This window comes from Malaclemys terrapin, chromosome 1 (assembly GCF_027887155.1).
Source record: "Malaclemys terrapin pileata isolate rMalTer1 chromosome 1, rMalTer1.hap1, whole genome shotgun sequence".
NCBI classification, from domain to species: domain Eukaryota; kingdom Metazoa; phylum Chordata; order Testudines; family Emydidae; genus Malaclemys; species Malaclemys terrapin.
Genome location: NC_071505.1, coordinates 112819205 through 113107562, shown reverse-complemented (window position 1 = coordinate 113107562; position 288358 = coordinate 112819205). Strand labels below are relative to the sequence as shown.

Genomic DNA, 288358 nt, shown 5'->3' with positions numbered 1-288358 from the left:
AGCATACTACTGTGGTGATTTCAAGAGGTGGCTTAGCCAAGCCACACTTTGTCAGGCCAGTCATAATCAGGCCAGACCAGGAAGCAATCAAAGAAGGCAAAATAAGAGAGAGAAAACCAAGTGACCAGAGCCAGGAACAGAAGGAAAGAGAGTCAGGCAAGCCAAGCAAAGAAAGACACAGGCAAGTGGAGCCAAGCAAGGAAACATCCACTGAAGCCAAGCAAGTCAAGAAAAAAGCTAGGCAGGCCAATTCCTGAGTAAAGACACAGGTAAACCAAGCAGAGAAAAGAAAAGAAAAGAAAAGAAAAGAAAAGAAAAGAAAGCCAAGAAAGTCAAGCCAAGTGTTGCTGGAACACTAGAAGTCTGCAACATGTCTGAGACTGAGTCTGAGTCTGAGCACTCTGGTGAGACCTCAACCGCAAAAGACCCTAAGGCCAAAATCACCCGTTCTTCCCGGGCTGGGCTGCAGTTCTTTGTCAGTCGCATAGACAGATTGCTCCGCAAAGGACAATTTGCAGACCGTATTGGGCTGGAGCCCCAGTATATATGGCCGCGGTGCTTCAATAAGTGACTCATGAGATTGTGGATATTGCTGGGGAAGTCGCTGCACGCAGAAAGAAGCGTCGGATTTCCCCACGGCCATTCACAGCGACTCAGAGCTCAAGAAACTGCTGGGAGGTGTCACCATCTCTCAGGGCGGAATCCTGCACTTAAAGCAGCCTGTGGTTTTACCTTCCAAGAAGAGGAATGGCAGGAGAGCCATCCAGAGAAGGATTGCCCCTGCTCCTGTCCCTGTTAAGTGAGAACAGAGCAAAGGGGAGACTGCCACCCCAGATTTGGGAGAATTGACATTAACTTGCATCAGTATGGTCTAATAAAAGCAGTTAAAATGCCTGGTCTTCTTTTGTGAATTAATTTCCTCTTTTACTATCCTACAATTTTAAGGGATCATTCAGTTGGTCAGGTAGCTGCATTGATAATATGGTATAAAAGCCTAGAAAGATAGAACTCAATCATTTCACTAAGAAATTTACATCAGAAATTGTCTAAATGGTGTCAAGTATCAGAAGGGTAGCCGTGTTAGTCTGGATCTGTAAAAAGCGACAAAGGGTCCTGTGGCACCTTATAGACCAACAGACGTATTGGAGCATAAATGTCTAAATCGTGTAGATTCTGGGAGGTGATTTCTGTGTTTTTTTCAGGCATTTCCCCCATTGATTGAAGATTAGGACCATTTTTCCCATAGTGAAGTTGATGTGTATTGCATGTTTTGTGAAAACAGAAAAAAGAACAAACTCATGACAGAAAAATTTAATCCATTACACATGAAGGATAAAGCCTATGGGCCTGGTGTTTCTTTTTGTTTTGTTCTTTTTGGTTGGTTTTGTTATTTGGTGAACACTTGGGTTTCTGGAATGGCAAAGAACCCTTACCATGGGCTTGGGTGCCATGAGGGTTCTCTAAGAGACGGGAAGCATCACCAAGTTAAGGGCTCCAGAGAAACTGGCCAATATTTTCAAACTTTAGGATGCCTGAATTTCAGCCCCTAAACCCACTTTTAAGCAACTAACTAAAAGTGACCTGATTTCCATAGGTGCTGAGCATTCAAAACTCCTAGTGAAATCAACAGGAGCTGTGGGTGCTCAGCTCCTCTTCAAATCGGGCCACTTATAAGTTATTTAGGTGCCTAATTTAAGGCATCTAATTTTCAAAATGTAACCAAAGCCTATTTCATGCCGTTACAGGATGAGTTTTGCTAATAGCAGTTATCACTGACTAAAAATCCAACACAAACGGTGAATCAATGGGAATGATGTCACAAAAGAATGACATATCCCCTCTGGCTTGGGTAAGAAATGAAGTAGCTGCCCATTGGTTCTCAGACAACCAATCAGAAAGTATGTTTTCTCTGTCTGCACTGAGGTTATAAAAGGCTGCAGGCTCAGACAGGGTCAGCATACTACTGTGGTGATTTCAAGAGGTGGCTTAGCCAAGCCACACTTTGTCAGGCCAGTCATAATCAGGCCAGACCAGGAAGCAATCAAAGAAGGCAAAATAAGAGAGAGAAAACCAAGTGACCAGAGCCAGGAACAGAAGGAAAGAGAGTCAGGCGAGCCAAGCAAAGAAAGACACAGGCAAGTGGAGCCAAGCAAGGAAACATCCACTGAAGCCAAGCAAGTCAAGAAAAAAGCTAGGCAGGCCAATTCCTGAGTAAAGACTCAGGTAAACCAAGCAGAGAAAAGAAAAGAAAAGAAAAGAAAAGAAAAGAAAAGAAAAGAAAGTCAAGCCAAGTGTTCCTGGAACACGAGAAGTCTGCAACATGTCTGAGACTGAGTCTGAGTCTGAGCACTCTGGTGGTGAGACCTCAACCGCAAAAGACCCTAAGGCCAAAATCACCCGTTCTTCCCGGGCTGGGCTGCAGTTCTTTGTCAGTCGCATAGACAGATTGCTCCGCAAAGGACAATTTGCAGACCGTATTGGGCTGGAGCCCCAGTATATATGGCCGCGGTGCTTCAATAAGTGACTCATGAGATTGTGGATATTGCTGGGGAAGTCGCTGCACGCAGAAAGAAGCGTCGGATTTCCCCACGGCCATTCACAGCGACTCAGAGCTCAAGAAACTGCTGGGAGGTGTCACCATCTCTCAGGGCGGAATCCTGCACTTAAAGCAGCCTGTGGTTTTACCTTCCAAGAAGAGGAATGGCAGGAGAGCCATCCAGAGAAGGATTGCCCCTGCTCCTGTCCCTGTTAAGTGAGAACAGAGCAAAGGGGAGACTGCCACCCCAGATTTGGGAGAAATGACATTAACTTGCATCAGTATGGTCTAATAAAAGCAGTTAAAATGCCTGGTCTTCTTTTGTGAATTAATTTCCTCTTTTACTATCCTACAATTTTAAGGGATCATTCAGTTGGTCAGGTAGCTGCATTGATAATATGGTATAAAAGCCTAGAAAGATAGAACTCAATCATTTCACTAAGAAATTTACATCAGAAATTGTCTAAATGGTGTCAAGTATCAGAAGGGTAGCCGTGTTAGTCTGGGTCTGTAAAAAGCGACAAAGGGTCCTGTGGCACCTTATAGACCAACAGACGTATTGGAGCATAAATGTCTAAATCGTGTAGATTCTGGGAGGTGATTTCTGTGTTTTTTTCAGGCATTTCCCCCATTGATTGAAGATTAGGACCATTTTTCCCATAGTGAAGTTGATGTGTATTGCATGTTTTGTGAAAACAGAAAAAAGAACAAACTCATGACAGAAAAATTTAATCCATTACACATGAAGGATAAAGCCTATGGGCCTGGTGTTTCTTTTTGTTTTGTTCTTTTTGGTTGGTTTTGTTATTTGGTGAACACTTGGGTTTCTGGAATGGCAAAGAACCCTTACCATGGGCTTGGGTGCCATGAGGGTTCTCTAAGAGACGGGAAGCATCACCAAGTTAAGGGCTCCAGAGAAACTGGCCAATATTTTCAAACTTTAGGATGCCTGAATTTCAGCCCCTAAACCCACTTTTAAGCAACTAACTAAAAGTGACCTGATTTCCATAGGTGCTGAGCATTCAAAACTCCTAGTGAAATCAACAGGAGCTGTGGGTGCTCAGCTCCTCTTCAAATCGGGCCACTTATAAGTTATTTAGGTGCCTAATTTAAGGCATCTAATTTTCAAAATGTAACCAAAGCCTATTTCATGCCGTTACAGGATGAGTTTTGCTAATAGCAGATATCACTGACTAAAAATCCAACACAAACGGTGAATCAATGGGAATGATGTCACAAAAGAATGACATATCCCCTCTGGCTTGGGTAAGAAATGAAGTAGCTGCCCATTGGTTCTCAGACAACCAATCAGAAAGTATGTTTTCTCTGTCTGCACTGAGGTTATAAAAGGCTGCAGGCTCAGACAGGGTCAGCATACTACTGTGGTGATTTCAAGAGGTGGCTTAGCTAAGCCACACTTTGTCAGGCCAGTCATAATCAGGCCAGACCAGGAAGCAATCAAAGAAGGCAAAATAAGAGAGAGAAAACCAAGTGACCAGAGCCAGGAACAGAAGGAAAGAGAGTCAGGCAAGCCAAGCAAAGAAAGACACAGGCAAGTGGAGCCAAGCAAGGAAACATCCACTGAAGCCAAGCAAGTCAAGAAAAAAGCTAGGCAGGCCAATTCCTGAGTAAAGACTCAGGTAAACCAAGCAGAGAAAAGAAAAGAAAAGAAAAGAAAAGAAAAGAAAAGAAAAGAAAAGAAAAGAAAAGAAAGTCAAGCCAAGTGTTGCTGGAACACTAGAAGTCTGCAACATGTCTGAGACTGAGTCTGAGTCTGAGCACTCTGGTGAGACCTCAACCGCAAAAGACCCTAAGGCCAAAATCACCCGTTCTTCCCGGGCTGGGCTGCAGTTCTTTGTCAGTCGCATAGACAGATTGCTCCGCAAAGGACAATTTGCAGACCGTATTGGGCTGGAGCCCCAGTATATATGGCCGCGGTGCTTCAATAAGTGACTCATGAGATTGTGGATATTGCTGGGGAAGTCGCTGCACGCAGAAAGAAGCGTCGGATTTCCCCACGGCCATTCACAGCGACTCAGAGCTCAAGAAACTGCTGGGAGGTGTCACCATCTCTCAGGGCGGAATCCTGCACTTAAAGCAGCCTGTGGTTTTACCTTCCAAGAAGAGGAATGGCAGGAGAGCCATCCAGAGAAGGATTGCCCCTGCTCCTGTCCCTGTTAAGTGAGAACAGAGCAAAGGGGAGACTGCCACCCCAGATTTGGGAGAAATGACATTAACTTGCATCAGTATGGTCTAATAAAAGCAGTTAAAATGCCTGGTCTTCTTTTGTGAATTAATTTCCTCTTTTACTATCCTACAATTTTAAGGGATCATTCAGTTGGTCAGGTAGCTGCATTGATAATATGGTATAAAAGCCTAGAAAGATAGAACTCAATCATTTCACTAAGAAATTTACATCAGAAATTGTCTAAATGGTGTCAAGTATCAGAAGGGTAGCCGTGTTAGTCTGGATCTGTAAAAAGCGACAAAGGGTCCTGTGGCACCTTATAGACCAACAGACGTATTGGAGCATAAATGTCTAAATCGTGTAGATTCTGGGAGGTGATTTCTGTGTTTTTTTCAGGCATTTCCCCCATTGATTGAAGATTAGGACCATTTTTCCCATAGTGAAGTTGATGTGTATTGCATGTTTTGTGAAAACAGAAAAAAGAACAAACTCATGACAGAAAAATTTAATCCATTACACATGAAGGATAAAGCCTATGGGCCTGGTGTTTCTTTTTGTTTTGTTCTTTTTGGTTGGTTTTGTTATTTGGTGAACACTTGGGTTTCTGGAATGGCAAAGAACCCTTACCATGGGCTTGGGTGCCATGAGGGTTCTCTAAGAGACGGGAAGCATCACCAAGTTAAGGGCTCCAGAGAAACTGGCCAATATTTTCAAACTTTAGGATGCCTGAATTTCAGCCCCTAAACCCACTTTTAAGCAACTAACTAAAAGTGACCTGATTTCCATAGGTGCTGAGCATTCAAAACTCCTAGTGAAATCAACAGGAGCTGTGGGTGCTCAGCTCCTCTTCAAATCGGGCCACTTATAAGTTATTTAGGTGCCTAATTTAAGGCATCTAATTTTCAAAATGTAACCAAAGCCTATTTCATGCCGTTACAGGATGAGTTTTGCTAATAGCAGATATCACTGACTAAAAATCCAACACAAACGGTGAATCAATGGGAATGATGTCACAAAAGAATGACATATCCCCTCTGGCTTGGGTAAGAAATGAAGTAGCTGCCCATTGGTTCTCAGACAACCAATCAGAAAGTATGTTTTCTCTGTCTGCACTGAGGTTATAAAAGGCTGCAGGCTCAGACAGGGTCAGCATACTACTGTGGTGATTTCAAGAGGTGGCTTAGCTAAGCCACACTTTGTCAGGCCAGTCATAATCAGGCCAGACCAGGAAGCAATCAAAGAAGGCAAAATAAGAGAGAGAAAACCAAGTGACCAGAGCCAGGAACAGAAGGAAAGAGAGTCAGGCAAGCCAAGCAAAGAAAGACACAGGCAAGTGGAGCCAAGCAAGGAAACATCCACTGAAGCCAAGCAAGTCAAGAAAAAAGCTAGGCAGGCCAATTCCTGAGTAAAGACTCAGGTAAACCAAGCAGAGAAAAGAAAAGAAAAGAAAAGAAAAGAAAAGAAAAGAAAAGAAAAGAAAAGAAAAGAAAGCCAAGAAAGTCAAGCCAAGTGTTGCTGGAACACTAGAAGTCTGCAACATGTCTGAGACTGAGTCTGAGTCTGAGCACTCTGGTGAGACCTCAACCGCAAAGGACCCTAAGGCCAAAATCACCCGTTCTTCCCGGGCTGGGCTGCAGTTCTTTGTCAGTCGCATAGACAGATTGCTCCGCAAAGGACAATTTGCAGACCGTATTGGGCTGGAGCCCCAGTATATATGGCCGCGGTGCTTCAATAAGTGACTCATGAGATTGTGGATATTGCTGGGGAAGTCGCTGCACGCAGAAAGAAGCGTCGGATTTCCCCACGGCCATTCACAGCGACTCAGAGCTCAAGAAACTGCTGGGAGGTGTCACCATCTCTCAGGGCGGAATCCTGCACTTAAAGCAGCCTGTGGTTTTACCTTCCAAGAAGAGGAATGGCAGGAGAGCCATCCAGAGAAGGATTGCCCCTGCTCCTGTCCCTGTTAAGTGAGAACAGAGCAAAGGGGAGACTGCCACCCCAGATTTGGGAGAAATGACATTAACTTGCATCAGTATGGTCTAATAAAAGCAGTTAAAATGCCTGGTCTTCTTTTGTGAATTAATTTCCTCTTTTACTATCCTACAATTTTAAGGGATCATTCAGTTGGTCAGGTAGCTGCATTGATAATATGGTATAAAAGCCTAGAAAGATAGAACTCAATCATTTCACTAAGAAATTTACATCAGAAATTGTCTAAATGGTGTCAAGTATCAGAAGGGTAGCCGTGTTAGTCTGGATCTGTAAAAAGCGACAAAGGGTCCTGTGGCACCTTATAGACCAACAGACGTATTGGAGCATAAATGTCTAAATCGTGTAGATTCTGGGAGGTGATTTCTGTGTTTTTTTCAGGCATTTCCCCCATTGATTGAAGATTAGGACCATTTTTCCCATAGTGAAGTTGATGTGTATTGCATGTTTTGTGAAAACAGAAAAAAGAACAAACTCATGACAGAAAAATTTAATCCATTACACATGAAGGATAAAGCCTATGGGCCTGGTGTTTCTTTTTGTTTTGTTCTTTTTGGTTGGTTTTGTTATTTGGTGAACACTTGGGTTTCTGGAATGGCAAAGAACCCTTACCATGGGCTTGGGTGCCATGAGGGTTCTCTAAGAGACGGGAAGCATCACCAAGTTAAGGGCTCCAGAGAAACTGGCCAATATTTTCAAACTTTAGGATGCCTGAATTTCAGCCCCTAAACCCACTTTTAAGCAACTAACTAAAAGTGACCTGATTTCCATAGGTGCTGAGCATTCAAAACTCCTAGTGAAATCAACAGGAGCTGTGGGTGCTCAGCTCCTCTTCAAATCGGGCCACTTATAAGTTATTTAGGTGCCTAATTTAAGGCATCTAATTTTCAAAATGTAACCAAAGCCTATTTCATGCCGTTACAGGATGAGTTTTGCTAATAGCAGATATCACTGACTAAAAATCCAACACAAACGGTGAATCAATGGGAATGATGTCACAAAAGACATCAGACAACCAATCAGAAAGTATGTTTTCTCTGTCTGCACTGAGGTTATAAAAGGCTGCAGGCTCAGACAGGGTCAGCATACTACTGTGGTGATTTCAAGAGGTGGCTTAGCTAAGCCACACTTTGTCAGGCCAGTCATAATCAGGCCAGACCAGGAAGCAATCAAAGAAGGCAAAATAAGAGAGAGAAAACCAAGTGACCAGAGCCAGGAACAGAAGGAAAGAGAGTCAGGCAAGCCAAGCAAAGAAAGACACAGGCAAGTGGAGCCAAGCAAGGAAACATCCACTGAAGCCAAGCAAGTCAAGAAAAAAGCTAGGCAGGCCAATTCCTGAGTAAAGACTCAGGTAAACCAAGCAGAGAAAAGAAAAGAAAAGAAAAGAAAAGAAAAGAAAAGAAAAGAAATGAAAAGAAAAGAAAAGAAAAGAAAGCCAAGAAAGTCAAGCCAAGTGTTGCTGGAACACTAGAAGTCTGCAACATGTCTGAGACTGAGTCTGAGTCTGAGCACTCTGGTGAGACCTCAACCGCAAAAGACCCTAAGGCCAAAATCACCCGTTCTTCCCGGGCTGGGCTGCAGTTCTTTGTCAGTCGCATAGACAGATTGCTCCGCAAAGGACAATTTGCAGACCGTATTGGGCTGGAGCCCCAGTATATATGGCCGCGGTGCTTCAATAAGTGACTCATGAGATTGTGGATATTGCTGGGGAAGTCGCTGCACGCAGAAAGAAGCGTCGGATTTCCCCACGGCCATTCACAGCGACTCAGAGCTCAAGAAACTGCTGGGAGGTGTCACCATCTCTCAGGGCGGAATCCTGCACTTAAAGCAGCCTGTGGTTTTACCTTCCAAGAAGAGGAATGGCAGGAGAGCCATCCAGAGAAGGATTGCCCCTGCTCCTGTCCCTGTTAAGTGAGAACAGAGCAAAGGGGAGACTGCCACCCCAGATTTGGGAGAAATGACATTAACTTGCATCAGTATGGTCTAATAAAAGCAGTTAAAATGCCTGGTCTTCTTTTGTGAATTAATTTCCGCTTTTACTATCCTACAATTTTAAGGGATCATTCAGTTGGTCAGGTAGCTGCATTGATAATATGGTATAAAAGCCTAGAAAGATAGAACTCAATCATTTCACTAAGAAATTTACATCAGAAATTGTCTAAATGGTGTCAAGTATCAGAAGGGTAGCCGTGTTAGTCTGGATCTGTAAAAAGCGACAAAGGGTCCTGTGGCACCTTATAGACCAACAGACGTATTGGAGCATAAATGTCTAAATCGTGTAGATTCTGGGAGGTGATTTCTGTGTTTTTTTCAGGCATTTCCCCCATTGATTGAAGATTAGGACCATTTTTCCCATAGTGAAGTTGATGTGTATTGCATGTTTTGTGAAAACAGAAAAAAGAACAAACTCATGACAGAAAAATTTAATCCATTACACATGAAGGATAAAGCCTATGGGCCTGGTGTTTCTTTTTGTTTTGTTCTTTTTGGTTGGTTTTGTTATTTGGTGAACACTTGGGTTTCTGGAATGGCAAAGAACCCTTACCATGGGCTTGGGTGCCATGAGGGTTCTCTAAGAGACGGGAAGCATCACCAAGTTAAGGGCTCCAGAGAAACTGGCCAATATTTTCAAACTTTAGGATGCCTGAATTTCAGCCCCTAAACCCACTTTTAAGCAACTAACTAAAAGTGACCTGATTTCCATAGGTGCTGAGCATTCAAAACTCCTAGTGAAATCAACAGGAGCTGTGGGTGCTCAGCTCCTCTTCAAATCGGGCCACTTATAAGTTATTTAGGTGCCTAATTTAAGGCATCTAATTTTCAAAATGTAACCAAAGCCTATTTCATGCCGTTACAGGATGAGTTTTGCTAATAGCAGATATCACTGACTAAAAATCCAACACAAACGGTGAATCAATGGGAATGATGTCACAAAAGAATGACATATCCCCTCTGGCTTGGGTAAGAAATGAAGTAGCTGCCCATTGGTTCTCAGACAACCAATCAGAAAGTATGTTTTCTCTGTCTGCACTGAGGTTATAAAAGGCTGCAGGCTCAGACAGGGTCAGCATACTACTGTGGTGATTTCAAGAGGTGGCTTAGCTAAGCCACACTTTGTCAGGCCAGTCATAATCAGGCCAGACCAGGAAGCAATCAAAGAAGGCAAAATAAGAGAGAGAAAACCAAGTGACCAGAGCCAGGAACAGAAGGAAAGAGAGTCAGGCAAGCCAAGCAAAGAAAGACACAGGCAAGTGGAGCCAAGCAAGGAAACATCCACTGAAGCCAAGCAAGTCAAGAAAAAAGCTAGGCAGGCCAATTCCTGAGTAAAGACTCAGGTAAACCAAGCAGAGAAAAGAAAAGAAAAGAAAAGAAAAGAAAAGAAAAGAAAAGAAAAGAAAAGAAAAGAAAGTCAAGCCAAGTGTTGCTGGAACACTAGAAGTCTGCAACATGTCTGAGACTGAGTCTGAGTCTGAGCACTCTGGTGAGACCTCAACCGCAAAAGACCCTAAGGCCAAAATCACCCGTTCTTCCCGGGCTGGGCTGCAGTTCTTTGTCAGTCGCATAGACAGATTGCTCCGCAAAGGACAATTTGCAGACCGTATTGGGCTGGAGCCCCAGTATATATGGCCGCGGTGCTTCAATAAGTGACTCATGAGATTGTGGATATTGCTGGGGAAGTCGCTGCACGCAGAAAGAAGCGTCGGATTTCCCCACGGCCATTCACAGCGACTCAGAGCTCAAGAAACTGCTGGGAGGTGTCACCATCTCTCAGGGCGGAATCCTGCACTTAAAGCAGCCTGTGGTTTTACCTTCCAAGAAGAGGAATGGCAGGAGAGCCATCCAGAGAAGGATTGCCCCTGCTCCTGTCCCTGTTAAGTGAGAACAGAGCAAAGGGGAGACTGCCACCCCAGATTTGGGAGAAATGACATTAACTTGCATCAGTATGGTCTAATAAAAGCAGTTAAAATGCCTGGTCTTCTTTTGTGAATTAATTTCCTCTTTTACTATCCTACAATTTTAAGGGATCATTCAGTTGGTCAGGTAGCTGCATTGATAATATGGTATAAAAGCCTAGAAAGATAGAATTCAATCATTTCACTAAGAAATTTACATCAGAAATTGTCTAAATGGTGTCAAGTATCAGAAGGGTAGCCGTGTTAGTCTGGATCTGTAAAAAGCGACAAAGGGTCCTGTGGCACCTTATAGACCAACAGACGTATTGGAGCATAAATGTCTAAATCGTGTAGATTCTGGGAGGTGATTTCTGTGTTTTTTTCAGGCATTTCCCCCATTGATTGAAGATTAGGACCATTTTTCCCATAGTGAAGTTGATGTGTATTGCATGTTTTGTGAAAACAGAAAAAAGAACAAACTCATGACAGAAAAATTTAATCCATTACACATGAAGGATAAAGCCTATGGGCCTGGTGTTTCTTTTTGTTTTGTTCTTTTTGGTTGGTTTTGTTATTTGGTGAACACTTGGGTTTCTGGAATGGCAAAGAACCCTTACCATGGGCTTGGGTGCCATGAGGGTTCTCTAAGAGACGGGAAGCATCACCAAGTTAAGGGCTCCAGAGAAACTGGCCAATATTTTCAAACTTTAGGATGCCTGAATTTCAGCCCCTAAACCCACTTTTAAGCAACTAACTAAAAGTGACCTGATTTCCATAGGTGCTGAGCATTCAAAACTCCTAGTGAAATCAACAGGAGCTGTGGGTGCTCAGCTCCTCTTCAAATCGGGCCACTTATAAGTTATTTAGGTGCCTAATTTAAGGCATCTAATTTTCAAAATGTAACCAAAGCCTATTTCATGCCGTTACAGGATGAGTTTTGCTAATAGCAGATATCACTGACTAAAAATCCAACACAAACGGTGAATCAATGGGAATGATGTCACAAAAGACATCAGACAACCAATCAGAAAGTATGTTTTCTCTGTCTGCACTGAGGTTATAAAAGGCTGCAGGCTCAGACAGGGTCAGCATACTACTGTGGTGATTTCAAGAGGTGGCTTAGCTAAGCCACACTTTGTCAGGCCAGTCATAATCAGGCCAGACCAGGAAGCAATCAAAGAAGGCAAAATAAGAGAGAGAAAACCAAGTGACCAGAGCCAGGAACAGAAGGAAAGAGAGTCAGGCAAGCCAAGCAAAGAAAGACACAGGCAAGTGGAGCCAAGCAAGGAAACATCCACTGAAGCCAAGCAAGTCAAGAAAAAAGCTAGGCAGGCCAATTCCTGAGTAAAGACTCAGGTAAACCAAGCAGAGAAAAGAAAAGAAAAGAAAAGAAAAGAAAAGAAAAGAAAAGAAAAGAAAAGAAAGCCAAGAAAGTCAAGCCAAGTGTTGCTGGAACACTAGAAGTCTGCAACATGTCTGAGACTGAGTCTGAGTCTGAGCACTCTGGTGAGACCTCAACCGCAAAAGACCCTAAGGCCAAAATCACCCGTTCTTCCCGGGCTGGGCTGCAGTTCTTTGTCAGTCGCATAGACAGATTGCTCCGCAAAGGACAATTTGCAGACCGTATTGGGCTGGAGCCCCAGTATATATGGCCGCGGTGCTTCAATAAGTGACTCATGAGATTGTGGATATTGCTGGGGAAGTCGCTGCACGCAGAAAGAAGCGTCGGATTTCCCCTCGGCCATTCACAGCGACTCAGAGCTCAAGAAACTGCTGGGAGGTGTCACCATCTCTCAGGGCGGAATCCTGCACTTAAAGCAGCCTGTGGTTTTACCTTCCAAGAAGAGGAATGGCAGGAGAGCCATCCAGAGAAGGATTGCCCCTGCTCCTGTCCCTGTTAAGTGAGAACAGAGCAAAGGGGAGACTGCCACCCCAGATTTGGGAGAAATGACATTAACTTGCATCAGTATGGTCTAATAAAAGCAGTTAAAATGCCTGGTCTTCTTTTGTGAATTAATTTCCGCTTTTACTATCCTACAATTTTAAGGGATCATTCAGTTGGTCAGGTAGCTGCATTGATAATATGGTATAAAAGCCTAGAAAGATAGAACTCAATCATTTCACTAAGAAATTTACATCAGAAATTGTCTAAATGGTGTCAAGTATCAGAAGGGTAGCCGTGTTAGTCTGGATCTGTAAAAAGCGACAAAGGGTCCTGTGGCACCTTATAGACCAACAGACGTATTGGAGCATAAATGTCTAAATCGTGTAGATTCTGGGAGGTGATTTCTGTGTTTTTTTCAGGCATTTCCCCCATTGATTGAAGATTAGGACCATTTTTCCCATAGTGAAGTTGATGTGTATTGCATGTTTTGTGAAAACAGAAAAAAGAACAAACTCATGACAGAAAAATTTAATCCATTACACATGAAGGATAAAGCCTATGGGCCTGGTGTTTCTTTTTGTTTTGTTCTTTTTGGTTGGTTTTGTTATTTGGTGAACACTTGGGTTTCTGGAATGGCAAAGAACCCTTACCATGGGCTTGGGTGCCATGAGGGTTCTCTAAGAGACGGGAAGCATCACCAAGTTAAGGGCTCCAGAGAAACTGGCCAATATTTTCAAACTTTAGGATGCCTGAATTTCAGCCCCTAAACCCACTTTTAAGCAACTAACTAAAAGTGACCTGATTTCCATAGGTGCTGAGCATTCAAAACTCCTAGTGAAATCAACAGGAGCTGTGGGTGCTCAGCTCCTCTTCAAATCGGGCCACTTATAAGTTATTTAGGTGCCTAATTTAAGGCATCTAATTTTCAAAATGTAACCAAAGCCTATTTCATGCCGTTACAGGATGAGTTTTGCTAATAGCAGATATCACTGACTAAAAATCCAACACAAACGGTGAATCAATGGGAATGATGTCACAAAAGACATCAGACAACCAATCAGAAAGTATGTTTTCTCTGTCTGCACTGAGGTTATAAAAGGCTGCAGGCTCAGACAGGGTCAGCATACTACTGTGGTGATTTCAAGAGGTGGCTTAGCTAAGCCACACTTTGTCAGGCCAGTCATAATCAGGCCAGACCAGGAAGCAATCAAAGAAGGCAAAATAAGAGAGAGAAAACCAAGTGACCAGAGCCAGGAACAGAAGGAAAGAGAGTCAGGCAAGCCAAGCAAAGAAAGACACAGGCAAGTGGAGCCAAGCAAGGAAACATCCACTGAAGCCAAGCAAGTCAAGAAAAAAGCTAGGCAGGCCAATTCCTGAGTAAAGACTCAGGTAAACCAAGCAGAGAAAAGAAAAGAAAAGAAAAGAAAAGAAAAGAAAAGAAAAGAAAAGAAAAGAAAGTCAAGCCAAGTGTTGCTGGAACACTAGAAGTCTGCAACATGTCTGAGACTGAGTCTGAGTCTGAGCACTCTGGTGAGACCTCAACCGCAAAAGACCCTAAGGCCAAAATCACCCGTTCTTCCCGGGCTGGGCTGCAGTTCTTTGTCAGTCGCATAGACAGATTGCTCCGCAAAGGACAATTTGCAGACCGTATTGGGCTGGAGCCCCAGTATATATGGCCGCGGTGCTTCAATAAGTGACTCATGAGATTGTGGATATTGCTGGGGAAGTCGCTGCACGCAGAAAGAAGCGTCGGATTTCCCCACGGCCATTCACAGCGACTCAGAGCTCAAGAAACTGCTGGGAGGTGTCACCATCTCTCAGGGCGGAATCCTGCACTTAAAGCAGCCTGTGGTTTTACCTTCCAAGAAGAGGAATGGCAGGAGAGCCATCCAGAGAAGGATTGCCCCTGCTCCTGTCCCTGTTAAGTGAGAACAGAGCAAAGGGGAGACTGCCACCCCAGATTTGGGAGAAATGACATTAACTTGCATCAGTATGGTCTAATAAAAGCAGTTAAAATGCCTGGTCTTCTTTTGTGAATTAATTTCCTCTTTTACTATCCTACAATTTTAAGGGATCATTCAGTTGGTCAGGTAGCTGCATTGATAATATGGTATAAAAGCCTAGAAAGATAGAATTCAATCATTTCACTAAGAAATTTACATCAGAAATTGTCTAAATGGTGTCAAGTATCAGAAGGGTAGCCGTGTTAGTCTGGATCTGTAAAAAGCGACAAAGGGTCCTGTGGCACCTTATAGACCAACAGACGTATTGGAGCATAAATGTCTAAATCGTGTAGATTCTGGGAGGTGATTTCTGTGTTTTTTTCAGGCATTTCCCCCATTGATTGAAGATTAGGACCATTTTTCCCATAGTGAAGTTGATGTGTATTGCATGTTTTGTGAAAACAGAAAAAAGAACAAACTCATGACAGAAAAATTTAATCCATTACACATGAAGGATAAAGCCTATGGGCCTGGTGTTTCTTTTTGTTTTGTTCTTTTTGGTTGGTTTTGTTATTTGGTGAACACTTGGGTTTCTGGAATGGCAAAGAACCCTTACCATGGGCTTGGGTGCCATGAGGGTTCTCTAAGAGACGGGAAGCATCACCAAGTTAAGGGCTCCAGAGAAACTGGCCAATATTTTCAAACTTTAGGATGCCTGAATTTCAGCCCCTAAACCCACTTTTAAGCAACTAACTAAAAGTGACCTGATTTCCATAGGTGCTGAGCATTCAAAACTCCTAGTGAAATCAACAGGAGCTGTGGGTGCTCAGCTCCTCTTCAAATCGGGCCACTTATAAGTTATTTAGGTGCCTAATTTAAGGCATCTAATTTTCAAAATGTAACCAAAGCCTATTTCATGCCGTTACAGGATGAGTTTTGCTAATAGCAGATATCACTGACTAAAAATCCAACACAAACGGTGAATCAATGGGAATGATGTCACAAAAGACATCAGACAACCAATCAGAAAGTATGTTTTCTCTGTCTGCACTGAGGTTATAAAAGGCTGCAGGCTCAGACAGGGTCAGCATACTACTGTGGTGATTTCAAGAGGTGGCTTAGCTAAGCCACACTTTGTCAGGCCAGTCATAATCAGGCCAGACCAGGAAGCAATCAAAGAAGGCAAAATAAGAGAGAGAAAACCAAGTGACCAGAGCCAGGAACAGAAGGAAAGAGAGTCAGGCAAGCCAAGCAAAGAAAGACACAGGCAAGTGGAGCCAAGCAAGGAAACATCCACTGAAGCCAAGCAAGTCAAGAAAAAAGCTAGGCAGGCCAATTCCTGAGTAAAGACTCAGGTAAACCAAGCAGAGAAAAGAAAAGAAAAGAAAAGAAAAGAAAAGAAAAGAAAAGAAAAGAAAAGAAAAGAAAAGAAAAGAAAGTCAAGCCAAGTGTTGCTGGAACACTAGAAGTCTGCAACATGTCTGAGACTGAGTCTGAGTCTGAGCACTCTGGTGAGACCTCAACCGCAAAAGACCCTAAGGCCAAAATCACCCGTTCTTCCCGGGCTGGGCTGCAGTTCTTTGTCAGTCGCATAGACAGATTGCTCCGCAAAGGACAATTTGCAGACCGTATTGGGCTGGAGCCCCAGTATATATGGCCGCGGTGCTTCAATAAGTGACTCATGAGATTGTGGATATTGCTGGGGAAGTCGCTGCACGCAGAAAGAAGCGTCGGATTTCCCCTCGGCCATTCACAGCGACTCAGAGCTCAAGAAACTGCTGGGAGGTGTCACCATCTCTCAGGGCGGAATCCTGCACTTAAAGCAGCCTGTGGTTTTACCTTCCAAGAAGAGGAATGGCAGGAGAGCCATCCAGAGAAGGATTGCCCCTGCTCCTGTCCCTGTTAAGTGAGAACAGAGCAAAGGGGAGACTGCCACCCCAGATTTGGGAGAAATGACATTAACTTGCATCAGTATGGTCTAATAAAAGCAGTTAAAATGCCTGGTCTTCTTTTGTGAATTAATTTCCGCTTTTACTATCCTACAATTTTAAGGGATCATTCAGTTGGTCAGGTAGCTGCATTGATAATATGGTATAAAAGCCTAGAAAGATAGAACTCAATCATTTCACTAAGAAATTTACATCAGAAATTGTCTAAATGGTGTCAAGTATCAGAAGGGTAGCCGTGTTAGTCTGGATCTGTAAAAAGCGACAAAGGGTCCTGTGGCACCTTATAGACCAACAGACGTATTGGAGCATAAATGTCTAAATCGTGTAGATTCTGGGAGGTGATTTCTGTGTTTTTTTCAGGCATTTCCCCCATTGATTGAAGATTAGGACCATTTTTCCCATAGTGAAGTTGATGTGTATTGCATGTTTTGTGAAAACAGAAAAAAGAACAAACTCATGACAGAAAAATTTAATCCATTACACATGAAGGATAAAGCCTATGGGCCTGGTGTTTCTTTTTGTTTTGTTCTTTTTGGTTGGTTTTGTTATTTGGTGAACACTTGGGTTTCTGGAATGGCAAAGAACCCTTACCATGGGCTTGGGTGCCATGAGGGTTCTCTAAGAGACGGGAAGCATCACCAAGTTAAGGGCTCCAGAGAAACTGGCCAATATTTTCAAACTTTAGGATGCCTGAATTTCAGCCCCTAAACCCACTTTTAAGCAACTAACTAAAAGTGACCTGATTTCCATAGGTGCTGAGCATTCAAAACTCCTAGTGAAATCAACAGGAGCTGTGGGTGCTCAGCTCCTCTTCAAATCGGGCCACTTATAAGTTATTTAGGTGCCTAATTTAAGGCATCTAATTTTCAAAATGTAACCAAAGCCTATTTCATGCCGTTACAGGATGAGTTTTGCTAATAGCAGATATCACTGACTAAAAATCCAACACAAACGGTGAATCAATGGGAATGATGTCACAAAAGACATCAGACAACCAATCAGAAAGTATGTTTTCTCTGTCTGCACTGAGGTTATAAAAGGCTGCAGGCTCAGACAGGGTCAGCATACTACTGTGGTGATTTCAAGAGGTGGCTTAGCTAAGCCACACTTTGTCAGGCCAGTCATAATCAGGCCAGACCAGGAAGCAATCAAAGAAGGCAAAATAAGAGAGAGAAAACCAAGTGACCAGAGCCAGGAACAGAAGGAAAGAGAGTCAGGCAAGCCAAGCAAAGAAAGACACAGGCAAGTGGAGCCAAGCAAGGAAACATCCACTGAAGCCAAGCAAGTCAAGAAAAAAGCTAGGCAGGCCAATTCCTGAGTAAAGACTCAGGTAAACCAAGCAGAGAAAAGAAAAGAAAAGAAAAGAAAAGAAAAGAAAAGAAAAGAAAAGAAAAGAAAAGAAAAGAAAGTCAAGCCAAGTGTTGCTGGAACACTAGAAGTCTGCAACATGTCTGAGACTGAGTCTGAGTCTGAGCACTCTGGTGAGACCTCAACCGCAAAAGACCCTAAGGCCAAAATCACCCGTTCTTCCCGGGCTGGGCTGCAGTTCTTTGTCAGTCGCATAGACAGATTGCTCCGCAAAGGACAATTTGCAGACCGTATTGGGCTGGAGCCCCAGTATATATGGCCGCGGTGCTTCAATAAGTGACTCATGAGATTGTGGATATTGCTGGGGAAGTCGCTGCACGCAGAAAGAAGCGTCGGATTTCCCCACGGCCATTCACAGCGACTCAGAGCTCAAGAAACTGCTGGGAGGTGTCACCATCTCTCAGGGCGGAATCCTGCACTTAAAGCAGCCTGTGGTTTTACCTTCCAAGAAGAGGAATGGCAGGAGAGCCATCCAGAGAAGGATTGCCCCTGCTCCTGTCCCTGTTAAGTGAGAACAGAGCAAAGGGGAGACTGCCACCCCAGATTTGGGAGAAATGACATTAACTTGCATCAGTATGGTCTAATAAAAGCAGTTAAAATGCCTGGTCTTCTTTTGTGAATTAATTTCCTCTTTTACTATCCTACAATTTTAAGGGATCATTCAGTTGGTCAGGTAGCTGCATTGATAATATGGTATAAAAGCCTAGAAAGATAGAATTCAATCATTTCACTAAGAAATTTACATCAGAAATTGTCTAAATGGTGTCAAGTATCAGAAGGGTAGCCGTGTTAGTCTGGATCTGTAAAAAGCGACAAAGGGTCCTGTGGCACCTTATAGACCAACAGACGTATTGGAGCATAAATGTCTAAATCGTGTAGATTCTGGGAGGTGATTTCTGTGTTTTTTTCAGGCATTTCCCCCATTGATTGAAGATTAGGACCATTTTTCCCATAGTGAAGTTGATGTGTATTGCATGTTTTGTGAAAACAGAAAAAAGAACAAACTCATGACAGAAAAATTTAATCCATTACACATGAAGGATAAAGCCTATGGGCCTGGTGTTTCTTTTTGTTTTGTTCTTTTTGGTTGGTTTTGTTATTTGGTGAACACTTGGGTTTCTGGAATGGCAAAGAACCCTTACCATGGGCTTGGGTGCCATGAGGGTTCTCTAAGAGACGGGAAGCATCACCAAGTTAAGGGCTCCAGAGAAACTGGCCAATATTTTCAAACTTTAGGATGCCTGAATTTCAGCCCCTAAACCCACTTTTAAGCAACTAACTAAAAGTGACCTGATTTCCATAGGTGCTGAGCATTCAAAACTCCTAGTGAAATCAACAGGAGCTGTGGGTGCTCAGCTCCTCTTCAAATCGGGCCACTTATAAGTTATTTAGGTGCCTAATTTAAGGCATCTAATTTTCAAAATGTAACCAAAGCCTATTTCATGCCGTTACAGGATGAGTTTTGCTAATAGCAGATATCACTGACTAAAAATCCAACACAAACGGTGAATCAATGGGAATGATGTCACAAAAGACATCAGACAACCAATCAGAAAGTATGTTTTCTCTGTCTGCACTGAGGTTATAAAAGGCTGCAGGCTCAGACAGGGTCAGCATACTACTGTGGTGATTTCAAGAGGTGGCTTAGCTAAGCCACACTTTGTCAGGCCAGTCATAATCAGGCCAGACCAGGAAGCAATCAAAGAAGGCAAAATAAGAGAGAGAAAACCAAGTGACCAGAGCCAGGAACAGAAGGAAAGAGAGTCAGGCAAGCCAAGCAAAGAAAGACACAGGCAAGTGGAGCCAAGCAAGGAAACATCCACTGAAGCCAAGCAAGTCAAGAAAAAAGCTAGGCAGGCCAATTCCTGAGTAAAGACTCAGGTAAACCAAGCAGAGAAAAGAAAAGAAAAGAAAAGAAAAGAAAAGAAAAGAAAAGAAAAGAAAAGAAAGCCAAGAAAGTCAAGCCAAGTGTTGCTGGAACACTAGAAGTCTGCAACATGTCTGAGACTGAGTCTGAGTCTGAGCACTCTGGTGAGACCTCAACCGCAAAAGACCCTAAGGCCAAAATCACCCGTTCTTCCCGGGCTGGGCTGCAGTTCTTTGTCAGTCGCATAGACAGATTGCTCCGCAAAGGACAATTTGCAGACCGTATTGGGCTGGAGCCCCAGTATATATGGCCGCGGTGCTTCAATAAGTGACTCATGAGATTGTGGATATTGCTGGGGAAGTCGCTGCACGCAGAAAGAAGCGTCGGATTTCCCCTCGGCCATTCACAGCGACTCAGAGCTCAAGAAACTGCTGGGAGGTGTCACCATCTCTCAGGGCGGAATCCTGCACTTAAAGCAGCCTGTGGTTTTACCTTCCAAGAAGAGGAATGGCAGGAGAGCCATCCAGAGAAGGATTGCCCCTGCTCCTGTCCCTGTTAAGTGAGAACAGAGCAAAGGGGAGACTGCCACCCCAGATTTGGGAGAAATGACATTAACTTGCATCAGTATGGTCTAATAAAAGCAGTTAAAATGCCTGGTCTTCTTTTGTGAATTAATTTCCGCTTTTACTATCCTACAATTTTAAGGGATCATTCAGTTGGTCAGGTAGCTGCATTGATAATATGGTATAAAAGCCTAGAAAGATAGAACTCAATCATTTCACTAAGAAATTTACATCAGAAATTGTCTAAATGGTGTCAAGTATCAGAAGGGTAGCCGTGTTAGTCTGGATCTGTAAAAAGCGACAAAGGGTCCTGTGGCACCTTATAGACCAACAGACGTATTGGAGCATAAATGTCTAAATCGTGTAGATTCTGGGAGGTGATTTCTGTGTTTTTTTCAGGCATTTCCCCCATTGATTGAAGATTAGGACCATTTTTCCCATAGTGAAGTTGATGTGTATTGCATGTTTTGTGAAAACAGAAAAAAGAACAAACTCATGACAGAAAAATTTAATCCATTACACATGAAGGATAAAGCCTATGGGCCTGGTGTTTCTTTTTGTTTTGTTCTTTTTGGTTGGTTTTGTTATTTGGTGAACACTTGGGTTTCTGGAATGGCAAAGAACCCTTACCATGGGCTTGGGTGCCATGAGGGTTCTCTAAGAGACGGGAAGCATCACCAAGTTAAGGGCTCCAGAGAAACTGGCCAATATTTTCAAACTTTAGGATGCCTGAATTTCAGCCCCTAAACCCACTTTTAAGCAACTAACTAAAAGTGACCTGATTTCCATAGGTGCTGAGCATTCAAAACTCCTAGTGAAATCAACAGGAGCTGTGGGTGCTCAGCTCCTCTTCAAATCGGGCCACTTATAAGTTATTTAGGTGCCTAATTTAAGGCATCTAATTTTCAAAATGTAACCAAAGCCTATTTCATGCCGTTACAGGATGAGTTTTGCTAATAGCAGATATCACTGACTAAAAATCCAACACAAACGGTGAATCAATGGGAATGATGTCACAAAAGAATGACATATCCCCTCTGGCTTGGGTAAGAAATGAAGTAGCTGCCCATTGGTTCTCAGACAACCAATCAGAAAGTATGTTTTCTCTGTCTGCACTGAGGTTATAAAAGGCTGCAGGCTCAGACAGGGTCAGCATACTACTGTGGTGATTTCAAGAGGTGGCTTAGCTAAGCCACACTTTGTCAGGCCAGTCATAATCAGGCCAGACCAGGAAGCAATCAAAGAAGGCAAAATAAGAGAGAGAAAACCAAGTGACCAGAGCCAGGAACAGAAGGAAAGAGAGTCAGGCAAGCCAAGCAAAGAAAGACACAGGCAAGTGGAGCCAAGCAAGGAAACATCCACTGAAGCCAAGCAAGTCAAGAAAAAAGCTAGGCAGGCCAATTCCTGAGTAAAGACTCAGGTAAACCAAGCAGAGAAAAGAAAAGAAAAGAAAAGAAAAGAAAAGAAAAGAAAAGAAAAGAAAAGAAAGCCAAGAAAGTCAAGCCAAGTGTTGCTGGAACACTAGAAGTCTGCAACATGTCTGAGACTGAGTCTGAGTCTGAGCACTCTGGTGAGACCTCAACCGCAAAAGACCCTAAGGCCAAAATCACCCGTTCTTCCCGGGCTGGGCTGCAGTTCTTTGTCAGTCGCATAGACAGATTGCTCCGCAAAGGACAATTTGCAGACCGTATTGGGCTGGAGCCCCAGTATATATGGCCGCGGTGCTTCAATAAGTGACTCATGAGATTGTGGATATTGCTGGGGAAGTCGCTGCACGCAGAAAGAAGCGTCGGATTTCCCCACGGCCATTCACAGCGACTCAGAGCTCAAGAAACTGCTGGGAGGTGTCACCATCTCTCAGGGCGGAATCCTGCACTTAAAGCAGCCTGTGGTTTTACCTTCCAAGAAGAGGAATGGCAGGAGAGCCATCCAGAGAAGGATTGCCCCTGCTCCTGTCCCTGTTAAGTGAGAACAGAGCAAAGGGGAGACTGCCACCCCAGATTTGGGAGAAATGACATTAACTTGCATCAGTATGGTCTAATAAAAGCAGTTAAAATGCCTGGTCTTCTTTTGTGAATTAATTTCCGCTTTTACTATCCTACAATTTTAAGGGATCATTCAGTTGGTCAGGTAGCTGCATTGATAATATGGTATAAAAGCCTAGAAAGATAGAACTCAATCATTTCACTAAGAAATTTACATCAGAAATTGTCTAAATGGTGTCAAGTATCAGAAGGGTAGCCGTGTTAGTCTGGATCTGTAAAAAGCGACAAAGGGTCCTGTGGCACCTTATAGACCAACAGACGTATTGGAGCATAAATGTCTAAATCGTGTAGATTCTGGGAGGTGATTTCTGTGTTTTTTTCAGGCATTTCCCCCATTGATTGAAGATTAGGACCATTTTTCCCATAGTGAAGTTGATGTGTATTGCATGTTTTGTGAAAACAGAAAAAAGAACAAACTCATGACAGAAAAATTTAATCCATTACACATGAAGGATAAAGCCTATGGGCCTGGTGTTTCTTTTTGTTTTGTTCTTTTTGGTTGGTTTTGTTATTTGGTGAACACTTGGGTTTCTGGAATGGCAAAGAACCCTTACCATGGGCTTGGGTGCTATGAGGGTTCTCTAAGAGACGGGAAGCATCACCAAGTTAAGGGCTCCAGAGAAACTGGCCAATATTTTCAAACTTTAGGATGCCTGAATTTCAGCCCCTAAACCCACTTTTAAGCAACTAACTAAAAGTGACCTGATTTCCATAGGTGCTGAGCATTCAAAACTCCTAGTGAAATCAACAGGAGCTGTGGGTGCTCAGCTCCTCTTCAAATCGGGCCACTTATAAGTTATTTAGGTGCCTAATTTAAGGCATCTAATTTTCAAAATGTAACCAAAGCCTATTTCATGCCGTTACAGGATGAGTTTTGCTAATAGCAGATATCACTGACTAAAAATCCAACACAAACGGTGAATCAATGGGAATGATGTCACAAAAGAATGACATATCCCCTCTGGCTTGGGTAAGAAATGAAGTAGCTGCCCATTGGTTCTCAGACAACCAATCAGAAAGTATGTTTTCTCTGTCTGCACTGAGGTTATAAAAGGCTGCAGGCTCAGACAGGGTCAGCATACTACTGTGGTGATTTCAAGAGGTGGCTTAGCTAAGCCACACTTTGTCAGGCCAGTCATAATCAGGCCAGACCAGGAAGCAATCAAAGAAGGCAAAATAAGAGAGAGAAAACCAAGTGACCAGAGCCAGGAACAGAAGGAAAGAGAGTCAGGCAAGCCAAGCAAAGAAAGACACAGGCAAGTGGAGCCAAGCAAGGAAACATCCACTGAAGCCAAGCAAGTCAAGAAAAAAGCTAGGCAGGCCAATTCCTGAGTAAAGACTCAGGTAAACCAAGCAGAGAAAAGAAAAGAAAAGAAAAGAAAAGAAAAGAAAAGAAAAGAAAGCCAAGAAAGTCAAGCCAAGTGTTGCTGGAACACTAGAAGTCTGCAACATGTCTGAGACTGAGTCTGAGTCTGAGCACTCTGGTGAGACCTCAACCGCAAAAGACCCTAAGGCCAAAATCACCCGTTCTTCCCGGGCTGGGCTGCAGTTCTTTGTCAGTCGCATAGACAGATTGCTCCGCAAAGGACAATTTGCAGACCGTATTGGGCTGGAGCCCCAGTATATATGGCCGCGGTGCTTCAATAAGTGACTCATGAGATTGTGGATATTGCTGGGGAAGTCGCTGCACGCAGAAAGAAGCGTCGGATTTCCCCACGGCCATTCACAGCGACTCAGAGCTCAAGAAACTGCTGGGAGGTGTCACCATCTCTCAGGGCGGAATCCTGCACTTAAAGCAGCCTGTGGTTTTACCTTCCAAGAAGAGGAATGGCAGGAGAGCCATCCAGAGAAGGATTGCCCCTGCTCCTGTCCCTGTTAAGTGAGAACAGAGCAAAGGGGAGACTGCCACCCCAGATTTGGGAGAAATGACATTAACTTGCATCAGTATGGTCTAATAAAAGCAGTTAAAATGCCTGGTCTTCTTTTGTGAATTAATTTCCGCTTTTACTATCCTACAATTTTAAGGGATCATTCAGTTGGTCAGGTAGCTGCATTGATAATATGGTATAAAAGCCTAGAAAGATAGAACTCAATCATTTCACTAAGAAATTTACATCAGAAATTGTCTAAATGGTGTCAAGTATCAGAAGGGTAGCCGTGTTAGTCTGGATCTGTAAAAAGCGACAAAGGGTCCTGTGGCACCTTATAGACCAACAGACGTATTGGAGCATAAATGTCTAAATCGTGTAGATTCTGGGAGGTGATTTCTGTGTTTTTTTCAGGCATTTCCCCCATTGATTGAAGATTAGGACCATTTTTCCCATAGTGAAGTTGATGTGTATTGCATGTTTTGTGAAAACAGAAAAAAGAACAAACTCATGACAGAAAAATTTAATCCATTACACATGAAGGATAAAGCCTATGGGCCTGGTGTTTCTTTTTGTTTTGTTCTTTTTGGTTGGTTTTGTTATTTGGTGAACACTTGGGTTTCTGGAATGGCAAAGAACCCTTACCATGGGCTTGGGTGCCATGAGGGTTCTCTAAGAGACGGGAAGCATCACCAAGTTAAGGGCTCCAGAGAAACTGGCCAATATTTTCAAACTTTAGGATGCCTGAATTTCAGCCCCTAAACCCACTTTTAAGCAACTAACTAAAAGTGACCTGATTTCCATAGGTGCTGAGCATTCAAAACTCCTAGTGAAATCAACAGGAGCTGTGGGTGCTCAGCTCCTCTTCAAATCGGGCCACTTATAAGTTATTTAGGTGCCTAATTTAAGGCATCTAATTTTCAAAATGTAACCAAAGCCTATTTCATGCCGTTACAGGATGAGTTTTGCTAATAGCAGATATCACTGACTAAAAATCCAACACAAACGGTGAATCAATGGGAATGATGTCACAAAAGAATGACATATCCCCTCTGGCTTGGGTAAGAAATGAAGTAGCTGCCCATTGGTTCTCAGACAACCAATCAGAAAGTATGTTTTCTCTGTCTGCACTGAGGTTATAAAAGGCTGCAGGCTCAGACAGGGTCAGCATACTACTGTGGTGATTTCAAGAGGTGGCTTAGCTAAGCCACACTTTGTCAGGCCAGTCATAATCAGGCCAGACCAGGAAGCAATCAAAGAAGGCAAAATAAGAGAGAGAAAACCAAGTGACCAGAGCCAGGAACAGAAGGAAAGAGAGTCAGGCAAGCCAAGCAAAGAAAGACACAGGCAAGTGGAGCCAAGCAAGGAAACATCCACTGAAGCCAAGCAAGTCAAGAAAAAAGCTAGGCAGGCCAATTCCTGAGTAAAGACTCAGGTAAACCAAGCAGAGAAAAGAAAAGAAAAGAAAAGAAAAGAAAAGAAAGCCAAGAAAGTCAAGCCAAGTGTTGCTGGAACACTAGAAGTCTGCAACATGTCTGAGACTGAGTCTGAGTCTGAGCACTCTGGTGAGACCTCAACCGCAAAAGACCCTAAGGCCAAAATCACCCGTTCTTCCCGGGCTGGGCTGCAGTTCTTTGTCAGTCGCATAGACAGATTGCTCCGCAAAGGACAATTTGCAGACCGTATTGGGCTGGAGCCCCAGTATATATGGCCGCGGTGCTTCAATAAGTGACTCATGAGATTGTGGATATTGCTGGGGAAGTCGCTGCACGCAGAAAGAAGCGTCGGATTTCCCCACGGCCATTCACAGCGACTCAGAGCTCAAGAAACTGCTGGGAGGTGTCACCATCTCTCAGGGCGGAATCCTGCACTTAAAGCAGCCTGTGGTTTTACCTTCCAAGAAGAGGAATGGCAGGAGAGCCATCCAGAGAAGGATTGCCCCTGCTCCTGTCCCTGTTAAGTGAGAACAGAGCAAAGGGGAGACTGCCACCCCAGATTTGGGAGAAATGACATTAACTTGCATCAGTATGGTCTAATAAAAGCAGTTAAAATGCCTGGTCTTCTTTTGTGAATTAATTTCCGCTTTTACTATCCTACAATTTTAAGGGATCATTCAGTTGGTCAGGTAGCTGCATTGATAATATGGTATAAAAGCCTAGAAAGATAGAACTCAATCATTTCACTAAGAAATTTACATCAGAAATTGTCTAAATGGTGTCAAGTATCAGAAGGGTAGCCGTGTTAGTCTGGATCTGTAAAAAGCGACAAAGGGTCCTGTGGCACCTTATAGACCAACAGACGTATTGGAGCATAAATGTCTAAATCGTGTAGATTCTGGGAGGTGATTTCTGTGTTTTTTTCAGGCATTTCCCCCATTGATTGAAGATTAGGACCATTTTTCCCATAGTGAAGTTGATGTGTATTGCATGTTTTGTGAAAACAGAAAAAAGAACAAACTCATGACAGAAAAATTTAATCCATTACACATGAAGGATAAAGCCTATGGGCCTGGTGTTTCTTTTTGTTTTGTTCTTTTTGGTTGGTTTTGTTATTTGGTGAACACTTGGGTTTCTGGAATGGCAAAGAACCCTTACCATGGGCTTGGGTGCCATGAGGGTTCTCTAAGAGACGGGAAGCATCACCAAGTTAAGGGCTCCAGAGAAACTGGCCAATATTTTCAAACTTTAGGATGCCTGAATTTCAGCCCCTAAACCCACTTTTAAGCAACTAACTAAAAGTGACCTGATTTCCATAGGTGCTGAGCATTCAAAACTCCTAGTGAAATCAACAGGAGCTGTGGGTGCTCAGCTCCTCTTCAAATCGGGCCACTTATAAGTTATTTAGGTGCCTAATTTAAGGCATCTAATTTTCAAAATGTAACCAAAGCCTATTTCATGCCGTTACAGGATGAGTTTTGCTAATAGCAGATATCACTGACTAAAAATCCAACACAAACGGTGAATCAATGGGAATGATGTCACAAAAGAATGACATATCCCCTCTGGCTTGGGTAAGAAATGAAGTAGCTGCCCATTGGTTCTCAGACAACCAATCAGAAAGTATGTTTTCTCTGTCTGCACTGAGGTTATAAAAGGCTGCAGGCTCAGACAGGGTCAGCATACTACTGTGGTGATTTCAAGAGGTGGCTTAGCTAAGCCACACTTTGTCAGGCCAGTCATAATCAGGCCAGACCAGGAAGCAATCAAAGAAGGCAAAATAAGAGAGAGAAAACCAAGTGACCAGAGCCAGGAACAGAAGGAAAGAGAGTCAGGCAAGCCAAGCAAAGAAAGACACAGGCAAGTGGAGCCAAGCAAGGAAACATCCACTGAAGCCAAGCAAGTCAAGAAAAAAGCTAGGCAGGCCAATTCCTGAGTAAAGACTCAGGTAAACCAAGCAGAGAAAAGAAAAGAAAGCCAAGAAAGTCAAGCCAAGTGTTGCTGGAACACTAGAAGTCTGCAACATGTCTGAGACTGAGTCTGAGTCTGAGCACTCTGGTGAGACCTCAACCGCAAAAGACCCTAAGGCCAAAATCACCCGTTCTTCCCGGGCTGGGCTGCAGTTCTTTGTCAGTCGCATAGACAGATTGCTCCGCAAAGGACAATTTGCAGACCGTATTGGAGCTGGAGCCCCAGTATATATGGCCGCGGTGCTTCAATAAGTGACTCATGAGATTGTGGATATTGCTGGGGAAGTCGCTGCACGCAGAAAGAAGCGTCGGATTTCCCCACGGCCATTCACAGCGACTCAGAGCTCAAGAAACTGCTGGGAGGTGTCACCATCTCTCAGGGCGGAATCCTGCACTTAAAGCAGCCTGTGGTTTTACCTTCCAAGAAGAGGAATGGCAGGAGAGCCATCCAGAGAAGGATTGCCCCTGCTCCTGTCCCTGTTAAGTGAGAACAGAGCAAAGGGGAGACTGCCACCCCAGATTTGGGAGAAATGACATTAACTTGCATCAGTATGGTCTAATAAAAGCAGTTAAAATGCCTGGTCTTCTTTTGTGAATTAATTTCCTCTTTTACTATCCTACAATTTTAAGGGATCATTCAGTTGGTCAGGTAGCTGCATTGATAATATGGTATAAAAGCCTAGAAAGATAGAACTCAATCATTTCACTAAGAAATTTACATCAGAAATTGTCTAAATGGTGTCAAGTATCAGAAGGGTAGCCGTGTTAGTCTGGGTCTGTAAAAAGCGACAAAGGGTCCTGTGGCACCTTATAGACCAACAGACGTATTGGAGCATAAATGTCTAAATCGTGTAGATTCTGGGAGGTGATTTCTGTGTTTTTTTCAGGCATTTCCCCCATTGATTGAAGATTAGGACCATTTTTCCCATAGTGAAGTTGATGTGTATTGCATGTTTTGTGAAAACAGAAAAAAGAACAAACTCATGACAGAAAAATTTAATCCATTACACATGAAGGATAAAGCCTATGGGCCTGGTGTTTCTTTTTGTTTTGTTCTTTTTGGTTGGTTTTGTTATTTGGTGAACACTTGGGTTTCTGGAATGGCAAAGAACCCTTACCATGGGCTTGGGTGCCATGAGGGTTCTCTAAGAGACGGGAAGCATCACCAAGTTAAGGGCTCCAGAGAAACTGGCCAATATTTTCAAACTTTAGGATGCCTGAATTTCAGCCCCTAAACCCACTTTTAAGCAACTAACTAAAAGTGACCTGATTTCCATAGGTGCTGAGCATTCAAAACTCCTAGTGAAATCAACAGGAGCTGTGGGTGCTCAGCTCCTCTTCAAATCGGGCCACTTATAAGTTATTTAGGTGCCTAATTTAAGGCATCTAATTTTCAAAATGTAACCAAAGCCTATTTCATGCCGTTACAGGATGAGTTTTGCTAATAGCAGATATCACTGACTAAAAATCCAACACAAACGGTGAATCAATGGGAATGATGTCACAAAAGAATGACATATCCCCTCTGGCTTGGGTAAGAAATGAAGTAGCTGCCCATTGGTTCTCAGACAACCAATCAGAAAGTATGTTTTCTCTGTCTGCACTGAGGTTATAAAAGGCTGCAGGCTCAGACAGGGTCAGCATACTACTGTGGTGATTTCAAGAGGTGGCTTAGCTAAGCCACACTTTGTCAGGCCAGTCATAATCAGGCCAGACCAGGAAGCAATCAAAGAAGGCAAAATAAGAGAGAGAAAACCAAGTGACCAGAGCCAGGAACAGAAGGAAAGAGAGCCAGGCAAGCCAAGCAAAGAAAGACACAGGCAAGTGGAGCCAAGCAAGGAAACATCCACTGAAGCCAAGCAAGTCAAGAAAAAAGCTAGGCAGGCCAATTCCTGAGTAAAGACTCAGGTAAACCAAGCAGAGAAAAGAAAAGAAAGCCAAGAAAGTCAAGCCAAGTGTTGCTGGAACACTAGAAGTCTGCAACATGTCTGAGACTGAGTCTGAGTCTGAGCACTCTGGTGAGACCTCAACCGCAAAAGACCCTAAGGCCAAAATCACCCGTTCTTCCCGGGCTGGGCTGCAGTTCTTTGTCAGTCGCATAGACAGATTGCTCCGCAAAGGACAATTTGCAGACCGTATTGGAGCTGGAGCCCCAGTATATATGGCCGCGGTGCTTCAATAAGTGACTCATGAGATTGTGGATATTGCTGGGGAAGTCGCTGCACGCAGAAAGAAGCGTCGGATTTCCCCACGGCCATTCACAGCGACTCAGAGCTCAAGAAACTGCTGGGAGGTGTCACCATCTCTCAGGGCGGAATCCTGCACTTAAAGCAGCCTGTGGTTTTACCTTCCAAGAAGAGGAATGGCAGGAGAGCCATCCAGAGAAGGATTGCCCCTGCTCCTGTCCCTGTTAAGTGAGAACAGAGCAAAGGGGAGACTGCCACCCCAGATTTGGGAGAAATGACATTAACTTGCATCAGTATGGTCTAATAAAAGCAGTTAAAATGCCTGGTCTTCTTTTGTGAATTAATTTCCTCTTTTACTATCCTACAATTTTAAGGGATCATTCAGTTGGTCAGGTAGCTGCATTGATAATATGGTATAAAAGCCTAGAAAGATAGAACTCAATCATTTCACTAAGAAATTTACATCAGAAATTGTCTAAATGGTGTCAAGTATCAGAAGGGTAGCCGTGTTAGTCTGGATCTGTAAAAAGCGACAAAGGGTCCTGTGGCACCTTATAGACCAACAGACGTATTGGAGCATAAATGTCTAAATCGTGTAGATTCTGGGAGGTGATTTCTGTGTTTTTTTCAGGCATTTCCCCCATTGATTGAAGATTAGGACCATTTTTCCCATAGTGAAGTTGATGTGTATTGCATGTTTTGTGAAAACAGAAAAAAGAACAAACTCATGACAGAAAAATTTAATCCATTACACATGAAGGATAAAGCCTATGGGCCTGGTGTTTCTTTTTGTTTTGTTCTTTTTGGTTGGTTTTGTTATTTGGTGAACACTTGGGTTTCTGGAATGGCAAAGAACCCTTACCATGGGCTTGGGTGCCATGAGGGTTCTCTAAGAGACGGGAAGCATCACCAAGTTAAGGGCTCCAGAGAAACTGGCCAATATTTTCAAACTTTAGGATGCCTGAATTTCAGCCCCTAAACCCACTTTTAAGCAACTAACTAAAAGTGACCTGATTTCCATAGGTGCTGAGCATTCAAAACTCCTAGTGAAATCAACAGGAGCTGTGGGTGCTCAGCTCCTCTTCAAATCGGGCCACTTATAAGTTATTTAGGTGCCTAATTTAAGGCATCTAATTTTCAAAATGTAACCAAAGCCTATTTCATGCCGTTACAGGATGAGTTTTGCTAATAGCAGATATCGCTGACTAAAAATCCAGGCTCAGACAGGGTCAGCATACTACTGTGGTGATTTCAAGAGGTGGCTTAGCCAAGCCACACTTTGTCAGGCCAGTCATAATCAGGCCAGACCAGGAAGCAATCAAAGAAGGCAAAATAAGAGAGAGAAAACCAAGTGACCAGAGCCAGGAACAGAAGGAAAGAGAGTCAGGCAAGCCAAGCAAAGAAAGACACAGGCAAGTGGAGCCAAGCAAGGAAACATCCACTGAAGCCAAGCAAGTCAAGAAAAAAGCTAGGCAGGCCAATTCCGGAGTAAAGACTCAGGTAAACCAAGCAGAGAAAACAAAAGAAAGCCAAGAAAGTCAAGCCAAGTGTTGCTGGAACACTAGAAGTCTGCAACATGTCTGAGACTGAGTCTGAGTCTGAGCACTCTGGTGAGACCTCAACCGCAAAAGACCCTAAGTCTATGTCCATGTCCTCATCACTCTTGTCACCGCGCTGCCGTCGCCTCCTCACCTGGTTTCGCTTTTGCAGGTTCTGGTTCTGCATATCCTGCTGGATAATGCACGTGGTGTTTACAGTGCTCATAATTGCTGCGGTGATCTGAGCGGGCTCCATGTTCCCAGCGCTATGGCGTCTGCGCTGAAAAAAGGCACGAGACGATTGTCTGCCATTGCTCTGACGGAGGGAGGGGCGACTGATGACATGGCTTACAGGGTTGGCTTACAGGGAATTAAAATCAACAAAGGGAGTGGCTTTGCATCAAGGAAAAACAGAAACAACTGTCACACACAATAGCCCCCTCAAGGATTGAACTCAAAACCCTGGGTTTAGCAGGCCGATTTCACGGAGGGGGGGAGCAAATGAATACAAATGAATACAAAACAAATCTGGTCTATTTCTTGTTTTGATCCACTCCATCTATCTTATACATCTTAGGCTGGCAGCAGACGGTGCAGTACGACTGCTAGCCATTGTCATCTCCTGGGTGCTTGGCAGAAGATGCTGCATTACAACTGCTAGCCATCGTCATCTCCTGGCTGCTCACCAGAAGACGGTGCAGTACGACTGCCAGCAGGACTGAGTCTCCAGGACAGGAAACTTGAAAAGAGAATGACCTGGCTGAGTCACTCCCATGTCTGCCCAAGCGCCCCTGACCGACCTCATCGAGGTTGGCTAAAAGAGCACCCAGGAGTATGACGATGACGGCTACCAATCGTAATGCACTGTCTGCTGCCAAAAGGCAATGAGCTGCTGCTGTTTAGCAATGCAGTATCATGTCTGCCAGCACCCAGGAGACATACGGTGATGGTGAGCTAAGCAGGCTCCATTCTTGCCGTGGTATGGCGTCTGCACAGGTAACCCAGGAAAAAAGGCACAAAATCATTGTCTGCACAGGTAACCCAGGAAAAAAGGCACGTTGCTTTCACGGAGGTGGGGGGGGCCTGATGACATGTACCCAGAACCACCCGCGACACTCTTTTTGCCCCATCAGGCATTGGGCTCTCAACCCACAATTCCAATGGGCGGCGGAGACTGGGGGAACTGTGGGATAGCTACCCATAGTGCAACGCTCCGTAAGTCGATGCTAGCCTTGGTACTGTGGACGCAGTCCGCCGACTTAATGCACTTAGAGCATTTTGTGTGGGGGGACACACAATCGACTGTATAAAAATGATTTCTAAAAAAACGATTTCTATAAATTCGACCTAATTTGGTAGTGTAGACATAGCCTAAGGGTCTACCTGGAGTTCAGTCTCTAGGCTATCAGTCTGGCACCTTTCACCAACACCAACTTCACTGTAACCCATACATCATTTTCTTCAACGTGTAATTATTACAGATGGACGTGAACCAAAACATTTCCCCCACTTTCCATCTTTCCAACTTAGGGAAAGTGCCGATGCGATTCTGGGTCCAAACTTTGCCAATTAGCACAATTTTGTAATTAAATGTAAAATGCTTTTGTAAAATATTATTACGCTAACCTAAATAGCCAAAAGCAGGGACATTTCATGCCACTTCTTAATCCTCATCCATGTATTATATTTGATTTCATATTTTAATAGACTTTTAAAAATACCAGTGCATATTTCTTTTTTTAAAAAAAGTTAAAAGGCTATTGGAGACATGAATTTGATGTAGACTCAAGAAAATTTTCTTTCATTACAACAGGCATCAACGGTATGCTCATATCAGACACAGGTTGCAGTCTTACTTCTGGTTTCTCTTTGTAAATTAATATATTGCATTACTACACATATCCCTGCCTCGTTATTTAGTGAGGTTTGTGATGGCCTCTAGTGGTAATTATGTGCATAGAAAATTTCCCTATTGGTTGCTCACTCATGACTATAGCTGGAAGACAAACTAATGGACCATGAATAAGGAATTGTATGCATGCTGCAGGATAGGGCTGGGACTTTGAATTCCCATACAGCATAGCTGGGAAAGAGCCAGTTGGCAGAAATTTCATATAACTGACATAAGGGGAAGAAAAATAAAAACCACTCTAATAGATGGAGGAAGAACTTCATGGGCTCCTCAGCACATTGTGAAAGATGCTGGTTAAGTCTTTAATCCACTATTCATTATTGTGTTGCTCTTTTGTGATTAATAGTCATGACAAATAGTCATTATCGTGTTTTTAAGCATCTCTTAAAGACTCCAGATGTTGTGATTCTTAAAGGACACAATGACCAGTTTCAGCCACGGACAGTTGTAAAATATCTGAAAATGGGCTTTCCTAATGAAGATGCAAACAGATCCTTAGCTGCAGTGCAACAGTGCTAGTGACACAACTATAGTGTAATACGATTGAATTACCAGAGCAGTGCTTTCAGGCTCTGTAAAACAATAAGCGGGTCTTCCTGCCTGAAGCCTGGTCTTCAGCTAAAACTTGGGTTGACCTAGCTACATCGCTCAGGGCTGTGAAAAATTTCTGACCCTTAAAGTTATAAAGTTTTTCCTAATAGCTAACCTAAATCTCTCTTGCTGCAGATTAAGCCCAATTCTTCTTGCCCTATCTTCAGTGGACATGGAGAACAATTGATCACCATTTTCTTTATGGTTCCCTTAAGGTTCCACTAACTTCTTTTCTCAAGACTAAACATGTCCAGGTTTTTTAACCTTTCCTCATAGGTCAGGTTTTCTAATTCTTTTATCATTTTTGTTGCTCTTCTTTGCACTTTTTCCAATTTGTCCACATCTTTCCTGAAGCATGGTACCCAGAACTAGACACTGTATTCCAATTGAGGCCTCACCAGTGCCAAGTAGAGCAGGAGAATTACCTTCTATATCTTACATACAACACTACTGTTCACACACCCCAGAATGATATTAGCATTTTTTGCAACTGCATCACATTGATGACTCATATTCAGTTTATGATCCACTATAACCCCCAGATCCTTTTCAGCAGTACTACCACCTACCCTGTTATTCCCCAATTTGTAGTTGTGCGTTTGATTTTTGCTTCCTAAGTGAAGTACTTTGCACTTATCTTTATTGAATTTCATCTTGAGGATTTCAGACCAATTCTCCAATTTTTCAAGGTCATTTTGAATTCTAAACCTGTCCTCCAAGTGCTGATGTATTTAAAGTACTTCGTCTTATTACATTTTATGTCCCTTGATAGGTGTAACTCATTTTGTGCCTTAGCTTTTCTGATTTTGTCCCTACATGCTGATGCTATTCTTTTGCACTCCTCCTTAGCAATTCATCCATGTTTTCACTTGAATTCCCTTTTGATTTTAATGTAATTAAAGAGCTCCTGGTGGAGCCATATTGACCTATCTTCCCTTTGCATTGGGAGAGTTTGCTGTTGTGCCTTCAATACTGTCTCCTTAAGAAACTGCCAGCTCTTCTCAACTCCTTTTTCCCTTAGATTTTGTTCCCACGGTACCTCACCTACTAGTTCTCCAAGTTTATTGAAGTCTGCGTTTCTGAAGTCCATTGTCCTTTGCTGCTCTTAGTCCTTCCTTTCCTCAGAATCATGTCATCTGTCATTTCATGATCATTTCCATCCGAATTTTCTTTCGCCTTCATATTCACTACCAATTTCTCCCTGTGAGTCAGAATCAAGTGCAAAATGGCTGTCCTCCTGGTTACTTCCTCCACTTTCTGAAACAAAAAGTTGCTCCCAGCACATTCCAAGAATTTATTGGGCATTTTTTGTTTTGCCTTATTATTTTTCCAACAGATATCTGGATAGTTACTACCCATTACTATCTGGTCTTGTGTTTTAGATAGTTCTGTTATTTGTTCCAGAAATTCCTCATCCACTTCCTCTTCTTCATTTGCTGCTCTATTATAGAACCCTATCATGATAACACCCCTATTTTTATCCCTTTTATCTGCGCCTGGAGACTTGCAATTGGTCTATCTTTCACCTCCCTGTGGTCCTCAGAACAAGTGTCTATATTCTTGATATATGTATGGGTATGTATACTTGCAAATACAAAGGTAGGAATGTCTTGTTCTATTCTATTTAACTCAAAGTATTTCAGAAATTAAATTCCTTTTTCATTAACTGTTCTTCTTTATCACTTTTGTGATGCATATCTCACTTTTCTTTCCTTCTATATGTCATCGTGGGCCATGACGTTTATTTTGGGTCATGCAAATGATTAAATCTACCAGAAAACTGAAAAACAATTTTTTCTGTTGAGTTTGTGTGTAATTCTGTCCGGGGGTAAGGAAGGTTTTGCTATCTACTCCAAAGTCACCAACATAAGCTTCAATCTGAATAGTGAAGAATAGTAAGAGTTGTGGTTATTTCCGCAGTTCCCAGAGGCTACAACCATGATTGGGGTTTCACTGTGCTGAATGCTGTACAAGCCTACAGCGAATGACAATTCAGACAAAAAGTTGAACATTACCCTTATCATTGGCTGCTTGTACTAGGGGCACAAATGAGTCATATCTATGTACTGTGGTATCCAACAATCTATTTTCTCTTCTGTATGAATTTTGTTTATTGAAAATTTGTCATAAACAGATAATATTACAGGAAGATAATATTACAGGTTCTGACTGGCGTCCGTGCTTGGGGTGTGTGGGTACAATCCTTTCCTTTTTGCAGGTTTCTTTTACATCATAAATTATACAGCAAGGGCAAAATTCAGCATTAGCCTAAACAGACGCAAGTCCATTGTCTGCAATGGAGTTGTGCTCAATTACACCAGCAGTGAACTTGATCCCAGGTCTAAACTGAAAACAGTTTGATAGGAAGCAAGGAAATCTATGGAATCTAGATGAACTGTAGTTGCTCCAATACCACATCTTCAACTTTTACCCTCCCCCACTCCTCATGGGGGCTAGATCATTGATTGTAAGAATTTTGGGGCAGGGGTATCTCTTTGTACAGTGCCTAGTGCTGTACAATGTTGTGAATGTTTGTATTGTGCCTAGCACAATGGGGCCTCAACCTGGTCAGCCTCTAGGTGCCACCGCAATATAATGTTAAATAAAAACAGATGGTAATTCTGATAAGTTTGTTTAATCAGGGAATGGTTTCTTCAGAGAGGTATGAAACTATAACTTATATAAGAAAGCTGGCATCCTGCCATCTCAAAGGAAGACAATAGTGATCTTCATCAATAACAGAATCAAATCTGTCCTAAGTGGTTGGGAACCTTTCAATGACAATACATTCATCCTGAAACTGGTACAAATGCTGGGTCCACTCTTTGGGTCAACGGAGGATCACAAATTATTTTGGTTGGAACCCCTGTGTGTAAATTTCCCAACTGAATTTCCTATCCACAGGGAGACTAGAATATGTTCTTTAAGCCTCCTTTTCCCTCAGCATTTAAAAGGGCTGCTTAAAATTGAGTGCTGTGTATTTTAGCTTTCAAAAGGTAAAGTAGGTTGACATCAACCCATCTAGCACTCGATGATTTTTTGCCTTAAAAAGGCAATAGATTTCATAGAGCTTTAACTAAAATAAATGACGGGGAATGTGATTTCTTTGGAAGGAATCAACATGTATACTTCACTGTGCTATGGTACAGAGGAAACTGTTAATACAGATAGGATTTTAAATCTGAAGGTCCAATAAAATGAAGGGGTGGCAGCAGCCATATCTCTGAGCGCCAGACCTGAATTGCTATTGTCTATTCACAGCCAGAATTTTGAGGTTCAGAAATGTATCCAAATGATAATTCCTTATAAAGAGAATTTATGGTCTAGATGAAATGTGACTAGCCATATAAACCTTATGTTAAAAAAAAAATCAAGCTGACATTTTAACAAGGGTGATGGAAATACTTTTGTATCTATCCAATTATTTCATCATTTCCATCAGGCATAGAGGAATGAAAATATTTAAACTTTACCTCCAACTTGTCTTGTGTGGTTAAGTGATACTCACGTAGTTTATAGCAGAAGAGTTATATTTCAATTGCATATTCAGAAGGAAAAAATCTAGTGTGAACAGAAACGTATTTAAATTTTAAAAGGGACTGAGGTTTTTAAAGGTGTGGGGGGAGAGAGGGGAAATGAGGAAGGGAAGGAAATGTAAACAATCCTCCTGGAGATTTGAGGATCAAACTGCAATAGCACCATGCTAGTACATAAGAATTCTGAACAAATATTAACAACGAGGAGTCCAGTGGCACCTTAAAGACTAACAGATTTATTTGGGCATAAGCTTTCGTGGGTAAAAAGCCACTTCTTCAGATGCATGGCCCACAAAAGCTTATGCTCAAATATATCTGTTAGACTTTAAGGTGCCACCGGACTCCTCATTGTTTTTGTGGATACAGACTAACATGGCTACCCCTCTGATACTTGAAAAAATATTAACTCGAATTTAGTGAAAGGAATATTTGACATCCTGTAGTAGTGCTTTTACCATCTGTAGCAGGGTGGCTACCCCGCTCCTAAAATAGCAAGGGTTAAAAGCAGCCCTGCAGAGGGCTCCAGCCCCAAAGGCTGGGATGATTGGGGAAGCAGCCGCAACTGGGCCACGCCCCAATCAGGCCCAGCTGGCCTGTATAAAAAGGGTATGAGCCAGGAGCCCAAACAGTCTCTCTCGGCCTTCAGAGAGAGAAGGGCCTGGCTGCAGGGAGACAGGGTACCTGAGTAGAGCAGGGCTGGGGAGCTCCAGCCTGGATAGCCCCAGGCTGTGGCCTAGTAGGAATCCAAGGAGTACGGGGGGTTGCAGAGGGCAACCCATGGGTAGGCCAAGGCAGCAGGTCCAAACCCAACCTTGCCTGTGATGAGTGGCCTATACTGCAGTCTGCACTAGGGAGCGGGGGCTAGTTGGTGACTGGCAGTGGCCTTATTCTGAGGCGAGGTAGGGATAGTGGGCGGGGGTTCTCCAGGGAGGGGAGACCCTAGTACTGAGGGGTGTACTGCCAGGGGGCAGCACCTCAGATACAAGGGCACCGGTCCGGGAGGGACACGGGGACCAGAGGACAGGCGGACCACTGGCCTATAGAGGGTGCTCCAGGATGCTGGAAGAGCTAATTCCTGGAGTCACCAGTAGGAGGCGCTGCAGGGGTGAGTCCGCTCCCCTACACCATCCTTTTGCATGGAACTACTCTATCTAGCTTTTGGTATGTACAGAATATACAACAGCATACATCTAAGAGAAAAAGGTCTTGTCTCACATCATAAAGAAGAGGAGTTATCCTATGCTGATAGTCAAACAGGTATTCAATAGAGTTCCCAAATAACTTCATTGCTGTGTACAACTCTTGAAGGTCCAATAAAAGGAATGTTTTGATGAGCTCTCAAACACTTTTCACATTTCTTCATGTTTCAATTTATGCATGAGACTCAGAATAAAACACCTGATCCCTTCTGATATTTAAATATCCCATGTACTTTTTGCAACAGTAGAGAGGTTTGTCATGCTGTTCTAACTAAATTCCAACTTAGATATTCTGCCTAATGAAATCCCCCCCCTGCAGTTTCAATGTGGGAGGGTGGGGGAAAAAGTATGTGCACCCTCAATAGTCAGTATAAACTGTTGAACACATGAACAAAACCTGGAAAGCTATTTTTATCTGAAATTTCTTGACCCACTCTACTAGACAGAGAAGGGATGGAAGCGGAACAGAAGCATGACAGGTGAAGTGACTTGCCCAAGGTCACACAGCAGGTCAGTGTTGGAACCAGGAATGGAATCAAGGGATGAGATACTGCGCAGCACAGAACTCTCAGTCCAGGGGAAGATGGCTGGGGAGGGGGGTTAAACCACCATTGCGCCCACCCAAACCTAGGTTACTTTGTGGTCTGCAGGCCCCAGGTATAACTTACACATCCCTGTTGGGGAGGGGGGTGTCACCCAGGGCTGTCCTATGGATACCATGGGCCTCAGCACTTCCTGTAAACTCAGTAATGATGCATATTTTGGCTCCACCCCAAAGTGCCCCTCCCACCCTTAACCCCACCTTGAACTGCTCTCCACAGCAGGACTTGTGAGGGACTCCTCAGAGGGAGGCCTTATGGCTGTCATCCACCAGAATAATTTTTCCCTGAACCAGAATAATCTACAGGATTAGTGATATAGGGCTTTTGAGGCCTCTTTGCAATCCATTAGCCCTCTAATTGGCATAAAGCTGCAGGAATGGAGCTGAGGGTCTCACCCTAGATCTCTTGAATTTCAGTCTAGAGACTTCTCTTTTAGATCATGCAACCTTCTAGAATCTGAATCTTGCACTTGGCACTTTCTCTTATTCCATTATATAAGAGAAAGTGCCAAGTGCAAGATTCAGATTCTAGAAGGTTGCATGATCTAAAAGAGAAGTCTCTAGATTGAAATTCAAGAGATCTAGGGTGAGACCCTCAGCTCCATTCCTGCAGATTTCTTTAAAAATCCACTAAGAATTTAAACTATATATATATAAAAAAAAATCTTACTCTCTTGCCTGTTGTCCTGTCAGCTCAATCAATATTTGTTCTAAATCCAATCCTAGTACATAAATTTTCAAAGTGTGAGAGACTGAATGCTCTCTGTTCTTTCTGTACATCAAAAAAAACATGAGGAAGTATACACCTAATAAGATCCATTAGAGCTTTGGGATTTTTTTAAACAAGTGTCAGTTCTATAGTGTTCTGTGTTGCTAAGAGGCAGCAGGATATCTGTAATCCACCAGTTCCCCTGGTACTTCCCAAGGATATCTGGAAGCTTTGATTCTTCAGTAATCATTACCTGTCATGATACCTTATGTAAGTTAGCAAGAGATGTTTGGGCCAGATCCCCAGCCTGCTGCAAATGATTTACAGCAGGTGAAAATCTGGCTTAGATGTGTAATATTTTGCCTCTCCTTGCCCATCGTTTACAGGAATGTTTTTCTTTGTTACATTCCAGGGCAAAATACCTTTTGCCAATTAAGATGGTAGTTACTCTGGGGGAAATTTTTCATCTGGGCCCTACTGTTTCCAGTGAGGGACCAAGCAATAGCTCTACTGGGCTATTTTTTCTTGAGGCTACTCAAGCAAGCTAAAACATTCTAATGGAGTCTTATTGGAATTTCTGTTAGTGTAGTGCCAGTAGTTTTGTAATATGGAAACTTGACTAAGACTACTAACTTACTTCACATAGGCCAGAGTGACTTCAGACAGTAATGACTTTTGTTCACTAATTATCTGCAAATGCATTTGAATCAATGAGCTATTGTAGTGGTGAAAAACTCTCTCTCTCATACCAGTCATCTGAGCCATTTGGTATATGTCTACACAGCAACTAGACACCCACGGTTGGTGCGCACCAACCAATTCGGGATCATGGGGCTCAGGCAGTGTGGTTCTTTCATTGCTATGTAGACTTCCAGAATCAGGCTGGACCCCAAGCTCTGGGAACATCCCACCCTGCAGGGTCTCAGAACCCAGGCTCCACCCAAGCCCATAAGTCTACACAGCAGTGAAACAGCCACGCAGCCCAAGCTGGCTGGCATGAGCTAGCTGCGGGTGCCTAGTTGCTGTGTAGACATACTCTTAGTCTATTTACATCATCTATCATTAAAGGTAATGGAATTCAGAATGGAAAAAAGCTACAATTTCCACAGTCATCCACTGGCTAGTACTTACACCACCAATATCAATTTTCTTGCATGCAGTTCATACTGAGTTATTTACCTTTATGCTGATACATCTCCAATTCAGCAATTACACCAAACACTAAAGAGCATGCAACTTTGGTTCATCTTCAGTTTAGTTTTTTTTTCTAGGGCTGAATGAACCAGTTCAGATAACAGGCCTGATCCCTCAAACCTTTACTCAACTTTGACATCAAGGGGACAACTTACTTAGAATAACAGGCATATCGTTTAAGGCCAGAAGGGACCACCCAAATCACTATGTCTGGTGTCCTGTATATCACAGACCACCAGTGCCACCCAGACACTTGCATACTAAACCCAACAACTGGATAAGGGTTTGCAAGTTCAGGCCCAAACGAACAAATGCCCTTCACTCAAATTTCAACCCCAAATATGAACTGAATTCCAGTCTCTTTTGAGGTTCATATATATTTTTAAACAAATTAACAAAAACCCAGCACATTTAGTACTGACTATGTGCTTCCTTAATGGAAGCAGAAATCTCATAATACTTGTTCAAGAAAGGAAGTTTTCATGAGATTTCCAATCCCCCCCCCCCCCGGCCTTTTTTTTTTTTTTAACCGCTCCAAGATGGTCACGCAGACAAGTACTCATATTTCTGTGTGCTTATCCAAACTCAGCCTGAGGTCTGAATCTTTTGCTGTTCACTAATCATTACCTTAAACAACATTTGCAGATCAACTTTAAGAGAGTGCATTGTAGGGTTTTGTACCCAGCATCCCTCATGTCCTTACTATTTGAGGCAGTCAGCAATTTAGATTCCAATCTAAATTTCCCTTTCTAAAGTCCTTCCCCTAGTGTTAGCACTTGCTGGTGCCTGATCCACTATGACATCCCAATACACACCATACAGAGCAGTCACACCTTCCACTGAATCCTATTACAGAATAGAGCCAAGCTCAGAGGCTAGGGAGGGTATCAGAAAAATGGCTGTAGTTTTACAACAGAAATTTTATATATCCTCAGACAGAAAAAATCTGTTTCTTTTACAGCTGTTGTCATGAATTACCTACCGCTTTTAGTGCCTTACTGAAACAAGTGAAGGAAGAAAAAGGCACGGGGTGAAATCCTGTCCCCATTGGAGCAAATAGCAAAACACTCATTAATTTCAGTGGAGCCAGGATTTCACTCATTTGAACATTTGTTTTGTGTTGATATTACCTGTCCAAACACAAATGTGTTTTTTTAAAATCCCAGCCTATGTAACTTGCCTAGGAGCACACAACAAGCAAGTGGCAAAGCTGGGAACAGATCCTGGCATCCTGACTGTCACTTCCATGCCTATCTGCTCAAAGTGCTCTGAGTAGAACACCAGATGATTCTATATTTTAAATATCTAATTTGTACTGTCATCACACAATGATGTGCCGAGACAGACTTGATTTATAATGTACTAAGGAAATACCGTGCCTATTAGCATTGCAAACGCTCCGTTACTCCTGTGGTGGCAGATTGCTGTAATGTAACATTCCAAGAACAGCAACAGAATACAGTAAAACATTCTCTCTCCATTTTAAACTATGGCATCTGCTTCTAACCCTTCTCCTTACCCCTCCCCCCAACCTCTGAAGTAGCTTTCCCCACCTGAATATTTGTAATAGAACCTGTAGGTGGTTCCAAGTTTGTGGAGTTCAGTGCTTCAGACTTAATTGCATATGATTTGGGAAGTATTTTTCTATTTTAGTCAAGATGCAGTGGGATGCAATCTGTTACTGACTAAATCAGAACCAGCTACTGCACCGGTGACAATCAGATGGAGACCACTATCAGGAGAAGGATGAATTAAGATTTAGGACCAAATTCAGAAGTGACGTAAATATTGGCATAAGTGACATATAGAGGCATAATTTAAAAGGATGAGATGGGATTGTGTAAAAAGAAAAGCAACTGACAGGAGGATGCAAGAAGATAATTTAGGAAAGGGGGGAACCTGCTGTATCTTACTCTTTTCTTAGAATCTCCAGCTAGATGCTTTTACTACTGCACTGTTCTCTCTTGTTCTCTTGGGCTGGGTCTGCACCTGTTATTGACAATCCGAGTTGACAACTTGTGACGCTGAACCATACTGAAAATGGTTTAATGGCAAACGTCAACAGGACTAAGCTGGGTCTGGACAACAAGGTGTTAAAAACACTGTTTAGGTCTCTACTACACTAGGGCTTCTGCCAGCAAATTTAAGTTTAATTAACAAGGCCTTCATGTAGGAGTCACAAGTAGCGTGGGGGATAGGATACAACCTCCATTCTCAAAAGGAAAAAAGAACCTCCTTCATACACCATGTACACTATATATGTTATGTCCAAATATATAGCTCCTTTCTACCTGATAGATAAGTGAAAGGAAAGGGCACTAGCAAATATTTACTTTGGATTCCTCCACTCCCCCATCTGTCAGCAGTTAAGTTGTTTTTGCCTTTGGGTCTGAGGTTTTTTTTTTTTTGGTGTTCCTGGACTGTTCTGTGTTGGATCATCCAGGAAACGGACATATCACAGATCCTGATTTAGGTAAAACCAGGTATATGTTTATTCAGATATAACACAGAGGAGGAGGAGGAGGAGAAGACTCCCTGCCTACGTCATGACTGCCAGAAGGCACTGCGTGCAAAATTGCAGAGCGAGAGAGAGGCACATGGAAAAGCCACAGAGCAGTCTGTTTCTAAAAGAGACAGACACCTTAAATATACTGCCACTACACCCTTCCCTCCAAGTATTATGGCAAAGTGAGGAATTATACTAACCAAACCAAACATCTGGAACCCCGTTTTTGTGGGCCTGCCCCTCTCCAGCCTAAAGTCCCTGCTTTGTTTAATACGGAAATACGTTTTTCTATTATGTTCTTTGAAATGGAAGACAAGGATGCCCTCTTCAGACTAACAGACAGTATTTCCTCCAATGAAACGTCTTGATTCTACACTGATTAAATCAAACAAAACATGTATCTATTTTAAGGTATAGCGCAGAAAACTACATACAGAAAAGTTAAAAGGTGAAACATTAAGTCCAGAATTTTCAGAAGGGCTCTGTCCACACCCACACTTGGGGCCAGATTTCCAGAACAGCTGAGCTGCCATTTTGTTGATGCACTTGGCCTGGTTTTAGTGGAGCAAGTCTGATGAGAAATGCCAGTTGGTTATTCCAAGGCAAACCTGGGTAAATCTTACTTTCAGGGTTTCACAGCCTGAGATTATGATAGTAATATCTTGCTTTCACCGGCTCATGCCTCTTATGGATAATTGCCACGGATTTTGAGGATCTGATTCCATTTTCATTAAGTGAATGATCACTTTGGTATTGACTACAATGGGAGTCAGATCCAGATCCATTTATGCCCAGGTAGACTAGACAGAACCATGACTTTCAAAGGCCTAATCTGAAAGACCCTCACCCAACATACTGGGAGTAATTAAATTTACCTATATTAGAAAGAGGAAGAGCAGCAATAACTTTGCTAGGAACAGGGAGGTTAGCTGATCATTGCAGCCATTTAAAGCTCCAATTAAGGGGCCTGTGACAGGGGCCTGGTCCACACTAACCCCCCACTTCGGACTAAGGTACGCAAATTCAGCTACGTTAATAACGTAGCTGAATTTGAAGTACCTTAGTCTGAACTTACCGCGGGTCCAGACGTGGCAGGGAGGCTCCCCCGTCGATGCCGCGTACTCCTCTCGCCGAGCTGGAGTACCGGCGTCGACGGCGAGCACTTCCAGGATCGATCCGGGATCGATTTATCGCGTCTAGACCAGACGCGATAAATCGATCCCAGAACATCGAGTGCCTGCCGCCGGACCCGGAGGTAAGTGTAGACGTACCCAAAGTGGCATTCTGCTCTGTCTACACAGATTGAGGCCTTCAGTCATTAAACACTGCAGTGCAGTTTGTTTACATTTGCTCTTCTCACCACCTTACTGATCCACACACCATGTTATTTAGTTTTAGTTTCTCCTCAGCTCTCTGACGAGGAGAGAGAAAAGAGCTCTCTACCCAGAGATCATTCTGGCTCTCCTTGCCTGCCTCTCTACCCCGACACTTCTTTCCTGTACCTTCTTATGCCTCCTATGTTAATGGGCCAATTTGTTTGTTAGTCCTCCCCCAGCCCATTCTAATCCACTAATTAGGCCCATCAGGTCCATTGTGGGGGGAATTAATGGGTGTTTAAATGACCAGTGTGCTGGCTCAGGTGTTGGTTCCCAGCACTCTGTCACAGGGTCTGATCCTGCATCTTTTGCATAACCAAAACTCCCATGGATTTCAGTTATATATTTCAGACTTCAATGGAAATTACAGGTGCTGAGCACCTCTTAAGGGGAACTCTATTTGTGGATTAATGTGGTGTGGTGGATAGAGTACTCAGGAGATCAGGACTGTATGCTCAGCTCTACCACTAGCCTGCTGGTTGACCTTGGTCGAGTCACTTTACCTACCTGTGCCTCAGTTTCCTCATCTGTAAAATAGTGATAATGATACTGACCTTCTTTGAAAAACGCTTTGAGAGCTGTGTGTTATCATCTTCCAATCAGGAACGGGCATAAACTGCAAAATCTGGAGGTGGATTTCAAATACTCCAATGTTCTGAGCTATTTGGATCTGAGGTTTTTGTTTGGGCTCTTCCTAGCTTCTGATGTAAGCATTGTTTATTTACCAACTAAAATCAATCAGAGCTGTGAGTGCTCAGCACCTAGCAGGGCCAGATTAATTACACACACTCCTGGTGGGCTAGAGGGAATTTTGGAGGACCACGTCTTTGCAATAATTGTGACACATGGCCAGAAAGGGTCAAGCAGCTCTCAGGCTAATTGACCCAGATTTGACCTTTAGAGACATGTTAGAAAAGTATGTAAATGGTAATTAGGGCCGTTCCATGTTAGATTGGCTAGAACAGGGGTCGGCAACCTTTCAGAAGTGGTGTGCCGAGTCTTCATTTATTCACTGTAATTTAAGGTTTCACATGCCAGTAATACATTTTAACGTTTTTAGAAGGTCTCTTTCTATAAGTCTGTAATATATAACTAAACTATTGTTGTATGTAAAGTAAATAAGGTTTTTAAAATGTTTAAGAAGCTTCATTTAAAATTAAATTAAAATGCAGAGCCCCCAGACCAGTGGCCAGGACCCGGGCAGTGTGAGTGCCATTGAAAATCAGCTCGTGTGCTGCCCTTGGCATGCGTGCCATTGGTTGCCTACCCCTGGGCTAGAACTTTGAAATGCAAACCAGTATTGTTGGAAAATTAGAGGTGATACTAATTGTATGTGTTTACTTATATCTTGTTAGATGTTAGCCATGTAAACAAACAGCTCCTGTCTATTACTATAGCTATTGATTCAGAGATCAAAAAGGAATATTAACATTGTCTATGTCTCTTTTAAAGTTTGTGGTGAACTGACTAGTGATGTTTAGGAAATAGAAGGTTACTTCAAAGCCTATTGTTCACCCAGGACTGCATGTCAAGAGGCTGCTAGAAAACTGTATACAGTAACTCCTCACTTAACGTCCTAGTTATGCTATTAAAAAATGCAACTTTAAGTGAAACGATGTTAAGCTAATCCAATTTCCCCATAAAGAATTAATGTAAATAGGGTGGGGTTAGGTTCCAGGGAATTTTTTTTCCAGACAGAAGACATTATATACATATACAGTACAAGTTTTAAATAATTGAAAAAACAATTTAATACTGTACTTACCAATGATGATTGTGAAGCTTGGTTGAGGTGGGGCATAGCGGGGTTGGGGCACAGGGGCTTGCTGTGCTCTGCCCGCCGGACGTTCCAGTTGGGGCGCAGGGGCTTGCCCCATTCCGCCCACCTGGGGGTCCTGCCGGGGAATAGGGTCGGGGCACGGGGGCTTTCCCCGTTCCACCCACCCAGCGTTCCTGCTGGGGAGTGGGGTCAGGGGTGTGGGGGCTTGTCCGCTCCCTGGCAGGAGTGCAGGATGGGCGGAATGGGGCAAGCCTCCCATGCCCTCACCCCACTGCCCGGCTGGAACGCCTGGCAGGTGGAGCGGGATAGCCCCCGCGCCCCGACCTAGTCCCCGGCAGGAGCACTGGGCGGGTGGAGCAGGGGGGAACAAAACAACGTTATAAGGGAACATTGCAGGACTTTAAAGGAGTATGTTCTCTATTAGGTAAGTGACCTAATAACGAAACAACGTTAACCGGGAGGATGTGAAGTGAGGAGTTACTGTAAAAGACTCTTGGGACCTGATCCTTTTATCTCAGATCTGTTTGATGCTTTATGCAGGGGAAGCTTGAGTCATAAGACAGATCTCCAGTCCCATCTGGATCACCCTGATTATGAACATTGGACTATAACCTATGGACTAATTCTGGATGAACTCTTTGCAACTACAAAGCTCACCATCTCTACTATGAATCTGATCTCAGAACTGCACTCATGTCTGTAGGTATAATGAGCTTTTAACCAATACTCTCTCTGTGTTGTTTTTAAATAAATTTTTGTTTAGTTAATAAGAATTGGCTGTAAGTGTGTATTTGGGTAAGATCTGAAATATTCATTAACTTAGGAGGTAATGTGCCTGATCCTTTGGGATTGGTACAACTTTCTTATATGATGAATAAGATTTTCAGTAATCCCCATCATATTTGTCTTGGGTGTCTGGGTGGAAGTGCAAGGCTAGGTTGCTATAAGGGAAGTGTGTTTGGGCTTCTGGGTAACCAGTAAGGTATCGTAGAAGCTGATTTGTGCTGGCTTGGTAAATCTAAGTATTGGAATAGCCACCAGCTTTGGGATTGTCTGCCCCATTCTTTGCAGTTTGCTCTAATTGAGTAACCTCAGTGTGGCTCTCTGGGACCCCAGTCACAATAATTCAGTATACTGCCTTGAAAATGTGCAGCTATATTGGAAACTATGTGAGACAAATCAGAAGTTACATAACTAAAGACTTAGAGCAGCTCTAGTTTTTCCTCTTGTACCAAGATAAATATGAAGAGAAAAATAGTATCTCTTCTGGCATGTTCATGTTTTAAAATCCACTCTGCTGCACAGCAGACGGTTGTACGTGCTCTTGAAATGTAGGATTTTACTCAAGTGTGTATCATTCTACAAATACCTTTTTCAATCAGCCCAATTTTAAAAATGTGTTACAATTTTTTAAAAAAAATTAGCCGATAGATGAGAAATCACTTCCAGCGCTGGTGACTCACATCAGCTGGGGGCTGTATATGACGCATCTGTTCAGACAATTAGGAGCTTAGCAGCAACAGAAGTCCAATGAAAGGAAAATGCTGCCCACTAGAGACCCAGATCAGCAGTGCAGTCTTAAAAAACTATCAGATATATTGCACGTGGGAAGTGACTAATTTCAAGTCATTTTGTAGCACTGGTGTGGAGGAACCAGGACCTGGGATGGGGAAGGAATTGTTCCAGGGAAGAGGAACTTGAGGTAGGGGCAAGTCTCCACTTGGCTTGACTCTCCAGACACAAACATTCCCTCCTCCTTCAGGGACAGGGCTTCAGCTTGGCCTACCTATTAACTACCTGTTTTATGTTAGTACCCATCATAATAGGCAAACATATAGCAAACACTCAGCCTCTGCCCCAGAGAGCTTACAATCAATGACGATACAAAACAGGCTAAGGGATACAACATAAAACAAGAAGACCCAGTTCGGAGTCCCCTTACTCACCTTAAGCAGTGCTTGTCCTGTGAGAAAGCTAAATCAATAGGAAAGCTCATGGAGTAGGGTACTACTCACTAGGAATAACGGTGGCAGACTGGCTCAGGGTGATCGGTGGGCAAGTACTCATCCCATTAGCATCTCTGGCCTTTTTTTTTTTTAAACATATGTTTAATTTATAAGGGGGTGGGGTTTGGGGGATGGCACTGGAGGTTGAAGTTGGGGAGAGGAGGAATTCTGGAAGTAAAAGAGTTCAGTGGATAACAGAAGGGGGAAGTTGAGGAGGGTTCAGGTGGACAGATAAGGAGAGTGGCAGTGGGAAGCATAAATGGGTGGGTAGAGAGAGGTTCCTGAAGAACTGCAGTAACAGGAGCAGGGCCAGGAAGAGGACCAAGAACTAATGGCAATACAGCAACTGAAGGAGAAAACAAAATCAAAATCCAAGTCTCAGAAGCAAGAGACAGATTAGCTCAGGAGGCTGTGAAATAAAGTGGCAACTGGAGCATCCCCAGAATACAGGCTATGCCCACCATCATGGGTCCCCTCCAGCCTGTGTCACTCTGTACGGAGGTGCTGCCCTCACTCCCACCGGAATCCTCCTGCATCCACCGTCTCCTCCTTTCTCCTCTCATTTTCACCAGACAAAGCCACATCCGGTCCTAGGTCCCCACTGGACAGGGAAAATGCTCCATTAAACGAGCACTGTCCAGCTTTAAACCAAAAGAGTGGCCTCCCTTTGGTGGAGGCTCCTCCGGGCTGGTATGATTACTTTTCCCTGTGGGTGGATAGTCTGTTAGCTGCAGGAACCCAGGCAGATCCCTCTGTCTGAAAGACCCTCATCTGTAGCTGGTGCTGGAAACTCTGGGGAAGAATCCTCCCCAGCCTGGAGGGCCTGGGGCACATAAGGACTAAAAGAAATGGCACAGAGTTACACACAGCTGTGAGGCTAGTTCATCAATGCTGTAAAATAGGATAGAAGCTTTTACAGCTGGATTTCATTATTCTTAGTTTCGTCAATCTCGATAGTGTAAATATTTTAGACACGCAAAGCAGACAATGAGAGAGAAACATTGAATCATACAGCTAACAAGTTAGAATCATACTTTGTATCATCGGGCTTGGTAGAATTCTCTTGCAGTGATTTCCATAGAGCCCACAATTCCCACAGCCTTCTGCTAAGTAATACCAGGCACAGACAACAGGCAATTCTGCATTGCCTCAGAGTGTAGACCACAGAGCACGCTGCAATGAAGAGGAAAAAATCCTGTTAAAATGTGCTGTACGGTAGTATAAAGTTTCTGACAAAATTATTGAAATGCATTAGAGAAAAACATCATATAACACTCTGTCGATACAAATATGCTAGACCATTGGGATAATGAGTAGAAAAGCATGGCAAAAAATTGTACAAAAAGTTACATGATATTTGAGGCTGTAGGAAAAACCATGAATAGAGCTATGCGAAAAATCAGAATTTCCATCCCACGGGGAATCCCAATATCTCTATATTTGTTTTCATCTTGAATTGGGAGTGAAAAGGCAACACCTCAACATTTGTTATGGAATGAAAATTTCTAAAGTTTCAATTCATGAATGTTGAAATGTTTTCTTTCAGTGCAGTTCGACATTAATTTGCATCTGCCTGAGCTGCCACAGTGCCTCACAGGAGTTGTAGAATGAGGGCATGAGACAGCCAAAGTACCATATGGGCCAAGGTCTCTGGCCAGAGTATATTTCCCATGATATGCCACAATCATCAGACTTTCATGATGCACATCTGTGGCCCTGTCAGAAGGAAGACTGTGGTGCATCATGGGAGATATACTTTGGCCAAGGAACCCCATCTCATAAGGGAGAATGGAGGCATCACTCAAACATTGTCAAACTGTACATTAATAAGAAAAAGGGGGGGGGGGGAGGAACAAAATTAGTTTGCTTTTCAGTCTCAAGTTATCTTCTATAAAGCATGTCTTTCCTTTTACCTGTTGTAACTTTAGTTCCAATTTAGACTATTACATAAAACTAAAGACTTCTTAAAAACTGAAAACAAGTCTAAATTTAACCATCTGTAATAGCATTATGATTTTATGGCATGTGGGTGGGTGCAAATTTGCCTTTTGTACTGTCATGTCTCATACGAAACCTTTTCTTCTGGGATTCCTAAAGTGACAAGAGAGAAGGAGCTCCTCTCCCTTAGAAAATAAATACATGAAAATGAAGAGAAAGTCTTACGTGTCTTAGGAGAATGACAAACAGCCCTGCAGGCTGAAATTCTCTGCTCATCACAGAATAGGTGCAGCATAGGTATTGGCCAAGGTAAGGTATAGGTAGGCTTCCATCACAGGAAGGTCCACATTATCCCACTGATGTTTAAGCAGAACTCCCCTTTGATATCGGTAGGGTGTTCTGATGGAAAAGATGTCAATACAATACAATCGTAAACCTACAAATGTGCCCAAGTTGAGAGTACCACTTCCAATAAAGGTGTGTCTTCACTAGGAGAAAAAAATACGTTCTTAACTTGAGTTAAGAAACTCAAGGTAAAATCCCAATGAAGAAAAGGCTGTTTGTAGTTTTCACGATTTAGCAGGCCTAATTAAAGACTATGAGAGCACCACAGGTTTACCTCAACCTGCAAATGTATATTAATCTACAAACTGCCTTGCCTCCATTAGGATTTTACCTCTTAGTTATCTTGTCAGTTAACACAAGTTAAGTACATGCCTTTACTCATGGTGAAGATAAGGCCTAAAGGTGAGAGAGGGAGGGCATGTCTAAACAGTGAGTTGATGCACGGTGAGCCAGAATATGAATCTACAGCCCAACCAGTTTGCTAGGCACTAACTTGCAATGGGAAGACTGCTACAGTAAAAGTCCCAGAGCATGGCTTAGCATATCTTGCAAATAGCCTGGCTTGCCATACACTAATTCACCATGTAGACAAGACCTGTATCTATCCTCATTCAGTCCTTGTCATCTTTGATGAGTCTACCAGACCATGATAGTGTTTTTGTATCATGGTCAGCAGGAACTGGACTGAGACTCACTAATTCATCTCACCTTGGTAATAATTTGGGATTACTTCTTCTTTGGACTGGACTTCGAACAACTGACTCAGAGGTGAAGAGCCCTATGATCTATACCAATCCCCTGTGAGTCTTCCAGTCTGGCCCTCACAAATTGACAAATTCACTTTAATTCTAGTTCCACTATACAGAATAGTTCCATAACCTTATTTGTCACATTTCCCAACACTCTCAAGAAAAGAAGTCTAATTTCTAAATCCTGCCGTAAACCATGGCTTTAGATGGAACACAATAGCCAGTAGATTGAGAAATGTAAGGTTTTTTTTGGAATTGGTTGTAGAAACTATTCCCAAAAAAATTGATTTCAATGGTATGACTCACATGGTTAAGGCTAACCATCTGCCAACACGGTATGTAGGAACTGAACCCACAGCACTTTGCAGGATTGAGTCCAAGTACAGGAAGATCAACTGCACTAGAAAGAAAAAAAAAGTTCTGAAGATAAAATGAGTTAGAGGGGGGAAAGTAGCATATTTTAAAAAGGTGAAAAATGATAGAAAATTAGTTTTAGGAGGAAACTGACATTTCAAGCGTGAAAAAAAGATGCCTCAAGATTCATTATATTGTACTAGGATGTCAATGTTATTTTTCTATATTTTAAACCTTTAAAAGTGCTAACGGCATGGGATAGGTGCCTGATTAGAAATTAAAGTACTGTAAATAAATTACTTATAGAGAACAAAGGGAGGCGGACAGGGAAAAAAAGGAAACTATAAAATACAAGAATTATGGTCCTTTTAGAATCATCATCTTATAGAAAGTTTGCTCGATCCAGGCTTTGGAATCTATGCTTTAATGGTTATTTGGTTGTTTCCAGCTCTCCAGCAGCCCAAATGTTTGCACTTTTCCCAACATTTGACTGGAGATAGAGGTCACTTTCCCTTCTGGAACCCGATCCTTTTAGGACATGGGTCGGGGGAAAGGGACTAATTCCTCCTCCATATACCTCCTCCCTTTGGCCCCCGTGTTCCTTTGGGGAAAGAGAACTAACATGTCAACTAGGTACACTAAATGGGAGCGTGCAATCATTTTTCACGTATTTGGATGAAGAAGGAGAGAAGTGATATCAAAAACAGGAGAATTAAAGGAGCTGGAACTGAATCCATAGTCTTTCTACAGAGAGCCCAGCTAGAAAACGCTCAGTCACACCTAGGAGCAATGCCATGTTATGAGCTGCAGTACATGGAACTCGGCAGCTACACGCTTTTGCAGTATTACAGAATGTTAAACTTAATGCAGCTGGACAAATAATATTTAGAGATTTAATCAGAACAATACTGGTCTGCTTTAAGCCGTAAGATTTGTATCTTTTTTCTCTACATTCTACCAGTATGTCAGTTTTATGAGCCTGATGCAAAGCCCACTGAAGTCAGTGGGAATCTTTCCATTGAATTCAATGAGCCTTGGATCAGGCCTTAAGAGAACTGTAATTCAACTTCAGATAAGACTTATGATAAATACTACACAGGTGTTTGGGAGCTGTTGTGTGTCAACTTCAAACACCCGCACATATGTTGTTTACTAAGTATTTCAGTGAACATCTGGAATTCTGAAGTTACACAAAAACAAAAAGTGTTTGAAAAATATTATTATAGATCTGATGAGAAACTCCACTTAAGTCCTTTTTTATTTGGTGAAGATTTGTGCGTCTTACCACGGTTATTAAAATTCACTGGCTTGTTGTGGGTGAGACAGACCTAAAGAGAAACTGTGAGGGTTTTTGGGGGTTTTTTTTTTGCTTTTAAAAAAATAAAAAAGTCTCCAGAAGCAGTATGATAGTCCCGGAAACCAATGTCTTTCCCTTCTTTAAAATGTCCTAGCACTGAGCTGCACAACTGTTCTTGTGAGACTGCCTCTAGTGGTGAAACAGTAGTTCGGTCCTCCTGTCTAGTCAATTCCAATCCTCTCTGAAGAAAGAAGCAACTAGTTTTCAATTTGTGATGGTATCTTTTGTGATGTGAATACCTATGTTGTGGTGGGCTGGACTAAGACCTTCAAGTCACTTTAGATAGGTCACTAAGCACTATCAGAAAGCTATGACTTTCAGTCATTAGTAAATACACATATTCACATATCTATAGGAGAGTGTGGAGAAGGGAAAATACTGAGAATAAGAATTATACAGCAAAGTTATACACCTTCTAGAGATCTTGGGCATTGAGTAAAATCAGTGAGTAAAATCCTTCTTATACAGCTGGTGCCCTGCTGCAGTGTGCTGATATAAACAGATACACACTTAACTGATGACACACATCCCATTATAAATGCATCTTGGGATTAATGAATGATGGGAAACGCAGTAGTTTGCAATTGCATGGATAATGGTTGGTGTGATCAGGGTGGTGGTATAGGGGGCTCCTGTCTCGTGGCCTCACTTTAAGCAGCGGCAGTCCTGTCTAGGTGGCTAACATTCAGGCAGGGTAGGGAAACCCAGTCCCTCCCATTCCATCAGGTTCCAACCCAGGGCCCTGTTAGACCTGTTCAGTTGCTCACCCATCTCTGTATGGCATCAGCCCTCAGTCAGTTTCCCTGGGTCTCTTCCTACTTCTGTCCATACCCCATCCAGTCGCTGCCCGTCTCTGGGGGATGTCACCTTCTGAGCTTCCAGCCCTCATCCCAGTTGCTGGGTGTTGTAGCTCTCCTGCTTGCCAGCTTGACGTGGGCTCAGCTCTTGTCTTCCCCTAGAGCTCCCAGGGCACGTCTTCCTCCCTGGCTTACCAGCTCCAGACTGAGCTACCTGGCTGGCTTTTAAACCCTGCCTCCAACCCAAATATGTTCAGCAAGGGCATAGGGGCAGAGCCCCCTTAACCCATAGTTGTTGTTTGACCCCCTCCTGTCCAGTGAAGGGTTTATACACCCCTTCACAGTTGGATACTTGAATATGGATTTCATTGAACCCCTACAGTCAGAAAAAGTAGAATTTCTGATAGTATGAAAGCCCCACTACTTGCAAGATCACCAACCCAATTTCTGCTGCAATGTATTTCTCACTAATAAGGATAATCATCTGAGGTTTATCCATGTAATTACTTTCCTGTGTTTTGCACTACAATATAGTCTGACCACAATTCTAGTAGTTTCCAGTTCTTATTAATTTAGTCATGACACTTTAAAATTCTCATGTAGATGGTAAACTACAGAATAGGAGGGTTACTTTAGTTGTACAAGAACAGGACATGCAGTTTTACTCTGAGAAAGTGACAGTGCAAAAGTGGCATCATGGGATCCCAACTATTGCTCAACAATTTCTGTACTCGGTTTGCTCAGTTTACCAGTAAAAAGAGGACTTCGTCCCAGCTCCCAAATAGTCAGCATTGTAAACTCATCCTGGACTCAAGTTAAGATGAGTTATTTTACCATTTCATACATAATTACTAGTAATGAAAACTAAACCCAAAATGGCACCAGAGACAGTCCATTGTCCTCAAGAAGGTGTAAAATACAGCAAGAAATTATCTTAAGGGCACACAGGACATAGAATAGATTTTGAAATCTTTCTCCCACCAGTGTTTGTTCCCACATAACTAACACCACAAGCAAGAAAACAGGGGGGGAAACAACACATTTTAATTACTAAGTGCAGTAGCTGTCACTGAACACACAGGGGGACAGATTTGCTGACAGAGATGTCATTTTCATATAGCCACATTTCAGAATAGAATCACACCATAGAAATGCAAATACAAGCATGCCAGTGAACATTTTTCAAAATTTTCGATGAAATTTTTTTTGTCAAAAATTCTATGTTCAGTGATCACCAATTTTGTTGAAAGTGTTTGAGGTTTTTGGCCAGCTCTGTTATGAATATTAGATAGATGAATATTAATATCATTAAACATTTATTAGCATCCTATGTGATTACCAGCAAAAGTCACTGTCCCTATTCTAAAGAGCTTACAGTGTAAACTGGACAAACACAGGAAATGATTAAAATAGCCAAGAGAAGGAAAGGATGGGTGAGGACTGTAACAACAAAAGACATGGAATTGGAATCTATTTTGTGTACAAAAGCATGAAAGGACAAATTTTCAGAAAAGAAACCCAAAGAAGAGTAGCACTAGTAGTAGTATTATAGAGAAAAATAGTAAAATATCCATCTAGTTGAGATAAGGAAACAGAATGATCTTAGTAAACCAATAATATATACCATGACATCATTCAATAGGAGGAAGCAAAACAAAAAGCTGAGTTTAGAGAGATGTAGATTCTGCTTCAAGTTGACTCCCTAGCATCTGAAAAAGTACCAAAAAACCCCAAACTGCTATCAGAGTTAATGAATTAATTAACGAAAGGCAGAAAACACCAGTAGGACACCTTGATGAGTTGCATGTTTGATCATCTGCAGTAAAGAGGAAATGACTCAAATTTGATTCTGAATTCTGAAATGGAAGATAAATGGCATAAATTGTATTATACTGCTGAGCACAAATACATAAATACAAACTCTATCATAAAATAAATGAATGTGCTGTAGGCAGCATTAGTAAATCTGCATAATAAACTTGCTGAAGGTTCATAATAATGGTTAGAGGAAGAGTACTGAAATCAAGACTTCTGTATTCTATTCTTATCCATCTCAATAGCTTATTGTGTGCCCTTAGGTAAGTAACTCAACTTCTACAATTTATTAATCTTTAAAACAGGTAGAGCTGTGGCCATCTAAGAGATCATTTTTTTCAGTCCAACCAGGAAGCAGAAACTATATCATGTGACTTAGGCAACTAATTACCAATATATCTAATGAATATGCAAAGCACACATTTTACATACAACCAATAGGTTGAAAAATGTGCATTGAAACTATTTACCAAATCTTTACAAACAACCTCTATGTTTGCAGAAGGCACCAGTTTTTTTGTGTTGAATAATGATCTAACCACAGAAGGGACTAAATTCACAATGAATAGCAAAAATAAAATCCTTTTCTTATTCATTGATGACAAAGAGGTTTGCCTGACGGATGCAGCTCATGAAGTAAGGAAAGATAATGAGATTTGATTATGTTATTTTAGGATTATTAGGTTCCAGATCTTGTATTCTCTTGTGAAATTATCTGTGTAGAATAAAATGTCTGTCCATATGTTCTTACTTCTGATAATACAGGCCCCAAACCCGAACGTGTTCACATATACAGACCCTTAATTATAAAATTAAAATAAGCATTTTTACACAGAGAGTTTCATATTGGGGAAAGATACCTGGAGTGGAACAGCCCTTGAGACTGAAATCTTATCTTATATTATATACATCAAATAACAAGCAGAACACAGGCAGCAGCAGTATAGTCGAGTCTACTTGTTAACGTTTTCAGTCCACTTTGTGAGTGGGACTGAGCCAGCTATTGCTCACTCAGGCAGCTGCAGAGCCACAGGTTGTGCCCACCATGGTGCAGTCATGACAAATGATACTGCAGTCCCCACCAGAGCACACGCAATATACACCATTAGGCACCAACGTCACCTGGCATGGCCACGCAGCACAGGAGTAACAGCCCTGCAACTGCTGCCATTCAACCCTTTCCCTTCTAGTGCCTGGCTGTTCAGTCTCAACCCAGAGCTTAAAGACCCAGTAGTGGGAGGGAACCTGGAGTCCCATTTTCTTCTACCCTACCGTGGCCCAATTCAAACCCACTTCCCTACATGATCCCCACACCAACTAGGGGAGACCCAAGTGCCTCAAGAACCCTCCAACATCCAACCCATCGCCATCGCCTTTCCCCATTCACCACTTGGTCCACCATTGCTGCCATAAGGAACAGCAGCCAGATAGATGCAACAGCTAGAGAAGCCTCCTATTCTCTATAGGTATTTGTATGGTCCTCATCACCATGATATTTAAGAACCTGCTGTGACGTTGCACTCCTTATGCTTTATAAACATATGTTTATAAGTGTGAATATGATGTACCTGGAATATGATTTAGGCAAAAGGTCTCTTGTAAGGTATCATTACAAAGCTTATGATCTACTGAGTGCGTTCATCCCATTTGTTTGCACATATTATTTCTATGTCTGGAGTTAGGAGAATAAGATATAAACTTGGTAACTTACTTTGTTCTGTCTGTTATTACTTGGAACCACTTAAATCCTACTTGTTATACTTAATAAAATCACTTTTGTTTATTAATTAACTCAGAGTAAGTGATTACTACCTGGGGAAGCAAACAGCTGTGCATCTCTCTCTATCAGTGTTATAGAGGGCAGACAATTTATGAGTTTACCCTATATAAGCTTTATACAGAGTAAAATGGATTTATTTGGGGTTTGGATCCCATTGGGAGCTGGGTATCTGGGTGCTGGAGACAGGAGTACTTGCTGAGCTGTTTTCAGGTAAGTCTGCAGCTTTGGGGGCATGGTTCAGACCCTGGATCTGTGCTGCAGCAGGCTTGTGTGTCTGGCTCAACAAGACAGGGTTCTGGAGTCTCAAGTTGGCAAAGAAAATGGGATCAGAGGTAGTTTCAGCACATCAGGTGACAGTCCAAGGGAGTCTGTGTGACCAAACCCCTCACACCTGCTTCCATGAAGTGTTGGGGAAGGGAAAGCATGGAAGGTCAAGGAGTAATGAGATAAAGGATGGAGGTGGAAAGACTGATGAATGGTGGAGGGCAGAAACAGTATGGAATGAATAGATGACGATGGTAGATGAATAGATGACAGAATAGGTTACTGATGCATTTGTTCTTTTGTGGCAAAGGAGAAGAAAGAACATGGAATTAATGGACTGCTTTTTGGTGGGAAGAACACTGAATTTTAAAATAAGAAATTGGGAGGAGTATTGTCCCCAGGGAAAATCACATGCATTGTAAGCACTTAGGGGCAGGGACCGTCATTTATTATGTGTTTGTACAGCACTTAGTACAATGGACCAATGTGGTTAAGGCCTTTAGGTGCCACTGCAATATAATAAATAACGTATTGCTGACTGAAGGAGACATTTCTTTAAGGGAGCTCCATGTTAAAGTTTTGGCTGTCATCACCACCCTAACAGTGTCTCTCTGTACTGCGTTGCAGGGACTTGGGACCTGATACAAAGCCCACTGAAGTCAATAAGAGCCTTTCAACTGACTTCTAATGGGCTTTAAATCAGGCTCTCAGTGAGAAGACAGTTCCATTTCTATGGCCATTTGTTCCCGAGCCTTCGGACTAAGATGAGCAAAAACCTCGTGTCTGTCTGCTTACTAATAGCACTTTCAGGAAATTAGTGTGTGCTTCAAAGCCTGGAAATAAATGAATAAGTAGCTCCTTATCACTGCTGTGTTCTGCTCTCAATGGCGTAAATATTGTGTGCGCCAATAACTCTATGGAACGCATCAGGCACTGCACAGGCCCCCTTTGAAAAACATTCAAATTAAAAAGCTATCTTCTATACAAACAGATATAAAAGGGCTACAACAGAGAGCAGCTGGCCTGAAAGTAATGATCACTTGGGAGATACAAGAGCAGAATGTTTGCTTCCAAGTGTTAGGATACTAGTGAAGGCCTATTCGCCAATGGAAATCAAGCCAGAATTAGAGCATATTAAAAGACAACTTCTCCCTTCGCACAGGGCCTTGGCTGTACAGTTGTCTGTCTGAGCCTGATTTATAGGGATTAGAATTTTTTGCTGGTTGTCCTTCATCGAACTGTCACTTTTTAAGTTATGCTGTTGGCCATTTAGGCCTTTCAGCTTAGCCAGTAGTTATGGCATGTTATCCAGTCTCTTCTGTCCATAGAACCTGGCACAATTTGGCTCTCTTTTTCCTAAGCTACCCATCCCTTATAGCTTGCAACCCATTTCTCCATAGACAGCCATCACTTGCTGACGCAAGCAGTGTACTCAGATGGTAATTACTGCTTTCTCTTGGCACTCTTCTGCCTCCTCTTCATGGTTATTTCTTTAAATGCAAGAGTCCGCAGGAGGAGAATGGAGCTGGTTACAGAGCAAACCCCCAATCCAAACAGTCCCAGACTTGAGAGGTGATCAAAGTGTGAACTTGGATCAGGTCTATGCCTTGTAAATGATCTGTCTCTTTATAATTTGTCAAATTAAACCCAGCAGCGTATTATCGCCTAGGCAACAAGGCCTAGGCCGGCAAATTTGCTCTTGCCCCCTCCCCAACTCTGCCCCTTCCCCAAATCCCCGGCCCACCTCCTCCCCCAGGTGCGCCGCGCTTCCCTCCTTCCACCTCCCTCCCAGGCTTGCCACGCTGGGAGGGAGAAGTGAGTTGCAGCGCGCTCGGAGGAGGCGGAGCAGAGGTGAGCTAGGGCCCACGGGGAGTAACGGGGGGCCGGGAACCGCTCCCCGGCCCACTCCAGCTCACCTCTGCTCCACCGCCGCCGCCATCCCCCAAGCGCGCTGCAACTCCCCTTCTCCCCCCTCCCTCCCAGGCTTGCTGCGCGAAAGCGCTGGGAGGGAGGAGAAGCGAGTAGCAGCGCGTTCGGGGGATAGCGGAGGTGAGCTGGGGCCGGCGGGCCTGGGGACTAACTCTTGGGGGGGGGCAGGGAAACACTCCCTGCCCCAGCTCACCCCTGCTCCACTGCCGCCATCCCCCGAGCACGCCACAACTCCCCTTCTCCCCCCTCCCTCCCTGGCTTGCTGCGGGGGAGCGGAGGTGAGCTGGCGGGGCGGCAATTTTTTTGACAGCCTAGGGGCAGCAAATTTGTTAATCCGCCCCTGATTAAACCCCTCTCCATGAACTTTGAGAAAGTTTTGGTCCAAAGGCAGTTCTGAACTTTTTGGCTTGGGCCCTTCTCTGCTATTTTATAACCTATAAAGATAATAAATCTATCAAACTGTGTGAGAAGGGTTCTAACTCACTGCCACTGGAATCAATGGAATTTTTGGAATCATTTGGAACTATGTAATATTCTGGGCTTGCAGCTGGCCTTAATAGCACTGGGAGTTCCATGTGCAGACTTGGGGGTAGTATATGGCCCATAGTGTGAAGATTTTAACTAGGCAGAAGACAAGACATGTCTGAAAATACTATCTCTACATTAGCAATATCTGGAGTGTCATTGAAACCACCTTGATGATGGGGTGGTGTTTTTGTTTTTTCCCCCCCCTTTACAAAGCAGATGTCTCTAATGAACTGAAATTCTTCACTGTCACACTTGATCATAAAGTCTTCTTTGCAGTGCATTTTTATATTCTCCTTTCATCCTTCTACAGAAGTACAACTAATTTCAAACCAGGGGTTTTTTTTTTATAGTAAATTCAATGCAGGAACACATCTTGAATTGCCAAAAATCTTACAGCTTTTATAAATCACTGCTTGTAAGAAGAGCTTTGTGGTTAACATAATTAAGTCACTTGGAGGCAGCACGCTTGGATTGGATTGCAAATTAAAGAGGCCTTTCTTTTCTATGCAATCCTTCGTACCTCTGTTTTTGTTTTAATGTTCTCATGTACTGTTATTAATTCCACTTCTGATAGATGTCAGGCCGCCAAGCTTATATGAAGCTCCACCAGTTTGCTTAATACAAAGATATGTTTTTACACAGTAATGAAAGAAACAAACATCAGTGGAAAGGACTCAAGATCACAGAAACTACTGTGCCTTTTTTCCTGGCAATAATCTCCATGAATGTTCATGACTCAGGACATATGGTAGAACAGAGTGAATACTGTAGCTGTATTCTTTAAAAGCTAGATAGTTTTATGACTAATAAGAGAAATGTATGCTAATATTAGGAAACAGTGAGATCTATTAGACTATGGGAAAAGTCTCCCAAGGGAAGAGGTGGAATCCCCATGGCTTGACTCATTTCAGGCAGCACTGGATAAATCATTAGAAAATATAGTGTAGGGAATAATCCTACATAAAATCATTCCCTTCACCAAGGCAGGGTTCTTACCTACAAAGTAATGTTCTATAGTTTTATCCCATCCAGATTTTGATTATTCCAGCCATTAGGATTCTACACTGTACCAGTGCCCTCTCTGGACTGATCCATCCATCCCATCCAAAGATCCTCCTCTGCTACAATGCCTATAAGACATTAGCCACTATGACTACACAAGTGTGGCCTGAAGATCTTACAGTTTAATAAGGCAAGTGACATGTGAAGGGTGCGGGCGGGGGATGCAATCAATTTTTTTTCCTGTTTTTAAAAGCATATGTACACTTACTCCTTTAGATGGTTGATAAAGTGTCAACTCTTTCCAGTGCTGCTCAAACCAGCCATCATTCATTGGCTAATGTCTTATAGGCAAAGCACTTAAGCATGTGCATAAGAGCATCCCTTTTCAGAAAAGCACTCAGGCCCCAGCAAGGTACTTAGGCATATGCCTAACTTTAATCATGTGAAAGGTTCTGGCTACTAAAGTTAGGCACATGCTTAAGTACCTGCTGACTCAGGACTATAAGCACATAGTTAAATCCCATTGACTTCAATGGGGCTGAAGCACATGAATAGGTATTTTTCTAAATCAGCTCACAAGAGAGGAAAATAATCATATAAACAGAGAATGAGGAGGGCACGGTCTGTTATAAGTACAGCTACGACAATATCCCATTCAGAAAAAGAAAGGGAAAAAAATCAAGAGTGAAACAAATTTATCTTCCTCTCAATTCCACACATAGGTGCTGGAACTAGGGGTTCTGCCGCAGCCCCGGCTTGAAGTGTTTTCCATTATACACAGGGTTTCCAGTTTGGTTCAATGGCTCTCAGCACCCCCATTATACAAATTGTTCCAGCAGCACTTATTCCACGGGCCATGCACAACTGTTAATTTAACTGAGCAGCCCTTCTACATATAGGATCTTTGCACGGGTATTTGCTTCATTGCCCCAGATTGTATAGGCCATGTGTGTACACTCCAGTAAGGGACAGGGACACACACACAAGCAATATGATCTTGCACCTATGGCCCAATTTGGGAAAGCTTCCCAAATTCCATTGAAGTCAATGTTATGTTAAAGTTAAGAATATGCTTAAGAGTTGTCTTGGCAAGGGAAGGACTTTAGGCCCAATTCAGAAAAGCATTTATATGGCTTATATGTATTGCTACTAGGAAAGATGGTCCTGTGGATAGGGTATTGGACAAACTTAGGATGAGAGTTCCTGGCTCTAACACAGACTTATCGTGTGACTGTGGGAAGATTCACTTTGCTCTGTGCCTCAGTTCCTCATCTATAAAATATGGATCATACTTCACAGGGGTTTTGTTTAAGAGTAAATTCATGCAGTGGGGTTCTCACACCTGCTCCTGCCACTTTATGTGAGACAAAGGGGTTGTAAAATCCCTGATTCCAGCTGGGGGAGAATTCCCCCAGTGCAAGAACTGAGGAAGACAGCTAAATACTGTCCTCCAAGGACAGCCTCATAAGCCCAGAAATGCAGGGCATGCCAGGAGTAGGGCTAGGGACAGGACAAGTGTGGCAGGGGCAGGACAGTTGGAAATTTGAACATGCCTCAGGGCTGTCTAAAGCAGGGGTGGCCAACCTGAGCCTGAGAAGGAGCCAGAATTTACCTATGTACATTGTCAAAGAGCCACAGTAATACGTCAGCAGCCCCGCATCGGCTCCCACCCCCCTGCTCCCAGCGCCTCCCGGCCACCAGCAGCCCTGCCAATCAGTGCCTCCCCATCCATCCCCGCACCTCCCGATCAGCTGTTTCATGGTGTTCAGGAGGCTGGGGGGGGGGGGCGAGGGGGATAAGTGAGGGCACGGCAGGCTCAGGGGAGGGGGTGGGAAGGCTGGAGTGGGGGCAAGGCCTGTGTCAGAGCCAGGGGTTGAGCAGTGAGCACCCCCCAGCACATTGGAAAGTTGGCGCCTGTAGCTCCAGGCCCGGAGTCGGTGCCTATACAAGGAGCCACATATTAACTTCTGAAGAGCCGCATGTAGCTTTAGAGCCACAGGTTGGACACCCCTGGTCTAAGGGCTCCATAGCAGTGTGGGCTGTGGAGATGTGAAATGCAGTGCAAACTAAAGTGTGGCACTGTAACTGCCATGGGTAGACCCTGCTAGAGAGAACTAAAAGGTACCTAGTTTTTGTTAGCATAGGCCTGTTTCAAATAAGACTACGTGAACTGGAATTAGGTACCATATAGTTCACACTAGTGGAGTTTTAAACAGAGCAACTACAGTGAAACACTTTAGTGTGCACTGCAACTCATATCCTCTCCATGAGACCATAACATGGACTACAGACAATCCCTAAATTACGTCAGGGGCCTCTCAAAGGAGTCCAGGCTGAGGAGGATGCAATGGTGGTTAAAGCCACCACAGCCTCCCTTCCCCATAGGCTGCAAGAATCTCACCCATTGTTTGTGAAGCACTCTCAGGTACTATGGCCTTGGAGCCACAGGAGCTGTGAGATATAGTCAATCAGTGTAATAGCCTTTGAAGCTTATCTTAAAAAAAAAAAAAGAAGAAGAAGAGAGACTGCATATTTGTTTCCAGCAAAAGAACACTGTAAAGGATCGAAGAAAATCTCCAGATCAGCAAAAGAAAGAGCAGTGTATTCATAGTGAAAGTGAGATTCAGATGTTTTGATAAAAATCGGCCATATATTACAACATACCCCATCTGAGCTAGGCCAGATACTTCTGGCACATCATATTATATTTTAGTAAATGGAATAAAAAAGTTAATGATAAAAAAATAGTGATGGAAAAGACCTATTGGATTAGCGTGTCTTCTTTAATAGGAATGGTCACTGCAGTATATTATCTGTTTAATTTCATCTGACTAAAAGAAGGGAATTTTATGTGATTGGGTTCCCATTTGCATGAAGAATTTCTCTTACCTTCATCATGGATTTGTACAGTAGACATTAATAGGGTTATAGAATCTAGGTCTCCATTTCCTTGCACCTCAAATAGTCAAATCAATTTTCAGTGCAGGTGACACGGTCTAGGTTAACTGGATTCTACTGGACTTTTCTTTTATTTGTAAGACTTTCAAGAGGGCACTAAGGTCTTGAAATAAGGCTATAAAAATCAATCACCACTCACTGCAGCCATACTGACTCATTTGTTCATATTGCAACTACTTAGGCCTGGTCTACACTATGAGTTTAGGTCGAATTTAGCAGCGTTAAATCGAATTAACCCTGCACCCATCCACACAACGAAACCATTTAATTCGACATAAAGGGCTCTTAAAATCGATTTCTGTACTCCTCTCCGATGAGGGGAATAGCGCTGAAATCGACACTGCTGGTTTGAATTAGGGTTAGCGTGGACAAAATTTGACGGTATTGGCCTCCGGGAGCTATCCCACAATGCACCATTGTGACCGCTCTGGACAGCAATCTGAACGCGGATGCACTGGCCAGGTAGACAGGAAAAGCCCCGTGAACTTTTGAATTTCATTTCCTGTTTGCCCAGCGTGGAGAGCACAGGTGACCAAGCATAGCTCATCAGCACAGGTAACCATGCAGTCTGAGAACTGAAAAAGAGCACCAGCATGGACCGTATGGGAGGTACTGGATCTGATTGCTATATGGGGAGAGGATTCTGTGCTAGCAGAACTATGTTCCAAAAGACGAAATGACAAAACATTTGAAAAAATCTCCAAGGGCATGATGGAGAGAGGCCACAATAGGGACTCACTACAGTGCCACGTGAAAGTTAAGGAGCTCAGACAAGCCTACCAGAAAACCAAAGAAGCAAACGGAAGGTCCGGTGCAGAGCCGCAGACATGCCGCTTCTACGCTGAGCTGCATGCAATTCTAGGGGGGCCGCCACCACTACCCCACCCCTGACCGTGGATTCCGAGGGGGGGGGGGATATCTCAGCCATGCCTTAGGATTCTGTGGACGGAGAAGATGAGGAGGAGGATGAGGACGAGTTTGCGGAGAGCACACAGCCCTCCGTTGTTCCCAACAGCCAGGATCTTTTTCTTAGCCTGACTGAAGTACCCTCCCAAACCTTCCAAGGCGGTATCCCAGACCATGAAGCCATGGAAGGGAACTCTGGTGAGTATACCTTTGTAAATATAAAACATGGTTTAAAAGCAAGCGTTTTTTAATGATTAATTTGCCCTGCAGACTTGGGATGCATTCGCGGCCAGTACAGCTACTGGAAAAGTCTGTTAACGTGTCTGGGGATGGAGTGGAAATCCTCCAGGGACATATGCATGAAGCTCTCCTGGAGGTACTCCAAAAGCCTTTGCAGAAGGTTTCTGGGCAGTGCAGCCTTATTCCGTCCTCCATGGTAGGACACTTGACCACGCCATGCTAGTAGCAAGTAATCTGGTATCATTGCATGACAAAGCCTGGCAGCGTATGGTCCCGGTGTTTGCTGGCATTCAAGCAACATCCGTTCTTTATCTCGCTGTGTTATCCTCAGGAGAGTGATATCATTCGTGGTAACCTGGTTGAAATACAGGAATTTAATTAAGGGGACAGAGGTGGCCATTCCTACTGGGCTGTTTGCCTGTGGCTGAAAAGAAATCCTTCCCTCCAGTTAGCCAAGCGGTGGAGGGCGGGGGGGTATTGGCGCTGAGCTTTCGCGTTTGGCTAGCAGGGATCTTCCCTGATACCAGCCATGCAGCAGTGGGGGGAGGGATAAAGCGATCATCCCAGAGAATTGGATGAGGGGGGCGGTTAGTTTGGTTTCTGCTGCTGCACGTTAACAGGAAACCTGCAGCACTCAACAGGCTTTGCTTGATATGTGGGAAAGGAGGGCGCTGCTTTTATGAAGGCTGCAGAAGCCAAAAGACAATGGCTTACCATGGCCGCATGCAAGCCGAATTCTGTTGCCCGGACCTGCGTCTGTGATCTCTAACACCAAAGCCGCAGGAACTCAATATTAAGATGCAAAATGCAACCTTGTACCGAAATCACATGTGCTATGTAACGTGAATAGCGTTGTTCATCGTGAAATAGTATAAGCATTGTTCTGTAAAATGTATCTTTTTAAATACTTCTCTCCCTTTTTTCCCCTCCCTCCCACAGCTGCAAATTTTTCAAGCCTCCCTCCTCCGTCCCGAAGGCTATTTTAGATAAGGTGGCGAAAAAAACGCACGTGAGACTAAATGTTCTCGGAAATCATGGAATCGACCCACAATGAAAGAGCTCATCTGAATGAGTGGAAGGACACGGTATCAAAGTACAGGAAAGATGCTAGTGAACGTGAGGACAGGAGGGACCAACGTGAGGACAGGAAGGACACTCGAGATGAGAGGTGGTGGGATGCAATGCTGGGGCTGCTGCGTGAGCAAACGGAAATGCTCCGGCATCTGGCAGAACTTCAGGAACGGCAGCAGGATCACAGAGTGCCACTGCAGCCCCTGTATAACCGCCCTCCCCCCTCCCCAAGTTCCATAGCCTCCTCACCCAGACGTGTAAGAACGCGGGGGAGGGAGGGAGAGGCTCCGTGCACCCTGCCACTCCACCCCAGTGGACAGCCCAAGCAAAAGTCATTATTTTGAACCCGTCATTATTTTGAACTTTTTTAGTGGCCTTTTCCTTCCCTCCTATCCTCCTCCCAAACCACACCCGGGATACCTTGTCAGTTCTCTCCTTATGTTTATAATCAATTAATAAAGAATACATGATTTTTAAATGATAGTGACTTTATTTCCTTTGAAAGCAAGCTGTGATCTAAGGGGGGAGGGTGGGTTACTTACAGGGAATGAGTCAATCAAGAGGGCGGGTTTTCATCAAGGGGAAACAAACAGAATTTTCACACCGTAGCCTGAAACTGGTTTTCAAAGCTTCTCCAATGCACAGCGCTTCCTGGTGTGCTCTTCTAATCATCCTGGTGTCTGGCTGCGCGTAATCAGAGGCCAGGCAATTTGCCTCAACCTCCCACCCTGCCATAAAGGTCTCCCCCTTACTCTCACAGAGATTGTGAAGCACACAGCAAGCAGCCATAACAATGGGAATATTGGTTTGGCTGAGGTCTGAGCGAGTCAGTAACATGCGACAGCAACGCTTTAAACGTCCAAAGGCACGTTCTACCACCATTCTGCACTTGCTCAGCCTGTAGTTGAACAGCTCCTGACTACTGTCCAGGCTGCCTGTGTATGGCTTCATGAGCCATAGCATTAAGGGGTAGGCTGGGTCCCCAAGGATAACTATAGGCATCTCAACATCCCCAACGGTTATTTTCTGGTCTGGGAAGTAAATCCCTTGCTGCAACCGTTTAAACAGATTAGTGTTCCTGAAGACGTGAGCGTCATGAACCCTTTCCAGCCATCCCACATTGATGTTGGTGAAATGTCCCTTGTGATCCACCAGTGCTTGCAGCACCATTGAAAAGTACCCCTTGTGGTTTATGTACTGGCTGCCCTGGTGCTCCCGTGCCAAGATAGGGATACAGGTTCCATCTATCGCCCCACCACAGTTAGGGAATCCCATTGCAGCAAAGCCAGCTATTATGACCTGCACATTTCCCAGAGTCACTACCTTTGGTAGCAGCAGCTCAGCGATTGCTTTGGCTACTTGCATCACAGCAGCCCCCACAGTAGATTTGCCCACTCCAAATGGATTCCCAACTGACCGGTAGCTGTCTGGCGTTGCAAGCTTCCACAGGGCTATCGCCACTTGCTTCTCAACTGTGAGGGCTGCTCTCATCTTGGTATTCTGGCGCTTCAGGGCAGGGGAAAGCAAGTCACAAAGTTCCACGGAAGTGCCCTTATGCATGTGAAAGTTTCGCAGCCACTGGGAATCGTCCCAAACCTGCAACACTATTTGGTCCCACCAGTCTGTGCTTATTTCCCAGGCCCAGAATTGGCGTTCCACGGCTAGAACCTGCCCCATTAACAACATGATCTCCAAAGCGCCAGGGCCCGCGGTTTGAGAGAATTCTGTGTCCATGTCCTCATCACTCTCATTGCCGTGCTGCCGTAGCCCCCACCTCCTCGCCTGGCTTTTCAGGTCCTGGTTCAGCATAAACTGCACGATAATGCGCGAGGTGTTTACAATGTTCATGACTGCTGTCTTGAGATGAGCGGGCTCCATGCTTACCGTGGTATGGCGTCTGCACAGTTCACCCAGGAAAAAAGGCACAAAATGGTTGTCTGCCGTTGCTTTCATGGAGGGAGGGGGAAGATGTACCCAGAACCACCCACAACGTTTTCTGCCCCATCAGGCATTGGGATCTCAACCCAGAATTCCAATGGGCGGGGGAGACTGCGGGAACTATGGGATAGCTATGGGATAGCTACCCACAGTGCAACGCTCCAGAAGTTGACGCTAGCCTCAGTACATGGACGCACACCGCCGAATTAATGTGCTTAGTGTGGCCGCATGCACTCGACTTTATACAATCGGTTGCCCAAAATCGAATTCTGTAAATTTGGAGTAATCCTGTAGTGTAGACATACCCTTAGTTACCAAAATGAATGCAGGATTTCCCCACCACCACATCCCATCTCTCAGCCTCCAGGCACATGTAGATCCCCCATTCTGTAGATTTCCTGTATAATTCTAGTATCATGGTGCTTTCCACCTAAACTGCAGCTCAGATTTGAGCTAAACTATTCCAACCTGTTTCAGAGTAGCAGCCGTGTTAGTCTGTGTCTGCAAAAAGAACAGGAGTACTTGTGGCACCTTAGAGACTAACAAATTTATTAGAGCATAAGCTTTCGTGGACTACAGCCCACTATGCATCCAAAGAAGTGGGCTGTAGTCCACGAAAGCTTATGCTCTAATAAATTTGTTAGTCTCTAAGGTGCCACAAGTACTCCTGTTCTTATTCCAACCTGGCATAACCTAATTTTGGTCCAGGGAGCTGCCACTAAACATTAGTACTAAGAAGTCTGATTTGCCCGACTCCTAGAGAAAGCCCTGTAAATGGCTACTACTCTCGGACCCTTCTCTTGTAAGTGAGATACATGTCCTCCTACCAGGAGAGTTGTTCTATAACGTTTTTAGCCTCTGGGGTAACTGTTTTGACTCTTGTAACTGTGCTGCATAATTCCAAGAGAAATCTCTGGTGAAGGGAGCATGCCAGCAAACCCTTGCTGTGCTGAATCTGGATTAAATTGGATCTCTGCACTACTCACTTTCCTGTGGAATTCAAGATAGTGTGACTCTAGTTCTGTTTTTACTCCTCCCAGGTGACCTTTCATTCTGGGAAAGTCCTGGGGGATTCTTCCCTCCCACCCATCCACCCCCATCTTGATGTGTCAAGAAGTACTAGCCTTCCTATGTGTTTTTGCCATGTTTTATTCACCAACATTGTTTACCGTGTGAAACGACTTCTATTTTCTTTCTCACCGTGGGGGAGCCTACCATGCAGTTTCCTCAGCTTTCCAAGCCCAGGACTGACTCAAGTATCACAAAATGAGGAATGCAATTCATGTCACCCACCTGACAGCATCACAGCATTAGGCCCTCTGCAACATCCCTTTGGGGTGTGACAGAATTATATTCCCACTCAGGTTCCAGCAATCCAGATTGGGGCAGTCAGTAGCACAGGCCCAGGGATGGAATCCAGGCCCTCTGGTTGAGTTTACCCCTTCCAGGAACAAAGGACAAAACAAGCAAAGGGAAAGAAAAGAAACAATCAGCAAATCCCAAACAAGACGCCAGCCTCTCTTCCTTCAGGGGTCTTTTGGCAAGTCATAGTCCAGCTCAACATCCACTGTTAGCCACCAGAAGTGTCCAACACACCTTCCCCTCAGGCAGTTTGAACCATCAAAAGGAAAGGGGAAGGACTCTGCTCTCAATTGGGTTACTCAACACAGAAATGGCTTTAAACTTCCTTCCTTGTACTGACTGGCTGGAGAGGAGCTGTTTCCTACATAAGAGGAAGGTGCAATCATGCCCCATGACATAGATGTTGTGGACAAATGGGAAGTAAGTTTAACGTCAGTTTAAAATTCACTTCTTCTGTCATGAAGAAGGTGCAGAGCTTTAGTGGTTAGAGCTGCTTACAAACTTTCCGGTATCAGGAGTTCAGGGCCTCTAATTGTTCTCCATTTGCAGCTAACCCTTATTTTATTTGGATGACCTGGTTACATGTCCATGCCCATTATCCTCAGCCAACATGTCTTAGGGCTAGGGTGACCAGATGTCCCGATTTTATAGGGACAGTCCCGATTTTTGGGTCTTTTTCTTATATAGGCTCCTATTACCCCCTGCCCCGTGTCCCGATTTTTCACATTTGCTGTCTGGTCATCCTACTTAGGGCAGGAGTGTCAAACATATTCCATGGAAAGGGATGTATTCCATTTCCAGTTAGGGTTCATGGGCTCAGGTATAAGTTTTGGACAGCACACTACCTTCAATCAACAGGCTTTCCCACTGATGTCAATGAGAAGTTAACATCACTCTGACAGAATTCCCTCCCTTCGCCCCCTTGTGGTGCAGTTCAGCAGTGGCACCACCTATGTTTCCCAGTCTAAGGGCATGTCTATAGAAACGCTTACAGTAACTCCTCACTTAAAGTCGTCCCTGTTAACATTGTTACGTTGCTGATCAATTAGAGAACATGCTCGTTTAAAGTTGCGCAATTCTCCCTTATAACATTGTTTGGCAGCTGCCTGCTTTGTTCACTGCTTGCAGAAAGAGCAGCCCGTTGGAGCTAGCTGGTGGGGGCTTGGAACCAGGGTGGACCAGCAGTCCCTCTATCAGCTCCCTTAAATTCCCTGTGCGGCAGCCACTCAGTAGGCTATCAATTGCCGGCAGGTCAGCTGTCCCTCCCCCCACTGCCGTGTGCTGGTCCTGCCCTCTGCCTTGGAGCTGCTCCCAGGAGCCTCCTGCTTGCTGTGCAGGGTGGGGGGGAGGAAGAAGGGGGCTAATGTCAGGGTGCTCCCCTCCCCCCTGCTCCTGCCCCCCACTTACCCCATCTCCATAGAGCAGGGGAGAGACATGACAGGGCTCAGGACGGAGGGGACCCTGCTGCCAGCAGGGTCTCAACTTACTGATCTATTGAAAAAGGCAATGTACTTAAAGTGGGGTCAGTGTACTTAAAGGGGCAATGCGCATCTCTGTCTCTCACACACACAGGTGAGAGTCTCTTCTGCCATGCTGTCTCCCCTCCCTCCATTTGTGCTGCCTTGTAGAGTGTGAGGCTAAATTAATAACAATGTGTTAACCCTTGAGGGCTCAGCTGAGTGCTAGTTCATCATTTAGTAGCAAGGCATTCCCTGGGAAATATCCCACCCTCTGACTTCACCACCTCAACCAAGCTTCACAATCATTCATTGCTGTGTACAGTATTAAATTGTTGTTTAAAACTTATACTGTATATTATATGTATAATTAGTCTTTTGTCTGGTGAAAAAAAATTTCCCTGGAACCTAACCCCCCCATTTACATTCATTCTTATGGGGAAATTGGATTCGCTTAACATTGTTTCGCTTAAAGTCGCATTTTTCAGGAACATAACTACAACTTTAAGCGAGGAGTTACTGTACTGTGTGGCAACCTGGGGTGAACGTCTACAGTGCTCCAGCATGCCACACACTGACTGACTGTGAGGACCATGTTGAGGTACACTAAAAGTTCTCTAGTGTGTTGTGACAACAGCAGTACAGTAAAACCCACTAGGGATTTATTACTGTACAAAAGCAGGGTCAAGACGGATAGTTCACGCACGGCATGCTGCAGTGCTGTAGACTTACAGCCCAGCTTACTGCACAGTAAGTGTCTATGTAGATATGCCCTTAGTTCCAATAGTAGTCCTGCAACAGACCTACCTCCCCACCCTCTGGGAGGCCCTGTCAAGTAGCAGTCTTTAGTCCAAAGAACATAAAACAAAAGGATCTTCCGTCCCTCCTGGGCTACACTTTCATCCCACTCACTCAGACTGTCGACCCTCTGGACTTTCTCGCTGGAAACCCGGCTCCTACCTGAGCCACTGACCATCAAGGTTTCCTCTCTGGAGTCCTTCCACTAGTCTGGATTTTTATTCCCAGTCTACCTCCTGGCCATCTGCCTCACCGCTGACTTAAATGTGCATACTTGATTTTTTTCTTAACAAGCACTTAGTTCTAGTAAAGAGGACACAGGCAGCTTTAATTTTAACTCAATTTTAAAACTACGTTCAATTTCAGATACTGCATCTTGCTTTGGGTCCCTCTGTACAATTTTGTGGATCACTACAGTATCCTTGTTTGTGTAAGCTAGATTGTGCAACCCCTGCTCACACTGGTGTGTATTTACTTCCATGCGTAGACCCATTGAAATTAGCCTGTGCACACCAACGTGAGTAAGGATAACACAATCTAGCTCAAAAAAGTATTTCTCTCCTGTTACTGTGTGAAAGGCACACAAGACAGAAGGAACTAAGGTCCTGATCTTTCAGTGAGCTGAACTGCAGTGGAAGTGCTCCTGATATGCCAATGCAGAGTTCACGGCAAAATGAGGGTCTATTTTATTATACAATGGTAATCGTGATTGCTAACTTTGCACATAGAATGAGATTTTTAAGAACATTCGTTATTAGACTACCCCTATTTCCAATATAGTCAGAGGGAAAACTCCCATTGTCTTCACCTGAGTCAACAGAAGGGATGGGATTTTAAAATCAAAGTGCTACCAAGGCACAAAATACAGAGAGAAATGTTTCCCTTCCCCCGTAATTTCTATTGATTAGAGTAACCTTAGGTGTTATCTGTAACAAGACCAGCCCACCTCACAGCCTGCGTAAGGGTCAGTTAGAATAGCCACCTCGATGCTCAGGGGAGCGTTAAGGCTGCCACCAACTTTTCAAAAAGAGGAGCTCTGGCTCTGCCTCACACTGGCCAGCAAAGCAGAAGGCCGAGGAAGGATAGTCCAGTTATTAGGGAGCTAGTCAACAAACTCAGGAAACTCAGGTCCAGTTCCCTGAGATCTTGGGAAAGTCACTTAGGGCCAGATTTTTAAGGTACTTGGGCACTGTCCCACTCAGTACCAAATGGCTGAATGCTCTAAAAGGCCCCCGGCCTAGGGGAATTTTTAGAAGCAGGGTAGATGCCAAGTAGGCGCCTTCTCGTGACGCCTCTGGTCAGGCCATGTTCAGTTCTACCCCTGCTGGGGTAAGAGTCTCAATAGCATAACAACACTGCACCAGAACTACAGTCCAACTCCAGGCTCAGTAGTCCTTACACCTCTTATATCAGGGGTCTTTTATGCCACCTTCCTCGGTGGCCAGTAAGGAAACCCAGCCCCCTACTTTGGGTTCCTGTCCAGGGACCCTGCAGCTAGCAAGTAACGTCTACTCCTCAGACCCCTGGCTGCCTTCTACCACCTCAGCATATCTCTAGGCCCTTTCCCCCAGCCCCTTTCTAGGCTCTACAGAGTTCTTCTTGAACCAAGCAGCACCTCCCAGGCTTTCCTCCCTAGTGCTGCATGTGTCCATGTCCCTTTCCTCCAGAAACTCAACCCCTGAACTGGCTCTCTGGAGCCTTGCTCTTTTGTCCAGGCTCACTACAGCAGCTTGCTCCACCCCTGTAATGTCCATTGTCTTTCCTGGAGCCTTCCAACAGCACCCATCTTAGAAGAGGATCCCAGAGCCTGCTTCCTGCCTCTCTTCTACTGTCCTGCCAGCCTTCCTTTATTAGTCACCCAGCTCCTCTCAGCTGGCACTCATCCTCCAAATGCAACAAAATGCACTAATTGCTCTCTGGCTCCAGTAAACCCTTTTCACTGCCAGTGAGGGGTGCACACCCTATCACACTGGCACAGCCCCCCTCTCTGGGCAGACACCAGTCTGTTGTGAGTGGACCCAACTACTGGATCCTAGTGTTTCTAAGCCCTCTGGGTCTGGAGACAGACTGATCACTGCTCCTAGCTCTAGGTCTCTTAACCACACTCTCAGGTGTCTGATACCCTTCTTAGGCAGTAAGACCCCACAGACCATGCATCTTAGACACAGGAACCAGTGCCACAGCCATCATGAGCCCCCAGTTGTTTAGATGTTTCCTCAGAATTCCAACTCTGAGCTTCCTCCTCTGCATTTCCTGATTAACCCCTTCAGGAACAACAGGGCAGACAAAAAGAAAAACAGGCTTAGCACAGGCACTTTACTCTTAAACAGCACTGGAGAGCTACGGATGTTTTGAAAAGAACAAACAGTCCTGAATTCCTCAAGGAATCAATTATGAAACACTTAGAGGAGAGGAAAGTGATCAGGAACAGTCAGCATGGATTCACCAAGGGGAAGTCGTGCCTGACTAACCTAATTGCCTTCTATGAGGAGATAACTGGGTATGTGGATGAGGGGAAAGCAGTGGATGTGTTATTCCTTAACTTTAGCAAAACTTTTGATAGGGTCTCCCACAGTATTCTTGCCGCCAAGTTAAAGAAGTATGGGCTGGATGAATGGACTGTAAGGTGGATAGAAAGCTGGCTAGATCGTCGGGCTCAACGGGTAGTGATCAACGGCTCCATGTCTAGTTGGCAGCCGGTTTCAAGCAGAGTGCCCCAAGGGTCGGTCCTGGGGCCAGTTTTGTTTAATATCTTTATTAAAGATCTGGAGGATGGTGTGGACTGCACTCTCAGCAAGTTTGCAGATACACTAAACTGGGAGGTGTGGTAGATATGCTGGAGGGTAGGGATCAGATACAGAGGGACCTAGACAAATTAGAGGATTGGGCCAAAAGAAACCTGATGAGGTTCAACAAGGACAAGTGCAGAGTCCTGCACTTAGGACAGAAGAATCCCATGCACTGCTATAGACTAAGAACCGAATGGCTAGGTAGCAGTTCTGCAGAAAAGGACCTAGGGGTCACAGTGGACGAGAAGCTGGATATGAGTCAACAGTGTGATCTTGTTGCCAAGAAGGCTAATGGCATTTTGGGCTGTATAAGTAGGGGCATTGCCAGCAGATCGAGGGACGTGATCATTCCCCTCTATTCGACATTGGTGAGGCCTCATCTGGAGTACTGTGTCCAGTTTTGGGCCCTACACTACAAAAAGGATGTGGAAAAATTGGAAAGAGTCCAGCAGAGGGCAACAAAAATGATTAGGGGGCATGGAGCACATGACTTATGAGGAGAGGCTGAGGGAACTGGGATTGTTTAGTCTCCAGAAGAGAAGGATGAGGGGGGATTTGATAGCTGCTTTCAACTACCTGAAGGGGGGTTCCAAAGAGGATGGAGATCGGCTGTTCTCAGTGGTGGCAGATGACAGAACAAGGAGCAATGGTCTCAAGTTGCAGTGTGGGAGGTCTAGGTTGGATATTAGGAAACATTATTTCACTAGGAGGGTGGTGAAGCACTGGAATGCGTTACCTAGGGAGGTGGTGAGATCTCCTTCCTTGGAGGTTTTTAAGGCCCGGCTTGACAAAGCCCTGGCTGGGATGATTTAGTTGGGAATTGGTCCTGCTTTGAGCAGGGGGTTGGACTAGATGACCTCCTGAGGTCCCTTCCAACCCTGATAGTCTATGATTCTATGAATTTACACGCCCCTCCCCCCTCTTCTGCCACTCCTCCTGGGTTTGGTCAGTATCTATAGGCTAGGCAGATGTTGTTGTTTAAAGAAAAAAACTGAAAAAACAGAGAAAAATAGGTTAGATACCTGGAGAAAACACTGATGATGGTTCATACTTTGAGAGGAAGATTTGATATCTTTCTAAAATATTTGCTCTAGCTCAATCCGAAAATAGTCTAGTCTATTGTAAACATGTTCTTATACTGTTCTCATCACTCTAGCATTTGAGTGCCTTCCAGCAGTACTGTAGTACATGACTAATATCTGTCACAGGCTTGATGCAGGACTTAATGAGTGAAATTCCATCATCTGTGCTATACAGACAGCCAGAGTAGATGATCACAACTGTCCATTTTCCCTTAAAAATCTATGTACAATAGTTTTTAGAACCTCCATGGACTTGTTCCTGTTTTAGCTCCTAGACCTTGCCTCTCTTTCTTTCTATTCTCTTCATCCATCTAGCACCAACTTCTGCTCTGCTTTTTTACATAATCTTATGGTCATTAATGAAAAGGCCTTCTCCTCTGCAGTTCCTGCCATCTTCAGTTCTCAAATGTCAGCTTAATACCCTGCCTTCTTTAGCAGCTCTGTGTGTCCTGCCTGTACAGCAATTGTGACGCTAATCCGTGCCTCCTTTCAGATCAGCTTGACCATCCCAGTGTGGGGTCTCCATACATGCATATAAATGGCTAATGCTCCTCCTTGCACCTGTGCGTAACAGAGTTAGTTTTTGGCATAGATCAGTTGATTAAGAAGGGGCCATTTTTCTAGAGTGGCTTTTCTGGCCATATTGGCCCCTAAGGTTACGTTGTTCCTGTCGTAGATAAAAGTTTCCTCAGTATCTATGTCCATCTCCGCTCTTGTCCTCTCTTGAGCTGGGAGAATTAAACAACAATTGAAATCACTTAAATGTGGCTGTGCCAATCCATACTGAATACAAGTACATGGAAAAGTTGGAGGAATTCAATCCGTCATGTAGGATTATGACTAGAACAGTTTAGTATACACAAGGCACAGCAAAAATGCATACAATTTTAAAGGAGACTTGAAAGTCTGTGTTGAAAAATGAGATAAAGTCACAGCTAAGTTATGTGCTGAAAGCCCCAAAAGAGCAAGAGGCAGAGACACTGCTCAAAGGCGTTCACACATATAACTTGAGCCACATTTCTCCAACTTCAGTGCCCAAAGTTAAGCTTTTAGGTCCATATTTAGGTACCCAAATCAAGTATTTCATTTTCAGAGGAGCTGAGCACTCATTGCCACCCTTGTAAAGTGCTCAAAAACCATGGTGATGGGCATGATATTGAAAACCAGAGATAGCTATATGCCTAAGGAGGGTTGGGGGGAATTCCTGGTCCCATTTAAGTTAATAGCAAGACTCCCATTGACTTCAATGGAGCAGGATTTCACCTTAAGTACCTTTCTTTAGATACCCATGTTTGAAAAGTTTGGCTTAAGCTTACACTCAGTTATATATCTGAATGCCAATAAGAGACCTCTCTGCCTCTTGGTCTTTTGGGCATTCAACATATATCCAGCTTTCCTGTCCCTTAAGGGTAGGGCTACACAGCTAGGAGCAAGCTTGCCAGCCCAGGAAGACAGCTCACATTAGCAGGAATCGAGCTAACGTGCTAAAACCAGAAGTGTGGACGTTGTGGCTCTGGCAGAGACTCAGACTAGCCACTTGTGCTCAGACCCAGAGGATCAGGTGGGCTTGACAGCCCAAGCCGCAATGTTCCCTCTGCTATTTTTAGCATCCTACCTCAAGCCAACTTAGCTCAAAAGCAGAGGTGAAAGTAAGTTGGTCCGGTAAGGCACACCAGCAAGAAAGTGCCTACCATATCGCCAGGGCCACTGATGGATGAGGGGAGCAGGGGGGAGGAGGGCAAAAGGGGCAGCTGCCCCGGGGCCCGGTGATTTAAAAGGACTCTGGGGCTCCGGCAGCGATTTAAAGGGCCCGGGGCTCCCGGCCGCTGCTGCCGCACCAGCAGCTGGAGCCCTGGGCCCTTTAAATCGCCACCAGAGCCCCGGGGCTCCCAGCCGACGCCGCTGCTACCTGGGGGCTCCGGCAGTGATTTAAAGGCCCTTTAAATCACCACCGATGCCCTGGGCAGCACTGAAGGGCTGCCTGAGGGATTTTGGCCCCAGCCCCTCCTCTTCCATCTGAGGCCCCACCCCTTCCAGGAGCCCAGAGCCACCCTCTCCCCCCTGACCCGACCCCTGCCTTGCCCAGGACCCTGGCCGCCCTGCATACGGGTAAGTCATTTAAATTACTTTTACCCCTGCTCAAAAGTCTGTCTACCCAGGCTGGGGGACTCGTCCTAGCTGCAGTGTAGACATACCCCAAGTGTCAAAGGTCTGAAGGACAGATGATATGAGCCCAGATGCAAAGGAGGCCTCTGTCTTTTGGCAAAAGCAAAATGTGACTTTAAAACCTGTAGGCAAAATGTGATTTAAACCATTTCTAGATCTTTTGGCACACCTTGTGGACAGCGGTTGATACTTTAGTTCCATGTGCCAAACCAGTGTCTTCAGGCTGCTTGGCAAAAATCCTGTGGAAGCAAGGAGCACATGGTAGGTTTTATAGAAAAGCCTGACCTTAGGTGGACTCAGTATGATCAATATGTACAAATGAATATCTTTGTGAGCAACAGGCAGACTTGACATTTACTAGGATAAAAGATAAATATTTCAGCCCTTTTATCAGTTGTTTGATTCTAACTGAACAAATTTCTTCAAAGGCCTGGAAACACACACACACATTTACCTGTATCTAAAATTCTTCTGCTGATATTGTTTGGGCGCCTGGCTCTTCAGATCTAGAGTGTGTGCTAAATATCAATGGAAACAGTGACTCGAGTGTGTTTGCCTAAAGTGTGTTCAGTACAAAATAACAGTTCTGTCTCAGTATGAAAGAAATTTCATTGGTCCACAAAAATACTTTGAGAATTATCATGCTTTTGTCGTGAACTAGACTGGGGGTGGGAGAGATTGGGGCTTCTGCCCTGCAGCAAGGTGGTGGGGATAGGGGCTTCTGCCAGAGACTAGGGAAACAATTTAAAGGTTCACCTCCCCCAACAGCTTGAGTCATGCCCCCCCCAAGCATATCCCTTACCCTCAGCGGCCCCTCCCTGCAGCATCAAGGTGTTAGTTCCACATGGAGAGGCAGCAGCAAACTGCTGGGAGCTGCAGGGAGGGACCTCTGCTTTAGCTTCCTCCAGAGAGAGCAGCAAAAGCAGCATCTGGTCCTGCAGCTCCCAGCTGTTTGTCCCTACCTCTCCCCATATCCACAGCTCCCAGTTTGCCAGCTCCAGCAGTTGCCGTGCAGGGAGGGGGCCCGGCTACACCATGTGACCAAGAGTGGACAGCAAAAATTGGGGGGGATGTGACCCCATATGCCTGCCTACATGTCACCTCTGGGGGAAGGGGATCTCCGGGCTTCAGCCCCACAGGGTACACTTGCTAGGGCCTGGGATTGAGTTCCTGAAACCCCCTCTCCACAGGGCTGAGGCCCCAAGCCCCGACAGGTGCCTCCCAGCTCTCAAACTTCTGAAGCGTCATATGGGGCTCAGAGGGTCAGTAAGTTTGGCTACCCCCCATATAATAGGTCAGTGTTAGATATGACTTTTTACCCAAAGATCTTTCATGAACAGGGATGGAGTCCTGGAACACAAAGCCCTAGAACACACAGTGTAGGGTGACCAGATAGCAAGGGTGAAAAATCAGGACAGGGGGTGGGGGTAATTGGCACCTATATAAGACAAAGCCCCAAATATCAGGACCTGTCCCTATAAAAACAGGACATGTGGTCACCCTAGCAGGGTGATCTGAACCTGCAGTTCAATAACATTTCTATTGCTGCTTCCGTCCTACGATGTCAGAGCACTTCAGAAACATTAATTAACTGAGCCTCACAATAGCCTATTCAGGCAGGTAAGGCTCTTCCCTATTTTACAGATGGGAAAATGAGGCACAGAGCATCTAAGATGCATATTTTTAGATTTGGCACCTTGCTTGCCTACTTCGGGGACCTAGTCTGAGACAGGTGGGGCCTGATTTTCAGAGATGTTCAGGGCCCACAACTCACCCTTGGGAACTGCTGCACGCTCAGAGCTTTAGGCTACTCGTTCATTTGCTGAAATACGGATTTAGGAGGAGACCATTGTTTTTAAATGCCTTGGTTACCCTATTCCTGAAATAAAGACAAACCCTGAGCAGGACAGACCAATTAGCTGGTGTAACATACCACGTGGAGAGAGGGGACAGCTGCCTCAGCCCTTCCACGCTGACACAGCGATACAAGGCGCTGTTCGCCCGCTCGCCTGACGGGGTCGGCACAACGCAGCTAATGCCGCTCACTCCCGGCGGTTGAGGCGTGGCCAGACCTATTAAAGCGGCTCCGCTGGAGCGGGGCCGAGGGGCGTGTTCCACAGAGCGGGGATTATGGCGACCTACGTGCAACTGAGCACTAAGGCCAAAATGCCCATCCTGGGGCTGGGTACCTGGCAGGTAATTGCAAAGGCTCTGGCACGTCGGGTACATTGCAGCTGCTCTCTGTCTCAGGCAGCGCTCGGCTCTTCGCGTTTGTTTCTCCTTTTACAAATGCGGCCAAAGTTTCCAGCTGTGTCTGTGCAAAAGGCAGGCGTTTCTTTCCCTCGGGGCTTCCTGCAATGCCAGAGGCCAGTTAGTTCCCCTTTTGCAAGCTATTTTTGTTTATGTTGCTAGCGAGATCTGGATGTCATTGTGAAGTCCAATTTCCTGGTAGGCGTTTGGTTTTCTCGCGCTCAATGCCTGGCCCTTATATGGATTTAGGAGCCCAGCAGCGTTTCAGCTGCTCTTCTAACAAAGTCAATAAAAGGCTAATGAGCAGCAGTTGTAGGAATCGGGCTTTGTTCTAGATGCTTAGATTCTGCAGCTACTTGTGAGCATAAAATGTTGGTTTAAGACTAAAATGGAGCCAGCAGTGAGACAACACATCTAGTTGAAAGACTTTAAAAATTCGGGTTTTCAAAGGGTCCCTGGCCCCTGGTAGCAAATTTTGGGATATATTTTACTTAAATACAAAGTTGATCATAATGGTCCTTTCTGGCCTTAGATTCTATGAAGGCATGACAACTGGCATTCTTGGTATTTCTTTCTTGATCTTTAGATCCCAAGTGCAAAATGTAGGTCAACTTCTGAGTTCAGTCACAGACGTTTAAATCCATAATAGCTCTGTTGGCATTGATGGAGTTATTCTGAATTTACAGTGATGTAATTGAGAAAAGAAACCCATCCTGTCTGTATAAATGGAGCCCTTCCTCCTTTTTAATTCCTTTTTTTCCCTTCAGTCCAGGGTTTATGATGTCACTTGCTTTCATGGTGACAAATTGGGACTGCAATTACAAGAATCGCTCTTACCAGGGGAGTGTGTTTATGTACAAAAATCTATTAAAACAATGTTAAAGCTGGCAATGTAATCACACAGAGAACAAGCAAAGATCACCCAGTGTGTACATTGTTTTAGAACAGTTTTATGCACAGTAAAAAAGAGCTCATAGTTATAGGAAAATAGTTGCAGTTTCTACTTATTATATTGTATTGATGGCCAGTATTCTGCACTACTCAGTATTGTGTGGTCATGTGACGAAAGACCCTCTTCAGATGTACACTAATGCAGAGACAAAGTTAACATTGCTGTAGGAACATTCAGAGTTGTTGAAGTCTATCATCTCTGCCCAACATCTGTTACTTTTAGCTGCATAATTATCAACATGTAGAGCAGAGGTTCTCAAGCTGTGCGCTGTGGATAACTGCCTGGGCAGTGGGCACACATAGTCCTTGTTCCACCTGCTGGATCATGCTAAAAAGTTTAAAATATTACAGACTTTCCTAGTGTTCACCTTCTACTTAAGCAAGTGCTGTTTACCACAGGGTGATTATGAAGTAGCCAGTGCGAAGGGAGATTGATCCATATGATTGCAAAGCTTGTGAGGCAAGGGGAGTGTCCCCAAGAGAATCTCTGTATTAAAATGTGGTCTGTGCTATGAAGAAGCTTGAAAATACATGTCTTAGAGATTATAAAAAGAGCTATGGCATAGGTATATTGTGGTAACAATAACTAACTGCCATTCTTTCTGTGAATAATACAAAATAGATAACCTATACCATCTGGTTAATTTAATCAAATAAGTGTTTTATTTGTAAGGAATCCATTCCAGCAAGAAACTGAATGCATCTCTGCAGGTCAAAGAGGCAGAGTTATTGACTGAGCTAAAGGAGAACCTGTTTCTTCTGCGTTTGATCCTGAAATGTGTAGAGCACTTGCCACTTCTGTTGATTTCAAATTTGACTAGACAAAATTTGAAGTGAGGACAGAGAAAAAAAAATCTTTCTACCTTCTCATCCATTCCAAGGGCAGTCTTTATGCACTTGCAGTAAAAAAAAAGTACAGCATTGAATAGTCTTATCATATGTATCACTTATCTGGCCCTGAGCATATATTAAATGAAGTTACACAATTGGGGAGCAAATAACCAAAGAGGCCCAGCAGCATTTGGATTTGAGGCTTTCAAAGCCATCTAGGGAATTCAGCCACACAGCACCCATTAACTCCAATGCAACTAATAAAAATATCAACGTTGTGCATCTAGAAGAGAGAGCTGTTAGGCAAGTCCTCCCCCAACCACCTTTCACTCCCATGACTCCAGAAACATGTGCATGAACTGTGGGAAATTGGGAATAATATTTTTGCAAGATTACATCTTGCAAGCAGGACTAATGCTAGACACAGTACCATCTTAGGCTTCTGCTACCTGGTAGTGCATGTGGGGAGAGGGTTGTGGGGGTACTTAAGGGAGCAACCTCCCCCCAAAAAGTTGTCCCAACTGATAGGGAGGGTGGCTGATCTGGGCTAGGCTTGTAGTAGCAAAGGGGTATCCCCACAAAGCTATCCTGGTTGGTGTGTGTGTGTAGGGGGGAGGTCGGAGAAGGTAGAGGGAGGGGCAGGTAGGCAAGAGCTACCCCCATACATAGATCTGATGGTGGTTGTGTAGCCTACATATAATGCTGGATATAGTTACAGAGCCAGGAATCCAACACTATTTTCAAACTAGAAACTGACCCTTCCAACTGGGGTTCTCTGAATCACTCTTGCTTTGTGTTTCACACTTTCCTCTGGATTCCGTCCCATACAACAAAACCCTGAGTAGTTTTATGCTCTGTATAAGTACAGATCACAGGAAAAATTCCCAGGTACAGAAGCACATTCAAAATGGTGATTAGTCTGATCTAGTTGGCATGCCATTGGATTAGCAAACCCCCTCTATGGTCAGTTTGAACCACTCTCCTATCTGGAAACGTTGGTGTTTTACAGGTGTTCATTTTGTTTTCAGGCTCCTCCAGGGAAGGTGGAAGAAGCAGTGAAGTTTGCCATCGATGTTGGATACCGCCACTTCGACTGTGCCTATTTGTACAAGAATGAGAGTGAAATAGGGGATGGGATCCAGCAGAAAATCAAGGAAGGGGTTGTGAAGCGGGAAGATCTTTTTGTTGTCAGTAAGGTACAACCCTGGCTACAGGAATTGTATCATGGGGTGATGGGGCAAATCAGTTAGTTACATGGAGAGAGATGGAGCTCAACAGACAGCCTATGCTCTACGGGTAAAATGACCGAGGGAATAATCCTCTTCACCCCTACTGTCAGTTTTATGCTTCTGTCTTTCTAGCAAGGCAGGGAGAGGGGTAAAATCAAGGAAAATGGGATTCCTGTAATTCTGTTGTCTGGAACAGGATCTTCCATAAAATTCATCCATTATTTGCAATGGGAGAAGAACCGTCCTGGGAACATATTGACAACTCGGAGAAGGGTAGCGTGTACACCATGATCATATTAATTTCTCCTGATCTGCAAATTTTGAGTCTTTGCTATTTTAAGGCTTTTCCCCCAAGAAGCATGGTAGGAAAAACAAGAAATTAAAGTCTCTAGGTCAAATTCAGAGGCAATGCTTAAGTTAACTTTTTTTTTTTTAAGACCTACTTACTGATGTGTAAGGAAGCCTAAATTATTGGAACGAATGAAATGCAATGCAATGAAAACCTGGAATAAGGTGTAAATTAAAGTTGGGGGGCCTATTATAACTTTTACTTTTCTATTTAATTGCCTTAATTGCTCTACTTTTCCTCTTCTGGCCCACTGACATATGAGCTAAACCAACTTAGATCACCTCTGCGCTCCTCTCTGAATTTGTTCCTCTGCCTAAAACCAGTTTTTAGTAGAGCAGGAAATTTGTGGGTATTTGTATTTTAATTTTCTGGAGAAAATTTTGTTTGTCAACAAAACAAATAAAATGTTGGTTATTTTTGTTTTGTTTTGGGGGTCTTTTGAGGTGAGGAAGGTTAGAGGGTGGTAAAAAACCAAAAACATCTTACTAGAAGATGGAAATTGTTACTAGGAATTTTTCGTTTCTAGTTTTTTCAATTTAAAAAAAAATGGAAATTTTGACCAAAATAACATTTTTCTCAACTTTTAATTTTGGTCAAAAGCCAGTTTTTCCATCAAAATATTTAAATAAAAGACAAGTTACAACCAGCTCTAGTTTGGGTTCAGGACAGTGATGTGTGGCTTATTGAAGTTTCCAAATACCATATGACAATTCTCTCCTTGTATCTGAGCTTTGGAATTAGGTTATAAAAATCAATAGGCCATACTGACAACTTTAATCACCTTGGAAATGTGGAATTGCCAAAATATATGCAGTTTTTCCCATCTGGGGGTCACATGGCCGGAAACTTGATTCTGTCAATCCCTTTTTATAAATACAAATTCTAGTTGCTTTGTGCTAATACTGTATTTTGAGTTTGGGCTCTATTTTAATCTGCGACTTACAATTTTAGCATCAAGACACATCGATCTGTCTTTGGCATAAGCCATGGAAGCAGAAGGGGTGATGCTCTCAGATCTGTTTCTAGTAGATATAACATAGCCTCTCTCCGGTCAGGAGGATTCTGTAAGGTTTCAGAGTAACTGTCGTGCACTGTTTTCTCCTTCCAGTTGTGGTGCACGTTTCATGAGCGATCCCTTGTGAAGGGGGCATGCCAGAAAAGTCTTGCTGCATTGAAACTGGACTACCTGGACCTCTACCTTATTCATTTTCCTATGGGATTCAAGGTAGTGAGCCTCCTCTAGTTCTTTTCTCCACATCATCCTGAGAGAATCCTTGAGTGCTCAGATGCTAGGCCATGGCCACCATCTAGTCAGCCAAGGAGGACTAGCCTCCTTCTGGAATGCCTCTTTGCCATGCTTTATTCATCTAAATGTTACACTATATAGAGAAACGTGAGGCCACTTCTCTGGCAGAAGAAGGGTGAAGATGAGGTGGAGGCATCTATAGATGTTGCTTCCACAGCATCCAAGCCTCCCGAGACTTAGGAGCACTTGTTGGTTGCTACCAATGCAAGTCACCTACATGGCAAAAGCAAGGCTATACTCCTGTGCATATGGGTATTTAGCTGTCAATTAGCTCTTTAGGAGTTCTGTTTGCTGCATACTATACTTCTCTCTCTAAGGAATAGCAGAACTGTGACTTTACAACATAGAATGCATGGGTTTGGAGTAGGGCATTTCACATCCAAGCTTCTTCAGCTGCAGGGGCAGTGTTGTGTGAATTCCAATTTGGGAGAAAGAACAAGATAAGTTCATGGAGGATAGGTCCGTCAATGGCTATTAGCCAGGATGGGCAGGGATGGTGTCCCTAGCCTCTGTTTGCCAGAAGCCTGGAATGGGCGACAGGGCATGGATCACTTGGTGATTACCTGTTGTTCATTCCCTCTGGGGCATTTGGCACTGGCCACTGTTGGAAGACAGGATGCTGGGCTAGATGGACCTTTGGTCTAACCCAGTATGGCCATTCTTATGTTCTTAATTAGTCTATTTAGAGTGATTATCAGTGGAAGAAGCAAGTCACAGAATTAACCATAATTTTTTGGAATGAATACCAGGGCTGGAATGAAACTTGTTACATAAAGAATAAGGGACTTCCCTCTCCTCTCTTTAGACTTATTAAGCTAATTACTTGAACAAAGGTTACTATTTCCCCTTTATTAGCCCCAAGTCAAGTCACCATATGCAGTATGGTCCTGATTCAGCAAGGTACTTAAATAGGTGCATAATTTTAAGCGCATTGATTTAAAGTTTTGCATGTGCTTAAGTTCCTTGTTGAATTGGGGCCTATGTATCCATTTTGTCTTGCTGGTAGAATTTGGGTATCCCAGCTCTGAAAACAAATCTCTTTAAACTTTCTGTCTTGATATGACAGGCTGGTGAGGAGACGCATCCTGTAGATGACAACGGTATGATTGTCCCCAGTAACACTGATATTCTGGACACGTGGAAGGTAAAAATTCCCTCTTCGTGCTTACACACCAGAAGTTGAGTAGAAGGCTGCATGCCTGTAATGGTGGGGGCTGCAGTGTTGTTCATATTACGGTTTGGAGAGATGTATTCTGCTTTGGGATGCTCACAGGGTCTTTGCATTACTAGGAATTCAAGGTTTCCAAATGTTCTTCATTCAGAGCTATCTACCCCTTATTCCCTTTGGGTGGCATGATTCTATGTCTGTTGCTGTTACCCACAGTCTAGGAGGTGTAGTGGCTCTGCGAATGCCATTTTCCCCATAATGGTAGGCTGAGCATTGTGGAAAAGAAAATGTGATCGCCTATCTGTGTAGCTTGAGGCTCAGCTCTGTGCTCTTTATGTCTCTTTCTTGTCAGGTCAAAAACGGAGTGATTTATTAACCTCTGTGCTCCTATGAGATGGCATAAAAAGACAGTGTCCTAAAAGGATGAGGTTTGGCTCTCATGAGGAAAGGGTGGGCTGGGCTGGATGTGATGGTGGGATTGACTCTGGGGAACAGACATGCTTAATGTGAACAGTTAATTCATAGATGCAAAGATTTTAAGGCCAGACATGACCACTAGATCATCTAGTCCAGGGATGGGCAAACTACGGACCGGGGGCTGCATCCGGCCCTCCAGATGTTTTAATCTGGCCCTCAAACTCCCGTTGGGAAGTGGGGTCCGGGGCTTGCCCAGCTCCAGCCGGGGAGCGTGGTCAGGGACTTGCCCCACTCTGCATGGTTCCCGGAAGCAGCCAGCATGTCCCCCCTCTGGCTCCTACGTGTAGGGGCAGCGAGGGGGCTCCGCACACTGCCCCCACCCAAGCACTACCCCCACAGCAGGGGCGGCATCAGTGGACAGGGCAGTGTGCAGAGCCACCTGTCTGCGCCTCCATATAGGAGACGAATGGGGACATGCCGCTGCTTCTGGGAGCCGCTTGAGGTAAGCGCCATCCAGAGCCTGCACCCGACCCCCTCCTACGCCCCACCCCTTGCCCCAGCCCTGATCCCTCTTCTACTCTCTGAACTCCTCAATCCCAGCCCAGAACACCCTCCCTCACTCTGAACTCCTCATTTCTGGCCCCAGCTGGAGCACTCACCCCCTCCCGCATCCCAACCCCCAATTTTGTGAGCATTCATGGCCCGCCATACAATTTCCATACCCAGATGTGGCCCTCAGGCCAAAAAGTTTGCCCACCCCTGCTCTAGTCTGACCTCCTAATTGGTTTATCAGTTAATGTGGTAAAGGAAAAAGGCTAAACTGGCAATAGTACTAGCTCCTGAACATGACTGGATTACTTTGTCCCCTTAGGCTATGGAAGAGCTGGTGGATGCAGGTCTGGTGAAAGCCATTGGAATCTCCAACTTTAACCACAAACAGATTGAGAGAATCTTAACTAAACCTGGTTTAAAATTCAAGCCTGCCAACAACCAGGTAAGGTATTTATTCCTGCTGGTTTCTGCTGAACATAGTGTAAAGACTGGGTTACATATGCTTGCACTGAACTTAAGGAATTTGGAATTCAGCAAAATACTGAAAACTCAGGAACATCTGTCGACGTTGCAGTTCAGTTAGTGAGTATTACTGTTGAATGACCATCCTAACTTGCATCCCAGTAGTCATGTGGCATCTAGACTCACCTGATACACCTCGTAGCAGCATGTGCAGAATATAGAATCTTTCACAACCCCATGAAATGCTGTAAGCGGTTTCACTCCTCATCATCGCACAGCCAGGTATCCGAGCCTGACATTGCAGGGGTCTTCATCTCTAGCACCCTCTGGTGGTCACTTTGGCCCTGCAATGGCCTGATCTGTTTCTGTCTGCATCTTCTGTGGCCCAGCCCAGTTACCTCTTAAGTATTGTCCCTTTCCAGGTAATGAAAGGACAAACTGAAAATCCAAATAAACATCTAAACAAATGATAGTTCTGCCCCTCTTGGGTGATGCTGCAGTTAACTCCCTTTGCCCTACTTTCAGACTCTGTGACGTTCTATGTTTTGTAAGCTGAGCACTGCTACCCAGGACTTTTCCCTGGAAGGCTCTTCTTTGCAGCAGGTTTCCTCATTGCCTCTTCTCCCAGGGACCTTCCTACTTCAACCTGCCTTCATCCAGCCCTTCCTACCAACAGGGCTGCCCGGGGGGAGGGGGGGGGCAAATGGGGCAGTTTGCCCCAGGCCCTACAGGGGCCTCCACAAGAATATAGTATTCTATAGTATTGCAACTTTTTTTTATGGAAGGGGTCCCTGAAATTGCTTTGCCCCAGGCCCCCTGAATCCTCTGGGCAGCTCTGCCTACCAACAGAAGCTCCCTTTAACTGAGTTCTCCTCTGGCCTATGTAGTTCTCTGACCCTTTCACTCACAGCTGGGATCAATAGTTGTAATTAAGTCACCAGATCAAGATAATCAGGGAGTTAACTGCTACCTCACAGACAAGGCAGAACCCAACTCCCCTTTAAAGGGCCAGCCAGTCTATGACAGATGTCTTAAACATCAAGGAGTTCTAGAACACTGATACATTTGAGCCTACAAAATATACCCACTGATTTAAGCCCACTAAAGTTGATTTATATTTTTCCCTGACTTGTGCAGTTTTTTCCAAGGTGCCAAAAAACAAACAAACCCCAAAACAGATTTCTGTCTTTAAACTATGGCTGATGAAAGTTCCTCTGCTTAATGCAGTACGCTGGGCAATAGCATTCATGAGCGTTTCAGAGTCTTAAAGCTATACCTCTAATTTTATTGTTATCCTTGTGTCATGTCATGGTTCTGCAGTATGATTGGGAAGGGTTCCCATATAATTTCCACCCACCCCCCCAAGTGTTTACAGCTTTATTAAATGACTCCTTTGGCTGAATGTGTAACTTTAGCGTGGTCTAAGCGTAGGGGGGGAGGGGCTGTATTTGTAGACACAGCACTGTAACCATAAAGTTGTATGACCATTGAGATTGCCAGTTGAACGTGCCAAGTTAACACCAGCTCCTGCAGCATAATCTATAAGCATGAATAAACATGGGAATCCATACTCACGTGAACAGTGCCATTGACATCAATGGGACTACCTGCACGAGGTAAGACCTGCATGATCAGGCCAAAGACTTTTCCTTTTTACCTTTGAACGTATGGGGGGGGTCTTGCTCAGCCAGTTTCCTGTGACTTCAGAAGGCAGGATAAAGGATTTGGTAACTACTCCATTTGGCTTTTTAGTTATGGAGCATAATAAGCCGTTTCACTTTGCCCAACACCTTTTTTAAACATAAACTTAAACTGTTTTAAAGCAATTTGTTTTTTTAATAATGTTGTTGTCTAATATTATGTAGCTAGAGTGCCCAAACGTCCCAATCAGGATTAGGTTCCCACTGTGGTTGGTGCATTACATCTACACTAAAAAGATACGGATTCTGCCCTGAAGTATTTACAATCTAAGAAATACTTTTAAATGATGCACTGCTCTTGTAGAAGTATATGCATGCTTTACAGGCTGCATTATTTGAATGTGCAATCAGTATATGAAAGGAGATTGAGAACTATATTAATGTAAATTTAAGGCGTTAAAACAACAAGTTGGGAAATCTCCAAGTTCCGGTTTCTACGACGACAATTACTCTGCCATGTTGCCCATATACAAAGCATTAAAGCATTAGATGTATACCTGCCCTAGCAAAATTCTACTCACCATGGTGAGTAACTTTTGTGTGATGGGCAAGTAGACTATTATCAGGTTTTCATCATCATCATCATGATAAAAGAAGGAAGAACAATTTTGTGGTTAATTCACTGAACAGTGACTTTGTAGACCCTGGTCTGCTACAGACTTCCTTCATGACCTTGGGCAAGTCACTTACCCTTGTTTCCCCATTTTACAGAGGGGATAATAGTACTTTGTATATCTTGTCTATTTGGACTGGAAGCGCTTCAGGGCAGATACTGTCCCTATTTTGTACAGAACCTAGCACCATGTGGCTCTGATATAGGTTCAGGCCTCTAGTCTGGGGTTCTCAAACTTCATTGCACTGTGACCCCCTTCTGACAACAAAAATTATTACATGATCCCAGGAGTGGGGACCGAAGCCTGAGCCCGCTCGAGTCCCACAGTCCCAGGTGGGAGGGCCTGAGATTAAGCCTGAGCCCTGCTGCCCAGGCATGGGGGGCCAAAGCCGAAGCCCAAGGGCTTCAGCCCCAGTTGGGGGCCTAAAACCTGAGACCTGCCACCCAGGGCTGAAGCCCTTGGGCTTTGCCTTCGGCCCTAGGTGGAGGGGCTTGGGCTTTGGCATCAGGCCCCAGCAAGTCTAATGCCAGCCCTGGCAACCCCATTAAAAAGGGGTTGCGACACACTTTGGGGTCCCAATCCACAGTTTGAGAACTGCTGCTCTAGCTGCTACTGTAGTGCAAATAAAATCAACAGCAAGGCACGTAGATTTTTAGTGTGTGAGATGTTCTGCAAGACTTCTTTATACCATAGGCATACAAATGGCTCCAAAGGTAGTCATAGGGTCTGTATTCTCTGGAGCGCTAGCAGTACAGTCTGCCACTGGGTGAACCTGTGTGTCCTTGTGCCTGCAGATTGAGTGCCATCCATACCTCACCCAGGAGAAGCTGATTAATTATTGCCAATCCAAAGGGATCTCTGTGACCGCATACAGTCCCCTTGGCTCTCCTGACAGGCCCTGGTAAGAATGCTTGGCAGCCTCTCTTCTTGGAAGCATTTTAGAGTATGTATGTCTCTCAAATCATTGAAGAAAGTTGAATGACCAATGCAGTTACAATTGATACGTATTTCTGTTGCTATATTGCAAATCCTCCTGTGAAATGTATCCTGCAAGGGATGGTAGTCTACCATTAACCTACTGACAGTTCTTATCCTTCCCCCCCCCCCTCCCACCCCCCTTTTTTTTCTTTTTATAGGGCCAAGCCAGGGGACCCTACTCTTCTAGAGGACCCTAAGATTAAAGAGATTGCCGTTAAACACAGCAAAACCTCTGCTCAGGTACATTGGAGTCACAGCACTGTTTGTTGCCTCCTTTATAATAAATTGCCTTGCACCAACATTGCACTCTTCTACAGATACTCTGCCATCCTTACACAGTGACTCTTTAGAATGTCTTATTTTAAACGTACCTCAGTTTTGAAGGAGGGGGATTATCAGAACAAACAGTTCAGTCTGGGAACAGGAAGGACTTGGCAAGGAACAGGGAGTGCCTGTCATTAGCACAGATTATTGCTGACCAGCCTTAAAGATGGGCCTTTGGGTGCCCTCCAGAAAGTGCCATGTTGATCATATGAACTTAATGATGAAAGGGGCTGTGGAAAAAATCAAATGTGCTTCAGCCAAATCACCCTATGAATCTTTGATCCATCCAAATTATTTTTCGTGAACGCCTCAGTGTTTCTCTATTGACTAAAACTAGCAGGTGTTTGTTTTCCAGAATTCAATGTTTGTGAACAGTTGAGGAAAATTTCTCATGGCTGCTCAGTTTGACAATGTTTGTACTTCTTAGTATTTTCTGTTCATAAACACTCTTACAAATGTGTGTTTGGTTTTTTTTGTTTTGTTTTTTTGCTTGTAAGAATGTTTTGAGAGAATGACTCTTCAGACAGATCCTCACACTCACACGCAGTCAGTAGTTGTCAAGCACCAATCATGAAGTAGCTTGAAAAACAGGGTGAATTTTTTTTCCCAAAAATGCTTCCTGAAAAATTCATCCCTTTTTTCTGTTGAAGATGTCAAAGTTGGGAGTCTTAGCTGTTCCTCGTTCAGTTCTGAAGACTAGAAGGGGCCTCTATGATCATCTGAACCCCTGTATAACACAGGCCATGGGGGTCACTGAGGACATCCTCTTTTCCAAAAACTTCTTACCCGAGCAGGGAGCAGAAACAATGACATTGCAAACAATTCATAGTTGACTTGAGCAGCTTGCAAACACACTACAGGATGCAATTTCTTTGCACAAACCATCTGAGGAATACTTCTGAACAATGAATACATTTGCAGAAACTGGAATTGGTTTGTAACCCCAGGAAAAAAAAGTGCTACATTTCTAGAAAACTTATTTAGAACAATACACCCCACCCCACCACCCCCAAAAAAACCCTCCAAAAAGCCCTTGACCAGCTCTACTAGTAACTGGTAGCTTCAGTGTCATCAGAATTCCTGTTCTTTACTCTCAGGTTCTGATCCGGTTTCATATCCAGAGGAATGTGGCAGTCATTCCCAAGTCTGACAAACCACACCATATTGAGGAGAACTTTAAGGTAAGGTTTCAAATAAGACTATTGCTACACCTATCCATTACATCTTCATATTTTCTCATTAACCCATATTACATTTGATGGGAGCAAGAGAAGGGGCAGAGAGGTGGAAAGATCCTTCAATATTTCAGTATTCAGTACTCCATTTTTAGTTGTGTTCATGCTGTGAGTGAAAATTAAAGTGAACTTGCATTTTTGTTAATTCACTTCGCTCCTGGTTTTAAATTTAAACTCTCACATCTTATTTGTCATACCACATTTCCAAGTCTCTTAATTTTAAGCTTTAATTCTACTCTTATGCAGCTAGAGTTAAACCTAATTTAATACCTACTTCTTATATTGTGCTTTTCAGCAGTAGATCTCAAAATGCTTTGCAAGAGTGGTCAGACTCATTATCCACCTGTTTATAGATGGGGAAACTGAGGGTGATGAAGTGACTTGCCCCAGGTCACCCAGCAGGCCAGTGGCAGAACTGAGAATAGAGCTGTGCTCTACCCACTGGGATGCATTATCTTTAAGTAATTTTAATATGAGTAGACTTAAAAACACACATGGACAAATGTGTGAAATGATTAGGCGTATTTAGTTGAGAGGCGAGGACTTAAAAAGGGCTATTATGGCACTAGAATGGTTGATATAATAAAGATCAGTTGGCACGAGCATCTAATATAAGAACATGACAGGCATAACTTCTACCATGCATAAATTAACAGTGGAATGCAGTGCCACAACACATCCTTGACACCAAAACCTTAGTAGGCTCAAGCATTCTGGCTGCCTAAAACATCAGCTGTACAGGACAGGCTAAAAATGCATTAGCACCATAATCACTTATGCTTTGGGGTATAATACTACCAATAATTGATGGGCATTGAAAAGAGGTCGTCTAGGGGGAAGGTTATTCCCTAATTTTCCACCATTGGCTTCCTTGCACCTTCTTCTGAAGCATCTAGCACTGATCACTGTTGGGGGACTGCTACCCTGATTTCAATGTTTATATTTATAAAAAGGGAGGGGAAATCCCAGCAAAACTTAGCAGGCGATGGGTCTGATCATGTAAACTCTGAGAGGAAAACTGCATAACTTTGCTAAGGGGCCACAGTCTGCCTGCAAGCCTCTTTCTCCCAGTGGAGACAAGTTACTCGCCTGAGGACTGCCCTGGAAGTCAGTGGGACAATAAGTGAGTAGGTGCCACACAAGTCATCCTTCTGGGACTAGACCTGCTTACCCAGCAGCCCACTGACTTCAGTGGAAATACTCATGGGAGTAAAGAGGTACTCTGGCCTTAGAATCTAAGGTCTCTTTCCATTGCATGTTGCCGAAGTCATTGGACTTCCTTTTAGTTGTTCTGGGTAGAACTTCTGGAAGCAGGGCCGGCTCTAACTTTTTTTTGCCGCCCCAAGCAGCAAAAAAAAGCACCACCCCACCGTAACACCCCCCCCACTGAGTGCCGCCAAACAACCGCCGCCCCCCCGCCGCGCTGCTGAACCCCCCCCCCCTGCAGAGCGCCGCCGAACACCTCCACCCCCCGCGCAGCGCTGCACTCCTGAAGCCCCCCCCGCTGTGCAGCGTTGCCCCCTGCCACCCCAAGATTGGCCGCCCCTTACCAGGTGCCGCCCCAAGCATGTGCTTGGTTGCCTGGTGCCTGGAGCCGGCCCTGTCTGGAAGCTTGTCATATGAGCAGTTACAGATGAAAGGTGTCCATGTCCTGTCCTAGTGCTAAGTATTCCACTCTATCTGAAGTGAGGGTAGCTGGTGTAATTATGCTTCAGTGGAATTTTTGGTCACCTAATATGGTACAATTCACCCCAGCTCTAAGTTATAGCTGCCTTATCTTTACTTTAGGTGCACTTAATTTCCAGCTGCTTACAGACCTAACTGAAAACACTTTCCTTTCAGGTGTTTGACTTTGAATTGACTAATGAGGAGATGGAAACCATCCTCAGCTTTAACAGGAATTGGAGGATTGTTGAAATGCTCAAGTAGGCTGCTTTTCTTCTGAATCCTACAGAATGCCAAAAATCCCACTCATTGCTTACTATTGCTTTTAAAGGCAAGGCAGGGTCTCGCTCTCCTTGAGGAAGGGAAAGCAGGCAGGACCCTAGATTTTAAATCGTGGGCTTTGGATAATTAGACAAACCTTAGACTCTGCCTACACTACAAAATTATGTCCATATAGGTCACATCAGCATACGGCCACTGCAGTGGCTATTAAATTGCGCGTGTGTGTGTGCATACTTGACTCTATCAGCACTTCGCATTCTCCCTAGCAGCGCTTGTATTGTCAGTGTGGGACATGGCTCTTGAAAGCCAGGAACAGTCAACAAAGGCAATGCAGTGTGTCTACTGACACTGCATTGATGTAATTACATTGATCGTCCATGTACACTGCTTGGGGAGGTGGTGGTGTTAAATCGGCAGAGAGAGGCATTTAAATTTGGCTCCCACTGACATAAGTGAAGGCACTTCCACAGCTAGGTTGAGACAAGGCATCTTACATTGACCTAACCCAGTAATGTAGACCAGGCCTTAGAATGACTGATGTCAAGAGGAAGATAATCCCTACATAATCCCCTCTGTCTTGGCAATATGTTCCAAATACCTAAATTTAATGACTGCTCCAGCAAGCAATGTTCCTCTAAGGTAGAAGTGCTATGGAAGGAATGGCTGGGAGGTTCAGAATGCTTTTAATACCTACAGTAGGGACCTCCTTGGTGAACATCTACCTCTGCACTAACAAACCCACCTGTCTTCCTGAGAGAAGGACGTGTGTAGTTAGTTTGAATATCAGTAACAACCACTTTTTTTTTTTTTTTTTAGTGCTGTCAATCACAAGGAATATCCATTTGAAGAAGATTATTAAAGCTGGTGTTTCCTTGGCATCTCTGGCTATTAGAGTTGGAGCCTCTTCTGCTCTGATTTGTTCTTCTATACTGATTGTGTCCTTCAACTATTGTCTGCCCTTCTTTTACCATCCTACACAGGGGTTGAAGGAGGAAGGAATGAATATAAAAGCTAAACAAAAAATATTTAACACATTTGGATGGTTACCTTTTTGTCAAAGGGTTGGAGGTACTGCTTTTTGCAAGACTACCCCCCCCAAAAGTTAACTTTCATTCCTCTCTTGTTTACTGGTATATTAAACTCCATTTCCCATCTAGTCACTTGAGGAGGAGTTTAAGGTAGGTTCGCACAAAAGTCAGTGTATTAAGGGATGCTGTATTAACTATGTAACTCTTTATACAGTTACTTGTATGCCTGTTGTCTTATTGTTCCAGCTGGATAATAACTATCCTGTGCCTACTGTATCTAAGACATTAAACAATTCTGAGTACAATTATTTGAATGAGTGTAGAGTTCACTTCACTAAATTGTGCACCAGTAGGCTAGTGCAGTGGTTCTCAACCTTCATTGCAGCGCGATGCCCTTCTGACAACAAAAATTACTTCACAACCTTAGGAGGGGGGAACCAAAGCTGAGCCTACCCAAGCCCCACTGCTCTGGGCTGGAGCCCAAAGCTGAAGCTCAAGGGCTTCAGCCCCCGGCAGGGGGCCTGCAAGCTCAGTCCTCAGGCTTTGGCTTCAGCCCTGGGTAGTTCCAGGCCAGGCCCCAGCAAATCTAAGCCAGCCCTGGCAACCCCATTCAAAGGGGGTTGTGACCCACTTTGAGGGCCTGACACACTAGCTCAGCAGTGGAAGTGGTTCTATGACAAACCTGATCCATGTATAACTTAGCATAAAGGGAGAGGAAGAAATCTATCTTTGGTGTGAGTGGAATTGTAGGAGCTTTGGGCTCAGTGGGGTGCACACGGGAGAGTGTCTGGTAGTGCTGGAAGCCTTGGACACAAAGCTAGATTGTCATAATGCTCATTAATCACAGAAGTACTTTTTAGATAAGCCCTGGATCTCTAAAATATAAGCCTTTAGGTAAATGGGGAGAAAGCATGTTTTAAAACATTGGAGTAGAATGGAGCCCCCTAAACTTGCAATTTTTTTCAGAATACTTAATGCAGTAACTAGATCACAGGTGACCTAAAGCAAGTAAAGTCCATAAAGTAGAAAATAATTTGAGGACCAACAGAAGAATGGCTGCAATGCTTTGTCTGGCAGTGGTAGGAGCCAGACAACACCTGTTTTCTCAGACACATCTACAGATTAGGATTTAAAAAAAAAAAACCCTATGGAGATGTTTGGGTGCTGTTGAAGCAATAATCATTTGTTTACTGAGCCCATTGTCTATAACTAGCTATTCCACTAGGAGGGGCTAGCTGCTGTCAATGAGGCTTAGCAAGAGCCCTTGTAACCTACACACGACCTGGATGTGGTAGCCTGTCCCATCTAATGGTGCGAGAGCTGTAGAGCAGACTCATTAATCTAACAGTCAGTTGGCCTTTAGCTCTTGCAGTAGAGGCTCATGTACTAAGCTCCTGAGGTTTGATCCTGCCCCCCCATGACTGGGGTCTGTTAGTGTTAAATCATTTCTTCCAAGTAATATTACATGAGTAAAGTAAAAATGTTAGCACTTGCTTGTGCAACCTTAATTCTGCCACCCCCACTCCCCATGTGTGCTGTGAGGCAATAGGTACTGTGGAAGAGTAGGTGATATAGCTAACTTAAGTACTTGTCTTTACAATCCTAAAGGTAATTGAGAAATTGCCTAGATTATTTTTGTTACAGTTGTAGAGGAAAAAAGCCCCTTCTCCCTCCTTATCCTCACTAAGTCATGGTTTGAACCTGCACCTTCAACATGAATAAGTACAAAGCTATCCTGAGTGTGGAGAACATTATGGGTCTAGGGCAAACACACATCCCCCTCCACCAGTGCTCCTGGGGGGCTGGATAGAAGGCAGGAGAGTTTGGGGTGGTGGGTAGGGTGGGGAATGGAGAGTCAGGAAGGGGGCAGTCAGGGGACAGGGAGTGTGGGGGTAGATGGGGCAAGGGGACCATCAGGGAACATGGGAGGTTGGATGGGGCAGGAGTCCTAGGGGGGCTTTCAGGGGGTGAGAAGCAAGGCAGGATAGGGGTAGGGGCCAGGCCCTGCCTGGCTGTTTGGGGAGGCACAGCCTCCCCTAACCAGCCCTCCATGCAATTTCCAAAACCCTATGTGGCCCTCAGGCCAAAATTTGCCTGCCCCTGTTCTAGTGCCTTTCCAACTATGGGTCACTTGTTACCTAGTACCCCATATTGCAAGAGACTGGTTGTGCTCTACTACAAGCTCTCCTTGCACTACCCTAACTGGGATCAAAATCTGTCCCAAGCTCTCACTGCACTCCACGTGGAAAATTTTTCTATATAAGACACCATGCTCCTATTCAAAGATCTCAGAGTAAGCAGCACCACCAGTTAAAATGGCAGTATCACTTTCATCCTGAAAGATTGGAGAGTGCTTTTCAGTCTGTCTGGACTCACTTACCTCCTCCTCTACATTCAGCCATTGATAGTCATCTCACATACACAAACTGCACCTTTAGCTTCTTTTTGGAGGAACGGAGGTAAATGACTTCCCCACATGAGATTACTCAATTAACCTATGGGTGGGGTTTAATTTAATCTGACTAGCATACTCCTCCTCCATAAAAGCATACACTTTTTGAATGACCATGAAGAAGGAACTATTACTTTACAGCTGAGGTCTTCTGGTTACTGTGTTAGGGCATTTTTTTCAGTGACTCACAAGAGTGCCTGCTCTAAATTCCCCCTCGAGTGGAGGGTCCTCATTCTTTTGATTCCTGCTTAGAATTTGGAGTTTGTGCTAGGAGCTTATCAAATTAGCTGTGAGAGCACCTTGAGGTCAGAGGAAAAAATTCTGTAGCTTACTGATTCTTCATCTACTGTATCAAGGGCCCAATTGGGCTTCAGAAGGATCATCTACACATACAGACATGATCCCAATTTTTGAAGCAGGAACTCATTTCATATACAAAATGCTTTTCAAAGCAAGATAGAAAGGGACTGCACAACTAAATCAATACTTATTGGGGAAAAAAGCAAACATGATTCTGGGATGTATTAACAGGTGTGTTGTGAACAAGACACAAGAAGTCATTCTGCTCTACTCTGTGCTGGTTAGGCCTCAGCTGGAGTATTGTGTCCAGTTCTGGGCACCACATTTCAAGAAAGATGTGGAGAAATTGGAGAGGGTCCAGGGAAGAGCAACCTGACCTATGAAGGAAGGCTGAAAGAATTGGGTTTGTTTAGTTTGGAAAAAGAGAAGACAGAGGGGACATACCACCTGAAAACTGCTATCTAAAAGGGTGTTATAAGGAGGAGGGAGAAAATTTGTTCACCTTAGCCTCTAAGGATAGAAGCAGCAGCAATGGGCTTAAACTGCAGCAAGGGAGGTTTAGGTTGGATATTAGGAACTTTTTCCTATTGTCAGGGTGGTCAAACACTGGAATAAATTGCCTAGGGAGGTTGTGGAATCTCCATCTCTGGAGATATTTAAGAGTAGGTTAGATAAATGTCTCAGGGATGGTCTAGACAATATTTGGTCCTGCCATGAGAGCAGGGGACTGGACTTGATGACCTCTCAAGGTCCCTTCCAGTCCTAGAATCTATGAAGTGGAGTAGATCACAGCTAGTTTCTATCATAAGTTTTCCATTTCAGATGTTTTTGCTAAGAGATTTATTTAACAATATCCAAACTGAAACCACTGACCTTTACATCACAGGTTTAGAAGATTGTCAGTCTACTAAATATGTACACAGCTGATACATTTGTGAGCTTCACCTTGCTGCATTTTTTGCAATGCATTAGCATTATGCCAAAACCCCACTGTCCCACTTACAAGTGATGTATTCTAAATTATTACACAAACAGGGACTGTTGATGGAAATATTCCATTTATTATTGGTGCAGTTTCAGAGTATATTGTTTGAACAAGTCATTTTTATTGCAGCTATCAAATGTATTTGAAAGGTTCAGAGAAAAGTGTTTACAAAAAAACATGACAATTCAGAAACAATGCCAGCCATTGTTTGCACAGTTTCGCCCCCTACAGATAGCCAAGTGCATCTCAATATGTAAACAAGATGTTTCAGCTAAGCAGGGGAGATCATCTTTGGATTGAAATATTATGTTCTCCCCTCTAATTAAAAAAGTCAGCTGCTACAAAAAACATGCTACAAATAAAAGTAGTGATGAAGGAGGAGTTCTCTGTAGTTCCAATGCAGAAAGCTGTTAAGCATTTTAGGGCTACTTCAGTTAACTAGTTTATTCCACCCATATACTGTAGGATGTAAATGCTAAACCTTATGGCATGTAAATTCAAACCAAGCTGACTTATAGCATTGTGTTTACTATATACAAATCAAACACCACATCTGTAAATAAGAGCTTTGGGAGATAGTTAAACACCATAATTAGAGGCTTACTTCACTTTGAGTAGTTAGGTGGACTTAATATACGGCACTGATGAATGGCAAGATTTAGTGTACAGTCATTTAAGCTCCAACTGTGTTAAATTTTTAATGATGGTAGTTTTACATAAATTAAACTACGATGTTTTATACAAGTGACCTACTTTTGATCCTCTATACCCTTATTTTCCCCTCTTTAAAACTATAGTTTTCTTTTTAATTACCCATGACTGGGCATCTTACATTTTAAAAAAATTTAATACTCATCTTGCCATACCTCTAATGGCAAAATTATGAAATCTTACTATAGAAAAGTGTGTGACTTTTTAAAAAGCTGTGATACCGGCTAATTATGTGCATTCATTACTAAATATAATACTCTAGCATGTATTAAAGCATTCTACCATTAGTAGTGCCTTAAAGCTAAACTTTGTAAAGCTATGTGTATATATTGCAATCAATTACTAATCACTAACAAAAATAGAGTATCAGTACCGCTGTCAGCTAACAATCATCCAAATTAAGGTATTAACTTAAACTAGAATGAAAAAATTGATACTTAAAAGTATAAAACAATAAATTTAAACAAGTTATTGATGCAGTATTTATGACATGGGCAACTTACAGAAAATATTACATTGTCAACTAAAGATTTTTTTCCATGCCTTAGTCTAAAGTGCAGAAAAAGACTTCTGTATTCCAAAAGTAACCACTGTTTTTATGGGTTTACTGCACACTTTTCTTAAGTAATTCAACTTTGCATGCATTTGGGGGTTGACCTCTTATGCCAGTTGAAATCACTGTTCAGACACATAGTCATGACTATCAGTAGGAGAATATTTCACAGCATGGGTTTCTTTAGGAATAAAGGCTCTTGTGCAAAGGCAGTACTATTATGATGAATATCTAGACTGATTATTAAATACAGTGCTAATATACATGGTTTTAACTGGGATAATGCAAAAAGACATTTTGGTAAATAAACATAAATATAAAAAGGACAATTTAGCACTTTCAAAATGAGTTGGTCCAGCATCTTTAGTAGCCTCCTATGGTTCTTTCTCAAATTGTCTCAAACCTGCTGAAAGAGAGAATGATTAAAGATTGCTTGAAATCTGATGCATCTCTAGCAATATAGAGGAGGCTGTTCTGAATTGCTTCAAACCCCTTCACCTCAGAGCACCTTCTAAGGAGCAAGACAACACACCCCTACTACTAGACTGCGTGGCCAGCTAGAGCCCACAGAGGTGCTCCATGGCCCCAAGGGTGGATGGGTAGGATCTCATTCAGATACTTGCTCGCCTCTGGAGCAGGTGCAGGGAGCATATTGACCTTCCAAGGAGTATTATACATCATGTTCCTCATACAGCATTTCCTGAATCATTTGTCTGTGGCTCCTGTTCCTAGACAGATTGCCTCAGCACTTCTGTTCAACCACTGTATTCCAATCCCCAGGAACAAGGAAGTGATTCTACAAGTGATGAAAGCCTAGCCTACTAAAATCAGAGGACGGGGAGACTGGCACTCAGGAGTTCCATCCCTGTTCTTTATATTGACCATCTCTCCACACATGGCTTTAGGTAAGCCATTTAGGTTGGTATTGCCCAAGCTGCTCAGTACTGGCCTAGCTCTGCAACCAGGGAAGTCAATGGTAAAATTGCCACTGATTTCCATGGGAGTAGAGAGAGGCCAACACTAAGCAATTGTGAAAAGCCCCATCTTAATTTCACTGTAAAATAAGAATAAGACCCACCTAATATGAGTGATATGAAGGTTAGTTTGTATATCATGCATTTCATCTTCCAGAGCTTTGCAAACATTGCAGGTGTTATTCTAAGACAGATTTCTAATACCGGACATGGTTCCCCCCCCCCCCCCCCACTTAAGTCTGTTTTCACAGACCGACTGTTTTGTTCCCAATACGGATCACAGATTTAAGGGACTCCTATTGAATGGGCTTCTGATCAATTTTAATTATTGATTAGAGCTCTTCTTCCCCCACTCCTCTTCCACACAGGCTCATTTCCTCCACCTGGTTTTCCTTGGAGAGCTTTGGAATACAAGTATCACCTGTACAGAAGAGCTAGCAGAGGTTTTGCTAGTTCCCTTCAGCATAGCCACAGCATAGCTCTCAGACAATGTATTTCAAACTTGTGACACAAATAGGGTCAAAATGGAAATACCAAACAGTTTATGCTGTGATAAGATAGGCAGGCACTACTGCAGCAAGAGCTGAGAGCATTTGAACTCCACTCCAATTCAGGTCTGTGGCAGGGAGGGCACTCAGCAACTCATGAGATCAAGATTTAAGAGTCAACAAGTGACTGCATGTTAATTTGTCATGAGACTTCCCCGTGGCTTATGGTACTGTTCAGAGTCATCCTATGGATTTGTTTTCATCAGTCCTCAGGGTTTCCATTCCCAGTGGAATAACATTGCAACACTAGCCTCTGTTTTTTTTTTTTTTAAACAAGTTTTGATTAAAGCCATTTGTAGACCTTGAAAGGACTATTCCCAGATGTTTAACACCTGGGAGTGTTAGTAAAATGACAGTCTTAGTCTTTGGCCTCAAACAGATCAAATGGATCTCTGCAGCTACAGCAAACACACTAGATGTGTTATTCACACAATGCTTTGCAAATAGGGCTAGAGAATGGCCATCCCAAAAGGAAGATTTGTGCTCATTACCCAAAAATATTTGTCAAATTATGATCTGGGGCAATTAATTCTTCATTTCTTGTGTGCTGCCATTAATGGCATAATTTTAAAAGCTGGGTGCATCTGTATGAAATGTGCAAAAGCTTCCATTTAATGTACTGTACAAATTACTCACACTTACCATTAGTCTCTGACTTTTTCCCCATAGCTGTTACCTGCAGTGCAAAAAAAAAAAAAATATATCCATAATAAATTTATCATTAAAGAAAGGTGTATGTAGGAAAACCACATTAGAGTGGAAAGAAATTCATCTCTGTGGAAAGGGCCAATACAAGGTCTATGCACCACATACTTCTTAGTTCCTATTTTGAAGAACTATGTGGTACATAGGCCTTTTTCAGCCCACTGAACATTAATGGATGAATTTTCTCTACTAAAAACTCCTACTAAATGCTAGTCAGAGTTAGACACTTTGCCTTCTGAAAGTCTCACTCAGTGTCTTTGTTCTCTCTACAATGGATAGAAGTATTACCTTAGAAGGAGAGGTTGCCTTTTCATTTGACTGCTTCTCCCAGAGATTACGTTTGTTGGATACATCTCCTGGTCTTAAATCCTATTTTTTGAGTTTTCAAAGAATAGAAAAATAAAAACCTAGTTCAGATTTGTTTTTTAAGTGGAGTAAAGGCTGTATTGTAACTTCCCACAGAAATACCCACACATTATGCCTGTGTAAGCCCCATTCATAATGTGTTTTCACAGATGTACAATAACCGAAAGCAGAACTTGACCTGCAGAATCTTTACTCATAAGTTATTTATATGCTTTTACTTCTATGTTAAATACTATACAAGGTAGAAGAAAATGGAAAGTGGTAAAAAGCAAATACGTATTATTCACTTCCAAATCAGAGGATGGGTTACCCAGCAGTTATAAGCTAGTAGTTGATCTCCTGTGACACCTTAAACAGAGGTCACTGCCCAGCCCCAATATATGTATTTTTTTCTTTTTACACAGCAAGTACAGGGGAAGTAGCTTGAGCACACAGCATTTTTCATCAATTAACAAGATACACGACACTTTACATGATCCTCCAATATACGTATCCCTGTAATACAAAATTCTACCTAAGTCAATCTACAGTTCTGCTAAGATGGATCTTATTTAATATATTCACACAAAGGGACAGAGTAAAGGTTGGTATGTGAAATTTTTTCCCTTGGAAAATTTCAATTTTGGTGAAAAGTTTCAGTTTTCTGTGGGGCGGGGGGGGGGGGGGGGGAGGGGGGGGAGAGGGGGAATATTAAGTCTCAGGTAGGTTTGAGCTGAATTGAAATATTGCAGTTGATTGCACCGAACCAAAACATTTTACCATTTAGAAGAAGCTCAACATTACCATAAATCTGCCCAAGATGCCTCAATACTTCATGGGAGTTGTAATTTGGATGTTTCATGCCCCCCATGGTATGAGCTCCTTGGCTGGCCCACATCTCCCAAGATGTAGTGCATCATGGAACATGTAGTCTAGCCAATGTATGGATAATTCCGTATAGACAAATGAGGTGTTTTTTAAAATGTAAACAAACTATGTAATCTCACCCAGTAATGGAGAGGACACTGTGCACAAACAGAAGAGCAGCTCCTCCTTTGCATTCTCAAGTAAATATTTTGCGATCCAAGACATAGCCATAAACCATTCTTTATGTCCATTTGAATTCTAACTACAACCTTTATATCCATAGCATGGAGTTGAAGTGCCAGGATAACAGGAAGTCAGAAACACCCACCGGGGAAAAATAAACTTTCAGCACCTCATGAAAGGTGTAAGTTCTACGTTGTTCCCAGCATCCTTCTTGCCATCCCCAATGCAGACATGCTTGCTGTGCACAAGGATTGCTGCAATAGGAAGGAAGAGCTCCCAGGTACTAAACAGCAGCAAGCAGTTTATAGTCTGACTTCTCTGGGGTGTGGTTTGGCACAGTGTTGGATGCATTAAAACTTGTACCCAAGCAAGAAGAACATAGCAAGTGGCTGTGATCACAGCTGAGCATATTTCAGTCTCCAAAAGACGGGTGCAAAAATACTGATGGCACACGTCTCCAGAGGACTGACCACATGCCTAGTCCTCAACTTCATTTTGGAGGGAATTTAAGGAGGTGAAATAAAGACAGCCAGATCCTGGTGTGCAAGAGGGAGAGAAAAAGATGGTTTGGGAATTGAGACCGTCTTGATTTTGCCTTGGCTTATCCTAATAGCATTAAGAGATTTAGGTTTACATTCATATCATACCTTAAAGTGAATTTTGAAATGATTTACCTGACCAGTTTAGCAAAGAGACCCCCCAATCCGAAAAGGATAGAAGGAAGGCATCTAGAGAAGTCCATGCAAACAGAGATATTGAAAGGAAAGAGCAATCCGCTGAGAGAGAAAGATATGGTTGAGGAAAGGAGTGGTTAGTTCTGCATTGTTCATTAATGCCCAGCTTAGAGAAAAGAAACAAAACCCAAAAAACAAGAACCAGATTCTATGCCAATTTATCATGGTCACCTTAAATAGCTACCACCATTATTTTCTATTCAGACACTGCTAAACTCAGTTACTATGTAACCATTAGCAAATACTGAGTTTTTAAGGGCAACCACTCAACTCTAAGCAACCCTACTGAAGGCAACAGGGGTGTAAATCAGAAGCACATGCTATGCTAGCAGTGATGTGAAAAGCAACTGGATTTGTACTGACCATACTACACAATGTGCATAGACTCTTTTTATAAAGTGCCAAAATAAGATGAATCATTGAATATGATCCAATGGAGACCTTAGCCCTGCCATGCCTTACAATACGTGGTGTCATCTCCCAATGCAGGGAATGAAAAGGGACAGGAATTATCTATTTCTGTTCTTTCCTCCCAGAAACCCCTCATCTTGTTTCCCCTGCCCCACTTGGCTGTGGCTGACGGACTTGTTTTTTCTTCTTCCTTCATTTGTAGCTTGGTGCCCTTGTTCCCAAGTGAGTAGAAAGTTATGTGAAGCTTAGAGTGAAGGCTGCCATCAGTGGTCTGGACCAGGTGCTCCTTACAGGAGAGGTGAGCAAGACAGACACTTGGGATAGTGGTCTGTAGCCATGTAATAGCTGCTCCTGGAGTTGCTACATTAGGGATTACTATGGCAACAAGGAGACACTTGCAGCTTTCATTGATTTGGGGGGCAGGGAGCAAGGGGGCAGATGCAGGGACAGCTCTGCTGCTCCTCTCCTCTAGATTAGCTGAAAGCTATATGGTCTGGCACCATATAGTCAAACAACACGGGTGCAGCTTAAACATAACAGCCTGATGTGCTATTTGTATATTTACCACTTTAGGATCTGAGTCTCATTTACAGCAAGGCATCTTTAGGACACGGAGTTTGGCCATTTCAATAGTTTGCCAGTTCCTCTTGGAGGCAAACCATCAAATATTTCATCAACAGGTCATGACTGTTTATTTACAGATTCATGGTGCAACACCTGAAGCGCCAAGTTAACATTCTCCTCTGTAATATGACCTCTCAATTTTTCTAGAGCATCCATTTATGCAGTTTCCAAGGACGCACCAGCTTGATGGTGAGAGGTGTTCTGATACCATCGTCATCCATAAATTCTCAACTTTAGTGCTTCTATCAGGTCAAGCCTCCGAGGAAAGAGAATGCACCACCATCACTTCCAAGGAGCCATCTACTTCCTGGCCTACCATATTTACTTCCTATCTCTCTCCCACTGACATAAATGCAAACTCATCATTCAGAAGCCAGTTACTGCGGTTTTACTTACAGAAGGTTTCGGAGCAGGTGATTTGTTGGTGTCTGGGGTCTTAGTTAACCATTCGTTGATACGACTGGACACACCAACCTTCAGTCCAGCTGTTTCCTGCAAAGCAGTCATTTTCAAATCAGCTTTTTTTTTTTTTTTTTTTTAAGAGTACTTGTGCCTAAGGGCTCTATGATTTGGGGCTTAAAAAAAGCAAAACCCATGTCTGGTTGAGATACAGCCTTCAGCTGGCAAACAGTAATCATGTGACTGACCTCCTGGCAGGGCCGGCGCTTCCATTAGGCGACCCTAAGTTGTCGCCTAGGGCAGCAGGATTTGGGGGGTGGCATTTTGCCATCCTCCGCGGCAATTCGGCGGCAGGTGTCCTTCCGCTCCGCGTCTTCGGGGCGCTTCGGCAGTGGGTCCTTCACTCGCTCCGGGACCCGCCACCGAAGCACCCCCAAGACGCGGAGCGGAAGGACCCCCGCCGCCGAATTCTCTGAGGAGGAGCGCTGCCGCCTAGGGCGGCAAAAACCCTGGTGCCGCTCCTGCCTCCGGATAGCATTCATAAAACTTTCATCAATCCCTGAGCATCCAGTGCTGCTTCTGCCCCCACTCCAAATTCTAAAAATAAGTTCTTTAGCCGAAAGAGAAGAATGACTAGGAACTTATTTCGTCCGTTTTTTTTTTTTTTTTTTTTTTAAAACTGGAATTTTGAAATAAAATACAATAAAAGTCACGCCTAAATCACCCACAGTTAATAGAATTTCTTAAAAGATATGGCCAAAAGTTTTCAAATGTGGGCGCATATAGTTAAGTGCTTAAATTCATATTTAGACACACACAGCCTGATTTTCAGAAGTGCTTTCAACTCACATTGACTTGTAAGAAGGAAATGTTGGCCTATAAACTTATAGACAAGATATGAACCTTAAATATTCCAGTGATGCTTGTAAAAAAAAAAGCTGAGTAACTTTACTAGTAGAATTTGACCCAATAAAAACATCACAACTCCAAACTTTCTTGTACATGGCTTAAGCCCCCCAGTTACAGCTGTGTAAGAGGTCAGAAGTATGATGTTTCAGTTAGTCTCTCAAGTAACCCTATTATTGCAATAAGTTTCCCTTAGTCCTACTATAATAGTCTTACTGTTATTCTGTAGGCCAGTTGTCTCCAACCTTTATAAGCACCAGATCACTTTTTAAATTTAAGTGCAACCCAGGAGCTACTTCAAAGAAAATGTAGAAACAGTAATTACATAAACCCAAACATCCTTGCCCTGCCTCTTGCCCTACCCCTTCCCCGAGACCACACCCCTTCCCCGAGACCCTGCCTCGCTCACTCCATCCCCCCTCTCTCTGTTGCTTGCTCTCCCCCACGCTCACTCACTTTCACTGGGCTGGGACAGGGGGTTTGGGTTCAGGAGGGGTTGCGGGCTCTGGGCTGGGGCTGAGGGGTTTGGAGTGTGGGAAGGGCTCTGGGCTGAGCCTGGGGCAAGGGTGCAGGAGGGGACTCAGGATGGAGGCTCTGGGAGGGAGTTTGGGTGCAGGACGGTGCTCAGGGCTGGGACAGGCAGTTAGGGTGCAGGAGGGGTGTGGAGTGCTGGCTCCAGAAGGGGGATCATGGCTTGGGCAGTGGGTTGAGGTGCAGGGTGCAGACTCTGGGAGGGGGCTCTGGGCTGGGGCCAGGAGTTGTGGTGCAGAAGGGGCTGCAGGGTGCGGACTCTGGGAGGGGACTGGGTCAGGGTGCGGGAGGGGGCTCAGGGCTGGGGTTCAGGCTCTAGGAGGAGGTACGGGATGGGGCTCGGACTGGGACCAGGGTACAGGAGGGGTTTGGGCTCTGGCCAGGCACCACTTAACTCAGGTGGCTCCCGGGCAGGAGAGCAGCGGGGCTAATGCAGGTTCCCTGCCTGCCCTATCCCCGTGCTGCTCCCAGAAGCGGCCGGCATATCCGCCAGCGGCTCCTGGAGATGAGAGCGGGGGAGAAGGGACAGGTGGTTCTGCGCGCTGTCCTCACTTGCAGGCCCTGCCACCACAGCTCCCATTCCCCACAGTCACCCATTCCCGGCCAATTGGAGCTGCTGCCAGACATGCCAGTCACTTCTGGGAGCAGCCTGGGGACAGGGCAGAAGGTCGATATCCTGGTTTGGCTGCAGGAGGGTTGACAACCCTGTCATGATCAACTGGTCGATCGTGGCACCTCTGACAGTGGATCTCAGTTTCAGTGACAGACAGATCCACTGTCAGAGGCTCCATGATGGACCAGTCGATCACGATTTACCGATTGGTGACCACTGCTGTAGGCTATACGGGTAGCTGGGTCTTTGAGGATCCTGTTCAAGATGCTGAGCACCATCTGTCTGACTTCAGCAAGACTGCTCACAGGAGTAAGGATTACTCATATAAGTAAAGATTTAAGGAAAGGTTCTTGGTGTACTTCTCTATAAACCTGCAAAATAGGAATATGTACCTTATTTGGTGTCCCTGGCCCAGATGGTGATGAGAAAACATTCCCTTTCTCCCACATGCTTTTGATATTACGGACACCCTCAGCTGGGACTGGAAGGTCAGAGGGTGCTGGTTTAGCAGGTTTTGCAGTTTTTGTGCCCTGCAATAGACAGACGCTAGTTAGTGCTCAAAACTAAGACCCCGGTGCTGAATGTGTTTTAGAGTTCTGGGGCATCAGTGGAGAATACTGGATACATGTATCTTTAAAACTGAATGAAGTTCCATTGATGATTATGCAAATTAAAGATAGACTCTTAGCAAAGAACCTCACTTGTCTGAAGTGCAGTTGTGCAAGTCAGAGCACTCCTCATGATCTGGCCTATCATTCATGCAGATTTTGCACAAATGGATTTACAAGGTTTGTGGTAAACTGTGGCCGATGGTATAGCGGTTTAGAAAGTAGTGCTTACAGCTGACCCATAGTTTTATTTGGCTTGTAACCCTTTGAAATGGTTTGTCCCCTTCCTTCTGCAGATTTGCTTCTGGCTGCAGCATAAATAAACGAGGAAGGCAGCTGTAAAGGACTGATACTGTCCAGTGTGTCCAAACTGCTGTCTTGTACTGGCAGGTTAACCCTATAACTGAGGTTTATCACAAAGGCCCAACAGTCGAGATTTCTGCAAGGTGTGACTTCTGCAGGGTTACCAAAATAGAAGTCAAAATTCCCTCTTTGTTGGCAACAGTCACAAGTATTGTAGAATAGGGATGTGGGGGAGTGGAGGGTTCAGACAGGTAAAGGTTGAAGTAGTTGCCTTGTGTCTCTAATTGTAAGAGAAGTCCAGCATCAGAAGTTAAGGGCCAGACTGTGGCAGGAAAGCACAGGTAACATTGGTAGAGAGCTGTGCAATTCTTCCCTTCCCTTGTAGAGCAATGGCTTTATGTCCAAGCTAGGCACAAAGGACCAGATCCTCAGATGGTTTCGACCAACATAGCTCTATTGAAATCAGTGGAGCAACACCATTTACACTAGTTGACAAGCAGGACCAGTGTGTCTGGTATCATGGCCACTGCTACACCCTTTGAAATGGCACAGCCTGATCTCCTTGCTGCATGGGATAAGCTCCACTAGCTGCTACAGATGGATGGGGCCAAAGCCCCACCCTCATGCATTCACACTTTGAGGAGTCCAACCTCTAGTTCTGGCACTGAATCAAAGTCTGCATGCTAGGAGCTCAGAGATTGTGTCTTACATAAGGACAAAAGGGTCAGAGTGGAGTTGTAAGACACATATGTACTGATTCTTTAAAACTAACAGCAGCCAAGTGGACAAGGAAACTAAGGACTGGGTATATAGTTCTAGGTGGAAACTCAGAAGGGAGAGTAAGTTAGGAACTACTGTTTTGTTTATCCTCGTTAAGATCAGCGTTAGAAGCAAGACTGATTTAACATTATCACATGACAAGGCTCACTACATCCTATGTAGTGCTGCCCACAATCCGGCCTAATGAATAGGACGTGCTACAAGCAATGAAGAGGGAAGCACAGTCTTATGGTTAGATTACACAGCTGGAAGTTCAGAGATGTGGGTTCTGTTCCTGACTCTACCGGAAAGCTGTTGTGACACCTTGGACAAGTCATTCCTCTCTGCCTCACCAACCCATCTGTTAGATGAGGAAAACAAGTAGGTACCCAAACACACAGGGATGCTGAGGCTCAATTCATTAAAGGTTAGCAGCACCATTTGAGACTCATCTGGAAAGTACTACAAGTTAACAGCCACTAAGGTGAGAGAGAGAGAGAGAGAGAGAGAGAGAGAGAGAGAGAGAACAGAATATTTAGTAGCAACTGAAGTCACAATTCTGAGATTTGAGTCAGATAAACCTCTGAATGTTTATTCAAACCTTGTATGAACCACTTTGTTCTGAAGCCTCATCAGAAGCAGCTCTGATGAAGCTCCCTGCTTTTCTTGGACACTAAAACCTGGACTGATTAAGGCCCGCCCCCCCAACCACCATCATCAATTGGGTTAATATAATTGGGTAATAACTTACCTCAATTGCACTAGTGTATTGCTCAAGTCTGCTGTCAATCTTGGAGACAATTGCTGCAGAGTGAGTGGGTTTAGCACCACTGTTTGAAGGAGAGAAAACAGAAGTGATTACTACAATCCCAACACTTCGCTGCTTTGATTTAGTCCATTACACAGTTTATTGCTTTACCTCTTCTGAGCGGATTTGTTCAAAAACTCTGCTCGTTCTTCTATCTAGAAATAGAAAGATAGAAGTGGTGTAACTATTTATCTGCAAAGCCTGCAGCCCAATACAAGTTCAAAGGCCTGTAGCGACACACAGCTCCAAACAGAAGACAGTCAGCTTCAAATCCAAATCACTGCAGCGACATACAGAGAAGTTTACCATTTAGAACCCTATTATGAAACAAACTTGCAGGTGTGGGGGAATTATGCAGGATAATACATTTACCTCCTTCATGTTCTTCAGGGCTTCCCAAGATGATACATTTACAATAGTAAGTCCCCAGTGCAGCAGGGGTGAAGGGAAGGGAGGATGTACAGGTCAGTAAGGGGGTTGGGAGATTAGTCACATTATATGCCAAATTCACCCACCCCTCAAAAAGCAGCAGGGAAAGAGGTAAATTAAATAAGTTTTCAAGAGTAGACACATCAGAGGCGGCCAGATTTGGAGCTGAGCAGTGTAACTATCCCATACATTTTAATGAGGACAAGGACATTGATTTTTGGACTCAAATTATCGATCAAAGCATACTTTGCTTCTGACAGTACAGTCACCGCTGAGTCAACATTTACCAACTGCAATGTTGTCTTTCATCCTACAGTTCTTTTCTATTCTCTGTACAGGGAAATAGTGTAGTATTGCTTCTCAGCTCCTCAGCACTAAGTGTAAGTTAAAGGCTATGATCAAGGGTCTTGATGTGTTTGGTCTTTCGGCCCCGAGACGAAAGCCTTGTCTGTCTCTCTTGGACCATGAAGTACAAACATTCTCTCTGATACAGGTGAGCCATGGAGGTCTTGGGGGAGACATCCTAAACTCTGGATAATTTCAGGACAGCGGGATTGCACCCCTACAAAAAGCTTAATGAAGTCACATGAGACAAGGTCTGCTCTGAAGTCTGTGCTGCAGGAGGTCTGGCAGAGATGATGTAGTTAATGGAGTCAGCTCCAACAATTTCACCTCCTTTTACTTCTCCGTCAGTACTCAACTGGACCGTGCCCTACCCTGTAGTCAGCTCTGCAGCTCCATACAGGAGCAACTGCATAAACAGAAGATATAGCTGATTGTCAGTTATCCCAGAATTTGGGTTACTGGTAAACCCACAATATCACTATGTACTGTTTCCAAGTCATTAGTGGCAACTACTGCAGCGCTTGCATCTTCAAAGTAAAAGAAATGACAACAAACTTAAGACCGTTCGCTTAAATGGTTCTAGGTTCTCCCCTGCATCCTCCCTCCTCATAGCAGTATAAAAATATCTAACCCCATAGCATGCCTTAAGTTCAAACAATTGGAAATTCCACAATTCCCAGTAATTGATCTCAAAAGATGGACAAGTATTGCTTGCCCATGTCTCAGATGCAAATAAATTCCTGAAGAGAGATATCTGCTTTATTCTGCCATTAGACATACTGTATGGATGATTCGTTATCCAGCCACACAGTGGCAGCAACACACCAGACAGGAGAAGCCTGTCCATGTTCCTCGGATTTTTCCTCTGCTGTCTTTGGAAAGGAGTATTGACTAAGGCAATTGACATGGCCATGGAAAGAATGTGATTAAAATGGAATAGATAGATCTGTGATATTAACTTAAACATATCAGCTCTTTCCAACCATTATACAACACACAGAAAAAAGGTTAAAGTGTTGCCCATCAGCAATGAATCCCATTTTAGAGTCATTTCTGGTTATGGGAAACTGCCGAAAGGATAAATGTTTATAAATACTAAGGTCATGTGGGCTTACTTTTTAGTTCCTATAAAGGAAATATGGTCTGAACAGATCTTGAACATGGTTCTATTCTGTTACTGAAAGAGGTCTGTATTTTCTCATTGCATTCAGCTCTAGATAAGTGTCTCTGAATAGCACTTCTAAAGGACATGGTTATATATACCCACACCCACACACTATGCAGACTGAGGCCTCTATTTTCTCATAAGCTCTGCACAACAGCCCCCTCCCTCAGCAACATCAGTGGGTCCCCTGTATGCAGGCAACCACAAGCAGAACAGCTTGCAGGAGCAGGGTCCAAAGTAGCTAGCTAATGTGTGGTTTATAGACTCTTCTAGCTTAGAAACCTGATGACATTGGATCCCTAGCTGAGATACCCCTCAGGAAAGGGACCAATTTTAATGGCGTTTTCCCAGCTAGATTGGCTGTTTTCTAGAGTTTCCCTGTGCTCATTAAGGGGAGAAGGTGGATTCTATATACCACAGCCCCAGACACCTCTTCAAGCAGTTACCTAGTTCTCCAATCTTGGTGTGTCCTGCTTCCCAGCTGTAACTGTGCCCCATCTTGACCAGCCTGAGTGAAGAATTTGGCAAAGAGGGGAAAGGGGTGGAACAACAGGGGAGTAGCAAAGAGGTGGGAAGTGACTGTACACTCAGTACACATGGGGGCTCTGTCTGCACTTGATAGGATACCGGGGAGTGCAGCTCAAGAGAGGGAGGCAAGCAAGGCTCCTGCAGAGGGCCAGGGAGACAGGAGCAGAGATCCCCCAGGACAGACTAGGCCTTTCCAGCCTGAAGAATAAAATGGTCGTTAATGAGGTTTCCTCACTCCTGCATGAGGATCTGTCTTGGAGCACTGCTCAGCAAGAGCCCAGTTTTTATTATTGCTGCATGCAGGAAAAAAAAAAAAAAAAACCACCTTTCAATGTACTTAGATCAAACTCAACATGGCAACATGCAGAGGACTAGGCCACTCAACCCACTGCACACTAAGCAAGCTACATGCATACGAGGAGGAATATTAGGCACGTACACTAAACAAAATTACAAAATAGATCTGTAAAATAAATAGGAAAAAGCAAGATTGTTAACTGAATGGCAGAAACTCTCCTAACGTTTCCTGTATCTGAGATCAAACACTAAACAAAAGCCTGTATGTGATTTCTAAATGGCTTTGACCCTGGTTTTCTTAAGAGGAACACCACCCAGAACATATCACAAAAGCAACTAGGGGCTTCAAGAAATCAAAGACACTAATCTCCAGCTAAACTACCAGATGGGGAAGAACCCAGCCTCGTGTCTCAAGGAAGCCAGTCCCTGCAAGTCAAATTTAAGAATAATCTTCATGTGTCAGTATTAGAGGCCTACAGCCTTAGTAACGGACCAACAATATAGCAACTGGGGACCCCGATCTGATACTTTTGCACCCACTTAATTTGACTGATGTGACTCATCATGGGATACTCACATAATTAAAGCAGCGTTTTGCAGGATCAGGACCTTAGTTAATGGAAGCTGTGCAGGCAGATGAAGGGCAATACATGATTCAACTGAGTTGGATGAGGATTTTTCCAGGATGTGACCTTGAAGCTGTCCTGTATGAGCAGGCTTGGAGGCTATGGGGTTTTTCTATCAGTTGTGCAAAGAAGTTGCTAAATGTATTAAATGAGGCTAGAGATGCAACCTAAGGCCTATGAAACAAATTCTGCCGTCACTGCCATCCATTCAGCCCCAGGACATGAATAGGATGGTATGAGGTATAGGTTAATACTGGATTTGACCCCATGCATTTACATAACATTTAGGAACAGATCGCCAACTAAATAGTCCCAAGAATGGGTTGTCTGTTTTATGTGCATTTAATTATCTTAATAACCATTTAGTAGACTCTTAAACTGTGTAATAAATGTTATCAAGCCACCTCAGGTGATATGACAATAGAAATGTTATTTTAAAAAGTGTAACAGTTCAGGGGGCGGAGGGTCAGAAAAATTGTGTCCCATATAGCATTAGCTAATGTAGAGTACCCAGCTGCAGGAATCTAGCCACTCAGTTCCACTTTTGGTTCTGGCTCCCTGGAGAAAAAAGAGTCTGCCCTTCGACTCTGAGCACTAGCATACACCATGGCCCCAGTAGGCACCCACCTTGCTTTCTACTGAAGTCACCTGTGCACCCTTGGGGTAACTCAGGTGACTTACTTGAGTGATGAGTTTAAGCCACAGGCTCTCCCTCTCATATTCAAGAGGGAAATAATGGGGGCGGAGGACTAAACTTAGAGGAGAGGTTCTTTAAAAGTATTTTTTCTTTAAACTTGAATCTTACAATACCAATAAATCTATGGGCAGGCCATCTCAAAGTCAGGAGCTGTGTGGGATCTAACTCCTCCTAGTCAGTGCTCTGTTGCTTAGATATTGCCTAAATAAGCAATAGTGTGGTAGGCAAAGATATGTCTTTAAAAAAAAAGTCTCAGGTCCTGCAAGGTCACACATCCTGGCTCTGCAGTCAAAGTGGCTTTTCAGAGAAAGCTGGCTGCCACACAACCCTCTTATCCCCCACATGAGATCTTCAGCTAGAAGCTGGAGAACTTCCAAGACTCCACAGTTCTGTCATTGCTCCCACCCACACCCAGGCTGCGAGCTGGAGTTCCTCCCATTTCAGCTCCAAACTGGTTTTGTTTTCCTGCCCAACTGAAGATTCAGACTGCGGGGGTGGGGTTCACTGCCCGGAGGAGACTTTGTTTTCCAAGTCTTCTGTCCTCCTTCATTTGCTTTAGGAAGGGGCAGGACAGTTCTACAGCTCTTCCCAATACCCCTCAGGAATGGGCTTGAAGGGAAGAAAAAAACAACAAAGAAGCATCATGCAGGACAGTTCACCCCTATGCTGCAGCCCATTTGTGCCAGCTAAACTGGGAAGGACCCCAGTACAGAAGGTTCTGTACAGGAGCAGCAGAGCTTGTTTTGTGCACCCCTGTGCCCTCACAGGAAGCCCCAAGGGGAAGAGGAAGATGGCCCACCAGGGCCTGAAGTAGTCACAGCAACCCCTAACAGAAGGAAGAGCAAGCAGCCTCTCCACTGTCTCTGAGCCCAGGAGGAATCTACCTGCATTCTTTGCATTTTTCCACCTCACTGTCTTACAGACAAGAACCCAACCCATGTGTTCTCATCTGAGGGACTCCATTCTACACCCATCTCAGTTTCCCCAGGGTCATGGTCATTTTCCTAAAAACACAGCTGCTAAGAACTCCTGAACACACTGCTCTTTAATTCCCTTTCTTGACTCCCCTCACCCTCCATATTAACTTCAAACTAGGTTTTCCTGCCTAAAAGGCCATGCACAACTCTGCTCCTACCTACACATCAGGTTCCTGTTCCTCAGGTGTCCCCTAGCTCCCTTCATTTGCCAGTAATGGCAACCTTGATGCCCCTGTTGTGTTCTTGAGGCAGGGGACCCCACGTTTCACTGATATACTTTGGTTTAACTGTTTATCATAAACAGGTATTACTGGGTGACCGTCCATGGTATGCGCTAGATCAGAGTAGTCTTTATAGATATGAATCTATACAAAAAAGTAACAAATGATATTGGACTGCATGTCTTACTCAGATTCTCTAAACGCTGTTGGTCTTTATGTCTCTCTAGTCAGCCCTTTGCCTGATAGATAAATGCAGCATCCATAAAATGGCACCATGCCACACCCCTTTCACACTATTTCCCTGCCTCTTTCTTACATATTGATGTGCATCGGGTCCCGGTTCAACAAGTCTTCTCCCCCTCCTCAATCAAATCACTCCTTTGTGGAAAAAATGAAATTATTTAGCTCAGAATAAAAACAAGAGCAACAAGGGTGAAAGAAAATCCTGGTCAAAAAGTGATCTAGTGAACCCTACAGAACATGCACATAAACCTACCCAAACCTCAATTGTGGAGCCCAGGAAGCCAATAAGGTGATGTAGGCCAACAGTTTAGGAGGCTAATTTCAGCTGTATTCAGCAGATATATGGCTGCCAATGGAAGCCAGGATTGGTATGTTCAGGGAGTGTCACGGATATATACTTTAAATACGAACAATTCCTGCAAAGTTAGCACAGTTGCTCTTGTGAGCAATCAATCCTCTCCCACCACCAAGACCACAGCTATTATCTCCCCCTAAATATAGTCTTTGAAATTTAACAAAGTTTGGAAAGTTTAAGCTGTCTACCAAAGATTTTTTTCCTCCCATGTAGCTTTACCAGAAAAGCTTTGTGAAGACTAGAAGCTGCATCTAACTATTAAAAATTTCTCCACTAAACACTTTCAACTCTCTCAAACCGAGAGAAAAAAAAAAAAAATCTATCATGTCATTTGTCAGCTAGAAACCTAAAATGCATTTCATAGAAGTCCACCAGACATCTTAGTGCGCACAGGAAAAAGAAAAAGTTCAGTCAGGAGGAACATGCACAATGATCTTGATTTCTAGCAGCTGGATGCTTAGAAAGAAGCTCCTAGTGCCATAACTACTGATAACCTTAGTTATAAGTTACTAAACAGTTTAAAATTGTGTCAGTTATTTTTAGTAAAGGTCACCGACAGGTTGCAGGCAATAAACAAAAATTCATGGAAGCCTGACCTGTCTGACTTTTACTAAAAATAATGGGCGGGGGGGAAGGGAGCTGACAGAAGCCCAAGAGGGGGCATTAGAGCCCAAGCCCTGCTGGAGGGGAAGCACCCACCACAGCTGAGAGCTGCAGGGGCCCGCTGACACTATTGCTCTCAATGGAAATGCTGACGAGGAGCTGAGGCAGGTCATAAACCTTTGAGTTCACCCCTTCCTTATGCAAAGGGCAGTACAAGTTCATAGGATGAATACCTGACTCCACTGAAGTTAAGGGCAACATTCCCATTGATTTCAGTGGGCGGTCAGGATTCCCCCATATATTTTAAGGCCTGAAGGAACACTATGGTCATCTAGTTTGACCTCCTGCATAACACAAGCCACAGAGAGAGCCATCCTGTAATTCCTGCTGCAGAAGTAGTTGTTCTTCCCTGCTCCAAAACCTACATTATTGAGCCCAGCAATTTGTAGTTGGGGCTTATGTGGTGGATTGGATTTATGATAGCCCTCTGTTCCAGGGAGAGTTTCACCCACTGGTAAATAGATTTAATACACAGTATAAGCATGTAGACAAGATAAGTCCTCTGTGGCCATATGTTCTTCATAAATGTTATGGAGGAAGAGAACTGAGGAGGTAGAAAGGAAGAGTCCATTTCTGATTCCTCTCCAGTTTCTCTAACCACACATCACTGAAGTTAGTGTTCTCAGTGTCAAACTAACATTTTCCAAAGTGATGTCCTCCTGAGAACATCAGAAAGGCCTCTCTTTAGACATCCTGACTATCAAGAACAATGGCTACCCTGCATTCTAGGCAATATACTTACAGATTCACTAGCTTTCTAGAGAGGGGCTCATACTGCAAAGTTTTGACCTGGATTTCAAACATTACAAGGTTTGAAGGTCTTTGGATCCACGGTTTTGGCTAAGGTCCATTTGCAAAATTCAGATTGGGATCCTTGTTCAGATTTAAAGTGTTCCCAAAGTTTCGGAGTGTTTGTATTCGGGATTTTAGCTTGAGTCCCTGTTCTATTTTCATTTATAGACTTAGTGCAGAAGTTACCTTGAGAGATGAACCCTTGGGAGTGAAACACTTAAACGGCTTCTTGTCATCTGACAAACCATCTTCTGGCAACTTCTGACGTTTTTCAGCAGCTTCAGCCCTTCTCCTCTCAATGTCTTCTTTCAGCCTCCTCTTCTCCTCCTAAGACAGTATGAGCACATAGCTAGTCATTTGTTTCCTTCAAGAGACCACATCAACCTCAGATCCCTTAAACTCCTTGAGAAATTTACAGGATTCATGGAGAACACAAATCCTTACACCAGCCAGAAATTTCAGTGACCTATTTTAGTTCTAGCTATTTATAATGTATTTGTGGTGCACTAGGCAACCATAGTATCAAGTGTGTGTGTTAATCTATACGATCTTAATTCCCTCCTGCCCCCAAATACATTTCCTCCTTAAAGTGTACAGTCATGGCCCAGTGTGTATTGAGAGACAGCAGTACATTATGAAAAATGCTGTTTTTCCATTAAAGGACTGGGACTTTAGATGTTGAATGTTAACTTTTAAGACTGTTACACTTGATTTAAAAAAATGTTATTGAAGGACACACTTAACACATCTCTAAGTCAGGATATTCATGGTAGAATGGAATTTATTCCCTTGAAAACAGAGAGGAACTTCCTAGTTGCCAGAGAACAGACCCAAGAACTCCTAAGGTCCCATCCCACCTCCAAGACTGAATCCTTCTTTAGCATCATGCAAGTCACTTCTCCTCCTCGTTATAAATGGGGAACTGTGGCACAGAGATGAATACTTAGCTACCTCATGTAGATGGTGGAGATTAATATATGCCCAATGTGCTGAAGATGTAAAGCACCATATACAGCCTAAGAAGGGATATTACTCTGCAGAGATAATGTGGGTTTTTATTTTGTAAGACATCAGTTGAACTAGAGGGCAGTCACTCTTAACCCTATTAACCACGGCCTGTTCTGATACTGCAAGATGTTGCGTGACCTTCGCTCCCACAGAGTTCTTCTATGGGAAAGCAGGGGGCTCAGCATGTTCCAGGATTGGGCCCCTCCCTGTAAGTGCTAAGTACTATTATTATTAGTCCCCAATATCCAAGTTCATTTTTTGTATAATTTAGATCCCTAATTTCTGTGCCGGAGATCTGAACGTCCAGTTTAAAGAGATTCACTTGGCAGAAGAAACATAGGCAAACAGATATTTTTTGGTATTACATTTTAAATGAGGCAAAGATTTCTAATGAGATTCAGTCCATCATAAAACCAGCATTTAATCCCATTTGCAGTAAACATCTGTGTTAGTCTCATCTCTCTCTCCCCAGATAGAAACAAGATTTCTGTAATTTAAGATATGTGCAAAAAAAAAAAAAAAAAAAAAAAAAGACACCCACAATAAACAAAAGCCTATGTTGCTGCAACATTGCACCTGATATTTTGTATGCACAGGAAATAAGAAAATCAGAGTTAAGATTCTCAAGACAACCACAGATGAAATTCTGGTCCCACCTGTGAGATGAGAGTTTTGCCACTGGCTTGCATGGGACTAGAATGTCACCCGTTGGTGCTATGTCCTTTTGCGCCAGGATTAGATCAGGATCTTACTAGCACATCTGTGTATATGATCATGCAATACCAAATATTGTGTACTTGCAGCTGAGATTGAAGGTGACAGAAACAGTGCAGCTTTACTGTCCATTAGCATGTGCCATTGCACAGCATTGTACAAATGGGTTATGAAACACCCAATTTTGTAGCCTCTGTCAACCTTAGTGGGTAGTAGAAAAGAAAAACATAGTGGAATGGTGGTAGGGCCCCCAAAAGGAGGAATATGATTGAGAAAACTGAAAGAGCTGTTAAGTATTTGTATTGTAGCACCTAGAGTTCCCAACGTAAACTGGGGCCACACTGTGCTAGGTACAGTCACATAGCAAGAGCCAACCCCTGTCCTGATGAGGTTACAGTCTAAATAGATGAGACAGGCAAAGGGAGAGAGAGGAAGCAAGAGCAAAGCCACATGCCCAAGGTAACAGTCTGTTAACAGTAACAGATCCAGGAATAAAATAGTCTAGTTTTGGGCCTTCCAAGTTGGCTGACATTGGGAAAAGTAAAACCAAAACAAAGCCTTTCACACAACATTGCCTTAGATATTGAAACCCAGATCCTCAAAGGTATTTCGGCTCCTAACTCCCATGGTTTTCAATGTAAGATAGGAGACTAAATACCTTTGAGAATCTGGGCCTGAGCCGAGCTACTATCCCAGGGCCTAAAATGCCACCCATAAACAGGTCAAGCAAAGCCTCTCTCCTTGTGCAGTCCCCTTGATTATTTGCCCAAGAGTATGCCTTGCTGCACAGCGTTGTGTGATCATGTAATGAAAGACCAATACGAGCAAGTGAAGCAGAACAGAGTCTAACTCTGGATCTCACGGTTTTATTACTACACTATTACCTCCTCTTTGGCTTTTCTCTCAGCCTCCTCCTGCTTCCTCCTCTGTTCCTCTTCCTCAAGGATCTTCCGACGCTCCTCACGCTTTTTCTTCAGTTCCTCCAGCTCCACAGCTGCCTCCTGTTGCTTCTCCTTCAACTTCTCAAACTCCTCGCTCTCATTTTCACCTCGGCGACGGCGCAGCTCCTCTAGTCGTTTGCCGGCTTCAGCCTGGGACACCGGCTTACCATCCTCAGCATTTGTAGTTGCTTTCATGCCGGAGCGGCTGAGAAAGAATTGAGAAGCAGGTTAATATGCCACAGGTTTTCCTTTGCCAGTTTGGATCACCTGTTACCACTCAACTAGGCAGCAACATAGGAACCTGACACACACAAACATCTTTTGTTCCTCACAGAGCATGTACTACCCTCAGCAGGTTTCATCAGGGGCTGAAGTAGGCTGGGGAGCCCAGAGGCACATCTCTGCCTTCCCCTGACAGTGGGGGACCAAAGGGTCCCACATGCTTAGAAGGGTAGTTTTTGTATCATATTGCCTCAGAACCTAAGATCCATTTTATTTTAATCCCAGCTCCATAGTATATACACACTTATTCTCAATTATATGGTACAAATATGTAAGGATATTACCTACAGAGATATGTTCCAGCTTCTAAAAGCATAATACTTGACTAATCTATGCATAAAACAATTCAGGGATCAATTGAAAAGCAATAAATACATATTTAAGGCTGAGAAAAGTGAAACACATACATATCCAAAACAAACACTATATTCTGTGTAATAAAAGACAAATAATCCTTTGATTTCTCAGACAAATGTCTTCTCTAAGGGATTATATAAAGTGTTTGATAAATCTCTTTAAAGAGAGCTAAAGCATGTTGCTAGGGCATTAGTCTTCAGTTTACTGGGGGAGAAGGAATATTCTTATCATTCCATCAGTATTTTCAACACCAGATGCTTCAATAATATAATACCAATTGTTATCTTGGACTCTTGCTAACTTGCATATATCTATCTATATCAGGTCTGGTCAAAAACTTGGTTGAAGTTTTCTGTGTGAGTTTTTGATTTTTCATAAACCTAAAACTAGATTTTTCATTGACTTTTTCCACAGGGGGAAGAAAACCCAAAACCAAACCAGATATTTTCCAACCAGCTCTTATAATCCAAGACATTAAAAAAGATAGTTCATCCATACTGCCCACGAGAAGTACATATTTTTGTCAAAAGCAACAGAGGGTCCTGTGGCACCTTTAAGACTAACAGAAGTATTGGGAGCATAAGCTTTCGTGGGTAAGAACCTCACTTCTTCATATTTTTGTCAGAGTGTCAAATAGCACCACCGATATATGTAATTACCACATCAGGGTTTAAGTGCTTGCTCCTTGAAATGTATTTATTAATACACCAGACAAGGGGGTCAACACTTGAGGTATCAGCATGATACTTCCAAGAGAAAGGGCAAGTAGGCATTTATATTGTTTTTATTTTCTTCCCTGTTCTATACCCAAGAAAAAGGAGATCCTAAACACTACAGCAATGAAGCCACAGTGTTGCACAATTAAATGCCACAAGAGCCAACAGTGCAAAAGTTAAGCTTTCCCTCAGCAATATGGATCAGTTTCTGTCTCCAATTACCTCTGGGCAAATACAGAGCAACGTCACTGAAGTCAATAGACTTATTCCAGGTTTGTACTGATATAGTGGAGAGTAGAATTTAGCCTTAAGCAATTTTTTTCTTCACTGTTTGGAAGGTGTGGGTGAATATTTCGTCCAAACAATGACATTTGTCTTTCTTACTGAAAAAGAACTGTTTATCTCCTAATCATGTACATCCACAGGCTATTTCTATCTTCTTTTATTAATATACACTACGGAGGATTTCCTCTGCTGTTTCTGCATATTCTCTAGTAGGAACAGTAATTGGCAGTCATCCTCTTCATATTTTTTTTCCTGAGCCTTTTTGCTTTCAGCACATTCTGGGAATCTCAGGCCCCTGCTGCCAACATCAAGAAATCAGTATTGAGATTCTAGACCAAGGAAGAGCTTTCAGAAGTGCCTGTTTGGTGCTAAGAAAAAGAAGCCAACTGCCAGTCTTCACACAGAAGGAGAAATAGGATGTTGAGAGAGACAGAAATGACAGAACAATGTGAAAAATGCATTACATCATGCTTAGGATTTTTGCACTCCATATGAGAGTGGGGAGGAAGGGCAGGTGCAAAAGGGAAACCACAAAGATAAAGTTTTCTAACTATTCTGTCAGCAACAGCGACAAAGATGGGACAGACACTATTTCTCTTTGGCCTCAGATGTCTCAGTCAGTCTTAAGGAGTTTTATTTCCCATCATTGCCATTTAGACTTATCTTATGAGTCTCTCAGTCTCTTGCCACCATCTTGTTTATAGACAATGAGAGTACAGGTAATCCCAAACTAAAGTCCTATGACTAAACACCAAACTTTTTCTCCCCCAGGGGTGGGGAGAAGAAAAAAAGTGCAAAAACCCCCTTTGCAGTTTTTCAAATAAGTCCTTGCTCTAATAAGAAATAAAACACGTGAAAAAAGTTATATACATATTTTAGAAACACAACTCATGTTAGTGGTGATTTGACCCAAGTATACAGAATAATTACTAACAGGACTCATATCCTGCTATTCCATCACTATGTTATATGACAACCTAGTTACAGGGTTTTTGAATATTTCACCTTTGAAAAAGTTTGTTTCCCCATAGGAACCCTTAGGGAAATGCTAGGATGCACAAAAATGAACTAAATGATGACTACTAACTTATTTGTCCATTCCACTTCTTTGCTTTTCTTCCCCCTTGCTTCCCCACTTTCTAGCAGAGTGGAGCCTTTCCAACTCTCTCCCCATCAACCAGTTACCTTTAGATTTCCAACTGTAGCAGAAGCCTCAGAGACAGTTTTATGTTCTTGTCTAGCTAAACCACAAGATTTTTCTTAAAAAGGCAGAACGCTTTGGCTGGATGTAGTTTTCACTCTGCCAAATAATCACACTCTTGTGCAGAAATCATTAACTTCAAGGCTTACTAGAGCAAACAACCAAAAGATCAACTCTTAAAAGAGTTATCCTAGGGAGACAAGGCTGCTTCTAGCTGGTTATATAGGGTGTAATTAAAAGCAGGTGTGTAATTGGCAATGAGTTATCTCACTCAGAGTCAGGCACCTGTGCCACTAGGGTATAAAAGCACAGCACTTGGCTCATAATGTAGACTATGAAAAGATGAAGTTCATTAAGAAATGTTTAGTAGATGATAGGAGTATGGTAAAAACAAATTACTGATCCCCACAGAGGGGGTGAGTTGTTTGCTTATTGTTTACTACTCTGCAATGAGTTTCTCATTTCCCCACTACAGTGAGGTGGGTAGAATTCCACTACAAAATAGCTCAAGATCCTGAATTTATTTCTAAGGAGCCACTGAATATTACAACCTTCAATGATGTTGGAAATTTAAGTCTTGTATTACACAGCTAAAAGTACAGTAACAGAGACCCATAAAAGGCAACAAGCCCCACAGCTCTACTCTGATATAAACAAATCTAGTGTTAATGTGTATCTTACCTAAAAATATTCTCGGTATGTTTAAGTTTGTGAGTAGTAAGTTCCTGGAAACGCTCTCCGTTCTGTGGCTTTGGTTCAGGAAATCCCTTCTTACGATCCCAGATAGGCTTCACCTCCTCCTTAGGTGCTTTGTCCTTATTAGCCTTGTCGTCTTTGATCTGCTCAGGAGATATTAGAAAGCATACAACCAAAAACAAAACAAAAAAATCATAATTAGACATTGTAAATGACTGAAAAGGAAAACAAGTTTCCCACCATCAATGAGTAACTGTCTTCAAATGTTCTATGGCAGGAATAGCCTGTCAAGTTCTAAAATGTGGCCTGCAACCATCCTCGATTTCTGATCTATGTTAAATATGCGGGCAGCTTAATTCATCTATATTGTGTGCAAATCTGCTGTGGCCTTGGAAATCTCAAGCATCCTTACCTTCTTATGCAGTCTCTACCACTACCTTGCCCATCATCCCCTTCCTGATCATGTGTCTGTTGATTCACCTGTTGTGTATTGTCTAAATCGTAGACTGAGCTCTGTGGGGCAGGGATTGTCTTTGTTTGCATAGTGTCTAGTTCAATGGGGCCCTAATCCCTGGTTGGGGCCCTAGGCGCTACCGCAATAGAAATAATACAATCCTAAACTGATTTGCACAAAGCAAGTGCATGCTATGTGGATGTAGCCAATACATTCAACAGCACAGGAGTTATGTGCTATACGGATGTACCTAGGACTTTCAGTGTCACAGCAGGTGCATACTACCTAGCTATTACAAGTATAGTTTGCAATAGTCAAGTAGTTACAAATTATGTTTCTTAGCAATATTTTCTTTGATAAATATGTAACTGGGGTTATCACCTGTACCCCAGTCTAAACAGTGACTAGTGGAGGAGGATACTATCGGATGTGAAGCTCTTACTCCTATGAAGAAGCAGATGTTTTCTCTGAAAACATTAAGGCAAGATTCCCCCTTCCTCTACAAGCCTTTGTCCGACATAAGTCTGACTAAGATCCAGAATCATTATGCACTAGTTTCGCTCTCTAATCCCCACCCAGAAAATTCTGGGCTGAAAATTATTTATTATCGCCACTGATGGCCTGACCCCAGCATGCTGAGTCATGGTTGGATGCTAATGGAAAGTGCAGGATATGGCAATTGATTTCAGTTCTTCTGTTCTGTGGACAGAATTATTCCCACTAAAGAAATTAGCTAGACCAGCAGCCAAAACAAGCTTTGAATAGCTGTGGAGGAAAATACCAATGTTAACCCAAGGAAGATCTCCTTTTTCACTTTTAGCTTTGCCATATTTGGGAAACGCTCTGGTGGGCAGCCTAAATATCATTTATTTGGAGAATTGTCTGTAAACCTTTAGCAAACTGTACCTATATTCCTCTGCATCCTACTGCCCTTCCATCTGATCACTGAAAAGAAAAATAAATCGTACACAGTCCTATTCTAGGACACTTTTTTTTTTAAAACGTACTCCAAGCTGCGTCTAGTGAAAAAGCCCAAACCTCTACACTATTTCTATCCTTCGTCTGCTCAATGCGCCTTTCAATAGCCCCACCTCCAAGGCATCCCCTCCCACTTTTCAAAAGCAGGAGCCTTGGGGGAGGGAGAGGGCTTATAAAGCACCTGACATGTCTGCGCAGCTTGAACCCAGGAGTGGCCTTACCATGAGGCGAACTGAGGCAGCCGCCTCAGGTGCCAGTCTGGGGCTGGGGGGCCGCACTAGGACCCAGAGTGTAGAAAATTGTGTCTGTTGCTGGTGCATAAGTATCCTCTCTGCTCTAGATGCACAGAGATGGTGGAGTGCTGTGCTGGAGGAAGGCAGAATTGAGACCTTTCAAAGTTTTGGCCCAAGTGAGGAGGAATGGGGAGCGTCATTTGAGCTCCCCGCCTCAGGTGCCAAACTGTTGTGGGCCAGCCCTGTTTGAACCCTTAAGACCTGTTCTGCCTCTAGCTGGCATTAAGTATTGTTCATACAATGCCAGTACCATAAGTGACAGCTATCATGTGGTATGGACTGCAAGCGTGTGTGTGTGTTTGGGGGGGGGGGGGGGTTAGACACAGCAACTCATCTTTTAGCCTGTGATAGCAGCTCAACTTCAACCCCAGGCTCCCCTATAGGTTTTGACTTCAGCTGCTAACCCAAGTTAAAAGTTGAGTTGCCGTGTCTTCATTGTTAACTTGGTTTAGCAGCTCGAATTGAAGCCTATAGTGGAGACTGGGGTTAAACCTGAGCTGCTAACCTGAGTTGATGGGGACTTCACTGCTATTTGAACTCCAGTTTGGTAAGCCACGTTCAAAACACACCTTTTTGTGCAGTATAGACATACCCTCAGTTACGTCTAAGTGGAATCACTTTAATAGGTAAGAGGGGAATTCAGTTTCCATGATCATGCATTCTTTGCCCTTGATTCTGTGACTAGCAGCAGCCAAGCCTATTATTGCTAGTGGCAACAGTAGTGGCTTTGAAGATGTGAACTCCTAACTTCTAGGAACTAGTCAGAGACAATCATTTTTGTTCACTCACTCTAATGAACAGTCATCAGCTTGTAATGTCTTTTGGTCACTCCCAATCTGGGCAAGATTTGAACCAGTGATGTAATCACAGTGAAAAGCTCTGGCTCTCATTAGCAATCCCCTGCACTACTCAATCCCTTTCTGAGTGATTTAGAGACCTGGGGTGTTGATTGTTTCAGGATTTCAAACGCCAGGACTTCTGTGTTGGGATTTTGAAAGGGCAGAATTTCCTTTTATGAGATTTTCATCAAGTCCCTTCTAAGTCTCATTAAAAACCCAGTATGTCAGCCGTCTGAGCTGCAGTCCCAGCAGGGGCAGGTAGTGTATTTTATATCTTAATTGAAATTGCTAAGAAAACTAATATTAAAAAAATACACTTTTAGAATTAACAGGCTAGGGAATACTTTTCATGGGCTAATAGGATTTGATTTAAAGGATTATGGTTTTTTACCAAGTGTGTGTGGGGGGGAAGGGGAGGGGCAAGGACACACACACGAATAATAAACACAACTAGGCTTTTTGACTCAAAAAATAAAAAGGAAGATAAAATAGGTTATCAGAGAAACACTTCAAGGGTTTAGGGCCCAATCTTACTCTTATTAATTTTAATGGCAAAATAGCCATTGACTTCAAAAGAAGCAGGAACAGCCCCTTTCCTAGCAGTGCACCCTAAAAGTGACAGATGTAAACATTTTTGCATGCTTACACATTTCAGTGAATTAGGGATCAATCCATCTCACACTGAAATGAATGGAAAGGCTCCTATTGACTCTAGTGGAATTAGATCAGATCTGTGATAGTATCTTCAAAAAATATCACCCATCTCCCTCCACAGATCCTGACCCCAAAATCAAATTGTACATGACTGAAATTTTTTTGGAGGTTTGTAAATTGTTCGGCTATTTTTATTTTCGCACATCTCTCCATTCCAGGTTCCTGCTAGAAACGTAAATTAGAACTTGAGATGCAACATTTCCACCTAGAGTTTGAACACCTCAAAGTTTTGGTTCTGCCAATTATAAAGATTGCAAACTTTGGTTCCTGATTTGGGTTCAATTTTGGAAGGCCCCAAAAAACTGTGGGCATCTACGGCTATCTCTAGGCGGTAGCTGGGAGCATGATTCCCAGCTCAGGCAGACAAAGACACACTAGTGTGCTAAAATTAGAAGGGTAGCACGGGTGGCAGCTCAGGCTAGCCACTTGAGTAGAAACCTGCACAGACCCCTTGGGTATGTACCCAAGCTGCTGCCTGTGCTACCATTGGCTACGTTGCCATTTTTAGTGCACTAGCTCAAGAAGAGCTACCGTCTATCTGTCTACCCAAGCTGGAAAGTGCACGCCCTGCCGCAGTGTAGAGATACCCTAAGGTTTAGCTTTGGGGCCCATCTCTATCAAAGTAGAGATACCTATATACCATGAGAAAAGGCTACTTTTGCAGCACGTCTAGCCAAACCAGAAGCAGGAAATACCAGGAGTCTCATGTCATGAGAAAACTTGTTCTGATGAACTTTCCAGACCAGTTGGGACAGTTCAAAGAAGCGGTCAGACTTTTGATTGCTAATCTGAGTGAAACCTACACTGTGAGGGCCAGATTCTGATCTCACTTACAGTGGATGTGCACTGGTGTAACACAGGTACATGGGCATAAATCTGAGGTAACAAAGCGAGGAGAAGAATGCCCCGAGATCTAGTCAGGCTTGCAGTCTCTCAACTCTATTAATAACTACATAACTTGTCAAAACACAGGCTTTGTTGAATTTTGTGTATCACTGTCATGGCAGGCGTGTACGGAAAGGCTTTTTTGCAGTTGTGAGAATACCATTCTTGTCCTAAGCCAAAAAGAGATGGCCAAGATTTTCAAAAGGGACTAATGATTTTGGTTTGGTGTTCAACTTGAGATACCTTTTGGGAGGTGGGTGCTTAGCACGTTCCAAAAATGAGGCCTTTTAAAGATGTTTCAAGTTGAGCACCCAAAAACGGAGGAATGCAAAATCTCTAATCCCTTCTGAGAAAGTTGGCCATTATCTTTAAGGGTTTGCTCTTGCAGCCTACACTCATGGGGGTCCTGTGAGATGCAGAGCATCTTCAGCTCCCATTAACTTCAATGGGAATTAAGGGCACTCAGCACTCTGCAGGACGAAAATCTAGCGAGGCCAAGTGAAATTGACATGATTGGTCATATATTTATCCAGCTCCTTTTTAAAAGAATCTCCAGTATGATCTGTTTTTGTGTGGTGGTAAATTCCACAGGTTGACTCCTTGTTGCGAAGGAATATTTTCCTTGTATTTGCTTTACACGTATTCTTTAGCCTTGACGCTGTGACTACCAGTAGCCAAGTCTATTATTGCTAGTAGCAACAGTAGTGGCTTTGAAGACGTGGACTCCTAACTTCTAGGAACTAGTCAGAGACAATCATTTCTGTTCACTCACTCTAATGAACTGTCATCAGTTTGTAACATCTTTTGGTCACTCCCAATCTTGCCCTCATTTCATTGAATAACTCTTTGCTCGGTTTTGTGAGGCAATCAGAGTGACTGTTCAGTTTTTAATTTAACCTTCACTGTCGTAAGAATCAACATGAAGAGTCCCTTAACTATTCTCCTTTGCAGGCTAAATTATCCTAGTTTTACCAATCTCTCCTCATATGAATTACAAACATTTTTCTACCCTCTTCATTGCCCTCTTTGGATCTTTTCAATCTCATCTATGTCCATCTTCAATTGAGGTGTCTGAAACTGGGCACTGCACTCCAGAAAAGTCTGTAGCATCATTTGCTATCAGGCCTGATCCTCAGGGTGGGATAATCACCTGTAATAGGCTGAGTTCCACTAGCTGCTTTTCTACACCCAAGATATTGGGCCAAAACCTCAGCAGGTGCAAATCGGCAACTTCAATGGAGCAGCACTAATTTACAGCAGCAGCAGATCTGGCCTTCAGGTTCTCCAAGCAGATACACAGGCAGGTCACCCCACCTTTACTAAATACCCATCCGGGGGGCTATGGCTTACTTTATACCACATGGATGTGCTTGAGCCCAAAGGGGCATAATCCTGCAAGGCCCTGAGCACCCTCAACTTTCTATTAAAGTCAATGGAAGTTGAGGCACTCAGCACTTCGCAGGATTGTGCCAAAAACGGGTCCATTGCACAAAGACTAAGCACCTCTCCCTGTCTGCCAATTACAAATCTGAGGAGTAAATGGTTCCCAACCTTATTTACTTACCATACAGTAAAACACCATGGCACCAGCTCCTGTGTTTACAGTAGAAATGCAATGCAGTAAATTTTGTAGAATTTCTCTTTAAAACAAAAAAAGAATCTTGGGTCTGCAAGGCTTATATAATTAGGCACTGGATTATTTGGGGGAAGAAAAATCATTAGTTAGATCAGTTAAGTGGCCAAAGGGACCTGGAAGCATCCATGATTATTATGAAAGTAGGTCTCAGTCACAAGAGTAAAGTTTGTAGTAAAGTAGAGGAAACCAGGGAAGGATGATTAGTTGGTACAATCCTGAGAAATTCATCTCCAGGGCCCAAATCTTGCTTGCATCACTTACTTGAGTGAGTCCCATTGAAGTCACTGGGGTACTCGTGTTAAGTAAGGCAAACAGGATTTGGTCCTAAGGCCCCAGTTAGCAAAATACTTAACCAGATGCTTAACATTGAGCATATGAATAGTCCCATCCCTACTGACATGAATGAGACTATCCACCTGCTTAACGTGAAGCATGTGCTTAAGTGTTTTGCTGATTCAGGCCTTTACGCTAAGGGCTCATGCTGAATTTGTTTAAATTCGTGAACATTTCCTTATAGCATCAATTTTTGTAGATCATAATTACCTGCTGTTTTTTGAAGGTGGGTTGAAGTTTCTCGTCTGGTAACTTTTCTTTTTTAGCTTCCACTTTAACCTCTTTTTCTTCCCCCTTTTTATTTTTAAGATGAAAATGTCATTCTACAACAAGCCCTGTCCATTCCCATTTGCCAAAGCTGTGCTCACATACCCGTCTTGTGCTGCTGTGCCCACATCTCCATGTGCAGCTGTGCTTGTTCTTCCCCTCGCAAGGGTCTGTGCTCCCATACCCCCTCTGGACTTTTGCGCTTCCTTCTCCCTCGCGTGCCACCGTACACATATCCCAGCAGAGAGCGCCCCCAGCTGTGCTTGCTTCAAACAACATACATTTCTAGTCAGCGTTCTTCACACAGCGTTTCCCAGGTGCCCACATATCTCCTGTGTCCAATTGTGCTTTTCCATCCCTCGGGCATTATTGCACTGGGCTGGCTTAAAGCAACAGGAAAAGGCAGCGGTAAATTGTGCAGAGATCTTGACATGCAAGGTTTTCCTTTGCAGGATCTCAGAGCCAGGGTGGGGAAGCGTAAGTGTGCCATGCATTGCATTATTGATAAGTAGGAGCAAGAAGCTTTAGTAAAAAGGAAATCAAATATTGATGAAACAGAGTTAGTAGTTTAAACACAGGAACAGAATTGTGAGTAAATTCCAGTCCAATTTTTTTTTTTTTTTTTGCATTACATTTCTCACAAATCACAGGCATCATCAGTTTGGTGCAAAATGTTTACTGTACCTGTTTTCTTAGGGAGACTGTTTGAGGTTTTTCCTCTTGTACCTTCTTCTCTTTTACCTGTTTTTCTTCTATTTTCTTCTCTTTTACCTGTTTATCTTCTACTTTTTTGTCTTCCATTTTTTTCTCTTCTACCTTTTGTTTTGCCTTTAATTTCTCCTCTTCTAGCTTAGCTTTTTCTTCAGCTGCTCTCTTCTTCTCCTCTGCCTTTGCCCTCTCCCTTTCTTCTGCTTTCTTCTTCTCCTCTGCCTTTGCCCTCTCCCTTTCTTCTGCTTTCTTCTTCTCCTCCTCTGCCTTAGCCCTCTCCCTTTCTTCTGCTTTCTTCTTCTCCTCCTCTGCCTTAGCCCTCTCCCTTTCTTCTGCTTTCTTCTTCTCCTCTTCTGCCTTTGCCCTCTCCCTTTCTTCAGCTGCTCTCTTCTCCTCCTCTGCCTTTGCCCTCTCCCTTTCTTCAGCTGCTCTCTTCTCCTCCTCTGCCTGAATCCTCTCCCTCTCTTCTGCCTCAATCCTTTCTTTTTCCTGGGCTGCTCTTTTCTCTTCTGCCTCAATTCTCGCTCTTTCTTCTTCAGCTTTTTTTTGTTCCTCTGCCTTAACCCTCTCCCTCTCTTCTGCCTCAAGCCTTTCCCTTTCCTCTGTTCTCTTCTTTTCTTCCTCAGCCTTTTCCTCTTCTTCATTCCTAAGCTTCTCATGATCTAAAACTAAAGTTAGATTTATGGCCTCCACTCCTGCCCTGGGCTCCCCTACCCGTAGGACACCCATATCATTCTCTGCTTTGTGTTCCTCTACATTGACATCTAGGGTTTTTACTTCTAATACCACCGGTCCCTCTTCTTTGTCTATTGTTTTCTTTTCTATTGTTACTTCTACCTGATTTTCCTCTATGGTTCTCTGCTCTGGCTTTTCCTCCTGCACCTCCTCCTTATCTTTTTCTTCTTTCTTTTCTTCTTCTTCTTCATCTTGCCTCCAGTTGTTCCTCTGGTACGATGTAGTGACAGTTTCAACTTCATCTATCTCGTAACGTCCTCGGCGGGTTTCAATCTTTTCCTCTTTCCCCATGGTCTCATTTTCTTCCACATTGTTTATCTCTCTCCCGCTTGGTAGTGACAAGCCCTCGTCTGTGACTGTTGGGTCAAACTCCTTTTGACGGTCCAGGGTTTCCTGGAGACGCTTTTGGCGTCTTTCCTCCCTTTTTGCCAATCTCTCCAAGAATGCAGCATCATCTTCCCCTTCCCCTTGAGTGTTTGTTAGTGTTGTTGTAGAACGTTTGGTCTCCTCTTCTGCCACACTGTACAGAAGTGACAACTTTGCATTAATCAAGCACCATAACAAAGCATTTGCTTAGTTATTTTCCAGAAATAGAATACATTAACATTATCACATGGCTCTAGAATGGGATAGGTCAGATACTTTAAAGATTTATCAAAACAATGCCAGGGATAATTATGGAATTTCCGCCTATAACGAATTTGTGTTTCATAATAATGATGACTGAGAAAGCTTTTCCTCCATGCTCCTGAGTAGGGACTTGATCCCACACCTATTGAAGTCAATGGGAGACTTCCATTGACTTCAGTAGGCATTAGAATTGTCCCTGGAGCCTTGCAACAACTGAACTAGAGACAGCCCTGAGGAATATTTGGGTTTTGTTCTGTGGAGACCTTCATCTTGACTTGATGTGTTCAATAAAGCTGCTAGCTTTTTCCCTTAACATGAAGTCTCATTAATTAAAAGTTCTTAATATAGGACCAAAGTCTGAGGTCCTTACTCAAGCAAAACACACAGGTATTTCAATGGGAACATCTCTACTAATGGGAAGGTGGCTGTTTCTTTCCAGTGATGGTATAACGATCCATGGGATTAGAACGCAAGTCCCCAGAGCCTGGGACAGCTGACATTGCCACATTCCCCCTCGGAAGCATACAGCACCCTATCCAAGAAGCACTGTCTAGAGTGACATCACATTGTAGCACTCTGATTGGCCAAGCACACTATTTAACCCTGGCGGGTGGCCCAGGAAATTATCTGGGCAACAGCATGGACTTTTGGTCAGCTGTGACTTAGGACAGCACCTTGCTTCCTGATCTCCAGTCTCTGACCCCAGCCTGAGCCTGACCTTAACTCTGCCTCCTGATTCCATCCTGGTACTACTTCTGGTCTCCGACCCCAGCCTGACTCTGACTCTTGTTTACCAATCCCAGCTCTAGCGATTACTCTGATCCCTGCTCACTAACTCCACCTCATGGCCATCCTTGGCTGGTGGCCACGAGCCCAGCTATGACAGCTAGGCATGCCCACCTATGCCCCAGTTCTGTACAAATGGCCTGTGCTGAGACTGCCTGCAAGTGAGGGCGCAATTAGTGAAAAATGCAATGGTGATATGGACACTGGTCCACCAACCTAGTTTCATACATGCCATTGTCTAGCCATCGGTACCAGTACTGGATTCCATTGCCAGTCTCCCGAGGGATCTAGGCTCCTTCAAACTTCTGTGGTATTCTTCTTCTTCTATATTAATTTTTTCCCTTTCCAGATGTTTTTGCTTTGCACAGGAAAATGGTGAGCATCCATGAACAAAGAACATCTCTTTTTTCCGAACTTTCCCCTGCTCAGCAAGGAGGGTTCTATCTACCAGACATGGGAGCTAGTGGAGGTGAATTTCAGCTTGAGGTCTAGATCTGACCTATCACTTGATGCAATAACGAATATTACTGATCCCTGAAAAGGTTATGAACAAACATCTTATTATAATTGTAGGTTTGCTCTGATTTTATTTATTTACAAAGATATATTCTAATGATAGAAATACTTAAGGCCCAATTCTTCCACCTTTGCTCACCATGAGTAGTACCTTCATCTCCAAGAAGTTCCTTTGATACCAGTGGGACTTCTCACAGAGTAAGGTCTTATTCAAAGTAAGATTGGCAGAATCTGGATCTTAATTTCTAAAACTTGAAGTATATGCTCTAAATATATCCATTCCCTGGACTGAAAACTCTGCCAATTCATCTGTACACAACCCACGGAGTAGAAGCTTACCTGTTCTGGGCATTAACTTCTGATTTCTCTGTCACTTGTCCTGTTAGATCATCATCTTCCTTTTGCCGCAGCCTCTCCTGTCGAGCCCGTCGACGGCGTTCTCTGGCGGCTTCTTCCTCATCATCATCATTTCTTTGATAGGCTAGTCTGCAATGCATCATTTGAAAGGGGTTAATAAAGATAAGACCATATATATTCATATGTTTTATGAATGATTTTTGCAATCCAAAATACGCCTTCAGTGGTGCTGGCTATGTGATTTAAAGGGACATTGTCAAATACAGAAGTTTATGCAAAAATTTTACTTTGCTTTTTCAGTTAGTGCTCTCTTTGACATCACAGCTCCAGATCAGACCACCATGGTGTAGACACAAGGCTGAAAGCCCAGCGTGATCATCTCCCCTAGAAGATTACTACAATGGAATTCATCCTAACTGAAAGGGAAGCAAGATATAAGCCTCTCATTTAGAATGCTAAAGTAAGTGAAGTAATTTGACTGCCTGCAAGGATCTGGAAGGATCTTTTCTCCTATGTCCAGCACTGAACAACAGGCTGTGAAAATGAGTGGGTGGAGGAAGGGATGACTTCTTCAGAAACATTATGTATTAGGCACTGTTGGAAGCAGAATACCTTCCTTGATTAAACCAGTGGCCTAATCTGGTTTGGCATATGTTAGCTTCCTATCAGTCTTACTCTTTGTGAAAGCATAGCAGCAGTGCAAACTTCTCCCCATGTCCCTCTCACCAACACTGTGCCTCAGCAAAGACTTGTTGTTCTCCTCTGGACACTCTGTAATTTGTCCACATCCTTCCTAAAGTGTGGCACGCAGAATTGGGCACAAAACTGCAGCTGAGGCCTCATCAGTGCCAAGCAGAGTGAGACAGTTACTTCCTGGGTCCCCCATACGACACTCCTGTTGTTACACACCGGCATGATATTAGCCTTTTTTGCAACTGCATCACATTGTAGACTCACGTTCAATTTGTCATCTACTATAACCCCCAGATTCTTTTCAGCAGTATGGCCACCTAGCCAGTTATTTCCCATTTCGTAGTTGTGGATTTGATTTTTTTTCCTATGTGAAACACTTTGCTTGTTTAGTCTAGAGAATAGAAGACTGAGGAGAGTAATGATAAGTCTTCAAATATGTGAAGGGCTGTTATAAAGAGGATGATGATCAATTGTTCTCCATGTCCACTGAGGGTAGGACAAGAAATAAATTGCTACGTTTACAGCAAGGGAGATTTAAGATAGCTATTAGGAAACCCTTTCTAACTATAAGAGTGGTTAAGCACTGGAATAGGCTCCCAAAGGAAGTTGTAGAATCCCTGTCACTGGAGGATTTTAAGAACAGGTTAGACAAAATACCTGTCAAGGATGGTCTAGGTATATTTGGTCCTACCTCAGCACAGAGGCCTGACTAGATGACCTCGTCAGGTCCCTTCCAGCCCTACATTTCTATGATTCTATGATTCATGCCCTCCACCCCACAAGAGCTTTTAACTTCTCCTTTTCATTAGAAGTCCTCATCACAGAAAGTGAAGGGTGGGTGAAGTAGAGTGGCCACAAATCATGGCAAGGTTGGGAGGAGAGTTCAAAGCAGGAGAGAAGGGGCAGGGAAGACAGAAAAAAAGCCATTGTCATTTGCCATTAATTTAAAGGGATACCAACTATTCATTTAGTTCTAAAATGGAAAGCAAGTGAAAGCAATAACAAACTAATGGTGTCTTAAATATGTTCCTGGAGGCAGACTCTCCCTGCGATACAAATGCACTGAATAAACTGATTGCAAAAGGACCACTTAACAATGAAAGACTCTGGCTGCATGGAGCCTTACATGTTTTTAGTCCTGTCAGAACTCCAGCTGTGAGAGCCCTCTATTGTGGCTCTGACAATACTTTGACAAAGGAGTGCTGTGTTTAGCCTCTGGCAGCTGGGCAATGAGGATGGGTGAGTCAGTTTCCACCAGACGTGGTTAGTGTGATGTCTAAACCATGACCCTAAAAGATGATGAAGTTGTTTACTCCTCCCACTATGCACAAATAGAAGGCTCATACACAGCAAAGTGAAGAAACCCCCGTATGCCCTTTTTGAAAATCACCAATCCGCCCGAAAGTTAAAAAGGAAACCAAAATATCCTTAACCTGCTACATATGTCAGATGAGGGCAAAACTTATGTTTCCTGTTCTTGGGCCCCTATAATACAAATAATGAGTAAAAAAAACCCCAAAACTAGTAATATCCCTCAAAGTGGTAGTAACTTTTAAGTGCACCTATTGTATATGTTATACCAAATAGCTTGCCTACAGTATATAGGTACATGCACAAAAACAATGCAACTATCAGATATCAGACGCTACACGCAAAGATTAACTTTTATGTTGGTATATGTGTGAATTCATTACTTTTCCTCAATGTTTGATTAGTAGATGCAATAGCAATAATTACTAATAGTATCTTAGTTTTCTGTAGCATATTTTATCCAGAAATGTCCCAAATTACTTTCTAGGCTGTCTCTCTATGGGCTGCTTCACTCATCTCAGAAATGCAACTATTTCTGGAATAAAACATGGCAGCCTTTACAAACCAGTCACACTGTGCAACAGTTAAAATAGGAGGAAAAATTCCTCCAGTTGAAAATGCAGGAGGGAATAGCTAGGCATAATATAATTAGCAACCTTGGTGTTAAGAAAATTGCTCCGGAATCCTTTATGGGATAGATTTTCAATTTGGATGCTCAACTCCCATTGGCCTTCAAAGAGAGTTAGACAATAGGAAAATCAATGGGAGTAAGGCATCTAAGTGCCATTTGTGCACTTGACAATCTATTCCTCTGACTACAAAGCTCCTTCTCCCACGCCGGCCTCTCATGTCTTTTTCCACACTATCCTGTATTCATGAAATGCCGTCCATATTCAGCCATAGGTGCTGGAAGTAGTGATGCTGTTGCACCCCCCAGCTTGAAGTGGTTTCCATCATATACAGGGTTTACAGTTTGGCTCAATGGCTCTCAGCAGCCCCACTATACAAATTGTTCCAGTGCCCCTGTATTCAATTCGCAAATACTACCAACCTTGTCTCAAATCTCTCCTAAAATCTCTCTTCCTCCCTGATGCATGAAGAAGCAACTAAGGGTATGTCTATACTGCAATGTAAGCCCAGGGTTAGTGGGACTTCTATCAGCTGACTCATGTTAGGGAACCCTGGTTTGTGTATCTACACTGTATTTTAACTCTATGCTAAGGCTTTTCTAACCTATGCTTGAACCTAGGGCTCTGGTGTCCACACTACAACGCACAGACCCAAGTCAAAATAACCATATCCCAGAGTCCCTAATGCCCCCTCCCTGAAATGTGGCCGTTTTAGCCCTAGGATCGTGGTGCACTGTGGGAAAACTTTACTGCCCACCTTGCACATTACCAGGAAGCAGCTCACTTTACAAAAGGTTTGATTGGTTCGTTCTCCATTGCAAACTCAAGAGGCTCTCTGATAGTGTGCTTGCAGATCGGTGATCAGAAGAGAATGGGACAACGCTGACCTGAGCTGCTGCAGTTGGCAAAGGGGTGTGTGTTTGTGGCTTCTGTTCTCAATAGAGTGGATTGCAGATTGTTGGGATAGAGAGGACTAAAGAAGTTGTCCCATGGAATTGTGGGATACTTCTGGCTGATTCCAAGTCAAGTGAGCCTACGTCTGGACTGCAAAGCAATAGGGCTTGGACCCTGGGTCCCGGCTTAACTCAAGTTTGGCCCCTCCAGCCCTCCAGAGTCGTGGGACCCTGGGTGTGAGCCCTGGGTTAGCGCAATTGCAGTGTAGATGCAAGGGAGGTTAGCTTGAGCCTGGCCTCTAGCCTGGGCTTACGCTGCAGTGTAGACATATCCTTAGTTTACCATTAAAAGTACATAAACATCTCCAGCGGAACCACCAATACATGCACCCACTATACATGAGTAACTATGTGCTCACTGATGTGATGTGACTGCAGTAACCCATGTCCTTCATCACACTTTCTCCCCCACTGTTTGGTCCTCTCACTAGTTGCATCACATCTAAAATTAGACTAGAAGCTCTTTAGGGCAAAAACCCTGTTTTTGCATTTATGCTGTCCATCATCTAGCACACTTTTAATGCAAATAGTAAATAACAAAATAAAGAAGCCCAGACCTCAGTGCTACATATCTGAGAGAGGGTTATTTGATAACCATAATGACCTTTGTTACTTCTCTATAATCCACCCTTGAAGAGCTATTTTGATATGCTGAATCCACGCAAACCGCGCTTAACCAACCTTACATCCATTTGTCACGTTCTGTAGATGTGTTTCTTTCCAGGTAAGTTTCTGTATTCCGTTAGCTACTCTGCTATATTAAGCAGTGAGAAAACAGCTTGCACTCAACAGGTCCTCCACACTTTCTGACACCTGATACATCTTATTAAACATTCAGATGAAAGGAAGATGGCTGGAAACTGCCTCCTGCCTCTCTACCAAAGATGACGCGCTCTCTATCCAAGTGATGATAGGAAAAGAGCAGAGAGTTGGCTGCTTCTTTGATTAAACTCTCTATGCTTATGACATGGAAAATAAATTGTAATCTATGATCATTCAACTGTGTCAAAGTCCTGAAGCATGTTAACATAGCTCTCTTGTTAATCATTAGTAATAAGACTTTATTACTATTATAATACCTTATTACAGTGCATGTGAAATACTGGAAACCAAAAATTCCATTTGCCCCACAGGACATTTCCTACTCTGCAATGTGGATTTTATTAATTAACACTGAGTTCCTGCAAAAATAGACATTTGTCCCTGCAGAACAGGTGGAATAATTTTTAAACCTCCGGAGGTGAAATCTTGGCCCCACTGAAGTCAATGGCAAAACTCCCTTTGACTTCAAAAGAGCCAAGATGTCACCATAGGGCTTTCTGTGACAGATCTGTGACTACAGCTGTGTGTGAAACTCGTGGTTTTGGTTTATACAGGCTCACACAAACTTTCTCGGGTTTTGGTTCATAAAGATTTTGCATCCTCTGCGTTTTATTTTGAGTTTGGGATTTGAATAAAGCTAAAATACTGAATGGGAATCTCAGCCAAGGTTAGAACGCTTTTGTGCCATAACCATTCAATACCATCAAGCTTCAGTTGGTTTCCACTTGGTTTCCACAAATCAGCTCAAACCTCAAACTCATCCCAGGCTTTCTGGTTTAGAGTTTCTTTAAAAAATGTTGCCCAGCTCTCATGTTAAATAAAAGTAATAATAGTAATATATCTATATTATGGTAGCACTGAAATGTCCCAATCAAAATGGGAGGCCCACTGTAGCAGGCATTGTACAAACACATAGGAACACATGGTCACTGCCCTAAAAAGAAGTTACGGTCTTATTTAATACAAGGTGCAAATACAGAATAGGAGGGAATGTGGGGAATTCATCAGGGAATGGAAGGGGAGGCAGAAGAAGGTTGCAATGAAAACACGTAGTTCCATTGATTAGTTATAAGCTGAACCTGATGGTTCTAAATCCTTACAGGGTTATAATTTAAACTATATTAATAAATATCAGCAATCGCCTAACCCAACTTGTCATGAACCTCATCCAGTGGTTGGCAAAAGCTGGAAAATAGGTGTCTTAACTGTGGAGATTGCTAAGGAATCCAGATGTGACAGGGAAGTGACTAACTTAAGCTGGTCTCACCATTCCACTAGAGATGGGAAATTGAGAATGAAAGAGATACCTGTGCGTCTGAGCAGAGATTCTGGCTGCAGGAAGTCAGAGGGGTGCAAACAATTTCAAAACAAATCTCACCTCCCCAAGGTTTCTGAATTTTTGTAAATGGTCCAGCTTCCTTCCCCACAGCATGTCCCCCATATACTATTAAGCCTTTTTCTCTTCTCCTTGAAAATACCGCCACAGGTGGAAATAGCCTGCTCATTCTACCAACCAATGCACACTGAACCAGCTGCACAAACATGCACGACTGTAGGCTGAATAAAATTTTCTATTGCACATATCCAGTAAGCTATTTTCAAATGGCTAACATTTTGTTATCTTGAAGCGTTTTATAGTTTGGGTCCTGCACATCTTGGAGACTGCTTACTCTCTGTGTGTTCCAGCAGGGGAAATGAGATCAGACCATGTATACACCCAAGTACTGTACTGGTATGTGTCCTATCTGCATATTTTTAAGGCATGTAGAACATTAGTATCTAAACACAGTGGATCAGTAGATCTGTATGGCTGGAGGCTGGTGCCAGAGGAGGGACTTCAGTAGAAGACCCTTGACACCAGCCTTCGCTCACAAACTTGCTCCATCAGAGCTGGGTTAGTTAGCCTTTAGTGCTCATTGAAAGGCCTGTCTATTTACTCAGGCTCTTCCTGAGGGGATGGGTGGAGTGAGGATGGACTCTGTTATTATACAGGTTGGGGAGTTCCCTTTGTGTTATTGTTACAGTTGCGAACAGTCCCTTATTAGAGGGGACATCCCTTGTTTTATCATCTCTGTACAACAAGATCAGGAGTTGCTGAATGCTGCAAAATGTAGCAAGAAATATGCCTGGCGAATGTAGTTGAGTGCTGCTTATTAATTATTTTTAATAAGAAGAATAATTAATAATATCTGGAGAAGGGGTGGGGAGGGAACGTTAAGAAAAAAGTCCTTTATTTTTTAACGACAACGTTGGCAACCCTAGTTATTGTTGATATTCTGTCAATTTATAGTTACTACTGCATATGCTTCTAATGTTTTATTGTGCATATACTTTGTATTGTAACAGACACACTTCAAAACTATGAATATAAACAAATGCAATCAATTTTTTTCCAAATCTAGCCAAGGCACAAGTTGCCAGTGAGAGTTACATTTATGTCAAGTTTCATGTTTCAAACTTCAGCTGTTTTGCTCACGCCTGACTTAAAACGTGTGGTTACATTTTTTTTATTACTGGAAAAATTCTATTTTTTCCTCTTACTCCATTGTACTCAAAAAGTTGTAGGGATTCTGCTCAAACTTATTAAAAAAAAAGATTCACTTTTGTGTATGGACCTAGCCTAGAAATGTTAATGTTTCAGAGAGACATGCATCAGTGAAAGCAGGAGGTTATAGTGGAAACTCAGAATCATGATTATAGTGATCCTGGCTTAGCCATCACAATTATCTGTATGTGCATTAATTTTAATACTTAATAATAAGATCTTTCTGTCTCATGCTTTTGAATTTGACTCACAGGATTTTGTTTCTCACATCTGATTTCGCAGAGAAAATAATAAAAAGAACCATTGGTGGGCCGTTAAAGTCAGACAAATTAAAATGAGAAATAAGGCACAAATTGTTAACAGTGAATGTGATGAACCATTGGAACAAACTACCAAGGAAAGTGGTGGATTCTCCATTCTTTGCTGTCTTCATATCAAGACTGGATGCCTTTCCTGAATTTTTGGGCTCATATTATGCCCTGCAATATACAGGAGGTCAAACTAGATGAACTACCTTCTGGACTTAAAAACTATGAATCTCCTGCCATTGACCTGACTTTGCCTTTTTGTTTCTTCAAGACCCCCCTGTTTCTCATGTATTTTTGGTCTTTTTGTCAACAGTTTCTTAGCTATTTCAAAGATCTTCCTAGAGTACATATTCTAGGTGGGCTAACTGCATACGTATTCCATCAGTGCAGCTCTCCAGGGGCAATGAAAAGCATGGCAGACCTTTACATACGGTGGTCTCACCTGTGTCTTCTGCACAACTGCAGCTTTTCTTATTTCTGATGTCCTTATTCACTTTGTGTACCCTCATTGATTTTAAAGGCATGATTTTCACTAAGGAGAGATATTTATTCAATATGAGTAAGGGAATCAGAATCTGGCCCTAAGTATTTTTCTTTCAGTCTTTGCATCCTGAATATCCTGCTTTTCGTTATGATTCCTATTTTTGCCGATTTTAGGCATCAATATGAAACATGGCAATGTTAAATAGGGTATACTACTGCAATAAATGAAAGCTTGTACTAAGCCAGATGCTCCACTCTTTATATCAGTTGAGGATCTGGCCCCTTGCATTTTTCTGTGAGAGAAAAGATAAGTATAGGAAAGAAAATTTCCATCTGACAGATCAGCTTGTATCTTTCATTCTTTGAGGTTTGTTCCCCTTTGATGTGGTGGAGCATTAAACCCTTGCTCTTAACTAAGGAAAGAACAGATTCATTCATCCGTTTTAGGGAATCTGCAAAGAGTGAAAGCAGAATGTTTCACATTTTGGCACAAGGCAGGGCCGGCTCCAGCAGGTGCTTGGGGCGGCCAAGGGAGAGGGGCGGCACCTGCGGCAATTTGGGGGCGGCAGGTCCCTCACTTCCTCTAGGAGCGAAGGTTTTTTTTTTTTTTTGCTTGGGGCGGCATAAATGCTGGAGCCGGCCCTGGCACAAGGTATAAAAAAGTGATGAGCAGACCAATGATCACAGGGGAAAGTGATTCCATATTAAAGAGAATGTTACTTTGTGGATACCTAGTCATTCCTGCCTAGTAGCAGGAGAAAGGCAAAAGGAGGAACATGTTTGTACGTAAGCATTGTATATTCAGAACTGTGCTTAAGCCCCTGGGATAGATCCTGCCTTCCAAAATCAGAGGCCTCCATTGAAATGTGGACCTCAGTTTTTCCCAATAATTTGGCATATCCAGCCAAATTCACCCCCCACAGTTCCCTGGTTCATGATGACACTATTGTTTTGTTTTTAGATCCAGGTCCTAAAACCCAGACCTTGCAGTTGAAGCCAGCATATCATATCACTGCCTTATTGTGTACAAAGGCAAAATGACTCATGCGTGCCCCTGTTATTTTTTCATGGCAGAAAACTGATGATCTGTTTCATAATGTGAAATGCAAGCAGATTCTCTGACCACATCCAAATAGCTCTGGAAACTTGCCTCTGAGTACCTCAGCACAAATCGCATGCAGGGCTGTAAACATGAAGGGTAAAAACCTTCAGCTACTGAAATAATGTCAAATTTGCATCCAACATATATTATATGCAGATAAAAGGGTTTGTTGGAAGGGTCCCAGTAAAGTTTGAAATTCTCTCAACATGTGGAGTCTATAATGGTTTGCAGTTTCACTTCATCCACAATAGATGAGCAGTGTACTGTATTAAACCTGTTTTAATTCAGAGGCTTTAAGACAAAGAAACAACAGTAACCGAGAAGAAAACAATAATTAGCAAAGTTTCTTATGGGCTTTGAACCACTGAAGTTAGTCTATGACTGCTTTCCTTAAAGCTTAGTGGAATTCACCCAGAAATCCTACATATGGGCCATTCAAAGAAGTGCACATAACAAGATAACAATCTCAAAAGGAAGACAGTAAAAGTTAATTTCTGCATCTGCACGTGCCATTGTGATCATTGCTATATTTGTTGCTACTGTAGCAAATTGCTTTCTATTCTATGCGACCACCTCTACTTTTTAGTGATTTATTACAAATGTCATATTCCAAACCACCATAGGCCAAATCCTTACTCAGTCCTTTTCAGGCAACATGACCAGGGCTTTTAGCCTGAGTAAGACATGACATCAGGATTTGCTTCAGAATATTACCCACAATTGCTACAAGCCAAATCATGAACTTTCCTCTCAATGCGAGTATGTGCAATGGGGCACTGAATCAGGCTGCAGTCTCTAGGCCTGACTGTATCACAAATAAATAATAAATGAAGTTGTAACTCACTTTTTGCTGATTTCTTACTCGGCCTAAACTCCAAGTGAAGTCACCGGGAGGTTTGCTTAAGTAAGGAAGACTGAATGAAAAAGCAAGCAAAGATTCCAGGATTCCACCTGTATTTTTGTAATTTAAGAAAAGATTTCTTGAGTTTTATTTTTTTATGAAATAGTAGATTGGGAGTGTGAAACTTGCATTTCCTTAGAGAGACTTTTACACTGATATAAATGTCATGTGTAATATACTTAAACCATAAGCCCAGTTACTTTGAATGTGGTTTTATTTTTACTAATTTACCTTGCCACTGTTGCTATATTTAAGGCAGAAATATTTAAGGCTGAAAAAAAGTTGTTGTTGTTACAAGCCTATTTTCAGAACCCTCCAGTCAACCACAATGCTGAGTTCAGCAGAGGTACAATCACAAAAGAAAAACTGGTGGGGGGATTGGAGTGAAAGCACATGATGAGTTCTGCAGCCTTACTGAGAGGAAACTCAATGGGATAGTAACAAATTAGAGGGCACATGCCCATTTTTCACCCTCAGTCAGCATTTATACTCATGAAATTCTGGAAATTTCCATTAAAACAGACTGTAGGATCACACACAGGGTTGTTCCTCCGCTACAGCTGGAGCAGAAAGTGAAACAGGATTGTGACTAGGAAGCAGAGCCCAGATACACATTTAGAAGGCTAAATCTGGGTTTAAAGTATCTAAATCCCAGTTTGGGCTCCACTGTGAGCCACAAAACTCCCACTGAATGCTGTAGGCACCTAAACTCACTCAGTGCCTAAATTTTCAGGATAAAAGTTCCCTAAGTTTCTGCCTCTAGAGATGTGCATTGCTGCCTCCCTCCTGCCTAAGCTCCAGCAATAAACCATGAGAAGATAGGCAGTCAGCTGCCTAAATCATGTTCAGGGCCCAATCCAGTAGGGATGCTCAAAAGCCACCTAGCAGGATGCATCCAAATTCAAAATCTGGCAGGAGGTGGAGGTGTCCCCACATTATAACTTTTAGTCCAGTGATTACAGCACTCACCTGGTTTGTGAAGACCCAGGTTCAATTCTTCCCTCTGCCTGGGGGTGGGTGGGGAGAAAGGATTTGAACAGGGGTCTCCCACTGCTCAGGAAGGTACTTTAACTACTGAACTAAAAGTAATAAGTTGGGCACCACCAGCACCTCCTGCCATTTTGTGTGGGGTGATGCAGGGGCCTGACTCATTCCCACAAATAATGTCTTAGGCGCCCAAACTGCCTGACTCCAGGTGGCAGATTCCCATTCTGGATCGTTGGATCTGGTGGATCGCTAAGTAGAAATAGGCACCTCCCTGCAGGACTTAGGTGCCTATCTCCATGAGAAGGCCAGGACTTAGCATACACTCCTCTTGTCAGCATCTCTCACTGACTAGCTTAGATGGCTCCCCACCTAGACCAGTGGTTCTCAAAGCTGGTCCACCAGTTTGTTTACCTGCCGCGTCCGCAGGTTCGGCTGATTGCGGCTCCCACTGGCCCAGGTTCGCCGCTCCAGGCCAATGGGGGCTGGAGGAAGCGGCGCGGGCCGAGGGATATGCTGGCCACCCTTTCCGCAGCCCCCATTGGAGCGGTGAACCATGGCTAGTGGGAGCCGTGATCGGCCGAACCTGTGGACAATGCAGGTAAACAAACCGGCCTGGCCTGCCAGGGGCTTTCCCTGAACAAGCGGTGGACTGGCTTTGAGAACCATTGGCCTAGAGTACTGGCTTTTGCGGATCACATTCTAAAGCACTTATCTCTTCCCATTCATTGTACAGGGGCCTAGGCACCTAACTCAGGCTTTGTGGATCACAGTATGTTCCTCTATTATCTAGGAGCCTAAAAGTTAGAGACCATGATGCTCAGAGTTGCAACACCTCAGGCCCTTTGTGGATCAAGCTCCTATTGAAACACAAGTGTCTGAAATCATTGCAGAGGGGATAGCTTACAATTACTGACCAACTGAATTGATTTCTGTACAAATGTTCTGTTCTCATCGAGTCTTTCCTGATATGCAAACCTTTCTTTAAATACAAGGAGAAGAATTTCATTGAATTAAGCCATCCCATCTGCAGCCTAGACGCATTAAGCTGTGATCCTATCAGAGCTCACATACTAAACAGGATTAGGCCTGCTCAGTGCTGTATTTGAGAAGAAGTGCTGCACAGACAGCTTTCCTGGTAATTCAGTAGGTGGATTGTAATGCATCCGAAGAAGTGGGCTGTAGTCCACGAAAGCTTATGCTCTAATAAATTTGTTAGTCTCTAAGGTGCCACAAGTACTCCTGTTCTTTCAGTAGGTGGAGTTTTTTTCCTGTAACTTACCCACCAAGATGTCAGAAGAAGACATAAGTTATATAAGATATAAACAGCATCCATCCTACTACAGTCATATCTTAGACTTTTTTACACCTGGTAGTAGCATGTAAACAGGCTTGAGGGATTGTACAGAGGTGTCTTTACTAGGCCTTTTACAAAAAAACTATGTCACTGTATCTACCTCTGGCTCAACTCTGCTGACTGTAGCCATGGTAGCAGCTGTAATGCACACAGGGTTCCAGGTGACCCTTGGAATGTTAAGCACCAAGGCTTGTAACTCTGCCCAGAGCAACACTTACAGTTGTGGTGCACAAAGCACAAGTTTCCTCTAGCACATGTGGGAGCTACCTTTCTCAGCAATGAGAAATGTAAGCAAAGCTTCAACCGCATAGGCTCGGCCTAGGTGGTAGCATGGGACTGTAACGGGAATGAACTTAAACCACTTTATGCGTCATATCTGAATTTGGGCCTGTAATTGCAGTCATTTTTTTTTTACAGATAATGTGATCTAATTTTATTTTTATTTCTAGTGTTAATAATAATAATAATAATTAATAAAAAATCGGATGCACTCATCCAAATTAGCATACAGGAAAGAAGCTAGGATCCAGGAAATGCAAAAGCTGAGTGCTTATAAATTGAAATGTGTCTCTGTGACCTGGAAACCAGAGTCCCTGGCCTCTCAACTTCATCTCTTCCACCACTTTTCATCCTGGTTGCCTATTTGGAAGACTTTTCTGTGCACGTGTAAGTCTGACAGTGCTGCACTAGGAAATAGAGAGCTTTCTTAACACACCAATACTTGCATTTCATTTCCCTTGTGAAAAATTAATAGAACGGATGTAATATGCAAGTGCAGCATGTTCAATATAGATCACACACACAAAAAGCTTTGTCAATTTTGAGTTAAGGTTGCTCAAGTGAATTTCCTATCAACACATGCACTAAAAACAAGGATATCATCCAATTAAGACGACGTTAACATCCAGACCAACCTCAATCATGTGTTCACCACCCACACATCACAACACCCAAATGCCCTCATAGACTCCTCAGCTGCAAAGCAAACTTACAACATATAGCCATTCATCATGCACGCAGGCAGCCATGGCGGATGTGACATTTCAGCCAAACATCGCCTTAGAAAGCTGTGAGGTTGCAAAAGTTGTGAATTTTAATAAAAAAAAATAATTTCCCCATGTTTTGATTGGCTTTGAGCACCTAAAACTTGAAGTGAAGAATGCCACCATAACTGATCAAAAAAGCAGGGGAATTGTGTAGAATATATGTACTCAAACTGCATTTTGTTCAAGATGGCAGGGCTAACTCCCCCACTTCTGCCAAAAGTGCCACATGATCTTTAATGACTACAAGTGGTCAGGGCCTATTTTTTGTGTAATCTCAAAGATGGGAGTTAATACTATTCTAGGACCCATGAATAGAGGGGCCTAAGGTTCTGAATGATCCCCCTGAGAATATAGGGGTGGTGCTGTCTCCTGAAGTAATTTATTATTGCTCAGTGCCAGAGGTGTCTCTGAAGACACCCACCACAGTTTCCAGAAATACAGGAAAGTCTGTGCTGCATGAACAATGCATGCTGCACGGTTGTTGTTTTTTTACAAAAGGAGTCTGAAGAAATTAACTTTGTCAGACATCACTTCACCACCAAGAACATCAAATGAAAATAATCTCTAAAAAAAAATTGCAAAAAGGTGACAACCCCTCTCATATTGCAGCAGACTAAATATTGAAATAAAAGTTGTAGACAACGGGAAAGCAACTGCTCTAAGAAAACGACACGCATTGAAACACAGTGGACTGTGAAGTCTTATGTTAATTGAAATAAACCACATTAGGGAAAAAATGGTATTACAAATATGTTCAGAGCTACAACATATGGTGTGTGGAAAAGAACTAACAAGAATCAGATGTCACAAAGTTTTGCCTGTGCTGATTCTTTGTACAAACACTAGAGGGATACTGTGTGTGGAGAATTTGTTTTAAGTGAAACTTATGTCTGTTTTTAAAAAGGACTTCAAAAACAAGCCTCTGTCTCTCTTTCATGCACTTAAGAAACTTCTTGGCGACAGTGCAGGTGATTAGGAGACAGTTTCACTGAGACAGTACAGGAATCATGAGCTCTGATCCTGTTGTTTGCTAACAGGATTAGAGGTAGGTTCATTCCATGCATGACTCTGAAAGTTAATCCTGGTATGTCTTCCACCTTCATGAAAGGCAAAAATTCTTCCCAGAAATGAATTGCCCAATAAAGATATGCAAGATCATGTACAGTTTTATTAACAGCACACTATTGCTACCATTATTTGCCCGGTTTGTGCAACAATTTACAGAAAGGGCCATTTAAAAAGCCGCAAACTTGCAATACAATGATTCATAACTAGAGCTGGACAAATAATGCAAAATATATTTTGCCTATATTCATTTGAATTTTTAAATACATCTACTTCAAGTTTGTTCATGTCCCTTTATTGGTTACAGTAACTCCTCACTTAACGTTGTAGTTATGTTCCTGAAAAATGCGACTTTAAGCAAAACAATGTTAAACTAATCCAATTTCCCCATAAGAATTCATGTAAATGAGGGGGTTAGGTTCCAGGGAAAAAAATTTCACCAGACAAAAGACTATATTATATATATACACACACACACACACACACACACACATACACAGTATAAGTTTTAAACAAACAATTTAATACTGGTACACAGTGATGATGATTATGAAGCTTGATTGAGGTGGAGGAGTCAGAGGGTGGGATATTTCCCTTACTGCTAAATGATGAACCAGCAATTGGCTGAGCCCTCAAGGGTTAACTCTCTCACTCTGCAAGGCAACAGGAATGGAGGGAGATATGCACATTTCCCTTAAGTACACTGCCGTGTTAATTAGATCAGCTTGCTGAGACCGCAGCCCTGCTCTATGGAAGATGGGGTAAGCGAGGTGCAGGAGCAGGGTGGAGGGGGACACCCTGACATTAGCCCCCCTCTTCCTTCCCTTCCCCCCAGCACAGCAAGCAGGAGTCTCAGGGAGCAGCTCCAAGGCAGAGGGCAGGAGCAGCACATGGCAGTGGGGGTGGGACACAGCAGGCAGCTGCTGCACAGGGAATTTAGGGGAGCGGGGAGCTGATAGGGGGCTGCCAAGCCCGTACCAGCTAGCTGCAAAGGGCTGTTCTTCCTGCAAGCAGTAGACAAAGCAGGCAGCTGCCAAACGACGTTATAAGGGAGCATTACACAACTTTAAACGAGCACGTTCCCTAATTGATCAGCAACATAGCAACAAAACATTAAACGGGATGACTTTAAGTGAGGAGTTACTGTACTTTCCATTAATATGCTAGCAAATTAGGTTACTGGCAGGAAAGTTTGCCAAAATAGTGTGTTTTAAGTGAATACTGTAAAATATTTATGGAAAATGAATTTGGAATTCACAATAAGTGAATATTCATATTGGAAATCTGAAGCTGAGAGTCACTCTTCTCCAGTCAGGGAAGAGAAACATGCCACAGAACTTGAATGTCCAGTCAAAATACATTCAATTTCAAGTATCAAATATTTGTTACCAAATTACCTCGGAACCAAGAATTATTGACAGAAAATATCCAAACATTAATTTTGAAAAACTAATAAATCAGAGAAAATGACAATCTGCTTGCAAGAAAATATGGATACACTTTTCAGAAATGCCTGTGTGATTTAGGTCCCTATGTTCCATTGTCTTTCAATGAGATGTAGCTTCTTAGAGGTTTGTCTACATGGAAGAATTGACTGGACTAGCTACCCGTGTGGACACTTTATTCTGGAAAAATTAGTGCACTTCTAAAAGAGAGTAATTATCCTGGAAAAAAATCACTTTTATTCTGGAATAGTGTCCATGTGGGGTGTTTATTCTGGAATACCTATTGCAGAATAGTTTATTCTACAATAGCTGGTCAATTTCACCATGTAGACAAGCCCTAAGTCACTCAGGCTATTTTGAAAAATTTGCTCTTTCTGAGCAGAAAAGAGTGCAATATTCACTGAGTACGTGTTCATTACAAATTATTCACGAGGCCCTGTTCATAATTCAGCAGCATACTTTTCTATTCCCCACGTCCATTTACTCTCTTGCCTGACTGGCAGCTCAGAGCTGCTGTGCTCAGCGTGCTCCCAGCCTTCTCTGTTGTTCCTGTCCTGAAACCTAACCCTTACCTAGGACTCTTATGGTACTTGTCTGGGTCCAGCCCAGTAGATAGGCAAGTTACCCAGATACTGCATTTTTCACTTTTACGCAGCTGGCAATATCAGCAGAGAGACAGAGGACTGAATATGGCTGGAGAATGAGCTACTTTCTAAACCCTACAAATGATCACTCCAGAATAGTGATTGGAGCACATGAGCTAGTTAGACTAGTGTAGCAGAAGCTTGTGGTACCACTGCTCATGCTGCAGGTACATGTTCTGTAGAAAAACAGAGGCATTGCAACCCGAGCCCTTTCACCAGGACAGAATTCACATTTTAAAGAAACAGTAACTGAAAATTCATTGTTAAATACAAAATATATTTAAGTGCCAAGGCTCCTGGTGTAATCCATTAAATTCCCAGGATGAACATTCAGAGTGATGGCTATTTCCCAATCATTGTTACATTAATACTTGGCACTTACAAAGCTCCTTTCATGAAAGAATCTCAAAGTGCTTTACAGACACTAATGAATTAACCATCATAACAGCCTTGTGTACTCCACAATATGGGTACTGTTATCCCAATTTACAGAAAGAGAAACTGGGGAATAAAGGATTTACCCAAGACCACATAGCAGATAAGTGGTATAGCTGAGGCCAGAACTTAGGGATGTGATCCAAAGCTCACTGAAATCAATGTGAGTCTTTCCATTGACTTCAAATGGGAATCGTAGAAGCTATTGGATGAATCCCTCCTCCGAGTCTTCTGCTCTAACCACTATCCTGCACTGACTGCCATCACTGAGCCTGGGTATTGTAGCACATATGATATCCACTGGGATAGCAGATTGTTCTCAGATTTCTCTACTGGCAGAGTCCTGAACAAAGAGGCAAAGTTTTCTTGCTTTTCTCTGTGCAAGCAATAGCCTAAGGCCATGTCATAATGGCACTTTTTTACTTAATATCTTCTGTTGTCAGGTATTTTTAATCAGAAGTTTCAATGTTTAAAACACTTTGTGGGAGCTGGGGAGTGGGAAAGGAGCTGGTTGTACCTTTTCCTTTGCTGTTAGGCATCTCCAAGCCATGATTCCTCAAAGATGCTTCAGGCTGCCAGAGGCTCAGCGTGCCTCAGCACAATCTGACGCCTCCTCGAAGCACTGTGACATAGATTGAGATGGTACTGCCTGAGTGTGTGAAAAAAGCTAGTGTGACAGGGTGGAGAGACCCTGCCCTACATCAACTGACAGGAAGTTAACTTGCTGCCAAACTCTGCTGCTTCCCACACTTGAACTGGTGAAAAAGGTTGGGTTCTTGAAGTACAGCTTCTAAATAATGGCTCAAGGAGAAATTAGTAGCCAAAACTCTAATTCTTTCAGTCCCACCTACACTGTGGAAACTATCACCCTGGAAGACCCAGTCACAACATGGTTCTCCTTTAACACATGCCAGTCTTGCAAGGTAGATGGGACCAAACCGTATTTTAGCCAAGTTCTCATAGTGTGCTGCAATCTTGGATTTCACAAGGCTGTAGCACAATTGAGGTAAATGGCAAAAACATAGTTCTGTCTCACCAACACTGCAAAAGTGAAGGGTGTTACCCACATCCAGGGGATGACCAAGGAAGATTTTCACACAATAGATGGGATTTTAGGAGAATGTTATTCACAGAGAGAAATACTGAGGTTAGCAGTGCTCTACCTAAGCAAAGAGTTTTGGGAAAGGCAATCCTCCAAACCATAGCAATAAGATAGGCTTTGTTTTAGCTCAACTGGACCCTTTTCTTGTGGTTAAGGTGCTGCACTGGGACTCAGGAGATCTAGACTTAGTCCCATCTCTTCCATAAATTTCCTGTGTGACTCTGGATACATTATTTAATTTCCCTGTGCCTCAATTCCCCATCTGTAAATGGGAATAATTCTACCTCCCAAGAATGTTTTGGTGGGGGCCACACCAGTATCTGCATAGAAAGATTTGAGTAAAATAATTTAATTTGAAAACACTTTTATTGTCATACAGCTTGAAGAAAGTGTTGGTTGGATATTTTCTGGCAAAATGTTTTTCCTTAGGAAAATGTCTATTCATTGAAAGCAAAAGATTTTGAAGAAACACGTCAATTTTGACAAAATGTCATTAGATAAAACACCCCAACATGAATCCTTTCAATCTGTTGAAATGGAACATTTCAACATTTTCGGGACAAAATATTTAGATTTTTCATTTCAAAATGACTTCTTTTAGATATTCATTTTATATTGTAATTAAAAAAAATAAAACTTCAAAATCAGAATGAAACATTTAGCTTTTATAGAAACTACACATTTTGATCAAGCCCAAAACAATTTTGTTTTGTTTTTCAATTTTTTTTCATGGAAAATTTTGAAATGTTTGTTTGCGTTCCATTTTGAAACAGAAAAGTTTTTTGGAATCACAAAATTTCCGCCAACAAAGAAAATCCAATTCCAGTCCAGCTCTACTTGAAGTAAAAGACTGTGAAAAATATCTTCCTCATGCAAGCTCATCTGCTGGAATGTACTTATAGGTTCTACCACCTTACCGCTCTATACCACATAAAATGCTTTATTGCTAATACACAGAGCTAAGTGAATGCATTAGGGCTGGGCACTTCAGATAAAATAAAATCCCTTTCTGAACCTTTGCCCAAAACTCCATCAGCACATTCACACGATTGTTTTTAAAGGTTCAGGACAATTCAGCCAAGGCTCCAGTATCTCCCTTCCTGTACCTAAAGGGAACTGATCCCAAAATGGCTACTGCCTCCTTCTTCATTGGTTCTCTCTTCTTGCAAAACACAAGTAGTCTCTGCTATTCCTTTCCCCATGGCACTTCAATAGGCATCTCTAGCTTCTTTATCCACCCTTATGATCCTTTAATAAACTCCCTTCCCGATGGACACCTGTTACCTTTGAAGCCCAGCAACAGTATCAGCCTTTTCATAGCCCAGGTTATCACCGAATTAAACTCCTTCACGCTCAGAGGGGCCAAATTCTGGGACGCATCGGTCAAACCCTGTTTTCATATACACCTCATGCAATCCCACTGGCAGAAGTGAGATTGCACGGATGTAAATTAGGGCAGAATATGCCTCACCGTAAATAATTAAATAACACTTGTACAGAACTTCAATGATGAAAAGCGCAATATACGTGCTAAGTATTGTTGAACTTCCTGAGCAATCCTAGTTCTAACTCAGTGGCAGTGGGGCCCAATATGGAGGCTGCCAACAGTACTGGATGCTGCCTAGCCACCTAGACAGTCTCCTCCTCCCACTGCACCACCACCAGACAAAGGGATTCCCTGTAACAGCAATCCTGGAACTGGATCATCAAACAGAAGAGGGTTAAGCGAGGGCTGTCCAAGACACGGGGCCAAATTCTGCTCTCAAATATAACTGTACTCAGTTGAACTACAAGGAATTGTACTGGAGAGGAAAATTTGGCCCTAAGTGACTATTCAGGTCACAAACAGTCCCAATGAGCATCATAAAGATGGAGAACTGTCAGACAGAGAGAGGGAGAGAGAGAGATGGCAGCAGTCAAGAGATAGCACTGTTACCCAAAGTTTTGCAAGGTTGTATAGTGTGTGAACACATTTTTAGTCTTAGAAAGAAAATTCTGTGTTGTAGGTTCTGTTATGTAGATTCTTAGGGGTGAATTGTGACAAGCAGCAAGAGAGTTTGTTCTCTGCCTTAATCTCTTTAACTAGAGTCAATTTTTGAGGCAGAATTATGCCTTGAGAATTGGGCATCAATGTTTCTGCTGAGATTCCTGAGAGACATGATTGCCTGCATGGTGGTTGTGACCACTTCTATTCCAGGACTAGTGCATACGTGTAAAGAAAACAAGTTGCACTAAGAATATATCCAGAGTCTGGGTAAGTGATTTCTCATCCAATGGGAAACTAATCTGCAAGGCCCTGGGCATCTGCTATAGCTCAGCAGAGGGGCAAAAATATGATAAATATTTCAGCTTGTTTATCAAGTGTAGCTAATATCTAATGCTAAGTTAAACTGGTGAGAGGTTTTCAAGAAAATCAGAATGTGGGAAAAGAGATGCCACCCATTAGGGCTTTTCAGAATATCTTGGGGGAGGGGGCAGGAGAAGAGTAGAAGGGAGGGAGTCAAAAGGGGAGAAAGGCAGAAGTCTGGCAGAGAAAAAGCCAAGGAAGGGGCCTCTTATGGGGGAGAGGCCATTGTACATGGAAAAGAATTGGATTGTCATGGAGAGGGAATGGGGACTGCCAAAGCGGTGTCAAACTGAACCTCCAAATCTTTACTGGGCCCCTACTTTATAAATAGATGTTAATGGTTCAACTGAGGCTGTTACAGAGATTAGTTTTGACATGTGAGCGATCTGTACAATTTTTGAACACTTATCTCAACTGCACTGAGCTTTTTGAATCATGCTCATCCCAAGCTATGCTGAGTTATAAAGGCGAATCCCTCAGAAAATGGAGTTGATAATGAAAATGGTGCCAGTAAGGTACTGCTCTAATTGTACCCAAGGGTTGAACATAAAGCATACGGAATTGGCAAGCCAAAACCTCCTGTTCAGAAACACGTAATATACTTTTATGGCTAAAAACCTACAGGCAATTTGGCTACAGTGAGCCAAGCAGAAGCCATGATCTTGCATCCTGTATTCATAAATGTGTTTATCTCACATCTCACCTTCACTTTCCATAGAAACTCAGGACAAAACAAGTACCCACAGCTTACCACGGCATGGCCTAAAGAACTGTCCCCAAATCTTTTTGTTTTTGTTGTTGTTTAAGTGTATATAACTTTTCAAAGTGCTCTATTGATCAGCAAGGAGTTAACCTTTTATTTAGTCTGTAAGCTCTTTGTGGAAGGAACCATCTTTTTGTTCCATGTTTGTACAGCTCCTAGCACAATGGGGTCCTGGTTGACAAGTAGGGGCTTCTAAGGTGCTATCACAATACAAATGAATAATAAATAATAATAATAATCTCAAAATGGTTCACAGTTCAGGGTCAGAAGTTTAACTGTACCGACTGGTGCTCCACATTCTGTTGGAGTTGGCTTTGTCATGAGAGTTCAAATATTTCTTGCTCTGGTTAAGACAGAAATATGAAAAAAGTAGGTGGACCCAAATAAAAAATAAAGAGAAGAAAGATGATAGCCAAACTCTTGAACCTCAAGAAAGGTTTGGGTTTTGGTGAAGGAGTGTGTTGTTATTGTCAGACTATAAAAGAAAAGAAGGTCACAATCCCAGAAAAGCTGAATGTTCCTGCTAAAAAGATGCAATATTAAAATAGTTAATGATACTTAATGAGTCCATCATAAGGCTAGAGAATCAACACCCCATTGAGAGCTCTCAGGATACTCAGGATGACAGTAGTGCTTCAGTTCACATTCAAAAGGTTTACTGGGCAACCATAAGGGACTGCAATTCAGTTTTAAATTCTATAGCCATTAATACAGCTCCCAGCAAAGTGTTAGGAGAGTAACTCACTCCTAACTCTGTGTGTGTCTCACTTTATCTAAATCGGTTCACCACTCCCTGCTATAGCGACTGTGTATTTTTCTTTTCTGCTCTATTATCATCTCAATTTATCTTTCACATCCTACGCCTATAATAAACTAATCTCACCATAACAGGATATGTCCTGTAGATTTATTAAATTCAAAAGAAAAAACACATTGTGAGGGATTGAAAGACTCAATCAAGCTTTTTCTCAAACAAAACAAAAAGTTAAATGTCAGTGAAAGCTAGACATTTACTACTTGAATCATTATTCTTCCTGAATGCAAAAGGCTAGGTCTCCAAGTGTGCCAGAACAAAGCTTGGTGTACTGAGGCGGAGGGAGCAAATAGGTTGTGTTATGCCATTTCTATGTCCAGCCCCATATCCAGCAGATAAATAGGCTCCCGGAGCAAGTTAGAGTTGCACTAATTTGGCATGTAACAGTCAAGGGGACACTACATTGGTGAGAATATCACACCTGCCCTAACATACCCCCTCCTCACTCTCAATCCACCTCAGAATGACCTCTCTGTCACTAAGTCAAATCAGTCCACTGGCTCCCTTGACACAATTGAGGAGCAGTGGGTACTGTCCAGGCTTCTCTGCTCAGTGTTCCCTTCTCAGGGGCAGCTCCAGGCACCAGCGCAGCAAGCGCATGCAGGGGGCGGCCTGCCGGTCGCTGTGAGGGTGGCAGTCAGGTGGCCTTCGGCGGCATGCCTGCGGGAGGTCTGCCGGTCCTGCGGTTTCGGCGGCAATTCGGCGGCGGGTACGCCAAAGCCGTGGGACCAGCAGATCACCCGCAGAAATGCCGCTGAATCCGCGTGACCGCGGACCGCCTGCAGGCATGCCGCCAAAGGCTGCCTGACTGCCGTGCTTGGGGCGGCAAAAAAACATAGAGCCGTCCCTGCCCCTTCTGGTTCTCTACTTTTGACGCTTTGACCTTCACACCTGTCCTTGTTTTCTCTTTTGTTGTCCCCTGTACTTATTTGAGTCCTGGGCTCAGTGGCTCATCCCCTTAGGCTGGGACAGGAGCCTTTACCTGTGGGTGGGCTTGTGCCCGCCCTCTTCCCAGAACCCAACAGGACTAAGCCAAATCAGGATTTACTTCACGAGAGAAATCTTCAACAGCTGCCTTAAAACAACTTTAAGCTCCCTTTGTGCTGCTGGAGCAATACAAAATGGACTTAAGAGGGGCCAAAGACTTGGCTCAGTATTTCAGTCAGCAAGCAACAAATGGAGACAGAAAAAGAAAAGACAGTAGAAACCAGATTCTGCCTTCAGTTTCTATTTAAACAACAGTAACGCCACTTACTTCAGATTTATACTGGGACGAGTACAGAATCTGGACCTATATACTTAACTTGTTATTGAAAATGCTGAACTTAATTAATGTGACATTTCAAAGCATTTGGGGGGAAAAAAATCCCAAAACAACAGCTGCACAATCTGGAGTACTGACTAGAGTGGCTGCAGTCTGAAGTATGGACTTCCCATCAGATGAGAGAGATTTGGGAATGGAGAAAATTGGGCTGTAATTTCTCTGACTAGAGCATGAATATTCTGATATTTGACAGCTTGGAAAATTACTTTAGATGCATTAGATTATATAATGAGACACATGGAAAATTATGTTTAAACATGTCCGTTGAGCTAGATTTTCTTCAGAAGTGACTATAATACACCACTGTTAGATTTGTACTAAACTCTCATTACCACATTCAGGCTGTGCCACATTGAGATTTTATGGCCGCGCTAAGGGTTTTTGAGAAGAAGAAGAAAAAGAAGAAAAAAGTTCTTCCTGACTGTCTGCTTTGCAAGGGATTTGAACTGTAAAAGAGACAAACTGTGTCAGCAACTAGCCAAACCAATGTAGTACCTGCCAAACCACACCTTATCCTTCTCAATCAGCAAAAAAATTATCCACTGCCTGATTTCTCTTACCTCATCAATAAGGGCTGTTTTTCTTCCCTTATTAGGACACTATCCATGCAGTAAAGCTCTGGCCCTAATAGTTGCTTTAGCAATATGTACTGCACATCAGCACACACACAAAAAAAAGCAACTAAAAAAAATTAAACAACGGCGGAGAAAAAAAGGCTGAGTCTTAAATTAAAGGGACAGCATCAACTTAGTTTGGGCTCCACATTTTATCACAGCTTTTGTAAAATGAAACCAATGGGTTGGATGAATGAAGAATTTATTAAATCTTTTATATATGGCCCTGATCCTGCAAACACTTATAACCACAACTAATCTTAATTAAGTAAATAGGATTAGAGTTTTCAGGGTCAGAGCCATTAAAAAATAAAATCATATACATGAAAAAGAAATATCAATGTTCGCTTTCAAGAGGCTCCTGTGTTGGAATCCCAAAGAAAACAGATACAGAAATGTTAGTGAAAAAGAGAACCAGATAGTAAAACAAAGCAGAAAAGCAAGGAAAACCAATTCACGGTGCAAAGGAAATTAAACGCAAAAAGGAATGAAAAGTAACAGGTATTTAAACTGAAGTTTTAATATGCAAAAGCTGCTGTTATTAGCCCTGGAGAGGAGAGTTATTTTTGTTTGTTTTTTAAACATATAGATTTGGATTCTCTAGTCCATTAAGTGCCATTCAAATGGAACGAAGGAGAGGTAAACTGGCCAGAAATGGTCAGCAGAGAAGTCCCCTTGAATAGAGGAGCTTCTACTGGTGCACCGGGCACAGCTGCCTCTTGTGCATTAGGGTAGGGGGAGTTGGAAGCTTGCCGGGCTGGGCAGGGATAAGCAGGGGGTAGGGAGGGTCATGGCAGAACAGCGTTTTGCTATGCCCAATCCTTCACCGGTGTAAGGTCACTTGAAGGACCTTGTGCCACCAGTGTAAGTTAGAGGGGTTCCTTGGAAGTTCTGACCAGGATCATGGAGCCTCAGCTACCTCTCCATACCCCCTCTCTTCACTACAGGATGGAGAATGTAGCCCATGGAATAAAACCAAACTATTTTTGCACATTTGTGAGGAAGGGAAACCGCCCCATTCCTCTCAATGGGGTCTGAATTCTGAATCCTACTGAATTCTTTCTCTGTTGATCATTTTAGCTGAAACCCCTTGCTACTCTGTGGGCACCCCGAAGCATGATACCACCATTAGTAACGCATAGTAAAGGGAGTGGATGCTTATTTACTGACACAGCAATGTTTGGCCTTCTTACTATTTGCATGTATATGGGCATTATATTGGCAAACGTACATATAAAGGTCATTACTGATCCCAAGATAAGTGAAGCCAATACCCTGTAGGCTGCTGCTTGATAACATAGAAATGAGGGAACATGAACCCTTGCTGCAACAAGGCCACACCATCCCACACATGATTCAAGCCCTGATCTGCCCCTGTCCATATGGAAGAGAGGGGGAAAAGGTGGCTCAGCTGTCTTCATGACACTATCACCTATACTGCCACAGGCGCCACGGACTGGATCTGTGTAGAGCTAGTCACAACAGGGCAGGGGGAAAGCGGGTGTCCATGGACTATTTAGATTGGTAAAAAATCTAAACCTGTCTCATAGAGGGGAAGGCAGGCATGTGCACCTGAACTACATTTCCCATGAGGCACCAAGGCAGCATTGCCAAATAAAAATGTTTCCGTTTTCGGGTGTTTGATTTTTAATTAAAAGTTGACGTTTTCCAAGGAAAACAGACACTTTTCATGAAAAATTTTGTTTTTTTGAAACCCAAATTTTCTGTCAAAAAAGAGTTTCAACTCTATACCTGTGTGTTGAGAAAGGATGGGAACTGAAATATGGCAGGCAGGTTCACAATGAACATCATTCCTAATGCAACCAGTGAAAAATCACCTCAAAAGTTAATACAAACATAGGCTGTATTCTAGACAGTTAATACAGACAGAGGCTGTAATCCTGGCAATCCACCTCCCATGAAGGACAACCATGAAGATCTGGAGCGAATGTAGAAGCACAGGACCTCTGTATACAAGTTCCAGTCTCTAGCAGATCCCCCAGATCCATACAGATTTCAGGGAAGTTTCATCTTCTGGCCACTCAACCCCCTGATTATTGTGTGGTGGAGCAGACCTCCTCTGATGGAATAAGCCAGGGAAACCTTTGGGAGCTGAACCTTGCAGAATTTTCCTCTTTGTCCTCCTCTCTCAAGTCTTCCCATAGGAGTTGGTGATCTGACCCAAAAAATACTTCAGATCTTCCAGTAAATCTCTCTGACCCCATTAAACTCGAAAGTTTCTAAACCCAGCTACAAAATCTTGGATGGGGCAAGTCCTTAGTCACTGTCCTTGTTGACCTGTTGAGCTAAAACCCTAAGGCCCTAGACTCCTCATGATTTGTGGGAACCTGAATTGCTATTGTGGTTTCTGCAACATGTGGAAGTAAAAATAAACACTGGCCATGTGCAAACAAGCATATTTGTGTCAACAGTGCTCATCTGGCCATCTTATATATTGGGCTTGATTCTCAGGCTGCATCTACACTACAAGTTGGGGGTGATTTCCCTGCTCATGTACCCATACTTGCGCTAACACTCATCGAGCTTCTGGTGCGTAATGTTCTCCACACGCCTCAGCTGTGCCTCTGCAGCTGCTACCAGTTTTATCGTGGCTATGCTGCTACTTCTACTAGCGCTAGCTCAACGACAGCTAGGGCAGGTATGTGTACCCAAGCAGGGGATTCTCATCCCTAGCTTGCAGCGTAGACGTAGTCTCAGTTACAGTAAGCCCACTTTACACTGCCAAAGTGATGTAGAAGGGCCTCAAGTCCAATGAGAATTCAGGCCATTGTCTTTGTGGGCATGGTAGTGAGAATGAGGGGAAGTAGGGAGAGCCTAGAGAGTAAGAAGTGAGTGATTTAAAATGAATGAATTAATAAAACTGATCAGTATGAGCAGCAGCAGTGATCCTACACCCAGGATTTCAGATTATGCTACTTATCAGGTGATGTAGACCGTGTTACTGCTGTCACCATTGCCTGGGTGAAGCAGTAAAGACAGCATTATGGCAATCTCCAGCATCTCAACTGCTCCCTGAAGACTCTCTTATTCTACTAGCACGGCTCTTACTCTTCGCATGATCATTCAGTATGGAACAGAAATGATATCTCATCATTTAAATGATTGATTCCAAATGTTGAAGAGTGAATTCCAAATAACAAATGCTCATGAACAATCCCTGGGCTGAAATTTGTTCTTAGAAATCATCTGGTGAACATGTATCAAATGCAAAAATCAAATTTGCTAAATCCGTGACCTGTTGGCAGACAGCATAGGTCCTATGCAGAGGAATTAATAATCTAAAGGCCCGGTCCAACCTTCAGTGATATCAGTGGAAGGATTATCATTGACTTCAGTGGAGTTGGATTCAACCCTAAGAACCTACTAAGAAGTTTCTACCCAGGTTTCCATATTTTCAAGTCATCATTGGCTCTGATGAAAGATTCTACTTTATATTTTCAGCGTGCTGAATGCTAAAAGGATTATATCCAGTTTACTTAGAAACAACAAAATAAATATGATATCAAGAATATATTTTAGCATATCTATTTTTCTGAGTATTACAAGTGTGCTGTGCAGGTTGGTGACATCTTAAAGGAGGTAGTGAAACTGATATGTAAAGACACCATCAGAGTGAATTTGCAAGAAGCAAAAGATCATACTGTATCTGATTCAAAACAGAGAAGGCAAAGCTTCCCTTGCCCCCCTTGAAGAGCCTTACTGGGCAAAGTTATAAAAAATTTCATATTCCTTTTTTCCCCAAGTATACTGAGATGTATTGGCAAAGTATGAGGACCTGGAGTGACTATATTGACTCTCTGCCTTAGAAGGGGCGGAATTTCAAAATGAAGACACAAAACAGTGCTTTGGAGTAGACTGATACTTTGTGGGTAAGGGTAAAAATGTCTTCCTCACTGTTAGCTTGAGGTCATGAAGATGCTTTGTGGACAAAACAATCACCATAAAATGATGGCCACAATTTTTAGTTCACTAAAACAAAATGCCACTGCTTGTGAGGAAAACTGCTTCTGGTTGTCAATCTATATCTGTACTGATATAGAAACTTGGAAAAGAATACCTAAATCTCAAAGTGTGGGCAACCAATAACACAATAAACTATACACTAAACACAGAGGGATTGATTGTCCTTACACACACATTTCATATAGGCATAATTCCATTGACATGTAATCAGAGTCAGAATGAGCTCTACCCTGACATCTGGTGGTGAGCTGTGGAAAAGGACTTCAGGGGCTGATTTTGTTTGCATGGACACACCCACCCTGCCTAGCATGTGGGACTGCCTGCCCAAATGGTCACTTTGGCTGCTGTGGGATCCCCAGTCTTTTTGTTATTGGGGCAGAAGTAATAAAGGGTTGTTATCCTGGTTATGTGAATCAAGGACCGTAGAACTATACTTGGCATTTTATGATGGAGGGACTCCCCTCAACTAAGCAGCACTCGTTAGGCAAGGGACATGGGTTCCAAAGCCCAGTGAATTGAGAAATGGGGGGATGGGTATATGTACCTGGTAGTGTGGGCCCCAAACACTACTTTGACCCCCTCCTCTCTCCAGTGTGTAATAACAGAGCTAATTTTGGCTCTATAGGAGTCTTGTTACATGCTGCAGAGCTGAAATTACTGATACCTAGGTCTAACCATTAGACATACTTTGGGCTAGTGGTGCACCAGCACTGAGGCTCCCCCTACTACCAGCTAAAATCACTGAGAGCTGTATTAAGTGTGTGTGGGGGGGCTGAAGAAAAGTTGGTGAGTGGACAGCAGGATGGCTAGCGGGGAGTGGAGCAGATAGCAGGGCGGCTGATGGAGATCGGAGCAGATAGCAGGGCAGCTGGCAGATAGGAGCAGAGAGGCGTGGTGAGTGGAGCGGATAGCAGGGCGGCTGGCGGCGAGACGCAGCTGGCGGTGAAGATTGCAGCAGAACCCCATGGAGAGGAGTGGCACTCGGCTGTCGACCCGAGCAGCGGAGCATGTAAGATGCCCCCCATACCCTCCTCCACTTCCACCCAGGCTGGGAGGTAAACTCTGGAGATGAACTTCTGGACTCTGAGGGGGCTGCACTGACCAAGGACAGAAACTGTGGGTGGAGTGACTATTGGGTTGCTGGACTTAAGACCCTGAGGGGAAAAGGACACTGCCAAACTTACTTGGGTGTGGGTCTTTTGCTCATGGTTGGTGTTACGAATCCTGTTTGTGGTGTTTCCCCAACATAATGCTGCATTGCTTCCCTCCTTTATTAAAAGGCTTTTGCTACACTCAGACTCCGTGCTTGTGAGAGGGGAAGTATTGCCTCTTAGAGGCGCCCAGGGGGATGGTATGTAATTGTCCCAGGTCACTGGGTGGGGGCTCGAGCCGGTTTTGCGTTGTGTTATTGAAACGGAACCCCTAGATACTGACCCCGGCCCTTGTTGCTGCCAACTCTGACGGGCAGAGGGGTTACAGACATAAATGGAGTTATTTCAGATTTACACCAGAGTGGGTGAGAGAAGAATCAAACACACAGGCAGTTCACAACATTCACTTGCAGTCTCCCCATTCTCATGATCAGTGTTAATCTCTGTGGGCCAATATTCGTTGGTACTAACCTCCCAATATAATGCTCTGGCAGTTTAAACGGGCCTTACCATGGCCAGTGACGGATAAGGCATAATGTTGCTGATTTTTTTCCCCAGGGGCAGGAAAATCTATATACTGGTGTCTATCTGAACTGCACACTCTGTAGGTCAGGGGAGGGGTGCAAAGGTAGTGCTAAGCTCACCTCTGCATTCTCCAATGCAGGGTCCCTGTATGCATGGCTAGTTCCCCACAGTACATAACAATACCCCGGGTTTGCTCAAATTTACATGGGCTCCTAATGGTGCCAAAAATGCAGCATAGGTGCAGCCCACCCACTTCTCTTACACTGTCGGGAGGGAGGCTTCTGTACTGGCTCTATGCCATTGATGGGGTGATCCTTACACAGCAGGGCAGGCTGGTTCTGTGGAAAGATTCTATCGAGGAGGCAGCACAAAGCGGCCATGTTCAACCCACAGGATCTGGCTTATTGCTATGCTGGAACAAATGTATCAAATGCATGCCTGATTTGATGCATCTTAAAAGGGCTTGATTTCCAAAAGGTACCAACCAACCACCCTCCGACAATTACGGTGTTGGGCACTTCAAAAAATGAGGCCTCCAAAGCCACTGTTCACTTTTGAAAACCTTGGCTCATATTGTTACAAACAAAGCATTATATAGCACTAATTCACAGCACTTCCCAAACATAAGTAGAGACCCATTGCTGGCCCCTTATGATTTAACTAAGAGAAGGCAAAATAAAGGACAAACAAAATCTTGGGAAATGTTATTTGGACAATTTCTTTGGCACTAGCATATCATCTAATTGATTTTCTTCACTCTCTCCCCTCCCACACCTCCCACCTTCGGGACAGATTGTGCCATAAGGCTCTGTTATTTACTCAGAGAATTAGGCAATGATCAGCTTTCACATAAACTGTGACTTCTGCAAACTTCTCATTAGCCACAGAACTTTAATCAATAACCTGTTTGGAGAAATATTCTGTTGTCTACTGCCTCCAAGCAAAGCGATTTAAGTTCTACATTTGAGATCAAAGACAGGTATAGATGCAATTAAGGCGAGGAAAGGGCCCAACTGGATATTTTTACAACAAAGTGTTGTCCAGCAGAAAGAACAGATAAAACTTTGTACACATCCAAAGTTTACTCTAAACTCAACCAAGTCCTGAACACGCTGCAACCTATTCTGTCTCTAGCTCTCCCTCTCCCATCGCAATCACAAAACATTTCCTAAATAAAACCGAGGAGCTAAAAGTCACACAAATATCACAATAAATTGGTTACTCACTTGGAGAGACTTGACAAGTTCTGCCTGCAGTATGATCTGCTGATCATGTCTGTAATGGATGAGTCAGTGCAAGCAGCTGCCAGCTTCAGTGAACTAATGGACGGATGATCAGGGTGTGGAATGAGATAGTAAAAATGTCATTATCCTTTCAGGAACGTGAGGCTTGTTGGATGCTCTTTCCAGCCAACAGGCTAACCATTTGGTCAGCCCCTTTGCACTATGACAACAGTCTAAATTTGCCCACTACCAGGCTCGTTATCTATCCTATATCCTCTGGGTCCCTCTGCACTATCATCATATGAGCTCAGATTTTTTTTTACCTTATTCTCTCTAATAGAGCCCCTTTGTGATGTCTGGGGCTAATACTTACAGTGACAAATTCCTACAGGTTTCTCAGCTGCTGTGTAATAAGGTAACTGGTAAACAAATGCTAGTCTTCCCTAGGGTTTTCACAAGGAATGCTAGTGTTTCCGCAGGTTTGCTGATAACTGAGGAGTTGAAATTAGATATACAGCGCAAAGGTGTTTATTAACAAACACCTGATTCCAGCTGACTGAGCTTGTGTAGAGGAGAATACATGTAACTGACTATAAAACAAGGAGAACAGAAGTACTTGTGGCACCTTAGAGACTAACAAATTTATTAGAGCATAAGCTTTCGTGGACTACAGCCCACTTCTTCGGATGCATATAGCATATACATATACATATGCATATAAAACAAGGGTCCATGTTAGCCTCCCCGCTAATCACAAATCATTGTATAAATACATAAGTGTAAACATTCATGTCCAGTCTAAATCCTAAAGGATCAATGGGGATCGGACAGTTGAAAAGGCCAGAGGGTCGTTTCCAAGCAGTTATATATTCTCTGGGACAAACATTGAGAGGTGTGGAGTAGCCACAGTTCCTGCTGATGTCAGGATTTGACCACCACATTCTCAGTTGGTGATGACCAAGGTAAACATGTGACTGCAGTGGGATCTAACCTAACAGACTCTCCTCAGCATTCTGCCCTTTTATCCAGTGAATGACACAGGGAATATACATGCAAACAAAGTCATAAATTGAGACACCATCATTTACCATAATTTCACATGCTTGGTTCTCATAACCTTCTAAGCTAACACAGTACACAGCCTGTGAACATGTTGAAACAACTTACTGTGTGATCCTGCAGCCATTCTACCCCAGGCTGTGATCTTGTCAAATCTCATAAACTATAGGGCTGGGGCTGGTTAATACTTGGATGGGTTGCCTCCCAGGAGAATCAATAGTGCTTCAAGAATTAGTGAGGTTGATTCAGTAGGTGGCACTCTGACCTTTGAGTATACACGGAACCATTCCTCCCTGCATAATGCTAGTGGAAGTGCTGTCTTTCAAACGGGACACAAAATCAACATTCTAACTACTTGCAGTTATTAAAATATACCACCCCATTTTTCACGAGTGTAGTGGTACTAATTTGCATGCTGATCAAATTTCAAACCAGGTAATTATATTCTGCCTTCATAAAATTCCCTCTGCAGTTTTAATTGTGTAGTATTATCTGTGCGGAACAGCTGTTGCATTCTGATTTAAAGATGGTTGGGTGAGTCTTATAATATAACCAACAGGGTTGATTTTTTTTGCAGACTCAAGGCCACATCCTCAGCTGGTATAAACTGAGGGAGCTGACATCTTCAGTGGAGCTACAGCTGTTTTCACCAGTTGAAGTTCTGGCCCTCAGTTCCCAATGCACATGCACAAGCTGACGTCTATGTGCACAAAACTCTGATTCATTTATCCTTCCACTGGGCACTGCATGTGTGCAAAGTGTACAGACACTTGAAATTTTGGGCCACAGTGTGCATTCCTTCATGCTGAAAAGTACTATATAATTTATTATTAGGGCTGGTCAAACCACTGAATTCCATTTCTACAGTGGGGAGGTGAAGGGGCTCTAAAAAAAAGCACATGGCATCCGAACCACTCCCATTCCTTCCAATGCCTCCAAGGAAGAGGGGATCATGGGCAGTGAGTGTGAATGTGCAGAGTCCATCTCAAAGAACTTTAGTAACAGGTGAGTAATCTTCATTTCATCTTTGAGCAGCCTCCACACATTCCCACACTTGGGAGTTTGGCAAGTGGTGCTCCTCCCTTCAGTCACTGGGATGAGAAGGCCTAGTTAAATAAATATTATAATATTGCTATACCAAATTATGCATGTGATCAGATGCCAGATCTAAGGAATAATAATATTTTGTGAAAGTATGCATCGAGCTCCGAGTGGCAGCTCTACAGATTTCTAATATGAGAATATGTCTGAGACAGGCCATGGAAACAGCCTTCGCTCTAGTTAAGTGATCGCTAAGCTTTTCTGGAAGAGGAACAGAAGAGGTATCAATACAGAGCTTAACCTACAGAGGAAAGCATTAGGATGTCATTGCCTGGCCTTTACTCTTTTTTGGTAAGAGACAAACAGTCTAACGGATGGCTAACGCTCTCTCAGAGTGCAAGGTATGTAGCCCTTTTTTGGGAGAGGTGGGTCAGGTTGCAGCGCTGTTCTGCCAGTATTTACAGGGCCCTTCATTTCAGAGATGGAAAGTTTCACCACTAATGCTTCCTTCAGTAGCATAGCTTTGAGGTGATTCCAGTGCTCCTTTCTGGCTGTAGGATGAAGGTGCTGTATATGAAGCAATGAGAAGGAAAAGGACCTTCCCTCAAACAACACGTATGTGCGTCTGAAACAGGGAAAATGGCAGGGCAAAAAGTGCACCTCTTCACATCTGGTTTCCTTGTCTTCAGTTCTGACGTATCTGAACCAATGACCAGAGCACAAAGATCCTTAGTCAAGAAACAAGGCAAAGAAAAAGAATGAACTCAAACTTAACTAAACTAAGAAGGCTACTAGGAATGCTCTGTTCCAAAGGATCCCCGTTAAATGACCCAATGAGATTCCTGGCTGGTTGGAAGAAACTGAGGCACCATCCCTCCCTCCCTCCCACAGTCCCACCCTCTGAACGTTCGAAACTGTGAGGAGAGAGGTAGGAGGGGGCCCAGGAGCACCCCAAAGGGCACTGGTAGTAGAAGGTTCCACCGAGCTAAGCTGCACTGTTGGTGCATCCCAAGAGTGGGAAAAGACAGCGGCCACTTGAAGAACCTAACATTTTTGTTTGGTTGGTTTCTTACCTTTCCTGCATGTTAAGCAGAGGTTTGCAATGAGCTGATCAGACTGTCACCCAGGTCTTTTCCCAGAGAGATTACAGTTAATTCAGAACCCAGTAAATGAGTATGAGGAGTTCAATGTGTCCACACTGGATTACATCTGCCATCGAGCTGCCCGTTAGCCTCGCTCTGTTACTTGGAAATCGGACATTTTAGATTTTTTTTTTAAATGTTTCAGTAGCTTGATATTTATTCCTTTCCCAGTATTAGGCAACTTTGAGACGGGAATGGGAATAGCTTTTAGAAATGCAGCTGACTTGCTTCAGAGATACTGAATACCTAATTACGCCTTCTTCCTTCCTGTGTGCCACTGCTCAGAAAAGAGTGGATTTGTAAAAACCCTTTAAAAGCTACTGGCATTTTGCAGGAAAAAAATGTGTTTGTTGTTAAAATCCACTGGAATGACATTAACAGCTGCTTCTTGTTTGAAGAATATTTTTAAACTATTCACTCCCCAGGAAAATGAAAGATGCCATAATGTCTTTCATGACTTCACAGAGCGGCAAGAGCTTGGTTTTAAAGGTCTCAGCCGAAAGACCCCAACACAGTTAACTGCATGGAATTCAATTTATCTACCTCAGAAGGAAAAAGGTCTCAGTCAACCCTCCTGGAAGGTCCTATGGAGCCTGGGGTGTCAGTGAGCAATTCCTGGAATATTATGCCACCCCTGTGTAACCCACATGTAATGTCTCTGACTGACTAATTCACAGATACTAAGCTCAGAAACGATATTAGGTCATTTAGTCCAGTGGCTCCTAAAGCCGGTCTGCCGCTTGTTCAGGGAAAGCCCCTGGCAAACCGGGACGGTTTCTTTACCTGCTGCATCTGCAGGTTCGGCCAATGGCGGCTCCCACTAGCCACAGTTCGCCACTCCAGGCCAATGGGGGCTGCGGGAAGCGGCACGGGCTGAGGGATATGCTGGCCACCACTTCCCACAGCCCCCATTGGCCTGGAGCAGCGAACCGCAGCCAGTGGGAGCCGCGATCAGCCGAACCTGCGGACGCAGCAGGTAAATAAACTGGCCCGGCCCGCCAGGGGCTTTCCCTTAACAAGCGGCGGGCCGGCTTTGAGAACCACTGATTTAGTCCATCTTCACCTTGTGCAGAATGATCCCCTACCAAATATATATTCTCCAGTGATTTCAGTCCAGTTTTTAAAATATCTCAAGTGATGGAGCTTCCACAACTTCCTCATGATAATTATTCTGCCATCTAATAGACCTTAGTGATGGGAAACGTCTTCTGACAGCAAGCTCATATTTTCCTTTTCTTACCGTTACTCTTAGCCTTACCCCCTTGGAGTATTGTAAACATCAGTGCTCCACATATGCATTTTTAATGTGTGCAGTGACATGAATCAATAAAAAAAACCACACAGCCATGCAAATGGAATGCCATGGACTCGGGCCAAATATTAGAATATGGCCTCAGTTTTGCTCACACAGTTTTGCATTCATAGACATTTGCATGTGCAAGTAATAGAATTTGTGCATCCAAACAGAATTTGCACACACATATCATGTAGTTAGACGTTTAATTACTTAATGGACAAATGGAACCACCTGCCCAAAACCAAACATGAAAATTTAGAGTTTAGGATGGGCCCCTTTGAAAATGGAGCCCCTTGGGATAAAATTCACCCAGGTGATGAGGTCCCATACAAGGCCTACTCACCATTTAAGGTCTATTTTCAGGGCTCATGTGGGACTGGAGTCATGAACTGTCTATAAGTGGGTCTTTTTCTGAACAAAGATGAATTTCACCTTAGGTATCTGTCCTCAGTTTCTGAGAAGTTAATACTAGTCTGTCTCTTGCATGGACAAGAACTTCCACTGTAAGTCTAAGTTTGATGAGAAAAACATATTTGCCAATGTTTGAGTTCTCTATCCATTACTTGTGAAGCAATGCATAATCCAGAAATAAAAGAACATAATATTTCATAAGACTATTTCCACTAAATCTTTTCTTGTCTTTTATCTCATCTTTTCATTTTTTTTTTTTTCAAAATAAAAAAAAACCAAAATACTAGGACTACAGCAATGGTATCCATGTAACATCTGGGCTGGTGCTATCTTCTGGTAATTTGATCTGAAATGGAAAATACAGTGTGTCTTTCCCCCCTTCTCTCCCCTCAGAGAGTTACCATTGTAGCTTAGTGAACTCTAGGAGTTTGATTTACACACCAATAAAGTGATACTGTCAAAATAAAAACCAGGAAGCCCTTCATCAGTTTTACACAGTGTTTTCAGGTAAAATCCTCATTGGAGTCAGTGGCCCAAGTCCTAAAGTGCTTACTGAGTTTGAACTCAAGCAAAACTAAAGAGGCCAGATTGTTCCTAGCCCTTATGCATATGGATGAGGCTTCCTGGGAAGTGTGCAAATAATTATATGTAATCAGAATGAAGACCAAAGTAATATGCATTTCAAAGAGTTCAAAATTAACATTGGCATGAGTATCCCAGGTGTTTTGCCATTGTGTGTTAGTAATCATACAGCATGTTGAATTGCTGATTGGGCCCCCCTCCCCTCCATGGCTCCTCCACCTGAAAGAATCCACCTTCATCCCCCTTACAAAGAGTATGGAAGAAATTTTACAAGAGACAAGAAAAATTGCAGCCTTGATATACTATAGTAGGCATCAATAACTGGGATGTTCATCGTTTTTCCAGTCTAAGTACACATTAAACAGGCCTATGGGGACAGCTCCAGCGTAAATAAAAGAGTTTGTTTTTGTAGAAAAACTGTCTATTTTCTAGTGGAGTTCCCACAAAGCAAAATATATTAGGTTTGCACATATATCACGTAGGTGACAGTTTTCCTGGCTGCAGGAGCCAGCTGAGTGTGTGAACTCTCAAATGTTTTCTGTTCTGAACAAAATAGCTAAAATTAGAGAGGCTAAAAATGCGATATATTTTCCATGAAAAATTTCCAAAGAGAAAAAAATTACTTAATTTGAAATTTTTCATGGAATTTTCCATTTTCTTTTATTTAAAAAAATGCTATGATCCAAAAACCAAAAAATGTTTGGTTCTTGGGTTGCTGTTCTTGTTTTTTTGGGGGGGAGGGGGCTTTTCCCCTCTTGATGTCCTTTTTCTCCCCCTTTGGAACAAGGGGGGGAAGTCTAATGGAGGGGGAAGGGGAACAAATGACCATGATAGCATTATGTTTGAAGTTTTACTCTGAGTGCTGTGTTTGCTTTTTTTTTTAAAACAATGATTCACAGCTGGAACAACAGATTTAAACAGTGACACAGAAAGAGAGAGAGAGAGAGACCCAAATTTGGAATGAGAAGCACAATTCATACTATGATATATTTTAGAGATGATTTTGAACCAAAACCCCCAATCCTAATAAACCTGAATTTTTTGGGGTGGACAAAATCCAAACCTAGAGACAGATCCATATTTTGCAAATGACCCAAGGGCCAAAATCCTCAGCTGGCGTAAACTGTCAGACATCGACAAACTACGATAGCTCTGGTGAAGTCAATGGATTTCTGACAACTCTGAGGATTTGCCCCCCCCCCAATCTTTATAATGAGCCATCCCTCTCCCCCCAAAAAAGACCCGATCTGAACAACTTTGGATATTCAAAATCCAGATCTAGAGCAGACACATGCAGATTGGACCGTTCTTTATAATATTATTGCACTCAGCTTAAATATATGTCAAATTTGGAGCCTCCAGGCACGATCCTGTGTCACTTAATGATTGGCTCAGTCCCAAAGTGACTGGAGTGATCTTTTTTTAATATTCCATTATTATCCTTAGGTATTTTGGAATGAGCATTATTTCACTAGCTGCACATGATTACTATCTAACCGGATGCTCCCAGGAACTTGCATGAGCAAACGCTGTCAGTTTATTTAATAACTTTCAAAATGAAACAAAAATCTTGTCCAAATCATGTCTCCTCTGATTTAATTAAAACACACCACACATACTGGAGCACTCTGTTAATCATTAACAACCTTAATTGAAGACAGGAGAGGATTCTTCGCTTTTCTTTCCTTCAAAAGCCTGCAGCCAATGGAAAACATTCCACAAGAGAGCAGCCTGGGATGATTTTCGTTAGAATGATCGATACATGAGGGGCTTTTGCTTATTTGTTTGCTGTTGTGGGGAGGTGAGGAGTTGTTTGCTTGGTTTAGGTTTTTTGTTGTATGTCCGTTTCCTGTAGTAACGTACGATAACGAAGAGGAGCTGTTCTGTTCAACATTTACCTCCCCCATCCCATGTTTTCTAACTAGGGCCTGGTGTTGAATCAATGACATTTACTGAGTTTGACAGAAGTTGGATTGCTAAACCCAGGCAAAAATACCTTGCAAATTAGGGGTTAGTTTTACATTCAGTTCCACTCAAATCCATTGTAGATCATTGTATATGAGAGGATATACCTGTCCCCATTGCCCCCCACCACCTCGCTTCTCTCAGCAATTCCCCCAGCATCCTGATCTCTGTCCTAACTCTTGAACTCACTTACCAATCCCTGGATCTGTCTAACAAGCCCTCCATCCCTCCCAGCCCAGCCCATTCGAACCTCACAAAGTTTCCGAGTAACCCCTAAACCTCACCCTTCCAGCCCACCAAATGCTTCCAGGTTCCAGGTGGAATCCACGGAAAATTAAACAGCACTAAAAGAATTAAACTTTCAGGGATCTTCAAAAGAGGAGATAAATAAAGTTCTTATTTTTTAAAGTTTCTCTCTTGTTTGCTCTCTCTGGAGTTCTCTCAACAGGCCTCAGCACAGAAGCTTCCAGTCTCACCAATACAGTGCTGTTATCCAATGGGATTTCCTAATTATGGGCAACAAAGGGTTAAAGTAATAGCTGAACACTTCCACAGGATTTGTCATACCAGATCAGATCAGCACTCCATCAAGTCTGGGTTCCTGCCTCCAGCAGTGGCTTATGCCTGATGTTTCACAGAAAGAAAGAAAAAAAAAATAACCAAACCATAATGCAGCTGGCTAATTGTGCAAAACTCTATACAAGAGGAAAAAATCCTTCCTGATCCCTACAGGCAATCAGCTGATACCCTGTAGCATTTAAACACTGTGATCTACACTGAAACATCCTCACAAGCAGTCATTTTTCCTAAGGTCATGCACACACAGGGTCACCAAAGAGGAAAATTAAAATGATAATGGACATTCAGATGATGCACAGATATAGTGATCTGGGAGGTTACTTTAGCCCATTTATAAAGAGACAATTTGTAATTGTAGGTATTTCTGTCTCTCTTCTGTTGTTTGTTTAGGTTTCTCTATCCAGTTACTTGTACGGATTTCATCACTGTAGAACCTGAATTCCACTGTGATTCAGTAACAACTGGGCGGGAAGAAGTCCTTGGGGTTTATCATTTGAGGCATGCTGGATATAGGAATTGATTCTTGCTCTCCCACTGCAAGGGAGTTCAAATTCATACGTGTCAGTGGGCAGGATCCTGGGCAAGAAGAGGGAAGGTAGTTGGAAGAACGGGTGGCAATCTGTATTACTGTACATGATCGTGTTGTTGTTTTATGAGGCCTATTTTGCCTTCATTTTTAAGTGTCTTAAATATTAAGGCAAAAATGAAGAAGTTCATCCGTAAATGAAGCTCCCTTTGGGGACTGTTATACCTCCACATAAGGTCCTTTTTTTTCTTTCTGCTAGTAGTCTTAGAGCAATTGAAAGCCACTTAGTTTGATCCAGCCAATCAGGAGCTGCCTGTGTTAAGGAGTCAGTTTTAGTATTGTGTAGATGTCTGCTAAGCTTTGCGTCTGATGAAGTGCGCATTCATCCACAGAAGCTTATGCTCCAATACATCTGTTAGTCTATAAGGTGCCACAGAACCATTTGTTGCTGGCTAAACTTTGAAACTTGGAGTTCAAATTAATTACAAGTGGTGGAAATTCTTCCAAATAAATAGCTTTTTTCATCACTAAGGTGTGTTTTTAATGTGCAAACGTTCACAAAAATTGTCAACATAGTCTAAATTTTTCAGCTTTGGAAAAAACACCATGCTTTATTGATACTTTTTAAAACCTTTAGAGAAAATATTATCCAAAATGTGACTGAAATGGTTATTGGCATTTTTCATTTAATAAAAATAAAGTTCAATAACCATTTTGATAACCTAGATTTTGGAAATTTCCAAAACCATTTTAATTGCATTTTTGGGAACAAAATCACAAGCATGCTCTGAAAAATGGCCTTTCAAACACTTCTAATCAAAACAACTTTGAAATTTCAAACTTTTTCACAAAAAATATGTTTGCATTTTTCAACCAGCTTTAAAATTCATTCATCTTTATTGCAGCAATGACCAAAACTTGAGTAGAAAACTGAGCAAGGACCTTATAACCCTATATGGTTAATAGTGGAAAACTCAATAATCTTCTTATGGCAAGCTAATGTCTAAAAACAGAATGGAAACATGGAGAACTATTAGAATGGATCTGTTATAGCTTGCCAACATGTTACCCAATCAACATTTTGATGTGATGTTCTGTGATAAAATTTAGTTTCTTTTTCATATTGAACCTTTTTAAAAAACCTTGTATGATAAGAGCTATCTAAATGAAGGCCTCTAAAGCTTTTAAGAACTATGAAACTGATCAAGAATCTTTGGGATTCCTCAATGTATTAAAAAGGGGGAAAGGAAGCCAAGATACATAGTTCTGATATGTTAATTAAAACCTCCAAGATACCAATACTCATGCAATGTACACAAGGTTAAAGCGACGTAATGAAACACAAATAGATTTTGGGTGGGGGTTTAGCAGTCCTGTGTCTAGCATTTTGAATGGACGTGATTCACACAAGTATATTGGGCTCTCCTTTCAACCCTGCATTGCCTTGCACAGCACAGACAGGTACAGAGAGGCTATATGGAGCTTAGTTGGTGTGCCTAGAGGCACTGCACCTGGGGAAGTCAATGCATAACATGCTCCCTCACTCCCTGCCCCCAGTGGACCTCACACCCAAGGAGAAGTAAGAGGCAATGTGTGGATGGAGAGTGGGATGGACTGGACAGGCTCCTGATCCTGGGTACCGCAGAGCATCAGTGGGGCAGAAAATGAGTTACCCCTGCTCATAGGAAGAGCAACTGCCCTTACATACCTGAGGATGCAGCATTTCCAGCTGCTTAGAAATCTGAGTCTGCACCATTAAAGTCACTGGGAGTTTTGCATCAGGTGCTAAGTGAGCAACTTTCCCTGCCCAGTCCCATACCAACACTGCAGACCCCCGCGCCGCTCGTAAAAACCCATAAGAAGGATCACTTTCTCTATTCAGTTCTACAGGGTTTAAGAAAAATGCCTATAGAACTTTAGCTATGTCATCATATTAATTTCCATAAGACACTAGCCATAAGGGAAATCCTTCTTCAAAGGCCCACCTTTGGCCTCAGTCCTCTAATTCACTCCTTTTAAAACATACATTTTTAAAAAAGAACCCAGGAGTGCTGGAATTAAAGGTGCTGGGAGTGTAACAGCGCCCCCTGGCTTGAAATAGTAATAACAGCGAAATACATGGTTTCCATCACATACAAAGTTCAGAGTAACAGCCGTGTTAGTCTGTATCCGCAAAAAGAACAGGAGTACTTGTGGCACCTTAGAGACTAACACATTTATTAGAGCATAAGCTATGCATCCGAAGAAGTGGGCTGTAGTCCACGAAAGCTTATGCTCTAATAAATGTGTTAGTCTCTAAGGTACCACAAGTACTCCTGTTCTTCTTATCACATACAAAGTTCACAGCTTTGTTCAATGGTTTTCAGCACCCTCACTAAAAAAACTGTTCCTGAAAAAAGCCCTGAGGAATTGTAGTTCCCAAGTAACCCAGTAATATTATTCTGTGTGTTTCTTCTTCCATTCTTGCTTTCAAGGAAAAAAAATGTCATGTCAGTCCCAGGGCCTGGGGATTGTTTTTTTATAATTACATTTTTTTTATCATTGAAAAAAAATCAAAATGGGAAACACTTTTGGAACAGCATAAGCTTAACACTACTATTATCATTTTTATTCCCCAAAAACTTCCCAGAACATTTTAACCAATGATGAGATGTGGTGGGTGTAATTTCAGGGGGGCTAATTTCTTAGGGGGGAAAGCTCGGGAAGGTTGAAAATCAGACTTAGATTGGGAAGATAGCTTCATCCTTAAATGTCAAGTGGTGACTCAGCTCCATATTGCAAGGTCTAAGAGGTTAAATGAATCTCAGATTGGAGAAAATGTAATAAGTACAGTGCTTTATATATATATATATAAAAAAAGCCTCTCCATTTAATCCAAATGAGAGATTAAGGCAATGATCCTTGGATGAAATGGGTCTGGCTCAGGCCATTTTCTTATCAAGATGGCCACGTAAGGAACCTACCTATCAAAATACCAGAAACCACAGCTGGCAAAGGTTACACATGAAGGCATTTCCTGAATTCTAACTTTGTTAAGCTTTCTGCTAACAGGCAGTTGCAGGGGAGGGTGCAAGGAACTTTCCCCAACCTTCCATGGTCTATGTAAAGATCAGGCAGAATCTCAGCTCCACACACCGCATAGCGCTGGGGTTGATCTATTCCTACTCCCTCAGGGATCCATGGTGTCCTGAAGAGGATGGGGAAGGAAGACAGGGCCACAGGTACATCCCTTCCATCTCAGCGCATGCAGAAGCCAGAGGAGCTTTCTGGCAGGAGCAGGACTGTAAAATAGACCCCACCAAAGGATGCAGCAGTGAGTTTTTAGCTTCTCTGTCCCTAGGGACTGTGGGAGGCCTCCTTAAACTCTTCCTAAAGTTGTGTGGCTCCACGCCTCCCTTTAATATGGATTGAGCCTAAATGGCACAGTCAAGGCCTGAATGATAATTGTTGTTGTTTCTAGCTGTGATGTGCCCAGATGTGGTGGTGACAGGAATAGTATAAATTATTGAACAGAATAAAATAAATAAAAGACAGCTGTATGTCTCTAGAGCATTATGTTTCATCTCCAACCCACAACACACATGTACATGCCCCTCTTCCTTCTTTCCTCCTCCCTCTTTCAAATTATGCTTTGGAAAATCGTGACAGAGTAAACTTTCAAATGTGCCTAAAATATCTATCTTTTTTATAACACTTGCCTTCCATAGATCTCAACGTGCTTTACAAATGAGGCCAGTATTATTATCCCCATTTTACACATGGAGAAACTGATGCACAGAATGGGAAGTGAGTTGCCCAAAGTCATGCACCAAAATAGTGGCACTGCCAGGAATTGAACCCAGGTGTCCTGAGTCCCAGTCCAGTGCCCTACCCGTAGAAGCCTAAGTTTTTTGTTTTTTTTTTAAATGGGAGTTAAGTGCTTTTGAAAACTTCAATAAACAATTTTAAGCTGTGAAAAATCTTCAGTCTCTGCCATAAAAAACAGGACATTGGCATTTGCTAGCCTGCTAACAAAATGAATGATTAGGAACAGGAACAGTTTTTTTCAAAGATGGGCCACTCTCAGAATTGTGTGTATAACTTGTACATGCAGATATCAGGAGGGTGTATGCAAATCAGAGATTGCCTGAAATCTTAGTATTTGCACATATAGTCATGGTACTACTGTGTGCAAATCTCGCAGGTGCAATTGTACACATCCGTCTATGAAAATCAGAATCCCGGTATATTCTGTTCAGTAAGGGGGAAAATCTACATCATTGAAATGTTATGCTAAGGTGAGATTTTAATTACACAGAAGTCAGGTTCCCATACCATCCTTAACTCTGTTCCCTTGTACCTGTACATGACATCAGAGCACTTTGTTACATGGTCACACCATACATATGCAAGCAGCAAGAAGGGATGGGTAGGAATCCCACGTAGTGAGTGAAAGTCACAGCTGCAGACTTATTTATTGCAGCTGCTGCAGTACTGTGGCAATGGCATATGGGGCAGTCTGTTCACACAGATGGCCCAAGAGCCAAAGCTTTTCCCCAGAGATCTCAGGACATCTCTGGGAGTAGAAATCCATGAACCCTGGCCCTTTACAGCCTCCACAGAAGCCCTGGAAACAGACATGGAAACCCTAACTCATCCCTCAGCAGGATGATCTGTCAGAAACTTCCGGCCTGAAAACGAATGGGGTTCTCCACTTTATTTTGCCTCTGCAGGGGGTCTTTTCATAAAAGAGTATAATTTGGCCCTATCCCTTTAATGCATCTATCATCCAATGACTCTTGACATCTTTTAAACCCCCTGCCTGTGGCCAGATTGGGGATTGTAGAGGGAGCTGCCTGTCATTTAAGAGGATAGTCATTCAAACCTTACTTAGATGAGTAATCCTCAATCATGTGAGTAGTACCATTGAAATCAATGATGCAAGTCGTATGATTGAGGATTACTGATGAGATTAAGGACAACAAGACCAGGCTCTAAGCTGTTAACATAATCAGACAGGCAACCTACCCACCACAAATCGATGACCCCTCCATCTGCCTTCCCAAGAAACCCAGCCGTGTCCTGTACATCAGATATATTCCATTATTTAAATTGTGGCACATTACTCATTATAAAACCGAATGTGCCAAGCAAGCTTTAAATGATGTAACACAGTGTGCACTTAAAACCCTCTCATCAGCACTTTTAGCACTGGAGTGGTCTGCCTTTACTTTGAAAACAGGGTTTGCCAACGAAAGCAAATTTATAAAAGAGAAAGTCCGTTTTGGCAAAGTTACCAGTTAATCCCTCCCAAATGGTATGTGCCCTCCCAGAAAGGGTGCTTGTATGATGGCACCTCCAAAAGTGATAGCAGCCTCCAAACATACTGCTATGCGCCCCCCTCTCCTCCACCCCCACCCCCGGATAGTATGTGCCCCTTTTAATATAGTAGCCTTTTTTGGCAGCATGGCATTCCTTTGGGTGGCATCCCCACCCCACCCCCCAAAGTAAATGTATGCCATCTGCAAGCTGTTCCTATTTTTTCCTCATCTTTTAGTCCCCTTTTCAAGCTGCAACAGCAAGGAGTGGGGGTATGGCGTTCCCACCTGCACACACATACACACTTCAGCTCAAGCACTGGAAGCAGTGAGACTGAGTCTCCTACCAAACCAGTTTTAGACAGGTGTCTTTTATACCATTGTTATTGATTTTAATAGTTTCTTACCACTTGAACTAAGATCAACCCTGGTGTAAGCAGATAGAGCTCTGATTTCAAGGACAGGTGCACTTGCTATGTCTAGACTCATGTTGATTCCTATGTAGTCTAACAATATCTGTCTGTCTATCCAGGTACGTGATGCCCCTCCGTCACCATTGTATTTGAACATGGTGCATGCATCCCAGTACATCTAGCTGCCCTGTTATCTTAAAATGTGGTTATACTCTAAACAGCACATCATGTGGTTCCATATTTAGTCTCCCTCCAGGGGTTCCATGCCATACATACTCATTTTTAGGAGTTCAGAAAAATATTTTCTAACTGTCAACCCTGCAAGCTCAGGCTGGGATCTGAAAACTCCAGCTGTGCTCTTTCTGCCACTTGCATCAGCATCTGTAAGAAAGATTCTGCACTCAGAAGTTAGCTATTTTGCTGTTTATGTGTGAGGCAGAATAGAATCCAGCTCACGCTCCCATTTTAGCTCTGCATGGCTAAAAGCATAAAAGAAATCCTACTTGCTATTAGCAATGTGAGCAGATACACATGGAGCAGATTGTGTTGGATAAGAAGATGATATTATTCCAAAGTTGTTTTTCTGACCATTTCTGCACTATACTGATCTTGAGCTCAGCCAAACTGCAGACTCCTATTCAAGAATTAAAAAAAAAAAGGAAGCAAAAGTTGAACAAAGATTCTTTAAGTATTAGCAAAACATTTGGATTCAGGCTTTCAATTGTACTCTTTAAAGCCATTATTTTAAAATGTTTATGCAACAGAAACATTTCTCCTACACACAAAATTCTTGAAAAACAGGAAGAGGAAATTAATATTTCCTTAGAAATTAACCACTGTTGGCACAGCCTTAAGGCTGTTATTACGGGACTTCACTGTGCATTTATCTTTGTTCATATTTCCAGGATTCTGCAGTTAGTTCTAAAGTGAATGTTAAGGGGAGCTATCCTCAAAGAGAGATGAGTATTTTAATTAATGTTATTAATAATATTATCAACATTTTAATGTATGTGCATTTTAATCATTGCTAAAGTACTCAGGACTCTGGATGGATTTTTTTGAGTGTTATAAAATTGAAAAAATTAAATATAGTCACAAAGATCTTGTTTTCAGAACTTGCCAAAGGGCTCTGAAAATTCGTGGTAAAACCTATGCAATCAAAAGTGCAGCCAGTTATCTCCTCAGTGCAGTTCTGCTAGCAGCAAGGCGGGGACAAACCCTGTCCTGACAATCCCCCTCCAGAGCACCTATTGTGCCTGCAGAACTCTCTAGCCCAGCTCCCCTACACATTCCCCTCCAACACCATTCATATTATGGCTGTCCCTTGTGCAGCTGCATTCTGGGAAAGAGAATCCCTGTGCCTTCCACCTCCTATAGCGTACCCGCCCGCTGCCAGTCATAATCTGACTCTTCCTGAGGCCTTTCTTACTGAAAAATCACCCCTCCTAATTTGTATTATTTCTGTTTTGCTGAAAATACGTCCCAAAGAATATACTAATTGTTCCTTTTAGATCCTGAGCAAATGCAGGGGTGTCATTTGAAAAACGTTTAGGTTAATGTCTTAGGCCCCAATTCAGCAAAGCTCTTCAGCATGTGTTTAAGTCCCACTGAAGTTAGCATTAAGCACATGCTTAAGTGCTTTGCTGAGTCAGGGCCTTAAGTTTGGAGGCTGGAGCAAGGTAGTGCTTGAAGTCAGTGTAGAGCTACTAGGGAAATGTTGCATTGACAACAGGCCATTTATACAACGTGCTGCAATCCGAAGACATGCAACTGCTTTACATACATTTGTTGTTGTTGATGACACTTTTTTACTGGCTTCACACACAAAGACAAATTGTGCTCTCAGTGAGAATGATGTAAATCCAGGTTAACTCCAGATTTATACTAGTGCATGACAGTAAAACATGGCTCTAAATTGTGCTAACATGACAACCGTTGTCTTAGCCAACACACTGGCAATTGAACCGGGGACCTCTCAAATTAAAAGCATAAGCTGTGACAGCGTGAGATATAGAGTCAATATCCTCCATCTGGGGATGTAACAGACTCATATCTGCTGCATGCTGGACACAGAGGCAAACCCGTACCTCCTATCCATCCACCCATGTGAGTTACACTAATTCCTACCAGCCTCTGTTGCCCATAAGACTATACACCAGGGTTCTGATTAAGCAGCCACTACATATTAACTGTTCCTGTCGTCTTCATTTGGGTTTGATGAAGTTACTTATATTCACTAGTTGTGTAAGCTGGTCCCTGGTAAACAATGGACCAAATTTATCCTCTATGTAAGTTGACTGAAATCAATGGGCCCAATCACACTCCCGCAGAAATTAATGGAAAAATTCCCATTGACTTCGATGAGGACAAGCTCTTGCTTGATGAAGGAATGAATTTGGCCCTTTGCTTTTGTAACATTTAACAATATTTAAGACTCAGCAGCATTTTCCTGCTCACCTGAGTGGGAAGTGCCTTTATCAGCTCTGCCATCTTCTTTCTCACCTCTACCTCTTCCCCGCGCCCACCTCTATCTTTCTTGGAGTGAATCTGATTCTAACTAATACAGTTTGGCTCATGGAGATTATCAGTAAGGCTTGCCAAACTCCAGACACAAGCACATGCCCAGCCCTGCCATCCTGAGAAGACACTACTGTGGACATGTAAGATATTACATTGAGCTGCTTCCTTCTTCTCCAGTTTCTTCTGACCCTTTTTAAACTTCCCCTTTCCAGGGAATAAGCCACTAGGCTTAATAACCCCAAAACATCTGAAAATGGTAATTTACACCACTGTAATTTTCAAAGAGATTTGGCAACTGAGGTAGGCCCTAGTATTCCTCCTGTGTCCTCAACAGAAAGGACAAAAGCCTGGCAGATCCAGATGGGGAAGTGTCAAGAAAGTGGGGAGTGCTATCTCCATTGTACGTTCCTTCACCCATTCCCACAGAGGCCCTTATGTAGATGCTCATTAGGGAATGGGATCTACAGCTGGAGACACAGAAAGTCAGGATGATGGCCACTCTTCAGAGCATCATCCCTCACATCAATGTCACAGGCTTCTGGCAGGTATTTGAATACCTCATGGTATAGGAATATCCCCTCCATGATGTGGAAATTCCATGAGGATGATTCCAAATGAAGCATCTGGTGAGGGATTCCATGCTGCTAAGAGACAGATGGGGAGATGGAAGAAAACACAGGACACCTATATGGAAGGCCCCATGTCTCTGTGGATCTTGGAGGATCTGCTAGTCTTGATCATTTCATTAGTTTGTATGTGCAAACAAAGACTATCAGAGAAATTCCACAGCTGCAAAGTCAGTGTATCCCATTCTTTGTGTGAGAGTAGCCAGTGTAGAGGTTGAAATGGCCCATAATGTCTTTTGTTTGTACCCCACAAATGAAATGAAGGATGCAAATAGGAAGACGTGTATTACTGCAGGCCTCACAGTTAAATCAATTTTGTGTGGAATCAAAGTCTCCCAAAAATATGTGTCCAGTGGCAAAAAACTATGAAAACTCCCAGTGTGCCATTTTCACCTCCATAAGCACAATCCTAGAGCAAAATGGATTCCATTATGATCACTGTGACCTTGAATATTATATAACTGGAGTCTGGGACAGATTTTATTATAGAAAAGAATTTTATATAAAAAATAAAAAGTTGCTAATGCTCATGACAGAAGGGGGAAATTTGATCTAGTCACATTCTAGGCACCAGCAAAAGGAGAAAAATGCTAAATTGAATAAAACTATGGCTTCATCAGATAGGAGACGCAAGGAAAACTGCAGAAGAAATCATTTAACTCAATCCCACAAACCAAGAATATGAGATAACTTGGTGGTCTCCAGCCAGTTCCTAGTGGACACACCACAGCTGGCACCCTTGCTGGCAACCTCAGAGGAGGGAGGCCTCCAGGTCAAGATTGAGGCATAATAGGAGGGTTTGGGTGAAGCTTGCACTCAGGATATTTCAACTGTGTTGATTAGTGGTTAGAGGAGACGACAGAGCTGTCCTCCAGCCTTAGGTGGCTGGTGAAAATATTTCAGAGGGGGAGGCTGAGCAAAACTTAATAGCTCTAGATGCGGGGGTGGGAGGTGATGTCTCTATCCTGGCCCAGTACAAAAGGGAGGCAGTTGCAGAGCAAGCCCACCCTTCACTCACCTTACAGTGGCCGCGCCTGTCCCATAGGGCTGGACCCAGCTCCTCACTCTGGCCCCTTGGCTCTTGCCACTCGCAGATTGAAGAGCCTGCCACAGCATCACGTGATGTGTGTGTCCTGTACTGATGGGGCTTGCTGCCTGCAAGTTCTGCCTCCCTCCAAGGTCAAACAGGCCACCAGCTTTCAATTAGCTGAGCTCAGTCCCTTTCTGGCCCTTTCCCTACCCTCCTGAAACAGAAGCTGTGACCAACTGGGAAAAAGCCAGTATATCTTTTTGTGAACATAACATATGACTCAGTTTCCTGTTCAGTTTGGTATTGTCACCTGCCTGAATGCACAGAGTTACATCAAAGGAGGCTGTAAATGGGGCGCTGTTAAGGAACCCGGGAAAGATAAAACAACAGCCTAAAGAAAGAGCATGCCTTCAAATGGTTTATTGACTTAGGGTACATCTACACTACAGGGGGGAGTCGATTTAAGATACGCAAATTCAGCTACGTGACTAGCGTAGCTGAATTCGGCGTATCGCAGCCGACTTACCCCGTTGTGAGGACGGCGGCAAAATCGACTTCTGCCGCTTTCTGTCGGCGGCGCTTACTACCACCTCCGCTGGTGGAGTAAGAACGCCGATTGGGGGATCGATTGTCGCGTCCCGACGGGACGCGATAAATCGATCCCCGAGAGGTCGATTTCTACCCACTGATTCAGGCGGGTAGTATAGACCTAGCCTTAGGTTCCTAAGTACTTAAGTCATTGTTGAATATCGGGCTTAAGCTTCTAAGTAACTTAAGTGCTTTTTAAAAATTTTACCCCTTATCTCTTCTGTGCGCCATCCCCTAGAGGGCAGACACCCTCACACTCAGAGCCAGTGCATTACACTGCACCAGCTTACACCAGCTGTGAATTTGGCCCAGTTTATAAAGCACGCTGTGCTGCCTTGAAATGAATGGTGCTATATAAATATAAAACATGATTATTAATGTATTTGTACTTGAATGCTGGGCCTTACTTTAAGTTACAAATACATTGCATCGTGATGTTTCTTTTGCCTTCAAATATTAGTACAAGTAGCAGCTCACACAAACTTGCCAAAAAAAGTCAAATACTTTCTGTGGGAGTATAAAATAGATTGACCACTGTTATTCTAACAGGCACATTAGTTCCATGTGCTACAGAATAAAGTGCTCATTCATTACCCAATTTGTGGTGACAGCCTAGCGAGATATCTCGTTTACATTCTGATAGCCCCATGAAATATACTGAATTCCCATAGAGTCGCAAAAGGCCAAAGTTAGCATTTTTTTAAAAAAAGAAATAAACTTGAGTCTGTCTCTGGAGCAGATTGGCTATAACCTTAACCTTAAAGGAAAAGAGAGAGAGAGGGACAAGCGGTAGGGGAAAGTTAATGGCACCAAGAATGGAAAATGTGGGCATTAGAAGAATTTCCTATTCTAAACAATGTGCATAGTTAAAAATACCTTCTCCTGAGATTATCCTGAGCATAAATGCTTACTATGGCTATTTATAGCTGTCTGGTAGCCTATGACAAAGATTTTTATTCCAACAAAGGAGCTGTATATAAATGCAGGACCTGTTTAAAGAGCTATTAAAATGGAAAATAAACTACCTCTGTGTGAGCTAGCCATATTGGTACCTGTTTGGAAAGCAGTCTAAACACCACTTTCCTGGCTGCTGACAATCTCTAGCAATGAACGGGAAAGGTGTTTATGTTTATTGCAAGCCGAATGCAATGTCATCATATGGGCTAAGCTAAGGCAAAATCATCTTTGCAGTTTCCTGTGAGAGGTGCTGAGCTGAAATCAATGGGAATTCACAGTGCACAGAGTCTCCAGGGAGGCTGTCACATCCCAATTCAGCAAAGCACACAAGCATGTGTTAAAGTGCGGATGAGCTTTAGAACAGACTTAACAGTTTTGTCAAACTGGAGCCCAAGAACCCTGCAAGTCATGAAACTTTGTGCTTGATCCTGCACCATTAACATCAATGAAGGGTTTGCCATTGACTTCACTGGGGGATGAATCCAGAACATAATCATAGAATCATAGAACTGGAAGAGACCTCGAGAGGTCATCTAGTCCAGTCCCCTGCACTCAAGGCAGGACTAAGTTTTATCTAGACCGTCCCTGACAGGTGTTTGTCCAACCTGCTCTTAAAAATCCCCAATGATGGAGATTCCACAACCTCCCTAGGCAATTTATTCCAGTGCTTAACCACTCTGACAGTTAGGAAGTTTTTTGTAAAGTCCAACCTAAACCGCCCTTGCTGCAATTTAAGTCCATTGCTTCTTGTCCTATCCTCAGAGGTTAAGAACAACAATTTTTCTCCCTCCTCCTTGGAACAACCTTTTATGTACTTGAAAATTGTTATCTTGTTCCCTCTCAGTCTTCTCTTCTCCAGACTAAACAAACCCAATTTTTTCACTCTTCCCTCATAGGCCATGTTTTCTAGACCATTAATAATTTTTGTTGCTCTTCTCTGGACTTTCTCCAATTTAGCCACATCTTTCCTGAAATGTGGCACCCAGAACTGGACACAATACTCCAGTTGAGGCCTAATCAGCGCGGAGTAGAGCAGAAGAATTACTTCTCATGTCTTGCTTACAATACTCGTGCTAATACATCCCAGAATGACATTTGCTTTTTTTGCAACAGTGTTACACTGCTGACTCATATTTAGCTCGTGATCCACTATGACCCCCAGATCCCTTTCTGCAGTACTCCTTCCTAGGCAGTCATTTCCCATTTTATATGTGTGCAACTGATTGTTCCTGCCTAAGTGGAGTACTTTACATTTGTCCTTATTGAATTCCATCCTATTTACTTCAGACCATTTCTCCAGTTTGTCCAGATAATTTTGAATTTTAATCCTAACCTCCAAAGCACTTGCAACCCCTCCCAGCTGCAAACTTTATAAGTGTACTCTCTATGCCATTATCTAAACCATTGATAACTACTCTCTGGAAATGGTTTTCCAACCAGTTATGCACCCACCTTATAGTAGCTCCATCTAGGTTGTATTTCCCCAGTTTGTTTATGAGAAGGTCATGCGAGACAGTATCAAAAGCCTTACTAAAGTCAAGATATACCACATCTACTGCTTCCCCCCATCCACAAGGCTTGTTACCCTGTCAAAGAAAGCTATCAGGTTGGTTTGCCATGATTTGTTCTTGACAAATCCACGCTGACTGTTATTTATCACCTTATTATCTTCTAGGTGTTTGCAAACTGATTGCTTAATTATTTGCTCCATTATCTTTCCGGGTACAGAAGTTAAGCTGACTGGTCTGTAATTCCCTGGGTTGTTCTTATTTCCCTTTTTATAGATGGGCACTATATTTGCCCTTTTCCAGTATTCTGGAATGTCTCCCATCTTCCATGACTTTTCAAAGATAACTACTAATGGCTCAAATATCTCCTCAGTCAGCAACTTGAGTATTCTAGGATGCATTTCATCAGGCCCTGGTGATCTGAAGACATCTAACTTGCCTAAGTAATTTTGGACTTGTTCGTTCCCTATTTTAGATTCTGATCTTACCTCACTTTCACTGGCATGAGAAGTCCCTACATGGCTGGCCAATAAACATGGGCCAAAATGGGGAAAAAAGGGTGTTTTGTTTATTTTGTAAGCCGGGTCTAACTGAGCTCTCCCCTGACATCTAATGATGCACTGAGGGAAAAGACTTCAGGAACACTGTGTTTGCATAGACATGCCTACTCTGCCTAGGTGTGTAGCAGATGGTGCAGCTTTGCCAAAATGATTAATTTTGGCTGGTTTGGGGTTACAAATCCCTCTAGTATTCGAATGCAGGGATAATGAAAGAATGTTATCCTTATTGTATGAGTAAAGGGCTGCAGAACTGTGCTTAGCCTGCCATGATTGAGGGGGGGTCACCGTAAACCGAACCTCACTTGCTAAGCAGGGGATAGGGATGCCAAATCCCAGTAAACTTAAGAGTGGGTATGGACAGATATTTATACCTGGTGGTGTGGACTGTGCCTAAAGAGTCCTAGATGCTATTTAACCTGCCCCTCTCCAGTGTTTAATGGCAGAACTGATTAGAGTCAATTAAGAGTCCTTGTTTCCAGATAGTGACTCCTGGATGGTGTCCTCACTGCTAGGAAAGTCTGGGGGCTAAGGTTTAGACTGTGTGTGGGAACAGTGAAAGGCAACATGGAAACTGCACTGGCAGTGAGGTTCCCCGCCATCTGCTGAACTCACTGAGAGCTGAAATCAGTGAAAGCTGGGTTAAGTGGTGGACCCTCAGAACATGATGTCCCAGCAGCTTGCTGGGGGCAGCAGCACAGAGATGGCGGACAGCAGTAGACAGTGGCAGCAGAGGGATGGCAGCAGAGAGACAGTGGCAGCTGTGAGCCGGTTGCAATGGTGGCCGCAGCAGAAGCATTGTTCAAGGCCCCCACCCCCTGTGAATTCACCTCTGAACTCTGAATCTTTGCTAACCAAGAACTGCCAACTGTGAGTGGGCTGCCACGGAGGGAAAGAGGAGTGTTGCGTTAAGGGACATTTGTTTGTTGGACTTTCACACCACAAGTTGAGAAACTGAGGCAAAGGACACTGCTCAACACACCGTGGGGTGGGTGTTTGCCTGTGGTCACATGCTTTTGAATTATGGTGATGGCGTTTTCCCTGATTAATGTTGGGTCTCCTTCTCCCTGTTAATAAAAGTTTTATTTTGTTATGCACAGGTTCAGTGATTGCAAGGAAGAAAGCATTGCCTTTTAGAGGCACCCAGGGGAGATGTTTCGTTTTCCCAGATTATTGGGTGGTAGCTTAAGACAGTTCTATTTTCTGTTGTTAAGAGAAACCCCCATCCATTGAACGTGGTCCCTGTTGCTGTCAACTCCACCTGGCAGAAGAATTACAACTTTTAATTTGTTTTTTAATGATGTAATCCATTGGGTTTGAAGCCCAGCCATAACATCACTTTCTTTTTTAATGGTGGGTGTGTTTAACTTCGAAGGAGCTGGAGAGCAAAGGTGTGTGACACCTTTACTGAGCAAGAAGCAACAGCGATGATAAGTAGCCATGGGCCTGCATGTGTAAGGGCAGTAGTGGCACCCAGTCCTGAGGCATTTAATAACTCACAGGAGGGAGGGAGGACAAAGAAGAGAGGATGCACAGGTGTCACTAACAACACTTGAAGGAACAAGGCACTGATCATTCCCAACGGTTGCCAACATTTTAACTTCTGTGCTGCTGTTGGTCTTCAGTTTAAAAAGAGAGATTTCCTTTGGGCTATCTGCTGAATTCTTTAGTCAGTCCAAACTCCCACTGAAGTTAATGGGAGACTTTCCTGAGGATGGAATGCAGGATCAGACTCTTTGTTTTAACAGGGGAGGAAGAGAGTGGAGGATGTAGGAGGGCTTTTTTCATATTGTGGGATATTGGGGGGCGGGGACTACATTGTCCTCCTTCAAATCACTCCATAAGACTCTTTTCCACTGTGATGCCTGGACAATACTTGAAAATGGCTTGGAGAGCTGAGCTGTGACCACTGCTTATTATGCTAATCATAATTGTCTGACTGTTATCTTATGCTTGCTCACTCCCTAACTTCCTGGCTGTTGTATTCACCTGTTGTCTTTTGTCTTATACTTAAATTACAAGTTTCTTGGGACAGGGCCAATCTTTTCATTCTAAGTGTGCACAGGACCTAACATTGGGGCCCTGACCTCTGATTTGGGCTAGCACTATGCAAATAATAAATTATGATAAAATTATTAAGATCCTGAAAAACATATATAAAAAGAGATGCAATGGAGGATGCTCCAGTTAGAGGGAGGAGGATAACACAGAGAACCAAGTGACAAACTACAGGAGAACACTTTTCCTAGTAGAACCAGTTTCTTTCACCGAAAGAAAGTGGAGCACATTCTGTCTTTTACTTAATCATAGAATCATAGAATTCTAAATTCTGCTTAGAATGCAACATCAGTGCACAAGCAATAAGTCCATCTTACATGATTTACATCCTTAGAACTTTATGACAATTTTCTTTTATATCCATCTTTACCCTCATGACAGTTTTTCCTCCTCCTGGCCCCTATTCAGTTCAGTGCTAGAGCTGGCTAAAAATGCCATTTTTCACATGGAATGTCAAAATTCCCAAATTTACAGTTTTCAAAAAACTATTTTGGGTAAAAAAATTTGGTTTTCAATACAATATCTACCAATTGTTTTCAGTTGGTTGCTCATTTACAAATGGAAAAATGTTAGTCCATTTCTCATTGCCAAAAAATGTTTTCACAAAAATTCTTCCACCACCTCTACTCGATGCTCTTTACTCAGGCAAACCTCCTACTGAAACCAATGAGAGATCTGCCTTAGTAAGGACTAATAAGGATTGGTTGTGCTCAGACTTTCTTCACTTGTATATAACTCGCTCTGGAAAGGGGGAAAAAAGTTAACGTAGCAGAATAAACTGATTTAAGACATTGAACTTTAATTTGCAGTTTAATAAATTCCACACAGTACAGAGCAGTAATGAGGATTCTACAAACCGCACAAGTGCTACAGAGTGACATCCACATTTCAGTCATAGTATTTGGTTTTAGACAAAGAGAAGGCTGTAGTTGGATAACACAGTACATTCTGTTCTACCAATGGTGGTTCAACAACATCACATACATCTGACTCTCATTCCCTCTGGTATCTAGTATTATGGTTTTTGGAACAGTATAATAACTATTAGTTCCACCCCCTCCCCAATTCTGTGGTCATCTGCTTACTACCCTCAGCATACTTAATTGATAAATAACCAGAGGGGTAAATCTAAAAATGGAGTTATGTTACATGAGCCAGGCTTCCCCCCCCCCCCCCCGTAAGAGTTTGAATGTATTGTCTGTTCACAAAGATCACTAGCACACACAGGCTGCCATGCCACATGCCCTTCCTAGGGTCTACACTTGATTGCAAGCAATTTTTGTCTGTCAGCTGGGACTGAGATTGCTTTGTGTTACAGGTTAAAATAGAATTCACTTCTAGTTCAAGGGAGGCCCAAAACATGGCTTGAAGGCAATATACAAACCGGGGAGTTCTACAACAAAGCCCACGATCACCTTCATCTTTAGTAGAGACAGTATGGTCTAACGGATGGAACCTGGGTTCTATTCCTAGGTCTGCCACTGATTGATTTACAATGTAGCCCAAGGTAGAGTATATTACAATAGTCTACTCCCAAAGGTGACGAAAATATGCATGAAAGTTACAAGGTCCACGTCCAAAAGAAACAGAATCTACCCTCTGGCTGTGTGAAGAAGGGGAAAAAAAACCTGACTTGCCTGTAGCTGCTACCTGCTCTTCTAATAACAGCTGTGAGGCTAACCAGACAGAGATTGTGATCCCAGTTCACAAACAGCAAACATACACCTTCAATCAAAAGGGTCAGTAGTATACCTGCCATATCCTCTGGCTGCTTCCCCCAACCAGTCGGCATCATGGTCGCTAGTCTTGTCTAGACTGAGTCTCCAGCTTGCTCTCATCCGTGCCCCAAACTCACACAGACATTAAGTAATACAACTGACCACACTCTCAATGCAGTTAAGATGGAGATTCAAAGCTGCATGGCATTAGCATACTGAAGACACTTCTCACTAGCCATGCCTCCTCCCAGTGGCCTCCTGGGCACATCAAGCTTGATGATGAAATGCTGCAGAACCCAATTGGCAGCGTTTTAACGTGGCTTGTGTGGTTGCAGCAGAGCGCTGGGAGAGAGCACCTCTACGAGAGGCGTAGCTCCCAGCACTGGTGCACTGTCTACACTGGCACGTTACAGCGCTGAAACTTGCTGCGCTCGGGGGGGTGTTTTTTCACACCCCTGAGCGAGAAAGTTGCAGCGCTGTAAATTGCCAGTGTAGACAAGCCCTCAGACAGGAGTAGTAATTACCCAACACCAGCTGCTGAAAGTGCTCAGCAAGGTAAGAATAGAGCTACTCAAGAGTAACCCAATCTGCATCCACTAGGGCTTAAGTCAATGCCATCTCCTTATGGTCAGCAGAAGGCAACTGACAGGTCTAATAATACTAGCATGGATACCTGACCTTCATCCATTGACAGAAGGAGACCAATGCAACCAGAGCAGTCTCTGTGTCAGTTTAGTAACTAGTTTGACAAGAATCAATGAGTAGTGGTGGTATATAAAGGTTCTACATTGAGTTTCCCCTGGTGCAAAATATATGTAGGGTTATTATTAAATACATACAATAAAAATGAGCCAAAACCAAAATCTTAAACATCCCCAGACGTTTGGGCCTGGATTGTTAGATCTAAACCAAAATCTTCCGTCTCTACAATGTTCTTGAAGCAAAACCCTGGATCTAAACGCTCCTGAACTTTGTTATGTTCAAAATCATCATCAAAATTTTGCAGCTCTGCCCCATCCCTGAAGAATAATCTGAGCAAGTGACTAAGCAAAGATGGCAAGCTTGACACTCAGGTTCAATTCCCTGCTCTGCCATAGATTTCCTGTGTACTTTAGACAAGTTACTTCATCTCGCTGTGCCTCAGTTCTCCATCTAGACAACCCATTTATACAACAGGGATAGGAGCAGCCCCCTACTGAACAGGGGTAGTGGAGGATAAATACATTCAAAAAGATTGTGTGGTGCATAAATGATACAATGAAATACAAAGAAATGAAATATACACACATATGTACAAAAAGAAAATGCCATTAATCAGATGAAAGGAATCACTTCTAGCTCCTCTACAATTAGCCCCAACAGCTTGCCAGTGTGGCAAGGAATTGTTTATGTGCAGAAAAGCTCCAGCTCTAACTCTAATTAGCACACCATGTGGGAGGAGTTTATCCTATTAAAAAATCACCATTTTAAATTAATTTCCAAACCCAGGTCATGATGCACTGAAAAGCAACAACTTAATTTACATAAGTGTAACTCTTAGTAGAGACACTGCTGCAACCATTCTCCTGTAATCATAGACTGGAACTTACATTTCACAGTTCACATCTAATAGTTTACATTTACGTTAACACCTTTCATCCTGAAGCATCCTAAGGTGCTTTACAAACTATACACATATGTCCCTACAAAAATGCAGCTGCTTCCTGGGTGAAGGGCAGCAGCCAATTATTTCACTGAATACCGCACAACAGTGGGAAGAGGAGAAATTTTAGACAAGAACACCAGATTTTTCATACTAAAAGTGCCACAGGATCTTTACAATATACAATTAAACTGAAGACAATTTTCAGAATATTTTTAACTAAAACAGTTGGTCTGGAGACTAATTGCCCAATGATGAAACTTCTGGATGCTAACACAACATGAACACATTCTGTAAATTCAGTGTTTTACTAATTAGTAAAATATGTGTCTCTTCCCAGCAGGTAGGACTAAGGGGCCAATCAGCTTTTAAGCCAGACTCCCCATTGATTCCCATAGGGAATCTGGTTTAAAATTTGATGAAAGAATACAGTCCAAAGGGGGGAAGAATGACCAATAAATAAAGGAAGATAAGTTGGCTCTGGAAAAAGTAATCCCTAGTTTCCAAGAGATTTTACCAATATTTTCTTCCTGCACAATAATGAGGATAAGAAGGCCAGTCTCTGCTCTCAGTTATACCAATCGGTTAAATCCGGAATAACTTTGCTGAAGCCAGAATCTACACTGACATAACTGGGAATGGAATTTGTTGTGCAGTAAGCAACCTCAGCAAAGGTTATAAACTTCTTGACAGTCTCTCAAACATATATGGCTATATCCTCAGAGCTATGCAAATCTACACTAGCTGAGGATCTGGTCCATAGGGCCTTCTTCAATGTAAACCATATGTACAATTAATTTATTTTGCCTTAGAATCTCTTCGTTGATACAGGCAGGTATTCACAAAGTTTAAAACGTTAACCAATCTGGATGCTTTGCAAGCTTTACTGCTATTCACTCCTCAGATTTTCTGTCTTCTCAGAGCAAGCTTGAAAGCACCTATTATCCTGCTCTGAATGAAAAGCCAGGCAAAACTACCCAGGCAACTAACTGGAAGATTCACCTTTCTCCTCTGGAGCCTAAAAAACCAACAAAGCCACAGACATTTAAGACAAATATTCCGAGCATGGTCAATACATCAAGATCTCATTGTGAATGTAATGTATGTGCATTAGATGAGACCAGGGTATAACAAGTTATGGCATCAGGGAACCAGATGAAGAGAGCTAAACTCATAAGAAGTGAGCCACCAAAACAACACCATCAAGTGTTCCTTTCCTCAAATGGTGTCATAGAATAAAGAGACCATTTAAGCTTTTTATTGTCTTGATGGTTTATTAAGGTTTCACATTAGTCCATCTGACAGTAATCAGTGGAAGAAAAATTAAATTATAAGCCTACTGTATATGCTAAAGACTTCTGTTTTGCCTTGAAGATTTCTTTTCTTTGTTTAATTTAAGTATATTCTATAACCAACAAGCCTGACAAAACACAAACAGATTTTCAGTACTTAGCAGGGATCTTTCCCATATTAATTCATCCATCAACATTCTCCATCTCACTGGAATGCTGAAAATGATTCACTGATCCCCTAATATTTTGTTGAGAAACAAGACAAGAGCACTGAAGGAACTTCTGCAATCCTCTAGTGCAAGGATAAGTACAGAGGTTAATGATGGAAAAGACCTATTAGATCATACAGAGGAAAAAATATCTTTGCTTAAACAAATTTGTCTCACAGCATTCCAGTAGAGACACTGCTTCAAGCATCATAACTCACTGGTTTGCAAAAGTCAATAGCACTCTACCCCGATCATTTCTCAAAGATGAAAAGACATTCATGGATGTGACTTTAAAATTCGCCCTTGACATTGTTAAGGGGTGACTTGAATTGTGAAACCCCAGTGACCCAGCTTCCTAGGGGCATCCATCTACAATCTAACAGCCCAACACACACGTGTTCTATACCTGGCACATAAAGCTGTATTCACTATCTACGGCAAGCTTTCCAACAATAGAGCAGTAGCACTGGCGGGCATACAAAGTGCTCAGTAGCTCACTATTGTAACATTGCTCTGATTTTTCCCTCTTTTTATATTTTGCTACCCAAACATTTTATTTTCCTCTCCTCAACCTTCTTGGAGCAACTTCTATGTGTGGCATCAAATGCATGACGCCTACACTCAAAATTGACTGCATGTTGCGCGAGAAACACTCTGTTATCTGTGTTGCTGACCTTCAATGGAATACCACCTTTACAAGCCTAACCATAAAAGGAATCCATGAGTACCAAGTGTTTAGAAAAGGCAACCTTCTTGTCTTTGAAGGCTCTAGTGCTGCCTTATTAAGACATTGAAATAATAGTCTGTTGGAGAATCTTTGGAATGTTCTAAGTAACAGGGCCCAGAAGAAGCTGTCATATCACATAGGCTGCCGATGAACTTTAAAATACAAACGTGCAGTTCAGTTTGCTTGGCATGTATTATTAACGAGAAACCAGCTTTGGGAAATACAATTACACCATTTCTTACGTGATCAGAATATTTTCAAAGCAAGGGACAATGCATGCACTTGTGAAAATGGCTGTATACCTGTTGCACCAATAAAATGCACAAGTAGGTAATCAAGTGCACAGTATCCATCTGGGGAGAAAAGAAGAAACTAGACTAGACCACAAGAGGGACTTCATACAATGCATGTGATGATTTGGGCTCACATAATATGGTGATGGGAAATACAAAGATGAAAGTCAGGTATGCACAGAAGACCAGCACAAGGTCTATGCACCCCTCTATTCTCTCTTATGTTCTACACCGGATTTGGGAAGTAGAGTTGACAGGGAAATTATTTTTTCCATGAAAAATTTCAGTGCAGATAAAATTGTGCTAGTTTTGGTTGGAAATATTCTTTGAAATTTTGAGGGAGTTTTGCTGAAACAAAATTTCATTTAGTTTTTTGCAAAAATTTTCATTTCATTGAAACACCACTTGCCATTGAAGAACCATTCTGATAGACATTTTTTAACCAGCTCTATTGAATAAGATTGTGCTGTCCTCTACCTACGGGTGAATTTCACTCTTTGCCACATTCATCTTGGTGTTATATGAGCGTCTTGCACAAATCATCATCATGTGTATTTCACAAAGTCCATCATATTGTCCAGTCTAGCTACTTTCCTCCACCCCCACGCAGCTGGAAATTGTATACAAGAAATTAGTTTGCTCATGTAAGTGCTCATTTGCTTACAAAGATGCTGATTTTTGCAGATACAGTAAGGTTAGGCACACATTTCTGTTGGTGCAGTTATTTCATCTCTGTTTGAAAACAGCCCTTTATGTTAAGATTAAAATGCCACAGAAATGCACAGTATTTAACCTTACAGAACAGCACGCTAAATTTCATTCTTAGTTTCATGCATGCAGCCTCATTGACTTCACTGGGGTTGCATGCATGTAACCAAGAGCAGAATTTGGCCCAGTGTGTTTTTCATTCCTGACAGTGAGTGTTGTGACAGATTGTGTATAAACAGTCTCTCTCTTAGAAAAAGAGTTGGTTTGAATAAGCTGAATTAAGCAGCATTTTTTCGGACTGCATTTGCAATTTCTGTTTGAGTTCAAAGGAGTACGGTCTGCTCTAACACCTTGTGCAAATCTGTTGAAATCAATGGAGATAGTGAGAGAAACAAATGGAGTTTCCATGATTCATAGCCTATAGGGTTACCATACGTCCGGATTTTCCCGGACATGTCCGGCTTTTGGGGGCTCAAATCCCCGTCCGGGGGGAAATCCCCAAAAGCCGGGCATGTCCGGGAAAATCGGGAGGGCTCGGCCGGGGCCTCTTTGTCTGGGGTCGGCGGTGCGGGGCCGGGGCTGGGGTCGCGGGGCCGGGGGCATGGTGCCGGGCCGGGAGCCGGGCTGGGCGCGCGGTGCCGGGCCGGGGGCCAGGCCGGGCCAGGGTCGCAGTGCCGGGCCGGGCTGGGCGCGGGGCCGGGCGGGGAGCCGGGGGCGCGGTGCCGGGCCGGGCCCGCGGGGCTGGGAGCCGGGGGGCGCGGTGCCGGGCCGGGCCCGCGGGGCCGGGAGCCGGGCCGGGAGCCGGGGGCGCGGTGCCGGGAGCCGGTCCGGGAGCCGGGGTCGCGATGCCGGTCTGGGCCCGCGGGGCCGGGAGCCGGGCCGGGGTCGGGGAGCCAGTCCGGGCCCGTGGGGCCGGGAGCCGGGCCGGGGTCGGGGAGCCGGGCCGGGCCGGGAGCCGGGGTCACGGGGCCGGGAGCCGGGGGGTGCGCCGGGCCGCCGGGGGTGGTCGTCCGGGGCCGGCACCCCAGGGCCCGAGCCGACCCAGGCTGGAGCCGCCGGGGGCCAGCCTGGGCCGCGCCTCCTCCTCCCACACTCCCCCTTACCTGCTACAGGCTTCCCGCGACTCAAATGTTCGCGGGAAGCAGGGGAGGGGGCGGAGACTTTGGGAGGGGGCGGAGTTGGGGCGGGGGCGTGGGCGGGGTTGGGGTTGGGGGCGGGGCCGGGGCCCCGGGGAGTGTCCTCCATTTGGAGGCACAAAATATGGTAACCCTATTCATAGCGTAAGCAGTGGCATTGGATTCTGACTGTGAGCCTTCCGCCAGCCTGAGTGAATGCAGATCAGGTTTTCTGTTTTCCACTCTCTGCCTTCCCTTCCCTCCTCTGCAATGCTCCACTTACCTAGAGAAAAGGATGTTGCTCAGAATTTTGTTTCCAGTGTAGCCATCTAGCAAGTTACTTGTGCAGGGTACTCTTTGCAAACAGCCACGTGCTGCATGGCAGCCAGGCTGAAAATCCCAGAACCCTGGAGTGCTCAGGGTACAAGGAATCCTTCTTCCACTCGAAGAAACATCTGTGGAGCTGCTCCATGGCTCCAATGCCAGCCCTATTCTGTAACAGTCTCAGAACTTATAGCCTCCTGATTTGCAATGGGCAATGTTTCTGTCCCCCTAAACTCCATGAGGGGGAACCTCACTGGCGTCACTGTTGGTGTGCTTTGCACCTGGATACAAGAGGGGGAAGGATTTGCATGGACTAGCACTCAAAGGTCAGTGAGGTTACCACCTGCTTGGTTTTAAAGCTTGCCATCCCAGTTTTCAACACCCTCATTCACTCCCTTAGTCTCAAAACCTTTTGTCTACACACAGAAGTTGCACAGGTTTAAGTTAAATGGGTTTATATCTGGTTTATATCGGTTTCACTTGCACCGGTAAATTTCCCAAACAAATGAAGAGTGTCTAGGTGGAGTCCTGCTCTAGTTTAAATAAATCAATTTCCACATTATTAGTTACATTGGTGCAATTATATGTGTAGATCAGTCCTAAAACGCTCCTCCTATGTAGGGGTGGAGAGGGGAGCTACCTCTAGGGAAGTGCTACCCAGCAGAGCCATTGCCACCCCTCCATTTCTGGGAACCCATGGTCAATACACCACTCTGTCTAGTTCCATCATAAGAAGGATGGTGTTTGCCTTAAGGGGCAAGGCTTGGTAGGGGAGGCTAAGGCATTGATTTAATTTTTGACTGGTGGCTTACAAACCAGAACATGCTTTTAGTGAATGGTAGCAAAATTATTAAATGGAATGAAGCACACTATAAACTAAGAAATGGGCCTTGTATAGGAAAAGTCTTAACAAAAAGAGGCAGAAGGAGATGTTACTATGTGCCTGCCTTGATATGCCATCATCAACACAGAAATTTGTTGGACATGAGCCCTATCACTTCTGTCTAGCTAGGACCATATTTAATACACAAGTTTGTCTAATTAAACGAACACATATAGGCAAAACAGAGCAAAGCGGCATAAACTATTTATTAGTTTTTTAACTGTCAACAAAATGAAATTGACATTTATTTATCAAATGCACTATACACTGGTGTGCATTTTCTAATCAAGCAAAAGAAATGTTGTGTTGGGAAAGTAGCTATGCAGGATGCTAACTTCCCTTCACGATAACTCTCCTTCTCCTGGAAGAGCAGCTGCCAAGCTAATGAGGCTGCCAAGCTAATGAGGCTATTGTTCTTTCTAATCAGTAGCTGCATCTCTTTCGTTAGACTCCACCCATTGGTCACTGCCCGCCAGTGATCGCTTTGTTAGGTGGCCACACTGCTAAGGAGCAATTGTCTGTTGACATTATTTTTGGGCGGGGGGGGGGGGGGGTTGCTTGAGCCATGTACTGGTGAATTAAAGTCCCAAGGAAGGACATATTTATGACATCTCAATCTGTTCTACAAAAGACCATGATACCAAAAGGACAATCCACTGTACAGGGGGATTTTTTTCATTAGTATGAGTTACTAAGGCTTTGTCTACCCTGGAACTTTGTCGGCAAAACTTTTGTCATTCATCGGTGTTAAAAAACACACACACACACACACACCCCTCGAACAACAACATTTTACCAACGAAAAGTGCCGGTGTGAACTGCGCTTTGTCGGCAGGAGCGCTCTCCTGCGGACAAAGCTGCAGCCATTCGTTGGGGGTGGACGTTTTTTCTTGGCAGGAGAGCTCTCTCCTGCTGACAAACAGTAGCTACACTGCGTGCCTTTTAGCGGCACAGCTATAGCAGCATAGCTGTGTCGCTAAAAGGTGGGTAATGTAGACAAAGCCTAAAACTACATGGGTTGTGATGAGAGAATAAAGATGCCTATAAACATTTATCTTCAGTAACTATGTCTTGTTTAAAAAGAACACAGCCAAAAATGCATGAAAGCTAATTGATTAAATGAGATGCTTCGGCAAGTTGGAATCAGGTTGGAGCAGGAGTGCTGGAGCAATGTTTATAGTGGGGGTGCTGAGAGCCATTGAACCAAACTGTAAACCCTGTATATGATGGAAACCACTTCAAGTCAGGAGGTGCAGCAGCACCCTCCACACCCCTAGTTCCAGCACCTAAGGTTTGGAGTTTCAATTGAAAATCACAACATTCTTCCTCTGTGGTTCGTTGAACTGAGTTCTAAAGGGTAACTTTGCCCATGACACCAGCAATTTGATAGTGTTTACATACTATGCTTATTCATGTGTAAAATTGGCTAGCATTTGACTGCATTTTTAATCCACTATCCTTTTTATAGGAAAATCTAATCTTCTGTATATCAGGGTTAATTTCTGATATTTGATCATAAGCATTGCATGAAAATGTGAATAAAATTAAAACTTGCATTGACAAGAAGCAGATATACCTAAATGCCCAGTGGTCTGACTAATTTTCATATTTATTCGAGTTTTTCGTATTTGGAAAATAATCAGAATTTCTACAGAACCTAATAACTTTTATCTTCTTGTATGGCTCCATGAAAGCTGGGGAAATAATTTAATACCAAGTATCAGGGGGTAGCCGTGTTAGTCTGTATCTACAAAAACAACAAGGAGTCTGGTGGCACCTTAAAGACTAACAGATTTATTTGGGCATAAGCTTTCGTGAGTAAAAACCTCACTTCTTCGGATGCATAGAGACATGCATCCGAAGAAGTGAGGTTTTTACTCACGAAAGCTTATGCCCAAATAAATTTAATACCAAGTTCAGCTAAATTTTTATACACTCTACCCCGATATAATGCAACCCGATATAACACGAATTCGGATATAATGCAGTAAAGCAGTGCTCCGGGGGGGGTGGGGGGGGGGTGGCGCACTCCGGTGGATCAAAGCATGTTCGATATAATGTGGTTTCACCTATAACGCGGTAAGATTATTTGGCTCCTGAGGACAGAGTTATATTGAGGTAGAGGTGTATTTACATTTGGCTAGTGATTTCAAATCATACTTCTTTTTTAAATGTAGCTTACATAGTCTCCTCATTGACCCCATGTGACCACACTATGGACAGCCCAAAATACAGAGGGACAGGTTCTCAACGGGTGTAAATCAGCACAGGTCCAGTTGAGGAGCTGGCCCAGATTATTCAAAACTATGTTAAAGGGGCAGATTGTAATTAGGCCCGATTAAGGTACTGTACCTCAATAATGATTCATACTGTCACCGAATATAAATTACAACATTATTAGCCCTGTTAAACTCAGCGTGATTACATGTGAAGTACAGTACAATTCAAAGGGAGTGAAGGAATCACAGTCTGGCCTACAAAGGTGCTAAACTTCTTACATGCCAAAACTAAAACTTTGCAATGTTATAGCTGAGATATTACATGCATCAATGTGAGGACATTTAAAGTTTAGGGGGCAGATCCTCAGCTGGTGCAAATGGTCATGGCTCTGCTGAAGACAACAGAGCTAGGGCCAATTTACACCTTTATGGCATTTTGAAAACTGACTTTTTTTCTTTTTCTTTCTGTGATCAAAAGTATGGAAAATGATTAATGAAACAAAAATTTGCCATAATTTTTTTTATTTAGGAAAAAAGGCCATTTTAACTGGAAAAAAGTTTTGATGGAAAGTTTTCAACCAGCTCTACTAATTATATTAATCTATACCTAAATATATACAGAGATATTCACGCACAATGACCCAGTTATGGTTGGTTTGGGAACCTTAAAATTGAATTTACCAACCTCTGTGCCTTCTAAACTTCATCTTAATGTTGAATTAAGAAAGTTATTTGCATAAGAGAAATCTGATTGCACACTCTGTTTAGTGCTGAATGTGCTATATGAGATTCCAATAGATGCACTCTGTACCTTGTTTCAATTACTGTAGATTTGCATGCAAGGCACAATAAAAATATGTGATCATGCACGTAAACTTAAATGTGTAATCATTTCCATAAAGGCAGTGTTCCAGATACATGTGTGCTTGTGTGTGGAGTCCCTACCTAGATTTTTTTTTTAAACAACATCTTTAAAAATAGCATTATATTACTACTATTCATAATACGTCATTTTTAAACACATAAGCCAAGATTTTAAATAACGGGTGCCTAAAGTTATAATCCAACGTCCATATTTATTATGCACCTAAATTGTTTCCAATTTAATAATGACTTCAATAAGAGATGGTGAGTGCTCAGCGCTGTTGAAAGTTAGGTCACTTAGTGGTTCAAAACACTATGTAGGCCTGGGGTTTTCAAAAGAGATTAAGGTGCTCAAGTTCTTTGGAATTTTAAATAAATTTGGTGTCTAACTCCCTTAGGCACATTTAAAAACATCATAAGGCACCCTTTTTTTTTTTTTACACATTTTGGCAATCCTGTACAAGGTACATTGGAATCTGCTGTTATAGTTTCTGGGGCCCCTGTAGAGGAGTAACAATGAATAATAATGATCCATAATAATAATACCTCGCTCTTATATAGCACTTTTCATGAGTAAATCTCAAAGTGCTTTACAGATGAGGTCAGTCTCATTATCCCCTTTTTACAGATGAGAAAACCCAGGGACAGAGAAGTGAAGTGACTTGCCCATTGAAGTCAATTGGATTTCAGAGATCAGAACCCTCCAAATGCAGAACTGGGGCATAAAGTTGTTCCTGCTTAATCAAAGTCCTTCAAATATACCAAATACACTTTCCCCTCATTACATGTAAACTCTATGGCACTTGAGTTACCTGAGCAGATCAACAGGTGCATAGGAACTTTACACCCACAGACACTCTCATGCGCTCTCTCGCTCTCTCTCACCCTGTTGCACCTCCCCTTCTCCCCTAGTCCCCCAGACAGCAAGCCTAAATTTTCAGCCTAACAGGTAAACTTTTCAAAAAGTGAAATGTCTGAAAACAATATCTTATAATGCAAGTGCCTTTTCAACTCTAACAGAAGCATAACTAATATTTTGCTATGCTAATTTTAGTTGTACAGCTCTGTGGTTTATACGCCCAGAAGGTGTTCTCTTCAAAGACTTCAAAGATTGTTTTTCTTCTGAACTGATCATTTAGTTCTAAATTTCTAATCATCAAGACATTCTAGAGAACAGGAAGATTTTATGAAAGATGGTAAGTTTCACTCAGTTTATTTTATGTCCACAGCTCCCTAAAAATCCAAGGACACTTTCAGTGCATATCTTCTGTCAAACCCTGGATCAAAGGTTAAAGATGGGTATAATGAATGTGCAACTAATGCTAACAGGCCACCGCCCAGTCCCGGCTACTCTGAAATAACTCTATTCTTACTCTAGATTTACAGTGTTCTAAATAAGTTCAGAACCTGGCCCAATGTCCAGATGACACTTACCCACATTTTGTTTCTCTGATTAAAGCTAACAACTATACCCTTCCACAACCAATTGTAAAATGCTCTTTGTTGTTTGTTTTTGTTTCCCAGGCTTTCTAGCAGCCCTTAGGACCTCCAAGGAGAACCTGCCCCTATATCAAAAGAGGTGAAAATCTGGCTGTGTCTCAGTGCTGGATTTAGGCTCTCCCTCCTACTGAAAGCTTGATTGCTTTGGTAGATGCAGTACTGAGATTATAGAATGATCCTAACATGCAGATGGGATTAATATCTGAAATAATAAAGAGTCTGTTTTGTTGTCTGCTCTGGGTACTTAGCATAGGCACTGCAGTTTGGTGAGGTTTATAATTCTGCATGGCTAGCTACTTAGGGGAACAAAGCTCCATTTATACAAACTTCTCAGTCAGGACAATTTAAAAAATATCAGTGAAGCTGACTGATACTTTAAAAAATAAACTGCATATGCCTTTTTACCAGTGTTCATTTTGCTCCAAAGGAAACTTTGGTGTCTTTGAAATTTTGTGATTACAAATTTTTGTTTGTTTGTTTATGCACCCACAAAATGGTGCTAAAAGGACATATTATAATGAGACTACAAATCATGCCTGTCAGCCGAGCTTTACCATGAGTTCTGGGAACTCTGAAGTAGACTCTTCAAAACACTGTTCGTTATGACACCGAGAGCCAGATTCACCCGTGAGCTCCAATTATTTAGTGCCAGGATGCAAAGCAGCTGTAAAGCTGGAGCATACCAGTGAATCTTGCCCTCAATTTCATGTGATGCTTGTAAATTAAAGAAAAAAAATAAGCAGAATTTTCCATGCCTTGATACTTCCAGAAGATGAATATTTTTTATGGAAAGATGAGCCTTACACACATTTTGAATTTAAGGAATATTAGGGGAAAAGCAAAACAAAAACAACACAACTTTTTATGATAAAGAATTCTAATCACTCTTTTTAAAAAAAAATGGCACTACAGTAAAAATGGCTGATTTTGATATTTGGCATGGACATAGTCCTCAACGAAGAGGGTGTGCTTTCTTAGGTTTGAGTTAACTAAGTTATGAGTGTTGGAAAATTGTGTGCCTGGCATGTGCAATTGAAAATTCTGTTAGGCTTAAATGCATGTACTTCAAGAAAGATACGCTGGACCAAATTCTTCACTCAGTGAAGGCCAAATCATTGCCACTATAGCATAGATGCATCATGGGGGACAGTGTGTGCCACCCCAGAACAGCCATGCAGGGGCTCTAGAGAGTAAGAGGGCAGAACTAGATGGTTCAATGGGGGGGGGTCTGGGCAGGTTTCACTGAAGGAGTGTTGGCTACACCTACTGAACAGGTATAACAGTAGACATTTGTTATCACATTCCATAGCACTTTTGCACTATGGTGACAACATTTCAAAGACATAATACTTCTAAGCCACTACACTTCGCCAATTTGCCTTCTCCTTCCCAGCACAGTTCAGGATCATATGAGTCATAATTGAGCTTTAAAGTTTCATCAGCACATAAAGAATGCTCAAAGATCCCAAAGAGGTTTAAAAAGTACTCTCCATACACAAAATGTAACCACCTCTGGGGTGTAGGATGGCAGCTAGTGACTAATAGATTGCACAACAGTGAGTTGAAGGGGAAATTTCATCCATCTCTACCTGTCAACTACAAAAACAAAACAAAGCAAAAAATCTCACACTCAGGGGCTGAAACATTAAAGAAGTCCTAGTCTCCAGGTGTGCTCAGTTGAGAAGGGGATAATTCTAGTATAAGAATGTCATCTCCTTCTCTTTTGAGAGAGAGAGCACAGTTATCTAGATACACAGAAGTAGCAAGCAGTGTCCTTCAAGTCACTGGGGCTACTCATGGGGAAAGTTACCCATTCCTGTATCAGCACTGAGTTCTGCATTGCTACCTTTGTACATTATTCTTGCTTTAGGCCAGTGTTTAGGCTAGCAACACTGCCAGTCCCACTCCTTGAAAAATCAGCCTTCCCCACTCCAAAATCATGGTTAATGACATAGTAAAAGTATCCTGACTGGTTAATACCTTAGATTGGTTAATAATTAAATCACACAGGAACCACATTAAAGAGCCACTTGTGGTTCCCAAGCCTTAGTCTGAGTATCACTGGTCTAAGATAAGTGAAATGCAAAAAGGAACAAGACATGAATAGTGGACAGGAAATGTCTTTCCTTTTAAAAAATGTAAAATCTGCATTCAAAAATACTTGATGCTGTGCCTTCCAGGTTTATTTGGTATTCTCTTCCTAGTCCTTCAAGGGACCATCATCCACATGATAAAGCTAGTTAGGAAAGGAATACGATCTGGTGGATAGAGCCCTACATAGTCCAGTTGGAGTAAGGAGACCTGATCCTTTCAGTGGCTTCTTATGTAACGTAGGACAAATTACTTCCGTTTTGTAAAATGGCTCCAGTGAGCATTGCTAGGAAAATGCTGTTATAAAGTGCTTTGAGATCCAGGGATGCAAAGTGCTATGCAGAATAAGTCCTAAGACTGAAACCCACTGCCTAAAAGAGTTCAAGGGGCCAAATTCTCCTCTCATTTACACTAGCATCAGTGGAGTTGCCTCACTGTCACAGAGAAGAATTTGGACTTAGTATACTTTACTCAACAAAGGTTTTACAGTTACAAGCCAGGACCTGGGTGCATTGGCAGCAAGCTTACACAGCACACACGCAAACACCCCAAGCCCTGTCTGGCTCTAGCATGAGTTATTAGACTGTCATTTTCACCTACGCCAAAATAAAAAAAAATTGCTGAGAGAGAATGTCTCTTGCATTCCAACAATGAGCACATAATACCCTAAGCAGTAATCTGCATTTTTAAGATGGCCTTTATTGATGAGTCATCATAGTTTGGGGCCACTTATTGGATCAAATCCTTAGGTGGTGTAAATCTGCATAAATCCATCAAGGTCAATGGAATTATGATGATTTAAGCTGTGGATCTGGCCCATTATTTATTATTAGTAGTTTATTGATAGGATAGCCCCAGGCTCCAGCCTGTGGGAGGAATTTGGTCTACTGTGTTTCAGATATCAGAGGGGTAGCCGTGTTAGTCTGGATCTGTAAAAAGCAACAGAGTCTCCTGTGGAACCTTAAAGACTAACAGATGTATTGGAGCATAAGCTTTCGTGGGTGAATACCCACTTCGTCAGACCCCACCATGCGTCTGATGAAGTGGGTATTCACCCACGAAAGCTTATGCTCCAATACATCTGTTAGTCTTAAAGGTGCCACAGGACTCTCTGTGTTTCAGATATTAAACTTATGTGATTTTTCTATCATGTACTCCTGTAACCTATTTTTGTGGTGATCCCTACTATTGCAGGACAGGATGTACCCTGTGGCTAGGAAGGAAGAGTGTCCTTCCTGCTCTTCCAAGGCTGCCATTAATACCGTTACATAAATCATCTAGTTCAGGTAACTCATTCAGGTCTTAATCCAAAGCCCAGTGAAGTCAATGGAGAGATTCCCACTGACTTTGACAGGCTTTGGATCAAGCCCCCGGGGCCTTATCCTACCATCAATCCATGCACTGAACTCCCATGAACATTTAGGGGCAGGATACAGCCTCCACTCTGCTTCACAAAGCATTGCTGGATACAGAGATATAGCACATCACATCTACCACACACATGGGGTCTGCGTCTCTGTGGCCCTGCACCTGTGCAGTCATTTACACAAGGGCAAGATCAAACCAGATCACAACGATAGAGTGTAAAGTGAATGTAAAATACTAGCATTCGGATTTGGGAGTGATTGAAAAAAATATCTACGAAAGATTCTGGACATTGGATGGAGAGATTTTATCACCAAAGAAGAGATCCAAGAAGTCGCCAACCAGCAGCTCCTCTCCACCAGAATCAGACGGAAGTGCTGGACATCTCTGGGGCATGTACTCCGGATGCCAACACATGGACTCCCACCTGAAGCTGTCAAGTGGAAACCAACTGGGATGAGGAAACGAGGGTGCCCAAGAGAAACCTTAAGAAGAACCCATAGCAGGGAAGGCAGAACAGTCGATCTCAGCACCATCGTGCAGATGGAAGCAGCAGCTAATGACAGAAAAGGATGGAAGAGATCAGTTTCCATCTATGTGCCAACAATGGCATGAAAAGGCTGCATCAATTCAGCGTTTTATACCCACTTCCCCCTCCCTTTGCACACAAGGTGCAGGCCAATGGAGTATCAGGCTGTTGGTCTTTAAAAGGGAAGGCAGGTTTCCTAGGGTCAACTCTAAGCATGTGTATCCCGAATGTCAGAGCTAGATGCTGTAACTGAGCCAGTTACAATTTTTTTTTTTAGCACATTTCTAAGAAACCATAGGCCTAAGTCTGCCCCTACTACTGGACCGGCTCTAGTTGGGGTTGAAGACAGAAAGTCAGATGTGAAGTTCTCACTGGAGCCAGTTTGCCAACACAGACCAAGATAGCTCAGACGGATAGAAGTCTGGGGTACACAGTATGTGGCTGGCTGCACCTTAGAAATGAAGCTGTGTGACCCCTCCACCTAGTCCATGCTGCATATCAAAACAGACACATTAGAGGTCAGGGACATGGCCCCTGTTGGGCGTTAGCAGACATTGCAAGCAGGCCATGCCCCAGCCCTTGCACTCTCTTGAGCACCAGGACCATGCTGAGGGAAAGAAGCTCCCCATGTCTCCTTCATCCCAAAAAAGCAGCTGGAGCAGGATTTGCCCCATGAAAAGTGCTTCAAACTAATTAGGTAGTCAAGCTGCAAACACACGGACAACCTGCCACTTCCATACTGTTTTACAGACAACAAAAGAGGCACTGAAACAGGTTGATTCACAAGTTCTGTGCTGGGCTATGGATACTTTTACCTCCGGGTCACTTGTTTGAATCAAGCAGGCTTGGGTATTGTCTGAATGTCATCACAGCCCTTTGATGGCCTGTATGAAACAACGTGGTGGTCTCAATCCCGTTCACAGTGTCCTTGGGGATAGCTGTCCATATCACAATGAATTTGCTTACAATTAGGCTCAGTTAACAAACATGCCCAATATATAAGCCAAATATTCACAGGAACTTCTAGACTAGTGATGCATCTCTTCCTGCATCCCGTCTGGGACGGACGTCAGTACCAGATGCTTCAAAGGAAGGCATAGGCGCAGGAACTAGGTGTGTGTGGGGTGCAGCACCCCTTGCCCGCATCCGGGGCTCCACTCCTGGTCCCGCATGCGGGGTCCCGGCTGCCGGCCCCACACCTGGGGCTCTGCTCCTCACCCCCCCACGCCCTGGGTCCTGGCTGTTGGCCCCCCTATGCCCAGGGACCCAGCTGCCGGCCCTGCACCTGTCCCCAGTTGTGGCCCTGGTAGGGCTGCCAACTTTCTGATTTCAGAAAACCGAATACTCTTGCCCTGCCCCTTCCCTGAGGCCCCGCCCCCTGCCTCCATCCCCCCTCCCTCTGTCACTCGCTTTCCCCCACCCTTGCTCACTCCTCATTTTCACCATTCTGGGGCAGAGGGTTGGGGTGTGGGAGGGGGTGAGGACTCCGGCTGGGGGTGTGGGTTCTGGGGTGGGGCCAGGGATGAGGGGTTTGGGATGCAGGAGGGGGCTCCGGGCTGGGGGGTAGGGTCGAGGGGTTCAGATTGCAGGAGGGAGCTCCGGGCTGGGGCAAGGGGTTGGGGTGCAGGAGGGGGTGAGGGGTACAGGCTCTGGGCAGCACTGACCTCAGGTGACTCCTGGGAAGTGGCAACATGTCTCTGCAGCCCCTAGGCACGGGGCAGCCAGAGGTCTCTGCACACTGCCCCTATTTGCAGGCACCGCCCCTGCAGGTTCCATTGGCTGTGATTCCTGGCCAATGGGAGCTGTGGAGCCAGCGCTCGGGGTGGGGGCAGCTCACGGAGTCCCATGGCCGCCTCTGCATTTACAGGCTGCAGGGTCATGCTGGCTGCTCCTGGGGAGCCACGCGAAGCCAGGGCAGGTACAGAGCCTGACTTAGCCCTGCTGCACCACTGACTGGACTTTTAATGGTCCCTTTTAATGGACTTTTAATGACCAGAGCCTCCAGGGTCCCTTTTCAACCGGGCATTCCAGTCAAAAAACGGATGCCTGGAAACCCTAGGCCCCAGCCTAGACCTCCTTACCCCTGTCCATGTCTCCTGCTCCTGGAGCCGTGGCCCCCACTCCCAGTCCCAGCTCTTGGGGGGCAGGGAGCACAGACAGAGACAAGGAAGGGGTGAGATAAAAAGTTTGGGGACCACTTCTTAGTCTGCTTTACAGTTTGGTTAGCTGGGTTTCAGCACCCCCACTATAAAAAATGTTCCAGCACCACTGGCAGAAGGTGGAAGAAACCCTGTAGGAGGCAGGTGTGTATTAACCTGCCTATTCAATGGGCATTACATTGCACACCTAGAGCAGTGGTTCTCAGTCAGGGGTACATGTACACCTGGAGGTACACAGAGATCTTCCAGGGGGTACATCAACTCATCTAGATATTTGTCTAGTTTTACAACAGGCTACATAAAAATCACTAGCAAAGTCAATACAAACTGACATACAAATGACTTGTTTATAGTGCTCTATATATTATACACTGAAATGTAAGTATTATATTTATATTCCAATTGATTTATAATTATATGGTAAAAATGAGAAAGTAAGCAATTTTTCAGTAATAGTGTGTTGTGACACTTTTGTGTTTTTATGTCTAATTTTGTAAGCAAGTAGTTTTTAAGTGAAGTGTCACGTGGGGGTACACAAGTCAAATCAGACTCCTGAAAGGGGTACTTCAGTCTAGAAAGTTTGAGAGCCAGTGATCTACAGACAGTTTCCTCAGCTTGCATCTAAATCACAATGACAGACTAGTGTGGAGAAATGTGAAAGCACGGCCCATCAGGTGCCAGTTCTCAGAATAAACAGAACATTTTAGTCCCTGGTGCTATCAGTTTAGCACTTTTCAGGAGTACTAAATTCACTTCATGGAAAAAAAGATCTCCTTTCAAATAAGGGAATAACCCAGAAATATTGCTGTCTCTTAATGTTTACATGGGCCTTTGAGGTCTATTTTCCCCCTAACATAGAGGAGAGAGAGATGGATAGATAGAGATGTTACAGTAATGCTTTTAAAATAAATAAAACAAAATCACAAAAATTAAAATATAATTCACAGAAAGGTTTAATATAAAAAGTGACTAGTCGCTAATAATTGCCCTAGTCCTGCAGTCCTTAAGTCAGGAGTTCAATGGGGCTGAGTAACAGAGTTGCCAATTCTCACAATTTTATCCTGAGTCTTGCAATATTTGGGAGTTTGCATGAATCCTCAGCTCCTGGAGTCAGGTAATGACTTGAGAATCTCAATTTTCATTTTCATAAAGTACATTTCTAGCCCTTGTGGTTGCAGAGAAAATATTTGAAGTCGTGAGCCCTAAAGGCTCCAAAAATAGAAAGCAAATCATAGATCTCATGGTTTGTAAAGCTGTCTTGTGATTTTTAAGGGTATTCCCCTCATTCCTCTAAACTCTTGATTGCCCAAGAAGACATATTCACCCTGGGTGGCCGACCTACCATCCAGTGAGGCTTTATGAGGTTTATAGAGCTTTGAAGCATATTGGTAGGTCATTGCACAGACCTGCCTTTGTCTCCAGGGAGTTCGTGAGTCTCTGCGCACGATCAGGGGCTCCCTGGCCTCATCTGCAAAGGCCCACACTCTGCAGTGACACCCCACCTCCCCGCTGCCAATGTTTGTGTGGGTTCCAGACAGTGGCTACCAGGCAGCCTCTGATGGAGGAAGCCCCCGAGCAGGATTCTAACTGCACTCTGCATCCACAAAGTCACGCTGGGTCACTGTAGTCCAGTCAACTCCACTGGGGAACTCAGTAGGGATGTGATTTGTCCCACAGTGTTTTGAACGCGCTCCAGGGGAAATTCTAATCACAATTCTCCGTCAGACAGGATATGCCTCCTCGCCTACACTATCCAAAATTCTTTACAGGAAGTTGGGGTTATGGGTGGGGAGAGCGGATTGCTAACAGCCACCCTCAAGGGTCTCTGTCTTTCCTTTCAAATAAAAAAGAAGCAAAAACCAAGCTGTTATAATCTGATAAACTGGATCTACATGAAGTAAATGTATATTCACTGCAAATGAGCATTGGTTCAGACCTCCAGCATGGGATAAATCTAAATATTACTGTGTCCTCACGTAAACAGCAAGCCTCTGCCAATCAGTGAATGTGACTGGCACCTACAGTAACTCCTCGCTTATTGTTGTAGTTATGTTCCTGAAAAATGCGACTTTAAGCAAAACGGTGTTAAGCAAATCCAATTTCCCCATAAGAATTAATGTAAATGGGGCGGCTAGGTTTCAGGGAAATTTTTTTCACCAGACAAAAGACTATACCAAATATACACACACACACACACACACACACACACACACAGAGTATAAGTTTTAAACGAACAATTTAATACTGGTACACAGCAATGATGATTGTGAAGCTTGGTTGAGGTGGTGAAGTCAGAGGGTGGAAGAGGGAGGGATATTTCCCAGGAAATGCCTTACTCCTAAATGATGAACTAGCACTCGGCAGAGCCCTCAAGGGTTAACCCATTGTTGTTAACGTAGCCTCACACTCTGTAAGGCAGCACCAATGGAGGGAGGGGAGACAGCATAGCAGACAGAGACACACACTCTGTGTGTGTGAGAGACAGAGATGCACAAGGCCCCTTCAAGTATGCTGACCCCACTCTAAGTACATTGCCTTTTTAAGTAGATCAGCAAGTTGAGACAGCAGCTGCTGCCAGGAAGCTCCCTCTGTCCTGAGCCCTGTCGTGTCCTCCCCCTGCTCTATGGAAATGGGGTAAGCGGGGTGCCGGAGCAGGGGGAAGGGGGACACCCTGACATTAGCCCTCCTCTTCCCCCCCCCACCCTTGCACAGCAAGCAGGAGGCTCCGGGAAGCAGGAGTGGCGCCAGGGTTTTTGAGCGCTCCTCCTCTGAGCATTCAGGAGGCTTGGGGGCTTCGGCGGCGGGGGGTCTTTCTGCGCCGCCTCTTCGGGGCACTTCGGCAGCGGGTCCCGGAGCGAGTGAAGGACCCACCACCGAATTTCCACCGAAGATCCGGAGCGGAAGGACCCCTCCGCCGCCAAATTTCCTCCAAGGGCAGCAAAATGCCACCCCCCAAATCCTGCCGCTCTAGGCGACTGCCTTGGGTCGCCTAGTTGAAGCGCCGGCTCTGCCGGGGAGCAGCTCCAAGGCAGAGGGCAGGATCAGCACATGGCACTGGGCGGGAGGGACAGCTGAACTGCTGGTAATTGATAGCCTGCCAGGCAGCTGCCACGCAGGGAACTTAGGGGAACGGAGAGCTGCTAGGGGGGCTGCCGGTCCACCCTGGTTCCAAGCCCCCACCAGCTAGCTCCAACGGGCTGCTCTTTCTGCAAGCAGTGGACAAAGCAGGCGGCTGCCAAACGACGTTAGAAGGGAGCATTGCACAACTTTAAACAAGCATGTTCCCTAATTGATCAGCAACGTAACAACAAAACAACGTTAACCAGGACATATCCCTGTCAGTAACTATGACAAGCATTTTATTCAATTCATGTATTGCTTTGCAAATTTACTTTGTGGTGAGAGCCCAATAGCTCTGGAGACAGAAGTGCCTGTTTACCCAGAGGAATGGTCCAGCACTGGAACTGGCCATGCAAGTTTCTCTCAAACTGTCTAACCAAATGCATCAATACAGATCTGGAGGGAACACTCGAAGGTAGCTCATTCTCCATGACCCATTTTGCAGCCTCTTTGTTAAGATTGCTAGCCAACTTGACAGTTGTAATGGTGGCTTTTGAAATGTGGAAGCTACCATCTCATTTCACATTGGCCACCATGCTTTCATTTGGGTTTATTTATCTGCAAATGACTTTATTGTTTCTCAACACCGAAGAATCAGTTTTCCACCCTGATCTGAACCATCACATACACAGTTCTATAGGATAGTGCTTTCCTTCTAAAATAAATAGTAATTAAAAGGCATCTATGTCCATCCATTTGATGTCCCTTCCACTATCCATTTGAAAAGTCTTGCCTGAATAGGCAAGACCATATTAAAAATGTTCAAGGCAGATACAAAAAATATGTATTTTATATTATACCCCACTGACTTTTTTTTTGTTTCCATCTAAAACTGCTTCGTAAAAAGAAAGAAATATACCTCCGCAGCATCTGAAACTCAAATACTGCAGCATTATGCTAGTACATGAGAACCTGAACATGAAAAAGACTAGAAACAAAAGTGAAACTGACTATATCGTTTTCAGTATCCAAATAGAAAGAAAGAAAGAAAGAACAATGGGTAAATTATATTTTTTGAAATTCTTGCAGTTTTAATAAACTAATAATGTAATCATTGTAACATAAATAAGGAAATTTGTTTTTTCTTTTAAATATTAGGGGCCTGATTCCTTCCCCTCTTATGCTGGTGTAAAACAGGAGTAACTGCACTACCATCAATGGAGTTGCACTAGTATAAAATGGGTGTGAATTAGAGGAGAATCAGTCCCAAAATTTTCAAGCTGTTCATTTAATAAAGTCTTGTCACTGCATTTGAGCTAATAGTAACATTTAGGGTCAAATTCTACTCTTATTTACACCAATGTCAATCTGGAGTAACTAGGAGCAGAATTTTGCCTCTATAATCTATATCAAACAGTTGCAAACAAATCATAAATGTAATGTGCTAGTAGTGTAGATATTTTAGCAGGCAGTTCTCATATTGAGTATTAAATATTCTAAGGGTAAGTATTCACATATTAAGTACTCTAAGGCCTTGGCTACACTGGCGCTGTGCAGCGCTGCAACTTGCTGCGCTCAGGGGTGTGAACCCCCCTCCCCCGAGCGCAGCGAGTGCAGCGCTGTAAAGCGCGAGTGTAATCAGAGCCTGCAGCGCTGCACGCTCGCTCGCAGCACTGCAAGCTATTCCCCTCGGAGAGGTGGAGTACTTACAGCGCTGCGAGAGCTCTCTTGCAGCGCTGGCAGCGCGACTACACTGGCGCTTCACAGCGCTGCCGCGGCAGCGCTGCGAATTGCCAAGTGTAGCCAAGGCTTAAGGGTTTTATTTCCACTTTCCTTCAACACTCTATAATTTGAGCTCTATCTCTGGAACCACCACCACAATCTGATTTCTATGACTAGCAGTCAGACGCATGACATTTGACCATTGTCAGCTTGACAAGTTCCTTTCTATTATACCTGTAAATGATTTCACATTGCCCTATTCCACCTTCAGTACTTACATTCTTCCTCAACACACCAGGCTGGGATTTTCAAAAAAAGCCTAAGGAAGTTAGGCACCCAACTCCCATTGACTTTCGGCCTCTCCCTAGAAACATTACCCATTCCCATTTTTTTAAACATATTGGTAGCAAAGTTGTTCAGTAAAACTGTACCACACTTTGGATATTGAGACACAGAAAGCCTCAAAGCCGGTACTAACACAAATCAAACCACGGACTCTGTTTTCCAATGTAACGCCTCACCTCTCCGCTTCAAGGCGCATTTCCTCACGCTTTTGCCTCCTGAGTTCTCTGCGGCGTTCAAAGTCATCCATGGTGCGTGTTCAAGCTTTCGAAACTCCAAACAGATCAGAATCTAAACCGAGAAAGGTAGGTGAGTTAGAATGGACATAGAATACAATTGGATGCATTTAACCAACGGAGATAATTCAGGGGTGGTTTTTTGCTTTTTAAACTCCACTGGTATGATTTTCTTTTTCTAGCAATAAATTTCCTCAGTATTGCTGAGATAAACAGGATTAATGAAATGCCTAGTAGGATAAACACAGCCCATTCCTGAGTTTAGTTTCCAAGTTAAAATTAAATCAACATGCATTAACCTAAGTACTGTATATATCTGCTAGCCACAGACTAGCTATTTGTAATGCCACAGGTCCTTTCCTAGAAACAACAGAAAGAATTCAGCAGGACTGTAATTGTTTTTAACTTCAAATTTTATTGGAAGCAATAAAATGCTACAGAACAGATTTCTCGTTTCTTTCTAGCTGCACAGATAACAAGAATTCTGGAAAGGCTAACACTCCCCCCCTTCCCCACCCCCACCCCAAAAAAAGGGAGAGAGAGAAAAAATAGAAGCCAGAGCTTTTAAATACCACCCAGAAGGAGACAAGTTGTGTATAAATCCTTCTTAAAGAACCAAAAGCAACTTTTTAATAGTTTAATCCATGCATTTTAACAATGCCCTACCTTCTTCTTGATAATTTAGTCCATGAAATATTTCCCCTTTATAGTTCTTCATATACAAAGCCTTTTCAGCCTTCGTTTATATCCCATCAAGCCGAGTATTACAGAATTCCCCTGCAGCCCCCAAACCAAAAATGACTACCAGAAAAGGGAAAGCTGTTCTCTTTTTGTCCCTGCTTTGTTTACAGAGCTGTCAGTGGTTAGTTAAACTCTGCCTGGAATCTGGCATTTAAGGCCTGCTCTAAGATTGCTTCCTGTGTAGAGCTGGAGGCCTCAACTTCCTCTGGAATCCTAGCCTAGACTCTGCACTCAGAGGAGGGTTTTTTTTTTTTTTTTTTTTTTCTCCCTTAAAAACAGTTTCCAGCTCTTTAGTACAAGAACAGCCTCTTACACTGCGAAAAGAAAGAGTTCAGATAGTCTCAGTTTGAAGGGTAGCTATTAACTGTTTACAATTTAAAAGAGACAAAGAGAAGCTGCATTCATTAATTATTTGAAGTTATTTTTTTTAATCTGTTTATCTGCCTTAAAGCTTTACCTCTGCAGTATCTGAGCATCTTCCATATCAAATCAACAACAATAGTGAAGTCTTTAGTGGACCTCAGGGAATCTCTAGCACATCTCCCTTTTGGGGGTAAAAACTCTGCTTGGGGTAGGGGTGGTTTTTTTTGGTGGGGGGGTTGTTTTTTGAAAGGGCGCTCACCACAGAATAGGATTCTTGGCACAGTTTTGACCTTTACAATAGAAATATAGCTTTCCTGAAAGCGTTTTTAGCAAGTTCTGATTAGACTTCCAGTAGAGAACCCCAAAAGGGGACTGGATCCAGTGAAGATACCTGACCAAACGCTTTTGAAGATCATATACTTTTTTATGTGAAACCACCCATTTATTGCAAATTTCATGAAAAAACAAAATTTCTTTCTGGCAAATGCCTGGGGACGATATGAAAAAAATATTTCTTACTTTCTCTCACCCCTACCATGGCCCCAATTCAGCAAAACACTTAAGTACATGCTTGGCTTTAAGCATGTGCTTGGCTTTAAGCACGTGCTTCAGTCTATTTCAATTCAGCATTGACTTCACAGCGACTACTCATGTGCTTGAAGTTAAGCACATACTTAAGTACTTTGCTGGATCAGGGCTTTAATATCGGGGCAGCAAGGAGGTGGAAACTTGATGAATAAACTCCTTCAGTCTCTATGGCCGTCAATCACCTTTCCATTGTACTGAATTAGCTCTCAGAAAGCGACAGTGATGGTGTGCTTATGCATCATTTTCAACCTATTGGAGCCAAGAAACACAGAGCCAGAGTGTGTTCCCTAATATAGAATTACTACTTCTTGCAAAGTACTCTCAGGCTGCCACCACTGGTGACGGCACAGTGCCAAGACATGCCATTCCGCTTTCTCTCGGTACAATGAAATAATTGCAAATTTCCTTTCAGCGACCTTCAAGGCAGACAGCCTGAAAGCTTGTACCCACTGGTGAATTTCCAGCAACTTACTTAGTGCTAGATCACTCTCTCTTGTGTACTAGATGATCTGGTGATCCTTTCTGTCCTAAGACTCTGTGACTCTGTAATGCATACAGGAATCTTCAGTCTGATAATGGCTGGGCAGGTGGCAAGGTGTGATTACCACTGGTGCAAAATGACCACAACTCCACTGAAGCCAAAGCTCTTTTGCTGGTTCACTCCTAGCAGTGAATTTGGCCCATTGTTTGTGAGGAGGTCAGTGGAGGAGGCTTCCTGGACTTAAAAAAGAGGAAGGGTGTCCAGTTCCAAGGTATTGCTACACCAATCTGTTTTTAAGCAAAGTTTACCCACTTGCTCAGCTAGCCTAGGGAATCAGAATGCACTACACTCCAGCCACGTGCCCTTCCTTCTGCCCAGCATTCCCGCAATGACAGGGGCAGCAATGGGGATGCAGCAGAATGTCATTCTCCTTATTCTGCACTGCCCGGGGATCCCATTTATGCAGGGTTATTTCCTAGGGTCCACTCTTGTGGCCCCTTTATACCGATAAAACAGCATAAAGGGACCAGAGCAGAAAGGAGATTATAAAAGAAATGAGAAACCCAATTTCTGGCCTCAATCTCCTGCAGCCTGATTATTGAGGGACAGGAATGCTGTAAAGAGTGAGGTCTCACTGTTGGGGCTGATGTTTCCAGGAGCACTGAAATAACATAACATAAATAAAGGAAGTGTCCCTAGCCTCTGTTTGCCAGAAGCTGGGAATGGCAGCAAGGATGGGTCACGTGATGATTACCTGTTCTGTTCATTCCCTCTGGGGCACCTGGCACTGGCCACTGTCGGAAGAGTCCTGGACTTAGGACGGAAGAATCCCATGCACTGCTACAGACTAGGGACCGAATGGCTAGGCAGCAGTTATGCAGAGAAGGACCGAGGGGTTACAGTGGACAAGACGCTGGATGAGTCAATAGTGTGCCCTTGTTGCCAAGAAGGCTAACGGCATTTTGGGCTGTATAAGTAGGGGAATTGCCAGCAGATCGAGGGACGTGATCATTCCCCTCTATTCGAAATTGGTGAGGCCTCATCTAGAGTACTGTGTCCAGATTTGGGCCCCACACTACAAGAAGGATGTGGAAAAATTGGAAAGAGTCCAGCAGAGGGCAACAAAAATGATTAGGGGGCTGGAGCACATGACTTATGAGGAGAAGCTGAGGGAACTGAGATTTAGTCTGCAGAAGAGAAGAATGAGGGGGGATTTGATAGCTGCTTTCAACTACCTGAAAGGGGGTTCCAAAGAGGATGGATCTAGACAGTTCTCAGTGGTATCAGATGACAGAACAAGGAGTAATGGTCTCAAGTTGCAGTGGGGGATGTTTAGGTTGGATATTAGGAAAAACTTTTTCACTAGGAGGGTGGTGAAGCACTGGAATGGGTTACCTAGGGAGGTGGAGGAATCTCCTTCCTTAGAGGTTTTTAAGGTCAGGCTTGACAAAGCCCTGGCTGGGATGATTTAGTTGGGGATTGGTCCTACTTTGAGCAGGGGATTGGACTAGATTACCTCCTGAGGTCCTTTCCAACCCTGATATTCTATGATTCTATGACAGGATACTGAGATAGATGGACCATTGGTCTGACCCAGTATGGCCATTCGTATGTTCTTAAGGACACTGATTTGAGTGTTAGTATAGTCCAGTGGACTTGCACAGAGGAAACCTGAGTTCTGTTCCTGGCTCTGATACGGATACTGTGTGACCTTAGGCAACTCCCTTTCACTCTTTTTGCGTGTTTCCCTTCACAGCTCTTGTCTGTACAGGGCCTAGAACAATGGGACCCTGATCTCAATTGTGGCCTCTAGGTGTTACCATAATATAAACAATAAAAGGAAGAAATTCTGGCACTGGAGATTTATGGATCAGAGCTCAAATGGCTGAGCAAACATGGCCTGAGCCATTATGTCTGTCCTATCCTTGAGGTCTGTAAGGAGAAGTGTGCCCTTCAACAGCATGATAACAACTTGAGCCCACAGAGCATCACTAGTACACTAGCCAGTACACTGACTTTTCACTCATACTGAGGCGGTAACACCATACCCATGCTGACATCCTGTGAGAATGCACAAGGCTCCCCTGTGCCCTCTGGCTCCACGGCAGAGGGCACCAGAATTTATCCATAAGACTCAACATTCATCAAAATTATTAGAAGTTTTGTAGATTCCATCCTACCAGGCCAAATGTCTACACAGAACTAAATAAAACATCGTGTCCCATCTGCCTCTCCTTCAGTTTTCCATAGCCCTGGCCTAGAATGCATTGGGTTGCCAACCCTCCAGGATTGCCCTGGAGTCTCCCGGAATCAACATTGATCTCCCGGTGACTATTGAAAGCAATCTAGATCGTAATAGGATATTTTAAGAAAATGACTTTATGTCATGTTGGGGGGAAAAAAACCTCTCAGAATAGCTTCAGTCAGAGTTGACAACCCTAAGAATGCAGGGTTTTTTTTCCAGTACAGTACAGTACAGTACATCTTGCCCTCTGCAAGTAGAGAGTGCCTTGCTTTACTTGTGCACGTGGTCTGGCATCTACTGGACCACAAGCACCACCCAGGGTGGAGAGCAGAGCCCTTCCAAGCCTCCTTCTTCAGCTGAAAAGTGGAAGAACGAGCAATTCTCTTTGTTCAACTGCATCTTGTTTAAACTGGCACCCATGAAATGCAGCTATGACAAGTATTCTAGAGTAATATCTGGGCGAATTAGAGTTCCTTAGTCGATCTTCAATAAAAACAAATAAAATCTGTTTTCTATTAAAATCTGTCAGAAAATGTTTGGAAATATTGTGTTTTCTTATTAACTATACGCTAGAGCCATTGGACCCAATTCGGATCGGTTATAAGTGGGACGTAAAAAGGTGTTACTCCAGAGCTGAATTTGCCCAAATGTCAAATCCCATTTAAGCGTCTACTGTACTTTGAGACACTAGGAGCACCTAGAAATATTACATTACCAAGACGAAAACTGACATTTAAACAGGGTCTAAGAATTCATCTCCAAAGTTACTTTCATGTGACTACATCTGCAGGCGTTACTGTAAAACTTGGCCAACTGTTCATGTTGACTGCAGATACTGAACTTTTGTACCTTAAAAAAAAAAAAAAAACCAAGCAGCTTTGCTCCTTCCCAAACAGAATAGCTCATTTGGGACTCAAGGCAAAATAAACACATTAGGTCATGTGAACATACAGTTTTGTTTTAATTTAGCGCATCCCTTGTATCATCTGACTGTGCTTCTACCTAAATAACAACAGTCAATATTTAGCTTCATAAAATCAAATTAAGGAGATTGCCTTCTGCGCTACATTGGTTTTACTTCCATCTGCACTCTGTGGTTACATCTACACTGTGAACAATGGGTGTGATTCCCCGGCTTGTGTACACATCCATGTACTTGCTCTCACTGAGTTACCATGAGCACAAACAGCAGTGCAGCCGTGGTTGAATGGATAGCGGCAACAGAGGCACAACTTAACCGTGCTGAGTACAAGCCCACCTGAAACCACTGATCCACACACTCTCCATCCCGCTCCATTCTCTAGGGAGTGTTGTGCACATGGATGACAATTTTGCCTTGCCCTTTGGTGATCCATGCAAGGAGCGGGAGGTTCCTTACTTCATCCCTTCTTCACATCCCTCCACATCAGGGCCAGGCAGACTCTGCCTATTAGATAAATATTTATCTATCTGTCCTAAGCAGACAAAGGTGCATAACTAGGTGTTAACGTTGTGGTAGCTGAGTGGGTAAAACACTCAACTACAATTCCGAAAGTCGTGGGGTTGCGTCTCGATCAATCTCATGCTGAAAGGCTGCCTCCCGTTCACTCAGTTGTAAAATAGCTACCTGCTCCATCGGGTTAGAACAGTCAAAGGCGGTCAGACGTGATGCTGGCCACATCACCCTCTTGTGTACCTATGGCTCTGAAACTGACATGCCTTAACCGTGTCAGCCTGGTGAACCACTGGCTTCGGGGAACTCCGTCCAAGGAAAATCAGAATTTTCTTTTAACATTTGGATTTGCATGTTCCGGACCCAAATGTGCTTGTGGTGACATTTAACGATGGTTTTCCGTTAGCAGACAGAGGAAGAAACATAGCTGGAGGCTGCCAGTTCTCATGTCAGAAGGAGTGACCTATGACCCTCCTCTTTGAGTGTCCTCAGAAATATTCCAAATATGTTGTCCCCAAAGATCAGACAAAACTGAAATAGTCCTTAACAGAAAGACCAGGGGTGAAATCCTGATCCCATTGAAGTCGCTGGCAAACCTCCCATGTACTTCAACACAGTCTGGATTTCACCCAAAAGGCCAAATTCTGCCGTAGCATCTACCACAAGATGTCACTGCACTTGCACAAGGTTTAAGAAGTTGGTCTCGCTACACACTATTTTACCTCAAATACACACCTGCAAAGCCACTGAGAGTTGCACGTACACTTCTAAAGGCAGAATCTCTCCCACTCTTTCGATACACGTTTGAACCAGAAATACCATGTCAGTTAAGTTTCCTCCCATTGTCATTATTGTTGGTTTTGAGGGAATATTTGGCCTTCAGTGCTGAAAGAAGAAAGCACTGGAAATTGGAATCCCCTTAGTTCCCATTTAATCATAAGTAAAGGCTATTTCAGCTGTTGAATATATGACTGAGCCTGCTAGCTGCAAAGTGCCCTGAAATCAAAGGGATTTAAAGATACACAACAGTTTATAGGAAGTGCTCAGCATTGTGCACACTCAGCCCCAAATGAGCTCCTCTTTATATTTATTGTCTCCAAACTTTCAAGGGATGGGAAGGGAATCCTGTCTGTCAACAAGTTAGCTTCATTGCTCCCCTTTCACTAGTAACTTTTGGCTTAATGTAAACAAAAAAAAAATTGCCCATATTTTACCCACAAAGCCATACATCTATATTATGTTAGCCCAATCACTGAAATACCGGTACCGTGCACTGCACTAAAGAACGCCAACACAAACTCTACCTTACCGGAGGTATGCTGCAAATTCACAGTCTGATCCTACAAGTCACTGGGGCTGCCTCTGGGAGAGTGTTGACAGCTTCAACTCCCAAGGAAACTACAGAAAACTACCAGCAGCTCACAGAATCAGCCCCTACATGAGGATCGAGAATGCATTTTCTCTAAGGTAAGAGCCAATTCTGCACCGCTGAAGTCGATGGCAGTTTTGCCATTGGTTTTAATTGGAGCAGAATCAAGACGTAAGAGAGAGCAATGAAGGATGGATTTACAAATAAACAGCATGGCTAGTTAAGGTTAGGAATAGCTGCATGTATGCAGCGCAATCTTACTTTGCCATCCTCAAGAGTCTACTAAATTCTGCCCACATTTACCCCTATTCAACTCCAAAGAAGGGTCGTTGAAGTCAATGGAGAGGGTGAAAAAAAGCTAAGTTTACTTACAGCTTGAATGTCAAAATATGAAATATTAACTACTTTGACTTCACATCTTCTGAAGGCAGAGGCGCCATCTTTCTAATTTGCTGGGGAGTGCTCGACCCCTGCTTTGCCCTAGCCTCCACCCCACTCTACCTCTTTCCTCAAGCCCTCACCTCTTCCCACCTCATCCCACCCCATTCTACCCCCTCCCCCTAGTGCGCCCCACTCTCGCTCCTCCCCCAGCCCCCAACGCTGCTGAACACCTGATCTGTGGTGGGCAAGAGGTGCTGGGGGGGGGGGAAGGAGCTGATCAGTGGGGCTGCTAGCAGATGGGAGGTGCTGGAGGGGAGGAGAAGGAGCTGATCGGTGGGGCTGCCAGTGGGTGGGAGGCACTGATCCCCGGGGCTGCTGGTGGATGCTAAGCACCCACTATTTTTTTCCATGGGTGCTTCAGCCCCGGAGCACCCACGGAGTCAACGCCTATGTCTGGAGGCGTAGGTTCAAACACAGGGAAGGTCTAGGTTTACTTAGTCCTGCTTCAGTGGAGGGGAATGAACTAGGCGACCTCTCGAGGTCCCTTCCGGCACTACATTTCCATGATTTTATGACTGACCAGCAGGAGGAACTGATGGACAGACGTGCATCAGCAGAGCTCAGTGAGGGCCCAGAACTGCAGTTAGTAGAGGGCACTGCAATTGACCACACATAACCCAATTCGTGGAAGTGCTATTGGTCTTTCACTGACACACATGCTACATTTGCTTGCCATGTTTTAACAATATATCTAAACTACTAAATTAGTTGTGAGTGAGTGGGTTTTATGTACCTTTTTTTCACTCAGTGCATGTTCCTTCTCTTCATCTCTCCAATCCTGCGTTAATACAACTTTAAGGTGACAGTTAAAAATAACAAAAAGTCAGGAAATGCAAAAGGTGAAGTTCCAACAGCAACATTAACTCAGCCATAGTGCAAACTCTGCATGATTTCTGGAATCCATTTTACAGCACAAACAGTGATTTATTAAGCTACACGTGTAACTGTAAAAAAAAAAGAAAGAAAGAAAATAATACATAGGTCCTATGCAGATAGCTTACTATGGCTTAATTTTTGCATTTCATCCTTTTTCTCTGTTAAGATATGCAACAACTGTCAAGCCCAATTCTCCATTCTGTAGAAGCCCCTAAAGTCTATTGAGAGTTGAGGGTTTTTACTACCTTGCACAATTTAACCCACAAAGATGAATTAATACACTTTCTTCAATGTATATTTTGTTAATTTCACCACCAGCTCCGCCCAAAGAGTTTTTAACCAATTTGCACCCCAAAAATTCAGCTGACAGAACTACCAATTGCTGATGGCTTTGCATACTGCACTTGTACATTCCTTGAACAAACCAGCGTGCATTTCAGCCAGCTGTACACTAGATGAACACATGCGCAGTGCATATCATATAAAGTGTGCCCCTGGAGTCAAATTAAGCCATGATGGAACTTCATAGAAGTCTATGGAAGCCCACAAAGTATGAGTCTTCCCATGTAGACTTAATGGCATTTTCTACTGTGCATGCTCAGTTCACAATTTTCAAATGCTCCTAACTATAGTAAATAAACCCCATTTTTTTCTTGCCAAGCAAAAATGATAGTCTCCAGGGAGCCTCCCATTCCTTTTTGATTTGTAGCTGGATCCTGAAGGCCAATCACGCACTCAGAATATGGGGATATAATTAGGCAGGAAAGTAGAGCATATTGCAGGCACACGTGAATGAACCTGCCTCGAACTGTGGTACGTGGACCTAAATTTTCAAATGTGATTTTGGTGTGTCTATTTTCGGTGCCCTACTTAAGATACTTTAAAGGCATCTGAATTTCAGAAAGTGATGCCTACTATCCCTATGAAAATCAGGCCTCTTTCCCAGAAACCGAGGCACTCAAAATCATTAGTCACTTTTAATAGTGTGTGTCATGATCTATGTATGTCCCAGTATGTAATGTGAAGGCAAAGAATGACAGCTATTGCGGTAACAGAGTCACCAGAGAACCCAGGAGTGGTGAGGAAGCATGTAAAGTAGGCTATGTTGATGGCAGAAAATAACAGCCCAGAAGTGCACTACTGTATACTTGTCATGTTATATAAAGCATGGCACATTGCTTGAAGCAGCAGGATGACAGTGTTTCCAAAACTCCTCAAGAGAGCTCCTGCAGAGATGCAATTAACAAAGCGTGACAAGGATCTGACTGTACCATTTCCAAACAGAACGACACATGCACAGGCAAACATGTTGTGGCAATGGTCAGAACGTTACAATTCAGTAAATAGAATGCTCCTGGTGTATTTTGTACAGCATTGCACAATGCTTAAAGCAGCAGGGGGAGCAGTGTTCCCAAAACCTCTCACCAGAGTTCTGGCAAAGATTCAGTTAAACTAGACAGGTGAGGCTCTGACCATCCCCTGCACAGCTATCACTAAGAGTGCACAGACATGTGCAGTTACTTTGTGTGAATGTTACATGGGAAAATAAAAATTAAAGTATGCATCAAGCCAATAAATCTTACAGCTGCTTAAGTGTTCTAGGAATTGTGTCTTGGACAAGGCCTGTGTGGTCCAGAAAGGAAAAGTTTAACATTTCCAAAACATTTCCATATCTTTCATTATCTGCTACCTTTCACTAAACTGTAATTCTCCCTGAGAGAGTCTTCAAGCACTTCCTCATGATTACAAGTGTTAGGTTTACCCAATTAAGAATAAGAAACAGAAGCATGTGACTTATGTGACCAATTGACCAACACAGCTCAGATTCAGAATACTGAGTATTGAACACATGCAGCAAACTGTTTGCAATCAGTCTGTCAAGTTTATGTATACATGTGCCAAATACATAGCAAATTCGAGGAAATTTCAATCTCTTTGCAGCTATGAATTGAAAAAAGAGTTTAAATTTGTCAGGTACTTTATTTCTTGAAAATTAGTCACTCATCTTTTCATTAGAGCGTATCTGTCAATCGCTGCTGAATTCTGCCTTCAAATCTCACGCATTTTAGGGTACCCAGAGTAAGGGTGGCATGTTGGAGTGGGAGTGGATGTGTGCTCTGGGGTCTTCTGGCCCATGGGAACTCCAGAGCTCTCAAGATTTTAATAAAGCAGCTGGCCCAACAGAGTTAATGTCCAGTTTGAGAGACACCCCCTTCAGCCGATATCCTTAAAATCCTGTGACGTGTTGGGGGGATGGTGTCAGCAGCTCATGGGAACAGAAGGATTGAATTGGGGAAAATCTGACTGGGAGAGGCTTGAGGATGGAAGATGGGAAGTGGAGAAGGAAGGTGCAAGAACAGGGGGAGGGTGTCAAACCAAAACCCCAGATTCTAACATCTGTGAATATTGAGGTTGTTTGAAATCCAAACATAGATCTGAATTTTGCAAATGGCATTTATCTTTATGATGGCCTGTAATGGGGCGCCTGCCCCACACTGGGCTCTCAGGGGTTAATAGAGCCCTAGGGAGGCTGCACAGGAGGCAGCCAATCACAGAAGGGCTTATAGGAGCAGCCAATCAGGGCTGGGCAGGCCCATATAAGAAAAGCTGCAGTACAGAGCAGCTTCAGTCACTCCCTGGACCTGGAGGAGAACTGGCTGCCTTGCAAGCTGAAGGCAGCAAGCACCCTGAACAGAGCAGTGCTGCAGGCAGAGACCTGAGGAGCTAAAGGCAACTCCTGGCAGGCTGCCGAGATCTGCAGGCTGAGGCCCTGAGGCAAGGGCAAAGAGGGTGCTGGGGCCGTGGGGAAGTGGCCCAGGGAGATCTACAGAGGATTAGAGGAGGCAACGCAAGCAGCAGCCATATACAAGGTCCCTGGGTTGGGACCCAGAGTAGTGGACGGGCCTGGGTTCCTCCCCCCACTTGCCACTGCGGAAGTGGCTAGACTAAGGGACTGCAATGTTCCCCTGGAAGGGGGGAACACATAGCGGCACAGCCAGAGGCCTGAGTCACTGAAGAGGATGCCGTGGTCCTGGGAGTGACGTGCGCCTAGAGCAGAAGTGACAGCGGCAAGGCACTACCAGAAGAGGGCGTACTGGCAAGAAGAACTAATTCCCATGACAGCCAGCAGGAGGCGCCAGAGTTGTGAGTTGCATGCTGTCACATGGCCAAAACCAAACCCCCGCATCCAAACACTCCTGAATTTTGGGGTGCTCAAAATCCAGACCCAATTTTCCATGGCTTCATCCCCTTTTTAGTCAAAAGGTTTGGATAAATTTCAGTGAAGCATCTACATTTTCATGGGCTTAACTGAACCAAATCAAACCTTCAACCCATTTGAGGTTAGCTCTTTGCTATTAGGAAATGCTGACAGTTGTCAGGTCAGATATTGTTAATTTAAATGATTCCATAAGCAGAAGAAGAGTGTTGTCTGCAGTAAAATCTTTGTCCTTTGCTTCCCAGTCATGCTGCAGTAACTGGAAACATAAGACACATTTCTTGAGGTTTCCTTGCATTTTCAGGACCAAACAACATGTTGTTACGAATGCTAATTACATAGTTAAAGTGGCACTTTAAGTTCTTATTAAATCTCACACATATACCTCCACACAAAGCCACATAAACAACAACACATGAACACTTTGGAAACATATCCACAATAAAATACAAACACACACACACGCATACCCTAAAGCATGCAGTAAATGACACCGCACAGCAAGACACTCTAGGCTAAACTCAGCTCAGGGGCTGCACCAGCTTCAATCCAGGCAGAGGCTGCTAGGTACAGTCATGGAGAGGATTCAATGACACAAAGTAGTAACAACTCTCTTCTGCTCAGTCCCAACAGGCCAAAAGGTGTAATTTGGGCTCTTCCATAGGCAAACCATTTTATGGGGAACACCAAGTTAGAAAACAATATGATCTGGGTTCCACCAATTATAAAGACTGCACATCTATCAAACGCTGTTCTGTACAGATCTGAATTTATATCCTCTATCTCAGGGGTGTCAAACTCAATTGCACAGGGGGCCAAAACTCAAAACTCGCGGGCCGAACAGTATAACCATTTATTTAACAGACTAAATATTTATGTTTTTTAACCATTAATATGAACCAAAATACAGGATATCATTCCAAAATAAATACATTTCAACTTAAAATATTTTGCTCTTCATAAAAAAATATCCTGTCAATACAATACATTCAAAATCTGTACATGCTGGAATATTAAAAAATCTGAAAATATAAATAAAAAATTGAATTTAAAGCAAAAGTATAATCATAACAAATCATAACATTCCATTTTCTTGTCCTATTTAGTCAGAGCCTGATACTTGGAGTCTTTTCTTTGCAACAAGTTCGTTTATGTTTGGGGTTAGGTTCTGTGTTGTGAAGATTCTCAGGATCGATTGCAGGTGTTCATCAGTGAGGCGACTCCTGTGTGACGTTTTGTTAATTTTCATCACAGAGAACAGCTGCTCGCACAGATATGTGCTGCCAAACATGGACAGGATTCGAGCCGCATGTTGGCGGAGCTGCGGCATCACTTCAGGAATGAAGCGAGTGAACTGTGCTGGCCCCGCAGTGTCGTACTTTGCCTTCAGTGTCCCGTTACATTGCAGTTCTATCAGCTCCATCTGCATTTCTACAGGTGCGGTTTCCACATCGACTGCAAATGGGTTGCGAAGCAGCTCGAAATTACTTTTCTGTGCCTCAAAGTCACTGAAGCGCCGTGCGAACTCAGTGCGCAGCGCGCTGAGTTTTTCAGCAAAGGTGGCATTTGGGAAAACTGTGGCACTTTCTTGGTTCCGTATTACTTGGCAACAGGGAAAGTGAGACAAGTTGCATTGGTGCATTTGTGTCTCCCATAAGCGCAGCTTCACTTGAAATGCCTTCACTGCATCATGCATATCGGTTATTATGTGCTCCCGTCCCTGGAGTTGAAGGTTTAAAGCGCTAAGATGCGACGTTATGTCAGCCAGGAACGCCAACTCACATTTCCACTTTTCATCCCGCAGAACTGTGCAGTCTTTCCCCTTACTGTCCATGAACTGGCAGATTTCCTCTCGCAGCTCAAAGTGTCTTTTGAGAACTTTTCCCCGACTTAGCCACCGGACCTCCGTATGATATGGCATGTCGCCAAACTCGCTATCTATTTCCCGCAGAAAAGACTGGAATTGGCGGTGATTTAAACCGTGGGCTCTGATAAAGTTGACGGTTTGTGTTACAGTGTTCATCACATGATCCATTTTTAGGACTTTAGCACTCAGCGATTCCTGGTGTATGATGCAGTGATACACTGTCAACTCACCGGCACAGTTCTCCTCCCGCATCTTTGAGCGCATCCTTCCCACCAGTCCATTTTTTTCACCACACATAGCAGGTGCGCCATCTGTTGTAAGTCCAACGAGTTTTTCCCACGGCAGTTTCATGTCGGTTACACTTTGAAATACATTTCCAAAGATGTCTTCTCCTTTCGTTGTCCCGTGCATCGATTTAATGTCCAGTATTTCCTCTGTTACACACAAATTGGAATCCACACCACGGATAAATATCGCCAGCTGTGCAGTGTCAGTCGCGTCAGTAGTTTCATCCACGGCAAGGGAGTATGCAACAAAATCTTTTGCTCTTTCAATCAACTGTGTTTTCAAATCAGTCGCCATCTCACAAACCCGATTAGCAACAGTGTTTCTGCTGAGGCTTACATTTGCAAACGCTCGCGTTTTATCTGGACAAAGGACGTCGCACACTTTCATCATACAATTCTTTACGAATTCCCCCTCGGTAAACGGCCGTCCTGATTTGGCGATCTCTTCGGCCACAATGAAACTTGCTTTCACAGCAGCTTCACTTTGTGATTTTGCTTTGGTGAAAAACGTCTGCTGGGATGTCAAATTCTTCTTCAACTCCTCTACCTTTTGTAGCTTCTGTCCTGCGCTCAGGTTTTTGAATTTGTTCTCATGTTTCGTCTCGTAGTGCCGTCTTAGGTTATACTCCTTCATTACAGCGATATTACTCCCGCAAAGGAGACACACTGGTTTACCTGCAATTTCAGTAAACATATACTCATTCTCCCACCGGCTTTGAAAGTCTCGGTTTTCAGAATCAATTTTTCTCTTGGCCATTGTTGGGGTCTAGCTTTGATTTGAGATTAGCGTTGTATACATCAACAGACCGCGAACTTGAACCGCGGCTTGCCGTTGGCGGCAATTGCACTGCATCATGGGATTTGTAGTGTGTGTTATTGGGGCGTCATATCACAGGGCCATTAAAAACAGATATATAAAACGATTTCGCGGGCCGGATATAATTGTATGGCGGGCCGGATGTGGCCCGCGGGCCTTGAGTTTGACACATGTGCTCTATCTCATTGCTGTGAGCACATATGGTTCTTGCATTGTACATAAAACATTTATATAGACACAAATATCTATGGACATGACTAAGCAGTTTCTTGGTTTCTACTCAGTACCAAAAACTAGTCCTGCCAATGTATTAATATTTAAATTTCTCTGACTTAATATAAACTTTGTTCCAAGCACTACATAGGTCTCCTTAAAGTTTATGTAGCGAGTAGTCAACACAGTGCCAGCTGGCAAGTTAAACAATCTATTAAAATAGACTCCTGCTGAATTTAAAAGATAGTTTTTCCTCTTTTCCACCTTTATTCCTCTGCATACAGATGTATTATTTTGGGAATATTTTCCAGTCCCATTTAATGAAAGGCAAAAGAATTACCCTTGGCAGTTAATGAGTTTTTCCCCATAGTGGTCGCCTGCTGTTCTTGGAATTTGTTCCACTACTATTTGGATTGTAATGGTGCTAAGATGCCCTCAAATATATAGGCATATAGGAAGAGGGCATTTGGCTTAGGTGTAATTCTTAATTCAGAAAGCCATATGAGGATTTACTCAGAGTCTTCACGTTACTGATGTGTGATCAGTGACTTGGTTCAGAAAATGATCAATAGCACGTTCCATCCAAGAATCTCAAAGCACAAACATTAATGACAATCTCCACAGCCCCTCATGTGATAGGTCAGTATTATTATCTGCATTTTACAAATGGGCAAACTGAGCACAGAAAGATTAAAAAAGCTGCCTTAGGACTCACAAGAAGTCTGTGGCAGAACCAGGAATAAAAGGCATAGCAGTGATCTCACTGCCTTTAAGCACAACACCATCCTTCTGCCCAGAAGCTGAAATGCTTATCTAAACTTTATCAAAACTATCTGAACTTCATGACCCAGCAACATTGCAGCCCATCCTTGTTGACTGCAATGAAAGCAAATCAGACCTTTGGGTTGGAAACGTTAGTAGTTCAGACTTCCTCATGAGAGTTTCAGGACTGCCTGCATCCAAGTGGGCTAGAAAAATTTGTAGGAGAGAGAAAGAAAAAAAAAATAATGGAGGTATCCTATCTCCTAGAACTGGAAGGGACCTTGAAAGGTCATTGAGTCCAGCCCCCTGCCATCACTAGCAGGACCAAGTATTGATTTTGCCCCAGATCCCTAAGTGGCCTCCTCAAGGACTGAACTCACACTGCTGGGTTTAGCAGGCCAATGCCCAAACCACTGAGCTATCCCTCCCCCTCATTGTTAGAAGAAATACTACTACTACTTAGTGTTAGAAGAAGCCTTGTTAAAAAAATACTACTACTACTTAGGTTTTATATAGGGCTTTTCATTAGTAGATCTCAAAGCACTTTACAAAGGGAGGTAAGAAATGACTCTTCTGCTTCCAATCATTGTTGAAACCTGGACTTATTTCATGCTTCCTCACTTTTAGTACTGAAAACTATTTACATTAGAAAAAATAATCATGAAACTGAGCAGGGGTGTGGACAAGGGGGGGCAAGCAGGGGCATAGCCCTCCCCCCGAATAATTGGCAGAGGCACAGAACTCCTCCGTCCTTGGGGCCATGGCAGGGAGAGTGAACTCCTCCGGCCCAGGGCTGCAGCCAGGGGAGAGAAAGAGAGCTCCTCCGGCCCAGGGCTGCAGCAGGGGCACAGAACAAATCCGGCCCCAGGTCCAAAGGAGCTCTCTCTCTCTCCCCAGTGCAGCCCTGGGACCAGGGGAGCTCTGCGTCTCTTCAAAAGCAGCCAAATTTAAATTCCTGTGCACACCCCTGAAACTGAGATAACAGGGTTATTTACAAAAAAAGGAAAGAACCCCTCAGCATTTTAGATTTCCTGCATGAATAATCTTTAAATATTCCTCATTTGGCATCTCTGTCACGTATTGAGTCCCAAATTTGGGCCTTGGCAGGTTGATAGGTGTGCCACTGATGAGAAGTTGCATGAGACGAAGCTAATGCTATAGTAGAAATGCCAATGATTTTTTTCAACGGCCGGTCCTATGCAATAAACATACAATATACAGACGTGAATAGAATTTTTGACTCATAGATCATGTCATATAATGCATGTCATCTCCTGAAAAAGCAGCTTCAAAACCGACAGATGAACTTGAGTGGCAGCTCTGCTACATTATGAAGTTTTCTTTATTTAGAGACTACGGGCAAATCCTAAATCCAGTGCCCCGTGCCTAGCCTGAGTACCCGAGCCACACACAGGGCGGGATCACGGAAGAAGGTATTCCTTCATTGAAGGTATTGCCTTCACAGAGATTACAGAAGCTGTCTCTGAAGCCCTTTACATGGCCTTCTCACCCCATCACCCCCACCTCCGTACCCACACAAACACAATGGAATGAGGATGGGAGGATCTGCAAAGAGGAAAACTTTCCATCCCTGCCCTTCCCCTGGCCTGCTTATGTCCCACCTGCGCCAAAACTCCCAAGAGCAGATCTCTATGTGGAGAACTCTATGATCCATACTCCCCTCTACCCCCAAAGCTCTTAACTCTTGCATCCCTTTGCACAGCATAATTGCACAAGTTCCCCTTCCTGGGAAAACTCCCTACTAATGAAGGAATGGGCAGTTTCGGGCTTACTAATGTTATGAAAGTTATTCTCAGTTTACACCAATGCAGCTGTGAGCAGAATCTGGTCCACAGTATGTGACCACTAAATGAAGCTGGAAGAGGGGGCCTGAGGGATCCATCTAAATATCAGGGTTGAGCTACATTCAGAGGTCTGAATTTTATCACTATCGAATCAGGCATTTGTAATGTAGTCAGGCCATGATTGCTTAGCACAGACTGCATTCCTCAATCTACACGCCTCAACTAGTGTCTGAGTGCCCAGCATTTCCAGTAAACAATTCCTGGTCACACTTTATATTCAGATTCCATTTATAAGTTTTTATAAAGATTTAATAAATTATTCCTAGCTGTTATAAGCTTGTTTTAAGACACAAGTGATGTGTGTTCTATGTGGCTATAAGGATATCAGCAGAACGTGTTAGAGATAAACAATGGTTATTACCACCTTTTGACCTCTATAACAATTAATAAACCATTTCTTAAACATATATTAAGCATTTTAAACCCTTTACAAACTATTTATAAAGGGAACCCTTTATGTTTATTAAACCAGAGTCCCATCTCTTCTCCATCACAGGGGATGCTACATCTTTTTCTGTGGCAGATAAAGTAACTTTGTTCCATATAGCTTGCAGTGGGAGTGAGTCTTTCAGATGACACTTTAAAAACCCAAAGTCTTGTCTAGTCATCAGGGACATTAAAGTGACAAATTTGGCAGCGGTAGGAGATCACTGGCTTTTATAATGCCTCAAGAAGGCTTCCATAAAGTTAAAGTAGCACATGATCTGGCCTTTCTTGGACATTAGGAAAAAGTTCCTAACTGTCAGGGTGGTTAAACACTGGAATAAATTGCCTGGGGAGGTTGTGGAATCTCCATCTCTGGAGATATTTAAGAGTAGGTTAGATAAATGTCTATCAGGGATGATCTAGACAGTATTTGGTCCTGCCATGTGGGCAGGGGACTGGACTCGATGACCTCTCAAGGTCCCTTCCAGTCCTAGAATCTATGAATCTTTCCATGGTATTTCAGTTTCTGGGCAGTGGAATAATTCTTGTCCCATAAATTGCTCACTAGAGTAAAAAAAAAAAAAAAGAAAGAAAGAAAAAAGCCCTAAATACAAGCACATAGCTTGAAACCTGAATAGCTCAGTATTTGGCTATCTTGTGACTTAGACTACATACCCTCACAGGGAAGTAAGAACCCCTCCTTAGACTCCTCCTTGGGCTCAGCCTGGCCTACAGGGGTAAGTGGGCTTCTAACTCCCCTTTATAGCAGTCACACGGGGCAAGTGACAATCTTGCCATGAGTAAGGCCTTTATGGTTTGGCCAAAAGAGGATAATTAATTTGTCAGGTTGTTTTCATGATCACAAAGCCTCCTTACACCAGGGCCGTCCTTAGGCATACGCAGCATACGGGGCTGCGTAGGGCACAGGGCCGGCTCCAGGCACCAGCGCAGGAAGCAGGTGCTTGGGGTGGCCAACGGAAAGGAGTGGCATGTCCGGGTCTTCAGCGGCAATTCGGCAGCGGGTCCCTCAGTCCCTCTCAGAGGGAAGGGCCGGACGCCGAATTGCCACTGAAGAAACAGCGTGGTAGAGCCGCTGCTGAAGTGCCGCCAATCGCGGCTTTATCTTTTTTTTTTTTTTTCTCCTTCGCCACTTGGGGCGGCAAAAAGCTGGAGCCAGCCTGGTCCGGCACCTGAAAATTTGCGGCACCCCTGGGTCTTAGTGTCCATCTTCCTCCTCTTCCTATCCCTGTTCTGACCCTTCCTGCAGGCTCCCACCACAGCTGGCTGCTGCAGACTGGTGATCTTCCTCCTGAGGTGAGCTAGTACTTAAAAGTGAAAAAGCCTCCAGCCTGCCAGACCTATTAACACAAGATTGAAACTGTTAAAGAGCCATTCAAGTGGTAATGAAGCCTTTAACAGGCATCTTCCAACCCCCAGGTATATACTGTCTAGGGTGACCAAATGTCCCAATTTTATAGGGACAGTCCGGATTTTGGGGGCTTTTTCTTATATAGGCACCTATTACCTCCCACCCCCGTCCCAATTTTTTATACTTGCTGTCTGGTCACCCTAATACTGTCAGTTTCTGAATTTACTGACCAAAACAGTTGTGCATTACTGTAATATTTACTCAGAACATGTTTGTCTACAGGACCTTAGTTAAAAATTTGCTTTAAAAATATTTTGTTAGAGTTGCTGAAGATTATAAAATCACATCTCTAAAAAATCCTTGCATAGATTTTTAGATGCACAATCTGAGTATTCATCTTTAGCCTTAAATTCTTGGATCTTCAGCCATACAGTTTTTTAAATAAATCCTTCAAAAGACCACCCTTATCTAAAATACACATGCGAGCCCGGGCTGCCGTTGGGCATAGGCGCACCAGTTTAATTATACTGCATAGGGCCACATAAATCCTAAGGATGCAGGGGCAGCTCAAGGCACCAGAGCAGCAAGCGCATGCTTGGGGTCGCTATGGGGGCGGCAGTCAGGCTGCCTTCGGCGGCGTGCCTGCGGGAGGTCCGCCGGTCCCACGGCTTTGGCGGCAGGTACACCGAAGGCGTGGGACCGGTAGTTCACCCGCAGAAACGCCGCCGAATCTGCGTGACCAGCAGACCTCCCTCAGGCATGCTGCCAAAGGTCGCCTGACTACCGTGCTTGGGGCGGCAAAAAACATAGAACTGCCCCTGTAAGGACGGCCCTGCCTTACACCCTTCTTTAACCATCTTTTAGCAGAGTCTCATTCTTCATTGTACAAAGTTGAAGTGTCAAAACTGTATTTTGCAGGAGTTCTTTGTTTTAATTTCTAATGCCCGATGTCTGTTAGGGGACTCAGTTGTTTGGCTAACAGTTGCAATTCATTAGATTTTTTTATGATGATTCTCTCTGGTCTGCAGATATGTGATGAATCTCAGATGTTTAAATAGAGTATAACAGTGCTCCATTGACCTCACCAAGTACAGTTGGAAGGAAAGAAAGGTAATTTTCTCAGAGAAATGTTAAAAATGTGTCTCCACTATAACACAGATGCCGAGGATAAAGAAACTCCAGAGGGATTAAATATTTTAGATTAATTTGGAAGAAAGCCACATTGTGTAAAATCTGGTTAGTTTGGGCCTTTCCAATCCCAAGTCATATAAACAAACCCATTTAAACTGCATTTGTTAAAAGAAACGTTACAAAAAACAAAATTACTGGTTGTAAGTCAAATGACCTCCTGTTCTGTATTCTCTTCTTACAGACTAAAGAACAAACACATGTACACTGTAGTACAGCCGTGGCTCGTGTGGTTGCTGTATAATTCATACTGCTTGGAAATTAAGTCTTTTAAGTAGAGGGATTTTGGCCCCCTCGAGCAAGGCTTTAAAAGTTAAGCAAGGTTAGGTCTGGTTGGCACTTGAGCATGCTTATCTCTTATAAACCAGACTGTTGCTTACAGGCCTCAGATAGGACTAACACTGATAGAAAAGCGGAGTCTGCTTTATCTTACTAGGTAGCCCTACTTTGATGCACAGATCTCAGCTTCACTCTCTTACTGGAATGTGTTCTTGGGAGGGGGAGAGGGGCAGATGAGCCTTCTCTTTATGCCAGATTCCAGTAGCGTTCCTCACACTGAATAGTACCTCACCCTTGCTATCAATGGGACTGTTTGAGGGGTAGGTTATTACTCAGTGCAATGAAATTTGTTTGAACCTAGCCCTTGGTATTCAGTCACTTTGGGCCATATTCTGCCATCTTTACTCATGCTGAATAATGGCTTACTCCCCGAGTTGTCTCTCAAACGATTGGGATGACTCACACATGGTGGTTCTACCAACCTAAAGAAGTGATGCAAAATCTGGTCCTTAGGACTTGAGCTTGCAGAGGTGTGAAGGGGGTTTGTGAGAAAGCAGCTGGGAGTCACCAGGAGGGCTGCTGGGCATAGTGAACGTTTCTGAATGGTTAGCATCCACTAAACTGATATAATCTTAAAGCAACAGGCACTGCAAGATAGTGGGCCAGCAAGAGTACTGCACTAGCATATGGCATGTGTCACTGAGTGGCTGGACATGAGGGATACTGTTTTATTATACCCCTTAAACACATCACTCTGTCTCTGATTGGAATTTGTGGATGTCCCATGCTCTCACTATCTTCTAAGACAGGGGTAGGCAACCTATGGCACGCATGCTGAAGGCGGCACGCAAGCTGATTTTCAGTGGCACTCACATTGCCCAGGTCCTGGCCACTGGTCCGGGGGACTCTGCATTTTAATTTAATTTTAAAAACCTTATTTACATTACTACGACAATAGTTTAGTTATATATTATAGACTTATCGAAAGAGACCTTCTAAAAATGTTAAAATGTATGACTGGCACGCAAACCCTTAAATCAGAGTGAATAAATTAAGACTCGGCACACCACTTCTGAAAGGTTGCCGACCCCTGTTCTAAGAGCAATTCTCAATCATACTTGAATGAGCCACTACTCCGAGAGGATATTCCCCCCAGAGAGAGAAAAACAAAGAAAAATGTGGAAATGGCAGAAAGGCTAAATGACATTTTTGTTTCACTTTTCACCAAAACATTTAGCAGAGATTGGACATCTAACATAGTAAATGCCAATGAAAAAGAGATAGTATCAGAGGCTAAAACAAGGAACGAACAAGTTAAAAATTACTTAGACAAGTTAAGCCTGGTCCACACTAACCCCCCACTTCGAACTAAGATACGCAACTTCAGCTACATTATTCACATAGCTGAAGTCGAACTATCTTAGTTCGAACTTACACGCGGTCCACACGTGGCAGGCAGGCTCCCCCGTCAACTCCGTGTACTCCTCTCGCGGAGCAGGAGTACCGGCGTCGACGGTGAGCACTTCCGGGATCGATCCGGGATCGATTTATCACGTCTAGACAAGACACGATAAATCGATCCCAGAAGATTGATTGCTTACCGCCGGACCCAGAGGTAAGTATAGACGTACCCTTAGATGTCTTCTAGTCACCTGGGCTTGATGAAATACATCCTAGAATACTGAAGGAGCTGACAGATGAGATATCAGAGCCATTAGCAATTATCTTTGAAAAGTCATAGAAGACAGGAGAGATTCCAGAGGACTGGAAAAGGGCAAATATATATAAAACTATAAAGAGGGGAATAAAGACAATCCAGGGAATTACAGACCTATCTGCTTAACTTCAGCACCCAGAAAGATAATGGAGCAATAATTAAGCAATCAATTTGCAAATGTCTAAAACAGGGGTCGGCAACCTTTCAGAAGTGGTGTGCTGAGTCTTCATTTATTCACTCTAATATAAGGTTTCGTGTGCCAGTAATACATTTTAACACTTTTAGAAGATCTTTTTCTATAAGTCTATAATATATAACTAAACTATTGTTGTATGTAAAGTAAATAAGGTTTTTAAAATGTTTAAGAAGCTTCATTTAAAATTAAATTAAAATGCAGAGCCTCCCGGACTGGTGGCCAGGACCTGGGCGGTGTGAGTGCCACTGAAAATCAGCTCACGTGCCACCTTCGGCACACGTGCCATAGGTTGCCTACCCCTGACCTAGAAGATAATAAAGTGATAAGTAACAGTTGGTATGGATTTGTCCAGAACAAATCATGTCAAACCAATCTAATGGCTTTCTTTGACAGGGTAACAAGCCATGTGGCTAGGGAAGAAGTGGTAGATGTGGTATATCTTGACTTTAGTAAGGCTTTTGATACTGTCTCGCATGACCTTCTCATAAATAAACTAGGGAAATGCAACCTAGATGGAGCTGCTACAAGGTGGGTGCATAATAGGTTGGAAAACCGTTTCCAGAGAGTAGTTATCAGTGGTTCACAGTCAAGCTGGAATCAGTTCTGGGTCCGGCTCTGTGCAATATCCTCATCAATGATTTAGATAATGGCATAGAGAATACACTTAAGTTTGCAGACAATACCAAACGGTTGCAAGTGCTTTGGAGGATAGTATTAAAATTAAAAATAATCTGGACAAATTGGACAAATGATCTGAAGTAAATAGGATTACATTCAATAAGGACAAATGCAAAGTACTCCACTTAGCACGGCTGGCCTTACCATGAGGCGAACTGAGGCGGCCGCCTCAGGTGTCAGACTGTGGGGGGATGCCACTAGGACCCAGAGTGTAGAAAATTGTGTCTGCTGCTGGTGCATATTCTCTCTGCTATAGATGCACAGAGATGGTGGAGTAGGGTTACCATATTTCAGCAAGAAAAAAAGAGGACGGGAGGAGCCCCGCCCTAGCCCCGCCCCTGCCCCTCCCACTTCCCGCCCCCCCAGAACCCCCAACCCTCCCCCCGTTCCTTGTCCCCTGACTGCCCCCTCCTGGGACCCCTGCCCCTAACTGCCCCCCAGGACTCCACTCCCTATCTAAGCCTCCCTGCCTCTTGTCCCCTGACTGCCCCAACCCTTATCCACACCCCCACCCCCAGACAGACCCCTGGGACTCCCACGCCCCATCCAACCACTCCCCACCCCCTGACAGCCCCCCCCAGAACTCCCAACCCATCTAAACCCCTCTGCTCCCTGTCCCCTGACTGCTCCGATCCATCTCCCCACCCCTGCCACCTGACAGCCCCCCCCAGAACTCCCAAACACTCCCCCTCTGCTCCTTGTCCCCTGACTGCCCCCTCCTGGGACCCCTGCTCCTAACTGCCCTCCAGAACCCCACCCCCTACCTAAGACTCCCTGTTCCTTGTCCCCTAACTGCCCCCTCCTAAGACCCCCCCCAACTACCCCCCAGGACCCTACCCCCTACCTGTACCCTGACTGCCCAAAACTTTCTCCACTCCCCCCAAAAAGCCCCCCCCCGTTTCTTGACTGCCACCTCCAGAACCTTCCTGCCCCCTGACCTCCTTACCCTGCTGCTCAGAACAGAGTGTTGGGCTCTGTGCAGCCGAGCCGGACACGTGGCTGAGCTCCCCAGCACAACAAAACCCGGTCCCTGGCCCTGCACAACAAAACCCGGTCTGGCCCTGCACAGTGCTGCCGGACTGGGCTGCAAGGGAGCTGCCGGCTCAGAATGCAGGGCGGATCCGGCTCCTCTACAGCTGCTCCTGAGTCCAGCCCGGGACTTCCCGGCAGCCCTCCCAGCCGCTCGCTCTGCTCTGCGGGGGGGAAATCCCGGACATTGTGAGTGCTTTACAAATTCCCCCCGGACGCTATTTTTAGCACAAAAAGGAGGACATGTCCGGGTAAATCCGGACGAATGGTAACCCTATGGTGGAGTGCTGTGCTGGAGGAAGGAGGACACAAGAGACAGAACAGGCAGGCAGGAGAAAAGGTGAGAGGGAATAACAGAAAGCAGCAGGAGCTTCAGGGAGAGAGAGGAGGAGGAGCCTTTTATGTACCTCTCTAGCACCTCCAGGAGCCTGGACTGATTAACACCAGCTTCTCAGGGAGCTTCCTGTTCCTTGCTGCTTCTCTGAACCCACTTGAGGAGAACAGGCAGTCAATGGAAGTAGTAGGAGCCAATTAGGCCCTTAAGACGCAGATATCTTCCAATTAGGCCCTTAAGACTCAGACCCTGCTACCAGCCTGCTTATTTGTCCCCTTTAACTGAGGGTTGAGAGCCACTATAGCTGACACAGAACAGCAGTCATGAGTGAAAGAAGAAAACGCCCTTCTGGGGCAGCATTCAGAAAAAGCAAGCAAGCAAAGGAAGCTTTTCTATCTAAGCAGGAAGGAGCTCTCCTGACCTGAGATACATAGCAACAAATGTTCATAGTGAGCCTTCCAGCCCCAGTGAGGATGTGAGTTTTGAGGAGATGCCTGACCTTCCAGTTAGTCAGAGTGCAGGTGACCTGGCAGCTACTGCAGCATCCATATCTCCATCTCAAATGGATGTAACCATGCACATTCCTGAAGAAAAGTGTAGATCAGAGAATAGTGTGGAGGAGGTGCAAGAAATAGCTGCTGCTGAATTTAGTTCTTTAAGGCTAGATGATCCAGGACTGTGGACCCACTTGAGCAGTAGCCTGAGGGACTTCCTTGTACTGCATGGGCCACAGCAAGTGAAAAACTTCATGTTCCCCAAAGACAATGAAAATAGAAGTTTCCATTAAACACATTACTGGCGTGAAATCCCCAATGGTGACAAAGTGGAGAGCCCATAGCCTATGTGCTCAAAAACCCAGAATGCTGCATACTGTTTTTGTTGCAAACTCTTCCAGTCTAATGTTTCAGCCACATTGGGTTCTACAGGAACAAAGGACTGGAAATATCTGGCTAGAAATCTGGCATGCCATGAGAAGGCAGCATGACATACTGTTTGAAATAAATGTTGTAAGCGAGAGACTCCAAGGTGTTGACCTCGATATATCTGGAGCAATAGAACAACTGGACAAAGCAAAGTCATACCTACAGTCTTACCGGTCAAATGAGGGATTTCAAAACGTTCTGAAGAGTGCACAGAATTGGCAGAGAACTTCACACTGAAGCCATTTTCCCACCCATTCAATAATACAAGAGTCACTGAAGAAGAAGACATTTTGATTACGAGGCACAGGATAATCCCATCAGAGACCCCCAAACAACAATTCAAAGTTGAATTCTTTAACCAGGTGCTAGATTGTGCAATACAGTCAGTTGAAGAACGTTTCATGGAGCTCAAGGAACACAGCAATATATTTGGGATGTTGTATGATATTCCAAAACTCCTCACTATACCTGAAGAAGACCTACACCAGCAATGCAGGGCACTAGAGACAGTGTTGACACATGATGACATGCATGATATTGATGTGAGTGATTTAGGTGATGAACTGAAAGCCCTTTCAAGATACATTTCAGCAGGGTCAACTCCAAAGGCTGTTCTGGAATATATGTGCACAAATAAGATGACCACCCTCTTTCCAAATGCTTTTGTTGCTCTGCAGCTACTTCTAACACTTCCTGTAACAGTTGCCAGTGGAGAATGCAGCTTCTCTAAGCTGAAGTTAATAAAAACACATTTACGCTCCACAATGACACAGGAGAGGCTGGTCAGCCTCGCAACCATCTCAATAGAGCATGAGCTGGCCCACACTGTGGACCTTCAGGAAGCAGTTCACATCTTTACAACCGAGAAGGTACGGAAAGCACCACTTTGATTATTCAAACAGATAAAAATGCCAGTGTTTACTATGCAGATAAGAAAAGTTACATTTGCTGTTCAGGCGTTTGAAAGTTAAGTGTTACTTAAAACTTTTGAACAAGGCATTTTAAGTTGTTAGTTCTCCTTTATTGGGGTAGGTAGCAGAGCAGTACCATGAGAGTAGAACAGGAAGAAGGCAGAATTGAGACCTTTCGAAGTTTTGGCCCAAGCGAGTGGGCATGGGAGTGTCATTTGAGCTCACCGCCTCAGGTGCCAAAATGTTGTGGGCTGGTCCTGCCACTTAGGAAGGAACAATCAGTTGCACACATACAAAATGGGAAATGACTGACTAGAAAGGAGTACTGAGAAAAGGGATCTGGGGGTCATAGTGGATCACAAGCTAAATATGAGTCAACAGTGTAACACTGTTGCAAAAAAAGCTAACATAATTCTGGGATGTATTAGCAGGAATGTTGTAAGCAAGACACAAGAAGTAATTCTTCCGCTCTACTCCATGCTCATTAGGCCTCAACTGGAGTATTGTGTCGAGTTCTGGGTGCCACATTTCAGGAAAGATGTGGCTAAATTGGAGAAAGTCCAGAGAAGAGCAACAAAAATTATTAAAGATCTAGAAAATATGACCTATGAGGGAAGACAGAAAAAAATGGGTTTGTTTAGTCTGGAGAAGAGAAGATTGAGGGGGGACATGATAACAGTTTTCAAGAACATAAAAGGTTGTTCCAAGGAGGAGTGAGAAAAATTGTTCTTGGTAACCTCTGAGGATAGGACAAGAAGCAATGGGCTTAAATTGCAGCAAGGCGGTTTAGGTTGGACATTAGAAAAACTTCCTAACTGTCAGGGCAGTTAAGCACTGGAATAAATTGCCTAGGGAGGTTGTGGAATCTCCGTCACTGGAGATTTTTAAAAGCAGGTTAGAGAAACACCTGTCAGGGATAGTCTGGATAATATTTAGTCCTGCCTTGAGTGCAGGGAACTGGACTAGATGACCTCTCGAGGTCCCTTCCAGTCCTATGAGTCTATGATTCATTAGATTGCACTGAAGTACCAAAACCTGGCCATAGCTGTCGCCTCCTCATCACACCCACTTTCCCCACTACTCACTACGGCTCAGTGTAGTGGTGACATCGCCTGCCCTCTCCTGGATGTAAACCTAGAAGTTAAAGTACAGGAACCTAAGGGGACAGCTTCCCCTCCTTTGTTAAAAGCAGAGAGTTCCCCGTCCTCTTTCTCGCCTGGGTGAAAAGTGCCATCCAACAGTTCCCCTCCTCTTTGGCTGGTGGGGTGAGAGTGCCCCTTCCCGTTTCAATAGACTTCAGCCTTTCTGTAAATGCCCCCAAATAATCCAGGTGACAAGTGAACCAGTGAAGGTGAATACAGCATATATACCTCCTACTACCTCCTATATGGAGGGGAAAAAGCGAGACAGAATCATTTTACCATTGAAATACAACTACCTCTGGGGTGGAAATGGCAGCTGTTTTACAGCAGAGAGCAAGACTATGCAACAGTTTAAAAACAGTAAATGAAGGGAAATGCCTTATACATTTGGAAATTTAGAGGGAGTTTATGTAGACAGAATGACAAAAAAAATAACTAAATGTGGTTAGAATATGAGGGCTACCATTTCTTCTCTTGTGAAAGGTGCTATGAGATCTCCTAGATACCACATCTCAGAGCACTACAATGTAATTCCTGATTGTGAAATCACACTGCTTTTTGTAAGCATTGCTAACACAGCCTATCACTGCACAGTTGTCAGATCATTTGTCTACAATAATCCTATTGCTTAAAAATTCTCTAGAAGTTGTCACCGCCTCTACATGGAGATGTGACTTTTTTTCTACAGCTATCTGCTTTATTAGATCAACTAATATATACTGCAGCACCACATGCACATCTTTATTTTGATCGTGTCTACAACTAACACTTGCTATCACCAAGTTTGCATATCCAGCCTCAACTGCACAAAGGGAAGGGCCAAATTCTGCTCTTCTGGGAGTTGTTCCAGGTTTGTAGTGATGTAAGTGAGAGCAGAAAGCTAGCCAAAGAGTGAGAAACTTCTAGCCAAAGAATGAGGAACGTCTTCTGGTCACCTTTTGTTCTTTGAATTTTGTGTACGGACCTTTGTTTGTTGATATACCCCCCTCTGCACATTCATGAAAACAAGATGTTCTTCAGCCACTTAGACTTGTGGTAAAACAGATTTAAATAAAAACTTCACATCATTACAATTTTACTATGTAACATCTGTTTTTGAATGTTTACAAAAGAAAAGGCTGAGGCCTACTCACGAGGAGTGATTGGAATCTTCTGTTCTGTGCTTCATTATAATGTTGGCAGTGAATAAAAAAAGATAATTTTTACACTGTGAAATCTTATTGGCATCTGATTTTTTAAAAATGTGATACTTCAAGAAGTTCAAAGGAAGAAGTTAAAATTCTACACACAACCTTAACTCTGCCCTTCTCTCACCATCATCAATGTCAGCCTCTATTCCTGATACCCTCTTATATCCATACATCATCTCTCTTCTACATATTCAACACTTCAATATAAGCTTGATTTCCCCAATATACCATCCTAGGCAGATGCTTCTCCAGAGACTTCCATGCTCCAGGTAGAGGGACTGGCAGTATCTTTGTGACACCTCTGCCAGTTATCTTACCTCAATATATCATATTTCAAATCTTCACATCGCAAATCTGGCTGAAATAAAGGACACATCCAGCACCAAAGATACTCCACCTCCACTTTGGAGCTGTCAGCCTAGACTTTCTTCTTGACAGGCATGACTGACCAACAGGAAAGAACCAATATCCTTCACTTCATACCAAGAGGCAGTGTACATGTGCAGCACCTATAAAAATCAACCTTTATAAAGTATCTCTTGTTTAGATATATTTTAATGCAGTTTAGCATCTGGAAATAAAGGAGGAAGAGCCAGCAACATGTGACCAGACAGCTGGTCCCCAGTTTAAGTATCACTGTTCCAAAAAGATTTCACTGGAAGAATGTTCCTGATATTCAGCCTAAATTTTACTTTTCTTATTACTCCCAGTTAGACCCCAATGTAGAACTTAAATAATTTATCTCCATCCTTAACATTTACACCCTGCAAATTTCATAGACTATTATCATGTGACTATTATCATCATAGTTTTTTATCATTTATCATCTCTTAGGCAAGCTACAGAGATGAGGTCACTTCAAATTCTCATTCAGTTACATTTATACTTAGTTTGGTTATTTTACTAAGTATACACATTTGCCTGAAGATTTAAAATGGAAACAATATAATAAGAAATCAAAAATGACTGGTGGAATTTAGCAAATAAAAATAACAGGGGAAACTGAGTTTTATTTTGAGATTTGAAGATTGAACCTAAGTGGATTGAAACCAAAGCAAATATTCACACAAATATTTCTAAAGACAAATAATCAGTAGCTTATCTTCAGCTTTAAAGCAAGGCAAAAAGAAAAGATACTTAGATTTGTCTTTCACTGATGAAACTACCAAAAAGACAAGTAGGTTTCAGAATAGGTAGGATAACCCTTGAGAAAAAACAAACAGCAAAAAGACCACCAAAGCCCCACAGACATGTTTTAGACTGCACATGCCACATAACTAAGGACTGCAATTTTCTGCCTCAGGTTCACACATTTAACAATGGGAAACACTACTTTCCACAAAAGATGCTATTCTAGTTATGTGCCCTTGTACCCTGTCGGAGAAACAGCTGGTATCCAAGTCACAGCAAATTTGTATCAGGTCTGCAATAAGAGTCAGTCTCAATTTGTATCAAACTTTCAAAATTAGGCTGAATGATGGATAACAGTTTTTCCTACCGTGAAATATTTTCAAAACCCCACAAAATCAACAAGTTTGATGCTTTTATATGTTTCATATAATAAATATTTGTCGTTATATTTTTCAATGTAGAAGTTGCAATTAAAGTTTCTCACCCTTCCCCTTCAGTCAAATCAAACTAGCAATGTTGAAGGTGTCTGACAAGTAAATGGAGCTTGTAATAAAGATATAAGGATCCCAAATGTGATGGAAAAGAATCTTCTCTCAAATATCAGTTGCCTCAGGTAATCTCTTGCAATTTGGGAGATCTGCTCTTCTAAAACAAAGAACTGCCTGCAGAGACTCTGAAAGGTTTTTCAGGGTCAGAGCTTAAGTAACTCAGGGAAGCCTAATTTCACTCTGTGTTTCATTTATACACCTAAATGTAATTTACTTTCACTTTATGGCCTCTTTACACTGCCTGAAGTATATAAAGGGACCTTAATGTACAAGGGAATCAGACCCAAATACTTTAACATGTTGGATCTGGCAGCTCTCACTCATATGAGAAAAAGATGCAAAATCAGGCCATGAATGGAAGCCAGTTAAATAGAGAACTTCAAGAGATATAGAGATCCTGCTAAGATTGGATAAACACCCAAAGGTTCTCATGCACATTGAAGGGTACTATCTTCTAATCTAAACCACTTAGGTCTACAAAACTGGGTTGGAAGTGTCCTGAGAAGAGGTTTTCTTTTGAGGTGCTTCCTGCTTCCAGCTGATCTAGAATTACAGAACAGTCACAGAGCATCTTTCAGCCAGGGATCTTAAAATATTTTTAAAACACCTATAAAGTCTCAAAACATCCTGTGCATTAGATAAATATTACCAATGCAGTTTTACAGATGATGATGATGGATATATACTTATATAGAATTGTCCAAGGATCTCAAAATGCTTCAGAAACATTAAGTGCTTAAGCATCACAACATCCCTGTGAGGTTCAAATGGTAAGTATTGTTATTTCAATGTTAAAGTCACAGGTTATAATGACAGAGCTAGGGAATAGAAATTAGGAGTTAGTAGTAGACCTGGAGGATAAAATCCAAGGATCCCAACTCCCAATTCATGGGTCTAACTTTTACATGACACTTTGCCCAGATCCTCAAGGGTATCTTTGAGGATCCCTGGACCTTCCTGCCTTAGAAGGTTAATATCACCTAAAAGACTACAGAATACATTTTCTGCTGTGGCCGAGATCCGTTTGACACAGCTAAGGGACTGTTTGTCAGCTGAGGATAGCTGCCACGTCCTCGCCTACCAGCTACATCTACTCTGCACCCACTGGGAAGGTCTGAGTAGTTTCCAGTCTTTTTGCATCACATGAGCAGCACAAAGACAGAGCATTGCAGTGAACCTGCTCCCATACCTGATCACTGCACTCATTCAGAGAGTTTTGTTTTTAAACTTTGTCTTGCCAAACACTTTTATCAGAAGCAGATTTCTTGGCAATTAGTGTCAATTTCACAATTCCTAGGTGGTGTAATTCCTGAATTTAAAAAATAAAGAATGTTTCTCACCTCAAATTTTGGGTGAGTCACAGCAGATTTGATTGTTTAGGGTCATCCTTAAGTGACGCATTACTTTCTGCAACTTATGTACTGGTTTTCTTTGTTTCAGCTGCTGGTTAGCTCCGTGGTTCATTAATGCAGTGAATAAAACCTTTCCTAGCAGCAGAGTTACACCACTAATCAGGCTGAGTGACCAGTGAAAGGCAGTCATCACATTTTCATGGGACTAGGAACTGAATCAGGATGAATGATATCACTTCCTGAACTAGCCCGTCTGGTATTGAACTAAACTAAACTCCAACCGCATGTACACTCGCACCTCTCCAAAAATGTCACGCAACACAAACCACCACCAGGGGCTAGACTGTAACAAAGAACACTTTTATATGGCGCTGGGGCAGGCTAGCGCTCACACAAAGTCCCAGATTCTACAGGGAAGCCCATTCTGCTGAAGAACCAGTTTATGGGGGTGAGCCACAATTTCCACCTCATTCTGTTTTGAAGAAATGGAGATAGATTTGGCACTGTATCTCCTATCAAATGCAGCACACCAGGTCAGCCCAGGAGAGGGGGGCAAAGGTGACTCTGGCCAGATTGTGTACTACCAGATTGTGGAATGCTTTGGGGGCCTCAGTGACCTCCTCTGTAAGGCAGATAGACTCAGAGAATGCTCCAACTTACAGCAGCCTTCGCTGGGCTGCCTATCGCTGCTATGCAGCCCAGAATTCCCATAACACAAAGCAGTGCAAGCATGATCCTCCTGCCCCTGACTGACCTTCAGCTTTGCTCGCATTGACTTCAATAGACTTTGGATTAAGCCTGTAAGGAGACATCATCATCCCTGGTGAAACTTCCCTGAAGTCATTGCAGTTACACCAACGATGAAAGTGGCCCAACAGCACCTCTAAATTGTTGTTTTCTTGCAAGGATAAACTCAGTCTAGCAGATCTAAAAAATACACTTGTTTGCTTCTACAGTGGTGGTCACTTTTAACACATTTATGTTTATCAGAAGTTACTACTAGCTGGTATCAGATACTGCAATTATTGTCTATTCTAAGTAAAGAAATAGCTGTGGATAACACTGTTTAGTGAGTGGTAAATGTCAATTGTTGTTAATGACATTGCATATATAGGATCTATCCAATTGGAATCATATGACATTGGGGTCATATTACCTTATTGCAAATCTAAAGAAAATGATCCATATCCTCCGAAATGTATATGGCATAGTCTTCAATTTCAAAGAGTCAATGGAAGAGCTAGTCACCAATTTTGCATGGAAATGTTTTTTTCCAATGTAAAATGGCTTTTTCAACCAAATACAATTCTCAAGACATATGTCTATTTATGTCAAAATATTCAGGTTTTCTACAAACAAAACTGAACATGAAAACTGCCTTTTGTTTGTTTTTGTGTTACTGTTATTCTTGCTTGTTTGTTTTTAGGATTTTGTTTTTTCAAAAGAGCTCAGGACACTGACAATCTTGCCTTACCTGTGGGTACTGAGCATTTGAAAATCTGGGCCTTAATCTCCTTGGGTCAGATTGTTAAAGGGATTTAGGCACCTAAAATGCAGCTAAGCACTTCACATAACAATGAAGGCTCTGAAAACTGATCGGGACAGAAAGCTGCCTGCAGCACTTAAAGCAGGCTCTGGGTTGGAGTTGTTACATGGATGCAAATTTAAGAATAAAGGAACTTGTTTAACAGAAGTTCTCACTGCATTAATGTCAAGTATAGTACAATACCAGTCTGCAGTATATATCCAGCCTGAATTGCTGTATGAAAATATTTCAGAGCACAGAAATTGGAAACTGTATTTTCAAAAAGTTTGTGAACCCTCTAGCAGTGTTCACTGGGTTCTGGGTTTAGTGCTAGACTATGGAAACTTTACTTATGCCAGTAGGCAGTTACTCACAGAAAATAACTTCATGGGGCTCTTCATGTGAATTACTGCTCACCAAGTTGAGTAAAAGTTTCAGAATTTGGTCCTTAGACTTTACAGACTCATGTTTATATTCATGTTGCCTGAAGCATGGGGATGGTCAGATACTGAGTTTTGATTCAACCATTATAGAGACAGGTCAGATGCAAAACTGAGAACTGAATTTCCACAAAGTAAGGGGCATCCCGTTTCAGGCTTTTAGTTCAGGCTTATCTCTACTTGCAGCATAATAAAGATTACTAGATATACAGGGCATCAAACAGTACCTGAGTAAGGACACTCTTAATCACCTCAATCAAGATATAAGGAGAGGGTCCTGGGTCCTGGGACCTCATTCTAATTTTTCTCACACTGGTTTGCTTCAGTGTAATTACTGCAGACTCACCCTGGAGTGAGAAATGCATCAGGCCCATCTCTCTTGGCAGAACCCTGCCTCATGTACACAAGGTAATCCTTTCCAAGCTAGTGAGCTCACTCACACTCTGAAATGTTGAATTTATTTGCCTATTTCCAATTTCACAGTATGCACAACTTGGCCACTGCAGAAACCCTCACTAGGAACTGCTTACAACGATTCCTTGGAGCCTTGAAAAAATTCAGATCATGGAGTACAAAGGTTTCTGGATCTATAGGGAACTTTCTGCTTCCAACCATACCTATTCTCCTTCCAAACTCCTTCTCAAGATTTTTAAATATGGGGACAATGCCATGAAATAGTTCCCTCCTCCTTCCCACACTGTTAGCAATATTCGAGTCACAGAACCTGGCCTTGTCAGCCTGCGTGGTGTTCACTCCATCCTGAAAATGACTTTGGCTGAATTAAGTTCAACTGAATGTCAACAGACATTTTATTGATGTTATAAAAATCTTCTCCCATCCAAACACCCTGAATCCGAGGAAAGTTCAGAACTGGGTTGGAATCCAAACTTCATGGCTTAGACCTTTCTCTACTAAATATTGCTATGTTTTGGCCATACTGTCATAATCTCAGCTAAATTGGTGCCATCCTCCAGTTCCTTTGGCCTGGTCTACACTAGGAGCTTATGTCGAATTTAGCAGAGTTAAATCCAATTAACCCTGCACCCGTCCACCCAACGAAGCTATTTAGTTTGACATAGAGGTCTCTTAAATTCAATTTCTGTACTCCTCCCCAACGAGGGGAGTAGCGCTAAATTTGACATGGCCATGTTGAATTAGGCTAGGTGTGGATGGAAATCGACGCTAATAGCTCTGGGAGCTATCTCACAGTGCACCACTCTGTTGACGCTCTGGACAGGAATCCGAGCTCGGATGCTCTGACCAGCCACACAGGAAAAGCCCCGGGAAAATTTGAATTCCTTTTCCTGTCTGGGCAGTTTGAATCTCATTTCCTGTTTGGACATCGTGGTGAGTTCAGCAGCACTGGCAACGATGCAGAGCTCTCCAGCAGAGGTGACCATGCAATCTCAGAATAGAAAGAGGGCCCCAGCATGGACTGATCGGGAAGTCTTGGATCTGATCGCTGTGTGGGGCAATGAGTCCGTGCTTTCGGAGCTGCAATCGAAAAGACGGAATGCAAAGATCTACGAGAAGATCTCAAAAGCCATGACAGAGAGAGGATACAGCCGGGATGCAACGCAGTGCCGCGTGAAAATCAAGGAGCTGAGACAAGCGTACCAGAAGACCAAAGAGTCAAACGGACGCTCCGGATCCCAGCCCCAGACATGCCGTTTCTACGTTTCACTGCATTCCATTCTAGGTGCGGCCGCCACCACTACCCCACCATTGATCGTGGACTCTGAGGATGGGATATTGTCGACGGCCACTTCCTCGGAGATGGTAGCGGACGGGGAAGATGAGGAAGGTGAGGAGGAGGACGAGGCAGTTGACAGTGCTTACAACGCTGATTTCCCAGACAGCCAGGATCTCTTCATCACCCTCACAGAGATCCCCTACCAACTGTCCCCAGGCATTAACCCAGACCCTGAATCAGGGGAAGGATCAGTCAGTAAGTGTTTTAAACATGTAAACATTTATTTTGAACAGAACAGGAATATTAACAATGGGTTTTTCATGATTTGTTTGCCCTAGGCGCTCTACTTTTTAGTCCTTGCCAGTGCAGCTACTGGAAAAGAAGGTCTATATATCCGGGGATAGAGCTGAAATCCTCATGGGACATCTCCACGAAGCTCTCCTGGAGGTAACTGGAAAGCCTTTGCATGAGATTCCTGGGGAGAGCGGCCTTATTGTGTCCTCCGTGGTAGGAAACTTTTCCTCGCCAGGCTATCATCAAGTACTCTGGGATCATTGCCTTCCAGAGCATGGCGGCATACGGCCCTGGTTTTTGCTGGCTTTCACGCAGCATGTCTCAGAAATTCTCAGCAGAGTGATGTCGCTCATGGTGATCTACTTAGAATTAGGGGAATGTTACTATTGGGACTGCTTGCCTGTTCCTTTACAGAACTGTCACTGGCGGTTTACAGCCAGTCGGTGGAGGCGGGAGAGGGGCAGCATACAGGGATCTTTCCCGGGGACAGCCACGAGGGGGTGGGAAAGGGGCAGAGTTCATGCTTGCCGGATTGCCGGCAGCAGGAACTGGACAACGATAGGAGCATTGCTTTGAACATGAAAGGAGGGCACTGCTTTAATTTAAGTTTTAAGCAGCCAAAAGTCTACGGCTTACCATGTCAGCCTGCTACCTGAATTCTGCTGTCCTGCCCCGCTTGTCTGATCTCCACTGCAAGACCCCAGGCACTGAATGCGAAGGCTGAAAATTCGACCTTGTCCTGAGTGCGCATGTGATAGGTGCTGTGCATGGTCTTGTTCACAGAGAAAGACTATATTCATTGTTTGCAAAAATGTATCTTTATGAGGAATTCACTCCCTTTTTCCCATCCCACAGCTGCGAATGTCTCCCGACCTACCCTGGCATCCCCCTCGCAGAGGCTGGCGCAGATTAGGCGGAGAAAGAAAAGGACATGGGATGACATGTTCTCAGAACTTATGGGCTGCTCCCGAGCCGATGCGGCCCAGCAGACCCAGTGGAGGGAGAACATGTCGCAATACCAGTGAGCACACAGCGAACGGAAGGAGAGGTGGCGGCAGGAAGACAAGCAGGCGACTCAAACACTGCTTGGACTAATGAGGGAGCAAACGGACACGCTCCGGCGCCTTGTGGATGTTCTGCAGGACCGGAGGCAGGAGGACAGAGCCCCGCTGCAGTCTATCTCTAACCACCCTCCCCCGCAACAAACTCCCATACCCCCCTCACCCAAAGTCCCAAGAAGGAGGGGCAGCAGGGGCCGTGAAAACTGTCACTCCACCCCTGCAGATTGCTCAAGTACCAGAAGGCTCTCATTCCCAAAGATTTGATAAGTCCTTTCCTTCCCGCCTCACCCAAGCCCCCGTCCCAGTTTCATCCCCTAACTGTGTAGTTGCTAATAAAAGATATGTTTCTGTTAATTACTGTTTCCATCATGTTCTTTTAGGGGAGAGTGTGTTTGAAGGGGGGAAAGGAGGTTGGTAATTGGAGAGGACAGTCACCTTTACCAGGGTACAGACACGGGGGCAGGTTCAGCAGAAGTCACTAGACACATTGCAGTCACTAGGCACCCTGGTCAGTCTGGGAGGTGGTTTTCATGTTCTGTGGAGGGGGGGGGGGGGCATATGACTTTGTGGCGGGGGAGGGCGGATATAGATCTTATGTAGCGGTCCTTATCCTGGATCACAGAGTTATGCAGAAGGGGATCTGTAACCGTCCTCCCCCGCCACAAAGTCACATAGCCCCCACACATAGAGTCACGAAAAGGAGGGGTGGCAGGCTCCGTTGAAACAACCAGTCCACCACTGTGGACCACTCTAGGAGCAGGAGCCTGTCATTCCTTGAGTTTAGAAGCGTTCTTCCCATCACTACGCCCACTCCCCACCACAGTCTGCATCCCAGTTTCAACACTTTACCGCGAAATCCGTAATAAAGAAAACGGTGTTCATTAACAAAATTCCATTTACTTTATTTTTAAACATGTGTTGGAAGGGGGGGACGGGGTGAATGGGGTATGTAGCTGGAGAGGATAGTCAACAGTAAGTGGGTAAAGAAACGGGGACAGGTTCAGCTTCTCTTTAAACAAACTTAATAGTCAGAGGTTACCCTGCTCACTGAGGAACCTAGCTTTCAAAGCCTCCCGGATGCACACCGCATCCCGCTGGGCTCTTCTAATCGCACGGCTGTCTGGCTGGGCGTAATCAGCAGCCAGGCTATTCGCCTCAACCTCCCACCCTGCCATAAAGGTCTCCCCCTTGCTCTCACAGAGATTGTGGAGCACACAGCAAGCTGCAATAACAATGGGGATATTGGTTTCGCTGAGATCAGAGCGAGTCAGTAAGCTTCTCCATCTCCCCTTGAGATGTCCAAAAGCACACTCCACCACCATTCTGCGCTTGCTCAGACGGTAGTTGAAGAGTTCTTTTTCAGTGTCCAGGGAGCCTGTATAGGGCTTCATGAGCCAGGGCATTAGCGGGTAGCCTGGGTCCCCGAGGATCACTATAGGCATCTCCACATCCCCAACCGTTATTTTCTGGTCCGGGAAGGAAATACCTTCCTGCAGCCGTCTAAACAGACCAGAGTTCCTGAAAACTCGAGTGTCATGAACCTTGCCCAGCCATCCTATGTTGATGTTTGTAAAACGTCCCCTATGGTCCACCAGTGCTTGCAGCACCATTGAAAAGTAGCCCTTTCGGTTAATGCACTGGCTGGCCTGGCGGTCCGGTCCCAGGATAGGGATGTGAGTTCCATCTATAGCCCCACCGCAGTTTGGGAATCCCATCGCGGCGAAGCCATCTATGATGACTTGGACGTTTCCAAGGGTCACTACCTTTGACAGCAGTAGCTCAAGGTTGCGTTGGCTACTTGCATCACAGCAACCCCCACGGTAGATTTGCCCACGCCAAAGTGATTCACGACTGACCGGTAGCTGTCTGGCGTTGCAAGCTTCCAGAGGGCTATGGCCACTCGCTTCTGGACAGTCAGGGCTGCTCGCATCCGGGTGTCCTTGCGCTTCAGGGCAGGGGACAGCAACTCACAAAGTTCCAGGAAAGTTCCCTTACGCATACGATAGTTTCGCAGCCACTGGGATTCATCCCAGACCTGCAGCACTATGTGGTCCCACCAGTCCGTGCTTGTTTCCCAGGCCCAGAATCGCCGTTCCACAGCATTAACATGACCCATTGCCACCATGATGTTCACGGCATGGGGTCCCGTGCTTTGTGAGAGGTCTGTGCCCCTCTCAGACTTCATGTCCTCACCGTGCTGCCATAGCCTTCTCGCCCGATTTCTCAGCATCTGCCTCTGGAAAAGGTGGATGATAAGGTGCGAGGTGTTGACAACGGCCATAACTGCAGCGATGGTCACAGCGGGCTCCATGCTCGCAGTGCTGTGGCGTCTGCGCTGTCACTCACCAGAAAAGTGTGCGAACTGATTGCCCGCTGGCGCTTTCAGGGAGGGAGGGTGGGAGTGACGGTTGGATGATGACAGTTACCCAAAACCACCCTCGACACATTTTTTTCCCCAGCAGGCATTGGGGGCTCGACCCAGAATTCCAATGGGCAGCGGGGACTGCAGGAACTGTGGGATAGCTGCCCACAGTGCACCGCTTCCAATGTCGACGCTTGCCCCGTTAGTGTGGACTCACAAAGTCGAATTACTGTCCTTAGTGTGGATACACATGTTCGACTTTGTAATATCGATTCCACATATTCGATTTAAGTACAATCGAACTACTCTCGTAGTGTAGACATACTTTGGATCAGCGAATCAAAGGGTATCAGACTCATATTCTGATCTCATTTATGCAAGGGAGTTACAGCATTGCTAAACCAAAGTAACTGAGATCACAATCAGGCTCACAGTGGGCCAGGTTCTCAGCTGATGTAACACAGAGTAGCTTCATTGACTTAAAAATTAATAGCTGTACTACAGCACTTTTCATCAGCAGCTCTCAAAGTGTCTTACCAAGGAGGCCAGTATCATTATCCTCATTTTACAGATGGGGAAACTGAGGCACAAAGAGGTGACGTGCCTTGCCCAGGGTCACCCAGCAGGCCAGTGGCAGAGCTGGGAAGGTCTCCCGAGTCCCATTCCAGTAATCTAATTGCCAGCCCAACAGAGCTATGCCAATTTAAAGCAGCTGAGAATTGGGCCCTGAGTGTTGGATTCTGCTCTCAGTTACTCTGTTTTTAGGATGGTGAAACTCCATTGACTTCAACAGTTTTATGCCAGTGAGATCTGAATGGGAGACTGTTACTTTGGGTCACAAAAAACAAACAAACAAAAACAAAAACTGGAGAGTGGTTGTTGAGTTGGGATCTCATTCCAGTTAAGGCTGGACATCTTTGCCTGTAAATTTTTAATCTTCTACAGTAGTGCTGCCAGTGTTGGCTTTCTTGCAAATTCATTTTTTTTTTCACTGAGTTGTGAGACTGGGAGCAGGAAACCATCTTTAAATAACCAGTCTAGGTAAAGTATTTCTTTGTTTATTCAGTTCTTCCAGATTTCTTTTTTCCTTCAGTTTTTATGGCTGGATTGCCATGTAGTTTATTTATATAGGAAGACATTACTGAGGGAGGGTTTAAATAAAGCATTCCAAGATTTCCTCACACGTTCAATCATTTTCAACAAAGGAAGCCTTTAATTATAATGTCTGGCAAATAAGAGTTGCTGATAGAAAAGGGGGATATGGGCAGCACAGTCCTCATCCAGTGTTACCCAAACAGGTGTCTGTATGGTTTGTTTTTCATGCAATCTAGGTTTTGTTTAAAGCAACTCGCTTTAACTGTTCATCTTACCACTTACAAACAGTTTATTAAGATGCAAAGGTTAAAATTAAATAACACCTTTTGAACTAAGAACATGCTTAATTTTAAGCACACGCTTATGTCTCATTGACTTCAACTTAGGCACGTGCTTGAGTGGTTTGCTGAATAGGGAAAAGCTTAAGAACATGCTCAAGTGCTTTTCTGAAGCAGGCTCATATTTCTTAAAGCTTTTTGCCTGCATTCAGATTAAATTACTTCAGCCATTTTAATTGTCTAAATTTCTGTATTATTGTATTGCAGTAGCACTTAGCAGCCCCAATCCTGGACCAGGTGCTCTACAAACATAGAGCCAAAAGGCAGTCCCCAGCCGCAAAGAACTTACAATCTCAGTAGAAAATGTGTGAGACAAAACACGAAAACTTTCAGAGCAAAAGCTCAGTTTCTGAGAACTTCACAAATCAGGGAAGCAAGGGGCTAGAGTCAAAGTGCCATCTCAACCACAGGTGAAGTACAGGTCTTTTACTGTGGTCCTGTAATTATTAGGACACAGCCCACAGGACTTCAGTGAAATACTCTCCCCGCCCCCCTCAAAAATGTATGTGTTTATTTAGCACTGTTAGTTTACCAGGGTTATGGAGTGCTCAGCCCATTCAACAGAGCTTCATCTTTCTGGGAGAGTTGGTCTGAAGAGGAATTTAATGATGCAGAAAAATATCAACACTTATTCATGCCTTGTGGGAATTTGGGGTATAGGAAGGAACCATTCCACCCAGTGGTATTTCGTGTATGAACTACACCTTGTGAGGCCACACAGACTGCCAAATGGAACTCATTGATCATCCTCATGATGCTCCAGCTGTATTCAGGAGCTGGAAGTGGAGAGAGAGAGGAGGGGGAAAGTACAGTATTCTCAGTGCCCAAAGCCTTTGCCTGAGCATCTGCTATGTGCTCTGGGGATCTCTTCACAAGTAAAGAGGAAAGAAATCCTTCCCCAACAGCTTCTCCTTGGAGCCTCGAGGCTGGAGTAGCTGCTTAATTGCTTGCACGCTCACCCACCCAGTGGTGTACCTACTTCTGCCCTACTCTCAGTTCCCTGGGCATGGCAGCATGCGTAATGATCCTCTGGAACTAGCATGGCTCCACAGTGTAAAAGAGTCTGCACTCCCCACACAGATTCTCCAATAGCCTCCTGATCTCTGCAACTGACTGACCCCAATTCCTTTGCAGATAGGACCCTCCACACTGACAGGGGCTGCGGAAGCAGGATTTCCCCAGTAGAAATGAGCATCATTGATGTGATGATTACACTTGAGCCTACAAGTCCTTGCATGGTCCTTGCATGGTGCCGGCTGTGTCCAGACACTAAGAAGCACAGCCACTCTTGTAAGATTAAGCGCTAGGTATAGTCCACCACACTGAGCAGAAGTAAGTTACAAGTCCTTCCTTACCCTGCACTCCTGAGAGCAGGCACACAAAAGGATGATGCCTGGGGCTGCCTGAGCAGACATGGGCTGGAATCCTCGGCATGCAAATTAGGCATTTGTTTCCTTCTTTGACCTTATTCCTGCTACTTAGCAGGAGCCATTTTGTAATCACACAACAACACTCACATTAATACAAGTTCATCATCTCCTGCTCCTTCCATCTTGCTCACTTTCTACCCCAGGCTAATTTCTACGTGCAATGCTCCACACCTGCCCCTGAGCAGGGTCACTGCAGGGCTGATGCTCTGACAGAAGTCAATGTTCAAGCTCCCTTTGACTTCAGTGGGAGCAAGGTCAGGCCAAGCATATTCCAGAACAGCCGTGTGTTCCTGTGAAATGATATCTTCTTAGCAAAGCAGCAACATGTGCTGCAAGGAGGAGCCAACAAGAGAAGGAATTTCCCTCTCAGATTGGGACCTGAAAGGATAAACATTTTTAAATTAAAAGTCAAAACATGCCATGTTTCTCTCTGCAGAGCTGTAAATTGAACATAAGTTCTTGTACAACTTTGGCAGTAGATAAAGACTTGTCTCCAATTAAATACCCTATTGGAGCAAACCCTTTTATGGCTAATAAAAAAAATCCCAAATTACTTGCAAAACTGCATCTCCCAGATATTCAATCTGCTGGCTAACTGCAAACCTTCCAAACTATCGGCTGCCGACTGCATTAATGATAGCAGGATGTGAAGTTCATTGTCCCTTTTGGAAAAGATTAAGGAATGCTCGTAGCTGTGATCCAAATATTAATACCCGTAAAGAATTAGTGCATAATGAGGCAAGACACGGTCATTTGAACAGGAGGCAAATGGAAACTGATTCAAAGAATTATTTGGCAGCAGTTAAAATCATCTGCATTAGCAGATAATAGAATTTACTCAAAATGGGCAAACAGATGCAACTGAAAGAAGATGAGTCAGTAGCAGTAAAAACATTAGCAATGTCTCGTGTGAGGCTGTGATTTTTTTCTGTTTTAAACTTGGTCATTAGACATGGAAACAGAGCCGACATTCAAGCGGGTGGGGGTGGAAGCTGCAACAAACATGAATTAATGTTTGGCAAGTTATATCCTTTTAAGGAATAATTAAATGAACATGCTTCCAAGAAGAACTGTGTAACTGACAATTGTAGTGCCACCATTAAAAATTACTATTTGTAGATCCTGCTGTTCACAGCTTCAATGAAAATAAAAAGGGGCTAGCATAGAGAGCCATGTGAAAATGAAGGATTTCACCCAGCAGGGTTTTTTTGTGAACCTTTCCTATGGTTTCATTTCACATGGGTTTTTCACTAAACAAGGGCCTGAAGGAAACCCCCAGACAAGAACAGTCTCAAACTTCAGGGAAGTTTGGATCTGGATCTTCACTGTTAGTCCCCTATGTTATCACCATAATGAGTGAGAGTGAAATCTCAGGTCTGAATTGGAAAAAAATTTGGAAAAAAAAATTGGAAAGAGTTGAGCGGTGGGCAACAAAAATGATTAGGGGGCTGGAGCACATGATTTATGAGGAGAAGCTGAGGGAACTGGGATTATTTAGTCTGCAGAAGAGAAGAATGAGGGGGGATCTGACAGCTGCTTAAAACTACCTAAAAGGGGGTTCCAAAGAGGATGGATCTAGACAGTTCTCAGTGGTACCAGATGACAGAACAAGGAGTAATGCTCTCAAGTTGCAGTGGGGGAGGTCTAGGTTTGATATTAAGAAAAACTTTTTCACTAGGAGGGTGGTGAAGCACTGGAATGGGTTACCTAGGGAGGTGGTGGAATCTCCTTCTTTGGAGGTTTTTACTGTCAGGCTTGACAGAGCCCTGGCTGCGATGATTTAGTTGGGGATTGGTCCTGCTTTGAGCAGGGGGCTGGACTAGATGACCTCCTGAGGTCCCTTCCAAGCCTGATATTCTATGATTCTATGAATGCTCTCAAACTCTGCAGAGTTGTAGATCTGGTTCTACTTCTACATTCTGAGACTCAGGGCAATTTCAGGTTTGCACCCAATGAGGTTTTATTTTAGCTTCCAATTCAAACGAAATCATACTTTCTTAGTGAGACATGACCAAAATCACCAGATTTCAACTCTTCACATTCATTTCCATGGTTCTGGTGCAAAACTTTAAACTGATCCAGATTTACTTGAAAGGTATCAAATCCTAAAATTCCAGCTCAGACTAAACCCCCTTTGAACTCATAGTGAATTAAGACTCAGTAATGGGGAACTCAGGGTGAGTAAAAATTAAGGTCTGTTTCAATTTTCTAATGATCCCTGTCAGAGCTAAGTTTTATGTGGTTTTAAATTTCATTATAAACTTTTTGCACAGCTCAGTTAATAGAGGGCAGGACTGTGCATTCCTCATTTATGCATCAGTAAGTGCTCTCCAAAACACACTTGCAAATCCAAGTGTTCAAATATTATGAGTTGACCCCCACACACACACACACACACAAAAATCTGAGATTGGTTTAAAAATCATGAGGGCTTTAAAAAAAAAAAAAAAAAGCAAAGCTCAAATGGTCTGGTTGAAAATTTTTCATCTAAACCTTTTTTCAGTGAAAAATTTGTTTTTTGAGAAAACGAAAATGGATACACAAAGTGTCTGCTTTCCTCAAAAAATTCATTCTTTCATCAGAAAACTTAAATATTTTGGTTTTCAGGCAATTTTTTTCCCAGCAGTTTTCGTTTTAAAAACCAATACGTTTTCAGTTTGGGGGTGCTCATGTTTTTGAGGAAAAGTTGAAATTTTCCACTAGGGACCCCCACACACACACACCAGGAAGGGGGTCAGAAAGAGGAATTTGGCTTAACTTGGGGGAGAAATTAAAGACTCCCTCCTGGGAAGAGAAATGCCCTTCTCAGGTACACACATCCCATAGGTGGGGTCTAATACCCTAGGAAGGCATGCCAAAGCCGGGGGGAAAGGAGTGGGCAAATCCCTTCCCCACCTCATGGTAGGTAACTGGAGTCCAGGAGAAACTGCAAGGTTAAGATCAAACTTGCAGGGAACCAAGTCTATTCTGACCACCCAATCTGATCAACGGGGTGCTCTTTATACCATCTAATGGTAGAGGGAGGGAGGTCCTAATGCACAGCCTGGATAACTGGCATGTAAAGGGATGTAGTATGACTGCCCTCCTCTTTCCCTAGCAGATGAAAGAGAGGCAGGAGTGGCTGGCTCAGGTCATAATTTCAAACCCAGAGGTTTTAGGGTGACAGAGCATGCAGAGGCAGAGGAAAAGTCCCCATGCGTACCCATCCAGTGTGATCTAAATGGGAAAGATATGAATACTGTATGTCAGTTTGGCAAGGTGTATGTTTAGTATATAATATATGATGTTTAAATCAATAAAGAGAAATAGAGCTGCTGTCTCTCATAAGTCAGTGTTATAACTTCCCTGGGGTACTGGAGGAGTTTCCCTTTCTCTGTTCATCTTCAGATAGGGCAAAGATGTGGCCATTTATGAATTCCATTTCATTTTATCAACCCTTCCATGATTGTAACTTCCAATGTAGATTATAGCTTCCATTTTGTAGCAGAAAACAGGCTATGCCCGGGAAACTGAAACAATCAAGGGAGCCATCAGCAGTGAATGGCTCTTACCCGCTTGAATAATGCGGTCAGGTGCCTTTGCCATTTCTACATCTGTTGGAACTAGGAAGAAGTGCCATGGTATTACAAAGATGACTGTTGTCACAGTGCAGCTAAAATTCCACAAAATAATTAAAAGCAGTACAACATACCCAGATGCCATCACTCATTTGGAAAGAAGCATACTAATGACCTGTTTTTAAAGTGGCTAAGTCTCTAGTATATCTAATGTTTGAAGGTTGCAGAGACAGCAAAATGTCTCCCACTAGCAACTGGTTCCAGTGACTAAAACAACTTGCTACTTCCTTCCAGCTAATGGAGCTCTCTTTTAGCTCAAATAGTAGAGACTTGTCATTTTGATGCTAGGTCCTGGGTTCCATCTCCACTGCCATTCATTCAGTCTATATGAATGTGGTAATGGCTTGTTACATGGACATTGCCAACCCTAACCCTACAAGCTTCCAGCACTAAAACCACAATTTTCTTTAGCTTCAGAGAATGTATGTAGACCACCAGAATCTGAATAAGATACTTAAGATCTTAAATATCAACACTTAAATCTTTAACTCAGTCCATACCAGAAACAAGCCTGAACTTTAGGGAGGGGCAGTGTGTTCTCCGCTATAACGATGGCCAGCTCCATTAGCCAGTGCTGATAAGAAGGGGCAAGGTCCTGTCTTCTTCCCACTCTATCCCAATCCCTTTGAGATGGCTTGTGACCTAACAGGTGCCAGCAGGGGGAAGAAAAAAAAATCTAGTTTATAGTTTGCAAGTATGGTAGATTGTGTAAATTAAATACCCAGACTTCCCAGCAGTCTCAAAAAAATGTCCTGGGTGTTCAGAGCTATCTGAACTTTTCCAAATCAGGTCAGTCCAGCCTTCTGGAGTACGCCACATTTGAAAACCTCAATGTACAGTTTCAATACTTTGTTACTCATGGGCCATGTGAATAAAATTAAATGATACGCAATGGGCACATTCTTCATATGAAAAATTATATGTCGTCTCTACCGCTTTTCAAATGGCAGGGACAGGCTGATGTACTGTCGGTGAATGTCTGATGAGAAGCAGCAGTGATCTATTTGGAGATGATTGAGCCCAAGCTACTCATCTGAATTGTTAGCTCTGTGACCGAATGGTATGAAATATTACATAAAATCTATGTAACACATACAAGCTAAGTGCAAATGATGAAAGAAATCGGCAAGGGAAAACAGGCCAGAGAGCTGTTATGATGGAAGAATAGCAGCTGGGAAAACTGAAGTCAACCCAGCTATGTTATTTTTAATTAAAAATAAACACTGACTTTGTTGCCAAGGGATTGGTTAGCATTCCATTGATTTTTTTTGTTTTGTTTTTGTTTTACTTTATTCTTATCAAGTATATACAGATTTTGCAGACATCCCATGGTCATAAAATTGTGTTAGTACACGGTGTTGTACAGCCATCTAATTTTATGTATGACATTTCTAATACAAAAATTATAGTTGTTTTAATTCCCTCCCATGGATGATGATAATATTTTGATTCAACACAGCATTCTAGTAGTCTAACTATTATTTTTAATTCTTTGTTAATTATTTCGTCATTGGCTGGGATCTAACCATCTTGTCAGCGATGTACGTGGGACCCCTGGTAACTTCAAAGGGAATTGCATGTGTACAGCTGATGGTTTGATCAGGGCCCTCTCACCATGCTAACTACGGGCTTGTCTACACAGAGCAGCAATGGGCACAACGGAGGTGTGATTTTTAAAAATGTGCACTAATGTGCTGCACATTAATGGGTCCGTGTAAACCTTTCTGGAGTGTATTAGAAGTTCCCTGGCGCACTTTAACATTGTTTGAAATAGAACTATGTAAAAGTGCATTACAGAACTTTTAATGCACATCAGCAGGATCTACTGGGACCAATTAATGTGCAACACATTAGTGCACTTTAAAAAAAAAATCTCACCTCGGTAGGACACATTGCTGCTCTGTGTAAAGAAGCCCTTAGGTTTCATCTGGCAGGATGTTAATCCTCTCAGGCCAACATTGCTCCTTTTGGGCAAATCTTGGGGCAAGATTCTTTCACCACTGGATATGAATAATGTCCACTGTAGAGAGTAGACTTTACTGCAAATGCCCATCAACTTCAGTTAATGTTTACTTAATAAGGACAGAGTAGAAACTGAACCAGGACCTTTACTTCCCAATTTGCCTAAAGCAGGCAAATTGGGAAGTATAGGTCTTTACTCAGTTTCTATTCAGTCCTTATTAAGTAAACATTAACTGAAGTCGATGGGCATTTGCTTGAGTAAAGAGCGAATAAAAACTTTAGGACCTCAAGATTTGGTACAAGTTTTTCATACCCTCCAATGGAGATATTCAAGTCAACCTCATCAACCTTTTCCCTCTTCTGTCCTCCATGCTTGTAGCCCCTGTCTTCTGTGCTTTCATAGAATCTTGGGGTGAGAACCTTCTCCTATGAATTTCCCATTGGAACAACCTTACTTTAACTCTTCACCTCATTGACTCTCATCATCTCATTTCAAATCTTATCTGAGATCAAGACTTCTCCCCCTTGCATATAACTGTTAATTTCTCTCTTCATCTGCTTTATGATTTAACTTGGTAACTGTATGGTTTAACTCAGTAAAATGTTTTGGGATGCAGTTTGTATAAAAGTCAATATAGAAAATAGTGGTCCAGTCCCAGAGTCCTCCACCACTTATATTTCCTATTGATTCCAGTGAGAATGCATAATCAGGTCCCTACATTGTATTTCATTGTGGTGGTGTTGGCAGCAATGTAACAATGAAGGAAAGAGAGCACTGATGGGGTTGCAAAAGAAATTTTCTCATACTTTGCATTTTTGACAAAAAAAAAACACCCACAGCAGACAAAGCAATAGATTTGTTTTGACTCCAGGACAGTGATTTATAAAAATTGTTACCTCAATGAGTGAAAGAGAGTTCAAATCATTGTTAGATGGTCAAATCATGGTTAGAAGGAAAGCAAATAACTGTTTTAAACTAAAGCCTGTATGGAAAAGGAATGATCTGACTGGAGACAATAAGCACCAAATACTTACTCCTCATGCAGTGATCATCTGGCTATAGACATCAAAATGGGAACTGCCCAATTTAATCTCCCAATCAAGATTCCACTATAGTTTAAATAGCACTTTTTGCTTTCAGTGAGTGTGGCTTGATATAAAGGTGGTAACAGCTTCTGGAGGCATATTGCATTGTTTGCCTGTCACAAAGGAGGTACACTTTCTGTGTACAATAGGTGGGGTTAAATACAGTTATAAGGGAGGCGAAGGAAACTCAGCTGAGGTTTAAAATGGAAATGGGGGATAAGAAGAACCCTGGTTGGGAGGAAGGAGCTATGACAAGGTTACCATCAAGAAGTGCTATAAGTCTTTCATTCAGCAGAGCAGTCACATCGCTGAGGAATATTCTGGTGGCATCCCTGTGTTTTGACTTGCTGGGAGTCTCCACTTGTTCTGCAATGAACGACGATAGCACTTTTGTCTTTTATATCACAGGACATAATGAAGTGCTGTCTAGCTAGTAAAAACACAATTAGGTGCCTACCCGAGTGTAACATTCTAAGTTTTAAAACTATCCACATGTTCCATATTTGTCTGCCACACATAAGAAAGGAAAAGCTGTTTACAACCTTTTGATACTTCTCTTTTGCTTATGGGAAACTAGTTGATGTTGACAGCTCTAATAGTTAACAACACTCTGGGCTAGTTTATTAACCTTGTGCCCTAGTACCATTTGTTCAAATCAACTCCTCTGTGCTATTTATTTATCTATGCCTTTCTAGTGTGCCCCTCAAAGTGGCATGTGGACATCCATTCCAATTCAGCAACTTTAATCCATGAAAACTGACTTTGCTATTGAGTATTTAATATTTTTGATATTTAGTTAAAATATATAAGCATACAAAAATAAACAGCCCCACCCCCATGCCAATATACCTACTTTTTCCCAGTACACAATACATGAAGCCACACAATGTAAACAACATGTCTGTCTAATACACTCAGACTTTATGTTGCAACAGGAAACCTGGCTGTAAAGAAGGTCACCTGTTTATGTAACATGATGGCTAAACTGACCATGTCCTTCTTGGCTGATCCATGTAATGGATAAGAATCTACTACCGCTGTCAGCTAATGCAATAATGTTTTAAGCTCATCCTGGACCCTGTCTCTGCTTACAACTGAAGGGAATGTTATTACATTTATTAATTTAAGAAAAAACAATAATAAACGCTAGAGAGCCAAATTTGTTATAATTATAAGTCCCATGAATATAGATTATACATGTGTTTATAACTACTGTGCCAAAATACAGAGGTGGTATGTTAAGGGGTATAAGAGGGAGGGAATTAACATCAATTTACTGCTGTATACAATAATTGTAAGAGGTTGCTAAATTCAATTTTAGTGCTTTCTGGGTAAAACGAAGGTCTTTTATCTAAGGCTCATTTTAGACAGTTTAGGAGCAAGAGATTATTAGAGAGAAGTAGAGAAAGAGAAAGCCAGTTTAGAGAGATTAGATATCTGTGGCAGTATATTTTTGAGTTTAATCCACAAAACTACATTTACCCAACAATTACATTGTTCTTCTCAAACCCATTCATCATCTCCCAGATATTTTTCTATTTTTAACTTTTAAGCGCTGGAGTGCCGAAACTTCCTGAATAATGATCATCTTGGGATTGCTTAGCTGGAATTTGGAAAGGCCAACAATTCTTCCAGATACTCCCCCTTTGACTTTTTCCCATAGACTTTAAAACTGCCTTGAAATGCCTGGAATGCTTACTCTGATCTGCAGAAACAATCCCTTTATGTGACAATGTCTCAAATCTACTCACTTAGCAGCGAGACTGTGAAAAATAACAACAGTGTTCCTTTAATATATTTATTTTTGAGTGATAACTGGTTTCCATTTTATATTTTTAAAAATGGGAAACCAAGTAATTACCAATGTTTTCTATGTGAAGTTGGTGCTGGTGTTTGATTGTCAACCTTAGAGAATGAAGTCTTCCTTTGATCCATAGGTGCCAACTTCTGCTGGCACCAGTGGGTGCTCAACCCCCTTCTGCCCCCAGCCCCACCCCGACTCCACCCCTGCCCCACCCCCATTCAAACCTCTTCCCCAAAGTCTCCAACCCAACTCCGCCCCCTCCCTGCCCCTATTCCAACCCCTTCCCCAAATCCCCGCCCCGGCCCCGCCTCTTCCCCACCTCCTCCCCTGAGCGTGTCACGTTCCCGCTCCTCCCCACTCCTTCCAAGAGCTTTTTACACTGCGAAAAGAGCTGTTTTGCGGCAGCAAGCGCTGGGAGGAGAAGCAGGAATGTGACGCACTCAGGAGAGGAGGAGGAGGAGGAGGCGGAGGCGGGGCGGGGAGTTTGGCTGCCCGTGGGTGCAGAGCACCCACCAATTTTTCCCCTATGGGTGCTCCAGCCTCAGAGCACCCATAGAGTCGGTGCCTATGCTTTGATCAGGTACAGCACTGTTCATAGGCACCAACTTTCCCCGGCGATGGTGGGTGCTCGCGCCCCGCTGTCCCCGGCCCTGCCCCCATTCCAACCCCTTCCCCAAAGTCCCCACCCCAACTCCGCCCCCTCCCTGCCCCTATTGGACCCCTTCCCCAATCCCCCCCGGCACCGCCTCGTCCCCAAGCGCGCCGCGTTCCCCCTCCTCCCCCCTCCCTCCCAGCCGTGCAAAACAACTGTTTCGCAGCGCAAGAGCTGGGAGAGGAAGCGGGCAAGCGGCGCGCTCCGGGGAGGAGGCGGAGACAAGCTGGGCGGGGAGCTGCCAGTGGGCGCTAAGCACCCACCAATTTTTCCCCATGAGTGCTCCAGCCCCGGAGCACCCACGGAGTTGGTGCCTATGGCACTGTTATCAGACATGAAAGCTTCCCCACCAACCTGTTTCAGCTCTAACTCGGAGGGATAGCATAAAGTCAGTCTTGATTCCCATTTAACACTTGGCCTCTCTGAGCTTTTCAACATGGGTGCCAAAAATCAGGGTGGTGCCCTTAGCAAACTGTGCTTGAGCCCACTAGTGATTGGACTGAGACCAGTGATTAGCACCCAATTCTGCCATCGTACTCATGCTGAAATCAATGGGGCCTATTGATAAGTAAAGCATTACTCAACACGCACAAGTGTGGAAGAATGCCATGTAGTATGGACCTTCACATAATAACTGCTCTTTTCTAAATTAAGGTTTTATAATCTCTTGTCATTTGTAAGTGCAGCCTTATCTGTAATCATCATTAAGTAAAAATCATAAAAAAATTCATTTCTATTTAATGTACTTATATGACCTTGTGACAGGGCAGACTGGCCCCGCACTGGTGCAGCAGGGGTTAACCCTTCCTTCCCCACCCCGGAAGCCCTGCTGGGCATGCTCCAATTGGAGGCTAGGTATAAAAGCCTGCAAAGCTGCTCAGTTGGGGCTGACCACTGGAGGAGAAGGACGCACACTGCCAGCTCCCGAGGAGGGACAGCCCACGCTCCAGGCTAGCTGGCCCGCACCCTGCATCCCAGATGGAGGACCCGCTGGAGGGGAATGGACCGGAACCCATGTCTCCAGAGGAGACTGTGACATTGAGGGTAGGAAGTGACCCAGGGGAACTTTAGGGACCAGCCGCGTTAGAGCAACACTGACAATTATTGTACGGTGGCCAGATCCCCGCCGAGACAATGGCAAGGGGAACCCCACCATTAGGAGAGCCCTGGGTCGGGACCCGGTGGAGAGGGAGGGCCTGTGTCCCCCTATGCCTCTGGCTGTTGGGCCACACTACCCTGCTGCGGAGGGGAGGTATATGGACTCTGGCCATTGGGCCACACTACCCTGCTACTGAGGGGAGTTATATGGACTCTGGCCATTGGGCCACGCTACTCTGCTACTGAGGGGAGGTATATGGATTCTGGCCGTTGGGCCACACTACCCTGTTACTGAGGACGAAAGGATGGATGGGACACCACCAGGAGGGGGCACTCCACTGGACAGAGTTAATTCCCAGAGACAACCAGTAGGCGGCGCCAGGTGGTGAGTCCCAACCCCGTTACAGACCTCTATGACCATGGTATCTGAGCATCTCACAATCTATTTAATGTACTTATCCTCACAACACCCCTGTTAGGTAGGAAAGTACTTTTATCCCCATTTTGCAGAAGGGAAACTCAGGCAAAGGGAGACTAAATGGCTTGCCCAAGGTCACATGCAAAGTCCATTGGGGAGGAGGACCCTAACCCTAACTTTCCTAAGCCCTAAGCGAGTGCTCTAACCCCTAAACCATCCTCTCTCTCATTTAGTATCTTTGTTTAGTTGTGTGTTTGAAAAAAAAGTCTTTAACTGAAGGATGCAAATATCTCCTTTTCAAGATTGATTGATTTAATTTTTTTTTTTTTGACGGGGGAAGGAGACTGGACACCATGCAAAGACAGGGGGCAGTCAGCAAATGGGGTCAAGAGATTTTGTTGGATAACAAAATGGCCTCTTCACCAGAAACAGCAGTTTGTATAATACTGAGTTCTTCATCTGAACCAGAACTGAAGTATAGTCGCCATAGGGTTTTTTCCTGCCAGCACACAAAACTCCAGGCACCTGTTTGGCCAACCAAAGTCTGCATCCAAACAATTAAAACTGAGGGTACAGGAGTAAAATAAAACAATAAAAAAAGATGGGTCCCAATGTTGCCCTATCTTATATATACTCCTGAGGGAATTCTGCATCACTGCACAAGCACAGAATGAATGTCCACCAGATTCTGTTTCCCCGCCCCAACAAAATACTTGATTTTGACAGGCTTGATGTGGTGCCAGAAGAGAAAGCAGCTGGTTCATGAACAAAGAAGCCAGCTTTGGAGTGGTGGGGGGCCTGTGGGGCCAGGTGAGAGGGCATAGGATATGGGGGAGACAGAACAGGGCAGGCACATGGAGCTGCGGGGCAGTCACACAGACTGGGGTTCAGAAGGGTTGAGGGAGGGACAGATTGAGGTGGGGGCACAGGAGCTAATAGGGTAACAACATTGAGCCAGGGGATGAATGGGGCCATATAGGGCCATGAAGAGTGGGAGTGGCTGAGTGCGGATGCAGGGACACATGGGGACAGGGGCAGCTATGCCTGGCTGAATGGGAGAGGCTCAGGGTCAGCCAGGGTCTGCATGGGGGAGGCTCCCCAACTCCCTAACCACCCTCCTCCCACCAAAAAACCTGTTCCATACTTCTCCTACCCACAGCCAGTAGCCTTCCAGGTTGACTCCCAAGCTCCTTTCAGCGATTACTTCCATTGCCCTCAGCTCCTCTGTTACCCTGACTCCCCCAAGCCTTTGCACTGCTTCTGAGGGAAATACATTTCTGTTTTGTAGTTTAAATGAATTATTACTCAAAGTTCTGTATTAATATGGCTAGTAAGGAATCTATTTGTCAAAATATATTTCCGGAATCTTTTTTGTTGTCTGTATAGTTAGACATACTTGCTGACATGTATTTTAAAATAAATTACCAAAATAATTGAAACTGGCATGATTATATTGTGGTGTTTTGACAAATAAAATATGCAGAATTTTAAAATATTGTGCACAGAATTTTAATTTTTTGGCACAGAATTGTATTGTTTTTGGAGCAGAATTCCCCCAGGAGTAATATACAGTAACAATAATCTTAATGGGATTTGAATAATCTTATTCAAATGGGGTTTCATGTGTTCAGAAGACAGCAGAATTTGACTCAACATGTGTAATGACAACAGTCAAACCTCTCTTTAGTTAGCCATAGAAAACATGATCTATCAGCCTCCTAAATTGGCCAGTAGTTTCAGTTTGGGACAGATTTAATAGAGGCTCAGTCTGGCATCTATATAAAAGCTGAAAATTTGTGTTTAATCAGCTTTTATTAAAGCTGTCCGATAATCAAAGTTCTTGTCTAATTAGGACATAAACAGGGATCTAGGACTGGAATTTTCCTTTTCTTAAAAGAGGAAATCTAGAGGTAACGTGAAATGTGGTTGAAGTTAGAGGTCTGTACACAAATTTCCCTTGATGCAGACTCAGATGTTCTTACACCTAATTACAGCCACTCCGCTAACAGGCAAGGATGTCGAAGGGAGTAACACCTTCCAACTCCTGTGAATTCCAGTAAGTTAAAGTAGCCTCTACCACACTGTACCCTCAGGGTATGTCTATACTACCCGCCAGATCGGCGGGTAGTCTTCGATGTATCAGGGATCGATTTATCACATCTCATCTAGACGCAATAAATTGATCCCCGAATCGATGCCTGTACTCCTCCTTGGCAGGAGGAGTAAGCGGAGTCGACGGGGGAGTCGCAGCGGTCGACTCACCGTCGTGAGGATGGCCAGGTAAGTCGAACTAAGATACTTCGACTTCAGCTACGTGAATAGCATAGCTGAAATTGCATATCTTAGTTTGAACCCCCACGCTAGTGTAGCCCAGGCCTTAACTACAACTCTTCGCAGCTCCTCAGGATGGCAATTACACCAACTTGGAGTCCTTTACACTTTGACAGAATGGATGTAAGTCAATTGAATTCAGTCGAAGGGAGTCTATGGTATGTCTACGCTACAATTAACGGTGTGACTGCAGCTCAGGTAGGTATACCCACTCTATCTTTAATCTAGCTAGTGTGACTAAAATAACAGTGGGACAGACTCCAGCATGGACTAGGAATGTGAGTATGTACCCCTAAGTCCAGGGAAGCTAATACAACTGAAGTCCACACCACCCTGTCTTCACTGCTATTTTTAAACCGTGCTGGCTAGATTAGAACTACCCAAGCTGCAATCACACATCCGACTGCAGTATAGATGTACCCTAAGTTAATGGAAGGGAGTTTAATTTCTATTACCTTATGTGTAAGCTCTGAATGCTTCTCCCCTCACCCCCGCCCAAGTTCTTCTGTGGTTTCTGTGAAATAACAGCCTCAGTCACCCCCACTCCCCATTTTTTTTATTGTTTCTGCTGGTACAGCTTGGAACTCTGTAATAATGACATAGTACTGGATGATTATTTTTCTGCAGAACTCAGGGATAAAGTTAGCTTCTTTCCAAACTAAATACAAAGAGAAACCACAACATTTTGGTGTAGCTGGAATGTGGTAACACACTACAAGTACTGTACACCCTGGCCTGAGTATTTAAGTACATTTTCCAGCATAATATCTGTAGGATAAAGAAAGAACGCTGTTCTTTAATTTTGTAAAATTTAAAGGGTCAAATTGAGAAGTGACTCCACTGGGAGTCTAAATTGGCCTAATTTACACCTATCTCTATCCCCCCCTCCCCCACCAAACACATACATTAGAGCAACTTAAAATATAAATCCTTAAGACTCACATTCACTTACCAACATGTACCTTTATATATCACCTCTGAATTTGCCCCTCACAGTTCCCAGCATAGAGGGCATGTCAGAGACATGGCAAAGGGAATGGGGTGTGGCCAGAGCATACCTGAGCTCCGGTCACCCCAGCTGCTGCAAGAACCATGACTACAGCTGGCTGTTACTTAGAGTAGCCCCATGGCCACACTAAGTTGTACAGGGAACCAAACAGGCCACACAACTGGGGGAGCACAAAGGTGACCTTTGCTCCTTACCACTCTCAGATCCTATCTTGGCCAGACCTGGAGATAGGCACCAAGAGGTAAAAAAATTAATTCTGTTCTCAGTGACATTGGGACAATGTTGTAGGTGCTGCATCATGCAAACTGGTATCTTCTGAGAGTCTGATTCTGTCCTCAGTTAGTCTGGTTTTACACCTATATAGCTCCACAGACTTAAGCTATTTAAACAAACTGTTTCACAGCTTCAAAGATAGATCTTTATAAATTAAAGTTAACATACGTAGGACCTGATTCTACTACCTCATCTGAAGTCACTGGCAAAACTCCTGTGGAATTCAATGGGAGCAGGATTTGGCCCATGACTAGATATTGGTACGTCTATATTCCCTATGGAGTTCCAGGATCCCATCATCTTTAAGCACGTGGGGGAGTTGGCCTTTCAAAAACAGCAAGGGTCCTGGCCCTCCAATTATACAGATGCCACAAGATCCCCAGGACCTGCCTGAGGAAAAGCAATTTGAACATGGGTCTTCTACATTGCAGGAGAGTACTTCTAGTCACCAGGCTGTGGGATATTCTGATGGGGTAGGGGAGAGTCTCTCAATCTCTCCTGCTGAAGCTATTCCACTTTTAAATAAATAATCATTGGCACAGGGACTTGAACTTCAATCTTCCACATGCTCTGAGTGCCCTACCCACCAAGTGGTAGAATCATACTTGCTTTCTTTCCCTAGCCCAAGTCATTCTGAATGACTATGAATTGCAACATTGTTAGCACACCAGATAGTACTTGAAGTTACTCTGCTGACCCGATCAGATCAATCCAGATTTACTTCCATATTCCTGAGAGTAAAATTGGCTAATTATAATGTTATACTCTAACAATGTATATTGCATAAAAATAATTTCCAAGTAGAGCGGGCAGCAAAAGGTTTTCTTGTCCCGTGAAAATTTGAGATTAAAAAAAAAAAATTCTTATCTTGACTCAGAACAAAAAAGTCAAAATCTCAAAAATTTTCACAAACCCAAAATCCAATCAAAACATTTTAATAATTTCATAAAACATTGTTTTAATTTTTGTCTTTGGAGTTTAAAAGTAAGTTAATTTAAAAAAACAAACAAATTTCAAAACTCTTTTTTCCCCAAAGTGTTTTTGAACTGGGTAATTCATAGAAACCATTTTTTTCCTATGAACACAGTGTTGATTTTGACAAATCAGCATTCTAAAATAAAAAATATTTAGTCAAAAATTCATGACCAGATTTAATTATAAATATTTGAAATATATAGAATAATATAACAAAACATCTTCTGAGGCCCAGAGGGTAAAACACAATGGGGGAAATCCTTAGCCGGCATAGCTCCAATGACTTAAGTGGAGCTAAAATGACTCATACCAGCAGAAAAGCTGACCCAACATATGCATATATGGCTTAGCTTTAAAGAATGAATTTAAAAGATACACAGACAAAAAAAAAGGGGGGGGTTCTATCACAGCAATCATTGTTAACGACATAGTATTCCTGCCTGACATCTTATGATGATTATATGGTAATAATTATAGCAATTTCACATAAGAAACATTTGGTATAATGGAACTGCAATTAACATATGGTAAATAGCATTGGCCTATTAGTCTATCATATGCACGGTACATCTGATTCCTGTTTTCACTGGAACTGAGTTATTTGTGCTGGATCTTGTCCAGTGTCTCTGCCTTTGACTATAACTCTCTCCTTGGATGAGCAAACCTAAACTTTCTGCTGCAGTTAGGGAAGACTAGATTCCTGCACATCTGAATTAGGTCATAGATCTGAACCTTGAAAGGAGATTCATTAGTCATTTTTAGGGCTCCACAACTTTAAACTAGAAGCAAATAAATCAAAGCATGCATCCCCTTCATCATTGTACAACTCCTTTTTGCAGGCAACAGAGTAAGTATGCATTAATCACATATAGTCCACCAATTCTCTCTTCCTATTTCCTCACACACACACACACCCTTTCCCTTTTGTGTCTGTGTGGTAAAACTTAATGGCTGTGATCAGAAATCAGCTGGAGACATTTTATTTCATCATTTGGAGCCTGATCCTGGAAGCTAAGGAGCACCTCCCCTGAGGTGCTAAGAACCCGCAATTCCTATTAGTGGCAGTCACGGGTGCTCAGCATATTTCAGGATCATAATTGTCCTGACAACAACTAAGTAGGCAGGTTTATTAAAAATAGTCGCCCCCATAAGCTTCCTTTTCTCTAGAGTGATCAAACCTAAAGCTCTCTAAATCACTATCATACATTAAAAAAATACTTTAGGAATTTCAAACAAGCAGTATGGCCAAATAACTAAACAGAACTCAAGCCACGTAGCAAATTCCCCAATAATCCATCCACCAAGGTGCCAAAAACGACAAATGCATTTCACACAAACAAAACAAAAGTAAAAAAGAACCAAAAAAGTCTCCAGCCTTTCCCAGCTAGAGGTAACTCATCTACTGTGGTTCACATTAAGTGGCAAAGCAATCCACAATCAGAGGAGACAGCCTTGGATCCCCATCCTTGCTAGACTGTACCACAGGAGGAGGCGTTCCAGGCGCAAGTGTCTCAATGGGGAGGTTTGCAGACATGATGCCTATTCCCACATTGAACATTCAAACAGTGTAAAATAAAGAACCTGAGAATTCAAATGAACTGGGTTAGCCATTTAGAAAAGAGGCAACGTGTTCTAGCAAACAGAGCACTCACCTAGAACTCAAGACTCATGGATTGTATTCCCCATGCTCAGACTGACCTGGTGCGTGATTTTTGTGGAAGTCACTTCTCTTTTGTGTGCCTGTTTCCCCTCCCAACTTCTGTCTCTTGTCTACTTAGGTTATGTCTACACAATGCACCTTTTAGCAACACAGCTGTGCCGATACAGCTGTGCCGTTAAAAGGTGCGTGGTGTAGCCGCTCTTTGTCGGCAGGAGAGAGGTCTCCCGCTGACAAAATAAATCCACCTCCAATGAAAGCACTGCCCACACTGGCACTTGTCATTGGTAAAACTTTTGTCATTCGGGGTGTGTGTTTTTTTCACACCCCTAAATGACAAAAGTTTTACCAACGAAAGTGCCGTGTAGACAAAGTCTTAGATTGTAAGTGTTTAGGGCAGAGACTGTCTCTCACTGAGTGTTTGTGCAGTGCTTAGCACAGTGAGGCCCTCAGCTCAATTAGGGCCTATAAATACTAGTAGAACATAAAAATAGAGAATGTTTGAATTTCCTTTTCAGATTATAAAGATATAGGCAAATTCTGATAAAATGTTCAAGTCATTCCTATAGATTTTGCCCTTGTGTGCCAAATTTTCCTCACTGTAATATTGACTGTGCACCCCTTGTTCAAGAAAAGCTCCTATTAAGGGCGACGGCAGCTTTGCCTCAGACATGCAGAACTGAGCCTTCTGATGTTTTCATTTTCATGTATGTAGCTATATCAATGATACGCCCGGCAAGGGTTTATACAACACTCAATCAAATATATTTGTTGCTGTCAAATATAAAAAAGGAAAGAAAATGGAGATATGAATAAATGAAGTTGTTTTCCTCCCTTCGTACGACCTCAGTCTGAGCCTGGTGAAGTGTTTGGCTAGTCGATCTCCACAGAAAATCCATTTCTAGTAGCAAGTGCTGATGGTAAGTGGCGCGCTTTCCTCAGAGTCAGCAATGGAATCAATGCCTTTGCATAGTGGGTGGCCTGCACTGTTGGAGGTTCTATCTTTCATATGAGAGAAAATGAAAAAAACACATTCTCTCCTACGTGCTGCATATCTTGATGTGGGGAAGGCGGGGGGATGGTTGTCAGGAAGCTCATTATGGCTCCCTGATTATCAAGCTGTCCCAGACCCTGCCTGGTATAATTCAAATAAGCCTAAAGGCTGCTCTAACTTATGACTGCTGTCTATGGTCCCTAATGGACCATACACCAGTGGAGAATTGTTATAAGGAAGCAAACTGAAGCTCCCTACCCCATTACACTGCCTATGCTGAGTGGTACTGAGGAGGTTTACATAGAAATCAAGCTGGCAACACCTCTGCCCAGAGAACTCCCAACTGGCTAGCTGGGGCCAGATTACATCCCTTTTGCACCACTCAGATGGCACGAAGAGGATCAAACTTGGGCTGAGAACCTAACCTTAGGTCTTCTCCTCTTGTGGTCATTAAAAATCTCAGAGCGTCTCACAGGAATAGCAGCGCTTTGGCAAATCTGAACATGGATAGTTCCACCTATCCCCATACTCACTGTATTTCTTCACTTTCTCTTCTTCACTTTCTACCTTTCACTTGTCTTCTACCTTTCACTTGTCTAATATTAGTGTGCATTGTATAAAATGGATGTGCCCTACAATATCGGAGGCTGGATATTGGTTTGGGGAAAGCGAAAGACACTGTACAAAAGCGAGATGATATTTCCTGTGCATATAAAAATATTACCATTTGAGAGCAAGGGTAATATTTCATTTAATTTTAGTCACTGAAATTATCTAAATGGATATACCTTTAAAGAACACCTTCAGTGGATTTTTTTTTAAAATGGGCTTGCATTTGTTTTGCTCTGTGTTTTCGGATGTTTAAACAAAAGTGATTTTTCCCCCTGCATGTTTTTACCTTAGAAATATCAGGAAAGCAGGGTGAAATCCTGGTCCTATTGAAGTCAATGGGAGTCCTGTCATTGGTTTTAGTAGGGCCAGGATTTCATTCATAATGCTAGTCTTCCTGGGTTTTGTTGGAGAACCACTGAGGGGAATAGGGATGTTTATTGTTAGCTCTTAAACCCCTAAAAGGAAGGGAAGAGGGTGTTGAATCTTTAACTAATGTTTCCTTTATTTAAAATGCTACTCACAGAAGTTAACTAGGTGTTAACAAAGACATACAAAAATCAAACAGTGACTAAAACCAATTCCATCTCAATAGTTCAGCTTTTGTTTTCTTGGCTTTTGGGTTGTCACCATTTCACTAGTTCTACAATTAGCAGAGAAACTTCCAGTTGAGACAGGACATGAATTACTCATTTTAAGAAAAAAAAATGGACTTGTGCCTTTTTTTGCTAAGACGTTAGCTTGCACTTGCCCAATAATTTGGCATAACCAGAAAGAAGGTAGGTAGCACCTTAACAGATTTATTTATTATTATTTCAGTCTAGTCTCACTTTGAAAGAAATTTGGCGGGCTAGGACCCAATTTCAGCAAAGCACTTAAGCACGTGCTTAAAGTTATGTACATGCTTAAGTGCTTTGCTGAACCAGAGCCTACTTTTGTCAGAGGAGCAAACTATTAATTATTTGTGACAACCACCAGAGACTAATGACCCACACCACCACTTTTTTTTTTTTCAGAAGACTATTTAAAACTTAAGGAAGTTTTAATGTTTCATTATGGAAACATAAGACACATACAAATAGATCATATAAAAACAACAAAGAGTCTGGTGGCACCTTAAAGACTAACAGATTTATTTGGGCATAAGCTTTCGTGAGTATAAACCTCACTTCTTCGGATGCATATGCATCCGAAGAAGTGAGGTTTATACTCACGAAAGCTTATGCCCAAATAAATCTGTTAGTCTTTAAGGTGCCACCAGACTCTTTGTTGTTTTTGTAGATACAGACTAACACGGCTACCCCCTGATAAATAGATCATATGTGTCTCTTTTGCAAGTATTAATTTTTATCTGCAATTAGTGGTAAACCCACATTTTCCTTTGTATGGTAATCAGATATGTTGCTATTTGTCCTATGTAACTAGTTACCAACTAGAATCCATAAATTTCTTTTAAGAACTATGTGGTTTATGGAAAGCTCTATGAACGTGGCTCCATCAGTCATGGAATATGCAGAGTCCAAAATAACTAACCACTGGGACACTGGGACATAGCTACAGAATGAATCAGGCCTTCTCTGTACAGTCCACCCTGTCTGGAAAGTTTTATGTAGAAACCAAGGGGTTGGTGTTGAGAGACTCTCATGAGCTACTGAACAGTCAACTTCCACTGACTTCAGTGGGAGTTGGGGGCGTGCTCCAGTTCGCAGCAATACAATACTAAGAACCTTGAAGGATTGGGCCCTAAGGAATTAACATTATGATATATTCAAGACCTAATGAGAGAGCTCCATCATGGGCAGTAGCTAAGCTTTAATGTCACCTATCCTTTAAGGATTCCTCTAGTATATTATTTCAGTCCATCCCACCCTGACTTCTAAAAATAAAATTATCTAGTTCCTTGTACCTAATTACCTATATAGTACTTTTCATCTGTAGACCTCAAAGTGATTTACAAAGGAGGTCAGTATCATTATTCCCATTTTAAAGAAAGAGAAACTGAGGCACAAAGGTGAAGTGATTTGTCCAAGGTCACCCAGTAGGCCAGTGGCAGAACCCAGTCTCCTGAGTCCCAGTCCAGTGCACTATCCAGTAGGTCATACTCCATTTGAATATTTTCAGCTTTTTATGATTTATTTTATATTTTAGTAATTTACACTTTATTTGCATTTTTAATAAACAGGAAGCATGGCAGTCTTATGGTTAAGGCACATATCTAGGAGCCAAGAGATCTGGATCTGAAGCCAGCTCTACCTAGACATCCTTAAGCAAGTCACTTTGCCTTTCTTTGCCTCATTTTAATCATATGCAAAGTAAAGATAACACTTCCGTACCTCCCAGAGATGTGAGCAGGGATGGTCTTTTTGTTCTGTGTTTGTACAGTACCTAGCACAGTGGTGGGCAACCTGCAGCCTGCGGGCCACAGCCACACGTTGCCCACCACTGACCTAGCACAATGTGGTCGTGGTCTGTGACTAGTTACAGAGGTGCTAACACAGTAAAAATAAATAAATAATGGGGACATGTAACATTCCATTCATTAATGTTTGAAATCCACTTTAAGATCCTCAGTGTTATACGAATATAAACTGGTAATTAATTGTATTCATCTTTTCTGTGGTTGTATTTTAATTGTTCATCCCATATCCCTTGTATTTAGTATTGATATTACATAGCAATGTTTTTAATAAACATTTATGGAGCTAAAGGCACAGAGGTGTATTGGGGTTCTTAAAACTAATAGTGGATAATTAAAAACACAATTTTGTATCTTTGTAATGTCTGTCATTTATATTTTCTCATTAGAAGGTGCCCTACCAATTGCAAAGAAATGTTGAGAGTTGATGATTAGGTGCAGGGCTGACTAGTTATGCTTAGCTGCAACTATCTGACCTAGAAGAATGACACCTGGAGAGTCATGGCCTTATTTAAATATCAGCCAGATGTTCATTGTAGACATTGTAACACACAGTTAATAAAACTCTTAAGATAGCTCAAAGAAAATAAATAGGACAGAACTGCTGTGTCAAGGCCATAGGTGTCGACTTTTTCTTTTCCCCGGGAGTGCTCCACCCCCACTCCACCCCGAGGCCCCATCCCGTCCTCTTCCCTGAGGCCCCGCCCTCGCTTCGCCCCTTCCTGCCCCCCACTCCGAGGCCCCCGCCCACCTGCTGATCACTGTTTTCTGCCCTCTCCAAAGCCCTTCCCCAAGCCACCAAACAGCTGTTTGGCGGTGTTCCCAATTAACTGTTTGGCAGTGTTCCCAATCAGCGGTGGCTGGGGGGGTGCTGAGCACCCACTATTTTTTTTCTATAGGTGCTCCTGCCCCAGAGCATCCACAGAGTCGGTGTCTATGGTCAAGGCCTCAGGGAAATGGTGACATGTCTGATCCAAAGCCTATTGAAGACCATGGAAAGACTGCCTTTCACTTCAGTTGGCTTGGAGTCAGATTCAACATGCATACAGGCCATAGAACTTACCTAAAATTACACTTCAACTTCCATTGTCTTCAAGGGGAGTTCCATATACAGAATGCATGTAGGTTTAGTCCATAATAAATGGGATTTTGGTAAAATGGTCTGGTGAGCCTTGTGAACAAAGCCAGGAACACTTGAATTCTAATCCAAGATCAGTGTCATGTGTGTGACCTTCACCAAGTCACCTATCCTTTTTGTGCTTCGATTTCTGCATTTGGGAGACCCCTGACCCTGCAGCAAAACTTCACTATCTCCTCTATAAGCTACATGAACATCTTAAAAAAGAGGGGCTGCCAGAATGGAATCCCCAGAAGACCAGAGAGAGAAGAAATAGTATGCATCTTTTTTACCAGCCCTTTAAGGAACTCTTGCAGAGAAAAACACCACAGGATTCAACTGGAGATCCATAAAACCACATGGCCAAGGGTATCAAAGATTTACAACAAATTTACCAAAATCACCTGCACACTTTAAATACGACTATGAATGTTGTCTATGCTCAATAAGCCAATCAATATACGAAAAACATTCTGGGATAGCTTTAAACAGCGATGAGATCAAGATGTAGCAGGAATTTTGCAAAACATAACATTTTAATCTTCATGTTAACTCAATCCCTTTTCCTCTGAATAAAGTTACAATTTAAAATTGTAATCAGCAAACTAAGAGGAAGGTCTTCAAAGACACGAAGTGAAGAACATACAGCAGAACAATCAACTTTTGCTGTCGTTTTAAGGGAAGGACAGAATTGCTTTTAAAATCCAAATATCACACTTAAGTTTATTTTGTTTCCACTCAAATGGATAGGAGAAAAGAGCCATATTTTTTAAACCATTTTTGCTTCTTTTTTTTACCTTTAGGAGCTGTACATTAAGGCTAATGCTTTTCAGAAGTAACCCCTGATTCTGGATGCTTCAAGTTTAGGTACCCAATCTGTGGTAGTTGTGGGCCTTATTTTTCAGAAGAACCAACTTCCCCTGACTTTTAAAAGGGAGTGCATTAGAAACTCTCCCCCATACACACCATTGGCTTCATTTTAACTCTCCACTCATTTAATTTGTTTGTGATATGCCCATCATTGGAGATTTTTAAGACCAGGTTGGCCAAATACCTGTCAAGGTTGGTTTAGGTTTACTAGGTCCTGCTCAGCGCAGGGGGCTGGACTCGATGATCTCTCAAGATCCCTTCCAGCCCTACTTTTCTATGATGCTATATTTTCTTCTTTTTATACATATATTTCTGTGTCATCTGCTTAGATCATAGGAATCTAAGGGTTTTCTGTTCTAAGTTTGGTGTCCCGCCTCCAGCAGTAGCAATGCCTGTGGCTTCAGATGAAGGTAAAAAATACCCATCATGCACCTAGCTAGTTGTATAATACTGTACACAGGAGATAGGTGAATTCCTTTCTGAACCCCATAGTAATCAGCTTATGCCCTCAAGCAAAAAATTTGATTGCCCTTATCTGAACATGAATAACTAGACATTTTATTAATAGTCATAAAATAACATATTATGGCCAAGCTATTTAATCATTTTTCCAAGATTTTGATTAGCTAACATTTTGGAACAGTAAAAAAGAAATTTCTCTGTGAATTATGGGTAAATGTGGTAGTATTTCTGGATCCCTCCCTAGTTTACATGACACAATGAGGTACTCTGCAGGCAGATGCAAAAAAAGCATTGTAATTCTGCCCATGAAAAATTAGAGATGGGGCAAAATGAAACACTGAATCAGAATACACACACATAAGATAAACATACATAAGTACATTTGGATCCAGATCACATCCAGCTTCCTAGCTTGGATCCATCTCTAGAAAAACTCTGAAGCTTAGACTCAGATTGTGGTCAGCCCGTGTATGGTTGTGAAAGGGGCCGCCATGGAGGGAACTCACATCATGTACAGTGCACAGCTGCAACAGATGCTTCTGCTGCCATGAGCACAAGGATTTCATGGGGCTAGTGCCCTAGCAGGGTTAGGGGAAGGAGGTGGGTTCAAGGCTCCAATACCCTCCGTACCTGTGAGCAGGGCTGCCAAGAAAACTGCTTTCTATATAAAAGGGACAGTGTTCTAGTGGATAGGGCACTAGAGTAGGAGTAGGAGTAGGAGTAGAGTAGGGAGGGCTAGCTCAGTGGTTTGAGCATTGGTCTGCTAAACCCAGGGTTGTAAGCTCAATCCTTGAGGGGGGCATTTAGGGATCTGGGGCAAAAATCTGTCTGGGGATTGGCCCTGCTTTGAGCAGGGGTTTGGACTAGATGACCTCCTGAGGTCCCTTCCAACCCTGATATTCATGAGATAAGGGTTCTAGTCCCAGCTCCGCTTATGACCTTGTGAGAATAGATTCACTTTGCCTTGTTTAGATTGTAAACTTTTAGAGGCAGGGATTTACACTCCCTAGATGTCTGTGCAGTTCCTAGCGCAATGCAGCCCCAATCCCAGCTGAGCCCGCTAGGTATCACCATAACATACATACATGAAGAATAATAAGGGTAAGTAGTTGTAGAGTTGGAACCACATTTTTGCCTACCTAGTTTAGGTTTCATTAGTCTCTGCTGATAATCATCTGTAACGGAGTGGAAACATAAAATCTTAATCTGGTTAGCGGGAAACTCTGGATGATTTCTTTTTACTTTCAAAATCATATATATAATTGAGATTAAAAAAAAAACGCCACTAGATTCCACCATCTACAGGCAGATGAACACTGGAGGAAATACCGTTTGGGTCCAGATCAGGTTATGCTGCGGAATTTAAGTTTGGTTCGGGGTTCAGATCAGATGGTGCCAAAATCTTGGAAACTGTTCCCATGAAATTTTAGCCTGAAATGGCTGGAAAATGGCGAGATCAGATTCTCTCAAGAATAGCTGTTATCTTGGGCCAAAATTTCACACAAATAGTTCTTGGGAGAATTCAACTAGAATCAGAAGTTAGGGTCCTTCTAGTATGGGTATTTGAGTCTCCACCCACTCCCTCTCCTATTTGTCTGAATTCAATGTTGCGGTTACTGTCTCCAACTGTTTTATGTTAAATTAACTTGATTTTATTTATAGAGCAATGGCTTCTGACACATGTGGATGAACATAAATAATTTCTAATCCCTCAAGAGTGGTGCAATCCTGAGCTTCTTCTCCGCATACTTCAGATCACTCATCACTACCTTCCCATCATGCCTCATCCCAGCCCTGATCTCTATGAAATACATAGCAAAAGCCTTAATCTTGGGCATTACACTCAGATAAGGAAGTTACTCATTCCAGTGGTTTTGTAATCTCTTACAGCTAAGATTATATCAGCAACTGAGTAAACATGTGAACTATCTCTGAGAGAATTCCTTTCTCCGATCAGGTTTATTTTCAGCAACCTCAAATTGTTCACTCCAAAAAAGTGGATCTAGTTTAATAATGATATAAATCAGACACATTTATAAGTTTATATCATCTCTGGGCCCAATCCTGCAAACCTTGACCAATATAAGCAAGGATGGGCCCAATTAAAGATTAATTGTGAGAGTCAGGGTTTGCAGGATTAAGCTGTGGGGTCCTGATTGTCCATTGCTCTGCTTGTATCATCATTCACACCAATGCACTGTGGATGTATAATAGTATTTTACACTCACTGTGCCCTTTATCATTCTGATTTTGTAACATTTTACACCCACTTTGCATTCATTTCACTCTGGTGTAAATGTCTTTACAGTTGCAGGGCAACAGAGAATCAGGACCTTGTTGTTTCTTCTTTCTTCCTCATACAACATCGAACAATCACTTCAAGATCTTTAGCTGATTACATATTTAATTGTAGAGGTCTTTTTCAAAATCAACAAGAGTCCAAATGTGCTTATTCCTTAGGCACATTGGCCCAAATGAACCCCTGGTGAACTTGCCAGCGTTACACCTAAGATGAAATTGATCCATTTTGCTTTATTTAGTTCTCCTCCTCTTTTTGCAAACAGAATGATGAATGACTGTGCTGAAGCGGAATTTCTGGTGACTGTAGTTTTCAGTATCGATGGGACCCTATAATGTAAATTCACAGGTAATATGGAACGTACATTATTTGGGCAAGTAATGGTGACAAAGCAATGTACTAAAAGTGGAAAGCGTTATCAAAGCACAATACAAATATTAGCTAAACCTCACAACAACCCCATTAAGTGTGGTTACTGGGGTATCACCCTCCTTTCACAGAGAGGGAAACTGAAGCAGAGAACTTAAGTAACTTGTCTAAGGTCACATAGCAAGTCAGCAGCAGAACCAGCGTTAGAACATACAAGTTCTGGTTCCCAGGCTTGAGTTCCAGCTTCGAGAGATGACTCTCTTTAGCTACAAATTAAGGATGGGCATTTCAGTCACTATTGTATCTTTGAACAATATCAAAATTAGCTACAGTGAAGCTCAAAAGGTTTAAAGATTTGGATGTTTATCCCAATTTCTTTGGAGGCTGGACTAGGACATGGCAGCATCAAAAGCCCAAGTGCTTTTGGGCTGTATTCAAAAGGCATCATTGTCATGGAGCAGAGAGGTAATATACCGCTCTGGTGTGATCACACCTGGAATACTGCATTCAGTTCCAGGCAACTCATTTCCTGAGTGATATAACAACCTGTGATCTTCCTCCAGAAGAGCAATAAAAGTTATCAGGAAACAGGAGAAACTGACTTGCACAGAAAGATTAAAAGAGCTAAATATGCATATATTGACTAAATACTAAGGAACCAGATGTGACAACTGTCTACAAGTATTGGAAAGCATTAGCAAGGAGGGCAAGGAATTATTTTGAATGAAAAAAGGTTTTATAGCTATGAATAATATGACCGAACTAAGAATGGAAAATATCAGGAAAATATTTCTAATAGTGACAGCTATTAGGCTCTGAAAGAGATCTGGTTGGACAACATCTTTGATGAAAAGATAAGATTTTCCATGGAACTGTCAGCCAAAAACTGAACACTTTCAAGATGACATATTTTTTTATTGAAATGAAGTGTTTTAAAAACAGAATTCCCAAAATGAAAGTTTTCATTTCAATGTGTGAAACCAAATTGAAAGTGTTGTTTCAGCTCAGTTCTATATAAAACTGACTACCTGGGCTGCTACAGTGCTTCATGCCCCATTCTTCTCTATGAGCTAGAGTTCTTCTCCTTGGCTGGGTTACCTCTTCCATGATGCACAATAGTCTCCCCTCTTGCTGAGCCACCCCGGGGCATCATGGGTTTCCCGTGGTCGTGCTAGATGGTACGTGTAGTCTGGCCAGGAAATCCAGCCCACAGAGGAGAATGGGGCATGAAGAGCCCAAATCACAGATCCCATGAGATACAGTGAATTTCAGAATTGAAGTTTTTGGTGTTTTGTTTTTTGTTCAAAAAGCCAAGAATTTAAAGAAAAATGTCATTTAGTTGAACATTCAATTTTCCGTCAAAAACCAGTTTTGACAATAAAATTTGACTAGTCCTACTGTAGAGTAGTTGACCAAGAAACATGGAAACACCATCATTCATGTGTTTAAAAAAAAAAAAACGAGTAGATGTTCAATAGGGAACGTCTCATTGTCAGGGAGTTGGAACAGACATGCTGAATAAGTCCTTTCCCTCTCTAATAGCTATGATTCTGAGGCACTCTTGTGATGCTAGGCTCTTTTCTTGGATTCCCAATATTTTCTAGTTTGGGATAGCCTGCCAATATTACAAGAATAGAGGAACAGCATTGCTCATGTATCGGGGGTAGCCGTGTTAGTCTGTATCTTCAAAAACAACAAGGAGTCTGGTGGCACCTTAAAGACTAACAGATTTATTTGGGCATAAGCTTTCGTGGGTAAAAACCTCACTTCTTCAGATGCATAGAGTGAAAGTTACAGATGCAGGCATTATATACTGACACATGGAGAGCAGGGAGTTACTTCGCAAGTGGAGAACCAGTATTGACAGGGCCAATTCAATCAGAGTGGATGTAATCCACTCCCAATAATAGATGAGGAGGTGTCAATTCTAGGAGAGGAAAAGCTGCTTCTGTAATGAGCCAGCCACTCCCAGTCCCTATTCAAACCCAGATTAATGGTGTTAAATTTGCAAATGAATTTTAGTTCTGCTGTTTCTCTTTGAAGTCTGTTTCTGAAGTTTTTTTGTTCAATGATAGTGACTTTTAAATCTGTAATAGAATGACCAGGGAGATTGAAGTGTTCACTTACTGGCTTTTGTATGTTACCATTCCTGATGTCCAATTTGTGTCCATTTATTCTTTTGCAGAGGGACTGTCCGGTTTGGCAAATGTACATGGCAGAGGGGCATTGCTGGCACATGATGGCATATATAACATTAGTAGATGTGCAGGTGAATGAGCCCTTGATGGTGTGGCTGATGTGGTTGGGTCCTCTGATGGTGTCGCTGGAGTAGATATGGGGACAGAGTAGGCAACGAGGTTTGCTACAGGGATTGGTTCCTGGTGTTGGTGTTTCTGTGGTGTGGTGTGTTGTTGCTGGTCAGTATTTGCTTCAGGTTGGGGGGTTGTCTGTAAGCGAGGACTGGCCTGCCTTCCAACGTCTGTGAGAGTGAGGGATCAATTTCCAGGATAGGTTGTAGATCGTGGATAATGAGAGGTTTTAGTAGTCCTTCTCTTCAGTTCCTGACTGAAACCAGGAAATAGTACATAGAGGTGTGCGGATCTTGTTGAAAGTTCTAGCCTTGCTGAAGGGTTCATCAGGAGTGTTATTTTATCTGAACTTCATTGATCCTCGTTAGTGGGAACTGACCTGTCTAGTGATTAGAGCAGGGAACTGGTTTAGAGCAGCTGTGGCACTAACTTACAGGGTGGCCTTGGTCAAGTCACATCATCTCTCTGTGCCTCCATTTCTCACCTGGGAAACAGCATAATATTTACCTACCACGTTTTTGTTGGAGTGTTCAATTAATATTTATAAACACTTTGAGATCCTTGGATAAAAAGTGCTACATGTAATAATACTTTGTGTTTAATTATAGAAAACTCTTGTTCCTTTTCCCTAGGCTCTCTTTTTAATTATAAAATTATAATAGTAAATTTAGTTATATTTGTCCCATTTTATTAAACCTGCTACATGTTATTATGTAAAACAGTGGCTGTCTGGTACATAAAATGTGTGCACAAACAATAAGTACATCAAAAGCCTATTGCTTGTTGGCTGATTTCCATATAACCTAATATGGTTAAGAAAATGTTTGACTGGAAACCAGTGCCGAGTGCCAAACTTAACAACTTTGCAGTGTGCCACAGAACTCTCTGCTTAGGCTCAGAGCAATTGCAATTCAGCACAATTACTATCCATTCACATTAACTAAACAAAAAACAGATATCTTTGTTCTTTCTCCACTGCCAGTGAAGATTAATAAACACTAGCTGCCGTACAAGGCTTTCAGCGATAGAGGCTACTTAGTGTGCTTCCCATCTTGGGCTATATAAAGTAAGGAAGTCCTGGGCATACCCAAAATTATTATAGAACCTTTAAAGCACTCTGGGTGAGGTAAACATCTGGAGAAAGAGGTATTTTACAAGGGGCCCAATACAGGTATATATGTTCTAAACTTCTTACCAATTTCCACATAGCACGGCTTGCAGGAACAGGACTTGATGTGAGATGGGTATCTTTTCTTACAGCCCTCCTTATCACACCAACTCAGTAGCGCCTGGACTTCAACCTATGCTTTAATCCTGCTTACCTCCTTCAATATATCTGGAACGATTGCAAGAAATATCTTTGTCCCCTCATCTGTACTCTTAATTTTTCTCTCCATTTTAAAGAATGATTGGTGGCATATGTTTCAGGATGTTACATTTTAAAGGAGTTTTGGTAGAAAGCTGGGAGATGGATAATAAACTATATCAAGGCCAGTATTTAAGCCACACCAATTTATTAGGACCAGTTCTAATCTCAGTTACACACTAGTGAAACCCCACTGAAATAACTGCAATTTCTGATAATGGGGACTTGGCTGCAAAGGCAAAGTTGATAATTGAACGCATGGCAGGGAAGCAAGTCATCCTAGGGTATTAAAAGAACAATGCCACCTTGACTGTGCAGAGGGGTTAGTCTGCCTCTCCCAGATAATTTCCTATGAGATCATATTCACATTCGGGAACAGAAGGGCCAGATTTCAGGAAGTTTGGAAGCCTTTCAGGGATTACGTTAACAAGGTGCATGCTGTTCTTTGGAAGCTATTGTACGTCAGTTCCATTATTCTCCCGTGCCCTTACTTCAGATGATCTTAGCCTGCATGATATTATCAAATCCCTTATGTAGTTAATCTCCTGACATATTTTTCTTTATTTTTTAAGTTATTCAGTGTGGTTAGGGAATTTATTTATTTAATATTTATGGGTGATGGCTATTTCTCAGCAAATATTTTAAGCTATTCATTGAATAATTTATTTGGAAACAAAAGATGACATTTGTCAAATTATTCAACCAGTTCTAGCAATGGGTCCAGATCCTCAAATGAGTAGACGTTTGGAATCTAAGCTATTGGGCCAATGGAACTCCATTAGTTTCTTTTTTAAACTGCCAAGTATTCTATATAATTTGCCTATCATCTTGCAAAAAAGATAAAAAATATAACTAGCAGAGGGGAAAAGTATGTTGCAAATGCAGCATTCTAGAATGATACTGGTACCATTTAAAAGCTATCTTGAACTTTTCTGACTACATCATCAAATGTTTTTTTTCCCAGTCAGTCCAATTGCTGGATTCCTGACTTTTCTTTCCCATTACAGTTTGATACAGCCAATTAGCAGCCATGCCAGCCATACTATTCATATAAGACTTACAGCCACATTTTTATTTAGTTATTTTTAATTGTACATTCTGGCTCTATCCTGCAAATTCATGTGCATGGATTGACACATGCACCGGAGCATGGATGGACCCCTGTGTAGAACCCCACTGACTTCAAAGGCTCTGCACAGACACAGAGGTTCAGGCCCGCCCGCAGTAGAGGCAGTGGCGGCAGCCAGAAGCCCTGGGCCCTTTTAAATGGTGCACGTGGGCCACAGGGCTCCTAGGCATAGGCACCAAGTGCTGAGCACCCACTAGCGGCCCCCTCTCCTCCCTCCAGCGCCTCCCACCAGTAGGGTTACCATATTTCAGCAAGCAAAAAAGAGGACGGGAGGAGCCCCTCCCTAGCCCCGCCCCTGCCCCTCCCACTTCCCGCCCCCCCAGAACCCCCAACCCTCCCCCCGTTCCTTGTCCCCTGACTGCCCCCTCCTGGGACCCCTGCCCCTAACTGCCCCCCAGGACTCCACTCCCTATCTAAGCCTCCCTGCCTCTTGTCCCCTGACTGCCCCAACCCTTATCCACACCCCCACCCCCAGACAGACCCCTGGGACTCGCACGCCCCATCCAACCACTCCCCACCCCCTGACAGCCCCTCCCCAGAACTCCCAACCCATCTAAACCCCTCTGCTCCCTGTCCCCTGACTGCTCCGATCCCTCTCCGCACTCCTGCCCCCTGACAGCCCCCCCGAGAACTCCCAACCCATCTAAACCCCTCTGCTCCCTGTCCCCTGACTGCTCCGATCCCTCTCCCCACTCCTGCCCCCTGACAGCCCCCCCCAGAACTCCCAGCTCCCCACCCCCCCCGCTCCTTGTCCCCTGACTGCCCCCTCCTGGGACCCCTGCTCCTAACTGCCCTCCAGAACCCCACCCCCTACCTAAGACTCCCTGTTCCTTGTCCCCTAACTGCCCCCTCCTAAGACCCCCCCCAACTGCCCCCCAGGACCCTACCCCCTACCTGTACCCTGACTGCCCAAAACTTTCTCCACTCCCCCCAAAAAGCCCCCCCCCCCCCGTTTCTTGACTGCCCCCTCCAGAACCTCCCTGGCCCCCTTACCCTGCTGCTCAGAACA

At 43.3% G+C, this 288358-nt stretch overlaps 3 protein-coding genes across 7 annotated transcripts; 1 reads left to right on the top strand and 2 right to left on the bottom strand.

The window, feature by feature from the left end:
• Positions 1-80325: 80325 nt before the first annotated feature.
• Positions 80326-95908, top strand: LOC128841196 (aldo-keto reductase family 1 member B1-like). Its single transcript, XM_054036019.1, has 10 exons — positions 80326-80455; positions 83320-83487; positions 84978-85094; positions 86242-86319; positions 87632-87754; positions 90883-90989; positions 91225-91306; positions 92488-92571; positions 94468-94550; positions 95389-95908. Exons 1-10 carry the CDS (start codon positions 80390-80392, stop codon positions 95429-95431), a joined length of 951 nt encoding a protein of 316 aa, XP_053891994.1. The 5' UTR covers positions 80326-80389; the 3' UTR covers positions 95432-95908.
• Positions 95909-99391: 3483 nt separating this feature from the next.
• On the bottom strand, positions 99392-215137 carry CALD1 (caldesmon 1). Of its 5 annotated transcripts, none has more exons than XM_054035957.1 (15): positions 214979-215137; positions 214256-214367; positions 134571-134717; positions 131541-132819; positions 130800-130883; positions 124443-124600; positions 120864-121125; positions 118444-118584; positions 111031-111074; positions 110863-110941; positions 108834-108971; positions 106389-106484; positions 103117-103197; positions 102766-102799; positions 99392-101007 (listed from the first exon to the last, which is right to left on the bottom strand). In XM_054035957.1, the coding sequence occupies exons 2-15, from the start codon at positions 214324-214326 to the stop codon at positions 100976-100978; spliced, it is 2646 nt and encodes an 881-aa protein (XP_053891932.1). In that variant the 5' UTR covers positions 214327-214367; positions 214979-215137; the 3' UTR covers positions 99392-100975. The 5 variants fall into 5 exon arrangements, with proteins under 5 accessions (XP_053891932.1, XP_053891940.1, XP_053891958.1 ...); XM_054035965.1 differs by having other exon boundaries at positions 99392-101004; positions 214979-215136; XM_054035983.1 differs by lacking the exon at positions 130800-130883 and having other exon boundaries at positions 132402-132819; positions 214979-215125.
• An 11767-nt stretch (positions 215138-226904) lies between these two features.
• Positions 226905-229204, bottom strand: LOC128841193 (general transcription factor II-I repeat domain-containing protein 2A-like). The gene has a single exon (XM_054036005.1). It carries the CDS (start codon positions 228974-228976, stop codon positions 227168-227170), a length of 1809 nt encoding a protein of 602 aa, XP_053891980.1. The 5' UTR covers positions 228977-229204; the 3' UTR covers positions 226905-227167.
• Between the last annotated feature and the right edge of the window lie 59154 nt (positions 229205-288358).

Excerpts from the sequence above, each read along its gene's own strand:
- LOC128841196 (XM_054036019.1), top strand. The coding sequence starts at position 80,390 with ATGGCGACCTACGTGCAACTGAGCACTAAGGCCAAAATGCCCATCCTG. Across the intron at positions 87,755-90,882 it reads TCAAGCCTGCCAACAACCAG|ATTGAGTGCCATCCATACCT; the intron begins GTAAGGTATTTA and ends TTGTGCCTGCAG. Across the intron at positions 94,551-95,388 it reads AGGATTGTTGAAATGCTCAA|TGCTGTCAATCACAAGGAAT; the intron begins GTAGGCTGCTTT and ends TTTTTTTTTTAG.
- CALD1 (XM_054035957.1), bottom strand. The coding sequence starts at position 214,326 with ATGGATGACTTTGAACGCCGCAGAGAACTCAGGAGGCAAAAGCGTGAG. Across the intron at positions 134,718-214,255 it reads ATGCGCCTTGAAGCGGAGAG|ACTAGCCTATCAAAGAAATG; the intron begins GTGAGGCGTTAC and ends GATGCATTGCAG. Across the intron at positions 124,601-130,799 it reads CCACCTTCAAAAAACAGCAG|ATCAAAGACGACAAGGCTAA; the intron begins GTAATTATGATC and ends TCTCCTGAGCAG.
- LOC128841193 (XM_054036005.1), bottom strand. The coding sequence starts at position 228,976 with ATGGCCAAGAGAAAAATTGATTCTGAAAACCGAGACTTTCAAAGCCGG.